The sequence below is a fragment of the Perca flavescens genome, chromosome 14 (genome assembly GCF_004354835.1).
Source record: "Perca flavescens isolate YP-PL-M2 chromosome 14, PFLA_1.0, whole genome shotgun sequence".
Lineage (NCBI taxonomy): Eukaryota > Metazoa > Chordata > Actinopteri > Perciformes > Percidae > Perca > Perca flavescens.
Genome location: NC_041344.1, coordinates 16,674,884 through 16,879,883, shown reverse-complemented (window position 1 = coordinate 16,879,883; position 205,000 = coordinate 16,674,884). Strand labels below are relative to the sequence as shown.

The following is a 205,000-nucleotide window of genomic DNA, read 5'->3' as shown; positions in this document are numbered from 1 at the left end:
TAGTATGCATGAAACATAGACAAGTCAAATTGTACTTGAGATTTACTTAATTTATCCATATCTTTTCTGCAGATTTTATTTCAAAAGCCTTATCAAAACTCAAATTATGTCGATAAACTACTCGACTGGTAATGCAGAGGATGTGCACGTGTGTGTGTTGATGCATCGGCATCAAAGCTCCTGCAGGAAATGGAAGTTGCATCTGCAGAGATGCATGCACAGACACATTGGCAGGAATTGGGGTTATCAACAGTGTGTGTGCTACACTGGTAGTGTGGGCGTAGGTGTGCATATGTGGTGGTTGTGCACCATGAAAATATTTGGTGGTCTCCTGTTGCAGGTGCATGGAAGACTGAACCTGGCTGTTCATGTGCACAAGACCACATACTCAACTTTATCACCCTGCTTTTCTTTTATCTCGTGTACTGTCATAGTTTCTATGATAACTTTTATTTGCATTTTTTCATGAAATGGCAACAAAAACAACAACCTGGTAAAAAAAAAAGTGCAGTTAAGATTAAAAAGACCCCAAACTGTCAACTAAATTACTGCCTTAAAATAGACAAAATGAAAGCAAGAACTACAAGTTTCATACATCAGTATATACGACAGTGAAGCTAATATAAAGAGATGATATGAAAGGGAATAAAAACATTGAAATTATTTTATTAAAAAATATCATTCCACAGTTTGTAGTGAGTATAGGTTGTTTTACATATCATTTACATTGACCTTTTTTAGAAGTCAGGAGTTAGGAGCCAGTTTTGAACGGTCTAGTAACACTTCTACTCAATTTTCAACTGCTTTTTGTGATAACACTATGATGTTAACAGCCCAAGTACACATAATGTTAGGGCACTTGACATCCCAAAACTCCCCACAGGAAATTATTTAGCAGAGGTGGTAAGCCAAGCTGATCCATCTCATCTTGTAAGCAGTTAAGTTTAGTTGGTAGATGATGGCCAACCTCGTTTTTAGCAGCTAAAGAGTCAGATATTTTTCCATCAGGTAGAGACCAAAAACAGAACTGAAAGGAGAGTATATATTGATGATAGGTAATAATATGTTAGTATTGTGTTTACAGCTTGTTCCACTGCCCCCAAGTTGGCAAAAAGTCAGATATTGCAGGTTTAAACTGTATGTTAGTGTCTTATGAGGATTAATTATTTTGTTGTTTTTTTTTTAAGAAAAGAAAAACTGCTATATTTACAACAGAAGTTAGCCCAGCTTTTTAAAGTGTGAAAGTGCATCAAGACTGTACGCTTTTTTTCCCCTTCCTTTTTACAACACTGTCTTCCCTCCTCCTCTTATGTCAAAAAGGCTCAAAGTCATTTTATATTATTTCTAAAATCCTTTTTCTGTTCGCCCCCCCCCTCTCTCTCTCCCTTTCTCTTCCTTACTGTGAGAAGTCTAAATTGCCGCTGCCCTCCCAACACCCACAGCCTAAACACAAGCAGCGACCATGGGCAAACAGAACAGCAAGCTACGTCCCGACGTGATGCAGGACCTGATGGAGAACACAGACTTCACCGAGCATGAGATCATGGAGTGGTACAAGGGCTTCTTGCGGGACTGCCCCAGCGGCGCGCTCTCCATGGAGGAGTTCAAGAAGATCTACGCCAACTTCTTCCCTTATGGAGACGCCTCAAAGTTCGCCGAACATGTCTTCCGCACTTTTGACGCCAATGGAGATGGGACCATAGACTTTAGGGAGTTCATCATCGCCCTGAGTGTGACCTCTCGTGGTCGGCTGGACCAGAAGCTGAAGTGGGCATTCAGTATGTACGATCTGGACGGGAATGGATACATTAGCAAGGCCGAGATGCTGGAGATCGTTACGGTGGGTTTACTGTTATGGTCTAGAGTGTTTTTGTTCTGTTTTGGTTCATTCTATCTTTATTTCCCTCCATCCTTCGTTCTCTCAACTGTTCAGACTTTCTGCCATTTGAGCTTTATTTAGCCCTCAGTCCTTCAGTGGCCATAGCATACCATTATGGTAACACCATGTTCCCTGGTCCTAAAACTACTCCTGCAGTGAAGCAACATTTTGCTTAGCCATCCACAGAGTTACTACACCATATATCCATCTGCTTCTGTGTTCGGCACCATTTGACTGCCCACAGTAGGAAAACCAGCAGCTGTGTAATTTTAGAAACCAGCAGTTCCTCTCAGCCCCTCAGACATCTCTAAATAAGACTTGACTGTGGTGTAATTCTAAATGTGAGCCGTCCTCCTATGATCCTCATATTGACTCAGCACTACACACTGCTCTTTATTTATAGTGTCTGTGTAAAGTGAGCGAGTGTGTTTATGTGTAGGGGTGCCTTGATACATTGGCAAAATATCCATCAGATCATTATCAATTAATCTATTTATTGTTTTGTTTTTTTAACTGATGGTTTTCATGATGCCTCATTTTAGAAGGTGCTGCAGCCCCCTTAGCACCCCTTTTTTTCCTTGTCTATGAAAAGTAGTCAAATCTGTCCAACACAATTACAGAGAATCCAAGGTGACATCAAATTCCTTGTTTTGTCTGACTGTAAGATAGTACATTTACAGTATATAAAACAGAACAGCAACACACGCTTATTAAATTACTTAAAATAATTAATTATTTTTCTGTCAATTGAGTTAATCTACTAGTTGTTTCAGCTGTAGTGCAATATTATTTGTACTGCAAATATGTTGCTGATTGTTTAATTGAAGTTTCTGTGAACTTCTTTTCTGGAGTTATCTTCCTCAATACAGCTGTCAAAATTTGACAACCCCCCAAAAAAACATACCCATGCTTGTTTATTAATGCCAATTACTTGATCATCAATTAGTTTATCTGAAATAATTTATATTAAAATTAATTATTCCTTTATCTACTACAAATACCAAGTATTACCCCCTTTCAAATGCTAGGAGCTGCTTATATTTTATGTCATTACATTCTCTAGATTTTGTGGTTTCTGGTCAGATCAGCTAATTGAAAAATCAATACACTAACTAGCTAACTCATAATAAAATTATCAATACCTGCAGCCCTAATCACCATCTTGGTGGTGTGTGTGTCTGTGTGATAGATGCAGATGTACACAGCTGCTCTGGTGCATTGCTGTTTGGACAGATGATCTGACAAAACTCATCATTATGAGGAATATTTCACACTCTAAGGTTAAAGTGTCTAATAGAAAGGTGGGACAGGCTAAAAAACAAAAGTTTGCAGCACTATTAATATATACTACCAGCGCTAGATTTTAAATATCACAGGAAACCTAAAGAGTGAAGCAAAACACATTCACTGTTGTTGGTTTATCATCTATTTAAAAACCTAAACTACATCTTTTAGACATGAATACTGGTGTTTTTTGTGGAGTCACATCAGATTTATTTCACTGCACTTTGCAAAAATCCAGCTGGTGCAACATTGCAGTTGTGTTTCTGGCCGGTATAACTCATATGAAACGTGATCAGACTGTAGACTCTTTATTGTGGTCTTTGTCGTTGGAGTTTTGGACTGAGATATCTACAAATAAACTTACCAAAACAACAGGATTTATAGTCATAAACATAAAAGCTTCCATACTAAAATGTGTGTTCATGACTTCCACCTTTCTGTATTCAGGCTATTTACAAGATGGTTTCCTCTGTGATGAAGATGCCTGAGGATGAGTCCACACCTGAGAAACGCACAGACAAGATCTTCAGGCAGATGGACTTAAATCGAGATGGTAAGTCTTCACTTTGCTGCAGTGTAACGATAGCTTCTTTAACGCCTATAACTGAACTCAATACCCCGTCAGTCTCAACTCATTTGGCAATGGCTTGAATGTAATGTACGTTTATTAATATCAAAAAGTTACGCACTAAAGCTTTAAATAAACAAATTAACTAAAAATGTATTGCTATAGATATTTAAGAGACTCTGTAAAAAACGTGTCACATCACCTTAGGGAAGATATCTACCGGAGCCCCCTTGGTCCCACTTTGTCAAAAAAAAATTAATTATAACTAGCTCGTGGCCACGAGATACGTATCTTAAGGCCTCAAGATACGTATCTTGTGGCCACGAGAGTTCTTCTTCATATTGTATAGCCTATATTTATACTTTTTACATGTGTATATATGTCAGAAAGTGGAGCCAGGCAGCCAGAGTTTTCTTATGTTGTATATAGTGTGGTGTTTCGGGTGTTTTACTTTGTATTATGAATGGCTGAGACACAAGGAGGAAAGAGGAGCGGATAGAGAGCGAAAAAGAAACGTTGGGGACGGGCAGGACAGCGGAGCCAGAGCCGGAGGACAGCTATGGATGTTTGGAGGATCGGCGCGTCTATGTGTGGTGTTTTGGTTTGCCTGGCACAGAACTGAAGACTCCTCCCAGCGCACCTGAGGCAGATCTCATCAGGAGAGATGCTGGAGGAATACGGAACACGCTCCAACACACGGGAGCGCATTTTGAAAATGAATGGCTGAGACATAAGGAGGGAAGAGGAGCGGACGCTACAGGAGTGCAGGACGGAGCACACAAGATACTATCTTGAGGCCACGAGATAGTATCTTGTGGCCACAAGATAGTATCTTGAGGCCTCAAGTTAGTATCTTGAGGCCACAAGATATCCATCCATCCATCCATCCATCCATCCATCCATCCATCTTCGTCCGCTTATCCGGTGTCGGGTCGCGGGGGGAGCAGCTCCAGCAGGGGACCCCAAACTTCCCTTTCCCGAGCAACATTAACCAGCTCCGACTGGGGGATCCCGAGGCCACAAGATAGTTATAAATAATTTTTTTGACAAAGTGGGACCAGGCAGGCTCCGTAGATATCTGCTCTTTTTTTTCATTTAATCTATTTTTGATCTAGTTAGATCTGCTAGAACACATAAACAGGACAATTAACCAATACTCTTTTGTCTCTCTCTCTCTCTCTCTCTCTCTCTCTCTCTCTCTCTCTCTCTCTCTCTCTCTCTCAGGTAAACTGTCTCTTGAGGAGTTTGTTGAGGGAGCGAAGAACGATCCCTCCATTGTCCGGCTGCTTCAGTGCGATCCCAGCAGTGCTGGGCAGTAGAAAACTGGACTTTTTTTCCATCGCAGTTTGATTAATATAACACATTTTCAAAATCTCTCCAAGCTGACCCACCTGAGATTGTTCAGATTTGATCACTTGAGCTATAGAGGCCCATTAACAAACACACACACATAGAAAACATGCAACAACTGTGCATACTACAAGTACCAAAGCCTGGCGCATATCTAACCTTTCAGACGGCCACATGCACATGCTCTAAATGTGCCTCTGTTTGGTCAAAAGCTGAAGACAACATGGGTCTCATATATGGTACAAATATAACTCAAAGGACTGAAACCCCATCAAAGACTTGTTAAACACTGAATCAAAGTTGTGCTATCTCTGTCTGAGAAGACGGCCAGAGAGGATAATCCAACAGATTTGTGAGGTACATTGAGCTGAATCCAAGTTTGCTGTTTCTTTTTATTCTTTCATTTCTTTTTCTTTTTTTTTAAAGCATTATTCCTTATTTGAAGGGAATCACTGTTCTCTTTTAACTGACTCGGTTTGTTGAGGGATGAAGGACAGATTTTCACAAAGTATTGCAGTCTAGCTCCATGTTAACACTGGATGAAATGAAGTATGTGAGTCTGGGACGACAAGCGTTCACAGCTTACAATATGGCTTATGATGACCAGAGATATGGGACATTTGGATAGTTTTTAACCATAAAAGATTTTAAAAGGGATGAAAGCTGATTATTTTTAATGTATAGCTTGGAAAAATTTTACTTTAAACCAAAACTGACTCTAAATGAAGGAATATTTTGACTACAGATTACAAAAACCATCTGTTCTTTTGAAAGTGACTTTTTATGCCAAGTTCTGTCCACACACACACACACACACACACACACACACACCAGACATGAAAATCACTCACCTTTCGGCGAAATTCGCCGTTTTGAAACCAAAATAGGTGACCTACGTGAATCGTGTAGATTTGATGAGAAAATGTTTAGAGAGGGGCGGGGGGTGTAAGTACTCGGGCCTGGTGCCCAATTTCTGGCATATGAGTATTTTAGAAAAATAAATAAATTAAAAAGTCCACATGGGATTTGTTTTGATGCGCTGGATTTAACCAATCATCAAACTTCCACCAACCCATGAAACGAGTTCCACCAACCAGTGAAACGAGTTCTAGCCAATCAGATGCAAAGTAGGGCGGGTCTTTGCCGAAATGTCAGAGTGCGGTGCCGCTGTGGTCTCCGTGGGAACGCGGCTAAAAAAAAAAAATGGAGGCAAAGTTTATCAAACTTGGAGCATGTAGATACAGGCAGCTTTAGTTGAGAAAGTAGTTAAAAACAAATGGCGCTGGGCATGAATAGGGGACAAGAGGAAAAGGGTGGAGACGGGAAGCTGTTTGGTATTTGGTGCCTCAAACTGAGGGAGCCGGGTGCTTCTGCAGCGCATGTTGAAGGAAGATACTGGACGGCAGCAGCGGTAAGAAAGTGTTTGCTAGTCATTAGATGCTAATCACAAAGCTTCGGTCCGTGCACTCTGTCATACGAGTACGTTACCGGCAACGACCGCTACCGTTGCGACTGCGCCTTTACTGACCGACCGTGATACAAACAGTATGTGTGTGTGCACGTTCATAGCGGAACATGATTTGTAAAAGCTATCTGAAGCCCAAACTACCTTGACAAAGCTGTCTGTTTGGAATCAGCATTTAGACGTCTAGCTATATGAAAAGATAAACAATGCGACGTTTTTAATAAATGTAAATAAAGCAGCTAATATCAACATGGACAAAATCATCAATGTACTAATTTGCTTTTTTGATGACCTGGCCAAAGTAGTAAAGTTTAGTTTTCACAATGATTCATTGTAGGATTATGATATTATTGCAATATGTAAATACACATTAACTCTTTATTTAACATATGGTTGGAAGAAGTAAAAATTGATCCAAAATGTTTTAGTTTTTAAAAATTATGACTTTTATTATTGTGTAATGTCAGAAGGACTTTAACTGTTTTGCCAGTCAAATTAACTTTAATGAGTGCATATTGAAATATTACACTGTTGGTTGGCAAAAAATGCATCTCAAAATGCATCAGATTGATGCTTTAAAATATGGAATATTTAAAATTTTCTTCAGGGGGATCATGCCCCCGGACCCTCCTAGAGGGGTAATATCCTTCTCACCTTTTTCACCCCTGACCCGTTTTCATGCCTGACACACACACACACATGCACACACACACACACACACACCATATAACACACACACCTTTAATTTTACTGAAGACTACATTAACTTGACAAATGCATATAAACAGCTGTGATTCTCTTCCTTCAATTATGCTTGAACAAGCGTATGAGCAAAAAAAAAAGTTAGATCTTATATGAATATATAGTATGTTACTTATATATTCTTTTACTCTGTGATCACATTGTGAAAATTTGCTACATTGGAAGAAAAATATATTCTTTGACGTATAAATCATTTGAATGTGATGATAAACATTTTATTTTACTTGACGAATATGATATGAAAGAAGGTTGTACAGTATATTCATCATATTTATGTTAGAGATGTTAAAAAGGAGAGGACCACACATATTGCTATACATTTTGCTTTAAATATCCACCGCTACATTTAGCATATGTAGCTACTTTTTCTCCCTTAAATAGCTACAGATCTCAGTTTGATCCCCAGCTGCCCCTCCACTGACCTAATATTTCCCAGGAAGCTAGTAAACATTGGCAGTCATTATGTTTTTCCTGTACTGTGTGTAACTGATGTGTAAACGGTCTCTAAATGGTGTTTGCGTCATTAAAGTGCAACAGTAACCTCTGCAAATCTCAAGTTTTGTCCAAATGTGACTTTACATCTGTGGAATGTGCACCAAATAATTTTAAATACAAATGTAATTGTAAGACAATTTCAGTGCTACTGTGATAATGGCGATATCAGATCAAAGCACTGATGGTAGCAAGTAACAGCTCTGTCTTAGCCGGATTTACTGATAGCTCTTTACTGCTTCCATTCTGCTTAACTTTCACCTGCCTGTTCCTGCTGGTCTTAAAACACCATGAGATGCAGTAGTCTTCACAGGCCGATGAATGATGACTTTGAAGGGGGAATAGTTGTGATAAATTCTCTGGGCTTCTGCATATTTCAAGTAGGTGATCAAGTACGTTAGTCCCACATTTCACTTCAGTAGCATCTTGTGGTCAAGTGCCAAATATAGATTAATTTAAAAAAAATACAGTATTGTATCCATTTATACTGTGCAGTTAACTGTCGAACAAAAAACTTCACTGTCATTTTGTAGATTTTATATTATTAACTTGCATTGTGTTCTGTGTAGAATGTCCATTTTGTTATTCAAATAAAGACAAAATAGGAAAATGGCTGATTGTCTTTTTTCATATATATTTAGACAATGTAACATGTAATAAAGACATAACTAGCCAACACCGTGGCTTAAAGTGATGGTTCGGAGTCATTTCACCCTAGGGTCCTTTGCACCATGACCTCAAGCCAAAAAAAGCCCAGAAGCTTTTTTCACCTGGATCAAACATTGGAAGAGTTAGCGTGATCAGCTGAATAGCTTAGTGCAGGCGCTAATGGATCCAAATGTGTATTTTGTAAGTTACCCCACTAATAATTCCCAAAATGATACCAAACTTCTACACTAGTACAAATAGGTTATGTACTCATAAAATGATGGATTGGAAAGTTTGTAAGTACACCAGGAGTTTATTTAAATAACACTTGCCTGCTGGCTTCTGCTCTCTGCTGCTACTGGCAGTAAGACGAGTGCTTAGGGACGTCTACAAATTACAACACCGAAAAGAGATACAACAAAAATATTTATTAATTTAACTTTTTTTTAAAGTAAGTGCTGTAGTACAACTAGCAGGAGACAAGTTAAAATTGAGGTAAGTTTGGAGACACTACCTTATTTAATCATTAAATTAATAAATATTTTTACAGAGATCAGGAAGCACGATCATTTGAAAATACTGCCGTGTTTCTACTGATGCAAAGCTTAATGCAAAATCGGTGAAGTATCCCTTTAATTGCTGTAGGATAGTACTGAAGGCCCAGGCTTAAGATACACGGCCTGCCAATGGGTTACACTAATATCAAATAAAAGCTAGCTGGGCAGATAACCACTGCTAGCCTTAGCTAAAGCTAAATTTACTTTAAAAAGTTATTTTTCTAATTGAAAAGTATGACATTTGATGAATAGACATCATGGTAATTCATTTAGATGACCCACATGGGAGAATAATTAAATATAAAAAAAATAAAAAATTAAGCTTACTAAGTTAGCCTAGCTTAGCATAGCATATCAAAGCAGTAACTTCCATTACTTGACTAGCAAAATTCATGTGATTTGGTATAGTTACATTGCCTTAAAACACACCCACTTACTAGCTCAACATCAGTATGTCAAGCATTGTCAGAGAAACCTACGTCTTAGGTACAGCCTAAGAACAGAACCTCACTCTTAATCTTGTTTAACCAAAAATGACATCTCTATATATAACTTTATTCATTTTTCAATAGAGCCAAGAACATGAGGTCAAGTGCCATTTGTCACCAAAACAAACGTTTACAGTATTTATTTTTTTGTCATTACCATTTCATGTTAGGTCCTACAAATTTGTCAACATGTAAATAGTACAACATAGCTGAAAAATAGAGATAAGCCATTGAAAACTCCTTGAGTACTCTTAGAGAGGGCGACTAAACAAAGTCACTGAAATGCACTTGAAATCCTTGGATAAATTGCTAAAGAAATGAAAAACATTGTCATTAATAAATAATAACACAACTAACACAAACAAAGGCTGGCAGGCAAAGAAGCTACTTTAATTAGACCCAACTAATTCAAGCTACATACAGTGCATCAGGTATTTCATGAGGCTACTCCTGATGTGTAATTTGGCAGAAACACAGGACTGTACAGAAAAGTAAAACTTTTTTATACAATAAAAATATTTAGCAAAAGTGGAGGCCATGGATCTGTACTGCATCATTTCACCTCACAACAGGATGAGTACAATGAGGACGTAAATATAACCAGTTCATAGAATTTCTATAATGTCCTCTCTTTATAGGGTCGTCGTCCTCCTGCACAAAAAATATGACTTGCTTCATAGTGTAACAGTGTCAGAGAGGAATGAAATGTGTCGAGACGTTGACCTCAGAGCGTTGGAGCAACACCAACGTCTCCAATACTGTCAGTCAGCTTATCAGCCAATCAATAGCAGCCTCGTGGATTTCAGCCAACCAGCAGTCACAGCGTCTCTTTCGTCTCAACTCGCGGTCCTTCGAGTCGGCTGATGAGCAGTCAGATCTCTGCCAGTGTGATTTTGTAGGCGTCTGCGTAGCTCTCAATATTGAGGATGAAGGTGTCTTCGTTGGAGTAATGCTCAATGATGTTATCGTCCATGTTCACCAGGATCCTGACACAAAAGACACTAAAGTTTAATTTCACATGCTTAACACAAGGCTCCAAATAGACCTAAAACTGCAATCTGTCTCCTTACTCACCCTTTTTTACTTTTCTTGTACACTTTGGCTATCCTCTCTGTGGCCACGCCGTACTTCTCTGATATCTACGAATGACAGATGAAAGCAGTTTGTAAACCGGTGCTCTGCTGCAAACAAATTGTGCCTTTCACATCACTCTTACAGCGAGGTGTCACTCACAGCATCCATCAGGCCTCTGAGTGTGGGATTCTTCAACATTAGAGCGTCAAACACCTCATCCGTCTCCTTTCTTACGTACAACAGCACTGCAGAGAGAAGCGGAAGAATAAACCTTATATAATCTATAACCTGGGTTTGGAGCGTGCAAAGAAGGAAGCAGCCATGTTGTACCTTTCTTGTGCGTCTCCTCTTTGATCTGTTTTTGAGGTGACGGACACAGATCTTCATCTGGCGACCTGAACATCCTCTTCACCAGCACACTCCTGGTGAAAACACACAGAAACAAACAAACGTGTGTCAGGTGCCATAAACATGTATGCAATGTGTTTGCATTTGTGGTGACACAACACTTCCTCTGTATGCCTTTGGTCGGTATCTGTACCTGCTTTCATTTACATACTTTAGATTTATATCACGTGTGTAAATGAAAATGCTCATTGACACACACTCACCCTTCTCTCTCGATCTCCTCTGTGTTGAAGGTAAACACCTGCAAATGAAGTATTACGCATTAATGTACGTTTTAAGCTTTGTGTATAAAAAAGGAAAGGGAAAAAGCCAAAAAGCATAATATGAGCACTTGAAGTACTCATTCTGCATAGAAATGGCTGCTGTGGGGTACCCGGATAGCTTAGTTGGTAGAGTGGGTACCCATATACAGAGGTTTGCTCCTCGACGCAGCGGTCCTGGGTTCGACTCTGACCTGCGGCCCTTTGCTGCATGTCATTCCCCTTCTCTCTCCCTTTTCATGTCCTGTCAAATAAAAGCCTAAAATGCCCAAAAAAGAATCTTAAAATAAAAAAATAAAAATGGCTACTGTGGCTGATTTATTTATATATCAAATTTATGATTAGATTGTTAAAACTGATGCATCAACGTGTAAACAGCATTTTACAGTGGCAGCTCCAATTTCCCCTTTCAGCAGATGAACTCAGTTACTGTAAAAGGAAACAAGTTCTTTCACTTTTGTTTATAGAGAGGCAACCTATACCTGTCCGGCCCTCTGCAGGTTGCCAAAGTGAACGTCGGGGATGAAGAGTACGGGCTGAGCCTCCAAGTCGCTCATAGTCTTGAAATAAGTGGTGTCGGACTTCTTGGGAGCGGTTATCACCCCTACACCTCCATCTTTACCTAAACACCAGTGACGAAGAGGATTTTTTAGAAAAGAACAAATAGAGTTCTCCAGCCAAAGAAACTCAAATGAATACCTTGTAGACACAAATATCTAAAAGCAGGGGAGAGAGATGTATTCACCGTGATTTCATAAAGAATTAATGAAGAGGGCGTTTGATACCTCTCCGGTCCTCATATCACATCCTGCATCTATAATTTCCTCGGATTTTGATACCAACATTTTACAAGCAAAATTGTTTTTTTCATGCAATTCAAACCTTTTGACTTCTTGCGGAACAGTTTTCTCTCCTCGTCCCTTATTTTCCTCTCTGCTCCCTGAGAAAGACAACAGACAAAAACATATTGAACACATCGGTTTGTGGAAATGTTACCAGCATCCTTTAAACACACTCTGACATAATGAGTAATTACCACATTGTTTCTGTTGGATAGAAAAGTTTAAATTTTTAATAGAAATGGTGTGTGTGTGTGTGTGTGTGTGTGTGTGTGTGTGTGTATGTACAGGTGTATCTGGAGGCTCAATGTGCAGGTGACACCACTAGAGGGAGGACTTATGTCATGGTTTAACTCCCTCACTGACACAGTCAAACACACCTGTCTGTGACACACTGACACAGTCAAACACACCTGTCTGTGACACATTTACAATATATACTGCAGCGTTTTCACTTGATGGCAAAAATCCCAACAGCTCAACACATACACAAACTCTCATTGCTGACAGCAGCAATATTATACGTAATATTCTGCTTTTTTTACTCATAAAGGTTGGAGGCTTACTTTGATCATCAGGACACAACTGCTATAATAAAGCTTCATATGAAAGCAACTTTTAACATCTCCTCTCCAGAAATCGCCATGAACACCGCTGTGGTTTATCTCATCTGTCTTGTTCAATATTTGGTCCTCCATTCAGTTTCCTGATTTTATTTGTCATAAAGTATATGTAAGTGAACTGAATAGCTTTCTAGTTTTTGACTGATGGTAGAATAAAACAACAAATTCAAATACACCAAGCATTTTTCACTTGGTTCTGACATTTTATAAATGAAATGATTGATTAATCAATCGAGCAGATTGATTATTTGCAGACCGTGTTACAAATGAGCAATATTAACACATTTTAAATCCACTTAAAAAATACGGACAGAAAATACAAAACAGGGAGCAAAAACCCTCATCCCAATACAATGTTTACTAAATGGTACCCTTTAATGGACATAGATTTACTGACAAAATGATGAAACTTTTCCAGACAACATCCTTATAACTGATGAAGAGGAAGTGATTCCTCACCTTGTCACAGAAGACCTTGATCTGTGAGTAGGCCCTGTGCAGCGGCTTGTTGCTGCGGTTGTTGTAGCTGTACGTGTCGATCTGGATCATCAGAGGAAGACCCTTGACCCCCTTCTGAGAAGAGAAGTCTGTACTCAGACAGTTGACTGTGATGAAGATCTGCAGGGGGTACATAAAGGAGTGGGGGGGACCAGAGGTGTTTGATGTTACAATAAATAACAGTTTATTTTTTTCTTAAGCTATTTTCTTTAAAGGAATCTAATTCTTTTATACACAATTTAATGGACCAAATCCACCACAACAACTCAAAATGTTGACAGGTGCAAATAGAAGCTGGTCCTTGACCACAAAATGAAAAAACAATATTATTCCATTTACTGTATGTGTGGTTGAAGATATTTTCATTTTTAAAACATGACTTGGTACTCCCGCTTAGAGACACATGCTGCATTGTTTAAAGTCTGTATTTCAAATACTTGATGAATACTTTTTTTTTTGCTGTTGCCAAAAACATAGTTCAAATTTAAAATGTCTACATTCAGCGCCATGAGTGGGAGATTGTTTTCTTGAGAGCTACTGTTTCTGTGGAAAGTTTCAAAGGTATTTACAAACAAAATTCCTTTCTTTCTCTGTTGTGTTTGTTTTGCACCAGAAATATCAGATATCTCAGAATCTCTGTAGATAGAAGCCAAAACTACATGTAACTGCATGGCTACATACCACACCAGATTAGTGAGAAGCTTGTTACATAACAGTGTTGTATTTCTGCATCTTTTTCCGTATGCATCTCCAATTTCTTATGTATTTAAACACTGACAGTTACAATTATGAACTGCATCAGAGGCGTGGTCTATTTGATGCCATTCTACGCTCTGGGGTTCTCTTTTTACAAATGTTCCATTTCCACTGCATGGTACGGCTCGACTAACTCTTTTTTTGGTTTTCCATTAACAAAAGCTGTGGATAGTACCTGGTACCTGGTACTTTTTTTTGGTACCACCTAGGTCGAGGTTCCGAGTAGGGTTGGGTACCAAAACGCGGTGCCAATAGGGCAGTAAATGGTAGTAATAGTAGTAATAGTACTAATAGTACTAGCTAACGTTACCGTTAGCTAGTAGCTGGATTAAACAAAATGGTTAAAATTCTGACAGTTTACGTTAAGCGGTGTGAAGTGTGACTGTGTTTCCCTGTAGAGGATTCCAACACTGGGACGTAACAGCTGCCGTTGTCAGAAAAACAACACAGACTGTGTGTTCACTTGAAACTCGCCAGCTTTGTGGTGCATTCAAAGTTATTGTAAAATACCCTTTTCCCATCTGGTGCTTGTTTTTGTCGTTTACCAGCAGTTTACTGGTGAAATAAGTCATTGTTATAAGTTATTGTTATTGTTATCAATCATTTAATTTGACCATATGGCTTTAGCAATAAACAAGCCGTTCTTTAATGTCGCCAACTGTTGTTTTGTGCTCCTTTTGTTATATTTTATAACTTATACATTATAAATATATTATATATATTTCGGTTCAGGCACCGTTTAGCACCGGTATCGGAAAAAACCCAAACGATACCCAACCCTAGATCCGAGCGAGCTGAGCCGATACTACTGGCTGCAGACCAGTGATTGGTCAGAGGGAACCGTCACACGGACATCCTGCACAAACCCACCATTTTTAAATAGCTAAGCTAACATCAATAGTGACTGCAATTTAAAAATGGCAGCCCACAGAAACTGCGTAGTACACTACATACACTGCGCTATACAAATGACCAAGTGCAGATGTGTTCTTCTGTTTGGTTGCCGATGAAAGGGTTCAGCAAGTGTTGCGTTGAAGATAATGTCATGGCAGTTTTACGCGGTGGCGCAATGGCGGTCAGCTGAGAATCCCACCTAGACTCTCTCCTCATTTTCTGACATATCTCAACTGTCTGCTATGAAATGAAGCTTAGCGTAAGTTCATTCAGGTAGATTTCTATACTTCACATTTTCTCTCTCTCTCTCTCTCTCTCTCTCTCTCTCCCAACCTAATTAGCTGACAGGTTCATTCTTTCAGTTAAACCATCCTCTCCGTGAACTTTATTCCTTTCCATGAGCACCGGTGGTTAAAAGGATACCAGAAGCGCTCCTTACACTTTTTCTTAGTAAACAAGAAGTTTCCCCAGAGACTTAAAATAGACAATCAAAAGTTTTTTATTTGGTCTAAAACACGTAAAATAAACTTTTGGAATAAAGGCATTTGGAATAATTCTGTCACTTCCTATTACACCTGTTCCTGCACTACCACACAGATATATTCAGGCTCAATAGTTACACAGATTAAGAGAAAGAGAGCGACAGAAGTACAGAGAGAAAGAGTCAATATTGGCCCAGAGAACTAAGTGTGCTTGGATTTCCACCAGCAACGTCTTTGTCCGCGGGCTGCTATTACAATGAACAAGCCACATCACACACACACACACACACACACACACACACACACACACACACACACACACACACACACACACACACACACAACCACTCGCATTCACACAGAAATGAGGGCAAAACAAACAACAGAGGGTGGGGACAGGGATTGTTCTGTGTTGGCCCTTGGGGGCCTGTGGAGTTAAACAGTGACGGAGCTCCATTTAAGGAGTGGCCACAAAGGAGTGGGGCACAAAGACAAAAAAGACAAACACAGCAAAAAGTACACAACACTGGCCATCAGCTTCATGACGAACAGCGGAAAACATACCCATTGGTGCAAAGGAGCCACGTTTGGCTTTCAATTCTTGTATAAAAAAATGTTGACCATTTAATTCACCATTTCTTTAAGTGAGTATTTGTGATGTCTACAGGTGAGCTGTCTGCATCACAGTTCATTTGTCAAGCGAATGTATTTGTTTGCCAAAACCTGAATCAGCACAAAAAAACCTGTCCCGCTGCTTTTTTTTCTTTTTCTTTTACATCTACAGCCCGCCTCCAGGAAGAGTGAATATAGTAATTAAAAGGAACATTCATGTCCCGCAAAAAAGACAGTAATATTTGTGTTTAGTACCTTGGCCTCTTCATTCACGTCCCAGGTGAAGGAGATGGCGTTGTAGGCGATTTCTTCTATGTTGCCGATCGTGTTGAAGCTCTCCTTGTAATCAGCTGTGAGGACAAGCAGAGGGATGGTTTATTTCTGCCCTTTCAAATATAACTTCTGCCATCAAAGCATGCTCAAAAGTATTTTTTCAATCTACGTGCATTCCCCTTTACTTTGCCGATATCTGCTGTTTAAAAAACCTAACCACACATCATATCTCCCCTCCACACATGGCACAAATTGGTCAATAAATGACAAGCAGGTAGCAATTGTTTGTTAAGATAAGCAATCAAATGGCACGCTTCAATTTTATAAGATAAAACCTTATCTGCTTGGGCAAACAAACTCTCAAAGGCTTCAAAGGCAGCAGGAGGAACATAGGAGGCTATCTGGCTCTGAGAACCATATTAAAAGCCAGTCAGGTGAGAGCATCAGCTGGCTATTGTTGACCTGTGTGACCACAAATTGGAAGGACTTTAAATGTGAAGCGTTGAGAACACCGGTATGCTGTGGTAACAAAATATTAAACTATGTACTTGTGAGCTGTTTTAAATAGGCTTAGACATGGTAGGAAAGTGGGAGAGAAGGACTAGTGCATTGTTGGATTTGGTCTTTTCATGGGATTGGGTTCCAGCTACAATAAAAATCTATCTGTGAAAGAGACGCTGATAGGATGAGACAGATGTGATTTGGTCTGAATGTCTGGAATGTGGAAAACTTGTACTTCAGGTCAATCGTTATAGATGAATAAAAGAATAACTCGATCAGCCTAACATCTCCTTACTGATCAGAGAAGTTATTGGTACACCATGTTTACATGGACACAGACATACCAAAAACCTAAAGCCCCTAACATTACACACAGCTTGATATGGAACTTTAAGTTGAGCAGAGTCAGGCCACCTGGGAGGAGGCAAACAAGTGGGTAACCCCTAGTCAATGTTGTTTCTCATTCAATATTATAAGGGAGTCTGAAAAATCTCCAAGGTCCATCTTGTCTGTTACCTCCGTCCAGAGTAAAGGCTCCCAACATAAAGCATAACAATACTGAAGGGTTAATTGCGGTAAAAGCAAATTTATTCTAGAACGTCTTTTTATGGAGAAGCAGCTCATCCGACAACAGTTCTGCTGGTCACATCTCAGAGCATCCTCCTCCCCCCCCCCTGCTTGAATGACCTGCGACTTCCTGCATCATCCTGAGCGCCGTTACGGCGACACTTCCTGGTTCTTTAGCAGGTGCACAATGCAGCAAGGCAGGCGGCAACATGCCTAACTGCTAGTATCCCCCAAGAAATAACCCCATTCAAATGATCCATTCTGTGACGCAGCCCAGGGGCATGATTGACAACAAACCCTCCACCGCTATTGAGATCAGCTCTCTGGACAGCTTCAGATTACAGGCTGCATCCAGCTCTGAGGAGCAGGGTGGAGGGGTCTGTCATTTGACCTACTGAACTGTTTGAGTGGAGATTCCCCACTTTGATGCACTTTGTCATGCACGCACAAAAATTAGAGCTAAAATCATTTGTCTGGTTTCTTTAGTCTTGATATTAAACTAAATACTTTGGTGTTTTGGATTGGTTGGTCGGACAACACAAGCTATTTAAATATGTCAAGGTGGGCTTTTGATTAATTGTGATGGGCATTTTTCAGTGATTATTCGAGGAAGTGATAAAGTAATTCACAGATTAATCAATACTTAAAACATTCATAAATTGCAGCCCTTATATAAATTATGAATACATACAGAGGTAGAAAATCTGGATAGTATTTTAAATGTGTTAAGTAGTTTCTCAGCATCCTCGTTTGCAATCTGTTATGGGGATCTATGTTTCTATGTGCATATCTATGAGCACATAGGTAACTGGGTTTACACTACAAGTGAGTAGCTCTGCTTTGTGGGTCAAACTGGAAATGCACGCTATCTATATGTGGCTCATACACACAAACAAACAGACTCATTACACTGGCAAATGCCGAACAGGATGCCAAATGGATAACACACTTCCTCTTAGCAGGATCTAATAATAGCTTTAAAAAATGTCAAACAAATCTTTAAATCATGTTAATACTGAGATACTGTTCACCAGCAAAACAACAGAAAGTCAAGTTATTGTAGTTATCAGACAGCAGTTCCCAACCTCTTTTGCTTAAAGGAAATAGTTTGATATTTTAGGGAATCCGCTTATTTGCTTTCTTGCTGAGCGTTTGACGAGAAGATTGATACCACTCTCAGACGTGAAAGTGGTATCAATCTTACCATCAAAGCAAGAATGCAAATGTGCGTATTTCCTAAACAATTTCCTTTACTACGAAGCACTGTCCATTTGCGACCCTTGTCAAAGGGTTCCTGTCTATCAAAGAGTGATTTTCCCTGCTCAGAGAAAGTTTCGCAGTTTAAGTATTTAGTATTCCAAAAGAACAAGGAACCAAGACAAATTCTGAGAAAAGTCCAAAACTAATTTATTAATTAATTAATTTAATACTTGTATTTTTCTCATTTCCAAACACAGTAACCATCTCACAACCACTTTAATCTATTCCGCTATGCCCCGGTTGGGAACAGATATAAAGATATGTGTGAATTGTAGGCTGAGTAGGATTTGGATTGGTTCACGTAAATATATAACTGTAAGATGAAAATCTAAATTGGGCAAGAATTTCTTTCAACAGACCAAAACCAGTCACGGTAACAGTGTGGCTAGCATTCCTCTCTCTGTCCCAACAAGCTGTGTATAGGTATGTGTGTGTGTGTGTGTGTGTGTGTGTGTGTGTGTGTGTGTGTGTGTGTGTGTGTGTGTGTGTGTGTGTGTGTGTGCGTGTGTGTCTGTGTGTGTCTGTGTGTCTTCCATCCACCCCAAGCTTCCCACATACCTCCGAATCTCTGCCTGGTTAGCAGGCCCAAGCTTGTCAAACGCAAACCGCCTGCTAGTTTCTCACACACCCATTCAACAAGGCGTAAAAAGTGATTGGTTCAAATTTAAACCGATCAACCAAAAAAAACAAAAAAAACACTGGCAGCCAATTGGTCAAAAGGTATAAGATACCAATTTAATATGAGTCTTTAGATCGACAGCATACACTTGTGGAAAATGCTGCGAGAGAGAGAGAGAGAGAGAGAGAGAGAGAGAGAGAGAGAGAGAGAGAGAGAGAGAGAGAGAGAGAGAGAGAGAGAGAGAGAGAGAGAGAGAGAGAGAGAGAGTGTTTTGTTTTGTCCCAGTGTTTGCTCAATCTCTCAGGCAATGTAGAGGAGATTAGAGGATTTATGTTGTGTGTCTCAGCAACACCTAGACATTTAAGAGACTTAGGTGTGTGTGTGTGTGTGTGTGTGTGTGTGTGTGTGTGATGGTGGGCAGCTGAACAGCCTTGGGCAGACAGTTGGGTGGGGGCTTATTTGCTTTTAGTTTGGTCATGCCTTGTTTATTAGCTGTGCATTCCAGCTTTTGCAATAACATAAATTTGTCATTGTCTTTTGGTTCGTGTGTTTTGAATTATTCAAGAATTTGCTCGTCGTTCACATATAAAACACGGAGAAAGTCTTGGAAAGGAGGAGTAAGGAGTAAGTCTTACCGATGTCTAAGACTCTCTGTTTGGCCGTGTGTTGCCGAGAGTGCCAGTACTTCCAGTACTTCAGCTGCTCGTCTCGGTTCTTGTCTTCACTGAACACCACCATGATCACACTCTGAGAGGGTAAAAAGGTCAAATGATGGTCAAGTTTTAAGACTGAGTTTTTTAGGACTGTAGGATAGCATTAAATTCCATCACAAATGAATGATAAAAAGGTCTCTGAGATCTGGCGACGCAGCAACATCGCAAAATAGATGTCTGACAAGGCAATTGGCAATTTGCAATTTGCAAGGCAATTTGCATTTAAACTTCTTATTTTTGGGTGCATTAACTTTCATTTAAATATCCACACAAAGTGATTTACTGTAGATCATCTATCAATCTGTTCGTCTGACCCCTCCCCCTGTAGGACTTCTAGTAGCGATCTCAGAAATTACTCCGGTGAATATAACAGAATAACCATTAGAAATGATGGCCAAAACTAAAGTACAAAAACCCAAATTGTAACCAACCAGAATAATCTGTTAATATGTTGTCCTGTCAGCCACTTCATTTGGAGTTGTGTTTGTGTCCAACTGAGGAATGTAAATCATTCACTCACTTTAAGCACTTTGTTTACCAATGCCCGTGGGAAATTTCTGGCTCTTTAGCTGCTAAATGCTCCACTATGTTCACCAGACAGTCGCTAACTTTGTCCGTCTGCTGTTTGGTGCTGAGCCGGTAGTGTACGGTGGGTTTGTCAGAAGTTTTTTTTACTGAAAACGGCTCCCTGCTGTAAATGAAGTTGGAGGAAGTAAATCCAAGACAATGAGCTGAAAGATGCTAAAACGCTCTGTAGAACTGAGGGGAACTGCAGAGTCGCCTCTCACATTACACATAATTATTCAAGCCATTGTTATTATCAAAAGATAGATTAGAGCAGCTTTGCATTTTAAGGTTTGGTAATAGGTAGACTTTAATTACATACAAAAAAACAACAACACATCTTGGTATTTTCTGTGGGATATATATATGACTGCAGCTAAATCAAATCAAAAATAACCCTCACCCGAACTTTGCTGATGGGGTGACGGAGGCGTTTGTTGGAACTGAGCTCGTTGAGCGTCACAGCGTAGAACTGGCCTTTGTTCAGGTAGGTCATCGGCCCCTCACCCTGCTTCTGACGCAGCGAGCGAGTGGCGTCCAGCGTGTACTGGAAGCTGTCACTGCGCACACACATACACACACACGCACACACATACACGTGATTAGACATAAGAAGGTGGGATGGGTGTACAGCAACATACACTTTCCATTCCTTTATGGATAAATTGATTTCATACTGTATTTGAATATTAACACCGTTATATATATGTAGACTACGTGATTGTATTCTGAGTGACTTACACTCCTTCCTGGTGAAATAAGAAGTCATCTGTAGCCAGAGAGGAAGGTGTGTGGTACTTCTGTTGAGAACGCTTAAAACACACAGAAAGAGGAAATTACTTGGGCAGAAGGACAAGTTCATTTAGCCAGAGAGGAACTGGTTAAACAATGCTGCAAATAAGGAAAAAAAACAGTATTGTCATATATAAAGATCACAATGACGACATGGAGATTTCAGGCAAACAGGGAACAAATTCAACAACCACTTGAAGATTCCTGTTTAGGTAATGAACCTTTGGACTCTCAGTGAATCATATTTAAACATCTACAGTCGTCACGTACCATTTCACCACAACTCCACCCATGCATGTACTGTATAAAATCATAACACAGTAATAATAACACGATAACACACAGGCCCATAGCCAGTCTAGTGGAAGGGGGTGTGGGTGTGTGTGTGTGTGTGTGTGTGTGTGTGTGTGTGTGTGTGGGGGGGGGGGGCAGTTGTTTTGAAAAAGACACTTGATTTTTGAAAACGGGCCTGACACAGTATCTGTTCAGACTCTAGGGTTTGTTCTCACCGCTTCTCTCTCCTCTTCGTACGGGCTGTCAGGCGGACTCTGCTGGTCGACTTTCACATACGAACTGTGACTGACGGTGGTCACCTCATACGGACTCTGTTCGTAGATCACCCGCGACGACTCTTCTGCCTCCACCCTGTAGTGAAGCCCTGCTCCCGTCATGAAGATGGGCGCGTACACCTCGGCCTTCACCACAGCCACAGCTGGCGAGCCTCCATCCCCTGACGCCACCTCGGTCGAGCTGCTGAAGTCTTCCCGTTTGGTCTCCTGGTGCTCCGTGTTCAGAGACAGGTTGACAGGAACAGATTTGAGGACTTGAACACGGTTGTCCACCATCTCCACCTCACTTTGGCTGCTGGGGTTGCTCACCAATGCAGACCTAAACAAAAACATGGATGAAAAACAAGAGACACTTTATGTCACGAAATCTTTTGTATTTTCTCTTCTGCAGGGATCAGGAGGTTTTCACCGGCCTCAGTCCAGCCGGTGCTCCTTTCATTCAGTATCAGTGCTTCAAGTGAAACAAGACTCACTCGTCCCTGATATTTGCTCACATGCGTACTAGAAGTGCTTGACTCAAATCACTATCTTATGGAAATTGTGTTTTATTGTTAATAAAACTGAAAGCGTTTCATATTTAACTGCTTACCACATGTCAATTACTGCAATCACTGAGCTCTAGGATTTCATTCCACACATTGCTGAGAAAGGTCTGCTAGCAACTACACATTTAGCTTTTTTTGTTTTCTGTCTGTACATGTGCAACCTTTAGCGAGACAATACTTATTCTTATTCACTGACCTCTTCTCTTGTTCCTCTGTAATTTCAAGAACTTTGGGAACTGGCAGAAGCCTCTTGTCTTTAGGCACCTGGAAGGATAAAAAGGAGGGCGTGTTACGTTGGCCTCTTATCTTTACTTAACATTTTTCTTATTCCTGAAAACAGAGAAAGTCAGAATATGTTGGAGGGTGAGTGATTTGTGTCTCCGTCCTTTATTATGTTTGATAAACAGTTAGAAATGTGGTTTAATAATAATCAGTGTGTGTTGGGATTTCATTTGTTGGACTTCCACTGACTGATATAATACTGTGAGCATATTAACTTACACTTTTAAACAGTCAGTGTAATTTGGAGAACTAGAAGTCTAAATGAATATGCTGCTAAATAAAAAATGAATATGGTATGAAATATTTTTCTGTGCTTTTCGTTTATCATGTGGCTTTTTCTCAAAACACACAATGGCTCATTATATTTGAGTTATATTATAGTTGTAAAGACGTATAAGATGCAGACAGTCCTTAAGGTTTTCTGTTGAACATGTAAGAAAGGCACAGTGCAATGCACGACATCCAAATATTTTAAGCATCCAAAATTGTATAGCTCTTACTTGAAAGTGAAGGGAATCTCAGAACATGCTGTCTGGTCTTGTCTGAACACCACCCAAACACCCAACAGATGTTCAGTTTATTATCAAACAAAGAAAAGCATTAAATCCAGACCTTGTAGTAGTCGTAGAGCAGGCCCAGGGCGTTGGCGCTGTCCTCGTCCCCGTTGATGCTCATCATGGCCTTGGTGGCGGCTGTCAGCGGGTTCTCCAGGTACGACCTCCATGCCTCGTCCTCACTGGTGTAAGCTCGCCGCACTGCAGGGTAGGAGCTCTCGTTGGGAACCACCACCACCAGACGCTTACTGGAAGACATGCATAAACATTTTAATTCAAGTGGACATAGATTAGATACAGTAAATTAATCTGCTGGTTTTAGCTGGTCACATTATGCTTAAATGTGCTTGCTTTCCTCTTCATTCTGATATTTAAAATGAGCTGGTCATTTGTCATTATTTTGGACATTTTTCATATCAAATAAGTTATTAAAAAATAATTAAAAATGTATATACTATAGCCCCTTTTTATGTTTGTCTTGTGTGTTGTGTCTCTCCACTCTGTTGGCCCACTTAAGTCACAGACCAGTTAAACACAAAGTGTTGTCACAACATCTCTTCAAACTCAGCCAATCACAAGAGAGGCTCTGAATGTGTCAACTTGCACTTGTTGTACAATGCACGGTATCAGTATAATGTCACACCTTCAGGAAAGGTCTTAGAAGAGGTTAGTTATAATGCTGTAGCCTCATACTAGTTCTTTTTTTCCTGTTTTTGTTCATTCACCATTCAGTTTGCTTGAATCAAACTAACATTGTTAATCAATATGGAAATATTCATCAGGAATATTCTAAGCTGTGAAATCGTCTGTACGTCTTGGAAACGAATTAACAACATGAAATAACTCATCTATATTTCTGTTGTGGTTTCTTTACTTGCCATTAACTCCTGTCTGCCAGATCTCCCTGCCAAATAAAACAAACCCATTTATCCCGCCTCTAATCTGTGATGTCACACAGACGCAAACCTTCATGGGTAAAGGTGTAAAGTAGCAGTAATAAGAAGGCTGTTAGAACTCATACACTATTTGTACTTTTCAAATGCTTTATGTAAATTGAGTTGTTTTCTTTCTTTTTTTTATTCTGTTATTGGTTGTATCTCCCCTGGCGTACTTGACCTGTTCGTATTGTATATATTTGTGACTGTATACTTGTTATGTGCTCAATAAAATTATACAAAAAAAAATAAAAAATAAAGGTGTAAAGTAAAGAGGCACCCAGGATGAAGATGTTTGACCCTGTCTGCCTCATCTTATCAAAGTTGATATGTATTTCTTTTTTTAATGTTACAAACTCTGCTCAACTTCTCCAACCAATGCCTGCAGGTAGAGAGCTGGCATGAATGTATGAAAAGGCCAAAGACATCTAGGTGATGTTTATGATTTCAACAACTCTACTCTGGTGGATCTGACTAAATATTACCACTGTGGGTCATAATAGTGGCAGGCAGTTGTTGTCACTGATGCATGAAACAGCATCACTGCAGTTACACTTAGAGACTTTAAGTTCTTTTAAATACACAATAATAATAATAATAATAATAATATTAAATCACAATCATCATGTTAGGAACAAGTGTCCTATTTCAATAATATAGATTATTAATAATACAGTTATTCCCATTTATAACTAAGACTATTAACAAATGTAAAGCTAAATTATGGATGCAAACTCAAACTATATCAGATCCTCTGTAACATTATGAGACGTCTGTCAGCCAAGGCCTCCTCAGCTATTTCTGGGGTTTAAGAAGATATTAAACATTTAAGTACAAGTATTTTTAAAAGCACAATCCCTCCTAAATAAGTTAGTGAAATGTTTTTTTGGATCTGATTGTCGTAGAAGTAGCTTTAGCACACAGGTTTTAATTTATTCTTTAATAATAATAGCCTACAGGAGTTTCTGGTGTTACAAAACAACACAGTAACGTTAGGCCCACGGGCAACACACACTGTCCTCATTCACACGCAGACCCATCGCGCACTGTAGGCCTTAAAATATGAAAACAGTTATGCAACAAAAAAGCTAAAACTCTTATTTTCAGTCAAAGACATCAAAGTGTTTTGAAAATCCAGTCCTTGCACTTTGAGGGCTTTTTTCAGTAAAAAAAAAAAAGAAAAATGGCGAATTTAGCTCTAATGAAATGCACGGCGCCAAGTTTACTTGTTTCCTCCAAGAAAATTGTTTAATATTTGTCACACATATCCAAAAGTAGTAATATAACCACAAAGTTCATTTCATCCTCTGAAAAAAACCTACGTATAAAAAAGTGAATCTTTTAGTGAGCGAATAAAAAGTTTTCCTTTTAAGTTGAAACCATCAAAGATCCTCTCGGCAGGCTCGATCACTTACTTGTCTGTCTCCTGTGACATATTTTGCTTCCTCTACGGTTCTTCCTTGTGAAACTGGACTTTCAAGTCGGAGCAGGTAGTAGAGTGAGTGAGTTGCCAGAAGTTGGGCTACAGGTAAGTCGACTTTTCTCACCCCGCTTCTTCTCTCTCTCTCTCTCTCTCTCTCTCTCTCTCTCTCTCTCTCTCTCTCTCTCTCTCTCTCTCTCTCTCCTCCGCTCCACCTGGCAGGTAAAGCCGCTTTTGTCCCAAAACAGCCAATCACTCTGCGTGTCTCGTGTTCAATTGGTATTGAGATTATAACAAATATCCACACATCCTGCTGCCATGCATTATAATATTTGCCTTCGTTTGCTTTAATGGCAAGACATTCTTTCACTATAAAAAGAAAAGAAAAGAATTGAAGGTGAGGGCGAGTCTGACGCTGATTGGCTGCTGCCGATTGAGCCGGGCTCTGATTGGCTGGTGGGTCAGAGAGGCAGGTATAGAGGCTCACCTCGCTTGCAAGCAAATGAAAAGACGGCTTGAAGGCACCATAATGACACAGAAAACACGCTTAAAATGAACGTTTCTGCCTCTGAATTTTATTTTATTCTAAATAAATAGTTTTATATAAAAAACAAGTGGGTTAAAAGTTGTTGGCTAAATGGAGTAATGGTAGCCTCATTGTGGCCTCAGACTGACACACATGCACAGCTTTGAACATCCCCCCCCCCTTCTCTAAATTTTCATAATGACTTGTCTGTGAGTGTCTGTATTGCAGGTCATCTCAGAACAGACAGAAGGCAAGGAGGAGCCCTGTCATTAGTTGACACAATGCCATTGTCCCCTTAATGAAGCCATTGTATGAGGAGATCCTAGTGTTTGGGATTATTAACCTACCAGAGCAAACAGTGTGTGTGTGTGTGTGTGTGTGTGTGTGTGTGTGTGTGTGTGTGTGTGTGTGTGTGTGTGTGTGTGTGTGTGTCTTAATGTTGGAGCACTGCTGAGGTAGGGCACAGTTTGTGACCACTGCCCCTAAATATTAATTTTTTTGTTTTAATTATTGTTGTAGATAGATAGATGATTTAATTAATCGCAATGGAAACTTAAAGTACACTTACATGATTATTAGTGCAAGTCTAGTAGATAATGTATAATGTCTCATATTGATAGTATATATATATATATATATATATATATATATATATATATATATATATATATATATATATATATATGGTTTATTTAAAATACTAGATAAAAACTTAATACAGAGTCATTTTCAGTGGTGGTAGGTAACTAAGTATGTTTACTGAAGTACTGGACTAAAGTACATATTAGAGGGGTTTGTAGGCCTACTTTACTTAACTCTTTTATTTTTGTGCTACTTCATACTTCTACTCCACTACATTTTGTAGAGGAAAATATCGTACTTTATTTTATTCTAGTACTTGTTTCACAGCTGTAGTAGGAGTTTGAATGCAAGACTATTATTTGTAATGGAGTTTTTTTACATAGTAGTATTGGTAATTTTATTTAAGTAATTAATCCAAGTATTCTTCCACCACTGTTCTACTCCACTACATTACAGAGGGAAACAATGTACTTTTTATTCCACTATACAGCTGGAAAATATCTCAGAACTTCTTCCACCACGTCTACAGAGTTACATATGATATACAGTATATGTAAGAAATAATTCAGAAAGGATAAACTGCTCCACAGTTAAAGTTTCAAAAACGGTTGGGTTGCAATTTCCAAACTGGTTTGATGTCCTATGAAGGTGTTTGCATGACAAAATGCAAACCTTTTGCTTATGAATGCCTTTAGGCACTCTTATATGGAAATCAAAAAATTACGTTTCAGATTCAGTTAAACCGTCAGGGGTGTTGTGTGTTCATGTGCAACGATCACTACTATCCTCCCTTGTCTAATTTGTTTTACAGAGCACCTGGGCCTTTCCTGAGCTCTCTCTGTGTTTGAATGGAACTGCTAGATAAATACAGGTGGGGTCCTTTAGTTCCAACAACACCCAGACAGAGAGATGAACAAAGATTAAGAGAAACAGAAAACCTGGTTTAAAGTAGGAGAGAGAAAAAAATGAATAGCTGATGTATTCCAAGCATATTTCTACCAAACTTTATTACCACTTTTTCCATTGAACATGGAAAGATTACTGAACGGGCCTACCCAGCACATGCCCTTAGAGCATCTGGGTCTGCGCCCAGAGCCTCTGTTTGAAATTACTGTTAACATTTCTTGTTGGGAAGTCAATTAAAAAAACTACAAAACAGATGTCTCAAAATCTGTCCATTCGAATAACTAACTCTACTCAGAAAACAAAGTGAGAAGTATGTTTTGCTTGACTTAATCAAAATAATGTTTTTTTATAAGATTCCCCTTGTCTGTACCTTTTCCTACATGACTTCTCCCAGCTGGAATGTTTGCCATGTGGCGGTATGACAGCTGAAATAGTGCGAAGGCTATGATACAAGCTGCCACAAGCAGGCATGGGCAAGACAGAAAAGTCAGGGGCCAGGAGCCACAGAATACCTATCTCTCTCTGTGTGTGTGTGTGTGTGTGTGTGTCCCACTCTGTGAGAGAGGTGAAAGGCATACCTTAGTTTTTTCGCAGAAAGAAGCAGCTTGTCTGGACTTGGCCAGGATTAGGTGTCAGAGTCTCCCTGTTTGAGTACAGAAACTCACAGCTGAGACAGAGACGGAGAGTTGTGGGGATGACGGGAGACATAAAAAAGTGGAAGCCGGGGCAGATTAAGTCACATTTAAACGGATAAATATCCATCTCTCTAAATTAACAGATAAAATCAACCCCAACCTGCGATACAGGATCCGTCTCAAAGGGTCCTAGAAAACATCTGAGCGGTGGTTAGAGGGATAAACAAGACAAATATATTTATTGTACACAAAGTTATGTTCTGAGAAGAAAATACATCCGTTTTTTCTGTTGATCTGCTCGTAACTCAAGATGAGCCACGAATAAATCTTGTTTTATTATAAGGGTTTAGGATATAAAACATTATGTGTTATGCATCAAGGCGTTTCAAATGCAAAATGGTTAAACACATATTATAGCCTACTCATCACTACCAACCTTGTATTGTCTAAATCAGAAATTCCATGACATTTGTGTTACGGTAAAACTGACATTCGATCCAATGCTGTTGACTTCATTCACTAACAGCCACAGTTCAGCTTCAGAGCTGCTGCTGTTAGTGAGGTTAGTGAGTGCTGTCACCACCTTCACAATCAGCCTCTGTCTGACTGGCTTATGTCTGCCCGACCCCAGACCTCGCCTCTCCTTCAGTTGCACTCTGCGTGTAGAAGTGTTTGTGTGTGTGTCTTTGTGTGTGTTTGTGTGTCGAGGTAGGAAATTAACTTTTTTTCCCCTGAAGGCATGGTTTGCCCTCTTGATGTGATTTCTCGGGGCATGTCAGGGTCAATTTCAATAAACCACTGAACAAATACAATTGCATTGCAAAAAAAAAGCTCTCCGTTTGTGCCATTAAGTTTGGTTTTAACTTTTCTACCCTCAGAGATAGATTGACGTGTGATGTTGGAGGTTTAATTTTTAATTTGATATTTCTTTGCAAAATAAATACACTCAAAACACAGCAGTTAAATGCTTTAACAAACCCGTTGTGTGTGCTATATACGTCAATCACGTCACGTGGTATGCGGCCTCTAAAGGCAGCAGTGAAAATTACCAGCATGTGGATGTGTTGTGACTGTGTCACGGCTTGTGTACAGCCAGCCCGACTGGTCTGGCAACATTGTGGCATGTGATGGTGGTGCAGCAGTGGACTGTGGCGCAAAAAAAAGGGAAAGCATGAAGGGGGAGCTGCCGGGAGAGGAAGCGGCCAATGGGGAAGATGAAATCCAACTTCCTCTTCCCTCAACAGCCTCCAGAGAAACAAGGAGGTCACACTCTCTCTGATAGCCACTGTTTCACTCTCTCCGTGTGACGTTTTGTTGCCAGTTTCGCTACCCCTACAATGCATCTTAAAAAAATCTTTCTTGACCCTGGCTTAACCTCTGGAAAACTAGCTAAACCTGGATATGTGGTTATGCGGTGAGAAACATAAACCAGAAACTGCGAAAGATAATATACACCAAAAGGATTCAAAAACAACTTGGCCAAGCAGAAAGTGAACCTGAAAGCCCTTGTGGCGGGATTAAAGGACCCAAATAGGAAAAAGTAATCTCAGGCTATCTGTGGCAAACACCTGCTTATTCATACACACAATGGATAGCCAGATAATATTCTCCTCCACTATTGAATAGCTGACACCAGGAAGATTTGCTTTCACACAGGCCCTAAGGCTGGACAACCTCACCCCAAACCTAAGCTAGCAAGTCCCTGCACAACAACCTCCAGGGCGGGGGGAACTTGAGCAATGTGTGGCTTTTGTCTTTTTTTCTCTCCCTTCTTTCTTTTACTTTTCGCCCCGTTCTGAAAGCATAATCACATCCTTCTCTCTTGAGAGATATTTCCCCCTCCTCACAAAAGGATTGTCTCTCTCTTATGATGAGGGGGGGAAGCAGGAAGGTGGAGGGGGCTGCAATGGCAGGCTGGAGACTTTTCTCACAATGATAAAATTTCTCTCAAGAAAGTCATGACACCTAACTGTTGGGAAATTTTCCAACAGGAATGAGTACTATAATGACTGTTAGTGAATAAAAATACACACACACACACACACACACACACACACACACACACACACATACACACACACGCCCAAACACACACAGTTGACTGTCTTCTTTCGTTCTAATAGAGACAATTACAATTATGCAATTCACAACTAGACACATACAAACTAGGATTTATTATTTTTACAGACTGATTCATATTTTTATGTTATTGGGATAACACGTGAGTTTTTGTTTCCATCATGTCCTAACTGGAGTTTCAGTTAATTTACATATTAGCTGCATTCAGTCAAATACAGAGCAGAGGTGAACAGCTCCACTGTTCCCAAAACCAAAGTCACAGATAGAAAAGATAAATATCCGAGGCAGTCCCATGAACCACATTGTATAACTATAATTAAAAATAGATTTGAATAAATGCTTAACATTCAAGACAGATCTTAGTGGGCCAGCAGTGTATACAGTAATCTTTGAATTTGAGTTTGATATTGTTATAATGATAATATAGCTCTTTTAACATTACAGCCGTCAGTATTAGTGTTAGGTGTGTGTACACATGTTGTGGATGCTGGTACCACTACAACTTATTTCTCCCACACAACACACCAGTATACAGTATACTTTATGTAGTCTTACATACCTGCCACCTAGTGTTGCTTTGGGGGAACATCACGTTTTATCATTTATCTCTCAAAATCTACGGGTGTTGCAGAGTTTGGTCCTGCAACAACGGGATACCAATAGATAAGAGGTGTTTAGTTTAATAGTAAAACCAAGTTTATGTTTTGTTTATTTGTTTCACTTACATAAATACAAATCACATTAAAGAAATATAAAATACATGTGAGTGTGTGGTAGAAACCTCTAATGGCTTCTATTAAAACCACACCCAACGGACATACCAAATGTAAAATGTAGACATACAAAATCATCAGTATTTTAAAATATTAGTGTTCAAAAGTTTGATATAAAAAAGTTTTAAAAAGAGAAATACATGCAGAGAAAGAAATTAGTAGAGGAAGAAGTAACTGCCGTATTTACAGTATAAACAATAGCTTCTAAGAGCTTCTTTGATTTCCAAATCAAAAGAGGAATCCATTTCATTCCACAATATCTCCACGGAATTCAATAGAAAACTGACCACAGGGTGTTTTTATACTAAGGAAGATGAAAATTCATAGCCTGTCTCGTAATTATGGAAATGTGAATTGGTAACAAACTATTTTTAAAATATTTTGTTTTAAACACAAATGTACAGTTTGAAGAATGTTAATGTCGAAGATAGTCAATAACTGCAATTAAAACAAAAACAAATAGCAAATAAGAGGTAGACAACTATTTTTTATTTTACTTTTTATTTCAAACAAAACAATAAAACAGCCATGATGGATCAAATAGAAAAAACGTTATTATTGCATACAATCTCTTTCTCAAATGCTCTTTTGATTGCAAGCACACTGTTCAAATCCCATACATGTGTGAATAGTCTATGACACAAATAATGACTTGGTAAATCTCCTAATTCCAAACAAATAATGAAACAGTATTATTAGGCTGCAGGCCTGTGTCAGCACGCACATTTTATGCAGATTATAATGCAATAATAAGCACAAAAGCATCATGAATAAAACATTGGATAAACAATTACTTCTAACTTGGGATCACCATGAAGCATTTAATTCAAACATATATATATATATATATATATATATATATATATATATATATATATATATATATATATATATATGTATACTACTAGTCAAAAGTTTGGGGTCACATCGAAATTTCCATTCCACTCCATTACAGACAGAATACCAGCTGAGATCAGTTGCATTGTTTTTTTAAAACGGCTCAGCAGTTTTCAGATTACATTATGTGCTTACATAATTGCAAAAGGGTTCTAAAAAAAAATGAATGTAACTGATCTCAGCTGTTATTCTGTCTGTAATGGAGTGGAATGGACATTTCTAAGTGACCCCAAACGTTTGACCGGTAGAGTATATATACATATAAACTGATTTACTTTCTTCTACTAATTCCAGTTTATGTGGATGTGTACTAACCAAACTGGCGACATTGCCAACGTCCTGTATCTGCATCATGGTGACTACATCAGCCAGCCCAGAGCCCTTGAGCCATACTTCCAGTGCATTCATAGATTCCTTCTATAATCGTAAAAATTGAATTGCGCCTACGTACTTTTACCATCGGTTAGTTAATGTATTCCCTACAGTTAGCAAAATATTCTTTTCTGACAATAAAAAAAAGAACTTTACATTAGGCCTACTGCTTCTGCGCATGATCACAGCCATAATATGGATACGTTTTTTGTGTTATCCTGTCATTCACTAAAATCTAATTTTGGTAAACTGCTTCTAACATAACACATTATTAATATAAAATATGTACGTATGATTGTACACGTTTTTTAAACCATGAAACTTTAATTCCTATGAAAGCCGAATTATACGAGAGTCTTTGAACGCAGCAATAGCTTTCAGCTGTCTGAGGTCTGAGAACTGAGCAGCTGTCACACTGTGTCTGCGCGCGCGTCCAGCAAACGACACGTACGGTTACTTGTGGAGAGGTAAGATTTGCTGTCCTTTTAAAATGTTATTAACTAACTAGCTATAACATATAGCTGATACGTTTCCCGGTTAACGTTACACTCCTGCCGACGCGAATATTCATTTTAAGGTTAGCTGACTAGCTATAGCCATAGTGAGCTAAAGTTAGCATGTATGCTAACCCACGTTAACAGCTCGATTAACGTTAGTGCAGGGGAAACAAATTGGCGTCACCTCGATGACGATGAGCCAGATGTGCTGTGGTAACTTCAATGTCATTGTTACTTCATTGCTACATGATATTCCTCAATCTCCAAGCACCAATAAAACTAGTTTTTAAATCAGCTGGCTAACACATGGTGTTGACACAAGTTAACATACTGAGTGCTCAGCAAGCTTACCATATTTGTCATAAGATAACCAACGCTAGTTACCACTGAATACATTGCTGACTATTAATAGACGTTGCTAGTAAGCAAGGCTTGCTTACCAACGGGGCAAAGTGGGGCAATCACCCCAAGTCCCTAGACCTTCAGGGGCCTTGAAAGCTCCAGGGTCACCCTCAGAGTGTGATGATTTGGGAGTATGCAACACTAAAGTTTACAATCTGTTAAGGGCTTAAAGGTGGGTGCTGCATTAGTACCTCACATTAGATCATTGTGTCAAAATCTTGAGGCCCACAGCTGTGAGGGCAAGAGAGAACTTATTTCGCTCCCCAAATACCACTCTCTCAAATGCCAATTGCAAGTAAATCTGTAGCCCAACCTGCCAAACCTGGTCCTGTTCCAAGAAACATATTTGTTATCTTTGCCGATTAAAACCTGGAACCAGGTTTATACAACAGAATTATCCAGACACATTGCTTCAATCAGCCCCTAAGCTAAGCAGTTCTGTTGTTGTTTAGTTTCCCCTATCCTAAATGTCTTTCATGGAATCCATTACACCTACTGTCATGTAAGTCAAGGTTTTGTTTTATCATCTAAAGTACCTGCATTTCAGGTCAGGTTAAACTAAAGCTTTATCTTGTTTACTTTTCCTGACCCTGGCTGACTGGCAGTTTTTGGTTCTTATCAGAGTTTTTTTGCTTTCTTTTTCCAGTGTTTATATCCATTAAATATTTAGCTGCCTATAAGAAAAGCATTGCATTGGCGCTGCAAAAGATTGATGGAAAACAATGAGAGAATTGTCTTATAGACCAAAATTTGTGATACTCTTCATACTTTACCTTTGCCATGACAGTAAACATGGTATTATGCAAACCTTCTCTGTGGGCACTAAAATAACCATTAACTGACTTGTTTATGGTAGATGAGTAGGCTACCAACAGTAATAGAAAAGTTAAGAATGTGCCCAACTAGGGCTGCACGATATTAGGAATATATGCGATATTCGATAATGTTGAATATTTCAATAACTATATTACTTGCGATAAATAAACATATATTTAAGTGTTCTCAGTTCTGCTGCTTTCAGTATTCTGCTACAATACAACAAACTGTTGAATTTAAAACAAATAAAAGGAAATAATTTCATTTTATTGAAAAACTTGAACATTGACTTGATTATAAAAGGAAGCACTAAAAAAAGTGGCTGTTACATTTTAAAGTGCAGTTTTCTACTCCTATTTTCTTTCAACTACAAATAAATCTTTTGCGGTATGTCGCAGCCTTTTGATATCGCGATGATGATTAATAAAAATAAAATGGTATGTTGTGCAGCCCTATCCACAACACTGATGTGTATCCGTAAACATTACCGGTAAGTCCTTTGTCCTTGCTTCCTACCCTTTAGGCTTGGCCAGAATGGCACGCGGGCATCAGAAGCTTCAGTCTCAGCAGAAAAACGCCAAGAAACAGGCGGAAATGAAGAAGGCCAAAAGTCATGATCAAAAGACGGCAGCCAAGGCAGCGCTAGTGTTCACCTGCGCTGTGTGCAGGGTGAGTATGAAGTCTGAACTCTGACAACCCAGAAGCCGAAACCTGACTCAGGATGGGGAAAGGCTTTATTTTTCATTTTAACTTGTTAATTCTGCTGGCGTTTGGTCCCTTTTTTCTTTTAGATTTGTATAACATCCTTTGATCACTGAGAAGCTATATTTTCCAAAGACAAGGCCTCAGCTACGTGCCGAAAATATTACATTATATTTGTTCCTTCCTGCAGTCCCAGATGCCCGACCCAAAAACCTTCAAGCAACACTTTGAGAGCAAGCACCCAAAATCCCCTCTGCCCCCCGAGTTAGAGGGAGTGGAGGCATAAACGCTCACCCTGGATACCAAACCGATTTCCTTCTAGGCCCTGCACCAACTCTGCACCAATCTCAGTCGGACGGCAATGGATGATTTGATGTAACCAACATGAAGTCTTTATCTTCATTTAGGCTTTAACAGGCCAGGTTGCCTTTAACACAATGCTTCCTCCCATCCAGTCCTCTTTTCGCTTGTGTTTAAATACACACGGGCAAAATTTAAATGCCGGTTTTAATTTCAGGGCCACTGAAGAACTGTATAAACCAGTAACAATCCAAGTGATGAATGAGGATTTCCCCCTTTTATTCACACGGTTTCTCAGAACAGACGCCTCACTGCCCTCTTGCTGCCAGCTCTTGTACCTCTCTATCTGAAGCTTTGATGGATTGAATTGTCCGATTTAAACCTTTATAGAAAACTTGACACATGAGGTAAACGCATACAGTGTCCTTAAACAAAGCATGGGTCGCTTGGGTGGGAGAATTCTGATTTTTAAATTGCTGCAATCAAGGCAATGAAAAATATGACATCGTCTATTTGTGCTTTGAGAATTGACTTAAAAGGAGGCTGTGATTTTTGTTTTTTTGTTTTCTCATGTCAGTTGTTAAATACGGAATTCCTCCACAGCTGTCTGCCATGTTATACTGCAATGTTTCATCTCACTAATCATAATTTCATGTTAAAAATGTGAAATTTTGCTAGCCATTTCCAAGCTGCTACATGAATTGTAAGTTAATACATTTTACAGAAGAGTGTTGGCAACATGTGTACACTTGGAAAATGTATGAATGCTCCAATGATGTATTATAGCATTTTATTAAATTTTACTTTGTTGTATATCTGCGTTTCTCTACAAAGTGTTTCTTTCAAATTTTCTGCCTGAGGGTTTTGTAGGAAGCACCCTTATCTGTTTTTCTGCCTTGCTGGACTTAAACTCACTTCTAGCTTTCACGGTTTAGTTGGCCCGTATACTTTTACTGACAGTTCAATATTTACTGTCCAAATTGACTGCATATCTCTGCTGCTGTGCTCACATAGTGTAAACGGTTATTTTCTTCATATTACGTAAATGTGAATTCTTTGTAGGACTTTAACTGCCACTTTAATGTGCAATAATGATAAATGTTTGTGTACACAGTATTGTATTTTAGTAAATTGGGAGCTGTAATATTATGACAGCAAGAGAGAGAGAAAGGAAGACTCGCAGAGAGTAACTGACAGCTGACTTGGACATCATCCCAGGTGGTAATGTTCATAATCTATACATTTGTATAAGCTTGTACATTTGCGGCGCCCAGATAGCTCAGTTGGTAGAGCGGGCGGCCATGTGTAGAGGTTTGCACCTCGACGCAGCGGACCCGGGTTCGATTCCGACCTGCAGCCCTTTGCTGCATGTCATTCGCCCTCTCTCTCCCCTTTCGCTTCTTCAGCTGTCCTATCATTAAAAGGCCTAAAATGCCCAAAAAATAATAAATAAAAAAAATAAATAAACTAACAACCATCCATCCATCCATCTTCGTCCGCTTATCCGGTGTCGGGTCGCGGGGGGAGCAGCTCCAGCAGGGGACCCCAAACTTCCCTTTCCCGAGCAACATTAACCAGCTCCGACTGGGGGATCCCGAGGCGTTCCCAGGCCAGGTTGGAGATATAATCCCTCCACCTAGTCCTGGGTCTTCCCGAGGCCTCCTCCCAGCTGGACGTGCCTGGAACACCTCCCTAGGGGGGCGCCCAGGGGCATCCTTACCAGATGCCCGAACCACCTCAACTGGCTCCTTTCGACGCAAAGGAGCAGCGGCTCTACTCCGAGCTCCTCACGGATGACTGAGCTTCTCACCCTATCTCTAAGGGAGACGCCAGCCACCCTCCTGAGGAAACCCATTTCAGCCGCTTGTACCCTGGATCTCGTTCTTTTGGTCATGACCCTTCATGACCATAGGTGAGGGTAGGAACGAAAACTGACCGGTAGATCGAGAGCTTTGCCTTCTGGCTAAGCTCTCTTTTCGTCACAACGGTGCGATAGATTGAATGCAATACCGCACCCGCTGCGCCGATTCTCCGACCAATCTCCCGCTCCATTGTCCCCTCACTCGCGAACAAAACCCCAAGGTACTTGAACTCCTTCACTTGGGGTAAGGACTCATTCCCTACCTGGAGAAGGCATTCCATCGGTTTCCTGCTGAGAACCATGGCCTCAGATTTGGAGGTGCTGATCCTCATCCCAACCGCTTCACACTCGGTTGCGAACCGATCCAGTGAGTGCTGAAGGTCGCAGGCCGATGATGCCATCAGGACCACATCATCTGCAAAGAGCAGCGATGAGATCCCCAGCCCACCAAACTGCAACCCCTCCCCACCCCGACACGCCTCGATATCCTGTCCATAAATATTACAAACAGGATTGGTGACAAAGCGCAGCCCTGGCGGAGGCCAACCCTCACCTGAAACGAGTCCGACTTACTACCGAGAACCCGGACACAGCTCTCACTTTGGTCATACAGAGATTGGATGGCCCTGGTAGAGACCCCTCACCCCATACTCCCGCAGCACCTCCCACAGTATCTCCCGGGGGACCCGGTCATACGCCTTCTCCAAATCCACAAAACACATGTAGACCGGTTGGGCATACTCCCAGGCTCCCTCCAGGATCCTTGCGAGAGTGAAGAGCTGGTCCGTTGTTCCACGACCAGGACGGAATCCGCATTGTTCCTCCTCAACCCAAGGTTCGACTATCGGCCGAACCCTCCTTTCCAGCACCTTGGAGTAGACTTTACCAGGGAGGCTGAGAAGTGTGATACCCCTATAATTGGCACACACCCTCTGGTCCCCCTTTTTTAAAAAGGGGAACCACCACCCCAGTCTGCCACTCCTTTGGCACCGTCCCAGACTTCCACGCAATGTTGAAGAGGCGTGTCAACCAGGACAGCCCCTCCACACCCAGAGCCTTGAGCATTTCTGGACGGATCTCATCAATCCCGGGGCTTTGCCACTGTGTAGTTGTTTGACTACATCAGTGACTTCCGCCTGGGAAATCGCGACAATCCCCGTTATCCTCCAGCTCTGCCTCTAACATAGAGGGCGTATTAGTCGGATTCAGGAGTTCCTCAAAGTGCTCCTTCCACCGCCCCTATTACCTCCTCAGTTGAGGTCAACAGTGTCCCATCCTTACTGTACACAGCTTGGATGGTTCCCCCTTCCCCCTCCTGAGGTGGCGAACAGTTTTCCAGAAGCACTTTGGTGCCGACCGAAAGTCCTTCTCCATGTCTTCTCCAAACTTCTCCCACACCCGCTGATTTGCCTCTTTCACGGCAGAGGCTGCAGCCCTTCGGCCCCGCCGGTACCCTGCAACTGCCTCCGAGTCCTCCGGGATAACATATCCCGGAAAGACTCCTTCTTCAGTCGGACGGCTTCCCTGACCACCGGTGTCCACCACGGTGTTCGTGGGTTACCGCCCCTTGAGGCACCTAAGACCCTAAGACCACAGCTCCCGCCGCAGCTTCAGCAATGGAAACTTTGAACATTGTCCACTCGGGTTCAATGCCCCCAGCCTCCACAGGGATGCACGAAAAGCTCTGCCGGAGGTGTGAGTTGAAAGTCTGTTGGACAGGGGCCTCCTCCAGACGTTCCCAATTTACCCGCACTACACGTTTGGGCTTACCAAGTCTGTCCAGAGTCTTCCCCCACCCCCTGACCCAACTCATCACCAGATGGTGATCGGTTGACAGCTCTGCCCCTCTCTTCACCCGAGTGTCCAAAACATACGGCCTCAGATCAGATGACACGATTATGAAATCGATCATTGACCTTCGGCCTAGGGTGCTCTGGTACCAGGTACACTTATGAGCATCCCTATGTTCGAACATGGTGTTCGTTATAGACAATCCATGACTAGCACAGAAGTCCAACAACAAACAACCACTCTGGTTTAGATCAGGGAGGCCGTTCCTCCCAATCACGCCTCTCCAGGTGTATATAACAACTTATATATATATATATATATATATATATATATATATATATATACATACACATATATACACAGAAAGTATGAAAATCTAAGCATTTTGAAAAGGGTTATGCATGGAAAACAAGACTTTGATGCAGATAAGAATACCAATGTCAAATATGAAAGGGATATTCAAATTTTAATGAAACGTATCGGTGGTGCGATATAGAACCTAGAACTGTCATAACAGCCTTGTATCAGTCAAACTGCTGACACCCGGAAATGACTCAGTGACAATGGCAGCAGCAGCACTGTGTGTTTGATTAACAAAAACAATGAATCCTGTCTGAACCCGTAAGTCAGACAGCCAGCTAAAAGTGATGTCTTTGACTCTTTTGTCACAAAAAGCATTCATTTTCTGTGCTGCCTTTTCTCCAGCTGTGACAGACGCATCAGTTCAGACTCAGACTCAGACTTAGTGACTGAAAAGATGTACTGTCTTACCATACAGTCAATAAATCACCACAGCATTGCATTTACTGGTGTAACAACCTCGCCTTGTATTCACAGTCACAAAACAAGAAATAACTTGTCTTCCCTTTTATTCTGACTATTCAGAAGAGCAGAGAAATGAAGCCAGTGCCATGCTGCTTTTTTTTTTTTTTTTTTAATGGTTTGAGCGGCCCGACTTAATGAGTCATAGCACCGTTCCTCTGTCTCCTCATACACAATCCAACTCCTTCTTTCCCATCTGTAAACTTGGGAATTAAAAAAAACACATCTGCTAGATCTCTTTTGTGTGTTATGGCCCGTCTGTTTGGATTCAAGCACAGACGGACTGATGGGAAAAAGAGAAGCACTTGCACAAAATGAATTAGTTGGATTAATTAGGTGAAGGAATTAATTAGATTCCCACCGGCTATAGATCATCTATTTCCAGGCACGTATCTCTGTTTGAAGAGATGAAAACAACTGGAAACCAGAGCCTGCTCTCACTGTACTGGTGATAATGAAACACTGGGGTTTTTGGCATTATGTGACAGTGTCTTAACATGTAAGGTTAATTAAGACCAAATTATGAATAATTGTTTATCTGCATTTTTCTTTTTAGGAAAACAACTCAGGGTTCTGAAACCCCATACAAATGTTAATGAATCAAGGCAAAACCTGATTATTCTTCTTGAGCGTGTTAACTGCTGGATTAGCTGATTATACTTCTAGTATTCTAGTTTAAATTATGTATTTTCTTTTCTTGCCGTTTTTGAGATAGACACTTGGTGAGCTTCCAGGGCCTCTCTTACTTTATTATTTTTTGTTATAGGAGAACATTTTGGGGGAGCATCACTTTCATTCTTGTATATGTTGCATCTACCTCAGCTGTATGTTGTCAGAAATATGTCAAATGTGTAAGAAAGGTCAAGGGACAGGATCCATGTGTGATACCAGAGGAACTAACTAATGGCTATTTGTAAGACTATAGTGCAATTAGATAAACATGCATGGTGGCTAGACAACTGAGAGGGACATGAAACTGCCTATCAAGCAGATACAATGTACATTCACTGTAAAGCCTGTAAAGCAGCTGAGTATCATCTCTTTGCCTGGGCCAGGGTATGATTCAAAGACAGTTTTAAAGGTCCCATGACATGCTGCTTTTTGGATACTTTTATATAGACCCTAGTGGTCCCCTAATACTGTATCTGAAGTCTCTTTCTCGAAATTCAGCCTTTGTGCAGAATTACAGCCACTAGAGCCAGTCCCACAATGAGCTTTCCTTAGTATGTGCCATTTCTGTGTCTGTAGCTTTAAATGTTATTGAGGTGGAGAGGGGGGGGGCCTTGACCAACTGCCATGCTTTGCTTGTTTTCAAGCCATGATGTCTCTCTCTTTCTCATGGGCGGGCCAAATTCTCTGGGCGGGCAAAGCAGAGAAAGGGGAGGTAACCTTGCTCCTTATGACCTCATAAGGAGAAGATTGACCTCATAAGGAGCAAGATTCCAGATCGGCCCGTCTGAGCTTTCATTTTCTTAAAGGCAGAGCAGGATAGCCAGGGCTTGGTTTACACCTATCGCCATTTCTAGCCACTGGAGGTCCATATATAATGTGAGTTCCTGGGGAACTAAAAAATCTCATAAAGTGACATTTTCATGCCATGGGACCTTTAAGGTTTGTAAATTCAGGGTTAAAAATGGTGTCACCTGTCAGAGGGCTCAGTAGATTTATGACGGCACAGCCTTATAGGCTACCTTACTGACAGATGCTTAATAGGTCAACATCACCATTTAACATTACTTCCATAGTAATGCTCATTTATTATTATTAATCAAATGTCATCTCGCTATGTTTAACTTACGTTATAGTGTAATCATAAAGGGAAATTTTTTTATTTTTCACTTGTGGTGACAATTCAAAATAATAACATATATATGCCCAGTTTCCATAGCAACTGACCCACTTCGAGCCAATCACGCCCTACTTCCCGGTGAGATTCTGTTCACTTTTTTTTTTTTTTTTTTTTTTTTTTTTTTAAGGACTTATTTCATAATTCTCTCTGAGACCTGAAACAGGATAATGTTTTCTGTCCGACACACTATCTACTATTAAGCAGTAGGCCTAACATTTGAACTCCTTGTCATAGCCTAGACCTAAGATAAAACTAAATCAACTACATCTCCCATGAGTCCTGGCGGACGTTGTTAGACAAAAGAACATTGGATATGGATTTTTTTCAACATTCATACAACCGCAAAACCCATGCATGTATAATACAACGGCCAAACCTTGTAGATTTACAGTTATAGGATTTTAGAAGCAGAGAATAAAAGAGGCATTGAACCAAATGAAGACTGACACAAATATTGTGCTCTAAACGCATTAACTTAATTTAGAATATGAATTAGAATAGCATTAGGTTGTTTGTTGCTTGTTATGTTAAGGAAATGTTTGAAAAAAAGAGAAATTGTCCACTGACTGAGTTTCCATGGCTTTAAAATGGTTCCTCCAAATTGGGTTGCCGTAGCAACCCGAGTCTGACGTCATCCGTCCCAGTGCGACCCTGCTGCTGTGTCTTTGATTGAAGGGAAACCCCGTGGATGAGCGGGAGAGATCATCAGCTGTGCGGCCGGGAACCAGGAACAACATCGTCTAACGACACTCACAGGTTAGTTTATATTTATTTACCACTGATGGTCGGTAGTATTTTCGACGGGAAATCGTTACATTTGCTCCGTGTGTTATGGGGATTCTTTTAATCCTGCTTGAATCGTTGGGGCGTAAGAGGAAACCAGTGATGCGCCGTTGCTCAGTCATTGTTCCGAGCTTACTGAATGGGAAGCGTTTACTGCACTTTAACCCATCTATTTATTTTACACGCTATGTCTAGAAGGCAGCTTTCGGGTGTAACGTTACCACATTAGCTTTTGTAAATGGAGCAACCTAAAACAATTAATGCTCAATGCTTGTAAAACTAACAGCTCTGGGTTGTTTTCCGGGAAGCGAAAAAGGGCGTTCACTTTGGACTGAACTAAGCTAGGCTCCTTTTATTCCAGTTAAATCGAGTCTGTGACACCATTATTGTGGCTTTTCTGTCCATCCGCAGCGCTGTTAAGCATTTTTCACATTACACACTGAAAATATTAAAGCCAAAACATATAGCAAGGGTATTTTTGTCGCTGTTTGTATGCTTTTCGCACATAGTACGAGCTCGGTGGGCAGGTGTGTGTGTGTGTGTGTGTGTGTGTGTGTGTGTGTGTGTGTGTGTGTGTGTGTGTGTGTGTGTGTGTGTGTGTGTGTGTGTGTGTGTGTGTGTGTGTGTGTGTGTGTGTGTGTGTGTGTGTGTGTGTGTGTGTGTGTGTGTGTGTGTGTGTGTGTGTGTGAGTGTGAGTGTGTGAGTGTGTGAGTGTGTGAGAGAGTGTGACGTGAAACTGGGTGGCCGACATTCCTCAAAAGGGTGCAGGTGTGTCCGTGCTTGCAAATCTGACTCACTGTGAGATTTCTTTTTTTTGAAACGTGTTCAAGGTTTGGTGTTTCTGCGTTTGTTCAAGGCAGCTAGTAAGTAGTAATCTGCAAGTTAGTGTATTGTTTATGCACTGCAACAGTCCTGCAGTTATCTTGAGATGAAGCAAAGATATTGTAAAATGTCTTAGCTAGTAAGTAGCCTACTTAAGAAACTTAGCTAGTAACTTGGATGTCATTAGGGGTCTGATCAGCTATAACTCATTTTTAAACTATAATATGCTAATTGATTAAGCAATGGATTGACAGAAAATGTATCTGCAAGTTTTTTTACATGCTGTTAATCATTTGTCATTTATCAAGCAAAAATGCTAAATGCAAAAATGTTTTCTCTTTTCTAACATTTGATTTTTAGAAAAATAATCAGATTAATTGATGAATGAAAAATTGATTATGAAAATTATAATTAGTTGCAGCTAACACAACATCTTGAATAGATCACCTTGGGCTCGGCGAAATGATTTTTATTTTTCAGTATTTCACAACATCTTGTATTACCTATTCTTAAATTGCACAGCCTAGACAATTAATTAGTAAGTAATACGTAATCTACATTCAATTTAGTCACGAGTATAAATCAAGAGCGTGCAGATGTCTTAAATCCAAAAACTATTTAAAAAAAGCTGGTGTGTACAGACCAAAGACACATTTACTACTGAGAAGAAAAAAATCCAAGCATTGCGAGAAACACTCATAGATTATAGCACAAAATAATATGAATATGTGATGATACCTAATGTGATGCAAGTCATACTGACCAATGTACCAAATGTTTGCTTGACATGGACTTTTGTCCATTTAATATTCTCCAAAAGAGTAGAGTACTAGTCAAAGTATATACCCCCTGTTGACTGATTGCTATTCCACTCTCTCCTCTGTCTTCCTAATCCTTCTCCTGTCTCCTTTGTTTTGTCCTTCCCGACCACCTCTCCTCTGTCCTTCCTTCCTCAGCCCACTCAGGAGCCATGGCAGAAAAGGAGGACCTGATACAGCAAGCCAAACTGGCAGAGCAGGCTGAACGCTATGATGACATGGCCGCAGCTATGAAGGCTGTCACAGAGGAGGGCACAGAGCTGAGCAACGAGGAGCGCAACCTGCTCTCTGTTGCCTACAAGAATGTGGTGGGGGCTAGGAGGTCCTCTTGGAGGGTGGTGTACAGCATGGAGCAGAAGTCAAAAGATAATGATGCGAAGAGTGCACTGGCCAAGGAGTACAAAGAGACGATCGAGAAGGAGCTGAATGACATCTGCAAGGAAGTACTGGTAAGAAGCAGCAACATGGCATCATGACTTTGTGTAAACATACACGACACTTTTGTGGCGTGTTATCTGTACGCATTTTGAGCTATCCACGTGTATGTCTATGCTGTATACAGCGGACGTAAACATACACACCACGTGGTGTTGCCACGAGAATGTGCCGTGCTATCGCGAGAACGTCACACGCATGTTTAAAAAAATAAAATAAAAGGTTAGGTTTAGGAAAACATTGGGAAAGGCTTTAGTAACACAAAAAAACGACAAACACGACAGTGACCAACGTCACATGCTTAGGAAAACAATAAACGGTTGGGTTTAGGACGCGATCCCGGCTCTCCTGGGTGAAAGTCCTGTGTTTTACCCGTCCGCCACTCCACCCAACCTCCCTCTGCGGACTTCCGTCCTTTCATACTACTGGCTGGGCTGGGCTGGTTGAAAACCACCACCAAATATCTTTTTGTAAATATTCATGTACAATTCTCAGCCACCACTGTTGCAACCTGCGTTCAGTGCATCTGGCCTGGCCGGGGCATGGATGTCTGGAGCTTGATATGTTGCGGCCAGTTAGCCAAGCAGCCAATTTGTACCAGTGGCTAATCTTGATACTGCAACTATTATCCCCTGTAGCCCATAAAGCATTTTCCACATAAATTGTTGTTATACAATTTTGTAAATCAATCAAAAGAACACCCTAAACTGCAAACAAGGTCACTGATCACTCTTTGCACCATTTGCAATTGGAATTTTTCAAACCATGAATGTTTCATGTTTGCAAAACAAAGCATGTGGGACATCAACCCAATGTAAAGTCCTATTGGACATGCATGACCAAAAATGATACTTTAAAAATGGTGCCGGTGCCCAAACCGATACTTTTAAAAAAGTACACAAAACGAGGTCGTGAAATGAAAGAATGACTTGTTTATTGCTAAGGCCATATGGTCACATTTTAAATGATGTATTTAAAATGTAATAAAAATATGTTATAACAATAACTTAGGCCTACTTCACCAGTCAATTGCTGTTAAAAGACAAAAAGAAGAACCACTAGATGGCAGAAGGGTACTTTACAACAAAATTGAATGCACCATGAGCTTACGAGGTGCAATTGAACACACCATTAAGTGGTGTTGTTTCTCTGACTACTCTGACTCCGGCACTGTGGCCATTCTGTCTCAAAGCAGCTAGTCTACTCTGTGTCTTCAGCTGCAGACTGTTGATGGGTGTTGTCCCAATGTTGGATTCCTTTTGAGTGAAATACAGCCACACTTAAGACCGTTTAGCTGTTAGGTTAGAAAACTTGGAGTATTGTATTGTAATACATCCATGTGTGAGGTACACACAAAACAATGTTCTTCAATGGGAAGCCAGAGAGGGATCACGCCTTTGTCATTGCACTGGTGACACCTACTGGTTGGCCATGGTGTCTATGTGAATGCGGTGGGCATTTAAAGTGCGATTTATGCATCTGTGAAGGCTCCACGCAGAACTTTCACTGTAGCCTACGTAAGTGGCCCGAAGTTTGTACTTGTGCATGGGGAGTATGTGATAGAGCGAGTGACAGTGATTAGCTTTGGAGCGAGTACCGACTCTAGAGGCATAGTGGGAGAAACAGTGTCTCCCCTGTGCTTTCTGACCACAGTGGGAAATTTGTAACAGGAAAAGTTAACCCTCTCCTTGATTTCATGTTTATGGAGGAGGAGAACCCCGAAATGAGTAGGGGGAAAGGCAATGCTACCAAGCCACGGCCAAGAGGTCTAATCACAGTTGTTGCAGTCTGCGTTGCCACGACGTCTAGTTACGTTTTGAGAGGTGCACGTCAGGCTGCGGCGTAGGGTCCATATCTCTACGTACCTACATACATACCCACGGCGTCGATTTAATGCAGAAGCATAAATTGGCCTTAAGGCAGGGATTGCTTATACCCCTTTCACACCCAGGGCTCAATCAGGGTTATACCAAGGTTGACTGTGTGTTTGAATGGTTTAATCCTAGTCAATCGAGCGAGGTGGGTTGGATCAGGGAAGGACTAGGGTCGATTTCAGTGTGAATTGCACAAGACCTGGGTCGCTAACAGCCGGGGCGGGACAAATTATGTGATTGGTTGGAAATGACAGTGGGGCAGTCGTCACAGGTCGCCACTTTGAAAAAGAACAACACAGATTTTGTCTCACTGCGCTTTACGCTGGGTTTTCACAGGCAGCTTCAACAACATTAGAGCAGAATTAATTCCCAATGAGAACAGTCCGCTGACTAAGTGCCTGGATGTGTACCTGTCTCCAAAAAGTTTTACAGGCAAAACTGCCTGTATAAACCCTGTATTATAACGCAAACGTATGAAAATGAATTTGCTTAATTATTTCAGCACCACCGCCCGCTCTTTCTCTCTCGCTCGAGACCGCAACACACCCTCCCAGACTGCAGTTCAATGCGGTTGCTGGGTAGCGTGAAACTCTCTCTCTTTTTTAAAAATTAGTCGTGAAGCATTAGCTGTGAAGCCGACCGCAAAGCCCAACTTTATTTTAATGATATCAAACAAACATAAATGTTTTCTCCTCGTCTTGTCTATGTGATGTTAGCGGTTAACTGAATGACGTGCAAAGCCCCGCCCATTTCTAGCACTAAAGGTAATTGTTATGCATTGCTCCCGGGTTGTGACCCAGGTCGTATCTGAATAGTCATGACCAGGGATATACCCGTGTTTAGTGGCTTGGTTTGAATTTCCAAAAGAAGGGTTGAACATTGGTCAAATAACCAGGGCTCAACCCTGATCATTGGTGTAAAAGAGGTATTAGGTGCAAATGATGCCATACACTGATTTCCATATTAGTGATGTCATCGCAATTACTTGCTTAATGGTTGTCAGTTGCAGCAATGGAGAGATCACTAAAGCAGCTTGTCACTAAAATGAAAATAGCTGGTCCACTTTAGTGAGCCAGTGCTAACGCTAGCTCTGTGGCTAACCCCCTTCATTTTCTTTAACCAGCATGCGGCACATGTGCAGAAGAGAGGCACCCGTTCCATGTGTCGGCTTGTTGTCCACGTTTTTATGTTCAAGCTTGGGGGCGGTGCCCAAAAAGCTTAAGCACTGTACCTAAGCCATATAATGGCAGGGAAAACCCTTTAAGGGGGGACAGTGTAAACCTTCAGCACACAGGAGGAGCTAACAGACAGGTCTGTAGTTTGTTTGAACTGAGTTGTAACTACTAGGGCAGTTCTGTGTTTAGTTCCACACATTTAAACACTAATGTTTCACTAATGTTACTTCACTTGTAGGACCTGCTCGACAAACATCTGATCCCCAATGCTAAGCCTGCTGACAGCAGTGTCTTCTACCTGAAGATGAAGGGAGACTACTACCGCTACCTGGCTGAGGTGGCCACTGGAGAAAAAAAGGAGGGTGAGTAAAGCAGACCCCTGTTTCCTGTAACAATGGTAGTCATTTTGAAGTTTCTTTTTTGTCATACATCGCTATTAGCCTCTCCATCCAACTTTTGTGCAGTCACTCGAGGAAATCGCACAGCACAGGGAGATTATGCTCAGGGTTCATGCAGCAGAATGCAATAGGGATCGACCGATATGGATTTTTTTTTCTAGTGCCGATACCGATTTCTTTTTTTTTTTTTTTTTTTTCTTCATCAGCCTTAGACGATGACCGATACGGGCTGCCGATTTTCTTGAGCCGATATTTGGAACCGATACTGCTTTTGCTCCCTCAATTTACATCATAAAAATGTAAACCCTGCCACACTGGATTTGTTTTCGGAATCTGCTCTGCCATTTCTTTAAAAATAATAAACAAAAACACAGATCAGCGTCACTTCTGCAATCATCTTGCATTCATATCACCCAAGTTACGTGTGCACTGTGCATCATATGGATGGGTGCACTGCATATGGTTAACTGTGCAAGGGTAAAATGCTTTCATCAAAATCTACAACACAGCCTTGATCATGCATTGCTTGCTGACATATAAGACCGATATAATCGGGTCATCACAAAATGTCCTTTGTCAACACATTTAAATAATTTAAGAAAACAATAAACCTGAAAAGTAGCCATTGAAATAAAGTGCTTGATTTGTAATTTAAGACTACCATGGTGCTAGTGGGGGAGGGGCAGTGTCAATTGTCTGCACGTGAACTGCAGCGTCTCCAGCAACACAGAGCTGCCTGTGGATGCCGGTCTGTAAATAATGCTGGGAAAAAACTATCAGCGACGGCAGCAGCCGCGTGTGGGCCGATACACGTAAAAACGCAAATATTGGCCGGCCGATTAAAATCGGTTTATCACTAGTACGCAAGACCTTACAAACACAAAGATTTAAATGGTGCCACCTACTTTTAAAAACGCACACTGCTGTGTGATCCAGCCCTTTGTTTCTATGGGGATAGGCTGTTGCGCATCTGTTGGAGGATGGGACAAATGTGTGCTAATTAATGGTCCTTAAAATAAAAAATAAAAAAGTCTTTTAAAATGAGACCATGCTCTCTTCAGGTGTTTGTGACTAGAATGTCACCCTCCTTGCTTGAGATATTGATCTTCTAAAATGTTATATTTTTCAAAGGCTTTACCCTAACAAATACACTTAACACCTGATATTTCTTTGATTTTTGAGGAGAATGTTTGTCCTCTTAATTCAGTCCTGTTTTTTTTTTTTTTTTTTTATTTGATGATAGGGGTTTTAATGCTTTTTGTGAGCCATGTTGGTGAAATAATTTATCTTTCTTAAATGTAAAATGGTGGCCAAAACACCAAATGATTATTGGCAAACAGTGCAAAGAGCCGAAACAATCGATTAGTTGACCGAAATGAAAGTAGTTTTCTAGTAAAAATGTACATTTATAGGCTTCAGCTCCTCACTGGGAGAATTTGCTGCTTTTTTGTACATGACAGTAAACTGAATATGACTGTGTTTTAAACTGTTGGACAAAACAAAAACAATAATGATATCACCTTGGGGTTTAGGTGTAATTGTTATCGGTATTTTCATTTATTACAGACGGTGCGGGGAAAACGCAGGTCTTTCCATTCATTTTGAATGGGCGTAGTGCGTTAAGGCTGCGGTGGTGGGTGCCGGGGGGGGGAGGCGGAAAAAACGCAGCGGCCTTTGGCAATAAGTTGGTTAAAAAATTTTGTGATCAGTCTGTTTTGAGGCGGTGTGAGAGTCCAGATTACAGGAAACAGCACTGCCTCTATCGCTGCCACAACAAAGTTTTAAAACACTGCGGGTAAAAAACTTAAAACACAAGCACTGAACTGCCTAGGAGTTTGTGTAACGGCTGAATGCTTGCCAAACAACAAAGCACAGTCGCTTCGTCTTGTCAGAAATGGGTCATAACAGTAACCCTCTCACACAACGCTGCACCACCCTGCGGAAAATCACTGGATGATGCAGCTTGAGGAGCAGGAACATAACATCATGCACACATAAATGGTGCACAGTGGAGTGTACTCTTATCCTGGGCGCGGTTACAAAGTAATGTGAACAAACCTCAAGAGATTGTTTTTCCCATTTGAAAAATCTGCTTCCTGATTGGTCTATCTTCCTATGTGCAGAAATCATCAGTAGTTCACGAGCTGCCTACCAGCAGGCCTTGGATATCAGCACCAAGGAAATGCAGCCTACACATCCCATCCGCCTAGGCCTCGCTCTTAACTTCTCTGTCTTCTACTACGAGATTGTCAACTCACCCGAGGAGGCCTGCAAACTGGCCAAGGCGGTAAGAACCATCCTCTTCTCACATTAGTGATTTATTTCTGTTTTCTTTTTGATTCTATTTCCATTTTGTTTTGTCCTCTAAAAGATGAATCGTCCTGAATCTGGTGAAAAGTTAGCCTGGATGCCAGCTGAATTTAGCCCCGCCCACAAAATTCGATGTCGGGAAGTTCTGACTAGAATCTGAGTAGGACCACGTCAGGCTAGTGAAAAGTATAATATGAGGTTAATTTAACATGGGTCTGTTGGTCTGTAACAAATGAGTTTACTTGAAAGCGGAGGTGTTCATTTTGGTGTTTGTGACTGAGACTTGCTCCAGTCACTGTATCCATCCAGTATGGGGGGTTGGATACACGAGGAATGCTACGGGCCTTTTTCACAGCAAATTTTAACTTCTCATAGTAGCAAAAGTACAGGTGCTACTAATTGGTTTACAAAATTCCAGGAATATTCAAGGTGGAAGCATTCCATGGGAATTAACAGGAACAGACATAATCCAATAATTTGCCAGAGAAAGGTTATCCCCAAAGATTGGAGCTATGGGGCTGTGCCACCATAAGTGTTATAACCATTAGAAGAACCTCAGTGTTTCAACTGTATTTCTGTTACACATTTTGTACAGGTAAGTTTACATCCTCCATCATTCTTCAAAATCTCAGAGCCCTGAGTTGGTGTTGTTGTTGGTCAAAGATACATTATGTTGTCTGCTACATTTAACCCAATGCTGTATGTTGTGGATTGTTAGGGTCAATTTTATTTATTATTTGGAAACCTGCACAATGGTATTTGGAATCCATGATGACTGTCTCTGTCTCATTCAGGCCTTTGACGAAGCCATTACCATGCTGGACTCCCTCAACGGTGAATCCTACAAAGACAGCACCTTGATCATGCAGCTGCTCCGTGACAATCTGACAGTGAGTGTCTCGTCTTCATCTTCCTGCATGTCAGCTGTGTCTTATACTTTCCATTTCCTGCTCTCTCTTATCTCTGTACTGGTTTGATTGAGTTTCACATTACTCATCAAACTCTACTATTTACATATTTGAGACGCAGAGTTTTTTTTTTTTTTTTTTTTTTTTTTTAAAACGTGGTTCTTAGTGTGCGCTTATCCCAGTATCCTTTTTCTTTATTGCAGCTGTGGATGTCAGACGCCCAGGGTGAAGGCGAGGGTGAAGGAGAGGAGACGGAGCAGGTAGCTGATAAGAACTGAACTTCGGAAAGACAGACAAACAAGAAAAATACACATTTTTTTACCTCTCACCAGCCTAAGTTGTGTGTGTGTGTGGTTGTGTGTGCACATACATGCACAGATATGTATGTTTACACTCCACTCACAATGTGTAAAGTACAGTATGTGTGTGCAGATACATTGAAGTGTGTGTGTGGTAATTGTATGAGCACCTCCACAGAGAAAAGAATGGAATAGAGCTGTTTCTTTTGAACATTACTCATTGTGTCAACCAGTGAATGTTTATTTTTTATTTTTGTCCATGGTTTAGTCCAGGTGAAATCCCTCCTTAGATCCAAAACAGCCCCATTCTCTTTAACTTTATTCACTGTAGCAAACTACTGCTGTTGCAGGAAACGCAAACAAAAAACCTCTAAATGTAATTTTGATAATTTGTATGTTTTTACTTGAACTCAACATTTACAAGCTTTGTGACACTTGGGTCTACAAAATCCTTTGAAGCACATAAAAAAAAAAAAAAAAAAAAAAAAAAATTAAATAAACGTCACAGCGGTCTGAATTCACTAAATTTACATCTGACAGACTAGCAGTGACCCTATAGATGGCAGAACTTACCTTGGTAAAGATCTATTACCATATTGCTTGTATCCATCCCGCCCTGTCAGTGTCCAGCGTAGCAGGTAGTATTTTTATGGATGGTACATGTGTCATGGCTCAGTGGGTTCTATGTGCATTCAGATGTTGGAAAGGTTTTCTGTATGAAAGGCCACTTGCGAAAACTGTAGTTGAACTTTAGTTGATCTTTTGTTGAGAGGATTACATTCCATTTCACTGACATCTTTTCACTCTCAGTGAAATGTATGGACTATAATTTCCTGCAATTTTCCATAACACACAACAAGGTATAGACAGCCTAAGATAAAGTGAACAACTTGACAAAATGGCTCGAAACTGTAACTTTTGATATTTTATCTTTTCAGCAGTGCAGAGGATACTTTTGCCATGTGCTTTTGTGGCTTTCTACTCCTTTCTATTCAGGTGTTTTGTATTTTCTTTTGGTGTATTTTATTCCCCTTGACTCTTGATTTGACTCCTGGAATGTATGTGGTTCTCAGTAGTATGGTGTGAGGGTTAGCCGTGCTTTGAAACTGGCAGTTTTTGCTTAGGATTTAGCTTGAACCAGGTGGTTTACAGTAACATTTACCTTCCTTGAAATGACATTGTGAAAAGACAAACTAAAACAATGCTAAATATAAACTGATTATTAAAGTAACTTGGTAGAAAGCTGCATTATGACCATTTAGTAGTCACAAAGTAGTGCCAGTTTATTCTATTACAGTATCTTGGTTTTAAAAAGATGGGATGCAGGATTCAGAATTTGCAAGTTAAACTCGGAGTACGTTATTTGGTTATGTGCTTTCATGTAAGTGGAATTAAAAACATTAAAATCAAGTGTGCTGTGCTCAATGTGTTTGTTTGCCCTCTGTACATGTGGAATGACAATTTTACATTGTATTAGCGCATATTAGAAGCTGTGTTGGGCCTCTGTTGGTTCATCAGCTCAGTCTGCCAAGATTTACCATGTCAGCTGCTAACATCAAGACTTCCTGTGATCATAGTGATTTGAAAATGCACCCATGTTAAAGCTAAGAAGTGAGGACTGTCACCTTGGTTCTGAATTAAAAATGTAAAGGGGAGTAAAGCACCTTGAAAGATGCAGAGTTCTGGTTTGATTTTAGATGGACACAAGCTTTTTACTAACACTGCCCTCTGCAGATGGAGATGGCTTTGAAGGGCAATGTTTGTGGTGCATGTGTTTTAAGATGACTGACCAAAATCTTTTAATCTATCTACACAAACCTAGAAATGATTTTTCCAACCCTGAGAAAAAATCAGACTAAAAACCAAGTCCACCCTAATGTGTGAGATGACAAGGTGCCAAGTCTCTTGATTTGATTTTTGCATAAATGTCATACCCTAATCTACTCTTCACAGCCATGCAGATCATATCGCACTGTTGTTAACCTTAATCTTTTTAAGCAATAGTAAGCCTATCACGTTATATAATTCAGTGACATCTGTGAGCAATTTAGCTCTGATCAATGGCCTTTAAAGATTGGCAAATCTTGTGAAGTGAGTAATGTGGCTCTGTCTTTCATTTTCACACTGATGGCAGCTGATAAGTCCCATATGAGTTACACAACAGCATATGCTGTATGATGGCTCAACATCACACTTCTGTAAAAAGGGTACATTTATAGTGTTATGAATTTGTATGTGATGCATTACTGCATGACAATTGCTAAACGACTATACACTTATCAAATGAGGAATGTCATGCGTTGTGTTGCAGTAAAACGTCATTCCCGGTGCATGACAAGCCCATGACATTCCCTGAGCTGGCTATTTAGCAGCGAGAATGTTTGTGTGATTATGGGCCGCCTGCAGATCCTAACCACTGCGGCCGAATCCATGTCGTTTCCATACAGCATCACTAAACAAATGAGTATTGTGGTCCACACAATAAGTCGATTTTTAGCCTTTAACAATACGTTTTTTTACCAAAGACTGTATGATTTCATCATCATGCGTACAGTTGTGGTCAACGCCCCTTTGTTGCCTTTTTTCAACTACACTGGAAAATGATTGGTCCATTTCGGTGACGTGTTCACTAGTATATATTAGACAACTTCCCAATGATTTCCTCCCCCTCAACCCCGGCTGTCAGTGCTGTGTGAGTGCGTGTGTGCTCCTGAGCTCGCTCGGCACACATTCTATAAAAAAAAAAAAAAAAAAAAAAAAAAATTCAAAACGTAAAAAAACCAAAAAATCATTTTTCTTTTTGTAACCACGGTGAAGCTGGAGTAGACATTCGAGGACTGGACGGTAACGTATAAGAAGGGGCAGCCTAACGTTAAAAACGAACGACAATTTTCTTCAGTCGACGTGTTACTGGTTCAGAAGCGAGGCTAAGTAACGTTAATTTGCTTTTATCATTGTGTCATATTTGAATGACAGTTTTAAATTAGAAGTCGACATTGTGCCATTTTATCATATTAATCTTCTACATTTGAATCAAAAACCCTTCAACTGACAAGCCAACAGTTAACGTTTAACGTTACCATCAGCATTCTGCCCCGAACTGACGTGACGTTAGTGTCTGTTGAGAACCAAGCATTCGAAAACTTTTTTTGTTAAGAAAATCCGGCTTTGACCGAGTACTTTGCTAGCCTCCTTGGCAAACGATAATGAATCCCAGTGCTCCCAGTTACCCCATGGCCTCCCTGTACGTCGGGGATCTGCATCAAGATGTGACCGAGGCCATGCTGTACGAGAAATTCAGCCCAGCCGGAGCGATCCTGTCGATCAGGGTCTGTAGGGACATGATCACCCGGCGTTCCCTTGGATACGCCTATGTCAACTTCCAACAGCCAGCGGACGGTAGGTAATTTATTAAAAATGCCGACAATAATGTGTTTAAACATGACAGGCGGTGACGAGTGAAAGCTAGCCTCTTACCACTAAGTTACACGTGACTGAGGCCGACATGTTGTCAGTAGACTGTAGCTAGGCTGTAGGTCTCCTCAGTTGAACCTCCCAGCAGTGGCGTAGCAGAAAAAGCACCACGCCTGCCTACCTGCCTGCCTGCCCCCATGTAATGTAACCGTGGACAGTAACTGCTAGCTAGCTGCCAGCTGAATACTAAATGCCTCTCTATCTCTGTTCTGTCAGGACAACACCCCAACTGTTCAGCCTAAAGTGCTGACAACAGTTTAATTAATTATCTCCCCAGAATGCTTGCCAGTCAACGTTGTTATGATATGAACATTAATCTTTTATTTGTAAAGAAAAAAATAGTAATTCCTAAAATTGTTAGAATATGTTAGCCCACATACCTAGAAGCCAAGTATTTATTCGCCACAAAACATTTTCTGCCTTCCCCTGATAGGAGCATATGTCTGCAGCCTTCTTGGGTGTGTTTCTGTGTGCTCTTGTTATCTGTCTGTGTATGTAACTGTTACAGTTTTATAATATCCTGGTAATGTCATCAATATAACTTGGTATTGTGTTTTGTAAACATTGTGTATATGTATTTTTATCCTTCTCTTCCTTGATTTGTAGTTATTCAATGAATACTTATTTATTGACACACTGCCAGTTTAAATGGCTTACTTGATAAAATACATTTCTTGTCCAATTACAGTATTTTAATTTTACCATAGAATAATAGTAGAGCTGTAACAAAAAGTAAACTTTATTAAATGTGTACTGATCTGAGTTGGCAAGCTGTCAGAGATTGCTAATCTAGTTGTGCTGACATACTTGTGACTGAAAAGGCTCAGTTTGAACCTCATGCCAGGGAAAATAGATAACAAGCAACACCTACTGTCAAGCTGCCCTGGAAGAAGGGACAAAAAGCAAGGGGACACCTTAAAGAATCAGCACATGTAAATCTGTTAAAATTGTGGGCCATCTTTTTCTTTAGACACTTGGCACAGTTTTTATTTGGATTCCCTGCAGCCCTTAAAGCTCTAGAAACCCCCTCAACCCCCCTCAACACTTGAAGATTTAGATATACTAAATCATCTAGCTCCTGTGTTTCTTCCCACAGCCGAGCGTGCACTGGACACCATGAACTTTGACGTGATCAAGGGGAGGCCTGTGCGCATCATGTGGTCGCAGCGTGATCCGTCACTGAGAAAGAGCGGTGTGGGAAACATCTTCATCAAGAATCTTGACAAGTCCATTGACAACAAGGCTCTATATGACACCTTCTCTGCTTTTGGCAACATCCTGTCATGCAAGGTAAAAGACTAGCGGCCGACTACCCTTCTTGTTGTATCTAACCTGAAACCTGGATGGTCACCGTCATTGTTATGTTACAGCCTTGTGAGTACAGGTGTCATTTGCATGCGTGTGCTTTGTAAATGTTCTAGATTTGTTTGCTGATGATGTGAAAGACATGCTCCAAAACTCCCCCTCCCCCCCCGAACAGTTTGTTTTGGTTTCCCTGTGCCCTAAAATCAAACAATGGTTTGTATGTCCAATAATATTAGAAATATCAACTGTACATTGCTTCCCAAAGCAACTCTACAACAAGTTATATTCATGGGAAGTAATAGATAGAAATTGGAGATAGGGTTTTAACAGTCACACAGTTGAAGAAATTCTGGACTTTCAGACTAGAAAGTCAGTTTCAGAGAGGGAACTATTATTATTTCAGGTGTGATCAACCAGGCAGGTCAGGTTTCATATACTGCATGTGTGTGTGTGTGTGTCTGTGGCTTAAAAGCAGCATGTGTTTTTTTCTCCTCTAAGGTGGTTTGTGACGAGAATGGCTCTAAAGGCTACGGCTTTGTGCATTTTGAGACTCAGGAGGCAGCCGAACGAGCCATTGAGAAAATGAATGGCATGCTGCTGAATGACCGAAAAGTGTAAGTGGATGTTTTAACTAGTTTTAAACTGTGGTGCATACTAATGTGTGAAATGGAGGAAAAAATACATTATTTTTATTTTTATTTTTTTCTCAATTACTCCACCTGGTCTGATTGAAGGTTGCACAATGATGCTTTGTGGCAAATGAAGACTACCCTATTATATGCGTAACTCCCTTTTTTTTTTTTTTTTTTTTGTAGTAAGCATGATCAGTTTGCGTACAGTAAAGGCAATGAGTCTGTTACCTTATTTGACAGAAATCTATATGCATTTGCCTGTTATTTCTGACAATTTGATAAACAAACAAAATTATTACGCTTGAGTAAATTAAATTACTCAAAATGAAACCCAAATCAACAAAATTGCTTAACATTATTAATATTAAAATACCACCGTTAAAATCACCGAGAGAGTCAGGCACAGGCTGACTCTGGACGGTAAAACTGAGATAAGCGCTCCTATTCAAGTTTATGTTCAGCTTTTTAAACTTTTTGTTTGGTAAATTGCTATTTTAACAGCGTCGGAGAGGCTTTGAAGTGTTTTTTTTTTTTTTCTTCTCAATTCTTATCATTTTGGCGCTGGTAGTTTTCCTTTGGAGCTGGCTAAAATGTCTTTGGGGGTTTGCCAAAAATTCCCCTATGTAGGAAAAACCCTGACTTAGAATAGGCTTGATGATGCTGTCGTAGTTCATACCGTAGACTGTATTTAAAGATGGATGCTTGACAGCTCCCCAAACTGAAGTCAAAACTTCTCAATTCCCCGTGGTGGTTGGCTGCAGTATAGGTCATAAACCCTGCCCCCTGTGTTTTAGCGGATGGGTCATGGGCCTAAACTAAAAAATTAAACTATTTTAGGTAGTTCTCATAACTTGATGTTTGTTCAAGTGTTCATTTTACAGATACATTTGGTTTTAATTAGTTTTTTGATGCTATAAAATGGGGTGTAATGTCATGATTGACCGGTGGGATTGACTCGCGTTTGGATGGGCGGGGCCTCAATACTGAGGCTCCACCGTCCGTTCACGATTGCACTAGTTTATATCCACAACGTTCCACTTCAAGGATTGCTCCAGTGCCGCAGGAAATTCCGCCGGATGCATGTCTTTTAGCTGATGTCCGTTTTCTTCCGCTTTCTTTGTGTTGGAATTTTAAACTCCGGTCTATTTATGCGGACTATGGTTAACTGCTCCTCAGATCTCTGCAGGGTAAATCCAGACAGCTAGCTGTCCAGTCTAAGTTTTCTCTTGCACGACTAAAACATCTTTTGAACGTACACGTTCCACCAAAACAAGTTCCTTCCCGAGGCTATTTTGCAGCAGCTCTGTGCAGATCTTGGCGCCGCTCATGACTATTGTGATTGGTTTAAAGAAATGCCAATAAACCCAAGCACGTTTTTCTCCCATCCCAGAATGCTGAGTGGACTCGCCAGACCCTCTTCCGCAACACTGTGGAGGGAAGGTCCGGCAATGCGAGACTAAGATTGCACAGACTCTGCCTCCAAAATTACAAGATGGCAGTGCCCATATCCGGGGTGCAAATTTCCATTTTCCTAGGATGGCAGAGGCATGATCTGCCCTACTGTGCCTCTGATTGGCTAGTACTGGTTGCCTTTGTTGGTTGAATTGGTTAGATTTAGGCATGAGGAGTGAGATTGGTTAGGGTAAGAATACCAGGGTAAGGCAATCGGAGGCAGAGTAGGGCGAGTCATGCGTTTGCCATCCTAGGAAAAGAAATATCCCATCCGGGACATTTTGGCTTCACTTTTTTACATTGGGAGGAAGTGGAGATGTGTAGTCCATTTTATACAGTCTGATTCATACAGTTTACTATACAACAGACACAATTAGCGTTGCAGTTTTAATGAGCATTTTAGTATTCCTATAATTGTTTATTAAATTTTGCTAAATGTCCATTTCAACACAGATTCGTAGGTCGCTTCAAATCTCGCAAAGAGCGCGAGGCTGAGCTGGGCGCCAGAGCCAAGGAGTTTACCAACGTCTACGTTAAAAACTTTGGCGAAGACATGGATGATGAGAAGCTGAGGGAAGTCTTCAGTAAATACGGTCAGTCAGGGTTTCCATATTTCAGGTAGCTCTTTGAAATTAGCCTGCTCCTGTTCATACATAAACAGTGTTTTCCTCTGCTGTTAAACATAGGGTGTAGAATATAGTCCCTAAAGTTCATCTCTCTGTTTTCTAGGAAACTCCATGAGTATCCGAGTCATGATAGATGACAGTGGAAAGTCTCGAGGCTTTGGGTTTGTCAGCTTTGAGAGGCATGAGGACGCCCAGAAGGTAAGAGTTGTACCACCTAGAAACGTCCAGCATTTTTTTTTAATACCGTTAGAACCGAAAGGAATAGAGTACAACTTTATTGTCCAGTCGAGGCCGGAAAATCTTCTTTGGTCTCACCAAAACAGATAAAAAAAAAAAAAAAATCAGATTACAGATAAAAATGTTACATCAATGCAAACTTGCACAGTGTACAATATTCTTTCTATGGTGGAAGGTGCAGATTAGTGCAGTTTATACATTAGGTTTATTGCACTAGGTATAAAAGGTTGACTTAGTTTCTTGTTTGCTACAGGCAGTGGATGAGATGAATGGAAAGGAGTTTAACGGCAAGCTCATCTACGTTGGCCGTGCCCAGAAGAAGGTGGAGCGACAGACGGAGCTCAAGCGCAAATTTGAGCAAATGAAACAAGATCGCATGACTCGCTACCAGGTCCATTTCCGCTTTCAAATTCACAAGGCCTTCCTGCGCCAAAATAATGCCTCATAGTTATATAATAAATCTATTCCAATCAATCCCTTCACTTATATCATCTGGTCAATATTGAAATGCTGCAGCTTTGTCAAATTCAGTGCTCCCTCCTTGGTAGGTTGCACTGGCCAAAATGGCTGCAACAGTGACTCTGTAGTTCATGGGCCCCACTTTTCTTCACCATGGATTCTGGGGATAAATATGTATTGCAGACAAATACTTTAGATAAACAGTAAAGTGACATTTTTCAGTCCATTTACATTGGATTATTTCTGCCTAAAATGTAGTGTTTTCCAAAGAAAACACAAATTTTAACATTACGTTTGTCTTATTTTTAGGGTGTCAACTTGTACGTCAAGAACCTTGATGATGGAATTGATGATGAACGTCTGCGAAAGGAGTTCACACCGTTCGGCACCATAACAAGTGCCAAGGTAGGAGCTCAGCTGTAAATCTTCTGTAATTAAAGGTGGCTCAGAAACCGCTTTAATTCACCGGTGTCCAGATTCCTTCATCAGTTCCATCTGACTCTCACTCTCAGGTCATGTTGGAGGGCGGGCGCAGCAAAGGTTTCGGCTTTGTCTGCTTCTCGTCCCCAGAGGAGGCCACCAAAGCGGTGACCGAAATGAATGGGCGCATTGTAGCCACTAAGCCGTTGTATGTGGCCTTGGCCCAGCGGAAAGAGGAGCGTCAAGCCCACCTGACCAACCAGTACATGCAGCGCATGGCCAGTGTGCGTGCAGTACCAAACCCAGTCATCAATCCCTACCAACCAGCCCCGCCCTCCGGCTACTTCATGGCAGCCATACCTCAGGCCCAGAACCGCGCTGCTTACTACCCAGCTGCTGGGCAGATGGCCCAGCTCCGCCCGAGCCCACGCTGGGCCAACCAAGGTGTCCGGCCACAACGTGAGTATCTTGTCCCTTCGGAATTGTCCTCATTTTGTATTTTAATAGAATTTTAAAAGCCCATTTGTTTGTAGGCTACTTCTACATGAAGCTACTATGGTTTTTGTTTGTTCATAGATTTCCAAAACATGCCGGGTGCTATGCGTCCCTCAGCACCACGCCCTCAGACCTTTGGTGCCATGCGTCCGGCCTCCCAGGTGCCCCGCATGATGTCTGCCCAGCGTGTCGGTCAGTCACCTATACTTAATTAATAGTCTAACTGCACATCAAATACAGTTCAACTGTGTGGCTAAGCCTGCTACTTGTGTCTTTGCGTTTCTTAATGTCCCCGTTGGCTTCTTCTGCAGCAGCTCAGACCATGGGTCCCCGGCCAGCCACCGCAGCTGCTGCAGCAGCCGCTCCTGTGCGTGGAGTCCCTCAGTACAAATATGCCGCAGGAGTCCGCAATCCCCAGCAGCACATGCCTGCTCAGCCACAAGTCGCCATGCAGCAGGTAGGAATGCACATTAGTTTTTTTTTTTTTTAGGCCAGACTTGCTGACCAATTCTGCCCTCCACATGAGGAAAACGTTGGATGTGCATTCAAAATGGACTTTTTTAATTCCCTGCATCCCTCCCCTCAGCCTGCTGTTCATGTTCAGGGACAGGAGCCTCTGACGGCCTCCATGCTGGCCGCTGCTCCACCACAGGAACAGAAGCAGATGCTGGGTAAGTGTCCGCAAGAGCTCTTCATGACCACATATCATGTTAGCTTGACATAACATTCATCCCCTGCCTCTCACTGGACACTGTATGTCCCATACCATTTCAACTTTTTTTTTTTTTTTTTTTTTTTTTGTTCCTCCTTCATGCAGTCTGTGCTACCTCTATCCCCAGCTAAGAAAACCATACCACTACTATACCTTCTGTGCTGTATATTGTTTATAACCCATGTATTTACATGGTGTTGTCTCAGCAACTGGCCCTTTGGGGATTGATGATTACATTCTGTATTAAATCCTCTGTATCGGTCACTCCTCTAGGTGAGCGTCTGTTTCCACTGATCCAGAACATGCACCCAAGCCTGGCAGGGAAGATCACTGGCATGCTGCTGGAAATTGACAACTCGGAGCTGCTCCACATGCTGGAGTCCCCAGAGTCTCTCCGCTCAAAGGTACTTAAGTTCATTAATATTGACAATGTTCCTTTGGTTGTTTCTCTGAAGAGTTCACCAGGACTAAATATAAAAAAGGACAGCAAAGTGCAGAGAGCACTTTCTGTTCTTAATATAAATGTCCCGGGAAACATTTCCACCAAAGGATGTGAGTTTAAGTGCAAGTATGCATCTTCACTAGTTAGCAGCCATTTTTAAGATACAGGAAAGGTGGATCTTGTGAAAGCAGAGCTCTTTTGAAATCCCACCATGATGTTGCGGTGTTGCTAACATTCAACAACTTATTCTTCACAGGTGGATGAGGCAGTGGCTGTTCTTCAGGCCCACCAGGCAAAAGAGGCGGCCCAGAAGACAGTGCCAAATTCAGCTGGTGTTCAGAGTGTCTGAACCTAAGGTATGACTAGTTTTAGACAGAGCTATTTTAACAAGAAGAGGACAGTGTTGACAAGAGATTATGCCTTCTCATGATGACATTGCCACAATAAAAAAACTGAATTGCCTTCTCATGATGACATTGCCACAATAAAAAACTGAATTATTGTCTTTTGTTTTCACAGGAGTGGGGAACCTCGAGACCAGCTTCACCGATGGACAAAAAAATGAACAGTGAAAAAATTGAAAATACACAAAACAAAGTAAAAAGAAGTCAAATGATATAAAAAAAAAAGAAATACCAATGGAAACAAGTCTCCAGCCAGGTCTATAATGAACAGAAACACCAGGCCTGGTGTGCTGAGTTAAAAAGGAAAAAATACACAAAAAAGAGAAAAAGTTAAAATAAAAAATGATCAGTTCATGAGGGGTTTTAGAGAATTCTGTGGCAAAGTAAGATTGAAAGCATTCCTTTCTGCCATTTTATCCCTTTTAAATGTTTGAATGTTTGGGCTGTAGAGGCCTATTATTGTCAAATTTCCCTTGACCTTTGCTTGCTTAAATAAAAATTATAAAATAATCCGTATGCGTCTGTTGTTGGTTGTTAGTGAAATTACAGATACTGACAATCGGCCTGTTCCTAATAACTAATACCACTATTACCATCTTGATAAGAGTTTCCGAATGCGTTGGCCTAATCCAAATAATTCAGAGCTCCAATGGTAAAGTGTCACACACACACACACACACACACACACACACACACATAAATAAAATTGACATAGTGAAGTTGTGTTTCAAGTTTAATTGTGCTTTGAGACAGAGATGATAATGTCAACAATCCCTGAAACACATCTTAGGCTGTTGTACTTCTTCCTCCACTTTCAGGCCAGCCATCAGATGCAAGATGGTGGTGTGGTGGTACATTTGCATCTCTCTTAGTTGCCGATGGTCTTGGTCTGCTCTGTCAGCTTCTGGAAGATGGACTCCATTTGCTGCTTGAAGTTATCGACCTGGAGCGGAGCCTGCACGTTGGCGACCAGGGGCTTGATCTGCTCCTCGACGCTGGCGGCAACAGTCTTCAGCTGCTCCTGGATCTGAGCGACCAGGGGCTCCAGCTGGGTTTGCTTCTCCTCAATGAAGGTCCTGTGGAGTAGAACATGATAAACCACCATAGGTAAAAATCAGAAATGCACCCGTTTTACCTGCACATTACAGTGCTGTCTCTGTTAGCATCATGTATCCTGGGCTACTAAAAATCAGGTCCAATTTTTATTGTATATAATATTATTATTATTATTACTGATGCAGTAACTACTCCATATACAGCTTGGTAGTTCAGTATATAATGAATCCTATTTCATACACTAAACATACATTATGTTAAATTTTCGGTAAGTTCTTTCCTTCTGAAAGTACAAGTAAAAAGTAGCATAAAATGAAAATGCTAAAGTACAAGTAGTACCTCGAAGTACAATACTTTAGTAAATGAACTAAGTTATGTTCCACCACTGCATTTACTCAAATTGACCTCACTTAAAGACTGACATCTAATTTAATCTTTCACAACCAACCATCCAGTGCTAATGCTGAAATATTTTGACAGGTTTTTCTGTGTGGATCTGTGCATGCCCCTCCATAAATATTGAGATGTTGTAGAAGTTGCAACTTGTTGATTGGCCTTTAACAACGGACAAGGTCCAGTGTGGTCAGCAGCAAGTGGGTTTGCATCATCGTGAACGTCAGTCATGACTAAAGCGTGACTTTGCGTGTAGAGGCGTGGAGGCTTCGCTGTACTCACTGAGCCTGGTTTGCCAGGTCCTGGTTGCGTATAATCTCAGTCAGGTCCTGAACCATCTTGTTCTTCATCTCCTCAAAGTACCGACCGAGACTTTCAAGATCGGAAACATCTTGTGCAAAGCTTCCTGTGGGTTTACAAAAACAAAAAAAGTCAGTAATTAAGTAAAACTGTAATAAACAAAATAGTTAAAGTAAATGTGAAGGTCATACCTTGTGCCAGAGCCAGCAGAACAACGGCTGCAATAAGGGAGAATTTCATGGCTGCTGAGTGGAGTAGACCTTCAAAAACAAACATTATTTTATTATTCTGTATGGTTAATGATGATGTAACCTGATGTCAATATGCAATATGTCTCATTTTTTGCTATTTGGCAATTTAAACTTCCCTTACAATTTTCCTTTTTAAAACCAAAAAGACATCTAGCCATTAAGATGTTTAATGAAGTTCTTTTTTTCTGAAGTTGAATGTAGGAAGGCCTCCTGTTGCGCAGTCAGATGTCTCACTAATTAAACATTCTCACATTTTCTAGGAATGCCAGCTCGGCTTTTTTGTCATGAGGTAATAAAATAAATATCTTTTAGTCACCGCATGTTTGTCCAAATGCCCACGTATTAACTTATAAACTGTATCTGGCTTATCAGAGACATTGTGTCCACAGATCCAGGACAAAGCTAGTACGTGACCCTTGAGTTTGGAGTAATTTATCACAGATACAGTATGTGTTCCCAAGGTTACATAACAAACTTCTGTGTTTTCAATCAGTTTTATTTGTCACATGAAATCGTACTGGGTACAATTCCAGTGAAATGTTATCCCATTTCATTGCTTTGATTTAAGAGCAGAAAAACTAACATGATTTTTAAACCGCTACACCCCAAATATACACATCTGTTGTGGGAAATAATATGTTCATAATGTTCTGGCCCATATCGATTAAAGGCTTTTATTTTTGACCATCCACTTAGGTGCCTGGAATGGAATGTGTTCTACCACCACTAAAAAAGTTGTTCCTCTTTAAAATTAAAAAGATTTTTTTTATAATTTACTAATAAACTGAAAAGGAACTTATCACTTCCATTAGTTTAGTGTTAATTTAGACTATGCTGGATACTACTGCTTTAAACTAAACACCTCAGTGCTGAATGTTTCATTGGTTCATTTATTTAATCTTTTTGACCTTTAATTAAGATTGAATACAATTAAAGAAATAAAATAAAATAAATGGACTTGTCAAAGGTCATCCATCACAGCAGTATGGATCACATGTAATCCATACTAGTGTCACAGCTAAGTTGAATGGCATATTAGTTGTAAGTCTAGATAGCAGGTTGCAACATGTTTGGGAATTTGGCAGTAATGTAAAGTGTACAGCACACTGTTTAGCACATATGGGTTGCAAAAAATAGACACGACAACAGGTACATAATGATTACCCCTGTTCTGTCGTTAAACATGATCTTTATATATTTTGATCTAGATATATTTTTTAGTGTAGCCTACAAATATACCAACATGTGTTGCTGCTTTTGAGCTTTGTGTGTTGTCCCTGAAGAACCTCTGTTGCAGATGATGAAACTAAACTAAGAAAATGAAATTAGCGTGGATAAATACATTCTAAGATCAAAACAATAGATTGAAAGGGATTCACACTTTCGGGAGCAAATCCTACACATAGCTGGTTGTTTTCCTTTCAAATGTATTATAATTCAATCCTCCCTTTGCCATCAGTTTCCTCATTAAATCATAGTCATACTAAGTAACAGTTTACTTTAAACTAGTTAAATTTCAGTCTTAAGTAACAATTGACAGTTTCACATTCAAAATACTACTAATTGTTTCAGTGTATCAAATGCAGTTTAAGACCATAAGAAAATAGGATTAACAGACTTAGACTCACCTGTAGGGCAGGAGAATTTGGAGCGGATGGTGCCTTCCTGTAGGACTCTCACACTTCTTATAGTCCCGCATGGTGATGCAGCCCTGTCGCAATGTGAATCTGATTGGACAAGATAAAGACACAAAACATTATTGGATGTTTGTGCCGTTAAGGGAATCACAGCACCACTGACCCTTGTTGCTCATTCTGCCACCTGGGCAAACTAAACCAAAGTCCAACAGTCCCTCTGCTGACTGTCTAACATCAGTGTGCATCTTATCATATTGATTAAATAAAACACTTATTCACCGGTAACAGCATCACCATTGTGACAGAACTTTTGATATTGCCTCGTCATCTTCAACAGATAGACAATTTTTTTCTTGTTTTTACTCTGCATTTCAGTGAACTATTGGTTGGTGGTTGTAAAATATTTTGTAATTCATATTTAATGTTAAAGCATGCACTTTGTCACTTTTGTTTAGAAAAGTGACTTATAAATTATTATTATTATTATTATTATTATAGAATCAAACTTGATGTAGATGTTATGTGCTCGTTTTCAGTCATTTACTTTTTGAGTTTTTATGGTATTTTTGTATAGCACTAATGAGCTCTTATTAACTGATTGAGGTGATCTGTGTTGTTTTAATGTTGAGTTATGAGTATTTGTATTAAAGTCTGTCTAGATGTCACAAACTAGGCTACAAATGCTGCAGTATGTGGCAGTAGTCCATGATATGTGACTGTCCCAATAAAAATAAACATAAAGATATAAAAATGTAAGTTTCATTTTAAGGGAATCTATGATCACTCCTCAGAGATCATTTTAAAGGCATTGACAGCTTTTTAACAACACAGAAAAAAAATCATTATATTCACAGAAAAGCATTCTTTCTTGGTAGCCATGCAAACAGCGGCTCTAGGGATAACAAAGTCTGTCCATCTGTCGGTCCGCCAGTTTTGGTGCAGACTGAAATATCGTAGCCTGTTAAACTAAGTGTTAAATGGACTGGCACAACATGTGGTACAGACTTTCTTGGTGTCCAGAGGATGAATCCTAATGATCTCCTGACTTTTCATCTAGCACCTCCAGCATGTTGACATTTGTATTTTTTAGTGAAGTGTCTGAACAACTATGGGATGGATTGCCATGACATCTGGTACAGACATTCATGCCCCTTAGGATGAACTGTAATCACTTTGGTCATCCCATAACTTATCAGGTCAACATTACAATGAGTCCAGTACCTGCACAACTAATGACATTCCAATCAGCCTCAGCTGTACTTTGTGTTTTGTGTTGAACGTTAGCATTTAGCTCAAATCAGCTGCTTTAGTACAGCCTCACAGAGCTGCTAACATGGCTGTGGACTTTTGTTTTCTACTTACTTACTTATTATATATACCTTGATCTTTAAATATGAGGATGTATGTCTGCCTAAATAGTTATTGAATTAAGAGGTATAGACCAGTCTCCCGTTTTAGTAAATACAAAACCTTTTCTTTTGACATTTAAGACATATTAGTTTAATTTAATTGACAGACAGAAAGTATATGATTGACAACTATTCTCTAAAATATTGTTTTTTATTTAAACAGAATGGTCTCTGTCAGCTATCCTTATGTATGACACTCATTCATGTGGATGTAAACCTTCTACCTTTGGTTTACATCCAACAGGGTGTTATTGCTACTAGTCTATCTTTATGGCTGTTGTAAAGTAATAAAGTAATTAATTCTCAGCCCAAACTCCACCCCAGTCAGTAATTAACAGTTCAAGACAGGCGAGAAATAGGAATACGGGGAAAATACCAGAGAAGTGAACATAAACAACACAAGCTGTTTAATAAAACTTTAACGGCAATCCTATGAGTCTCTTTTTATCTAGTGGGAAAGCCCTGCACTGGAGTTTTAAAAGGCAGATTTTGACTATAAAGCTTAGATCAAAACCAGATGTGGGAATGTATTCTCTCTGTCCAGAGGCTGTTCACCATTGGCCTGGACTCCCCTGGTGGAAACAGCTAAGGTTGTTTACGTTTCTCAAACCCATCCTCTAAAAAAAAAAAAAAAAAAAAACTGGCATGCAAGGCAGACACGGACGAACCTGAGCAGCTACATATAAATGTTGCAGCAGGAGGAGGTGGTAAGAACAATTTGGTATAGAACAAAAAACGAGAAGACATAAAGCTGAGAAAATTGTGTCGTTTTGCTGAACATTAACTGAGGACCTTTATTGTACAAAGAGCAGTGCAAAAACCTGGAATGAGTGCTTAATTATATTATTGGATTATTATTATTATTATTGTTGCAGTAACATGTAGCATTTTAATGTTTTGTCTGGAGCTAATTGAATCATCTTTTAATATATTTTATAAACTAATGTTTTTAATCTGTAAAGTAACTAGAGCTGTCAGACACCAAGATATTACTTTTATACACACATAGTGGAACATATAGTCATATTGGTAGCCTTGATGTAAAAAAAATCTCATTACAAGTTAAAGTCCTGTATTAAAACACCCTGTTAAGTAAAAGTACAGTATTTTTAGTATTATCAGCAAAATGTACTTAAAGTAGGCTACTGTTTCTGCAGAAAAATGGCCCCTGTGACTAACACATTGCTATATATTACATTATTAGATTGTTTCTAAAGCATTAACGTGTAAACAGCCCTTTTCTGTTGAAGCTGCTTGATGTGGAGCTAGTTTGAACTATATAGTACAGTTAAGTTTAGTCCAGTGGACCCCAACCTAGGGGTTAGGGCCTCCTCAAAGGTTCACAAGATAAATCTGATCAATCGTGAGATGATTAATGAGGCCGGAAAGAAGATTTCACTTTTTGGAATTTGCTCCAATCTGTGCTTTTTGTGAATTATTTGAGTATTTTACTTCCTTTGGTTTCAAATTGTTATTTAACTAAAACCATCTGAGAGGTTTAGAGGGGAAATGTCTTTTGGCTGCAACTGCTAACAACTCATAGACCTACTATAACGTCTGCAATCGTTTTTATGTAAACTCTTAGTAGCTACAGCTGCCAGGTAAATGTAGTATAGCAGAGTAAAAAGTACAATATTTGACTGACTCTGAAATGTAGTGGAGTATGAGTGTAAAGTAGCATAAAATGGAAAATCCCAAGTAAAAAAAACTCTAAATTGTGTTGAAGCAAATGTACTTTCCACCACTGGATTCTGTCAAAGTCAGACATTTGACAGGTCAACTTACTGTGATGAGAAAAAAAACATGTTTAGGCTTACTGTTAGTTATAATGATAGTAATTTGATCAACAGTGAGAGAAAGAAAAGATAAAAAGAAATGGGGGGAAAAAGTAAATGGCCCTGCCAAGCAACAAACACACACACACACACACACACACACACACACACACACACACACACACACACACACACACACACACACACACTAAACAATAAAAAACGACTTGAGAACAACATCAGTGGCTAAATGTCACAGCTGCATAGCTGAGGTTATACTGATGTAATGAAATGAGAGCACGCCCTCCAGTGAGCCAAACATTCATTACAATTGTCACAAATGAGTGATTTTCCTTTCTGTTGTGTTTACGCTAAGGTAAAGAACAGGCCACATCTCAAATGTTAGATGTATGTGAGATGTGCTGTCCCTCGTTCTACTTGAATTGTTTTTGAGTTTGTTGCAGATTCAGCTTTGAAAAAAAGGGTACTGTTTATTCAAATGCTCCACAGTTCCTCCTCCACACTCATCTGGCCTCAAACCAGACCACAGAAAGAATGAAAAATTACACAAGCTCCAGAAAGTCGTAAAAAAACATCTAGGAAGCTCAAGAGGAGGTCCCATTTCCTCTTCAAGTCTTTGGTGGTCCACTAACTCAAATAAATCCCAGTTACTTCAAACTTTCCTTATCTGTTTCAAAGGAGGATAATCATTGTTTTTGCCCTTTTATCGAGTAAACTGAGCTACTCCGTTTCCAAGTTTTAATCACATGCTTCAGGCTGCAGAGCTGGAGCTGTAACCCACTGTAGTTGTACTCTGTTGGTGCCAGAGAACAGGGGAGGCTCAGATTTCTTGGCTTGATATTTCTTTGACTTTCCACTGCTGCATTCACGTGCTATAGAAAATGTCGTAGTTAAGACACATAATAACTGAACACTACATAGCATAGCGAAAAAGTGGAATTTTCTGATGCCCGTCACCAAAATGTGACATTAAGGAGTTCGTTATTTTAAGGAATTGTATCAAAGCATTACACTATCTGTTTCCCCATCTTTGCCATTTGATCATTTTAAAGGGGAATTAAGTGAATTATTACATTGTCCGTTTATATTAGCAATCACTGCAACATAATTGGAATATATTTGGTAGCCTACAGTTTATAATTGAGTCAAATATTAAAAGGTCTGTTTTTGCCAATGAGATTGACATATTAATTGTACAAACAAAAAACTATCAGAAATCTCTGGTGATTAACTGCAAGCTGTGTGCTGCTATGTAGTGCAATTTGCTTATATATGTATAGAAAACAGCATCACCAGTTATGGCCTCAACAGTAACCGTAGAGTAGGCCTACACTTTTCTTACCTAATGTCAATAAAAAAAACATTATACACTTTACAAACTGAACTAACGCTGGCCTGAACTACAATAACTAAGCACACCATTCACACAAACAGGCTACAAAACAAAAGCAAAAAGATGCGTAAAATATTAGCACACAAGCACACTTCACCTGCCTACAACAAAGCACACAGTTGACTAAAAAACATCCTACATCCATTATGTAGGATGTAGTAAAAGGTAGTTAATGCAATAAAACCACAGACATCAATGGGTAAACATGCAAAAAGTGTGATGGATCGTTACCATAGAATATGTAGAGTACGAGGGGTCCTTGAAGGCATCACTTGACTGACAATCCCGCAGTCTAATCCAGAGAGTGAGGATGCACGGCGGCGGTGATATATCGAATGAACATCGGCTAACTACTTCTTTCGGCTGTGATTGACAAAACCCTGCTAACACTTTGTTCACCCAGTCCTCAGAGACCATTTTTAAACCTGAAACCGCTGGGTTGATCGGTACGGCTTTAATCCAGCCTGGGATTTCGCAGACGTTACGTTGGGACAATGGAATCTAACGTTATGCCGGACAGTATCCGCCCTCAGAGGCTGCAGCCAGGCATTGGATTCGGTTTAGGACCGACCGGGACCCTCCGCTCCTCTCTCCGGCCCGGGGTTACCGTCCCCATCGCGCCGCTGTTGCCCTCCCCGGCCTCTCTAGCCGCTTCGTCCGGGCCTCCTCCGCCGCCGCCTCCGCTGCAGCTCCACAGCCTGTACGGCGGTATCGGAGCGGGGCTGGGGCTGGGGCTGGGGCCGGGGGCTACCGGCCACTGTAACCCGGGGAACCCGGCGGTGCTGAAGGAGGCGGTGGAGGCTGTGGTCCGCAGCTTCGCCAAACACACGCAAGGTTACGGCAGAGGTAATGTCTAGTGGTGATAATGTTCTGCTCAATGTGGAGATAATGGTGTTCGTTTGTGTATTATAGTTCAGTTTAAACTTGGGGAGTTTTGAAGAGCAGAACACCACTTTTAGCTGCGCCATTTGTTTGGAAGTCGATTAGAAAAAAAACAACATGCTGCATTCCTGTAATATTCATGTTTAACTACACAGTCTCAAATAAACCGACTTTATATATTGTTTCACAGTGTATTAAGGTGATTATTAGCTATTGCAATATCACCATAATGTTTCTATACGGAATTAAAGTTTTCCTTTGATGTTTTTACAGTAACACTGGCTTCACTCACTTCAATACAGGATTAAGTACCACAGCTCTGAGGGATTACATTTACGAACAATAAGCTATTATACCTATATTATTGCCACATTAAATTCATATTGTTTTTCACTGGACACGGTGAAATACTGGTCCTGTAATGAAAACTACAAAATACTAACAACAAAAGAAAAGCAGGGGCTTTTCACGTTGTAAGAGGCAAAGATGTAGGGTAAAATCAGGTTATCGACTTTTTATGGAGCAAAATAGAGTTCATCCATCTTTTTATATTTAAAAATATCTTGAGTATTATCCAAACTGCACCTCTTAGTAAGTACCAGATGGAAGTTCTTTGCGCAATAGCCTATTTTTATTTTTTTATCGAAAAAAACTGAACTGTGATGTTCTGAAAATATATATACTTTTTGCTCATATTGAATAACTCTGGTGGTCATAGTTTACCGACTTTTTTATTTTTATCTTTTAGTTTATCACTACAGCACACTGGCAAGGGCTATGCATAAAACTATTAGACCAAAAGCTGCTAATGTTGGCTGTTAGTGTTCCTGTCTGCTGCTAATAGGATTTATTTCTAAAAGATTGTCCCTCTGTGCTCCTGACTAAAAGCCTATTCCCTCCTCTAGGCTACTTAACACCGTCTACTTTGGAAGCACAATAAAGACTGTTTTATCAGGGTTTTATGTTTTTGTCTTAATGTAGCTCCAATTATGTGATTTACTCTTGGGAAAAACCATGTCATTTTTGGACATTTGGCAGTAATTACTTAATCAACATTATATTGTAATTTGAGTTTTCTACATTTTCCTGTGGTATAGTTATAATTATGCCATTAGGTGTAAGGCTTTAATTTTCACAGTTGGAGTCTGCGGCAGCACCATTGTCACATGTATATCCACTATATCCCAATATTTCCTGTCGTTCTATTTTATCACTGTCCTGAACCCTTTAGATAGGCCTACTTAAAAATAACTTTGTCAGGGTCTGGATTTGGTTTGTTGAGCCTACTGTGGGTGTCCCCTAATCAAGGGAAAAATACTAATGCAATTATAATAATAATAATAATAATAATAATAAAATAAAAATGTCAGTAAAATGTAATGCATATTCTGTAAATCCCATGGCTTATCATACATCTAGTACCATCTCAAATTAACCATTGGAAGCATATGTATGATGAAGAATATGTTTGACAATGTTTTAAACGGAGTACACAATGGAGTCATATTTGCTGTGAAAGTAATATCACAGAGAGCAACTTTCACTGTTAATAGTTATAGTTATAGTTAATAACTGCTGTTTTCAATTGCACATAATTAATTTACTTTTGATTGGCTAACAACAGTGAGAACAGTTTATGGTGAGCACTTTACTTTTACACACAGCAATAACAACATATTTGGATTGCAGTTTAGTGATTTATATATCTGATGTCAGAATATATCTTGGCTTGTTTACAGAAGCCAGAATAGTCACAAAGCTGCAGCCTTAAAACGCACTAAAACGCACTGATCGGGCTCCAGACTGTACGTGAGCGATAAACAGGCTGCTTGTGTGAGAGCTCAGCAGGAAAGTGGAGGGAGCTAACAGGAGTCAAACAGTCTTGAATAATGTTGGCTGTACTCACATCTCCCTGCAGATCCAAACGCAAATAATCCTTTCTGACTCAGCTGCAGATTTGTACTGCTTTTCTTTGTTGTTGTTTCCTTTTAGAGGACAGGAGTCTAACTTTCTTACGTGAGCGCATAAAGTGTAGAGTTGAGGGGGGTGTTTCTTTAAGCAGCTCCTCTTCTGTGATGCAGAATTTCCTCTGAGCAGCCACCTAAATATTTACAGGAAAAACCTCTGGCATCCTTGAGATGACCTTCCGTCCACCCTTTCCATCTTTGTTCTTAGAGAGGATGTTGAAGAGCACAGTCAGGGATTAATGGCACTTCAGAAAGTGTTGATATACCACACTGTGACGAGGCTTCTTTTATCTCTGTGCCCTCCAGTAAACGTGGTGGAAGCTTTACAGGAGTTTTGGCAGATGAAGCTGACCAGAGGGGCCGACCTGCGTAACGGAGCTCTAGTTGTTTATGAAATGGTCCCATCCAGCAGCCCTCCATATGTTTGCTATGTCAGTCTTCCCGGAGGCAGCTGCTTCGGAAGTTTCCAGGTACCTTGTCTGCATTTTCTTGGCATGATTGTGATAAGATCATCACAGAGATGGAGTTTTCTTGGGTTTTAAAATAGTGATAATTGGTGCATGTTGCAAAAAGCTTTCATACTAAACGATTAATGTAAGAAAAATGGTCACTTAACTGCCGTTTTACAAGCTTACAAAATTCCAACATGCTTATAACCACAACGACGCTCACTGTACTACACATAAACGATGGCTGTCTTTATCTTTTTGACTGCATATCTGTATTTCTGATTGTATCTGACCACTAATGCATGTTTTCTTCGCTGTTCTTTTCTGTTCTCTGTTTTCTGACAGTTCTGTCCCACCAAGGCAGAAGCAAGACGCAGTGCGGCCAAGATTGCCCTAATGAACTCTGTTTTCAATGAACATCCCTCCCGACGCATCACAGACGACTTCATCGAGAAAAGTGTCAGTGAGGCCCTGGCATCCTTCAATGTAAGTTGGGTATAATAGATTAAAGAAGGTTGTGTGCCTAAGTCCTTAACTGTCATTCAGGAGGAAGTGAGGTCACAGTATATCTGCAGTATGTTGTGGTGATAAATGAAATGAAAGAAAAGAAAATGTAGGTCATGCAGTTTGCAACATGCACATGTCTATTTGCAGTACAGTAAGATGTTTTAAAAAAGGATGCGCAATTTGTACCAATAATTGTCAGTTTGAAAAGAAAATTAAGGAAGATTACTTTGGCATGAATTGCCTCCTAAAATCTTCCACTTTTGCCAGGGTTGCTTCTACATAAAATTCATTGTAAACCACGACACAAAATCTCAGATTTCAGAATTTAGATATCATTATTTCAGGCCCCCCCCCCTTACCAAAAATGTTGCGTACTGCATACAACATAGATTACATTAACATTAGATCTTTTTTACATATCCTCATTATTTCAAGTATTTATCAAACTGTTGTCTGGGCCAACACAAAACCCTGACATTTACTAGTTGTTGTTTCCAGGGAAACAGAGAAGAGGCTGACAATCCCAACACAGGAATTGGGGCATTTCGCTTCATGCTTGAGTCCAATAAAGGAAAATCCATGCTGGAGTTTCAGGTGTGTAAAATTCAGGAATGTCTGGGTCGTGTTAAGTAGCATTTTATGCTACCCAAACGCACCAGGATAGTGTGAAAATAGCTTTGGCAAAGTTTGAGCCCAGATGCTGTGTTAAAATGTTTTGCATGCACAGAGCTTGAATGTGCATACGCACAATATAACAAATAGAGACCAGATACGTGTTTTAAAAGAGAAATTATGGAAATCTGAAGGAAGCGCGCTTGGTTTGCAGTACTGAGTAGCTACGTATCGAGTATCCTGAAGCGAGCTTCATAATTCCTGCTGGTTTGGTTGTGTTTCAGGAGCTGATGACTGTGTTCCAGCTGCTGCACTGGAATGGGAGTCTCAAAGCCATGAGAGAACGACAGTGTTCCCGACAGGTATGGTCATTCATCTCACGGTTGGGTTTAATTATGCAAGTGCATCAAGTTTCCTAAGCAAACAAACTCTGAGTCAAATCTTTCCCTACATGGTGTGACTGGTGGACAGAATAAACATTTTTGGGAGCATTGCTGGACAGCAGCGGTGAGCTGGAAAATATCATCACTGTAGAAGAAGAGCATTATACTTTTTTTTTTTTTATTAAGATTATTTTTTGGGGCTTTTTATGGCTTAGAAGTGACAGGATAGGGGAAAGAGAGAGAGAGAGGGGGGGGGCGTAAAGGGCCTTAGGTCGGATTTGAACCTGGGCCGCTGCCAAGGACTACAAACTGCCTACCAAAAACATTGATTTAAAAATAATCTCTACTTGAGTTATAGTTTATCCTCTTGGTGTACAGCCAAATCTACTTCTACTTTCCCATTTTAATTCAGGCTATCTGCCGATATTGATCCAATACCTGTGCTCTCTCACCACATTTGAAATCAGTATACACTGTGTGGAATTGGGATCAAAAACATGAGGCCAAGGATCGCTGTGGTGCTAAACACTTATATGCAACTAAACTGATAACTGATAGCTGAAACACTGAATTTTAGAATGCCAAAGAAACCATATTTAATGTGGCTCGTCGTGTCTGGCAGATATTCAATCTTCCTAATAAAGAAATCAGTATCACCGCCAATATCTTATGACGCTTTATATTCTTTAGCCACGGCCAAAGATTTACTGAAATCTCACTAGATCTTCAGTTGGCAATACCACAGTTTTCTGTCTCTTATTTTATTTGCAGGAAGTTCTGGCTCACTATTCCCACCGGGCTCTGGATGATGACATGCGCACTCAGATGGCCGCCGACTGGGTAAACCGAGAACAGAGTGTAGCGAGCACTATTGCGCAGGAGGTGGCGTCGACGGAGAGAGAACTGGAGGACGCCAGGCTGGCAGGCAGAGAACTGCGTTTTTACAAAGAGAAGAAAGATATCCTGATGTTAGCTGTGGGCCAGCTCAATGCAGCCAACACTGCCACACTGCCCTCACACTAAACCTGCCGTCCATTGTGGAAACATTTCTTCACACTCCGTAGGATTCCTGGTAACAGTATTGCTCGCGTCATAGATATAAAGTTGCTTCATCTGAACTTTTAGGTTTTGTATCATGTGTGTGTTTTTTTTAATTTTTTTTTTTTAATGAGGATCAGGTAATCAGGCCTTGACTTACAGTATGCACATCCGTGCATAAAACCAACACTTGCCGCTATAGCCGTTACCTCTTTGTGCCTCGTGATTACAGGATAACCGTGCTTTTTTTTGTAAAAAATGACCTGTAAACTTGCTTGGCATTCCAACTGACTGGGGTTTACATGTTCTTTCATTATTTCATACTGAAGTAGACCTACAGAAACACAGCCTGCCTTTCATCAGTGAATGTAATGGACAGACGTTAATATGACACATCAAACCAAGCACAATTGATCAAGGTATGGATCATCAAAGTTAGTTTCTTTTGTGTTTTGGGCGTGTTTACTTGCATATAGTGTTTTGGACGGTCAATATTTTGGTGGTCAAATGTAAGGGTCTTTTCTTTTTATGTGAAGACTTTTGATGGTTATTTTAGTGTACATTGTGTGCTTGGTAACCGTGACACTAGCTGAATGTATATTTTCAGTGTGCTATCAACTAAAGGATATGCAAAGCGATGCCGTTTACCATTTAGACGATTGAATTACTCTTGTGATACAGGTTGTGTTTGTCATGTGCTTCATTTAGAGGAGTTCAAAAGGGTTGTTGCTTGGTAGACTAAAAATGTAGGTCGGGATCTCAGCAGAAACAAAGAATAGCGGTGATTGGAGATAAAATGTGAAGGCCAAAAAAAAATGAGTTGAGGGATCTTTTTGTTTTTTAACAAGCTGATTCATTATGTGTGAGACATTGTAGTCAATACAAAACAGTACCAGCACTTTCGGTTTATGTATTTTGTGACATACTGGAAGCAAAATCTGTTTGTTAGCAGGGCTGGTGTATGTCAATGGGCTAAAACAATGTATGTAACTCGCACTTATCACCTTTCAAATGTTTTTATGTTGAAGGACCTGATTTTGTTTATACTGTAAATGTGATATCTTCATATTTCTCTATGTATCTAAAATGTATTGAATACATTATACGGATGAAGGCATTTCAGTGAGTAGCCTTTCAAAGACCCCATGTAATGGAAGTGAGAGTTTAATTGATAATGTGTGGCTCTGGTTGGATGGAAATGTGGGCAGCGAGTTATGCAAGTTAAACAGCAGGAGGGCTCATTCTCTCTGCTGAATGCTGGATTGTCAACAGCAGAAACTGATTACACTAAATTTGGGGAGATGGTAAATAGAAAACAAAGAAGCAGAGATGGAGTCAGATCCAATTTTATTATTGTATTGCTGTGTCTCTTCCCTGGGATCATTGTGCCTTTATGAAATTGATAGCATGCACCAATTAGACATGTAAAAAAAACTCAAAAGTTTCATTTCATTCAATGAGGTCTTTAAAGGATGTTCTACTTTGCTTTACAATGTGTTTTTTTGTTATTCCATGTTAAGGTAAAATGAGAGATTACATGATATATAATTGTTACAGTACCTTAAAGGAGTAGTTCGACATTTTGGGAAATTTGCCTTCCACTTTCTGTTGGAGAGTTAGACGAGAAGATCGATACCACTCTCATATCTGAAAGAGGTATCAATGTTTTCATGTTAATCTCTACCAGAAGGTGAATAAGCATATTTCCTGAAATGTCAAACCATTCCTTAAATATGTTACATGAAATTAGATTATGAAGGATTTATTAAATCTTATTACCTTTTGGTATACATTTATAATCATTATATATTGTTTGTTTGGTACTCCGCTTGCAAAATATGTTTGCAGCACAAGCAGGAAAATGTATTAGTAAAAGTAATTTGATCTTCTCAGTAAATACTAAAAAGCTTTGAACTGATACAGTGAACATTTTGAATTTACAATTCTGCAGCTCCAACCTGGTTAATCTCACATTTTCCTTTTCACTTTAGTTAACTCCTATTCCCAGAATCTCATCTACCGGTTACGTTTTCTAAATTCATCAGTGATCATATCGTCCAATGAACCAATTTGCTGAGATTTGCAAAGCTGAAATGTAATTATTGAGAGAACAATCAACAAATAATTAACTGAGCTGATTACAGTATTGAGGCTGGAGATCTTGAATTGTGTATTGTTTTTTGTTTTAAATTTTATTTGCATTTTTCTTCTAATTTAGATTGTGTGTGTGTGTGTGTGTGTGTGTGTGTGTGTGTGTGTGTGTGTGTGTGTTTTACCACAAGCCATTAATCTAAGAGCACTCTTACTCTGACCTTTCTTTGTGATCATTATCAATGAAGGCTTTTTTAAACAATATATTTTTTTGGTATCGATTTTATAAAAATTCTTTTTTTGCTTTTCATCTTTTGGCTTTGATGCATGATGTGTTGATTTTTTGTTTTTATATGTTTCATATTCTATTCAGTATTGTTTTATAGAAGTGTTTCTGAAGGCCCTTATTGTATGTATTTTCTATGAACATTTTGTATTCCATACTTTTAGTAGATTTATATGATTGTAATAAAATGGCTCATACAAATGTTTATTAATTGGTCATGGTTCTTATTTCACTGCTTAGTACACAACTAGGACCAAGTAAGTCTTAATAGATAATCATTTGTAATGGTTTAATGGTATACGTGTAATTTACACTAATGAAAAAGGAGCTTTTCACAAAAGACATTTACACATTGTATGCATTGTACACAAGGATTGTGTGCTCCAAAACACGTTTGGACTAGAGTTGAAATGAATAATAGGATATTTTTTAAACGTGCCGGGAAATACACATTATTTTAATATTATGACATTATGATAATACATTTATTTTTTCATTTTTTATTTATTTTTCAATATTTTTAACAGGGACAATACAGATAGACACTGTCACATAAAATAAAATAATGCATCTGATGTAATGAATACAAGTGTGGGGCATCTAGCTGAAGCTAGTTTGCAGTCCTTGTTGTCTTCACACTCTGTGTGTATGATCATAGCCTTTGTTATGGATTTGCAGTTGAAACATTAGTTAATTTTTTTATTTTCAGTTAAAAATAACAAAGAATTTTTGATTTAAAAGTTACTCACTCCTTTAACCAAAGGGGGCATAGCCTAATTATTATAATACAACCAAGCTCTTGAAATGTGCTGTCACATTATTTATCCTACGTGGTAAATCCTAGAAAATAGCTTACTGTTAAACACATACAAGTAAAAGATTCTTAAAAACGATTGCATTTCATTTCATCTTTTTTTATTACGTCTTATTTAATCGTATTAATTTAATACTATTTCATCTTATTGTATCTTAATATTATCTATATTTAATTTAATTTTCTTTATTTTTGTATTATTACTTCCGCCTCCGGCACACAGTCAGGAAGAGGCGGGGCCTCAGTACAGGACGCTTGCCCACCGTTGTTCATTCAACATGGCAGCGGGACCAATTTCAGAAAGAAACCAAGGTAACTACATTATTTTAAAACCTGTTTCAACCTTTTGTTTAAGTCATTTATGAATCTGTTTGTAGGCTACACTTTCAACTGCTCCCCTTGTTTTTATGAGCGTCGCTGACCGCCGGGTCAACCAACTTAAATATTTAGCTAGTTTGCTCACATGGAAGTGTTCAGTTGTTAGCTTGCCGCTAATTTAGGCCATACATATAAACAATGTTAACCATTCAGCGAAGTTCTATTTACTGTTATCTATTTTACTTATTTGCTGCAAAAGAACCTAACGTTAGGTGTAACGTCAGCGTTGATTTTTTTATTGATTTAAGTTTGATTGTGAGCATGTTAGAAGCAGAGCTACGTTCTGTTGGCTAATAGCTAAAGTTAGCCTAGCAAGCTAATCATGTTGACTAGCTTAACAAATGATCACACATTTTCATATTTCAGCTTTAGGTGCTTCACACAGCGTTTGATAAGATAGAGAGGTGGTCTGTAGAAATAGCTAGCTAAACATTATAGTATTGTATAGCTAATATTATTGTTCACATCAGATAGAACTGTCAACTGTTAGCTTTATTTGGCTCTACTAAAACATTTTAGAATAGCCACATCATCTAGTTACATCATATCAAAATATTACAATGACTAATTCTGTATTATTGTTTGTTTTGATGTTTTTACACAATTTCTGTCATGTCCTCCAGCTGTAACCCTAAAAGGGCATTTACTATATTTTCCAAAGAACTGAAAGCCACAAACTTTCATTCAAAATACTTTATACTTTATTAATACCCTCAGGGAAATTACAACATAACATTAACAGGCATAATAAGTTACTTTGTAGAAAGTGTGCAGCCTTTTGTGTGTAACTGCATTCTTAGCTACTGAAATTCTGAAACTTTTAATATTTTTAGAAAATTGTTGGACAGTTTCAGAAATGGTTACAAGGATGAATAGAAACAGAATGCATCTTAAGCAAAAAAAGAAAAGCAACATTGATGATTGAGTTTTTTTCAGTGTAAGTGTACAACCACAGTTAATGAATAGTATCCCATGACTTCATCATTAACTTAATAAAATGTAAAAAAGAAAAGCCAAATCTTCATCACAGGTTACCAGACTTTAAAATAGTCCATTTGAAATGATTTGAAAACAAATCCCAAATTCATGTGAAGTTTTGTCTAATTTGGACATCTAAGATATATTCCATATCAAGTTTTATTTATTCTTATTTCTTTTTTTCAGATGCCACTGTGTATGTTGGTGGCTTGGATGAGAAAGTGTCAGAGCCATTACTATGGGAGCTTTTCTTGCAGGCCGGTCCCGTGGTCAACACGCACATGCCCAAAGACAGAGTGACTGGCCAACATCAAGGTGACTATCCGTTAATATTCTCTACAAACCCCCTCCCCCCATCCCTAAATCTTTTTGTATCCATGAGAATCTCTTTTGAAGATAAATAACAATCATGTAGTAACTTTTATTCTCTCCTTCTCAGGTTATGGCTTTGTAGAGTTCCTTAGTGAAGAAGATGCTGACTATGCCATCAAAATCATGAATATGATAAAGCTTTATGGCAAACCTATTCGAGTTAATAAGGCCTCTGCGCACAACAAAAACCTGGATGTGGGAGCTAACATCTTCATTGGTAATCTGGACCCAGAGATAGATGAGAAACTGCTCTATGACACATTCAGTGCCTTTGGCGTGATCCTCCAGACGCCAAAAATCATGCGAGACCCAGACACCGGCAACTCCAAGGGTTATGCTTTCATCAATTTTGCCAGCTTTGACGCATCAGATGCAGCTATTGAGGCCATGAACGGCCAGTACCTCTGTAACAGGCCCATCACAGTGTCCTACGCCTTCAAAAAGGACTCCAAAGGAGAACGACATGGCTCGGCTGCAGAGCGACTCTTGGCTGCGCAAAACCCCCTTTCCCAGGCAGACAGGCCACATCAGCTGTTTGCAGACGCTCCGCCCCCACCGAGTGCTCCGACGCCGGTTCTAACGGCAATGGGAGCTGGGATGCCAATGCCAGGTATGACTGAAATACTGTGGTTACACAGTAAAGTAGATGGTAAAACTTATAAGATGTTCCGCGGCTCCCCTCTTTTCAATTGTACATTATTTAACCACTGTTGTAAACAGAACCTTTAGCAACTGTTCATCATCAGGAAAGATCCAATTGATAATAACTTCGATTATAATTTCAGGTCATATGCTCACAGATAACATAATCTAATGTATATTTGTATGGTTTGACACACGAGCAAAATGGCAATTGCTCCAACTGCTTCATTTCCTGAAAGTGACATTATATATATATATATATATATATATATATATATATAGTAAATAATACTGCAGCAAATTTGTCAGTTATACATCTACACTTTCTTCACATAACAGTTTTTGATTATCAATGGTGTTGTTTTTCTCTTGTACTGCCCTGTCATATACAGCAGCTGCCTTTGATGAATGGTTATAGATTGAGTGGTTGATTGTAGTTAGTGCCATGAGAGCAAATAACCGGTTTTATTACTGGCAATGAGATGAAGTAGAACCCTGTAGGGAAAGGGAATGTGCTTCTCTGAGTGATGTCTTTTATCAGTAGGCAATAATGAGATTGATTTGATTCAATCACAGGCAATATCTGTAGCTAAAACATAACGGCTAACAAATGAGCCCTTTTATGAGATACTAATAATATACATTTTTTTGTATAACTGCCTAATGATGACTTTAATATTTAATAATTTATCAGTCAGGTAGCCTAACTTCGTGTACCAGTAGAATATGAAAACAATAACTTATTACAACTGGTTCTGTGCAGGCATGCCACCTCCGGGTTTCCCTCCTGTTCCTCCTCCTGGATCTATGCCCCCATCAATGCCCCCTTCGATGGCCATGCCTCCAAATGCAGGGGGACCAGGCCAACAGGGTGGCGGTGGTGGGCCCCCACCCGGACCACCACCCTTCCCTCCTGGCAACATGCATCCAGGTAACCGTTGTTAAATAAATGTTTCCACAGTAGATGCAAGTGGGAAGTTGTGCAAAAATATTAGGGCTGTGCTCGATTGAAGAAATTCTTAGTCGACTAACACTCATTCAATTGTATCAACTAATCAATTAGTTTAGAGATCTGTAAATCTGAGTTTCTCCGCAAAGAGTCATGCAAAAGCACCACTTTAATTCTTGTGTTTACCAGAGATGTGCTTGTACGTTTCTTGGAAATAAGTCATTCAGCATGAAAAAGCATAAAACATGACTAATCGACTAAAGAAATCTAAGTTGACTAAGACCAAAATGACCGATTAGTCGACTAATCGACTAAGAGGGAGCAGCCCTAAAAAATATACTGACAAAGTTTGGACATTTGTAATAGATCTGTGTGTCCTAAAATTCTGTCGTACATGTTAATCAGTGTTGTTAAAAACATAACCATGGGGGCGACCTCTTGCTCACCCAGTAAGAGCGTGCGCCCCACGTAGGCTGAGTCCTCTGCAGCGGCCCGGGTTTGAGTCCAACCTGCGGCCCTTTGCTGCATGTCATCCCCGATCTCTCTCCCAACTTTCCTGTCTATCCGCTGTCACGTTCAAATAAAGGGAAAAAGCCCCAAAAAATAATAATTAAAAAAAAACGTAACAATGTAGTTTGTTGATCGAGCGTGCCTGTAGACTTAATTGTTTCTGCTACACAGGTATGCCTCAGATGCCCATGCCCCCTCCTGGTCCACCTGGCATGGTCCCTCCACCTCCTGCTCCCCCAGGATCAAATCAGTCACGGGCACCGCTACCACCTGGCATGCCCCCACCCCCGCCTATGGGCATGCCACACAGAGCACCGTATGGACCTCCCATGGGTAAGCACTACAGCATCTCCTTGAATCTTTGTTGTCAAATAAGTCTACAGCCTAAAAATACTACCTCGGTCATTTTGTGGGAAAAATTCCTCAAAGAATTATTGAAAGAAGATTAAATAGATTTAATGATTTGTAGTATTGACACATACCCACGTTGCCATGAATACCTTGACAAATTACCTGTTATGGGCAGGTGTGCTATGGGTAAACCAAATTTTGTTGCACAATACATTTTTAAAGGGCATCTTCACCATAGTCCAGTTCTAATACTGAAAAGAAGAAACGGGTGACTGTCGTGACATTCCTCAAAATGGATATCATAGAGTCTGACACAGATCAGGAAGGCTTTATTAGATGTATCTCACACACTGTGACATGCAGTGACCCTGTTAGATTGTTGTTATCGCACAGTGTATAGGCGCCCTTACACATTTGAGTTTCACTTTAGTCTGGAGGTGGGTCGTCAGAAAGTCATCCAATCTGCATCCAAAAGTGGTTGATGACTTGGTGTAAAATGTATGTGTTTAAATGTTTGTATTTTGCAAGCTCCTCGAGTTGAAATCAGTTCACTAATTTGATCATAGTTCAGATGATGACATGAATGGCGGACGTGCCACCACACAAAACCATGAATGCGTGAAGAGAGAGCTGGAAAATGTTTTTGTCTGTCTGTCTGTCTGTCTGTCTAGCTATCTAGCTATCTAGCTATATCCGGAATTCTGGCTTTTCCGACCTGAAAATGAGACTCGCATATATATGGATTTATGTTTGTCTTCAAACTATCCCACTATTCACCATAACTGAACCCCTGTATATGATTCTTGTTTAGAACGCTGAAATATAGTTTACTGTGGTGAGAGCATATAGTCAACGGTAAAGATTGTCTCATGTTATGACTCTTGCTCTATCTCTCTCAGGTCACCCTGTGCCTCCCGGTATGAGAGGGCCTCCTCCCATGCCTCCACCTGGCTACGGTGCTGGCCTTCCTCCGCGTCCTCCTTTTGGCTTCCAGAGAGGACCTCCGATGCCTCCAAGGCCCCCCGGTGTCCCGCCCCGCATTCCTATGAGAGCACCAATGCCACCGTAATCCATCTCAGGCTGCAGAAACGCTCTTTTCTTTTTTAAAACCTCTTAAGATCTACTCAAGTTTGTTATAGTGAGAATAATTTAACCCTGTTTTTTCAGTGATTGTACAGATGAAGACCTCCGACGAATAAAAAATTTTTAGTACAATTTTTTTAGATGTTTTTTTCCTTCCTCACCTACAAATACTACAATTTCCGTGTGCGTTGTAAATCTCATAGGCCCTTTTCACGGCAGACATTTTGACACACGCAGAAGGAAAAGTAAAGGAGTGATTAACATTGATATTAGTTGTTTTTTATGTCTTTTTCATTAAGGCCTAATTTCCCTGGCAGCAAACTCACTGGCATTTCTTATTGGGACACTTTATTGGAGTCATCAGTAATGTTGTTTGGTTCCACCTGTGGTTTTACTGCAGTATTATTACTACGCAAGTCAAAATGTCTGCTGTTGGAAAATGGGTCATTTCTTTTGTCTTGTGTATACGTGGAAGTTTTTGTCCGAAGGTGGTTATAGGGAACGGTTATGGGGAAGAACGGTCATGCTCTGAAGAAGATGAATATGTGTCAAATGTAATGGCCGTGTAGGCAGTAGTTGTCTTTATATTTTGAGTACCCAACGGTACATAAAGCAGTGATGTAGTCCACCTAAATTTATACAACATAGAAATGTTACACTTACACTACACTAATAATAATTCAACATATGTTTAACACTTTGAAGTGAGCCATTCTGCATGAGATTTTTTCATTTTAAGTACATTTTTAGTAACTTAGTAACATGAATGCAGGGCTGTTGCTTAAGAGTAGTTTTACATTGTGCATACTACTTTTACTACTTCCACCACTGGCTATCAGGACGAGGACTAGGACCATCCCATATATTTGACACCGTGCTCGCCCTAGTTAACAAATACAATCAACTAGAATTCTATTGATGGGGGCATTTTATTTGAATGACACAGTGTGATGACATCACACTGTCTGGAAAGCTCACGTTTCTTCATAGCAGGTCTTGATGCTCACTAGAAGGGATCAAGAACATGGCAAGGGGTTGGCATGGCAACAAGAGTCAGGTGTACTTGCACGTGTGTGGTGTCTGTGCACACAATGTGATATTCATGTATAAAGACTATCTGTAAAATATATATATATATATATAGATATATATATATATATATATATATATATATATATATATCTCGCGGATGCATGTGTGCGAGAGTATAGTGTGTATTTAATATGGATTCAGTGTTTCCTAGCATGTTTTGCACAAAATATTAGATTTGAAAAAAACGTAAATTGCACGAGCTTTAAGGGGCAATTGTGGAGGAAAGTGGTGCGCAGATTGTGTGCAGATATGCGCCAAACCCCTCCAGATATGAAGGCGTTAATGTGTTCGTGCGCTCGTGAGGGTTTGCATTGGGGGAGGGGACCCCTGCACATCACTGAGTGTGTGTGGATGGCGTGGGCTTCTCTCCTCCTAACCGCACAGCATCATCACTCGGTTCACAGCAAAGACTCGTAGGCATCATCATCCTCCTCCTCATCCTCATCACCACCATCTCCGGGCTGAAGAGGGATCACATCGCAGGGATAAAGGTGAGTTTGAATGTAACGAGAATAATAATTAACTGTATAGCGGCTGATGTCGTCTTATAGCGTCTTATATGTATATATATTTTTGCATTAAGACATCGTGAGGAAGAGACGATGGGCGTGTTCTCCAACCGTTTTTTTTTTACACAGCAATTAAGATCGATTTTGTGAATCGAGTCGCTGGCCTATAATCTAATCCAAGTCGTGACAAACTGCTGGCAGTGTGATTCCTGTAAATGAGCACAGATGTCAGGATGCACGCTGCTATTAGTGACAGATTTATATTTTAATCCGGCATTATTTGTCTGCTGTGTAAATTGGCCTGTTAACGACAAGGCCATTTTTCTTCTTCTTAACATCAATGATTAGCTACGACTGTAGTGGAGGTTTATATTGCCCATATTAAAGCAGATTCCGGAATTCACATTCTTGCTGCCCCTTTCAGGAAATTGCTGCTGAAAAATAACCATTTAAGACAGCACAAATATTATAACCCATTTATAAATAGGCCTGTCAGAGCATACTAGGATAACGATTTGTGTTATTTCTGTGGCTGTCGTAAATGCGATGTTATCTTCAAATGTCCAGATTATTCATCACGACACTTCACATTCTGATAGAAATCGTTCAGTAGCTACTTTAAAAAGCGTGCGTGCTAGTAATGTGATGGCTATCTGCCTTGCTTGGCCAAAGGAAGTGGTAAACTAATGCTGATGATTATTTATTTTTTAATAGGGGAGAAAATATAGAGGGTTATAAAAGGGTTGCTCAAACCAGAGAGCAAAAACATCCATCGTCCTCATCCTCATCCTGCTCTTTATTACTGACAGAGCTGTGTGTTACAGGCTGCAAGGCGCTGTCGAGATGCTGTCAACTTGACAGCAGGGACGAAATGAGAAAAGTGCGTTTAAAGCCTTTGTTTGAGTCTGTCTGGTGCTCGCCTTTACACTTTAGTATCTTTGTGAAAAAGAGATACAAAATGGGAATTAAAGGATTAAAGTGCATAGGTTACAATAAGTTGTGTTTTGGAAAATATATCTATCTATCTATCTATCAATCTATCTATCTATCTATCTATCTATCTATCTATCTATCTATCTATCTATCTATCTATCTATCCATTTATCTATCTATCCATCCATCCATATATCCATCAAAGTCAGAGGTCGGCCTTTTTTACAGCAGAGATTTAGATTTGTAACAGTAGGAAGAACACAGGTGTACATAATACATTTATCGTTAATATTAATAGTAACGCCTGTGCTTTTTCCTACCATGACAAGTCCAAATTTCTGCCGTGAGAAAGGCCTGTCAGACCTCTGACTTCGTTCTCATGCTTACAAGGAGCAGTGATTACAGGCCTGTAAGTGCTTGAGTTCAAGGCATTATTAGGTTAGTGTCTATAGTTTAGCCTGGCTGACCAGGCCTGTGGGGTTCCTTTGATCTGTGCCAGTAAATCTGTTCATCATGCTGGCAGTGTGACTGGAGATGACGTTTGAATTAAATTGAACAAAAACAAACCAAACGTGTATTGTGCCTTGACCAGGAGGATACAGATGCTGGTACATGTATACTGTATATATCTTAGATAACTATGGGCCTGTTGTGCTTGGCCAGTTGTGCCAGTTTAACATCCATCCTGAGTGATCTGATCCCAAATGAACAGCTCTAAGTACCGATCACTCAGGACAGACGTTTAAACCAGGTCAGAACAGCCTATACGTGTGTTCTGGCTGCAGAATGTGTCTCCAAATGCATCCTGAGTGACCACTTGTGATCGGATCTCACTTCCCTGCTTTTTATGCAAATAAACATGTACATCCATTTAATTTTGCGTATAGGCTGATTATGAAACCATTATACAACAACCTGTTAAATAGTCTTTTTGAACATACCTCATTTTATAATGTACCCCTTTTACAGCAGCTAGCATAGATTTTGGCCGTCTAGTCTGCATAACTCAGGGCTGTAGCTGCCACTGAGGACATGTATTTTATATACTTTTATTTATTTTATTTTACCAACCTAAAGAGAAGTTTTGTCATTCTGTAATTGCACATAGTGTGTTTTTAATGGACAATTCTAACATTTTTAGCTTAATCATATTTACTGTATGTTTGACGGTTTTTAGTCCACAAATATTAAAATAAATATATGATTTATTATTTCACCATTATAATTTTACCGTGGGAGTGTGGAGACGGCTTTGAAGTAGCAATTAAACCATCACATGGGGGAGATACAATTTAAAGAAAATTGAAACGAAAGAATTGAGAAATAAATTTAATACCAGACAATTTCACAGGTTTCTTTTTATGGCCTGACCTCAGTATTTAGTCAACCCTGTCTCTGGCCCTGTATATGCTGTATACCTGGCAGACATTTAAAACCTCAGACCATTGTTACCTGTCAGACCTTGATTTTGAAACGGGTCAACGTGTGCGTCGCAGTGATGTCTCTCATTCTGTGTCTGTTGTCTCACTGCAGCGCAAAATCAAAGTGACATGTTGTTTTATTGCAAGGCAACCCGTGGCACACAGCGTCTTACATACAACAGCATATGGATGTGGGTATCTACTGGGTGAACTACACGAGTCAGTGCCTTATAAATGTTCTTATTTCAAAAGAGGATGTGATACTGCAGCAGACAGTTTAAATGGACATCAGTTTTACAGCTTCTTTTTCTCAATTTCAAGCCTCATTTGTTTTGGCACACAGCTCCTCTCAGTTTTTGAATTAATGATCCTTTATGGCTTCATTTGATTAATCCATGAAGTATACTTTATTGGTTTTCTTCAATATTGTTAATGCATTTTTTTTTTTATCGTTTCAACTTTTCAAAAACTCACATTTTAGTCCAGGATTTTGTGAGCAGAAGAAAATAAGCAAAGAAATAATGGAGAGGTCAGGTGTTAGTATATGTCGTGGGATGTCACAATAAACAGTGATCTGTAAGGCCTTCATGGATCCTTTGGAGCATCATGTCAGTCCCATTTTATTTGAGTCTTTGTCACGTACTTTAGCTCTTCACAATGAACTTCTGCACCAAGAAACATCCATTAAAAACCACTCTTGCCATTTAAGCCTTAATGTCTCGCCCTGCAATTACTGCTCAGGCACATCAGCAGTAAACACATGCTGGGCAGATAATGGAAATGCAACAGGTGTAGTCTTGAAACACATCACTATAGGCTGGTTAGGTGGTTTAGTTAGCTGAATGAAAAAAAGAATGATCAGTTCAAAGAAAGAAATGTCTCTGAATAGTAATAGGCATGAACCTCCCCCTTCCTACTAGTCTGGCTATCACCAGACCAAGCTCAATCTTTTAAGATTGAACATTAGTCTGGGGAGTCTGCTCTGTATTTTCTACTGCACAAGAGGCGTGATCAACGGGCATAGTTCAAATGACTGTACGCAATTGGATAATCCTTCACCCAATCGGACCAATGATCCGGGTGACGTACTTTAGCTGGTAAATTAGGCTACCAAAGCCGGTCTGTAGTAAAGCAAACACATCCTTCTTTTGTAGGAATTGTTCCAGGGCAAGTTTCTGTTCTGTTTTCAGAGAAAACTTGCCTCTGAAAACAGCAGCGACAGCGGCATCAACGTGTTGCTGCGCTTTGGTGGCCGCCATGTTGAATGTAAACAAAAAGCTGCTTGCCGTCACTTCTCTATCGTCATCGTGTTAAACCTGCCAATACCGCGCCAGGTGGATAAGCCAGTTTGTGATTGGTCCCTGCGGATTTGTAACGGAAGCAGGATAGAAAAATGTACAGGTTTCCAGCCTGAGCTGCAGGGCTAAATCAAATTGCCTGCAGATCGGACTGGGTTTACCCAGTCTACCCTCCTACACCAAAAGACACTAAACGCCTACAAACAAGACATTTTTTTGTATTCACTTTATAGTAGTTTTACATCTCCTTGTTGTCCTTTTATGTCTCTTTGTGGTTGTTTTATGACCCTTTGTAGTCATTTGAGTCTCTTTAATCGTTAAAGTCGTCTGTGTTTCTTGTAGTCACTTGGCACCTCTTTGTAGTCATTTTGTAGTAGTTTTACATCTCCTGCAGTTTTCTCTTTGTGGTCATTCTGCATCTTGTTGCAGTCATTTTGTGTCTATGGAGGTTTTAAGTCTCTTTGTAGACACATTGTAGTCATTTAGCATCTCTTTGTAGTCACTTTATCTTTGTACTCATTTGATTGACTTTTGCAAGAAATGTCACTACATTGCAACAGCCCCCTGACCCTTTGGGCCCCTGTTTCCAGTAGGCCCATTTATTGTAATGAGTCACCAGAAATGCGCACCGATGCTTTTGCAGCTCCTATCAAATGTCTCTCTTGATAACAAAGCGCCTTTCCATGAAACATACCACTATATGCCTGAATGAAAATTATATAAGATTGGTTCATTTATATTTTTATTTTCTCCCCAGACATAAGAAGAGCCTGTTGTCAGTCAAGTGACTGATCTTAACTGCTATTTAAGTCTGTGAGGTGTATCCTGAACACACTGAAGGTTCAGGTGGCTTCTCCTCTAAATCTTTGACCACTTTTGCATCTTCTGAACCTTTTTAAAATGGAGGACGGCTACCAAAACCGGACTGCCTTCATAAAAGGCGCCAAAGACATTGCCAAAGAAGTCAAGCGGCAAGCATCTAAGAAGGTCGGCCGTTCAGCGGATCGCGTGAGTGATCAGTACAGCAAGCGCTCCTACAACCGGTTTGAAGAGGATGATGATGATGACTACCCCACTCAGGTAAGCCAGGATGGAGGCTATTACCGTGGAGATAGCCAGGCGGCCAATGACGATGAGGGCGGCCACAGTGACTCCACAGAGGGTCATGATGAGGATGATGAGATCTACGAGGGTGAGTACCAAGGAATTCCCCGGGCTGAATCAGGCAAGGGCAGCCTGGCTGGGGGTCCGGGCTCAGTGACGGCCGGCGCTCAGCAGTTCAGAGATATCGGAGTGTCTGAGGCCGAGAGGAGGAAAGACCAGGAAGAGTTGGCTCAACAGTACGAGACCATTTTACAAGAATGTGGTCACGGGAAGTTCCAGTGGAGCCTGTACTTTGTGCTGGGGCTGGCTCTCATGGCAGACGGTGTGGAGATCTTCGTGGTCGGGTTCGTCCTGCCCAGCGCTGAGAAGGATATGTGCCTGTCTGAACCTAACAAAAGCATGCTAGGTAAGACTCTTACAGTGTCTCCTCCTTATGTTGAACAGGTTCTGGTTTGGCTGTGTCAAAATGCATTTCAATTTGCTTTAATGATAAGGTTGTCTATTAGTCTACATTTTTCTTATTGTCAACAAATCTCCAAAACCAATCTACTAACAAGAATTGGCTGTGAATCCACATTTTTACTATCATGAACATAACAACTCTTTTACTGAATCCTACGTACACAGTCCTGCTGCCAAATGTGTAATAATTTGCAGCTGAAAATAGTCCCCAACGAATACACTATTTACTCCTGTTTGAGTAATGTTTGCTAAAAACTACAGTGCCCAGCTGTTTAAGAAATTTACATAGCCATAAAAAAAAGAAACTATATATTTGGGAGCTGTTTTTAAAGGTTTAGGTCTTCAGTAGACAACTAAATTTGGAGCTGAGAGACAAACTAACTCATCATTGGTTTTGGTGTTTTCATGGAATTTGTTGACAATAAGAAAAATAAAGAATAATGCCTGATCTTTTGAAAAAAAGATCATAACATAATCTTATAGTAGAAGTGTAGCAGAAATGAAGAGACAGGACAGACTTACATTTGTTGCTGTAGTAGTTTCATTCTCTTTGCTCTCTCCACAGGTCTGATTGTATATTTTGGGATGATGGTTGGGGCTTTCCTCTGGGGGGCTCTGGCTGACCGGATAGGCCGTCGGCAGTCTCTTCTCATCTCTCTCTCCATCAATAGTGTCTTCTCCTTCTTCTCCTCCTTCGTCCAGGGCTACAGCACCTTTCTGTTTTGCCGACTCCTCTCAGGTGTTGGGTAAATGGAATTTTTCATTTAACTTTTATTTAACCAGGTAAGCTGATTGACAACAAATTCTCAACATAGAGTTACGCATTAAATACGCAAAATATAAACATACAAAATACAACAAAGAGTCTACAAAAAATGTGTAGTACAGAATCTGTATTCAATTTGTGCTAATGGAATAGTGCAAAAAGATTAAACAGATATTAAAGAACTATGACAGCAGTGCAGGTAAGATTGTGCCACTATGCATTGGAGCATAAGAGACAATAAAGTGAGTGTGTGCAATACTGCGAAGAGAGTTAACACATGCAGCGGTCGGACAAGAGCTCAGACAGCAGTACTTTAAGAAATAAACTATACACACACACGCACACACACACACACACACACACACACACACACACACACACACACACACACACACACACACACACACACACACACACATATATATATATATTTAAATCTGGGACACTTATTCTGATCTGATTTGTCAGTTGCTTCACTTTAAGGTTGGATATGTTTTAGTTTACAGGGAATGACAATCCAGTACAATCCAGCAGGGTCAAAAAGTTAAACTCAAAAATCAGCTTTAACATTAACATAATAAAATTAACAACTTACATAACAATTTAAACACAATTACATATAGTAATTGCACCAGCAGTAAAGTCTTTACATCATTAAAAACAGCAGTTTCTCTGGTTTAGTGAAGTGACAAATTGAGATGCTGTAATCATTCCCATTTGCAGTCAAATCAATCACGTTTCCACAGAGCTTTTGTTAGTTTTGCACCAATGTGATGGACTCATGCAAGCAAATAATCCGTCTACCTAAACTCTGTGTGCTTGAACTTAAACGAAGGAACAGTTACTCAGTTGGTTTTCTGATCTTTGCAGGATTGGTGGCTCAATTCCCATCGTGTTTTCCTACTATTCTGAATTTCTGTCCCAAGAGAAGCGTGGTGAGCACCTCAGTTGGCTCTGCATGTTCTGGATGATTGGGGGAATATACGCATCTGCCATGGCCTGGGCTATAATCCCACATTATGGTGAGTACAGTCACCATATCCATATTCCTGACCATATCCCTGAATTTATGAGATTATGGTTAGCTACCTTTGCTATTATTCAAGCTAGCGGATCGTCCTCCTTTGATTTATAGCAAAAGTTAATAGCAATAGTTCAACATTTTGGGGAATACACTTATTTGCTTCTTGCCGAGAGTTACATGAGAAGATCGATACTACTCTCATATCTGTCCATTAGAATGCTATAGCCAGTTAATTTAGATTAGCACAAAGACTAGAAAAAGGGGGAAACAGCTGTCTACCTACCAGATAAAAGTGAAGGTAACTAAATAACACATTACATTTTATTTGTTTATTTGTTGGCTCTAAGCACTGCAGCCTAGAAATAGTCCGGTGCATAACCTCCTGTAAAATGGTGAATTGTTGTTTTTACACTTTGTTTTTTGTTCTTATTAAACAAACAAGATATAACATGTGAATTAGTGAGCTTTAGAGGTGCTGGTAGCCAGATTTTGTTACCTTTGTACAGAGCCAGGCTAGCTGTTTCAAGTCTTTATGCTAAGCTAAGATATCCGGCTGTTGATTGCAGCTTCATATTTAACAGACAAAGATGAGAGTGGTATCAACCTACCTACTCATCTAACTCTTACATTTAGATGCAGCAAAGTTAAACACAATTTTGAGCCTCAGTTTCGGCTGATAAAATCATACAGGTTTAAAGGACAATTCCGGCGCAAAATGAACTTAGGGGTTAATAACATATGTGTACAGAGTCGACCGTTCTCTGGGATATGTTTTCATGCAAATCGAATGTGTCTCTAGCTTGAAACAAGATACCGCAAACCGCTGATTAGCTTCTAACGCTAGCCTTCGGGGCAGAGGGTAAATTGTTATTTCTACACTACTAACAAGATAGTACCACACTTCAACGCTAGCTTGTTTCAAGCTAGAGACACATTTGATTAGCATAAAAAGATATCCCAGACAGACGGTCAACTTGGTAAACATATGTTATTAACCCCTAGGTTCATTTTGCGCTGGAATTGTCCTTTAAGCTTGTCTGCTAGAAAGCATCATCCCAGAGACACTGCACAGCGGCTGACCTATGACTTATCGAAAAAAAAGAACATAGTTGATACAGTGTAACATCAAACTAAATAGATTTCTGCCTAAGCTTTATAAAAATTGATTGTCTGACTGTATCTGTTGTAAAAAGTGTAAGGTGTGAGCTCATTTCTTTTTTTTTTTTTTTTTTTTTTGTCTATTAGGATGGAGTTTCCAGATGGGCTCGGCATATCAGTTCCATAGCTGGCGTGTGTTTGTGTTAGTGTGCGCATTTCCTTCTGTGGCGGCCATCGCTTCCCTCAGTGCCATGCCAGAGAGCCCACGCTTCTACTTAGAGGTTAGCAGATGTGCTTGTTGACAGATATTCTCACAGTATTGGCTGGTTTTACTCATGTATGAATTATTACACATGTGAAGTATCTTGAATGAAGATCATTTCTTCTTCTGAATGTTTAAATGAATGGAGATGAATGCATACAAAAAACAGAAAGGTTATACAAAGTATGAGGTTTACTTTTCTTTCAAACAGAATGGCAAACATGACGAAGGCTGGATGATTCTGAAGCAAGTTCACGACACTAATATGCGAGCAAAGGGACACCCAGAGAAGGTGTTTTCTGTAAGTATCTATCATAAGAGTCGTTATACTGTATATCAACTTTATGCCTTCATTAGATAGTCGACAGCAGAGAGATGACAGGTAAGGAGGGGAGAGATAGATTGGGAATGACATGCAACAAAGGTCACTGGCCGTATTTGTGTGTAAGCTGCACAGTTATTAAAACTTTGTCTCTAGTCGACACAGCTTGAACAATTTTCCCCTGGGATCACAGGTGTATGACTTCTCCAACTTACGTGTATTCTAGCAGGTACATTAACAAGAAATGAACTGCTATTTGTTGCAATGAAAACAGGACGAAGTAGATTTTCACTTATAAAAATCTAAACAGTCAGGTGCATATTCATTTTACTCTGAAATCATTAAAATTCTTATTGATAAGGTCAAAACAACATCTGCTCCCACATTTGCTGTCTACATTTTAGTGGCAGCATTACAACAATTAAATTAAACAACAATAACAACTCATAAAAAGTACCATTGTTATTTGACATAGTTACGCTTTCTGTTTGCCTAATCCTTTTCCTCTCACTGTCTTATCTGCCTGACATTCCTCTAAAAAAATGTTACCATCCAAATTCATTTTAATGACATCTGGCTGAAAGACTTGCGTCTCTTTCATCCAAGGTCACCACTATTAAGACGGTGAAACAGATGGATGAGTTGGTGGACACTGGCACCGATACTCCAGTCCTGAAACGCTACAGGCTAAAGATTATGAGCCTCTCCCAACAGGTGAGTGAAGGAGATTTGATATGGCAGTTCTGAACCAAAACTGTAACCAAGTTTTAAAAGCATGTAATAAAACACCCCTGAGATCATGTCTGAAATCACTGCTCTTAAAAAACAAAGTCTTACAGTAATTGTACCATAGTATGAGGCTGAGGCGTTTTACAGCTTGTGGCTGTGAGTAAAAGGCCTCAGTGGAGCTAGCATCAGTGGAAAGGAACAGTGTGGATGGAGGTGTGGGTAGCAGCCGAGAATAGCAAAGAGGATGCAAATACCTCTTTACCTTCTTGACCTGCGTTTGATTACATGAGTGAATTAAACCAGAAAATCAACAAATTATTAGAAGTTTTTTCAGCCATATCCACATGCAGACTTCCCCCTAAAATTGAATTTGGTGATACTTTGTTTGCATCTGTGACTACATAATTAACACATTTGTATTTGGCTTTCTTGTGTTCTTGATTGTGTTGCACAATGTTGCAGCAACGTTGCTCCAGGCATAAACTTGACCAGCTTTGTGCCTAATTTTAATATGCATTCAGCCTACGCTGTGCTCCACGCCTGCACCCTCCATTTTCTTCTGAATCTGAATCTGCTACTGCACCACCACCTTCTTAATGCCTACAGAAAAGTCTCTACTTTTAATGCTGAAGATGTAATAATGTAGTTTTGTGTAGATGCCAAGCATGCAGGTCTTAGAAAGGCAGACATTTTGGGAAAACCAGGCTGGCTGCTGTCATGTTGCATTCAGTTTTTACCTCCTATTTATTCAAGTTGCATGTTACCGCGCAGAAATATCACCATCAGATTAAAGTGAAACCATAATGCAATGTGTGTCAAAATAACATAATTGGATCCGACAAATTAACTGAGAAGAATCTTATCAGAAATGTGTTTTCTTTTTCACATGTTGCAGATTCGGAATAACATTGTTGCCTGCTTTAGCCCAGAATATAAACGGACGACTTTCATGCTCATGGCTGTTTGGTTTACCATGTCTTTCAGGTAAACTAAAGACTCATAAAAACCTTTGCTATGTGGTGACTCACGTTAACTTTTGATACCTATTTCATCTGTATTGACTCTACTGAAACCTTGCAGCTATTACGGTCTGACAGTGTGGTTCCCAGACATGATCAAGTACATCCAGAAGCAGGAATATGAATCACGCACAAAGACCTTCAGTAAGGAACGCGTGGAGCATATCACTTTTAACTTCACCCTGGAAAACCAAGTTCATCTTGAAGGACACTATTTTAATGACAAGTAAGTGTTTTGTGAGCTGCAGTTTTTAGTCAAACAGAGGTGGATTGGTCATTAGTAAGATTTACATTTGAACGCTATTAAATCAACAATAATAAAACCACAGAACAGAACGTTTTGCTGAAAACCTGTGACCTGTTTATTAGGTTCCTCAACTTGAAGATGAAGTCCATGGTGTTTGAAGACTCAGTGTTTGAGGAGTGCTACTTTGAGGACATCACCTCTACACACACCATATTCAGAAACTGCACCTTCATTGCAAGTTTGTTCTATAACACAGGTAAATATGATCGGTAATTCATCAGTGTTAAGTATTGCATCAGTCAATTGTTTTATTTTTTCATCATTTAGTGTCTAAATGTCAACAATAAAAAATAAACATGATTATTAAAAGCACTTAGAGGTCAAGGTGAAAACTTCTTGTTTTGACCCAACAAATGTCCAAAACCCAAAGAAATTCAATTCAAATCTGCATTTATTAATGTATGTACACATGCATTAGACACAGAGCAATATTAACATTTATTTGAAGTCATATTTCTGGCCCTCCAGAACATGTTAGTGTATTATTTACTTACCTTTTAGCTCTGTTTTGGTCTCCACCACCTCCTGAGGGAAATATCTTCCTCTCTCAATAAATTAAAACTGAGAAAAGACATGAGTGGAACAGCATAGCCCGGTGATAATTATTTGTGAGTGAACCCTTTCACATTACGTATAGTCATTTGATACATTGTTAGTGTTAAAATATTGCAGCTGTAAAGTGATATAAAGCATCAACTAATCATTTCAGCTCAAGTTTCAATTACAACTGTAAGTAAACAGTTTTGTAATAATCACTACACTGTTATTACACATGCTGCCCAGCAAAAGCAAAAATTATTTGAGATTAAATATGCATTTTAGGTTGTTTAATTGCAGCCTGAAGTAAAAATAGAGAACATATAAAACACAGATGTTCAGCAGGATTGCAACCATGGAAACATTCTGTTGCTGGTAACCCTGGGTTACTCTGCAGCAGAACTGTTACTGTAGCAACATAAACAAATCCCGGCCAGACTTATTGACAGCGAGTGATGCGATTAGCTGCCAAACATGCTTCATAATTAAGAAAAAACAGATTTAAGAATGTGTTAAGTGGATAATCAGAACTAAAGCTTCTTCTTAGACACAACTTGATTCAACATCTTGATTTTTCTGTCTTTATTTTTTCTCTTCAATGTGCTTTTGTTCTGTATGTTTGATGTTGTTCTTGAGATGTTTTTGTTCTTAAATGTCAGCTTTTAACTAAGCAAGTATAGCCTACAACTAATTTTACAGTAGACCAATGCTTTGTATATTAGTGTAATACTGTACACATACACAAAAAAAGGAGGTGGGGGTTTGGTGCATACAGGGCATTTGCTGTATGGTTTTGATTTCTGTTTGTGCTTTCAATCAACATGTCAGAATCTCCCTGAGAAAGCTGTTTCTTAAATCCCAACATCTTCACTTCCACAGTAACCGCCTCAGCAGCTTTTACAGCAGCAGTATCTTCTCATCCCCAAAGCCAACGATACATTCTTTTATGTTTATGTCATTTGGACATCTAAGATTTTATGATCATTTTAATGCCTGACTCCCTTTCATAAAACTGTTATTGGTTATTGGTATGGAAGCAGTTTAAGCAGTGTCATCAGAAAATCTAACCATGTAGTTTTTGTGCAACTGCAGGCAACAAAGTATGAACAGAGAATAAAGTAACAGGCCTTGTAACCTCTTCTAACCTTTTCTATTTTTTACCCGTTATTTATTTTGAAAGGTTCATAGTGATGGATGCTGTTGTGCTTATGTTTAATCTCTGCCTGAAAGGAATCTTGATTAAAAACAGCCGCTGACAGAGGATTGGTTGTGTGGTAGCTGTGCAAATGTTCTGGTTTCTTCTGCTGAGAGATCATTCAATCCTCTCCTTCCATGTTTTTGGGAAACCGATAACTTATGTGTGTGCTTTGGTTTCAGGGAGAAAACAATGAAGTCAGATGTTCTCCCAAAAATAAAATGCTTTTCATGCTTTCCATAATAATGAAAGTATAAAAATAAAATAAAAAGTCTAAATTCTATGCAAATGTACCTAAAGTCGTGTTAAGTGGCAGTGATAGAGAAACTATGTTACATCTGTACTAAAATATTTGCTATGAAGAGCACTGTCCTAATCTTTGGTTGATATTTACTTTCTAGCGTCTTTTAGGAGAAGATAAACTGTAAATATAAACGTAGATTACATTATTTAATTGTACACAGCAAACATGCAGAGGAGGTGAAAGTGAGTTTTTCCATCACTGAGTGTCTCCAATCCTCCTCTCAGGCTGCATACAGCCCGAACAACCTCCATTTGAAAAAGAAACTGTAAAAGTTAGGGGGACAGAAATGTGATTTAAAAAACCCATCCCTTGTGGTAATTGCACAGTTTTATTTATTAATTCTTCAGGTATTCATAAATGTCAGACCAATAACACCCCTCTCTCTCTCTCTCTCTCTCTCTCTCTCTCTCTCTCTCTCTCCCTCTCCCTCTCCCTCTCCCTCTCCCTCTCCCTCCCTCCCTCCCTCTCTCCTTTTTTCTCCCTTTTTCTCTTTCATCAGATTTGTTCAAATACCGGATGGTCAGTTGTAAACTGGTCAACAGCACGTTCCTCCACAACAAGGAGGGCTGCATGCTCGACTTCAGCGATGACTTCAACAATGCCTACATGATATACTTTGTCAACTTTCTTGGCACGTTGGCAGTGTTACCTGGCAACATCGTGTCTGCTCTATTAATGGACAAAATTGGCCGTTTAAGGATGCTGGGTAGGTTAATCTAATCAATGCAGATAATTCACTAATGGACATAGGGGCTATATGACTTAATGTTATTCTGATTCCTCTCTCTTTCTTGTCAGCGGGATCCAGTGTCATATCTTGTGTCAGCTGTTTCTTCCTGATGTTCGGCAACAGTGAGTCGGGGATGATCGCCCTCTTGTGCCTGTTTGGTGGCATCAGCATTGCCTCGTGGAATGCCCTGGATGTGATAACAGTGGAGCTCTACCCCTCTGATAAAAGGTAACATGAGATGCACTAACTCATGGTTTGGTTTTTAAATTGTTGATTTTCTACTGAATTGTGAACTTGTGGGGAGTCATAAGGTGGAAATGCAACATAGGGCTCTATTAGTTATTCTTAGTTTTCCTGACAATATTTTTTAATTTTTTATTTCTATGTATTCATTTTTCAGTATGTCATTTCTTCTTTTCTTTTGTTTGTGGGGTTTTTCTTTTGTTTCCTGCAGGTGTTCAGGTGTACTTATTTTGCTTGATTGGTGATAACACGATGAATCAAATTACTTTTAGATGAAGACAGCGCTGTCAGTTAGATGCTGTAGGTTCAGGTTGTTGACTGTGACAATAATTTTCCCAAGCAGATGTGGACAGATGGTATTGGTGTATCGTGCCTAAACACTGTTCCTGTCAATCTTCTGAGTCACATATTTCTGCTTGATATGGATTAGCTGTAAAAAGTTATTTAACTTTAATGAGTATTTATTGCTTAAAGTGTGTAGGATTTAGGGGGATATATTGGCAGAAATGTAATAAAATATTTAAAACTATGTTTTCATTAGTGTAAAATCACCTGAAAAGAAGAACCGTAGTGTTTCTTAGAATGAGCCCTTCATATCTACATAGAGAGCGGGTCCACTCAAGGGGGTAAGCTTCGCTTCAGAACTCGAGCCATCATGGCGCCATGTTGTTGCTAACTGGCCATCACCTCCTGTTAGCATTCCGCTGACCGCCATTTTTTTTTTACGTCACTTGACTGCGAATAACTTTACATCTGAAGCGTTTAAAGACTCTATTTGTCCGTTGTTTAGTTCCAAAGAAACACAACAATGTATAAAAGGCTCCATTACCTTGTACCTCACGTTATGGCTCCGTAGCAGACGTTTTTGTAAAAATAGGCTAACGATTGTGTCATAACCAAGTGACTTACTGTCGCATAGTAGAGGAATTACCGTATAGTACAGGAGAAGCTCGCAGGCAGTTTCGACTTACAAGAGATGTTTAGGTTTAATTACTAATGTTAACTAGCATGTTAGTGATCAATAATTAGCCTGTGCCCATGTTATCTCCTTACATACACCTACAGTCTCCGTATCTGTAAGATTGGGAATGATTGAGATTTCTCTTGGCACAGCTACCAGAAGACTTACAACTTTCAGACACGTTGCTCACGTCACATTCTCTCAGTTGGAGGCTGCGCAGTAAAGCTGGCCATCACCGGAAAAGTGCTTCTAATAGCCTTCACTGTCTCCGTCCAGAGCAACGGGGTCTATTGGTCCATTATATACTGTCTATGGGTCCACTTCCACTGAGTCTGCCATGTTGCATTGCCATGTTTTCTACAGAAGCCCAGAATGGACAAACCAAACACTGGCTCTAGAGAGGGCCTTTCACATTTTGATGTTACAAGACCACCATAGGTTCTACTACACACTTGGAAAGAAAGGGGTGATTGAAGGGTATTCAATTGGTTGCAATCTGTAACTTCACCGCTAGATGCCACTAAATCCTACACACTGCTCCTTTAAAAAAAGAAAAGCTCACTGCTGTCATACCGTACATGCTCTGATGATGGCTCCATGACAACATGCTTCAGCAGATTTGTGAGCCTATTGATTGCAAATAAATGTACCCAAAAGGATCAATACATGAGGTGATTCTTTTGTTGTTTTCGACCTCTGGAGTGTTGCCTTTTTGTCCTCAGTTTTTTGGGAAATACAGACATTGCTGTTGTTGTTTTTTTTAAATAGAGCTAAAGCTTTTGTGTTAATTCATGAGCTTTAGAGGTGCTGATTGGCAGATTTTGTTACATTTGGACAGAGCCAGGCTAGCTGTTTCCCCCTGTTTCGAGTCTTCCTTCTAAGCAAAAAAAACAACAATATTTGTTTGCAATGCAGTGTTGCAGTGAAGTTAATTTCTTGTCGGACAAATGTTTTTTCACCACTGCAACATTATCTTTTGGTGTCTCATAAGTCCATGTGGGCTGGGCACTTGTATACATGACACAATAAAAAAAAAAAAACTACTACTACTATCCTACTAGCAGTATCATGAGAAGTACAAAAAACTATTGTGAATATAGAATTTTGTGCTCACACATTTTTATGTTTTTTACATTCACCTCATATTTTTACTCATCTGTACTACAAATTACTTCAGAGAAGGTGTTGTAGAAGAAAACTAAGCATGTCCGTATACAGTAATCTGGCACACTAAAATAGGATTAAAGATCAGTAAAAAACCCTCATCTTGTATCAGTTGCTGAAACTTCTTCACTGTGATTGTGTTTCTCCCTCTTTTCCTGTCCTCAGGACCACAGCGTTTGGCTTCCTGAATGCCCTCTGTAAGCTGGCGGCCGTCCTGGGCATCAGCATCTTCCAGTCATTCGTCGGAATCACCAAGGCTGTACCCATCTTATTTGCCGCTGGCGCACTCGCTGCAGGTAGTTTCCTTGCAACCAAGTTGCCTGAAACACGAGGCCTAGTGTTGCAGTAAAACAAAATGACCAGCAGTAGGCAGCAGAGCACAGCCAGAGTGTGTGTTCGACAACTAATGAGCCCGAACATCCCTGAGAGCTTCAGCGCTGCCCGTCACACACACCAACAGAGCTGACTGCCATCCCCATTGTAAGCCCAGAATCCTTTGAAATATGGATTGCATCATTCAAAGTCTATACAGAGCCACAGCGATTAAGAGAAGAGCACACAGATGTAGAATTAAATACCTGTGTCATGATAACACAACTACACACTCCACTCCACAGGGTGATGCAGTACAAATTGTGGTGTGCAGTAAGGATAACATGATCATTCCTGGGAGTTTTCTCTCACTGGCCCATAGATAATATCAAACACATTTGAGAAGACAGAGATGTCAAATGAAGAGACGAGACAGAAAAAAAGCCATTTATAGGGGAACATGAAAAGATTTAGTCCATATATGTTGTCAGTTTTTGAATATGACTGTAGTGTTTTTCTTTCTCTTCTGTCTGCGGCCTCAGTGACTGGCTTTCAGTGCTGCTTTTTCATTTGCTGCTTGTACAGTTCACTTCACATCCATCCATCCAGGCTGATGCTTGTGCTTTGATGATGTTGTTCTTTGAAACGATCTCACAATTTCATGGTAAATATATTTTCTCTAAAAAAAAATGCACATGACCTTTGACCACTGCCGAGTCAGACCAGTTTCTACCAAAAAATATGAAAACATTCCAGTGACGCTTGATTTATTCAGAAACAAAAAAAGTAATTTTCCTTGTCCCTTCATAAATTCAGTCTACTCCTCTATTGACAGCCTCAAAACACAGACAGGTGAAGATGCATTTCACAGGATTCTCTGTTGTAAATGGGATAAGTTGGATCCAGCTCCTCAGTGTTTAGTGTTAAACTAATGTTTTTCCCTTGCTGTTGTTGAACCATACAGCTGTGGCGGTGTCATGTTTGCAACACAGGGGCGTCTGAGGGACGGATTTTGGTCAAGTGCTAAATACAGAGCAGATACTATAGTGTAATATTTGCCTAAATTAGTCGTGTGCGTGTGCGTGTGCGTGTGCATGTGTGTGTCTTTGTTACGTGAGACAAGAGAAAGCGTCCATTTAATGCAATTCAGTGCAGCCATGTAGACCATAACTTACAGATCCAACAGCAGAATGTACGGAACATTGGTCCCCAATTAATTTATATCAAATAGAACTCATGCAGTAGCTCAGGTGTGGTGAAATGTTTAGGCCACGAGTACAGCTGGTATTATCTTTAAGCGCCACTCCAACAAATTATTCTACATGCAGGATAGTTTTCTGATATTTCTGATTTAAAAATAAATAATTTCCAGCTCCATCTGATATGCATAGCTGTGTTAATTAGCCTTAATGTGAACACAAGTCATTTGATTGAGTGTGAAGTTTGACAAAAAGCTTTCTGCAGAGCTTTCAACAGCATCTGTTTCTTAGCAGTTTGCTTTGTGTTTATGGAGAATGAAAGCTCTGCAAAAAAAGCTACTAAATTGACCTCAACATAATTTATTTTTATCATTGTCATTTGGTTGTTTTGTATTTTCCTGTTTGGCCTCAAACAAACAATGCAGTATTCTTTCTTAAAATTGTGTTAATGCCCCTTAAAAGTCATGATGTGACTTAATTATTCTCATAAGCACAAATCAAATGGGACCAACAGAAGAAAAATCTGTGAAAAAAGAAAGAGTCCTATTGATCAGGTAGTGCAGCACAAAGGGAAAACAGAGATTACAAATCCCTTCTCTAATTTCATTTTAAGGGCTTGTGTTCCTGTTATTCTTTTACTACATTCTTTCGTGTTCCTGTATGAGATAAGTACACAAGAAAAATGCCTTTATAATATTGTGACTTTTATCCAAATTGGACACAGTCGCTCTAAAGGAAAGCTAACCGAGTACCATTATTTATACATATCACTACTTCGGTATAATTTCTCCAAAGGTATACATCAATACGTGTGCTGACAATCAGCGGGTGAGTATGTGGGTGCTGCTGTCGCCCATTAGAGTATGTTGTTAGACCTAAAGACGTCTTCTGGATTGTGGTGTGTGTGTGTGTGTGTGTGTGTGTGTGTGTGTGAGAGAGAGAGAGAGAGAGAGAGAGAGAGAGAGAGAGACTTTAAAAGAATAATTTAACATTTTGATAAGTGTGCTTATTCATTTTATTGCAGAGTCAGATGACAAGATTGATACCACCATGTCTGTGTGTTAAGTATGGAGTTGAAGCCAGGAGGTGAATATCTTAGCCTAACTAAGCATACATACTGTAAATGGGGGGAAAAGCTAGCCTGGCCGCATTCAAATGCAACAAAATCTGAAGAAATAGTCTGGCACATAACCCCCCCATAAAGCCACAACTTTTTTTTACATTTTAGTTTTTGTATGGATTAAATAAAAGGGATATTTTAAGTTAATTAGTGAGCTTTAAAGGTGTAAGTAAGTGGATTTTGTTACCTTTGGATTTAGCCATGCTAGCGGTTTCCTTCGGTTTCCAGTATTTATGCTAAGCTAAGATTTATATTTAGTATACAGTCATTAAAGCAGTATCAGTTTAACTCTTAAGAAAAAGAGCATTTACCAAAATGTAAAACTATTCCTTTTATGCTGTCCAATCTGGCTTGCATTCTAAGGGATCAAATCTCTCCTTACCTGTCTTGTGCGTATTAAACAAAACATTAACGTCTTGTTCATGTTGGAGAGACTGTTTGGATGTGTCATTAATGTACCTGTGTGTGTGTGCGTGTGTGTGTGCGTGTGTGCGTAAGCGGAGTCTAAATTGTCTTTCACATATTTTTCTACTTTTTTCTGTTGCGGTGTTTTCATCCCTGCGATGAATCTACAGCTCAGTTGGGGACCACGGAAATATATTTACATACACTAAGAGAAAAAAAAACAACAAATATATGCAGTGTAGAATTTAATCTGCTGTTCATTCATAAATAGACTCGGGTGCTCTTTTGCTGATACAATTAAATCTTTAAGACAAAATCCCATCAAAGATAGCCAGTCTCAGAGATAACATGTGGGATATTCTGTATTAAAACATACAGAAAAGGATCACAGCTGAAATTCAGAGACAACTTCACCCTCTAATCCTTATGTATTCAACCAATCGTGACGCATGTTTGTATCGTATTGTCTGACTTCTTGGACTTCCTGTTTGCCAGCTGTTTTTGTCTAAAGCAAGAACTAGTGTTTTCATTGTTGTATGATGACATAGATTTGTTGCTTGCAGTGATTGTTCTTAATCAAAGTGGGGTTAAAATTGGTGAAACTTGAGTATGTGTTCTGAAAGTAAGTTATTGGTGACCGCTCCTTGTTTACCTTGGACCCAGGTAACTCTTTTTTATATCTATATATCTATATATATGCCTGAATTCATGAGGATTCTTGTATAATCGTGCAATTCATCTTGTCACAGAGGTAGAAGATACGGCAGGAAAAGGGCAATACGCTTAAGGCGAATAGAGCCGAAAATGTGCATAAATGAAGTAAAATTGACAAATACTCGTTTGTTCATGTGAGTCTGTTTCAAGAGAGATACATGTGAGCAATAAAGTGGAGGTTTTCCCCAATTCTGAAGAAATAGGAAGTCTGTGTCAAATCCAAAAGGACCATGGTTCATCAACTCATCAAAAGAGCCCCCTCTGTCAAATTGAAGCTCCTGTCCAAAATGTAAAAGTTTACTATTTAATGTCACTATGTGTAGAATTTGCATATATATATATATATATATATATATATATATATATATATATATAAAATGTGTATGAACTATCAAAAGGGTCACTGGTTTGAGTTGTATCTATAATGACGGCAGTAATATGGGATGTGTTAGCAAACACCAGCCTGAAGACTTCCCTTAATGATGGCAGTCTGATAAAAGGATGGAGGACATTTTATGGCATGGTTTCGGTCTCAACTCTTAGGAGCACATGGATCCATTCTGAATAAATCCTGAAAAAAGAGCCGACCCACGCCAGAAAACAACTCCATCTGCAAAGAATCCTTCACTGTAGTTTGGACTGAAGGAATTTATGTTTGCGTTATCTTTAGTTTGACTCTGACCTGTTTATTAAATGATAAAAGTTCTACTCTAAATGTGAGTTCAATTAAAAAAAATTAAATGTACTGTGTGTAGAAACTATAGATGTATGTACGTGCAAGTTTGGACTTTGTGGAACAAAAGATCAAGGAAAACAATTCCAAAAAAAGTTCAATATGACACAAAAATCTATTGTGTGTTGTCTTTGTGTTTTGTAAATGAAAGCTGAATATCTTGGTAAATTCAGTATTTATTACTTCTGGATATGAGAATATTTTAGTGATGCTGAAAAGGTGCTGTATTTATTTTATGTGAGAGTTGTTCATTATGCTGGGATTTGCACTTTTGTGCCATTTATCCAGTTCAATGAAGAAAATGATAAATCATAATGGAAATAAAACTTGAAGAAAGAAAACCAATGTCATGGTTTGCATTGCACAGCATTAAGTCAACTTAAGTTCAGAGTTTTTCTTCAAACTTTAAATGTCAAGTGGTTATGCTTTACAATATTATCCACCTGGACACACTTAAAGTTAACATGATTAACTTAAGATTATAGGGAAAAAGACAAAAACTAAATGCCACAATTGGTTTTTTTTTCCCTTTTACCTCACTTAAAAAAAAAAAAAAAAAAAAAAAAAAAAAAAAGGATCAACTTCTTGAAGCCTGTCTTAAAACAATCAATACCCATGTGTACATTGAAAAAGGTTTTGCTTGCTGTAATCATTGCTCCTGTTCATACTGGCTGTTAAAACATCCTTCTTAACTGGCTTCTAATGCAAGTGATTTCTGTGCAGAAATACATTCAAAAGTATCACATGCTAATGAGGCTTCCAACATTTGAGCTAGACAGATTAAGGGGTTATCTACTAAAGTAATTTTTTTAGTTAGGAAATGTTCTTTGTGTTGCCTTTACTTCACTGCAGCAAGGAAACACTGTCCAGGAAACAAAGCACACCATTTTGTGCTAAGAGAACTGGGATATGAGCTTATTCAACTCAGAATGCTGAAGCCACATTAACTTCTATCTAGAGCTGGGCAATATCGATATCGTGATATGAGACTAGATATCGTCTTAGATTTTGGATATTGTAATATCGTAATATGGCATAAGTGTAGTCTTGCTGGTTTTAAAGGCTGCATTACAGTAAAGTGATGTCATTTTCTGAACTTACCAGACTGTTCTAGCTGTTCTATTATTTGCCTTTATTCACATTATATCCACATTACTGATGATTATTTATCGAAAATGTCATTGTGTAAATATTTTGTGAAAGGACCAATAGTCAACACTACAATATCGTTACAGTATCGATAGAGGTATTTGGTCAAAATTATCGTGATATTTGATTTTCTCCATATCACCCAGGCCTACTACTAGATCTACATATACGTTTCAATACATTTTTGGATTTTGTCCCTTACTTTAATTTAAAGCTGTAACAAAAAGGTTGGCAAGTCGACTTTAGTTTGAATTGAGGGGGTCACAAACAGAACCATGTGGGAACCATTGATCTAGTGCAGTTTCTCAACAGTTCAGAGTGGTCTATGCTGGAGGTCTGTGAAGGCTATTTGCAGCAGCCAACTTATGGCATTTAATTTTGTATGGGCTTCAAATGTCTTTAAAATAAAAGCTAATGAACAAGTTGAGAAATAGAACTTGAGCACATCTTCATTCTTAGTGAAGAACCAACCACTGGCTGGCCTGCTTCAGTTATATTCCAGATGTTGTCAGCAGACTAAATGACTAAACATTTGGCTTCGTTTACAAGTGAAGTTACAAATGTGCAGCTAGGGATGCTAGTAGTTTCCTCTTCACTGGTTCCAGTACTCAAAAAAAGGTTTGAACCATTGATTTAAGGATCAAGTGGTTTATTTAAAAATGTCCCAACCACTGTTGAGAAACATACATCCTAAAAATCACATGAAGGGGAAACAAGCATAGAGAGCGATGCCACACTGGTTGTGTCTGTTCCGAGCCATCTTGATGTAGCCTCTCTCTCCGAAGTGTAAACCCCAACTACAATTGAAGAATGTTTAAATTAAACCCTCCAAACATGGATATACAAGCATTCCTATTTTCAAAAATTCACATTGTAACATTAGAAAAAACAAAAAACAAACTTCAAACTCACCTGTTTTTGACCAGCCAATAGTCCTGTCCGCGCTCAGTACCATACCCCACAACCAGCACTCCATGGTTCACATTGTGGGTGCATGTGTGGTCCCTGTACACACCTGTGGGGCCACACAAAACAGGCGGAGAGTAAACTGAGCTCAGATCCCCGCCCCCCCAAAAAAAAAAAAAAAAAAAAAAAAAAAGAGGTTAGGAACTCACTTCCTCCCATCCAAGATTAGATAAGATTAAACTACTCACCATGATGGTAGAAGACAAACTTGGGCCTGGTGGCATCAATTGCTACAGAGATGGGGCCGATGCTAGCTAGAGCTTCCCTCAATGCAAACTCATCCCCTTTTGGTAAGAAGGTGTAGCCCGAGCAGTTAGCAGCCCGATACCGTGGGTTATACTTGCATGGACCACACTGAAAAGAAAGCGATGTACAGGGAAGTTGATAGTCAGGGTTTAACCACAGTAGACCGCAAAGTTGAACATATGCATCATCTCAAAAACTCACCTTGCCGACGTAAGGGTAGGCTGCATTAGAATCTATGCCTTGGTTTTTAATGACGTATTGGAAGGCGTTTGTCATGAAGCCACCGTGGCACCCGTGGTTGCCGAATTTTATGGAGCAATCCAACAGGTTTTGAGTACTGAGGGACATGAGGACACCTGAAGTTTTTTTGAGTTGCCCTTCCAGAGCTCCAACTGCACTGAAGGCCCAACAAGAGTCACACGTCCCCTAGAAGATAGAAAAGTTGTATGTAAGTGTATACTACCGCTTCTTCAAAAAGACAAAGTCCTATTGTTTTATGCTAATTTGTACAGATACTTCAGGGTATACCTCACCTGCATTTTGACCTCAGTTACCAGGCCTTCATCCCTCCAGTCCAGTGATGGTGGTAGAGAGGTGTTGACCCTGACAAAGTTTGAAGGTCCCCTCTCCAGGTCAGAGGGTACAATGGTGCCCATCAACGTGCCAGTGATCTCCTCAGTGGTCTACAAATGAAGAAAACAAAAACCTCACCAGTCAGTGATCTCCAAGTTCCTGTTTTTTATATAACTTTGAGGCTACACGCAGAGGTTAAATGGATGTAATGGAGTAAAATGGGGGTGCCTTTAGTCTACCCACCAGGTCTCCCAGGTGGTTCATTGCCAGCTCATAGGTGTCTAAACCCAGGGAGGTTTCCAGGTTATGGACATCAATCATTTTCAAGTTTTCTTTCCAGATCTGCCTGCGACCCGACTCCTCAACCTGGAAACGCGTGATATATGACAGTTAATTTATCATCACACTCTGATACCAAGAAGTGAATGATTTATAAGTATACTGCATGTAAAAGGAGTTTTCTTCAAAACAAAATGATGAAAAAAAATAAAAAAATAAAAAAATAAAAAAATAAGAAAATAAAAAAATTCTAGTAATAAGAAATGAGACAACTTAAATTAAAATCAGATATGCCTAAACCAAATTCAGTTTGGGTTGACTGGCTATTCATTTAATTCACAACTAACTTCACAAATGCATCACACATTGTTAAGCCACTCAAAAAAAAGTTGTTTTACCTGGTGAGAATAGACTTTATGATGCATCTTCTTGAATTGTTCCCACTGTCGATCCAGTTCTGAATTGATAACGGCCACTGCAAATCCACACACGATGGTGAGAAACAGGCTCCGAAACATTTTTTGATCTAGGGAAAGAAGAACTTCTGATTGAAACAAAGAAAACAAACATTTTGATAAATTGTCCTACATCTGACTTAAGGCCTTGCTCAGCATTGATTGGACATCTGCAGCAGTTCCCACTGAAAGACCACCAGCTGATATCAATTAACATTTAGAAGCAATGAAACTAATACCTGACTCAACCCATAGTTAGTAAAGTGTATGTTAAAGATATTTGTAAAACACAAAATCAGTGAAGGCATGTTGTGTGTAGAAAAAAGGTGATGGAAGAAGATGCATTTTAAAAATTGTAGGTTATTTTCAATGAATTTCAGATGTTCACAGTTGATATAATTAGACAAATTTACGGTAGATGCTGCCATACTCTTCCAGGTGTCCCACTTTTTATATTTGGCTATATAGTATGCCATTGCAAGAGAAACCTAAAAGTAATGTTAGTCATCATCATTTGATGCTAAAATATGACCAACCTGAGGAGATGCACCATGCAAACTGCACACCTGCAAACCACCCTAAATGTTTTAGCCACTAGGGGGAAGCAGACACACACTGTAAACACACCACATTTATATCATCACCTTTTATCTTGACATGGCGTTTGTTGTTTGCTTATTACACATTCAGCAACATTTTCATTTGGTGTGTATCTCTTTTAGCTCTGCTTTGGTCTCTTATCAACTCCTGGGGAAATATCTGTTTCTAGCCGCTAAATGCTCCACCAGCTAACCATTACAGTATATGCAGCTAACCTCAGGTTAGCTTAATTGCTAACTGTGCCTGTGTGCTACCAACTGTCAATCACCAGTAGTACCATAGACAAAATATTATTAGTCTATGCTTTGTACACCTCTTTTCAAGATAACAGGCTGATGGTGACAAAAAAAAAAAGATTAGACGGAAAAACTGTATTGACCACCAAGACCAAAAGTAATCCATTACAGAAGAAGTTTATTGTTCTCACCACCTGTGATTATATTTAATAACTTTATTTAGGCTATTAATAAAATACCTCTACAACAATGACTCCTACTACTATGAATAGTAATATTCCATTCCCATGTCACCCTTACACCCAAAACATCTAATCAAAACATCATTCAGAGAGAATACCAAAGCAGATACAGTAATCTTTTGAATTTAACATTTCCAAAACATTTTCACCATGTTTTTGATTTTCAGTCAGGACTGCATCTACAGTTTTAGTGTTACATGTAAAAACACCAAGTGATATTGAATAAATAACCTACATTTTACCAAAATGATTCAGGTGACAGGTCACAATTTTATAGGGTGGGATAAACTGCAAAATTGGCAATGCCGCAGAGATTTTTCTTGTTTCTGGCAATTCGAATGAAGCCTCCTTCTCCCCACGCAGTTCCCCAACTGGAATCACAAAAAAACTCACATTTAATATTTAATATTGGTCATACATTTCTTTTGACATGTGGGGTAAACACATTTTACAGGTCCTGTTAAACTTTGTAGACAAAAGAGACAACTTCACCTGTTTTTCACGAGCCAGAAGTCTTGTCCTCTGTCTGTGCCATAGCCCACAACCAGGACAGCGTGATTTATAAACTTTGGGTTGCAGTTGGGTACGCTGTATACACCTGAAAGATAATGTCATTTAGTGGTAATTAAATCCATGTTCTTCTGTCCAGCACCTAGGATGTGCAAGTTTTTGTAGACCATGTTGCAGAGTAGGGCCTTTTGATGCAAGTTCTCAGAAAAATATCACAAGTTGTATAAAAGAGAAATAATGAAGCAAAAGGAAGTCATACTACTTTAAGCATTGTGTTTCGTACTTTTTGCGAAACTGACTTTTTTTTTTTCTCCATGAGATAAATGGAATGAAAAGCATGACTTTTTTTGTAAACCAAAGTATAAAGTATAAATTGTGTGTAAATTGTGTGTATATATATATATATATATATATATATATATATATATATATATATATATATATATACAGTACAGGCCAAAAGTTTGGACACACCTTCTCATTCAATGAGTTTCCTTTATTTTCATGACTATTTACATTGTAGATTCTCACTGAAGGCATCAAAACTATGAATGAACACATATGGAATTATGTACTTAACAAAAAAGTGTGAAATAACTGAACACATGTCTTGTATTTTAGATTCTTCAAAGTAGCCACCCTTTCCTTTTTTTGATAACTCTGCAAACCCTTGGTGTTCTCTCAATGAGCTTCATGAGGTAGTCACCTGAAATGGTTTTCACTTCACAGGTGTGCTTTGTCAGGGTTAATTAGTGGAATGTTTTCCCTTATTAATAAAAAAGCAAAGTGTGGCTACTTTGAAGAATCTAAAATATAAGACATGTTTTCAGTTATTTCACACTTTTTTGTTAAGTACATAATTCCATATGTGTTCATTCATAGTTTTGATGCCTTCAGTGAGAATCTACAATGTAAATAGTCATGAAAATAAAAAGGAAATGCATTGAATGAGAAGGTGTGTCCAAACTTTTGGCCTGTACTGTACTGTATATATATATATATATATATATATATATATATATATATATATATATATATATATATATATATATATATATATATAAACATACTGCACATGTCACGTTAACCATTAAAAAGTTCTCAGAAAAATTTCACAAGTTGTATAAAAGAAATAATGAAGCAAAAGGAAGTCATCCTACTTTAAGCATTGTGTTTCGTACTTTTTGCGAAACAGAAAAATGATGAGATAAATGGAATGAAAAGCCTGACTTTTTTTGGCAACCAAAGTATAAAGTATAAAGTATATATATATATATATATACATATGCACATGTTACGTTAACCATTAAATATACAGAAGCCCCCAGCCTCACCTCCTCTGTAGAGATGAAAAGATTGCAACATGGCGTTGACGGCCATTGCAACCGGCCCCACCGATGCCACTGCAGCCTGCAGAGTCTTCTCATCTCCCCGTGGGAGGATGTGATAATTAGAGCAGTAGCCGGCCTTTCCCTTGACAGAATAACGACATTTCCCGTTCTAGAAATATAAATAAGACAATTACACACGCTTTGTCTTAAAACTGTTTAGCAGATATTCTAAAAAATACTGAACACATCCAAACTGTAATGTTATTGAAAGAAAGACAGACAGATTAAGAAAAAAACAAAGAAGCAAGCGTGAAACAAATGAATAAACAAGAGAGAAAGAAACAGACAAACAAGAAACCAACCAAATGCCAGCAAATAATAAAATAATCATCCAGCCAGTTAATTTAACAATAAAAGCTGCTTGACTTGTGCTGAGGATGACCTGGTGTTCGTAGGGGTAAAAGCTCTCTGAGTCTACGCCTCGGTTGCGGATGATGTAGCTGAAGGATTTAGAGATGTATCCTCCTCTGCAGCCGTGATTTCCATCATTGGTGCTGCAGTCCACCAGGTTCTGTGGGCTCAGGGGAACAAGGACCCCTGTTCTCTTCTTCATCTGGCCCTCAAGAGCTCCCAAAGAGCTGAAGGCCCAGCACGACCCACATAACCCCTTGAAAAAGAGACATGATGTTTATAGCCACTAGTTTATTTATCAGGTTGTTCTCATTTCCGCATTTTAAAATAGCTATCTCAACTCATTGCTTACCTGGTTTTGAACTGGACTGACCAGGCCGTTCTTCCTCCAGTCCACACTCTGAGGCATCGATAAGCCACTCATGCCCTTAAATGTGCCATTTCTGAAATGAATAGGCTCCTCCTGCTTCAGGCCGTTCAGCTTCTCATTGATTTCCTCAGATATCTTAATAGAAAGGAGGGCTGGTAAATAAATGAAATGCACATGAAGGAAATCTTAAAGGTCCCGTGACATGAAAATTTCAGTTTATGAGTTTTTTTTTAACATTAATATGAGTTTCTCCAGCCTGCCTATGGTCCCCCAGTGGCTAGAAATGGCGATAGGTGTAAACCGAGCCCTGGGTATCCTGCTCTGCCTTTGAGAAAATGAAAGCTCAGATGAGCCGATCTGGAATCTTGCTCCTTATGAGGTCATAAGGAGCAAGGTTACCTCCCCTTTCTCTGCTTTGCCCGCCCAGAGAATTTGGTCCACCCATGAGAAAGAGAGAGACATCATGGCCAACAAGCAAAGTGGCAGTTGGTCAAGGCCACACCCCCACCCTCCACCTTGCCCCCCCTTTACAGCTACAGACACAGAAATGGCACGTCCTGAGGAAAGCTCATTGTGGGAGTGGCTCTAGTGGCTGTAATTCTGTACCAAGGCTGAGTTTTGGGAAAGAGACTTCAGATACAGTATTAGGGGACCACTAAGGTCTATATAAAAGCATCCAAAGAGCAGCATGTCATGGGACCTTTAAAATGTCAAAGATTAGTGATGGTTTCTTCAGCAGTGCTCTTGCTGACTTTTAACAGTTTTAACATTGCAATAATGCGTATTTAGGCCTACAGCAGTTTAACGACATAATGAAATACATGTCAGCATGACAGCATGCTACAAAAATTCACTTTCTTCTATAAGTTCCTCTCAAAGGTTTTGCACTGAAACAGCTCTACTCAAATGATCATATACGATGCTGGCTCCTCCACCCTCCCAGTCCCCCACCAGGCTATAACTCTATTTAGAAATAGTTGTAGTTTCACATCTTTGGACAAAGTTTTTGTATTGCACATGGTGTCCCTAAGCCTGGGTGACACCCACAAGCAATCATAAAATGAACCACAAGTTCCTCTGATTCTCATCAAGTTTAAACTTCTGCCTTTAGGAGAAAGACAACAAAACAGAAAATGTTTCTATTTTATTCATTAGAACGCCACACCAGGTCCATCGTCTCACATCTTCCCCTTTTTTTGCTGTACAGTCCCGCTGTGTTGGTGTCAGATTTGACTCTTGCCGTAATTTTATAAATGATAACAACTCTGTAAAACTTTCTTTTTAAAACAATTAAAAACATTTTAGCTGTCCTCACATTTATTTCCAAAGCAACTAGCCTGCAACACAATATCCTTTGGTTGACATGAGTCCAAAAGCTCAGATGTGTCCTAAACATTTTTTACCAGGATCCTGCAGAGAGTTGACACGTCACACCCATCCGGGGCGTCACTGCTCAGGCTTCCTGTCGTCTCCTTCGTCAAAATAAAACCCTCCTTCTTACTATATATTACAGTGCAGCCTCATAAATCCCCTTCTTCTCAAGCTTTTAACTCTCAAACCTTTATTAAAAAAATCTGTCTGTAATAACAAATGTGCCTCTTATTTATATGCCATGATTTTACACTGCATTTTCTTTCATTTTGCTGTACTTGTGAAGTTATTACCAGACGCGACAGCCACGCTGGTACTGTTTTACTCAGATTAAAATGAACTGAATTGAAAACAAGACACAACCTTTTGCACCACAGTAGTAGCCTACTGTTATTCTATTCCAAACATTATATAAACTAGTTTGTGTGTACATATTTGTTTATGTAAATGTATTAGCCTCCCCAGATATACTCTACTTCATAGTAGTCCAGATTGGCCCAGACATACTGGATTAAATTAATCAGATTGTATAGTGCTGCTCTATAGCTAAAGGTTTAATTTAAGCCACGGAGGGTTAAGGTTTAAATGCAGATTGGACAGTGACATCCGTCTTGCACTAGCAGAGGTCAATGAGTGTGAATCCACTTTAGGTTATTGTGTCAAGCATACAGTATGCTTGCATAGGTCCTGGGAGGGAGAGGAGCCAGTTCAGTGACATAACAATGACTGGTGTATTTGTCATGCAGTTTGTATCCACTAGAGCTCACTCTAATACATTTCTGTCCTAAATAGTGGCATGGTCAATGTTTGAGCACTCCACTCTGGTCCTGTAATTTGTAGGACAGCCTCAGTTTGACAGCAAATATCTTGATCTTGAACATTTTCAATCTTTAATGATTCCTTTTCTTCTGTTCTGCTAGAGAGGGGTCTTTTATTGTCGCCATAAGGCTACTTTAGTAAGTTAAAAGTCATGGGATGTATGCAATACCGATCTCTGATTAGACTCTACAAACAATAATCCAAACTGTGTACTATAGTTATGTAATTGTCAGAACATTCATGGGTAAGTAAAGACAGTTATCCACTTTGTTGCTCAGGGATGATTCAGGTCATAGTTGATATCAATGAAGTATGATGGAAGTAAAGATGGAAGTAAGCAAAGAAGGAGGGAAGGAAAGAAGGAATTAAGAAACAAGAAGGAAACAAACATAAAAAACAACAAATTAACAAGAAGAAACAAACAAACAAACGTGCAGGAAGGCTAAATGTGCAGCTCAAAACCTAATAAATAACACATTGAAGTTACAAATAACATGTTGTACATTTTCTTCTCCTAACAGATGCGAGTAATGTGAAGATTAGCTTGGTGGAAGTCGAGGTGGTTGTCTTTATTGACCAGAAATACTGCTAACCAGGTAAATATGTAATTCTTGTTTTCTTTCTGACTGAGCGCCACTGGATTTAACTAGTTCAAACCCACTGCAACTCCCTGCCAAGCAACAGCCAAAAAACCTCCCTGGGTTATTATTAATCATCTGTAATATGATGCAAGCAAATAAGTATTTGAATGAGCATCAACATATTTTTGGTAGTTATCTTTGGATTTATCTCAGTCATACTGACAAAAAAAAAAAAATGATCTGCATGGCTAAACCTACATTCATGCTGTGATGCAACCCTGCACAGTTTTGACTATTTGCAATAAAGCCATTAGAATGTTACTGATGATTACTCCAGAATAAGATGTAAGGCATTTAAGTCTGTCCTGTTTAGGATTGAGGTTTTCTGAGCAGGAGACTGAAAACCCAAACTGTTGCTTTGGAGCAGATTCCTACCATATCAGCCAGATGATTGAGTCCCATTGTGAAGCTTTGTTTTCCTGCTGAAGCCTCCTGGTTGTGTCTCAACACCAACTGCATGTTCTTCTCCCACACTGCTCTCCTGAAAATGATCTCAGTCTGAAACAAAAACACTGTCTGAATGATCTGAGGGTATACAGTTGGTGTGTGTGTATGATGACGAAGACAGAGAAATGGTTTCCATACTTGATTTTCATAAACTTTGCCATGTTTGATTTTCCACTCTTCCCACTCTTTATTTAAGGCAGACCAAGAGTGGCCCAGAACTAGAGAGACCAAAAGCAACACACCACACAAAATGTGCATCCTGCAGAGGAGAAAACAAAACTTGTCACATTACTGTATACAGTATGAGCAGACATGACCCTTGTGTAATTCTTACTAGAACTGAAACGATTAGTCGACTAATAAACAAAAATAGAAAACTGAATATCTTCAGGTTTTCAGTTTTCTGTTGGTTGGAGAAAACAAGCAATTTGATGTTTTGTATTTTTGTTGGACCTAAATTAATGGTGAGTTGCAGCCCTAATTTAGCCCAATTCTTACAAAAAATGCCCCATAGCATCAGTCCCTGCTGACTGGCTTCTTACTGATAACTTTTTGCAGCAAAGAAATATTCACATATGCACATTAATCTATATTAAAGACTATTATAGTATGTGTACAGTGCTAGCCTAGTCTAACAACAACAACAACAACAACAACATTATATTATACTGCATTTAAGATTTAACACAGAGCAAATTAAGGTCTGTTAAACTTTGATTTGAAAGCAGGAAATGCAGCAGGCTGTTTTCTAGCATTGCATAAGTCTAAAAAAAAAGCTTAGCAAATTGTTTCTAGCCTTTTCATCCACACCATACACACACCATATAGCCATTAGCGTTTGATGTCTGCTCAGAATATGAGCCTAAGTAAACCATCTAAGTGCATTACTAAGAAGAGTTAGCATTCACCTTGTTGCAGAATAATCAGCAGGGTTATTTTGTCCCAGCAAGAAAGTGCACCCGTTTATAACGGACAAGAGAACCTTCACGCTTAAAATAGGAAGTATAGTTTCCTCATACACACGCTGTTGTTGTTTTTTCACTCTCCTTTTCAGTGCATCTGCTCTCTGGCTCGTCATGTGAAACTAATTTACAACCAGCTGCAGGGGCCCAAAGTACAACTGCAGTACCAGAGCTGAAAGTGACAAAAGTTACATGATAGAAATACATGTAAATTAAGGTGCTTTTTGAGGAAAATACATGTGAAAAGAAAGCTGTGAATATAAATGTTTAGTGCTCCATTTAGAAATAATTTGGCAAATCCACAGATTCACAGATTCGTGATCATAAAATTGTGATAAATTGATAGAAAACACCATCCATCACAATTTTCTAGTCAATTTTCAGTAATAATCACTTCAACAACTCGCTGAATTATGTTTGACATTGTCACATGGGCTAACCTTGTTATTTGGCAAACACAAGAAACCACAAGTCACATTTACTGCTAATGATGCACATTTCTTAGTTTGTTATGAGTATGTAGCGGAGTCTAAACACAGCAAACGACAGACAAAAGGCAAAAACAAAAAAAGCAGTGATCAGAAAATCGACAAGTTCAATAGGCAATTAAAGCTGCAAGCAGCGTTGGACGGGCCCTCTCACCTCCTTGCATGTCGGGGTTACTGGTGGACGCCGCTCCTTGCGGCTGTGCATTTGCACAGCAATCAGACACAGCAAATCATCACCAATGAAGAGGGAACTCTCTGCTGAGTTCAATGATACCTTACACAACACTCTACCTCATACAGTTCTTCAGCTGTGAAGGGGTGTGTGGCTAAAGCATAGGGGGGCGGGCCAAACCATGATTAATGAAAATGGAACTCTCTTCTCAATGATACCTCACACAGTAGTGTACAAGAAACGGGTAATTAGTTATATAAAAGGGGCGTGGCTAAAGCATAGGGGGTGAGTCAAACCATCACCAATCAAAAAGGAACTCTCTGAGGAGTTCAATGATACCTCACACAAGATTCTACCTTAAATGATTCAAAAGCCATAAAAGGGGGCGTGACCTGATTACATGGGCGTGGTTAAAGTATAAGGGCAGGCTCAGTAGCACATGTAGACCACACATTATAAGTTTCATGTAAATCGGATGATGTTTGTCATATAAGGCTGATTTCCTGTTGCCAGAGTGGGGTGCTATGACCAAAAGTAAATTTTTGCTTATTGATGACCTCAAGCCAACTTGGACAACATACACTCAAGTTACAACAACCTCTTCATTCATCAATAAATGCTCAAAATGGATGCCACGCCACGCCCACACCAATGGACGAAAACTCAAGCTTTTAATGACGTTTCATCATTAAGGTCTTGAGCTGGCACAGACCGAATTGGATGTCCATCGGATTAAATCTCTAGGAGGAGTTTGTTAAAGTAGAGCACCTTGACGTTTAGGTCTACTTCCTGTTGCCACTAGGGGGCGCTATGACTTTGAGTCAATATCGGCCTGTAGATGTCCTCAGTGTTGAACTCCTGATGTGAATCAGTGAATGATTCCTGAAAAGTTTCGAGCCAATTGGTCAATGTACACTCAAGTTACACCTACTTCCTGTTTTGATGGCGAAACACACAAAATGGCTGCCACGCCACGGCCATGCCCTATGACGAAAGGTTTTTCTTTTAATAACTTTTCATCTTTAAGGTTTTAAGATGGCACAGACCAAATTTGAAGTTGATCGGATGAAATCTCTAGGATGAGTTCGTTAAAGTACAACATGTGGAAATGGCCAAAATCGCACTAATATCAAACTTTCAAATATATATAATATCAAAAAAAGAATTCCTTCAGTTTCAATAGTAATAATCGATTATGGTCTGTCACTGCATCGATGCAGAATCGTCCATGTACACATTGTGATGCATCGATGCAATGATTAAATTCAACACCCCTAATAAATAGGGACTGAAAGTTTCTTGTTCATGGATGAAAAGTTGGGGTGGTTTTCTCTTGGCTAACGTGTTGCTATAATGTAAATTCCTGCTCACGATTTCCTGTTTGTGTGTGAAGTTAAAAAACTAATTCTCTTTCAGTTTACTTTAGTGTGAACCTCTTCTCTAGTACTTCATATTTACAGCTGTTTCTTATTTAAAGTACATATGTTAACCACATATTTACAAGAGGTGAATAATTACACTAAGGGGATATTTTAACATTTTGGGAAATGTGCTTATTTTTCATTGATGAGAGTTAGAGGAAAAGCTTGGTACCACTCTCATGTCTGTACGATGAATATAGCTACCATCAGCTAGTTAGCTTAGCTAAGCATAAACACTGAAAACGGGGAAACAGCTAGCCTGGCTTTGTCCAAATTGTAACAAAATCTGCCTACTATATTGTGTTGGACTTTTTCATGGCCCACATCATTATCTTGTCATCACTTTGAGGTTGCCTTGGAAACCATCAGAGACATCAGGCAGTTATTTCTCCCAGCCAAGAAATATTTTGGCACGTAACCCCCCCTTCTTTCGTTTTTTTTGTACAGATTAAACAAATGAGATATAGTGTGTCAATTAGTGAGCTTTAAAGGTGCTGGTAGGCAGATTGTTGTTACCTGACAGAGCCAGGCTAGCTATTTCGCCCTGTTTCTTATCTTTATGCTAAGATAAGCTAAATGGTTGCTGGCTGTACTGCAGCTTCATGGTATGGTATCAATCTTCTAATGTAACTCTTGGCAGAAAAGCAAAAAACTGTTGCTGATTATGTAATTTGCAGTGTCCCTGGGTAAAATTTGGCTGTTGACCCTTGTTGCAAATCATCCCCATTTCTCCCTCCCCTTTTTTTCTGTCAGCTTTCTACGACTCTAATAAAAGGCATAAGATGTCCAGCAAGATAATTACCCAGAGGCATCGCAGCAGTCACCACTACAGGGAGCAGCAATGACGAAACAACATGATGGTAAAAATACAAGAGGATATTATGCAATTAGGATCTTTGATTTGGCTGAGGCTGTAATTGGCGTTCATAACTGATTTTCTCTCCGGGGGTTGGACAGAGATTCGCTGATGAACGTAGGATTCCTGAGGTACCAGATGGTAAGTTCCTGACTCGGCAGCAGCTTTTCTTCTGTGGTGTGGCACACACCTTATAATCCTGCAGCTGAGCAGAGAGGCAGGAAATTGTAATTGTTTTTATATAACTTTCATTAAATCTGAAGTGAGTGTTTGCCAATGAAACAAATTAACAAAGGGAGAAGTGTAGGTCACAATCACAAATTACAGTCAATAAGTATTTTAGAGACCTGGGATGAGATGAGAGATCATTCAGTCACAGGGGGGAAAGAAAACAAAGTCAAACCAGAGTTGGCAAATTTGAAATGCATGTTACTGCCCACTTCTTATGATTGAACCTTGAAATATTGATTTAAATACTAATGCGTTACTCTGATCATTCATTGATGCTGAATATGTGGAAATATCACGATTGTTGGAACTTGTTTGTGACACCAGTTGTAGTGAAATCCCACCCTGCAGGTGCGATTTAAAATGACCATGGTACTTTGTCTGCTAACCAGCATTTTCTGTGACTCCAAACCAGTTTAACCTTTTTAGTTTTCATATCAGACCTGCAGAAAACCCAATTACAGACTTCATGTTCTTCCTCATATACCAACACCTTGTATCCAATTCTCTTCCATGGCCCCGGGACAAGTTAGACACCACAACACATAATTAAGTCTATTTACAAGACTATTTAAAGAAATTGCATATCTGATAAATGAAAACTGGCATTGCAGCTTTGTTAGTTTGTTTGTTTATTGGTTTGCACACATTCATTAAAAAAATATAACATTACAACATAAATCGCAACATATCTCTTTCACATAGAAAGAGAAAAAGTGTGTGCTGGAGAGGTCAGAAACTTGTGGGGGGCTTATAGCCAAACCTCACCAGGTCACTACAACCTAATTTACAGGAAATAAAAATAAAAACAAAGGACATGGAATAAACTCAATATGGCGAAATTAGAATAAGAAAAATAATTACAGGCTTAAACTCAATTTTTAAGCCTTTAATCAACAAACAAAATAACAGCTCAACAAAATAACAAGAGGCAGGGGATTTAAATAATAAAAACTGAAGAAGAGTTCAAAAAGCTGGTAAATCATTTCAATAGCTGCCAGTCAGGAGGTTAGATATCCACCGAGTACAATTTTTCTTTAAGTTTTCTTTTATATATAGGTAGGGAGGATAAGCTATATGTCAGGTGTATGTACTTATTTCATTGTAAAACACCTCTGTATTTTATAAAGTAATGAGTCATACAAAGTTGTGTAATCTGCACTACTTGTATCTTTAATCTTGAGTGTACCATGCCATCTCCTCGTTTAATCCTTCGATTGCCTGTGTACTTGCAGCACAAATAATGCAAGTCTTTTTTACAAATCATAGCCTACTAATACTACTGTAACCACACATTAGATCCTTAATTATTTAAGTTCACCTCACTCATTTATGATGTGTAACTTTTATTCTCATAAAATCTATAAAGAGAAACTATGGCCTGTTTATCACTCACAGCCCAGACTGACTGGAGTACATACACCATCAAGAACTCAGGGTTATACACCATTCACTATTTCATGCTACAAAAGCCATCTAGTCATTTTGTGTCATGGTTGCCTTTGAGTTTTTATTTTTATTTTATGCCAATGAGGTAAGATACAATAATTCCATCTGTTCCCAATGCTGCCTTTCATTCAGGACTTTTTCATAAATTAGTCTCAGTAACTTGGACGTGACAATAATATGTTAAGGTTGTACTAAACGAGTAGTTATAATGGAGTTTTTGAATTGTAATACTACATTTTAAAGATCTAAATACTAACAAGGTGCAAACATCTTACAGGTTGGACAAATTATTTCAACCTAACACTATCCTCCTTTACAAATCAAACAGCTGATGTGTCCTCATCAAACTTTCAAATCTGACAGACCAGAGAGCTGAAAAGATATGCCTTTATTTCTAAGTGTCAGTGCTTAAATTCATTCCCATCTGGTGTTTGCGCCTACATCTCTGCATTTGGCTGACCTGTGTGCCTGCCTCCTGTCATCCAGTGCAGTGTGTTGGATGGAGTCCACAAGCTAGTGTATATAATCCCCCAGCATGCACCGAGCTCCCACCCGTCCAGAGCCAGGTTGTTGTTGCCATGAGGACAGCGAAGCAACAGGGAAACCGAGCTGCAGGAACACGCTTCCTCCGGGCTTGAATATATCTAAGAATGGGAGGATGAAGCTTTCTTGTTATGATATGTCTGTCTGTTTCTCTCACATTGCAGGTTTCATTTGGATGTATTTCTGAGCAACAGAGGTGGACCTCACAGACCAAAAAAGATTTAATCTGCTCTTGGAATTCTCTTTCCTTGTGTCAACAATTTATTCAGAAACATAACACCCACTTGCAAATACACTCGTGTTTTTTTAAACCACAAAATTGTGAAAATGGAGCTATCACAATGACCAGCCCTCCAGACTGAAGAGACGGTAAGTTGCAATATTTGATTTTCTCTCCCCCCCAATAAGTTCACTATAATTCTGAGCCTTTGATAACACTATGCTTTGTATTTGAGCTCTTGAAGCTGTCAGGCCCCAGTAAATAACTGTGATTTCACCTTTGTACACTATTTTCACTCTCTATCACGTACGCTCCTAAAGGAGTTTAAGAGGAGTCAGCCTCCATCACTCACTGCTCTGGGGAGCTGCTGTTATCACCAGCAGTCAGGTTATACAGGATTCCCCAGCTACATACCAAAATATACAATTACCACCTTAAAAATATCATTTTAAAAACAGAGAGATTTTTATTTTCTCCCTGATCCACTCTATTCAAAATTAGACTTTGTAGGAGGAGTTTTCAAGGTGACCACAAAGATCTAAGTGGAAAATAATTGATCTGTCCTACTGTAGTCTTTCTCTCTGCGTCCCTCATCTCACATGTTATAGTGTTGCAGTGTTCAGCAGAACAACGTGAGGAGAGCTGAGGGTGGCATCACCCTTCTAACACTCCCTTGGCAATTTAAACAGCGCGTTTAAGCAAGTCACACATTTTTTGATGAGCTGATCCCTTAGTCATTTTTATAGGCTTACAGGTTTACCTAATATTCTTGTTTCCATGTTAAAAGCAATGATTACAAATATATATATTCACATGACATGCCAATATATATTGTTGCATGGATTATTTTAGTTTTAAAGTTATTGTGTGATTACTGGTAGCAATGACATTTTTTCCCCAGTTACAGTTAATCTTCAAGCAGTGTTATAAAACCAGTGGACATATAATGTACAGAAATGTTGTCATATTTTTGCTTTTGCCTCCCTCTAGAGGTGGATTTAGCAATGGTTCATATAAAGAGAGAGATTTTGATAATCTGTAGTGAACCCCCCCCTATATACTGTACATGTACATCTTTGTCACATAATTCTGGATCTAGACCTTGTTCTGCTTGTTTAGCTCCAGCCAAATATTATTGTTGTGTGGTGCTTGGAAGATAGAACATGTGTTCAAAGGTTAACAAAAAGTGGCCATATTTTAGGACAGCCATAAGGTGTGAATTAAGACTTTTGTAAATACTAAAATAGACCAAGTGTGATTATATTTCTCTTGGTTGTGTGTATACACGTCATCTTCCTTTGCTGAAATGAAGCTACACAGTTTCATATCTCACATTTTACAGTAAATTGTGCAAAGTGAAAAAATAGACCAAGAGAAAAGCCTGCAATCTGCTTTCATAGTAACTAGTTATCTAAATAAACAAAAACAAAAATGTTGAATGTAATAAAAGCCAAGGATTATGTGTTTCTCTGACATTTAATGTGCCCAGCGAGATGACGTTTACAATATTTGATAACAGATAATTGAGCGGTTAGGGCCTTAAAGGACCACTGAGCTTTCAACAGCCTCTGATATTGGTCAGTGAATGGAAGTTTCTTAGCAAGAAAGCAAGCAAGAAAACTTTATTTATGGAACACTTTTGAAATAGAAGTTGAAAAGGAAGAAGAAAAGGTAAAAAGGGAGGATAAAGAAAGAGAGAAAAAGCATAAATTAAGTGCAGCTACAACACATAGTATAAGGCATACAATCAAGAGATTGCAAGATAAAACAAATGAGCTTTTAGCTGCTTTTTAAAGATGTGAACTTATTTGGTTTGTCTGAGACAGGAGGCTGTTCCAGGATGGATGACACAGCTGTTACCTCTGTATCTTATCATCTTGGATTACTGCAGCACTGTAAACAACATACTGTAAATATAAACTGAATATATTGACACTCATAGTTTGACGAAGATGATTCAGCACCCCCATCTGACAGCATTTTACCTTATCTCCTTTGCTTTCTGTCTTTTTTCTTCAGTAGGCCATTTGTAAGTCTATGAAGACAGAACCCTCCATCAGCAGCTGTCTGATTATGAACATCTACTTCCTGTTATCCAAGAGATGAGAAAAACATTAAACTATTTTCAGTTAAAAAGAACAGATGAATTCACTAGGCCGCACCTTAACCCTATCGGCCTTATTGTAGTTATGTGTTGCAGAAAGTCACGTTTCCCCAATTTTCACTATTGTGACGTCAGTAAATATCAATTCTCTCATTCTTTTCTCAGCTGTCTCTCTCTCTCACACGGGCAGACAGGCCAACAGATGTTTGAGGGGATTGCTATCCACCAATGGCTGTGCTGGGGAACTCTCTACCTGTTGGCAGTGGGGGTGGCATTATCATCTGAAACACGCTGGCTGTGTCCAAAGTCGTGCCGCTGCAACACCGTGCTGCTGGAGGTGAACTGCTCTGATGGCCAACTCACCACAGTGCCCAACGGTCTCCCACAAAACCCTAAACTACTAAATCTAACACATAATAAGATCAAGACTCTGGTGCACCAGCAGTTCCTTACTTTGACACAACTTTTGGATTTGGATTTGAGTGACAATATTATAGTAATAATTGAAGTGGAAGCCTTTCTCGGCTTGCAAAGTCTGATAACTCTGCGTCTTGCCCGCAACCACCTGAAGATTATTCCTGTCGGAGTGTTTGCTGGTTTGCCAAAACTGAAGTTACTGGACATAAGCAGCAATGAGATCCTTGTTTTTCTAGATTTTACCTTCCGTGACTTAACTGCCCTGCAGTTCATTAAAGCAGCAGATAATGACTTAGTTTTTATTTCTCATCAAGCTTTTACTGGCTTAACTAGTCTGCAAGAGCTGCGCCTTGACGGCTGCAACCTCACTGCTGTGCCAACAGAGGCACTCACACAGCTCGGGAGCCTGAAAAGTCTTCATTTTTACCGAATGGGCATCACCACGCTGCCAAACTACTCTTTTCGTCACCTAGAGCGTCTGAAGGAACTTCTCATTAGTCATTGCCGCTGGCTGGAGAACCTGTCAGGAAACAGTCTCTTTGGCCTAAATCTTACATCCCTAACCATTAGACACTGTAACCTCAGTGTTGTCCCCTACATCTCTTTGCATCATCTTGTATATCTTGTGTACCTTGACCTTTCTTTTAACCCAATCACCTACATTCATGAAAACCTGTTTGGAGACTTGCTCCGGCTCCAAGAGCTCCATCTGGTGGGGGGATCATTGCTACATATCGAAATCGGAGCATTCAAGGGTTTGGCACATTTCAAATTGCTGAATGTATCTAGAAACTTTCTCACTACACTCGAGGTAGGAGCTTTCCATTTGGTGGACGCCCTAAGAACTCTGGGACTTGATAACAACCCACTAGCATGCGACTGCCGTCTGCTGTGGGTGGTGCAAAGGCGACTATATCTGGACTTTGGTGGAAATCCGCCGACTTGCGCTACCTCCGTCCAGTTGCAGGGATGGTATTTTGTAGACTTTACTGAAGCTGAGCTCCCAGGCCTGCTCACATGTCGGCAGCCTAGTATTCTAAACCCTAAACCTCAAGAAGTGAGAGTAGATCAAGGACAAACGGTTGTGTTTTATTGCAATGCAGAAGGTGACCCTCTGCCATCTGTCACCTGGATAAGCCCGCAGCTAAAACCTCTGTCACCTATTGGTAGAATACGGGCTCTCTCTAATGGCTCGCTGGAGGTTCGCTATGCTCAACCTCAAGACAGTGGTGCTTATCTCTGTGTGGCATCTAATGCGGCAGGAAATGACAGCCTGCTTGTCAGCATTCATGTCCGAGCCTTTCCATCATCTTCTAAAAACCCCTTTCATCTTAAAGGTTGGTTTGCCTTTCCATCTGCCTCTCCAGGTGTGAATGGAAATCAGAATATCCCATTAGATGTCAAGACGTTACTGGTAGCTGCAACCATTGGATTGATTTCATTTTTCAGCTCTGTGAGCGTTTGTTTCATCTTCATGTTTTTCTGGAGTAAGAGTAAAGGGCAAATAAAGCACACAGCCACAATAGCATACGTGCCACGAAGCGCTGTGTCAAGTAGTAATGGAGGGAAAGGCAACTATATGGAGACAAGCAGGTTCACCATGAAACTAATATGAGTCTATAAGTAAAAATCCTGTTTTCACTTGGTTTGACCTAGTACATTCAAATGTAAAACTTGTATTTTAATTTCCATTACTAGTGATAATTAATTTAATTTTAGAGCATGTAAACTTGTTTCCAACAGACAGGCTGACTGTTGATTAATTCAAATAAACTAAAGCATGTTAGCCTATGTTGTGCAATAGTGAAAAAAGACAAGACATACTGGAAATTGTAAGAAGCCTATAAGCCCTTCTGGACATTAATACGATTTAAGTTACATTTTAGGAACATACAGTATAACCTAGAAGTTGACATCATTATAGCTTTATTTACTTATATACTGTCTCTTTTATGAGACGGAAGCTACACTATAACAAAGCCTGAAAATAAAACAACCAAAGTAAGCAATATTTAATGAGCATAATGCATGTGCTATGTAGAGATGTAAATTATTCAGTAAATTGTGTGTTGCTTATACTGCCTTTGTTGATGTTAATATATAAACAATTTAAGAACTTGTTTGTTTTGTCTATTTAATTTCTAAAGAACAGATGATATATTAGACTTTTTAAATGAAATAAGTATGATGGACCTCAGATGGTAGCTGTGAGTTAAAATGTAGTATAGCAATGTTAACCTTATATCTATGTTAATGTACACATGACTTGCATTTATGTCATTTCTACTTAATTTTTAAAAAAAAATCTTTTGCTGGTATTTTAATATTGTCACATTTACTGCTGCAATCGTTATTTAATGGATGTGTGGATTGTATGTTTTCTTTCCCAATAAAGCACTTAATAAGTTTGCTTTCTAAAAGTAGCACAACAAAAGTATTGTGCTTTCAAAACTGTATTTTTTGGTGTGCTTATTTGGTGGTTCTTGGTCGAAAAATGTAGGCCTACATCAGAACATCTGAAGCGGTAACGGTAAGCATTGGGTTTGCTTTGTGAATGCTTGATAAACAGGTTAAATAGGCTAAACTATTTATTTTAACACTAAATCAATAACTGTTAACCACAAGCACAGACAAAGGTCTTTAAGTTAAATAGTGTAATTGTATGCAGTGAGCACACAGAGTACTTTGTATCTTTTTTTTTTTTTTTTTTTTTTTTTAAGATTAATTTTTTGGCATTTATTCAACAGGACAGCTGAATACATGAAATGGGAGAGAGAGGGGGGAATGACAGGCAGCAAAAGACTGCAGGTCGGAATCGAACCCCGGCCCCGCTGCGTCGAGGAGTAAACCTTTGTATATGGGCGCCCGCTCTACCAACTGAGATATCCGAGCACCTGCACTTTGTATCTTTGTAACATAAATTTTACAATTTATGCCGATAACCAACACTTACAAAAATGTGTTCATCACGGTCTGCCACAAGAAAGTTCATCCAAATGATGTTGTTGCCATGGCAATACATTAGTGCTCCACTGGTTTCTATGACAACAGTATAAAATATTGTGTGTCCGCCATTGTAAATGTACCAGCCAAATGATTTGGAAGTTAAGATAATTTCATAATGTATTGATATTTTCTTTTGCTAACATTAGGTATTTACCCAGCGACAACAAAGGACGTGCCTCGTGGCCCGCCTTATTCTGCCTTTTTCAGCCTCTGATTGGCTTACCCTGATATTCCTAACCTTAACCAATCCCTACTCCTCATGCCTAAAGCCCCTGACACACCAACCTGACGGCTGACCGTCGACAGAAAAGGCAGTCGGACTGATCAGGCTGCTCCCCGAGGTCCAAAAAAGTGCCTTGGAACACACCGAAGCGACGCTGTCTTGAGCGTACGTTCTGCACGTGCGCAAGATGTAATACAGAAAATGAAAACCGTAAATGACAACGTGTCACGTGGGTCTGGCTTCTCCAGCCGATAGTAATAATGGCTTGTTCGAAATACGATCTCGTATTTTACGAAAATAGTTCACTGAAACGTGTTTCTGAAAACATTTAAGCAAGAAATAGGACATAGGCTACAGTTGCTGAATCAGTTTTCATTTCAGATCGACAAAGGTCAGTTTAAAAGCTTTTCGTCAGATTTTGAGAGGCATTCAACACTCATCCCGTTCGTTATTTCCGGGTTAGCACTGAGTCCGACTGCCCGCCCTCCAACCCAGCAAGTCAGGTCGGCTGTCCGTAGGGTTGGTGTGTCAGGGCCACACCAACCCGATAATCAGCCGTCCGATAGTCTGGCGAGGTCAGTGACTCGAGTCTATTCGGTGTGTTCTGTGCTGTCGTCCGTCCGTCTCGCGCAGATCCGATTTAGGATTTGATTTGCCCCTAAATAAGTGGCAGTGGCAGTTACAGGGGGTTTCTCGGTTGTGTGTCCGAAATCACTCACTACTAGTCCACTTTATAGTGTAGTGGTCAGGGTGAGTCATTTACATGGAAAAATAACTTAAAATATTTTCTTTTTAGCAAGACCTATGACTTTAGTCTCCCGTTTTTATGTGTTTATCTGTCTTTTATACTGATGCTTTTACCCTATAGCAATTTGAGATTTGTTTTAAATGTAAAGTGCGTTATAAATAAAATGTATTATTATTATTATGTATTGATTTCGGACAGCCATTGCATCGTTTTAAGTATATGTTTTGCACCGTACCCCCGGAAGTACATCTACTGCTCCGGATGTATTCGTTAGCGACAAGTATTATTCATACTGTCTATGGTATTATTAGGCAGCGGCTATGGCGGCTAGTATTAGAGGTTAGCTGTGTACTTAGCTTGTATTACTAAAGGTCGGTAGCTAATAAGGAATATCCTTTTTGCATATTAACGTCAATTTAAAGCGTAATTCATAACTTAAATAAATGTGGGTACGAACAGTTAATTGAGTACGCACAGTGAGAGGTAAAAAAGGTCCCCCAAAACACCCTAACGTTATACCGGCTCAAGTTAGCACAACAATAGCACAACGCTAGCTAACGATATAGCTAGCTAAACACCCAGACGTTACGTTTGTTAGCATTGATTAGAGATTACAGCCATGACTCTGGCAGTTGACCGGGAACCCAGAAAGACTGCGGGTAACCGCTTGTCAAAGTTACTGGATGCTGAAGAAGAGGATGAATTCTACAAGACCACGTATGGAGGCTTCAACGATGTGAGTAACCAAAGTGAACTAGCTAATACGTTAGCATTGGCTCCCAGCTAGCTTGAGTTCGTCTATTGGTGGAAGATTCAATATATTCACAAATATAATAAAATAAGTAAAAAACAAACCTAAGAGGCAATAAAGGAAACAACTGTAAAAATAAAAAGACATGCAATATAATAAAATAAAAGAAGTATATGCATTCTAGGCCATTAAACTGAATAACAGTTATTGCACAGTGGGTTGAATTTTATTTGAGACGGTATTGCACAGGTTGCACTCCGTGTGTTATTTATTTAGCAGTCTTATGACATGGAAAAAAAGATGTTCCTAAGACTGACTACTCCTTTTAATTAATAAAACTGTTTATTTTCATTATAATCCAAAAGGGACACATGGCACTGCCTTACATTGACCATTAAAAAACACATCACAAGTTATCAGTGGCCACAAAAAGGTCACGCAGGACATTTCATTGTCTTGCACAATAATGTCTTGATTAATTGATTGTTAACTTAAAAGTAGCAGACCAATCCTGACAGGCAGTGAAATTATTTAATTTAAAAACATTTTTAGTTTTTTTTTTCATGGTATTTTTTGTATGACTGTCTTATTATAGGTTTATAGTGTCTTAGTCTACTGTCAGGAGTAGATTGACAACATGTGTAATGTATTTTTGTAAATGTACAATTATTAGTGTCACAACTTGTTGTATGCCAATACAATAGGCATCCCCTCTCAATACAATCACAGCATTCCCCAGACTGTAGCGCTCTTCACGGTGAACAATATATATATATATATATATATATATATATATATATGCCTATTGAAAAGTTTCAGCAATTGTTTCAGCTATGCATCAGTACAGTGGTATATGAAAAATTCACAACATGTGGGAAATTTAAACCGGTATACCACCCAGCACTACTTCTCAGTCTCAGCAGTGTTAGAAGTGATGCCCATTTATCTGCATAATCTCTGCAGTTAATGCCACATCCCATATTTAAGAAGATCATGGACTATACATAGCACAGGCTTTTCAAATATGGCTCCTTTAGTATACAGGTTTTGGAGAGTGGGACAAATACCCATTAGACTGTGTTTTATGGTCCTTTTTAGTAGGGCTTGTCAAATGTGCTTGAAGGCATAGTAAGAGGAGACAAATAAATACAAGCTTAAAGATGCAATCGATATTAACCACCAACATGGAAAGGACACACTAAAGCATGAGTTTTATAAATGTGCCTGCAATTAAGGCCTGCAGCAGCTCTGGCCTTAAAAACCACAATGCCAATGTGACTCATTCAAAACTGTGACCACAACTCCAAAATTTCCTGGCCCAGTTTATCTTGACAGCTTTTAAATTTGTGAAGGCTGGATAAGATTGCCAGTCCATTCTCCGTCACATTCAAAGAGAGAGAAAAGCTATAGAGGCTTAAGGCTATATTGTTTGTCAGAACATTACACGCTATTATTCGATATTGTAGCAACTTAATTTAAGGCTTACATTTTAAGATGCTGAGTTTTATCCTCAATTTACAGTCTAAGTAATTTTCTTCAAGCAGCTGCTGGTTCAAGGATCAACATTGGGGATTGGCAGCGGCTGCTCTGGCAGTTCTGACGTTAGTCTCAACTGAGGTTGACAAGATTAGTAGATTAACAAATCATGAGACACTTTCATAAAAACAGTGTGACATACCTGTGTACATACTGATGAAGTTCAATCAGAATTTATGTTTTGTACATAAGGTGTTGGTATTATTTTGTCTACCCATAGTAAGTATACTCCGAGACTGATTGCTGTATCACCTTGAGATTTACTTGGTGTCAACACAAACCTGCCTCTCTGTATGTTTGTGTTGTGGATCTGGGAGTGTGTCAGTAGCCTGAGTATTAAAAAATAAACCTGCTCGTTCTACGGGAGACATTCTTACTAAATGTCATAGCTTAATGACACCTTGATTAGAACACATGCCCATCACAGAATTTAACTCCGATACACTATGCTACCTTTGGCCTATTTCGCTTTAAAATGGTGACATGTCACCTGTATTAACTTTATCAAAGAGTCTTAATACAACCTATGGAAAACCTCAGAGGAATTTTGGTTTACCAATCGTTGCATTAACAGGCAATCTCTTTAGTGTTCATAGATGTTTGGCTAAATCATGCCCTTTTGTTTCCTTCCAGGAATCAGGAGATGACGAGTATCATGGAGAACATTCAGACACAGAGGATGAGGTGGACAGCGACTTTGACATCGATGAGGGTGATGAGCCAGACAGCGACCAGGAGGAGGATGCTCCTCGGCGGAAAAGTCGGGTGGTCACTAAAGCGTATAAGGTAGCGACAATTATTTCAAGAGTGATCTGACTTTGAATGACGTTTCTGCATTAATAAGTGAATTAAATGATCAGTCTACATTCAAACAAGAAGCTGCTTGGTTGCTTCTGTATTGTCATTGTGTTAAACCCGCCAATAGTGCGCCAGGTGGATAAGCCAGTTTGTGATTGGTCCCCGCAAAATTGTAACGGAAGCAGGATAGATAAACGTACAGTTTTCCAGCCTGAGCTGCAGGGTGAAATCAGCTCGCCGGCAGATCGGGCTGGGTTTACCCAGTCTAGTATTTTGGGTGATTTGATTTAGAATTAAATATATTGGCAGTTAATAGGCTTTTTATATTTTTTTAATCAAAGGAACCAATAAAGGTGGCAAAACCCAAACCCAAAAGGCCGTCCGAGGAACAGAAGAAGACTGAGAAAGTTAAAGTGGAGCTCAAAAGGAGGATTCCACAAGAATTCCAAGATTTTGCAGAAAGTAAGATTGGTACAAACCTCTCACCAATGGCTACACACCGTTTTCCGATATCCCCCGTAAATGATCCAAAAACACTTAACTTAAACAGTTTAACACATAAACCATCACTTCATAAGCACATGATGATTACATCACAACTGCATTAGAGGGTCAGTTTTTGAACATATTTTTTTTGAACAGGATTTGTCCTCCTTTTGGATTTTTTGAGCTGTATGATGTTTTTTTATTTTTTTATTTAACCAGGTAGGCCGTTGAGAACAGGTTCTCATTTGCAATGGCGACCTGGCCAAGAAAAGCGTAAGCGTGCAGGACAACATACAGTTTCACATTCAATACAATACAGGAATACAGAATACAAAAGCCTACACAAAGTGCAGGTTAAGTAGGCATTACAGAGCCGGTGCGAAGTGAGGTGTAAGTAAGACGAAGGATATGCGAAAGTTATATGGTAATGTATGCTTAATCACTCTTTAGCTCGGAAGTCTGTGCGACAGTCTACCAGTGAACATACCCGAAAGACCAATCTACGCTTGCAAGAGCGTCAAGATGCCCCTCGGAGAAGGAGAGGTGCTCATCGGGACCGGCCCCTTACCCAGGAAGAACTGCTGGCTGAGGCCAAAATAACAGCAGAGATCAACATTCGATCTTTAGGTAAGAACATGTTGGTCAAGTTACTCAAATGTAAAGAGAGTTTTGGTTCCAAAATGTTCTGTCTGCAGTTGAAAGCTTTTGCTTAAGCTTTTTTATATTCACTCTGTAACGATCACAAATAGTTTACCACTGCTGCCGATCACCGGGTCGCTTATAACGGACGTCACGGGAGAGTCGCCTTCAAGAGCCTAGTGGAGTGACAGTCGGTCCGGTGAGATAGCTCCACAACTGCAGCTAGAATTAATGTCGAGGTAGTTTAGTCCCTCGATCATCTCAAAACCAGCACTCCAAACTGACAGAGGCAGAGATCAAGGAACGTGAAACGCGGTCAGTGACGGGAAAACTAGTAATGTACCGATCAGCAGACTGACATGACTGACTGTTTTAACTGTGTTTGTGTATTTCCTGCATGGCTCGCCCGTTGAACTGAATCTGTCTGCCGACAGCTCGTTTTTTTTTTTTATATATCTCTGAACTGTTGCGTGATTCGACCAAAAATTAACAATTGACTGTGTTTTGGTAATTATATTTTTTGTTTGGGGATTATAGTTTGTCTGTGTGTTTTTCAAATAAAACAAAAATAAATCATAGTTTCACACAAAAGCTGTCACATCTTGAATGTTACAGTGATGACTAACACGAACATATGTCTGACTTCATCAGTGGAATGAAAATATATATATATATATATATACATACATACATACATACATACACAAAAATAATCCTATATATATATATATATGGTAACTATTTTATAGTTTTTTTTATTATTACAAATACAGCATAAGTCACACAAATAATATTGTATTGACAGAAGATAAATGACAATAGAAATATTAAGTATACTGTACAATTGTATTAAGTAGAGATGCACCGATAGACCGGCTGGTGACCGGAGTTGGCCGGTTTTCACGTGCTCGGCCATGACCGGCGACCAGCAGGTCAGTCTGACATATGCCGATTTCATGCCGGTCAATACTACAATTAACTGACAACATAAGTTATATGAGTTAAAGTTCTCAAGGATGCACGCACACACCCACGCGACAGCACAGTCTCTCTTTTTTTTTTTTCTCTCAACTTTTCCGCTGTGTGTTGCGCGTATCCGCTCGCGGTTTGAAGCGTGTGTCTGCGCTATTCTTGCACATGTAGGGAACCTCGTGAATTAACCTGCAACATGTCAGCTGTTTGGAAATTCTTCAGCGTGTGTGCAGAAGATAACAAGTTTGCAATATGCAACACCTGCAAGGAAAAAGTAGGACGGGGAGGGACAACACCAAAAACCAAAATCACATTTTTTTAGTTGGATATTGGATGTGAAAAGAAGGAAATGGTTCTAACATTGCACTTTAGATGTGTGTGAATTTCCCACACCACGAGTAATTTATATAGTTCTATTTTATAGTGATCATTATCTGTTCAAAAAATTTTCTATGTTCTGTGCAAAATGTTCTATTAAAGAAAAGATAGAAAATAAATATTTGTGTGTGCTGTAAAGTGGTTAGAAAAAATGAAATCGGAATTGGCTAAAATGAGTATTGGCTGGCCTAACTCAAAGAAAATCTGAATCGGCCTAGAAAGCTGTAAAGAAATAAAAAAAATTGTTGCATTGTCATGTCCATAACCTCTCTAACATATGTTATGCTATATGAGACACAAATGGTGCGTCTGTTGATGGTTACAGTATAAATAGAAATAGTTGATTTAGTGTTGGAACGGACACCACTAGCTGTATTCAGAATGTATGTGAATAAATGTAGCCCATCTGTTTGGCAAAGACATACACAGAATCATAGTAAATATTGTATAATGATTGATTAATTTGACTAGTGATTGTTTTTACTAAATCACTACTGACTACACATTTACCAATCTATTGTCTCAAGATGTCTTAAGTTGTTTCACCTATTGCCACTTGAAATAAAGATAACCTTATTTATTTTACTTTCTGTGTGTAGAGAACTATGAACGTCTGGAGGCAGACAAAAAGAAACAGGTCCACAAGAAGCGGCGTTTTGAAGGACCAACCATCCGTTACCATTCAGTCTTGATGCCACTAGTCTCTCACTCACTCCTGAAAGAAGAAAACGTGGATGTTGAAGGGTATGTTACGTATGATCTTCTGCTAGACCATCGTTTCCATTTTTAGCATGCTTGAAGTAATCTACTTCAACAGCAGTTAACTTTACTATGTATTTAAGTAGGCAAATCTTAGATAGACCAAATGCATGTAGTCTGTTTGTGTAAAAATAGTAATTTCCCCATTTTCCAAAGGTTGGATCAGGACGTCCCTCAAACTGCACCACAAAATCCCACGACGTCGTCCCAGCAGCCTGCCGGAGGCCTGTGCTCCCGTACTTACATAACATTCAGTGAGGACGAAGCTTTCGAGGTGGCCTTTCCACACAGCGCCCAGTCGAGTCCTCAGCTGCCCGTCCAGGAGGTTTGTCCTGTCACTCACAAGGCTGCACTGTACCGAGACCCGGTCACTGATATACCTTACGCTAACGCACGAGCCTTCCGCATCATCCGAGAAGCGTACCGTAAATACGTGGCTGCTCACGGATTTCCAAACACTTCAGGAGGGGTCACAGGACTTGACTCCTCAGCAACGAAGGGTTCCCGCCAGAAAATGGTCGTCAAGCAGAGTGCTATGGCAACATAGATTAGTTTCAAAAAGGATTTAGAAAATACGTTTTTTCAACGGATTAGTTTGGGCAGAGCGACTTGATTGAGTGACATGAGGACAAACCGACAAACTGCCAGTCTCTGTCCTCCACCATGGGACTGTCTAAATCTAGTTAATCTCCATCCATACAAAGTATCCTTGGCACCAGAGATTTATTGTTCGTTGCAGACAATTTGGGATTCAGCATCTCTGTGATTTATACGCCACAGTTGTTGAAGAAGTTAAATGCATAATTTCAGTGCTACTGTTGACTGGACACAGCATGAAATTACAAGAAGCAAAAGAACTTAGTAAGTAAAAAACAAACATTACCATAACCAAATCAGTGGTGCATTACCTTAAACTACAAAAAAAGTCTATCTTGTGATGTCTCTGTGTACAGAAATTAATTTTGAACATTAACACCCTGATTGACCAAAAAACAGGTTTGAGTGGATGAAAAACCACTGATTGACTTTTGAAGCAAAGTAAGTCTCCATCTGCATTTTTTTCTTTTTTCTTAGACAAAATGCCTTTTTTTTTATTGTCAATATATATGGTTTCTACATATTTCTCAACAAAAATAAATATTTGAAACTTGAAAAATTAATTAATATTTACTATATCTAACTCTGGTTTCTAACACATTTCACAAACAGTCAAACAACTGCTACACTGAAAAGACTACTGTGGAACAGCACCCTAAAACACAATCATTAGTCTGTCTCTTGAGGGTTTTGTTCATTAATTGTTTTTATTCTGTAGTCATAATTTACAGCTTGTATGAACCCATCCCCATCATATTAAAATTAATTCCATCTGTAATGCTTTTCACAACCTCCTATCCATCCTGAATCTACCCATACAGTGAGTCAGTCAGTGAAACTAGTTTACCACACTTGTTGTCGTAAAGGTCTAGGAGTTAGCGTTACGGGAAGGTCATAGTTGCGATGAATGTTGTGCTCAAACAGAAAATCATTCATTTATAATAAGATAATACGTTACAGATGCATCGTTGCATTTCAAGTGTTGCATCCTGTAACTTAGCCTAATCTGGATGTATTGTGATCTAAACCAGGTATCACTGTCACTGTGTCACGAGCCAAAGCAATAAGAGTTTGTTGTAGCGACCAACGTTATTAATAACTTAGATTAATATAGCGCATTTCATGAAACCCAAGGACACTTTACACAAGTACAGGGGGACAAGGGAAAAGAAAATAGGGTTACACTTTACTTGCAAATGTTGAATGTAGATTTTGAATTGACGTGTTTTCATCCAATTGCCTCGTATAATATCTCTGGCTGTCTTCAGTCTTTTTGGTTACATTTTACTTGAAGGCATCTACACAAGAGTGACATGACACTGTCATGAACATGTCATAAACCTTATAAAAAAGTCATAAACGTTTATGACATAATGCTTCTTTTAGTAAGCGTAATTCGGTTTTTGTCATGACAAGTTATGGTTAGGGTTCATGTGTCATGACAGTGTCATGTGTTCATGAATCTAAAGTCTTTAAAATAACTTTGTAACCGTTGTCCGCTTTATGTAAATCAACAATTATTGATCGTAGATCCTCTGAAAGCTCTTTTTGGCGAGGCATGGCTCACATAAGCGTGTTCTTCTTGTGCAGAGCAAACTCCAAAAGTTTGAGGGGTTTTATCAGTCAAAGTAGCTGTAGTCCACACCTCCAAACTCCTCTCAACGAGACTCCAGGTGTGCTAAAACCTGACTCCATTTAGCTTTTTTTGAGGTCATTAACTCAAGGGTTCACATACTTTTTCCTCTACGCACTGTGACGTTTTTTTGGTTGTTCTCAATAAAGACATGAAAGATAAAAAAAATGTTATTTTAGACACACATTTGTTAATACCTTATGATAAATTTATTCAGAAAAACATGAAATTCCGAAAGGTTCATATACTTTTTCTTGCCACTGTAAATCACATTACAGTATAAGCCAGACAGTCGATTTATTTTAAATATCATTGAGCCAGCTGTGAAGCTATTATAAAAGGTGTTATTTTAAAATTGTTTGAACTCCAGTCTCGATTGTCACAGCGAACAATACTGCTACGTTGATCCCTCTAGGACCTTAAATTACGTGTTCTATATTTGTTCTCTCAGGGTACAATCACAGAGCAACAGAGTCAGCCTGAACACCTCTGAGTGCTTGACTAGCGTGGCACCTTTGACCCCTCGCACATTGAACAGGAATCACTCCCCTGCACAGCGTCCTGCAGCTGTTGCTCATCTCGACCAGTCTGTGTTACATAAAAGCCCACTGGGGAACAAAAATAATATAAATGTTTAGTCACCCAGGTTTCAAGGGTAAAAAAAACATGCTCCTGAAATAAATTGAGTAGCTTCCACATTATTTCTATTATTAGTTTGTTTTTCAGCCACTACACTGTTCCAAATTATTATGCAAATTCTATTTTACACTGATTTTCCTATATATGAAAATTATATAATGTATCTATAATATAATTTTCAAGTCACCAACCGTTAGGGTGTAAGTCGAATTTCAGTGAACAAACCACCCAATGAAAACAGTATTTTTTTCAAAAATAAAAAACTCAAAATACACTGTTCCAAATTATGTTGTTTATGTAACAGTTTCAGAACTGAAAATGGTTATTTGCTGAATTTGCAGCATTAGGTCATATTTACTGAAATCAAAAGCTATTTCAATCAAACCCATCTTAACAGGGCAAGTTACATTAAGATATTTGTGGCTGATTCAGAGCGCACACTGGTTTGTGTAGATAAAGGCATAATGAGTAAGGTTTCTGCCAGACAAATTTATCGGATTAAGAGAGCAGCTGCTAAAATGCCATTACAAAGCAGCAAACCGGTATTTCAAGCTGCAGGTCCCGCAAACCTCAAGGTATAGGATCCTCCAGAGGCTTGCAGTCGTGCATAAACCTACTATTCGGCCACTCCTAACCAATGCTCACAAGCAGAAACGGTTGCAGTGGGCCCAGAAATATATGAAGACTAATTTTCAAACAGTCTTGTTTACTGATGAGTGCCGTGCAACCCTGGATGGTCTAGATCAGGGGTCACCAACCTTTTTGAAACTGAGAGCTACTTCATGGGTATTGAGTCATATGAAGGGCTACCAGTTTGACACTCTTCTGAAATAGCCTAACAAATATGCTCAGTTTGCCTTTTGTTATATATGATTATTAATGATTAATGATACTCATCTATGTGAAGACACTGATCAAGTTAATGATTTCTCACAATAACTATCAGCAATGACTTAACAAGTTGGGAAATAGATATTCAATTTTCATTTTTAGAACAGGCCTGAGGGCTACTCATGTGGTCCTTGGGGGCTACCTGGTGCCCGCGGGCACCGTGTTGGGGGAACCCTGGTCTAGATGGATGGAGTAGTGGATGGTTGGTGGATGGCCACCATGTCCCAATAAGGCTGCGACGTCAGCAAGGAGGTGGCGGAGTCATGTTTTGGTCTGGAATCATGGGGAGAGAGCTGGTAGGCCCCTTTAGGGTTCCTGAAGGTGTGAAAATGACCTTGGCAAAGTAGGTAGAGTTTCTGACTCACCACTTTCTTCTATGGTACAAAGGGCTGCTATGGGCATAAAAAGAGAGAAACTCATGGTGTGGCCTCCATCCTCCCCTGACCTCAACCCTATTGAGAACCTTTGGAGCATCCTCAAGCAAAAGATCAATGAGGGTGGGAGGCAGTTCGCATCAAAACAGTAGCTCTGGGAGGCTATTCTGACAACATGCAAAGACATTCAAGCAGAAACTCCATAAACTCACAAGTTCAATGGATGCAAGAATTGTGAAGGTGATATCAAAGAAGGGGTCCTATGTTAACATGTAACTTGCCCTGTTAAGATGTGTTTGATTGAAATAGCTTTTGATTTCAGTAAATATGACAACCTAACGCTGCAAATTCAGCAAATGACCATTTTCAGTTCTTTACAACCAATAAAATGTTTTGAAACTCTGTTGTGCATTTGGAACAGTGCATTTTGAGTTTTTTTTATTTTTGAAAAAATACTGTTTTCATTGGGTGGTTTGTTCAATGAAATTCGACTTACACCCTAACGGTTGGTGACTTGAAAATTAGATTATATATATATTATTTGCATCGACTAAAAACGTGTAAAATATCATTTACATAATAATTTAGAAAACAGTGTAGTTTCTGGTACAAATCCTGCTGAGTCTGCCTTCATATCAGTTAGCCCTCAGCAAATGGTTCAGGCAGAAATTTAACTTTTAAAGAAAAGCTCCTAAAATTCATATTTGACATTGCTGCCAAAAGGATCAGGTTGCACTCAAGCGGATTTTCTCCTGCTGTTCCTGTAGTGTCCTGATTATGTTGGGCAGAGCATCTCGCTAAGCAGTCAACCATGTCTTTGTTCTGTCATAAATAACCAGGCTGTTGATGCATAACTTGATGTGAGCTTAATTTGATGTTCTTATCTGTCAGCTGGTCTTTGATTAATGGAATACAAGAAAAGGCCGCTGGCCCCCTGACCTCTACTACTTGCTTCAAATAAAAAACTCAGGTTGTTTTGGTAGTTGATAAAAAACATCTGTGATACAAAAAGGAACTTAAAGTAGAAATATAACCTCCAGAATGAACTTACCAAGACAGATTTAAAAGTGAAATGATTAGTTGATTGATTAATCAGTCTGTGCGCAGAAATGTAACGGGCAACAATTTTGATAATTCTTCAAGCAACAAAACAGACTGCTTTCACCTTCTTAAATATGAAGATTTGCTGCCTTTATTATTTTTCAGAAAACTAAATGTCTTTTTGTCTCTGGTTTTTCACTGGTGGCAACAAGCAATTTGAACATGTTAAATTGCGTTCTAGGGAATTGTAATTCACATATTTTGACCATTTTCTGTTTTTATAAACCAAACACTCGCTGTTAAAAATATTTTTCAATTATTTTGATAATTGAAAAAAATGCCGAATGCATTAAACAACTAATGCGTCATATATTAATAAGCCTTATGACAAAATATAACCTACCAGATAACATCACATCTCACATATAAATGCTAACTAGTAATGTTACTAGTTAGCAGTAGACTCTAGAGGTCTACTTTATATTCTGCCTCTGGTTAGTGTTGAATGTAGGCTACAGCTCACAGCAACTTAATACTATATAGTGTCTGGCTTTTATTTGATATTTAGTGTTGGCAAATGGCTTTTTGTTGAGTTTCCTCTTAGCAAAAAAATAGACACGGAAAAGCGTAGCCAACCTTATTCCACACAACAGTCGCGATGTTCCTTTCAGCTATCCGCTTGTGCTCCAGGAAAGTGAAGAAAAGTAAGTTTGGTATATCCAGCAATCATGTAGCTAACGTTGGAAGCAGAAAAAGAGTAGTGCTACTTTGCACATTTTTGTGGGTCTGAGGTATATGTCACAGTTTAGCTGCCGAAGCGCCGCTGCTTTCTTCGACCCTCTCTGTCTCTGGTCCTGTGCTGTGCTCAGTCAGTGTGAGAGGGGGAGTGGCCAATGGCAAAAGCCAATGTGTGCTTCTTTTACTGATATATATTTAACGATATCTTTTGCATTTCTAATCCAAACGTCGTCAAACTTAGCACCGCACTTAGTCGTGTCCATAGCAAGACACCTGTCAAGTTTGAAATCCATCGGACTAACGGTTCGAGAGATATGCGAGTAACACAGACAGACAGATGTTCCTGCAATTTATAGATAGATTTAATTATAATGAATTACTTGTATGATTCATTTTAATGGCAAAATGTCAAACGTTCAACTTGTCAATTTTGAGATTTGCTGATTTTCTGTATTTAGTTTCATTGTAAAATTAATGTCTTTGGCTTTTTGACTGTTGATCGTACAAAACAAAATATTTGAAGATGTCCTTTTGGGCTTTAGGAAATTGTGACATCAGTGGCACTTTTCATTATTTTCTGCGATTTTGTAGACCAATTGATTAATTGTGAAAATAGTTGACAGTCTTAGTAAGATTTGTCTTTCATGATAAAAACCCTCTTTTAAATTGCTTAAGCTTTGGATGTGTTAATGGATAGCCAACAAAATTTTAATGAGGACTTTTTTAAAATAGTCACTTTGCACAAGTGTAGGTGAACAATAAGTGCTATTAATTATGACACTGATCTAAAAGGAATGTTAATAATCCATTAAACAAGAAGCATTCACCCAGATATGAACATTGATTTTATGCCATCATAAATTGTCACATTGAGGGCTGTACCTGCAGTGGTGAGGCCATCTTTCCTGTAACAAACCAGGCTGCTCAAATGACACCAGGAATAAAGATCAAATCTACTTCCCTCTTCAGGCAGTCAGATGGTCTCTGTCATGTGTTCCTAGTGGGCCATCTTACTTGCTCTGTATTTGTCATATGCTGACTGACTTAATAGTGACAGACTTTATATTAATCATGATATCGAATTACAGAAGACCAGAAAAAGAAAATCCAACTGACGTGACCAAACACCACAAAATTCTTCTGGTAACAGAATGAACAAATATCAGTTTTGCTAACCGCAGCATACAGTGCTGCGTTGGCAGTTAAACAAGCAGTTTTGAGACAACACAATTAAACCAAAATAGGATGAAAGGCCTGTGGAAGGATGGCTAAAAAAGAAGTGGTGGGTGTAGCAAAGACACACTGTTTCAAAGAATTTCACCAGCCTTTTTATGGTTATTATATATCATTTAGCAACACATTGTTGTTACACTCTTCCGCCCCAAGTCGAACTGTATTCAGCACACAGTGGCATCTTTACTTTTTGAGGATACAGATTTCAAATAACATGTTGCACAAAACCATGTCTAAAGGTTTTGAATCGTTATGTCACTTTACACCAGCGGCATCAAGAGCAGCAGCTAGATTTGAGAAAAGGCTTTTATTTTATTATGTCTTTTCAATTCTATCAACCTTAGTACTTGTTCTTTGAAAGCAACTGCTGCCCACACACTGTGCCACTTGCTTTGGCGAAGATGGGGGAAAAAAAAAAACACATTAATTCAAAAATAACAAGTTATACCTTAAAGCGATGATGATGAATTCAGTGTCAGGCTAAAGCCAACGTCTCTGGTGGATAGATGGATGTAACGTAAGCAGTCCAAATATTTAGCCAGTAGTGTTTTAGAAGCATTACATCAAAAGCATCTCTCATATCATATGCAACAACAGAATACTGAAAGCTTTGTTTCTCACATACTGCACAGTGCATATGGTACCAATTGAACAGTTTTCAGAATTGGATGAGAGGAAACTGCATTATCTCTCGTTCTAGTGTGGTAGTTGCCATGGAGACGAGTGTAGGTGGTGTACTGTGCTGTACTCTGCTGTACTCCTTCCCTTGTCCTCTCCCCTCTTTCGGTGCCCACCCTCTCTGTTCTGCTATCTGCAACATCCGCGTAACTTTCATTCCTTCTTATTGACCCAAATCCTTCTGCAGGATTTGCGTCAAGCTAATTTTCAGTGTGAGTCACACTCGCTTTAAATGTATAGCCTGTAATTAAGCCCCCAAAAAACAACAAACTGCCAGAAAGTTCAACTGGTTTGAGAGTGTTAGGCTTTACTCTTTGTGGATTCAAAAGATTTGCATGAGTATAATATTCAAGTTTTTTGACATAGCTAATTTAGCATCTTCTTCATATCCTATGACTGACGGCCTTTGTTCAGCTTAGATCCCTTAAATTAATTTCTGGATTATTCTTCATTCCATACATTTGTGTCTTGCTGACCGTCCAGTTCTTGTATATGCTTTGTCAATCGCTTCTTTTTGCAGACCAGCTATTCTTTTATCAGTTGCCATGGAGATGTACAGTATGTGTTTCTGTGTGTGAGTAAGGGTTGAGGGTGAGTGAAAAAATGGGGATGTTTCATTTCCAGTTTATGTTTTTGGTTTATTTTTGATGGCAGCATGTGCTGTCCAGTGTCCCAAGTTAGTTTTTGACATTCAGTAACATAACTGTTTGCTTCTCCCCATCAAATCGTGTTTTGCAGCCTATACATTTGTTTTGGCTCTTGTTCAATGCAGCTGGATCACACTTTAAATCCCAATAAAATAATCATAGTAAAAAACTCCAATTTATACTTGAAAGATAAATGTTTTCTGTTTTATTAGTTCTAAAGCCTGGTTTTTCTGTGTATTTGTAACAGATCCAACCTTTAGTGATTTATTTAGAGGATTATTACCATTTAGGAAAAAGGTCATCATTACTCACATCTCAGTTTTCTAACCTTTTTATATCCAGCAGCCTCACGTTTGTGATATAGAGACACAGGAAAAAAGAAATAACTGGGTTGCACCCTTTTTTAACAGGGATTTATGTAACACCATTTTATATATGCCAACGTAATGATCTATGACACATTCAGGATTTAACAATTAGCAACACACATTTATGTAACATGTTTACATAGCAGATATCAAAATAAAAATGCAAATCAATTGCTGGTGCCTCCACACTTCTGCGTCTATATGGACAGTGTTTATTGGATTGTCTGGCATTTTTTCAGTGACCACAATAAAAGTGATTACGGACTGTTAAAATACAAATGAGTCACCGACAGACTTTGCCTTCTGTGTATGGGCTAAAAAACCATCACTGAGCACCCTAATGAATAGATTCACATTTTTTTTCAAGTAAGTCACATGCCCATGTACACATTGAAGGAGATGTTGTTTTTTGTTACTATTTCTCCTCCATACTTGCTTGAACTTGGCTAACAAGGGTTCCTTGTTAGCTTCAGCTACACTTAAAGGGACACCCTGCTGCTTTTATGCATGAGGATCAGTTAATTTGTCAAGGGGAGTACTAATTTCTTCTGTGGCTTTAGTGCAAGCTTTCCAAAGTTTAAGAAACTACATAACTCCATGTCATAGTATTCCCGCATTGCCAGACCTATCTCCACAGCACTGTGGAGATAGATGGCAAAAAAATAAAAAAAAATAAAAAGTGCTTTAAAGTGCTCATATTATGCTTTTTGGCTTTTCCCCTTTCCTTTGTGTTATATACACTCACCTAAAAGATTATTAGGAACACCATACTAATACCGTGTTTGACCCTATCCTATCAATATGGGCCAACATTTCTAAAGAATGCTTCCAGCACCTTGTTGAATCAATGACACAAAGAATTAAGGCAGTTCTGAAGGCGAAAAGGATCCCCCACACCATTACACCACAACCACCACCAGCCTGCACAGTGGTAACAAGGCATGATGGATACATGTTCTCATTCTGCTTACACCAAATTCTGACTCTACTATCTGAATGTCTCAACAGATATCGAGACTCATCAGACCAGGCAACATTTTTCCAGTCTTCAACTGTCCAATTTTGCTTTGCTCGTGCAAATTGTAGACTCATTTCCTTATTTTTAGTGGAGATGAGTGGTACCTCGTGGCGTCTTCTGCTGGTGTAGCCCGTCCGCCTCAAGGTTACTTCACAAATGCTTTGCTGCATACCTCGGTTAACGAGTGGTTATTTGAGTCAAAGTTGATCCTCAGCTGGAATCACTCGGCCCATTCTCCTCTGACCTCTAGCATTAGCATTAGCATACTGGATGTTTTTCCTTTTTCAGACCATTCTTTGTAAACCCTAGAAATGGTTGTGCGTGAAAATCCCAGTAACTGAGCAGATTGTGAAATACTCAGACCAGCCCGTCTGGCACCAACAACCATGCCACGCTCAAAGTTGCTTAGATCACCTTTCCCATTCTGACATTCAGTTGGTAGTTCCGGAGATTGTCTAGACCTGGACCACACCCCTAAATGCATTGAAGCAGTTGGCCATGTGATTGGTTGATTAGATAATTTCATTAAAGTGATGGTTCGGAGTAATTTCACCCTAGGGTCCTTTGCACCATGACCTCGAGCCAAACACCACCCCAGAAGCTTTTTTTACCTGGGTCTAACATTGGGAGAGTTAGCGTAGAGTAGCGTTATCAGCTGAATAGCTTATTAGCGCAGGGGCTAATGGACCCACGTTTGTATCTCGTAAATGACCCCACTAATAATGCCCAAAATGATACCAAACTTCTACACTAGTACAAATAGGTTATGTACTCATAAAACGATGGATTGGAAAGTTATACTACAGCACTTACTTAAAAAAAAAAGTAAGCAGCAGGTGAGAGCAGAAGCCAGCAGGCAAGTGTTCATAAACTTCTGGTGTACTTACAAACTTTCCAATTCATCGTTTTATGAGTACATAACCTATATGTACTACTGTAGACGTTTGGTATCATTTCGGGCATTATTAGTGGGGTCATTTACCAAATACAAACGTGGGTCCATTAGCCCCTGCGCTAAGCTATTCAGCTGATAACGCTACTCTACGCTAACTCTCCCAATGTTCGACCCAGGTGAAAAAAGCTTCTCGGGGGGTGTTTGGCTCGAGGTCATGGTGCAAAAGGACCCTAGGGTGAAATTACTCCGAACCATCACTTTAAGGTGAAATTTAACCGGTGTAAATTAAACCACATAAACCTATTCTGGTACAACCTCTAAATACAATTATGAACCTGAAAATCAGCATAATATGAGCACTTTAAGTAGTCACTATATAAATACAGTCTATTTACATTTACAAATTCCTGGTTGGATTACCTTGTAGTGTGAACGCTGTGTTTCTACTGCTGTGATAACCTACCAGAAATTGCGAAATAGTGTTTTGGCATCTGAGAAGGCTTCTAATTCACAGATCTTTTACTCAAACTGGACTTGATCGTACATCATTCTCACTGGTACCTGAAGTACCATGCCCCCACCAACGCAACCCCTTGTGCTGTTTTAAGGCAGGGCTGATATCAGTCTGAACGCCCACTAAAAGTCTGGATATCTCTGCCTCTGCTGCTTCCATTTTGGGCATTCTTTACGACCAGTATGAACAGGAGAAACAATTACAATGATCAATAACTCTTTCAGTGTACACATGTGAGTATTGTATTAAGATGGATTTAAAAAAATCTGAACCTGTCCTTTAATCTGTTTCTGTGATTTGAATGAACTTGAGTAGCAACTGTTCTACATGTAAATCAGATCTATCCATGGCCAGATAAGAGTGCTAGGTATTATTCCTATGCTGAAATATTGTACACTAATTTAGGAATATGCATAATGTAAGCATTGTATCTGCTGACATAAAGATCCTAAAACTAGATGTTGATACTCTTAAGGCCTCAAGATTGGGCACAGCAAGGTCCCTTAACATGCTGGTTGTGCTTTAGTAGCTTGTGCATATTTTATAAAAAAAAAAATACAATTAAATTTCCTCAAAGCAATTTCTACACAGTGGACCTGGGGCTTTTGGGGGCCCCTGGGGATCTTGTTACCAGAAATCTGTAGTGCCAATGACCAGCTGACACAGAATAAGCTGTTATTGTCGGTCCATTTTCCCGTTGGTTTCCTTTTACACCTTGCAGCTGCTGAGAGCAGATCTTATTAAAACGTTAACATGAAATGTCACTTAGACGGTTCCTAAAGCTATAAAAAAGTAGCCTATCCTAAAATAAGTTTATGGAAATCTTTCAGGTGTGCAAGCTTGAGCCTTATTAAAAGTGCAGCACCCCTACTTTAAGACTGTGTGAGACATTAAGCCCACTCTACATAGTTAAGAAGTGACTTATTGAACTTTCTTATACTCCCTAACCTCTTTCCAATCGTAATTATTCGGCGCATTGGCCGGCGGCCGGCCGTCATCGTTTCGTTTTATTTTCGGGTGTTACAAACTCCAGAGATGCTAGAGCACAGCGCAGGGCGGACTCGAGCTGCCTTCGGAGGCGTTGGTTTCTGTTTCTGTCTATCTTACGCACTATCTCCGCCCTCAAGAGAGAGACTTCTCCGTTTACAGAGCACCTTTTTTCACGCACATCAAAATTAGGTGTGACGGACTGCAGGAGCGCAAAGGACACACACGGCGTTAATATAGCACCGGATTCCCCTTAATCGGTATGAATCTCTGGATTGTGGGGACGTCGTTATGCCAAACGGGGTGAACTACAGCCGCTTTCCAAGATTAAATCACCCGAACTAGAAGCAAGGAGCACATAAAAAAATGTGCATGAATCAGATGTTCAGATGCTGCTGCACATCTTTGGGATTTCACCAGTAAACACCTTTGGAATGTTGATTTTTTTTTTTTAATGCTTTTGTGGGTTCAGTGCGCACAATGTGCAGTACGTTTGTGGGCTCGGAGTTGGCATAGCCAACATCCCCTTGATCATTATCCTCATTTCAAAATCGGCAATCAGCGTGATTCGTGTGCAGCGTGCAGTAGTTGTAACCATGCAGTAGGCTACCTGTGTTGTTAGATCTATGTAGAGTGTTTTAAATGTAAATTTAACTAATAAATGGTTAACTAATTGGCTCTGTGGATCGTTAAACCAAACGCGCTAATAGGACTTCGTATCATTCCCAGATAATAAGGCGACGCAGGGGCTGTTTGAAGTCACATGTGCCCAGAACAAACAATTAAGATGACAAAAACCGTCCTCAGAAGAGATTCTCTTTATTACCGAGGAAGCTGCATTGGTATCACATCTCCGTTCCTGTATTGCAATAGAGTTGGAGGACAGGGAGCAGAGGAGGAAGAGAGGGAGGAGAAGAAGCAGAGGAGAGCTGCTGAGCTGCACAACAGAGCCACTGCTGATAGGCACGCTTTGGCTTCAATGATGGACTGAGCTGAAGGTGACGTGACACCCTGTGACAGCCAGCTTCACGTGTTCCTCAAGAGCCTCCACACTTGACAACGGCATGGATGGACACACTGCTGCATAGGTGAGATCAAGAGGAGCTGCCCACATTAAACACATAAAATTGGCCTAATGATTGAAATTCAACTATCTCTCAAAGAGAACAACACCTGGCCATTTATTTGGAAACAGTCTCTCAGGTCTGCACACACTGATTCTACCTTTGTCCCCAAAAGCAAGTAAACCTGGAACCTCAGCCCCTTCCCAAGTGCCCTGGAAACCCACTGGATTCTGTCTGCAACCACAGATGTAACTAAGCTGTCAAGATTTCTTCACCAGGAAGTCCTGTGATTTTGGGTAAGTGTTGTATACACATGTTCAGGCAGAAAGTACAGTGACATACTGCCAGATATATACCCCGTCTTACAGTGAAGTGTTCACCAAATGCTAGTGACAGTTGGCCTGGAGAGGCTTACTAATTGAGGTGTTGAAGTCCACCTTACAGCCTGAATATTATTCCGCAACAGGCAGCACGGTCTCTACCTGCTGTTAATACTCACCAGCTTTGCTCAGGTTCATGGTCTCACTGAGCCTGTTTTAAGGTGATGCATTGCAGAATGGGAGCCTCCTCGAGGGTCGGCCTGATGAATGTTTGATAAGACAATTTATAGAGGGTTTCCACATATAAAGTTCTGATTATGCACCATGTTCTTTGCAGGATACGAGGCCATTAAGTATTACATGCTACATTAGCATAATACAGTACATACAATGCATGCAGGGCACCAGCCACTGTGGCAGTTGGATTTTAAAATCCACTAGCCACACGTTTTTACCATCCAATTTCTTTTTGCCTCATATAGGTGAAATACAGGAAATGCATGAGCATCGTTATTGAACTTGTTAAGAATACACATTTAAGTACTGTCAAGTTATTAACCAAATTTAATTTAAGTAATGACTCTTGTAAATGTGTGTATATATATATATATATATATATATATATATATATATATATATATATATATATATATGTGTGTATATATATATATATATATATATATATGTGTGTATATATATATATATATATGTGTGTATATATATATATATATATATATATATATATATATGTATATGTGTTTGTATATATATATCTTTTTATTTTTTTCTATTTATTACTTATTTTTTCTATTTATTACTTATTTATTCATTTCCCCTGTCACAGACATAATATACTGACTCCTCTGAGTTCACAAAAGAGGAAATGGTGGACTTGAATGTGAAAGAACAATGGCAAAAAAACAACTAATCAATTACTCAATTCTCATTGGCTACCCGCCAACGTGGCAGGTAGAATGACAGTTTCACCTGCCAAAATCAAAATTTACCAGCATTTGTGTGTGTGGTCGGGTGTTAATTGCATGCCCTCAATTTATGTTGTACCACTATGTTTTAGTCAGTTAATCTTTATGAGTGTAGTTTTCTGGCATTTGAAGCCACACAAGTGTCATGAATTTGAACAGCTGCATTTTCTTACATGAAATGTCTGCTAATTGGTACAAAGCTGCTTTCATAAAGTATCAGTAGCCCAAGATGCATTCTGTACACATACATATGAATATCACCTTACCTATGATATCATATCACAAAATGCAGCATGTGACACTTAGTGTATTGGACCTAGAATATTATTTATTCATATTAACTTATTTCAAGAGATTTTTAAATGAGGTCCCTGCACTCTTCAGTGTCAGTGTAAGGACCTGCTTGATTGGCAGTTACCTTCTGTGAAATCAACCAGACTTTCTTGCCATTTGGCACTGGTACCTGTTTGCTAATTAGCTATCTCTGAGTGTTGCACATTGAATACTGCAGAGTCTACAGGGAGGTTCTGAAAGCTGGGATATGCAAATTAGATATTACTGGTCATTTTTGAATTTGACTTAAATAACCAAATGGGAGTTTGCAGGGTTATTTTAGCTTTTTTTTCAAATTAGTCTACTCTTGACTCCAAATTTTGGCAAAAAGTGTCCCACTTTCACTGGACATTGCACTGGATCTGTGTATTTTGGATGACAAGATAAGATACGCTTTGTGTGAATTTTTCCTCAGCTGGCAAAAACAGATGTACTTGATGTTTGGACACTCTGTAATGTAGCGCCGGTTTGATTGAAGGCCACTATCTTTACAGTCCATTATATTGCACTGCAGGCTCTTGCATACAGCTAAAAAAAAAAAAAAAAAAAAAAAGGGAGGGAGTGGGAGAGAGAATAGCCTCAGTTAATGAAATGTCTGAGGCTGCATACTTGATAAAACGAGATAAGTCCAGCTCACTCTGACTCATTGGCCCTCGCAGGATTTCCTCGTCCTCCTCCACATGAAATGCCTATAAGATATGAATCTCATACATCTCTTCATGAAATTATTTTCTTCGTTTAGCTGAAATAGAGAGGCGAAAGTCGTGGATGTCTTATTAATCTTCCTCTGTTCCTCGTGAACTGTTGAGAATCTGGACTCCTTGCCTCTCTGCCACAGTTGTCAGTCGGGCGCCTGACAGCCGGCAAAGAGCTGAATCTACTCCAACACCCAAGTTTCTGTCATAATTCTGCTCCTCTTCAGCCATCTTTAATGCAACGCATGGAGGGGGCTTTCTCTCGCTGCCAAGGACAGAAAGGCTTTGTCAGGCTGTTTGTCAGAATGTTCTCTAAAAAAAAGTAGGTACTACTGTCAGCGAGCTCTTGTCCTGCAATCTTCTCAAATTGTTTTCTTTTGCCTCAGGCCATTCATTTCTTTTGCCATCCTCATTTCTTTTAGCAACCCAACAGAGGAAACACAATATAGTTTTACGCTTCTGGTAATTCTTCTCCATATCCTAAACCTCTGGTCTCACTTAACAGTCTCACAACATACTGCCTCATAATACGCCTCTGTTTTCTCTTGCAGAACTGCCTTACTCCTCATATTCTCATTCTCTAAATTAAATTTCAATTCAGTTGTATTCATAGTGTCAAATCACAACAGGATTTATCTCAGGACACTTTACAGATAGAGTAGGTCTAGACCACTAATTTACCAAACAACCCCCCCAAGAGCAAGCATTTTGGTGCGACAGTGGTGAGGAAAAACGTCCTTTTTACAGGCAGAAACCTCAGACAGACCCTACCCCTAGTGGGCGGCCATCTGCTGCTGCCGGTTGGGACACAGAGACACTGATACAGATGTACAGATATTGAGAATCATGATTCATAATAATTATAGCAGTTGGTATGATGGACATTAGCAATTATAGTACCAATAAAGATAATAGAACTATGACTAGAAATAATAGTAGTAGCAGTGCACGGCGTAGAAGGGCGTGGTAGCAGCTGTAAAAAAACAATCCATGTGCCACCCCAATTAATGTGTTCCTACATGGCCACTAGCGTTAGCCACCTCAGATTGTCCCTGTTTGGATGGGGGGCTGTTTTATTACTGAAATTCCAATCAGAGAACAAGGAATGAAACACTGATGTGTCGGTAGGAATGCTTATTAATTAATCATAGTAGCAGCTTGTGGTTAAGCAGCTTCATGACATTTAGTCTACAAGGCTGTAAAGGGCAGCTATGATAAGTTGAATCTTGCTATATCATTTACTGTGGCCTTCAGTTTTTCTATGGTGAGTGAAGTTATGACAATTAACCTGCTTTTAATTAACTTTTTTGGGGGTAAAAATCAGATGTTTCAAGTTTGTGAGTGTGTTCATATTCTTTGCAGTAGTCCCAGATCGGGCCTCCCTCGTATACGTATTGCATTCGATTCACACAGCTAAAAATTAGTTTTTTTCTGCAAGATAAATCCCTGTTGATCTTTGAGAAAACCCATAGGGTCATTTAACAACACCTACTGCTGTTTTTGAGGTTTTCCAGAATCCCCAAAGACTCAAATATTACACCTGCTGCATGATAGAAAAATATTTTGCCACTTTATTCCCTATTCTAAACCAAAATTGTAGTTGCATTTCTCCTTGTTTGATTTTAACCAAAATTATCAAGTCTTGTTTTCATCTTTGGTCATATTTTTCTATATTAATGTTATTTTTTAAACATGCACAGTAACATTTATTTTCCATGTCGTTGTTGTTTTAAGTGACCATCAGTCTATAAATCTCAAAAAAACTAAAAAAACTTGTGTCTGTACAATATAGCTGCATGGACACATCTTCAAAGACGTGGCTGCCGCATCAGAGTCAGTTTGGGTTGGTTGGTCAAGCGGAGGTTTGCTGTGGCGGACCTGGAGTTTTAACCCCAAGTGAGTCAGTTTAGAGGTCTACTTTTACTGTCAACTGTACCTAACTTTTACAGCCTCTTCTCCAGTCTGTCATGGTCCAATGAGATTTTTCTCTGTTATATGTTTTTATATGTTCCCCCTAAACCTGCTGTTTTCTGACATCCATCGACACCACTGTTGCCAATAGTTAATGAAAGGTTTAACGTACGGTGTGAATGGAGGGCTCTGCAGTGACATTCTGCTCTTTTTTTTTCTCTGCCATGGCTTTCCAGTCCTTTTCAGCCCTATAAAGCTTTACAAAAGTACCTCCATATATTGAGGATTCTTTACTGCTCAATCCATCACTCACCCTCTGAGCCCTGCTTTGTCACACTCCCAGAGCTTTATTTTGATATCCTCTAGGTTTGATTACGGTATTTGCCTTTTACTCCGGCTTTGATACACTCCGAGTCTTTCTCCTCTCTATGCTCTTTTTATTTCCTTAGATGAAAGCAGCCATTTCTGTTCCCTCCAGGGACAGGAAGGGAAATCATTTTTTGTAAGTTAGCGCAGCTTGTAAAGCTGTTGTTTCATTTCAAACATTAAGACCTACGCAGTAATGTTTTGAAGTGTTGGGAAGAAACAAACAAGAAACAGTCCATATTGTAGGGGGTTGTTAGTTGAGAATCACCTCATTTTAAATTGTGATGAGATACAGTAATACAGAAGTATCTCTGTACAGTCGGTGTTAAGAGCTTCTGCTTGATCTTTAATTTCATGTTCTTGTTGCTCATTTACAAGCACAGCAATAATGCTTCTAAATACAGTAGTAAAAAAGGGAGTTTGATGGAGAGCTGTGCACAAGCTGCGAACATGTTCCTATGGTAACTAGGCCACACTCCCCTTGGCTTGCTCACACACAGACAGAGGGACAGGCAGGAGAGAGACGGGAATGCTGGAAAACACACATGAGAGAGAGAGAGAACATCTTCAGATTGTTTAATAAGGTTACTGTTCTTATGCCTTCCTGCACTCGAAAGGTATTTACATTTTAAAATGGCTGTCTCTAGGCATTGAGAAATCGAGGTTACATTGCACTTTCTTTCTGTTCCTCCAAAAAGATATCAAGCCGATCTCAGGTTCTTTCCCGCGGCTCCCTCACGCCCACACTGCCCCTTCTTCCTCAACCCCTCCACCCACCTCTCCTTTCAAATGCTGCAACTCTACCTCTTCTGTGCATTTTACATTTACTCGACTACCGTGCTGTTTCTAAACATAGCACCGAGTGGCTCTGAACAGTTAGGAGTGTCAATTGTCCCTTTTTTTTTGTTCAACTTTTCTTTACATACTGTAAACCCAATAGCCCTATTTAAACATTGTGTAATGAAAACACTATTAACTAACACTAGTCACTTTTTAGTGCCCTTATCTTTTGAATATATATGTTGGGCTGAAGTTTAGCTCGAGCTTAACTGACGTTTATTCACCTTGCATTTAAAAGCACCCGGCATTGCAAGCAACAAGAGTTTATTTCATCAGTGTACGTCTCTGTGTGCTCAGCATCTCCAATGTTATTTTGCGTTTTTGTAACTCACTGGTCAAACTTAAACCGTGTCAAACCTCCTCTGGCGACGCTGTCGGCTTGTCAAAGAGCCACAAGGTTAATACAGCGAGGTTTTGCGTCTGTCAGTCACGCAGGCTGATTGTTTGGACAGCTCGCTGTTGATGAATGACCTTAACTTTCTGCACACATTATGTGGCTTTTCAACAGCTGTGATGAATTTAGGATGGCAGAGTTAAGCATTGACTAAAAGAGTCAATTCACCCAAATTATAAAATGGGTTATAATTATATATTATAAAACAAATATATTTTCTCACTGGCCTCTTTTGCTATATATACAAGTTTTGGATGATTTTAAAGTGTGACTTAACACCCTGTTTAAGCAGTTTTTAATACAAAAGATATTGATTCAAATCTATTTAATTATAAATAAATTTGAATTGAAAAAAAATAATTTGCCCTTTACTTTATGCCCTGGGGCATGGAGTACAACATCACTGATTTTTCTAATTTGTTTAGTCTAGAGGATCAGAATTTCAAGATTGTTTCCTGGAACAACTGCTGGTGCAAGATACACTAAAGACTGATATCTATTGGTAGTATAATAAAGTAATTATTTACTAATTCAAGAAAAGTGCATTTATCTTTAGGTTACTCTTTAAGCCCTTAAAACAAAATTCCTTTCACCTCCATTGTATTGACGCATGCTTGAAATAAAACAGTTTGATACAAACGGCGTTAAATTTGACTCTTTTTGAATAGAAATACAGAAACAAACTGTGAATTGAACCGCATTTAGCCTTTAGCTAAACTTGCATTCAATTGATAATAGGCCTGCATGATAAATCGTTATTAAAATCGCGATTACAAACAAATTACAAAAAAAAAAAAATGTTCTCCTTCAATTAATTTATTGAAAGCATTTGACATTGACATTAACATGTTTTAATTATGTTAAGACATGTTCAAGGAGTTCAGATAGAGCCTGTATCAAGGCCATATTTAGTTCAATGTGTTATATATTTGGTAGCCTACTGTACTTAAATGGCCAGTATGTACTTTATTTTCTTTATTCATTGAAGCCTCTATGTTTACAGGCTTGTGGTGATGTGCAATGTGCTATAGGTGGCAAAAAAAAAATCTATGTTTGGTACTGCCAATTTGTTTTGTTTTGTCATCTTTCATGTGTGCAATAAACATTACACTTTGTGAGAAAAGAAATCGTGGCAGAGAATCGTGATATCAATTCTAAGCTAAAAAATAGTGATTCATATTTTTCCCCGAATCGTGCAGGCCTAATTGATAACCTATTCCCCAATGTTCAACAACTGTTTTATGATTGGCAGATTATGCAGTATGGGTAAAAAGTGTGCTTGATAACCGCATTAAATTAAGATTTCATCAGGATACCTTGACACATTGACTTATGCACATATTGGAGCTGTCGGAAAAACAACAACTTCCGAGCCACAATTACCATTTTGTTGTTGACATGAACAGTATTTACTAGTTGGAATATGGCAATTAAGGAGGCTTCCATATGACATGAATGCGACATCTGCCTCAGCAGGCCTGTCTGTGAGTCACCAGAGGCTCCTCCTTGTCAGATGCTCCAGACAGACATAACGAGATCTTGTGTGTGTGATCTGTAACTGGAAACACAGTCACCTCAAGACAAAGTGGACTGCTGCACCATCAACATTGTGGACAGTCTCAATAAAAATAAGCTCACTCAATTTTCTCCTCAGCTCCCACCCTCAATGTAGCGAATTGCGAGACGTAAATCTCAAAGAGGCCTCACACATGTAACGTTAAACAAACAGAACATCTGTCAGAAAGGACACCACCTTATTTAGTAGCAATGCAGATTCTCATCACGAGTGAAAATGCAAATGATGATAAGAGATGTTTTATTTCTCACTATAATTTTGTTTTTTTTCTTTGGGATGCAAAGTGGCATCAGTAAAAGTATCTGCATTGGCATAATCTTTCATTTAAACTTTGCTGTTTATTACAGTCATACTTTTATGTCCAATCCAAAAAGTGAGTGATTTTTATGACGTGATTTTAGGTGTTTAAATACAAGCATTAATATTGCAGTTAGAAAAGTCATTGTACTATATAACAACAACTTACCACCCTGACATCTACAGTATACAGTATACTGTCCCGGCAGTATTCTCTGTGGGAATTTGGACCATGCTTATTTTTCAGTCATAGTTGTGTCCTCCAGATAAAAAAATAAATGAAAAGCCTTTCTTTTTAACAATAATTCTCAATGACTTTTGTGCTCACCTGAAGTGTCGCCATAAAACTGCGACTTTGTCAATGCTAATTTATCTTTACAAACAAACTATAAGATTGAATTTGTTTTTTGTTTTGTTTTGCAAGATCTTTCTGGAGCTGCTTCACCACCACACATACTTTATTTAATTTTTTTTTCCCAGCTGCTATTAAATGTAAATGGACTGTTCTTATGTAACGCTTTTCTAGTCTCAACGACTACTCAAAGCGCTTTAACATTGTACAGGAACCATTCACCATTCACTGTGGCCAAGGCTGCCGTACAAGGTGCCACCTGCTCATCAGATAATCAGTCACGCACATTTACACTCCGATGCACAGCATCGGGGGCAACTCGGGGTTCAGTGTGGAAAAATGGATCTATGATTGTCTTAAAATGCAAGAATAGTATAAATAAATGTACAATATAAATGCAGTATTAATACCAGAGATTGGCACATCAATTATTATTGTGCAGAAATTATAAATAGGTTAAAGAAGTTAAAAGTTAAAGTTGCTTTAGGTGAAATAAGTCCAAGGGCCAGTCTGGAGTGCCAGACACTCTTGTTGAAGTTGTAAAATTTGATGGCCACAGGCAGAAATGACTTCCTATGGTGCTCTGTGATGCATCTCGGTGGAATGAAATTAATAAAGTAAATGTATTTAATGTAAATTGGTGTCGTAGCCGATACCCAGTCCGGCTAATAATGTCAGTATTGGTGCTGATATCAATCCGGCGGATTGAATCGGTGCATCTCTAATTGTAGTAATTGTTGTTTCGGTAAAGTTTGTTTCCCGTGAGTTAGATGTAAAGTTAGGGTCAGTTTTCATTAAGTACATCTTTTAATAAATTAATAGCTGCTTTGAGATTTCCTTATTATTAAAAACTATTTCACAGTTGGTATTTAGCAGGACTGCTTATGCCATGATTACTTCGAGGGTTGGCACACAGTATCTAATACTGCTTCTATTTTTATGCCTGTGACAAAAAAAATCTATTCTGTGGAAAAAAGGTTATGATTTTAGTCAATTTATTAAAAAAGTAAAGTTTCCAAATGTGTATTAATAGAGATATATATATATATATATATATATATATATATATATATATATATATACTAAAGGTTAAGTATGTTTCTCCAACACCCACTCACAGTCTTCCTCTTTCTGTCTTTCTCTTCCTCTGTATCACAGTTAGCTAGAGGCTGTTGCCACCCACACACTCAGTCCTGACAGCAATTTACATTCAGAATAGTCAATGTGATCGCATCCATGCGTTATAATATGTCACGTTTACTTAGAGCACCACATGAAGCAGGTGGCAGTTTTAATAGCAGTGATGTTCAAAATTTCAAATATGCTAAATAATCCTGCAGATTCAGCCCCACATGAGACACAAAAGAATTTGAAATATTTTCTTCAGATGAGGAAGATAGGTCTGATCAGTTCACCCACTTCACTGTTACCAGAAACACAGTGTTGTCAGCATGTTACTTTGTGTCTTTCATCATCTGTATTGTGCAGTTTTATGCCAATACCTTCTACAGTTCAAGTAGGAGCCCTTGGAATTGTTTCCATGGATACCAAACAATTAGCTTGGAATCAGAATAGAACCTTGAGAGTCGCCTACTCAGAGGCTTTGGGAGCGAGGAAATCATAGGATGACAGGGTGTCTTGTTTCCATGTTGCAAAGGGAAAAAAAAACAGCTTCATTGGGTAATTGGGGAATTTCAAAAAAAAAAATGCTCCATTGGATCAATCACAGACAAAAATAGAAGAGCAGAATAAATATCAACATGAAACGTAATCAGGATTTCAGCTTTAAGAGACCAACCTACGGATTAATCTGACATTTTATGGCACACTTTCAAAGGATCACAATGTATGATTACACAACCAGCTTAGAAAATGAATAACATCCTAACAATAAATGAATATATAATAGGATGTGGCTTTATTGTACGACCAGGGCTAAAAGAAAATTGTCTTTGGCATCAAGTAAGGGCAACGTTTTACATTTAGACATGCTTCCTTCCTTCTTGTATCGCCGTCTTTACAAACCATGAACTGTGTTTAGCTGGAAATTGGTAGCCTGATAATCCAACAAGTCCTCCAAACCATACGCTTATATAGGTTTCTTTATTTCTACTCTCTAATTGGACCCATTTTTTCTTCCTCATATCTAAACATTTAACGTGGCAGTTGTGGTTTGAAACATGCCGTTAACAGCCTATGGTCAACTGTTGTTTTTATATGTGATCTATAAATTAATTTGGAATTTGGATTGGATTTTAAAACGGTTGGAGTTTGATTAGGTTTAGGCACCAAAATGACTTAGTTAAGTTTAGGAAAAAAGGTTGTGATTTGAGTTAAAATGTGACGTTACTTCATCTTCCAGTTACGCATGTGATGCAGAACAAACGGAGCAGTCAAGAACCCCGGTCTTTTGGGTGAAATTCCTGTGTTTGTTTGAACCATCCATGACCCCAACCTACCTCCCTACGCTGAATTTGAACTACGTCTCCTTACTTCCTGCTTTGCTTCCGTCATAATTACTATGGCCACTAGAGGGTGCCGCCACTATAAACTTAAATATCAATGTAATTGCTACTTGAACAAACGACTTGTGGGCGATTTTTGGGGGAGGACAGTCTCTAATAATTGCACCATTTTGTCAAGCTTTTTGTCATTCAGCCTGACATTGTGTTCATGTTATCGGATTTATACTGTAACAGTCCAGTGTCATATTTCACTTGACAAAAACTGCGGTTTGAGAGTTGTCATTTCTATAACGCGATTTACAACGACGTGCAGGGCGGCGTCAATCTCATCCACGCTTGTCACCATTTTTCCGTCACTATTTATTTACTAAATGTATCTAGGTAGCTAACTGGCAATGTCTAATCCATCTCTGGAACCAGGCTGAGAAAAAAAAGATAATCTTTCAGGAGGGAAGATTTACGTCCCAAAAAAATAGAAAGATCTGTTTATAAAATCCTTCTTCCATTTCTGTTGTTGTTTGTATGGAGAGACAAGGATTTCGGCCTCTGAAGGATGCTCCTGTGCATTGGCTTTATCTTCCATAGCCAACACACAGTCATGTAGAGAAAGCATCAGATCTGATTCCCTACAGACGGCAGTCTATACTTTTATAGATCCATCATCATGTTCCAGTTTGCACAAGCCCAAAGTCAAAGACCATGAAGTTCAAGATGACTCATCATTACTTCTTCCCACTATATAAAGAAGTATATCCACTTTAGTTCTCACATCAGGTTTTTTAATCATTTTCCAGTGGCCATGGATACAGGAAGTTTTCCAATGGAGGGGCAATAAATAGCATCTAAGACTATCACAATGTTGTTCTTTGTGTCTGTCTGTCCTTGTTGGTGAGCTTCCCTTACACCTCCTATTCTGCATTGTTGACGTGCTGATAGCTTATTTGTGATTATTATTTTTTTGTCATGTTTTTTTTTATGCTAATTCCCTTTCTGTATGTGACCAGCAGCTGCAAGGTAAAGACACAAGCTATGAATAAGATAATGTAATAACTTGCCAAAATGTAATAAAATGTCCCTTAACTGATTGACATATTGTAAATTTTTAGTGATAATGTGACAATAACGTCAAGAAATATTACTTGGATAATTTACAAGAAAAAGAATATAACAATTCAAGTTATTACAACTCAACATTCTAACAACGTTATCAGTTAAGCTGCAATATTGTACTAATGTGTTTCATTCCTATTGTGACCCATTTCAAGGGACATTTTGTGTCATTTTGTTATTGCATCATAACATTTCTGTAAAATTGTTCATGGGCTCATGTTTTAAGCCAACACACAATGGTAATTGTCATTCAAAGTGGAGAGGAAAAACACTTCTCTTACATATTTTATCTATTCTTTTTCCAAGTCTGGTACAAAGTGTTTTCGGATGAGCTCAAAAAGTATTTTTTTCTGATTCCATACCATTTTCCTACTATTGTCTTCCAAAGTAGGTGTGACCCATTTGACATTAAATTGTCATAATTGTTACACATTGTGTAATTGCTTCCTAATTTAGATGACACAAACACAGATACACTCTGTCTTAGCAATCTTGCAAAACTTGATGGAAATTTACTCAGCAACAGCCCTACGGCAACATGCTAAATTTAAATGGCCATAACTCAGCAGCCATTAGTCTGACTCACAGACAGTTTTCACAGTTCATCATGAACATCCTAATATTCCCAGCATTTTGGTATACTCCAAAAATAATAAACCTTAAGAAAATCATTAAAATAATATATTTACTTGAACTTGTGCTTTGAGGTTGAACAGCTGCATTTGTTAATGTTGAACACATGCATTTGTTGACAATGATTTCATGTCTCTAATGTCTATGTTCTATTTTTTCTTTCTCTTCTCATAGACCAATCTCGCAGGGCAAGTTTTGCCTCTGTAAGACAGTCAAGCATGGAGACCCCTCCCAATACCACCCCACAGCCCTTTAGACAGCCGGTGAGTTTTATTATTGGAAGATTGTCTTTTGTTATCTATAGAATAGATATCTTGTAACGTCCCTAACGTCTCTTTGTTATTGTGAGTAGATCAACACTTGCATTGTTTTTGTCTGTCTTGCATTGTTAAAGTTAAGCCACATTAAAATTGTACCAATACTGACTTTATTACTTATGTATATAGTGTTTTTACTATTTACTTATTATTTTCTGTTTTCCCTTTGCTGAAACTTAAGAGTTTTCTCAATCGAAGGCTAAAGGGCTCCATCAAGAGGGCCAAAAGTCAGCCCAAACTTGATCGGACCAGCAGCTTCAGACAAATGATTTTGCCCAGGTTTCGAAGTGCTGACCAAGAGAGGTAAGTAACCTTTACTGTATAAAGCGTTCATATTATTCAAGTTTTGAACCAACCGTTTTCTTATTTAGTGTCACGTAGGGGTTGTCGTTTGTGTCAGCATGTTTTCAGGCAAAAGCCGGAAAAACACAGTGGCAGGTTGCCAGTTTATCGCAGGTCTAACACATATATTCTACCCAAACTGTCTTGTCATGAGCAATACGTTAAAATGCATAGATTTATAATGTGGTTATAATCTATAACCAGTAGACATAAGGCATGACTGTATGTTCAAGTTTTTGTTGTGTCAAGATCATGCAATACATATCCATCCATCCATCCATCCATCCATCCATCTTCGTCCGCTTATCCGGTGTCGGGTCGCGGGGGGAGCAGCTCCAGCAGGGGACCCCAAACTTCCCTTTCCCGAGCAACATTAACCAGCTCCGACTGGGGATCGGCGTTCCCAGGCCAGGTTGGAGATATAATCCCTCCACCTAGTCCTGGGTCTTCCCGAGGCCTCCTCCCAGCTGGGCGTGCCTGGAACACCTCCCTAGGGAGGCGCCCAGGGGCATCCTTACCAGATGCCCGAACCACCTCAACTGGCTCCTTTCGACGCAAAGGAGCAGCGGCTCTACTCCGAGCTCCTCACGGATGACTGAGCTTCTCACCCTATCTCTAAGGGAGACGCCAGCCACCCTCCTGAGGAAACCCATTTCGCCGCTTGTACCCTGGATCTCGTTCTTTCGGTCATGACCCAGCCTTCATGACCATAGGTGAGGGTAGGAACGAAAACTGACCCGGTAGATCGAGAGCTTTGCCTTCTGGCTCAACTCTCTTTTCGTCTGGCGGTGCGATAGATTGAATGCAATACCGCACCCGCTGCGCCCGATTCTCCGACCAATCTCCCGCTCCATTGTCCCCTCACTCGCGAACAAAACCCCAAGGTACTTGAACTCCTTCACTTGGGGTAAGGACTCATTCCCTACCTGGAGAAGGCATTCCATCGGTTTCCTGCTGAGAACCATGGCCTCCGATTTAGAGGTGCTGATCCTCATCCCAACCGCTTCACACTCGGTTGCGAACCGATCCAGTGAGTGCTGAAGGTCGCAGGCCGATGATGCCATCAGGACCACATCATCTGCAAAGAGCAGCGATGAGATCCCCAGCCCACCAAACTGCAACCCCTCCCCACCCCGACTACGCCTCGATATCCTGTCCATAAATATTACAAACAGGATTGGTGACAAAGCGCAGCCCTGGCGGAGGCCAACCCTCACCTGAAACGAGTCCGACTTACTACCGAGAACCCGGACACAGCTCTCACTTTGGTCATACAGAGATTGGATGGCCCTGAGTAGAGACCCCCTCACCCCATACTCCCGCAGCACCTCCCACAGTATCTCCCGGGGACCCGGTCATACGCCTTCTCCAAATCCACAAAACACATGTAGACCCGGTTGGGCATACTCCCAGGCTCCCTCCAGGATCCTTGCGAGAGTGAAGAGCTGGTCCGTTGTTCCACGACCAGGACGGAATCCGCATTGTTCCTCCTCAACCCGAGGTTCGACTATCGGCCGAACCCTCCTTTCCAGCACCTTGGAGTAGACTTTACCAGGGAGGCTGAGAAGTGTGATACCTCTATAATTGGCACACACCCTCCGGTCCCCCTTTTTAAAAAGAGGAACCACCACCCCAGTCTGCCACTCCTTTGGCACCGTCCCAGACTTCCACGCAATGTTGAAGAGGCGTGTCAACCAGGACAGCCCCTCCACACCCAGAGCCTTGAGCATTTCTGGACGGATCTCATCAATCCCCGGGGCTTTGCCACTGTGTAGTTGTTTGACTACATCAGTGACTTCCGCCTGGGAAATCGACGACAATCCCCGTTATCCTCCAGCTCTGCCTCTAACATAGAGGGCGTATTAGTCGGATTCAGGAGTTCCTCAAAGTGCTCCTTCCACCGCCCTATTACCTCCTCAGTGGAGGTCAACAGTGTCCCATCCTTACTGTACACAGCTTGGATGGTTCCCCCTTCCCCCCCCCTCCTGAGGTGGCGAACAGTTTTCCAGAAACACTTTGGTGCCGACCGAAAGTCCTTCTCCATGTCTTCTCCAAACTTCTCCCACACCCGCTGCTTTGCCTCTTTCACGGCAGAGGCTGCAGCCCGCCGGGCCCGCCGGTACCCTGCAACCGCCTCCGGAGTCCTCCGAGATAACATATCCCGGAAGGACTCCTTCTTCAGTCGGACGGCTTCCCTGACCACTGGTGTCCACCACGGTGTTCGTGGGTTACCGCCCCTTGAGGCACCTAAGATCCTAAGACCACAGCTCCTCGCCGCAGCTTCAGCAATGGAAACTTTGAACATTGTCCACTCGGGTTCAATGCCCCCAGCCTCCACAGGGATGCACGAAAAGCTCCGCCCGGAGGTGTGAGTTGAAAGTCTGTCGGACAGGGGCCTCCTCCAGACGTTCCCAATTTACCCGCACTACACGTTTGGGCTTACCAGGTCTGTCCAGAGTCTTCCCCCCCCCTGACCCAACTCACCACCAGATGGTGATCGGTTGACAGCTCTGCCCCTCTCTTCACCCGAAGTGTCCAAAACATACGGCCTCAGATCAGATGAAACGATTATGAAATCGATCATTGACCTTGGCCTAGGGTGCTCTGGTACCAGGTACACTTATGAGCATCCCTATGTTCGAACATGGTGTTCGTTATAGACAATCCATGACTAGCACAGAAGTCCAACAACAAACAACCACTCTGGTTTAGATCAGGAGGCCGTTCCTCCCAATCACGCCTCCAGGTGTCTCCATCATTGCCCACGTGTGCGTTGAAGTCCCCCAGCAGAACAATGGAGTCCCCACTGGAGCCCCATGCAGGACTCCAGTCAAGGTCTCCAAGAAGGCCGAATACTCCGAACTCCTGTTTGGTGCATATGCACAAACAACAGTCAGAGTTTTCCCCCCCACAACCCGCAGGCGAGGGAGGCGACCCTCTCGTCCACGGGGTAAACTCCAACACAGCGGGCGCTCAGCCGGGGCTTGTGAGTATCCCCCACCCGCCCGGCGCCTCACACCCTGGGCAACACCGGAGAAGAAAAGAGTCCAACCCCTATCCAGGAGTATGGTTCCAGAACCGAGACTGTGCGTGAGAGGTAAGCCCCACCAGATCTAACCGGTAGCGCTCCACCTCCCGCACCAGTTCCGGCTCCTTCCCCACAGAGAGGTGACGTTCCACGTCCCCAGAGCCAGCGTCTGCCGCCCGGGTCTGGTCCGTCGAGGCCCCTGACCTTCACTGCCACCCATGTGGCATCGCACCCGACCCCAACGGTTCCTCCCACAGGTGGTGGGCCCATGGGCTGGAGAGATGGGAGCCACGTAGCTTGTTCGGGCTGTGCCCGGCCGGGCTCCGTGGCAAACCCGCCACCAGGCGCTCGCCCGGCGAGCCCGCCGTCTGGGCCTGGCTCCAGGCGGGGCCCCGGCTTCCTCCGGGCAGGGTCACTCCATCTCTACCTTGCTTCTTCATTGGGGTTTTTGAAGTTTTTGAACATACATATGTGAATCAAAAAAAAATAAAACCTAAAAATAATTGCAGCATGGATTCTGTGTTCCTCGGGATCATGTTCTTGGACTGTGGGAGGAAGCTGGAGCACCCAGCGGAAACCCACACAAAGCCAGGGAGAATACATTAACTGCACGCAGAAAGAACCACAGACTATTTTGGCATTTTTGCCTTTATTTGATTGTTGACACTGCAAAGCCTTACAAGAAATGTGAGAAAGAGAGGGGTATGACGTGCAACAAATGTTCCCAGATGGAATCAAGTCAAGGAACATTGTGGCTGGTGTGCGTCTTAACCACCAGGGTGCCCCTGTTTACTGTGAGGTGATGGTGTAAAGCCACTGAGCCACATTTCTGCCCCACAGCTATCACAAAGATAACGTACACGGTACATGTAACTTAAAAAAGACAATTTATGCACTTAGATCTGGAGCAGCTTTAAGCTTTGGATGCTACTCCACCATCAACAATCAGATCTGTTCTTGCTTGGATGGTTAACATGCCGCTCTGTACTGGGTGTACTTTATCTGTTAATACCTTATGCTAGAATTGCTTTTGCATCGAAAGCTCTCACTTTTGCTGCTAAAGGCTACATTTCTTTTTAAGCTGCAGCTAGAACATTGCTAACCTCAATACCTAGCTTCAAGGTTGCCCCTCATTGCAGAACAAGCTGATTGTTAACTGTAATGATGTGTAAAGCAGAATGTGGCAGTTACTCAGGGTACTGATACTGTTTGTGAAACTGTTATGTTTGCATCATGTAGTTTTACCTCAAATGAGTCTAAGTAACTTTTGAAAGAAGAAATATCACATTCTTTCTTTTCTAAATAAAAAGCTGAATTCATAAGCAATACAAGCATAACCTTGCTCATCTCAATACACTCTGTGTTTTGCTGTTAAAGCCTTGCCTGGTCTGGTATGACCAGTAGCTTATGGTGGCCAATTTTAGTAAACGCTAACAAACATTAGCTAGACATTGCTGTATAACTGACATCACTGAGTTTATTTTCTACCTATGATCCGATTAAATTCGCTGTCAGTCAAATCTTTTTCCAGCTGAAATCCAATCCAATCCACCTATGTTATTATATCACTTTGCTAGCTACCTACTAGCTAATACTCAAGCACGGATTGATCATGGATACATATATATATCATAAAATACTGGATTCCAAAATGGCGCCCATTCAGTTCAATAGAGTTGTTGCCTGGCGCATACACCCAAAAAGTGTTTAATCGTCCGGGTTTACTTCTGTGAATTAATATGCACAGAAGTGATTCTCCCTACGGCCTCGCCCGCAAGCTCCTGCTCGGCCCATAGACTTTACATTGTGGTGAGGTCAAAGGTTTTTAAATCGCTATTCTTGGCTTAATTTTTTTCAAATGTAAAAGATCTATGGATTCAACCTCATAATCCACCTTGTTTGCAGTTCAAGGTGTATTGTCAAGAGTTTTACAGACATCTTTTTAACAATGGTGGCCTATGGGGAAAATCTTTTTTTGGCGCAGGGGGATTTTTTGTTGCAATCATGCGAGTGGCCACTGGAAAAAATTGTCTGCAAGGCTGAGAGCACTTCCTGGGGGCCTGGAATTTGATATGATTGGTGGGGTTAGTTAGCACCCCAAATCACATTTGATTGAATACATTTATGCAACTGCATATCAAAAATATATATTTTTTGTTTTTACAGGAAAAGAAATTAGAGGTATTTTTTGATGATGATTTTTGATGCAAATTTAACATGTAAGCATAATGTGAATACATCTCACACTCTTCACCTGAACTGTGGCTTTTCATCAACCACTCTGACAAAAGCGAAGCCCTGCAGAATGAAAGACATTGCATTTAGTGACACATTGACAGATGGTTGGAGCTTTTCCAAAGCTTTCAGGCACCCTGGGGGGGTTGGATTGTTAATTACATCTGTCATCATAAAGTCTATCAGCCTATTGGTGTATACATATATGGTGACCCTGTTTAAAAATTTTGACCTGACAAAAGTCTGACTGGGGTTGAACCCTCGTCTATTTAAAATCATTTGTGGTTTGTGCAGGTGGTACACTTTTCATCAGTGACCAAAAGGGAAAACTACATAAAACTGTCACGACTGTCATCTTGGTAAAATATCTTAATTTCAACGGTCTGTCTGTTGGACATTCAAGTAAAATGTATGCCTACATTTATCACGTCATTGTGACTTTTGTTTTCCGATCATCAGGATGCAAAAACTTGCAGCTCTACATGCTCTCAAGACTTTTTTTCTTGTTTTGTACACTGACTTAAGGTCACAACCCTGGGGGTTTCGGACTTGCATTGTGACCAAAATTTTATGCAGTTCTCACACAATCCAGTTGCGATGCACATATGGGAGATGTAAAGATGCAGAAAGAAAAAAACATAACGCTGACAGTACACTATCCTCCCGCCACAGGAGATGCATAATACACATTTTCAGGGCAGATGTGGATGTTAAGCACAGGATGTAAAAACCCTTTCTAGTAAAATACAGGGTGAGTGCAAACATAAAAGCCTAGAATAAATGTTAAAACAAATTATATTAGAAATGTATTGTGTGGAGGCAGCACTAAAGGAGGTGGTGGAGGTAGCTTAATGGTTTTTGGGTTAAAGTAACTTACTGTCTCAGCGTGCTTTCCCCTCTAACCACAGCCTTCACCAGCTTCCACCGCTGCCTCAGACAGCTGCCTTCACAGCCTGCTTTGAGTTCTGCCCACACACGCTTAATTCATTCAATAGTGTTAAGTTGACTTTGCTGTAAATCCTCTGCGTCCAACTTCACACTCTAGCTTTCCAACGCAGCTGCTCTACCTCTGCTGCCAAGTCGGTGTACCAAAGCCTTTATCATGTTCTGCATTCTGCGATGGCACTGTTTCTCAAACTAGACGATTCACTGCAACTCTGACCAACATTAAATCTGGCCTTAAATTAGTGCTCCTCATTTGCTGCTTAATTATCAGGTGTTTCTTCAAAGCTGTTCAAAGCTTTTTCTTTCCTATATATTTTTCTCTTGTGTTCAAAGCCAATGTTAATAATGCAGCATGCTAGCTCCAGTTTCTCAGTGCAGATGAATGCAACATTTATAGCTCATTCTTCTTCAAAGATAGTTTCAGAAAAATGTTAAAGGAATAATTCCGCATTTTGGGAGATCATATTTTTATACCTTTTGGACAGAACCAGGCTAGCTCCCCCTGCTTCAAGCCTTTATGCTAAGCTAAGCTAATCACCTGCTGACTCTAGCTTCACATCTAACACAGCAGAGAGGGTATCAATCTTCTCATCTAACTCTAAAAGCAAAGTGTTTTCTCACTACATTTTTGTTTTTCAATTGGCCCACTGACCTTGATTCACCTGAGAGGGAGCTTATGCTCACCTTTTTGCTTCCTTTTTCACCGCCACTTTTCTTTTTCCTGTAACCCAATGATCAGGTCTAATCCACTGTGCCTTTTACTGCACTACAGTATTTCTGCAGACTAGCCCCCCATTTACAAAGTAGGCAATACCAACATTACATTTGCATTTGTTTTAAATTCTTTTTATTATTCTTATTCCTTCAGTTGTAGGAAATTAGAAGAATTACATTACATTTTTCAGACAACACCACAAACTGAGACACTGCTGGCCAATTTCTCTAACATGCAGTATGACTCACATGAGTCGAGTAAACAGAACAAACTGAAAACACCAAAACTGAAAATCTGGTATTCTTAGCTTTTCCATAGACTCATTATAAAAGGATCAGATCTGAAAAATCATTTGCAGAAGTGAGGATTTCTGAGCTGCCGTGACTCATGTTTTGATATATAAAAATATTTCTGGATTGTGTGTATATATATATATATATATAATATAAAATATGATTCTAGTATGATCATATCTGAATTCTCTCACCAGGACACGCTTGATGCAGAGCTTCAAAGAATCCCACTCCCATGAATCCCTACTTTCTCCTAGCAGCGCTGCAGAAGCTTTGGACCTAGTTTTGGATGAAGATGCCATAATCAAACCTGTCCACTCTAGCATTTTAGGACAAGAGTACTGCTTTGAGGTGTGTTGTATAACTGTTTCATTCTCCCTGGCTTTACCTGCCTTCTAATGGACATATTTTTTAATACTAATTGTACTTTTTTTTTTAGCCAACCAACCAATTTAATTAAATTCTTTAAAATGTTCTTAGTATGTAAAAATATCAAATTCTCAGAATTTGCTGTTTCACCCTTTTTATATAAATGCAAATTTATTATTTTGAGTTATAAACAAAACAAGCAATTTGAAGACGCTACCTAATCTATAACACATTTTATAGACTAACAGATTAAAGGTGCAGTAGGTAAGACTTATAAAACTAACTTTCTGTCATATTTGCTGAAACTGACCATATGTTCGAGTAGAACTACATGAAGGAGGTAATTAAAAAAAAGAAATCCGGCTCCTCTGGCACCACCTACAGCCTGTAGTGTGATTTGCAAAAATCCACAGCTACCTGTTCAGATGCACCAATCAGGGCCGGGGGGCTAACTGCGTGTTAATTACTGCTCATGCACACACATTCATTCTCCCTTCTGGGGTGAGGGGCTTAGGAGACCGTTTTGGGCTTTAGCAGAAAGGGGGGAGGGACTGAGAAGTTGTTGATGTTCAAATTTTTTGGCTAAGTCCAGGCTCTTCGCAATCCTACCTACGGCACCTTTAATTGGGAAAAAACAATCAACAGATTAATTGATAGTGAAAATAATTGTTGTTACAGGAATATTTTACAAAATATATCAAAACTTTTTGTCTGCAGGTGACCACCAATTCAGGGACAAAATGTTTTGCCTGCCGTTCAGCTTCTGAGAGAGACAAGTGGATTGAAAATCTGCAACGCGCTGTCAAACCTAACAAAGTAGATATAATAGATTATTTCATCACAAGATCTAGGTATTAATATTAAGGACTGATGTAAATAAGGACTGTTATAATGCAGTAACAGAACTCCTCGTTTTACTTCCAGGACAACAGCAGACGAGTGGACAATGTGCTCAAGTTGTGGATCATTGAAGCTCGAGACCTTCCGGCTAAGAAACGTTATTATTGTGAGCTGTGTCTGGATGACATGCTGTACGCTCGCACCACAAGCAAACCCCGGACCGACACAGTCTTCTGGGGCGAGCATTTTGAATTTAACAATTTGCCTACCATTCGTAGCCTTCGTTTGCACCTCTACAAGGAAACTGATAAAAAAAGACGCAAGGTAATGTCTTGTTTATTGAAAAATCATTTGTCGAAATTTTTTTTATTGTGCAAATATTTAAAAGAAATGTTTTGCTTGGTAATCTAGGAGAAAAGCACATACCTTGGCCTTGTCAGCATCCCCATCTCCAGCATCACTGGGCGGCAGTTTGTCGAGCAGTGGTACCCGGTGGTACAGTCCAGTGTCTTGGCCAAAAGCGGTGGTGTTGGAAGTACTAAAGTGATCAACGCCTCCCTACGTGTTAAGTCTCGCTACCAGACAATGAACATCCTTCCAATGGAGCTGTACAAGGAGTTTGCGGAGTACATTACCAACAACTACCGAACACTGTGTGCAGTTCTGGAGCCTCTGTTGAGTGTGAAAAGCAAAGAGGAGGTGGCGTTTGCTCTGGTGCACATCCTGCAAAGCACAGGAAAGACAAAGGTAAACAAGGTTTGAAATTTAACCTGCATGTTGTTTTCCCATAAATCATTGCTTTTATCTGTATGAATTGTAGGTTTATTTCATTGCAATAAGCAATAATTAAAATCAAAGTAAGATTTACCCTTTTTAATCCCTGTTTAGGAGTTCCTGTCTGACATGGCGATGTGTGAGGTGGATCGGTTCATGGACCGTGAGCACTTGATCTTTCGTGAGAACACGCTAGCTACAAAAGCTGTGGAAGAGTACCTCAAACTGATAGGTCACCGATACCTCAAGGATGCTATAGGTGAGGCTGCTGTAGATAAACCCTACTGCACATCACTGTGTATGTAATCAGATGAAAGGAGTATTTGAAGCTGTGTCAGACTAAATTTCAGCATAAACATATGTCATTTAGCAATACAACTAACATTGTTGAGATTGTTTGATATTTTTTTGTGACATTTTACAATATACTGTAATTAATACAAAGGCATATAAGTAATCTTTCACGTTTTTCTTATTTATTACGAATCCTGTATATTTTTTACATTTTTAATATTGACTTCCTCCAAACGGCCATTGTTTGGGTTTGTAATATACGTACATTTTAGGTAATTTTAACATTTTCATAATCATGTTACATGGTGTAATTTTCTTATTTTATGCATTGTGAGAGGTACAGCTTTTAGAGGTACAGTATATGCACTATCATGCACTATCATGTACTTCTGATCCATCTGTCAAAGCAGTTTTGGGCTAAACATTTGGATAATGCATTTTGGGAAACATAATGACTGTGTGATCTACAATTTACAGGTGACTTCATTCGAGCCTTATACGAGTCTGAGGAGAACTGTGAGGTGGATCCCATGCGTGTCCCGCCGTCAGTCCTCGCTGACCATCAAGCCAACCTACGAATGTGTTGTGAGCTGTTACTCTGCAAGATCATCAACTCTCTCTGGTTAGTTTTCTTCGTGGTAACAACAATATGAAAGCTTTATTTATGCAAACTTTGATATTGAAACTGAAATAACTGAATTTGAACATTTTTATTATTTAATAATTAAATGGTTTTCTATCCAGTGATGTTATCAGTAAAATCATCAACGTTATGTAATCATAAACACATTCTCCATCCTGAGCTGGTCCTGTAATTTTCCGTATATTTTAGTCCCTTGACCTTGCTGAGTTCCTGAAGGCTGTGGATAAGCTGCTGGATTTGATCTTGCCATTCTCCTTGACAATGGGGTAATAACATTTTCTTGTTTCAGCATATTTCCCCGGGAGCTGAAGGAAGTTTTTGCCTCGTGGAGAGCCAGATGTGCTGAGCGTGGAAGAGAGGATCTCGCCGACAGCCTCATCAGCTCCTCCCTATTTCTTCGCTTCATGTGCCCAGCCATCATGTCCCCCTCCCTGTTCAACCTAATGCAGGAGTACCCCGCTGAGCGCACATCCCGCACACTCACGCTCATAGCCAAGGTGATGCAGAACCTGGCCAGCTTCAGCAAGTGAGTCCCTGTCAGCACCTGTCCTCTTACACCAATGTTAATTCAATTCAGTTCATTTTTAGATTTGTTAGACGACGCTTGTGTAAGGTGGGATGCATGTCGCAGAGTAACATGACATCAATAGAGGCTTGCAGTTTTGACTGTGAGGGTATAAACTGTTACTCACCTACAGTTATTTCCAAGGCTTTCAGCTGCGACACATTTGCTCCTACCTTCACTTTATACCCTTTACTGACATTTTCTTGAATATTCTAAATGATTAATTGAAAAAGCATCTGAAAAACTTTTAAAAAGAACAGGATTTACAATCTCCCTCTCATGTACGCCCACCTGTTTTCACATGTCCAAATACTCTGGCATGTGTTAACATGCACATTAGTACCTCAGTTATGATCTGGTTTTTGGAGTTTCCTGGTTATAAGTTTAAGCCATAGACTGTATAAAATATGGACGTAGTCTTCGTGATGTCACCCATAGGTTTCTGAAGAGCCAAAATTAAGCTCAAAGTGGGCAGCTCCCAATGGCAAGTATTTTTTTCCCAGGATGGTGAAGGCATATACAGTATATAGGCGTATATATTGTTTTACATAATGAATATGTGCAGGACATCAAAAGTACAGAACAATCACTGTCCACATACCTTTTTAATTTACAAAATATGAGATTAAATTTAACTCAACTCCTACAGACTCCTGGGGTCTCATTTATAAAACTGTGTGTAGGATCCTTACTATAAGTGTACGTACGACTGTTGTCGCACAGTGTAGGGAAACCGGATCTATACACTACCTTTATTAATAAAATCTTCCAAAACGGCAGGCATTATGGTACTCAGGGACAGCTTTGATATACCACGTATAGACATATATAATAAGATTTAACAGAACTATATATTATATCCAAACAAGCCTTAGTGATAAAGTTGAAGATTATATATATATAATATTTATTTTAAAAAACACTTAGCTGTCCCTCTGGAAACAGCCGGTTTCCCCCAGAGTGGCGAGGACCTGTATTTGGACCGGGATGGCACGGTTTCGGTGCGTTGCCGACTCTACTGGACCCAATTCAGTACATAAATCCAAGATTCGCAGCTTTAAGGAATTTAAATCAACATATTAGCCAGTCATCGTCATGGTCCCTGAAGTCTCTTTTTCTCCTGATTCTTCCATTAGCAGAGTCCTCCTGCAGGGCCAGCAGTGCCACCATGCAGCATTATGCACGGGTTCACCGCAGTATTTATACGTTTACAACAATTTGTGATTGTTAACACCTTGCTAAAATCACAGCATCAACTAGTGGTATCCCCCACCCCGAGATACAATTTGAAGATGAAAGTGTAATAGGCAAACACACTTTTCTTCATGCAGGTTTTGTTATGAACAGTATTAAAGTTAGGACCGATAACGAGGACATTAAGGGTAACGATTGCGCGAGAGCTTGACGGCTGTATTTCCAGACTTTGACATTTGATGATATATGCACAGTTTTAAAGACAGATATTTAGTTATTTACACTGTGTTCTGCAGTTATCTAATGCTAGGGTATTTGATGCTATCCTGTATTCCATGCAGTCGGGCCATCTCCTCCTCCTGCGCTCCGTAGCAGACAATGTGACGGCGAGACAGGGCCGATTAAATATTAAGAACACATTTTTATTTAAGATTTGAGTTGGAGGTGTTTATGGAACAGTTATCACTCAGTACAAGCACAAATAACACTGCTGGATTTCATCTTCATGGATGATATGGAGTGAAAGAATGTGCGTGAGGCATCAATACTAGAAAATATTACGAGTAATCTTATTCCCATTTACTCTCTGCAGTCTGACTTCAGTTCACCACCTCACCATCTGCGTCACCAATTCCTATTTTGTCTCTAAAATGTGCGTATGCATGGTTCAGAATTTGCGTGGAGGACCGCACATTATCCAGTCAAGTTTGTTTTTTATAAATTGCAACCTTTGCGTGGGAAGTGCCGTACGCACATTTTGAGCCCCGTTTTGTGCGTACGCCACGTTTATAAATGAGACCCCTGAACTGTAAATATAAGATCCTTCCACTTCCACGGTGCACTGTACAGAATGTTTCCATCTTCTTCTCTGCCTTTATGTATCCTGTCATTATTGTCTCTGCAGATTTGGACCCAAGGAGGAATACATGTATTTCATGAACGAGTTCCTGGAGATGGAGTGGGGCTCCATGCAGCAGTTTCTCTATGAGATTTCCAACATGGACGCCGGAGGAAACGCTGGAGGGTTTGAGGGCTATATTGACCTTGGTAGAGAATTGTCCATGCTCCACAGCTTGCTGTGGGAAGTCATGGGCCAGCTTAGCAAGGTAGGTGTAATAACACACTGGAAAATTAAATGTTATTTTTTTAATATTTTTTTAATATAACATTTTAATATGATTTCTTTCTCTAACTGAAGAATGTAGAGAGAAGAGAGTTGGAAAATGAGGTTTTGCAGTTTTCTATCAAATACAGGATGAATGTTATTTGAACTCCAGTAAAACTGAGGTGGAATAAGTATTTTAATATTTATCTCTAGGGCTTACACTGTTAATATATTGAAATTGTACTGTAGTTGTAACATAATGAAAGTTATACATATTTTATGCTCGGCCCTAAACTGTCTTTAACATTATGTGCTTTTGAATTGCTGTATTTTTTGTTTCATGTTTTCCCTGCTTTTTCTGAATGACATTTGACTTTTATGAATGAATAAATGAATAATACTGTATAAAGTAGAGGTTTCCAATCCCTGGGGCACGGACAGGTACTGGGCCGTGGAACATTTTCTACTGGGCTGCATGAAACCTTGAATAATATCTCTCCCAGTACATATTCAGATAAGCTCTCTTTAATCCCAAAATTAAATATTTATAACACATATATTAGCAGGATAATGACTTTGAACTAAAGTAGGTCATCTATGCATGAGGTAATCCGTTTCACCTCACCCGCCCCCAGTTGTCTGTTAGAGCTACAACATAATAAAGTGGTCCCTGGTGGGAACTCCTGGTATAAGGCATATGAGCTTTGGATTTTCTTGATTTTCCATGAACCTTTCTATGTTGTAGGATGCTATTCTCAAACTCGGACCCCTACCACGGCTGCTGAATGACATCAGCGTCGCCCTGAGGAACCCACAGCTCCACATGCCTACAAATCACCAGCCGGACCGACCGAAGGACAGACTCTTTTCGCGACCATCTTTCAATCGTCTCATGTCCTCTGACTTCCAAAGCCTTATGATGCGTGACTTAAACAGGTATCCTCTCATGGTTTCCTTTTGTAATGTATTTTTGTTGTTATCACTTCTACATGTGAAATTGGATTTGCATGTCCTTAAAGAGGACTGCGCCAAGATGGGTTATGCTTTTACATTTGAACATTTACATTATATGTCATTTAGCTGACATTTTTATCCAAAGCGACTTACAATTGCTATATACTGTCTGTCAGAGGTCGCATGCAACTATGGGTTAAGTGTCTTACTCAGGGACACATTGGTTGATGTATCACAGTGGGAATTGAACCCAGATCTCCCACACCAAAATAATGTGTCATGTCCACTGCGCCATCACCACCCAACGAATAGATGATTGATCCGTGCTGTGACTTTATCAAAACAATGTGAATGGTCATAATTACAAATATGCACATAAACAGAGGAATTATAGTTTCACATGGGTACACAATAAATGAGAATTAAGTAGCTCAAAACAAAACACTGGCATATTTCTAAGAGCCCATAGTGCTAATGCTAATGCACCTCTTCAAGCTTTTTAAGTAGTTTATCAATTGATAATTGCCAGCACCATCTGTTCCCAGACTCTCCTACCCAAACCTCTTTCCTCTGTGTTTTAATTCATGTCGGCACTCTCATATTGTCAAGAGACAGTTGCTCTCATTACAGCATAAATGTTTAAATAAGAACTCTTTAAGTAAGAGAAAAACAGTAAGTAATCTCAGAGGACTCCACTGCAGCTATTTCGTGTTTACTATTATACCCAGCACTGTTTGTCTGTTGGAACAAAATCTGCAGCAGTAAACATGTAATTGAATGAGAATGACAGAGAAGGACAGTGATCAAACAGCTGAAAAGCAACAAAAGAAATAACACACCTGCTACTCCTCGTAGCTCTAACCCCCGGGGGAATCAGGCAACTGACAGTATGGAGGTTATGCCTTTTCCTCACTGGATTTCCAAATGTTTCTTCATGCAACAATGGCATAATGAAAGTGGTGTAGTTCTTGCACACCATTAAAATGCCTAGACAGGTGCATAGGATCAAAAACTCTTTACTGTGAATACAAATTGATGGTTTCTTTGCATGTTTCATTATGAAATTAGAATTGTTTTTTCAAATTATGAATTCATCTTTATAATTTAATGATACCAAACTTACCTTTTTTTTAAATTTTGTCTGAAATTTAATTTACAATTAACAAGCTAAAGTAGGTTTGACATGGGCAGGACTCCTTCTAGATGTCACAAGATGAATCGAGTGAGTTGTAAGATAATTGGGAAATGAGGAAAAAAACTAATTGTTACACATCTGTAACAATGTCAACATATGCATGTTAAAAGAGTAAAAAGGTTTTGTGTATTGCACCATTTGTAATAATAAATAAAATAACTGCAAGAAAAGTTTCTTTTGCACAGTTGGGTCTATAAGGTCTTTGATTTCAGTGCAGAGTTCAGTGTGGTGATGGCTTCAGGGTAATAACTGTTCATCAGTCTTGTGGTCCGTGCTCTGATGGCCCTGTACGTATCTCTTCCCAGAGGGGAGGAGTTCAAACAGTTCATGTACTGGGTGATGTAAGTCCTTTGTGATTCTGAATGCCTTCCGCAGGCTTCAGGAGGTATAGGTGTCTCTAAAGTAGGCAAATAAGTGTTGGTGATTTTTCTGCAGGTTTTATGACTCTTTGCAGAGCCTTTTTGTTTTCTGCAGAGCTGTTGCCATACCATAAAAGTTTCCCATAGGTCAGGACACTCAATTGAACAACTGCAGAAAGACACCAGATGCTGTTGTGACAGATTTACCTTCCTGAGTGTTCCTAACCCTCAGGAAGTAGAGTCGCTGTTGTGCTTTTCTAACCAGTGAGTTTGCTTTATTGTCTATGTGAGATCTTCTGAAATGTGAGTGCCAAAAAACCTAAAACTAGATGCTCTTTCCACTCCATCCGCTTAAATGTACAGTGGCTGGTGATCAACCTGTTTCTTCCTGAAGTCAATCAGTTCTTTTTTTTTTTTTTTTTTTTTTGTTTTGTTAAGTGCCAAGTTGTTCTCTGTGCACCAGTCTGTCAGTCTGTGTACTTCCTCCCTGTAGGCAGTCTCGACTCCTTTCAGGCCTCTGAAAATTAATCTAAAAAACCCACTTTGATTAAAATGCTCACAACTTGCAATGCCATGCAAGCAATGATGAGGGACTGCAAGGAGATATTGCCTTATATTAAAGGGTGAAAAAAGGGTTGGGAGCAACTGGGCTTACACTTTTATTTCCTTCCATACGGCCCACATTGTTTAAAATTATAGGAATAATGCAAAATAGAATCATGTCATCTTTTTGTTGTGTATCTGCAGTTCAATAGACATCTCTCGCCTCCCATCGCCTACGACTGGAGTCTCGGCTGTAGAATCCCTCTCATCGAATCTGAACATGAGGCGTCACGCAGAACGAGACCTCCGCTCATCGAGGGAAGTGTTCTATGTGACCCGTCCACCGCTGGCTCGATCCAGTCCTGCATACTGCACGAGCAGCTCGGACATCACTGAACCCGATCCAAAGGTACGATGTCAAATTGTCTGATTCTGTTTGCTGTTTTATGTCTTAATTCTGCAGCTTCTTAAAGCTACATTGTGTAAGAATTTCTCCCATATAGCGGCGAAATTGTATATGACAACCAACTGAATATTACTTTCTAGCCCTTCCTCCTACGGTGGCCGAACCCGAAATTAGCTCTCCGTTGTTAACATGCAGCTGTTCTAGCCACTCCAATATTAACTTTGGTCTTGTTGCTTTGCCTGTCACGTTGTCGCTTTAATTCTCTTTTTCGCTTCCCTGGCGAGTAATCTCCCCCCTTGCATTCGTCACGGTGCCACTAGGTGTAAGAGAGCGAAATGCGGAGGTATGTCCCTCTTTGGCTAATGTATTTTAAAGATGGAGGCGCTACATGGCTGCCGTTATTCAAGCGACTCGCTCGTATGTATTCTGAATGATTCTGAATGGCAGATTCTACGCTTATGAGAATACTTTGATTAGTTGGTGGAAGTAATTACATATGAATGAGTACATATTTGTGAAAAAACAAAGGTTTTTTTGCTAAGAATCAACTCAAAAAATGACACAATGTAGTTTTAAGCCTTCTCTGCAAGTATCAGAACATAATTTGTTTTATAAAATACCATAAAAAATTGCTTGCATATTTCCCTTACAAAATAATACAACATGGTGTAATGACTTTGGTGTGCTGATTTTACAAACCTAAGACAAATGAAGTAGTTATTAAGTAAAAGATTCGGAAAGGCAGGTTTATTTGTAGAGCACACAGAAAAACAAGGAAATAAAAAAGCTAAAATGGAATAAAACAAAAAACAGAAACAATAGTTAACAGTTAAACATTGGTCTAGCATAACTGTATAAATGCATTTAGCTGTCTAAATGCATCAATATCACTATAAAAAATAAATACATTTAAAATTCAAATAACACATTTCCTGTACACTGAATAAAATGCATCTGTATTTTCTGTCATGTTCAATGTTTTGTATATAACAAAATCCTGCTACAATAAATGTTTCTATTGTTTCTCTCAGGTCCATAGTGTGAACAAAAGTGTGTCCATGATGGATCTTCAGGACTCCCGAATGAACAGCATTTCCAACCTGAACTCTGTGGGAGACATGCTCACCTCCTCTCAAGCCTCCATCGCCGGCCTGGGCCACAGCTTCGGTAACCTCTGTGGTCCTCTTCGTATGGGAGGGCATATGCCAGCAGGCTCCGCTGGCTCTGGTTTGAGGCTGAGCCAGATGGGCCACATAGGGGGGCCCACCGAATCCATCTCTCAACAGCAGCAGCAGGCAGCAGCGGCCATGCACTTCCCCCTGTCTTTCCAGAACCCGCTATTCCATCTGGCCGCCCAGAACTCCCCAGCTCAGTCTCAATCTCAGCCTCATCCCCCTCCTCTGCTCCTCGCCCCCGAGCCTGAGAATGGCCACCACGACTATGCACCGCCCTTTGGCAACAGTGCTTTCTCCCGCAGCGAGGACTTGTCCGCCCTGCGGTCACAAAGCAGTCTGGTGCAGCCCAGCATTGTCCACTCACACAGTTACAGTGATGATTTCACCCGGCAGAATCAGAGCAATGACTACGCTTGGCACCAGCTGTCACTGCAGGTGCAGGTAGGAATCTCTTATAACTTATCTTCACACGTAATGATATGCAACAATATCTTTGCTTAAAAAGAGTAACCTTATTTTTCACAAATATCTGCAAATCTTACATAATAGTACCATTTTATCTATACAGGAGACCCCCATAGTATAAAGAAACCTTAACTGTTTGGTGTCTACAATTATATTTATGGATGCAACACCACACTGTAGGAATCCATAATTTAGGGTTTCGGTAAAAGCAGTGGACAGTGCAGTTTGATGTTGCACCTAAACCTTCCATAACTGACAAGACTGAAATCATAGATTGTAAACCTCAACTTGTAGCCACAGAACATTTCTCAGTCTGTTAATGAGTGTATAACCTGGAAGAGACCATTTCCATCGGGACAGAAATTGGTCTACATACTGAAGTGTAGCTGAATATCCAGAATGGCATTGTGTTTTAAAGAGCACCACCAGGTGGAGAACTTGTTAACTTGTCCATAAACTCACAATGTTCCTTGTTTGTTCACATTTCCATTGCTGTTGCCTGGCTGTCACACCTTTCACAGTATACACAGTAGATTTGAATGGATATCCCCATATAAGAGTTACTCTTATTTGTTTATACTTTTAATTTCTTAACAATACCCAGATTGTTTTTTTTCTCCATTTCAAGCCAAATTGCCCAACACCTTGGTTGAGCAACAAAAATATCTGCATGAATTCAGATTCACCCTCGCAGTTCATTAGATCCTGCTTATACTTTTGTTTTTACTGTGTTCCAAATAAAATAAGAATGGCCCTCTCGTGAGCAGCAGAATATGCAAATCTAACAGTACTAACTGTAACAGGCACTTTTGAGGGACACTTGCTATGCTACAGACAACACACTAAAGTAGGATCATTCACTGGTCTGCTGAACTCTGTAGGGTGCTCAACATCAATTGTACTGTGTCCTTGTTTCAACAGGGCAGAAAAGAGTGTCATAACGGTTGATACAGCACACATCATTATATTATGCATACTTTAACCCGCTGTGTACTGAAGATCAGACTTTGATCTCTTGAGACACTATACTGGAGCATTTCCAGAGAAAGCTGATTTTATAAATATGCAATTATAATGTGTCAAATCTGTTTTTAAACACATGGGAACACACATTATAAACTTTAATTAAACTGTCACTTGTTTGATGATGGAGTTCAGTTGGATTTACAGCTTTTATTGAATCTATACTGACTTTTTTGACTGTGACTTGATGATGTACTCAGGGACTGCTCGTTTACTACAGCATGTCCGTGTAAAAATATAGTGTTTTAATGATACAGTCATGTAGTCTTGAGCTATTTCTGTCCTGCTGTGTGGGAATTAATGGAACAAACATCCCAAGCCTCCTGTTTATTAATACAGATGGTGTGTCAGAAAAAGGCCATCCATCTATCTATCTATCTATCTATCTATCTATCTACAGTGGTGTGAAAAAGTGTTTGCCCCCTTCCTCATTTCCTGTTCCTTTGCATGTGTGTCACACTTAAGTGTTTCGGAACATCAAACCAATTTAAACAAAAGTCAAGGACAACACAAGTAAACACAAAATGCAATTTGTAAATGAAGGTGTTTATTATTAAAGGAGAAAAAAAATCCAAACCATCATGGCCCTGTGTGAAAAAGTGATTGCCCCCCTTGTTAAAACATACTATAACTGTGGTTGTCCACACCTGAGTTCAATTTCTCTAGCCACACCCAGGCCTGATTATTGCCACACCTGTTCACAATCAAGGCATCACTTAAATAGGAGCTGCTTGACACAGTAAGGTCCACCAGAAGATCCTTAAAAGCTACACATCATGCCGAGACCCAAAGAAATTCAGGAACAATTGAGAAAGAAAGTAATTGAGATCTATCAGTCTGGAAAGGGTTATAAAGCCATTTCCAAAGCTTTGGGAATCCAGCGAACCACAGTGAGAGCCATTATCCACAAATGGCGAAGACATGGAACAGTGGTGAACCTTCCCAGGAGTGGCCGGCCGCCCAAAATTACCCCAAGAGCGCAGCGACGACTCATCAAGAGGTCACAAAAGACCCCACAACAACGTCCAAAGAACTGCAGGCCTCACTTGCCTCAGTTAAGGTCAGCGTTCATGCCTCCACCATCAGGAAAAGACTGGGCAAAAATGGCCTGCATGGCAGAGTTCCAAGGAGAAAACCACTGCTGAGCAAAAAGAACATCAAAGCTCGTCTCAATTTCTCCAGAACACATCTTGATGATCCCCAAGACTTTTGGGACAACATTCTGTGGACCGATGAGACAAAAGTGGAACTCTTTGGAAGGTGTGTGTCCAAGTATATCTGGCGTAGAAGGAACACTGCATTTCATAAAAAGAACATTATACCAACTGTAAAATATGGTGGTGGCAGTGTGATGGTCTGGGGCTGTTTTGCTGCTTCAGGACCTGGAAGACTTGCCGTGATAAAAGGAACTATGAATTCTGCTGTCTACCAAGAGATCCTGAAGGAGAATGTCCGACCATCTGTTCGTGTACTCAAGCTGAAACGAACTTGGGTTCTGCAGCAGGACAATGATCCTAAACACACCAGCAAGTCCACCACCGAATGGCTGAAAAAAACAAAATGAAGACTTTGGAGTGGCCTAGCCAAAGTCCTGACCTGAATCCTATTGAGATGTTGTGGTATGACCTTAAAAAGGCCGTTCATGCTCGAAAACCCTCTAATGTAACTGAATTAGGACAATTCTGCAAAGATGAGTGGGCCAAAATTCCTCCAGGACGCTGTAAAAGCCTCATTGCACGTTATACATAAACGCTTGGTTGCAGTTGTTGCTGCTAAGGGTGGCCCAACCAGTTATTAGGTTTAGGGGGCAATCACTTTTTCACACAGGGCCATGATGGTTTGGATTTTTTTTCTCCTTTAATGATAAACACCTTCATTTACAAATTGCATTTTGTGTTTACTTGTGTTGTCCTTGACTATTGTTTAAATTGGTTTGATGTTCCGAAACACTTAAGTGTGACAAACATGCAAAGGAACAGGAAATGAGGAAGGGGGCAAACACTTTTTCACACCACTGTATTATCTAGCTAGACAGTAAGCTATACATGTATTCATACATTCTACAGTTGGTTTTATAAAGCACTAAATGGTTTAGGGCCAAAACACTTTTCTGACCATCCAGACAGGTATGCTTCTGTCAAAACATCATCATTTAGTTTTTGTTGCACCACTTATCTGGAACAAACCCAGAAAACCTGATGTCCGCTCCAACTGCTTTTATTCTTCGGTTATTTTTGTACTTATTACATCTTTCAAATAATTTAGTTTTTGTCTGGTTAAAATATTTTGCAGTGAATGTGCTTCTTTCATTTGTCTTGTGTGTCCTTGGTCAAATCACTGGGGGGCATCAGAGTTAGATTTTATTTTTTTAAACTTTACACAGTTTAATTTTTGTCTCTCACCTTAATCTCTTCTCTCAGGAGTCTCTCCAGCAGCAGCACCTGATGGGAGTCGTATCTCAGACAGCCACTGGGACGGGCACCCCTGCCTCCTTGGCCACACCACCTACTACAGTGCACCCAAACCGACAGTCATCCATGGCTCCTCCACAACATCTCAAGTCACAGCGATCCATTAACACTCCAGCCACCGCCACGCCACCAAAGGTTCGCCCACAGAGCAGGAATCTCCTCCTCGACTCTTCTGACACAAACTTCAGCGGCAGTCAGCCGAAATCGCGCCATTCTCAGCAGCCGCCACAACATCAGCAGCAGCAGCAGCAACAACAACATCAGCAACATCAGCAGCAGCAACTTCAGCAGCAGCAACACCAGCAGCAACACCAACAGCAGCAACACCAACAGCAGCAACACCAACACCAACAGCAGCAACACCAACAGCAGCAACAGCAGCAACATCAACAGCAGCAACATCAACAGCAACTTCAGCAGCAACAACAGGAATCCCAGCTGTCTGTGACAGATAGTCCAGCTCCCGGACTCCCGTACCAGACGAGCTCTGCTAAAGAGAACCCGGGCCCGCAGGCAGCTGCAGAGGAGTCAACAGACACACCTACAAAAAGCACCAAGAAGTCTCAACAGACACAACTGCAGCCGCCACAGCAGCATCTGCTCAAGCCAGGCAATAAACAGGTCAATCTAACTACAGTCTCTTAATTTAAAGCTTGGCAATTCTTTAGTGTTTTATTTTATACAGCATGCAATTTGTTTACCATGTTTTCAAGGCATTTCTAATATGAACACATGAATTTAAACCATCACTCACCTGTGTTATTGTTATTTCAGGGTTCTCCATCAACCCTGAGCACCCCGGCCCTCAATGAACGGACAGTCGCCTGGGTGTCCAACATGCCACATCTCTCTGCTGACATAGAAAGCTTGCGGCCGGACCGTGAGGGTCAGCTGAAAGAGTACTCCAAGAGCATGGATGAGTCACGATTAGAGAGGGTCAGCACTTATTTATTCTTTTTCTTCAAAAAAAGCAAACTCATAAAAAGTAAAGAAGCTCTTTTAGGCCAAATAGTGTGAGAAAAAGTCTCCATCTGGTCAGTTGAGCTTTTTCTAATCACATGTGCATCACCTGCACGGAGATGAAACTGTTTCCACCTGTTCTGCCATAGTGCAACTATAAATTAGAGCTATAACAGAATAATACATGAGTTGCATAATGGTGGCTGTTCTACATTTTGTATGATGAACAACTCCCACACTCATGCCTGTATTAGAATCACATGTCCATGTAGTGCTTGTTGCACACATTTAAGCTGGCCACAGTTCAACTGCAGCTTTGTCTGGTCTTGCACATGCAGCTTAGCATAAAGAGAGCTGCACTACAGAGCAGTGTCTATATTGATTAAATCCCTCGTCATTCAGGAATATTGCTGAATACCAGGGACCAATACCACACTGTAAAAAATACTCTTACAAGTAAAAGTCCTGCATTGAAAATATTACTTAAGCAAAAGTATGTTTCATCAGGAAAATGTACTTAAAAGTCTGTTAAAAGTAAAAGTACTCAATGCAGAAAAATCAGCACATTTTACAAACTGGAAACGATCAAAACAGTTCTTTCAGCTGTACTTGTAGGCTATTATATTGTTGGGTAGTTTAATTTAGAATAAAACATGTATTTTATAAACTACATGTGTTCTACAAACATCTTAATTTGTAAAGTAACTAAAGATGTCAGATTAATATAGTGGAGTAGAAGTAGAAAGTGGCATGAAAAGAAAAGAATCAAGTAAAGTACAAGTACGTCAAATTTGTACTTCGTTATATTCCATCACTGGTGAAGACATTGGTGAAGTGACTGTATTTCTATTTCAGGTAAAAGAGTATGAAGAAGAGATATATTCCTTGAAGGAGCGGCTGAAGATGTCTCATCGCAAGCTTGAAGAATATGAGCAGAGACTTGCGTCGCAGGAACAGCAGACAAGCAAGATCCTAATGCAGTATCAGAACCGCCTGGAAGACAGTGAGCGCCGTCTAAAACAGCAGCAAGTTGAAAAGGACTCACAAATTAAAGGCATCATCAACAGGTGATTAGTGTTCAGGTTGAAGTAGAGCTGCCGGTTACTGCTTGGCTTTCTCTATGCCAAACATTAGTCACACATATATTTCTACAAAGTTAATAAATTATAATCAGAAAACAAGTTAAAGTGTAGTAAGTTATACAATTTGTATACAAAAGTTGTATACAAAGGAAAGGTGGTTAAAAGGGGTGAGGTATTATAAATTGCCCATTTAAAGAATTGTTTTTGGTCTGCTGTATGTGTACTCAGAAAAACACATCTGTGCTTTGTGAAGGAAGAAGTATTAAGTGCCAATCTTTCCTAAACTTTAAGACCTTCAAAACATATGATTAACAAACTATGTTAGTAAAAGTCTTCCACTCAAACGCAACTTGCATGATGTCATATCTATCAATTTTTAAAGATATAGTTCAACATTTTGCTTTCTTGAGTTAAATGAGAAGATACCACTCTCATATCTGTGCTGGAGCCAGGAGGAAATTAGCATAGCTTAGCATACAAACTGGAAGCAGGAGCAAACTGTTTTTAATTTGGACACAACCAGGCTAGCTGACTTCTTAACCTTAAAGCTACAAATTGTTGTTTTTACATTTCTGTTTTTATTTGGATTACAGAAATGAGGTACAACATGTTCATTAGTGAGCTTTAGATGTGCTGGTAGTTTTTATGCTAAAGTAAGCTAATCACCTACTGGCTTTAGCTCCAGACATAAAGTACCCTGTGGAGTTTATATTGACTTAACAATTTGTATTGTGTTATCTAAGTCCATGCGTTTCTGTGCATCATTATGTCCGTTTATATGCACCTTTTTTTATGCACATATTCAATTTGTGCATAAAAAAACGAGTGAAAATGCAGGACATTTGGAAAAAAATTAAATATCACAAAAAACATTTTACCACTTGGCTGCGGTGGAAAAGCAACAAAGTCCAATGGAAAATGACTTGGTCCATAAATCAATGACATACATGAAGCATTTAACTTCAGCGTCTAGTGAAGAGATAAAAAATGGCAGCAGACCATAACATCAGATCTGTGTGGAGCAATGATGAGAAAGTAACATCAAATAATACATGAAATAAGCATAAATGCCATATTGACATCATGTTTTTTACATTGTTTTCTTTAAAAAGTCAAAACTCAATGAACCCAACTCCTAATATTTGCATAACAGTGGTAGATGGAAACACACATTAATTCACATTTTCTTTCGCAGATATTTCTAAAACCCTAACCCTGTAGAACACGAAATGGACCTACTCATCGACCCATTTCTCCATAGCCCCAGTAGCAGTCAAAAACTCCACAGGGTACCTTTAATGCACAGACATAAGAGTGGTATTGACCTTCTCATCCAAATCTCAGAGAGAAGGCAAATAAGCATATTTCCTAAAATGTGGAACTATTCATTTAAATGTAGCTCATTTAAATATCACAACTAATACCAAAAAGCATACCCATTAGGCTCATACTTTTAATATGAAACACTTCACCAGATTCATTTTATTTTTTTCAGTAACCTAATTACAAGGACAAAAGGAAAAAAAACAGATGCTAGCTATATTTGAAGTAAATGTTTCAAGGAACAAAGTGGGATTCCTACCCATTGAAATGCCTAGTGTACCACATTAAATTAATTTCCAAAAGACAAAATTTTGTATAGTTGGAGTATACAGTATACAGAGCTTACATCTCATCTCATTTGGTAGAAAGACTCCTTGAGTTAAAGGTACTTTGTCTAATTTTCAGAAAGTCCTTGTTATTAATGACACCGGTGGCCGTTACGTGAACTGCAGTCAGCATCCTGTTACTCACGTTCACACTTCATAGGCACGAGTGATCAGCTGAATGCCCTACTGATGTTGACCCTAGTTTTCCTCCCTGGCGACGGTCACATTCCCGTTTATCAAGACGGGCTTCACCCATTTTTTTTTTTTACTTACGTGACTTTGTTTTGGACACTGTTGTGGTATGTTTGATAACGTTAGCGGACTCCATTTCCTTTCTTTTTAGGCATTTCTGATTTATTTGATAGAGAGAGAGAGATGAAAGGTAGTGGAGAGAGAGAGGGGAAGACATGCAGCAAAGGACAGACTTGAATCCAGGCCGCTGCGGTAAGGATTCAGCCTTAATGGTACACGCTGTAACCCGTGAGCTACCAGTGTCTCCCACCGGACTCCATTTCTAAGCTAACGTTAGCTGGTGTTGCACACTGTTGGCACTGTAGGGAAGAGAGGCTAAGCACTTGGGAGGGTGCATAAACGTCACATCATTTGGATTTTTCAGCCAACTATAGGTCTTGGTTTTTAAGTTACATTACAATATGTCCACACATTGGCAATACAAAACGATAAGTACATGTAAATTGCTTCACATAGTTCCTTTTTAAAGTAAACATTTCCTCTGAATACAGATACAGCAGATGGGTGCACACTAAACTATCCTGCCAAAATTTTACAAGTTTTTTGTATCTGAACAGCTGAATTTAAACTGCCTGAATTGTTCTGAAGGCATTTTAGATTCAGTTTCAGGAAGCTCTGAGGATAGCTGATGGCACCCAGAAATGTGTTAAGACCTTAATATCATCATATGGCCACATAATCCTACAGTAAATTTTAAGAACACCGGCTTCCAGATTCTATTTTTGTCAACCGGTATGTTTGTTTCTATTTCCCTGTTGTCAGACTCATGGCTGTGGAAGATGAGCTGAGAGGGGGTGCCATACCTGATATTAAGCCTCGAATCCTCACAGACCAGGTTTGTGCCTGTGTCTACATCTTTTATCATCCCTATTTGCTAAACCAGTCATGTCCTAAAATAGCTTGCATCATTCTTACATCACATTCAGCGCATTTGCCAAAGCCAGTGCAGGGGAAAAGTTTGCAGCTTTCATACTCTTCACCTATCCCATCTTTCAAAAGTACGTTTATGTCACATCTGTCACCATTTTACTCCACACGCTTGAGAGGAGAGCGACAACACAGTGCTGTTCCTAAAAATAAGGAGCTGGATTGATTTTAAATTGATGTACACAGAGGTTAATCTAGTTCTGTGAAGGAATAGCAAGTCTTCAACACTGAAACTGAATATTATTTACAAAAAGATGATTATTATACCACAGAACGCATTCATCATTAGAAAACCTTGACTGTGTGACTCATCAGCTGCGTCACAGTAATTCTGCAGGGCTCAACATTGTGAATGCACCACCATGTGGGCTGGATTGTGACGCAGGTGAAGAGGAAATAACTTAGGAGAAACATTTGCTGTCATTGAAATACGCTGTCACCTTCTTTCAGCACTCAATATCAAGAGCAAATACGGTAGACTAAATTGCCTCTTGAAAACTCAGACCATATATAGAAGTGTTTCTCCACTGCGACTGCTGAGAGATTGTAATTGTTTTTACAACAGACTACTGAAACAAATGAGTGTGTTAGTTAATTAGAATAGACGTATAAACTCAGCAGCCCAGTTTAGAGTGTAGTGAAGGATTATTTTGCAAGCCGTCCTTTTTGGCTCAAACTTAAGTCATAGCTATAAAAAACAACACTCTCATTATATTAAATGTTTCCGTTATTGCACTCAAAGTCCAAGTAAATGTTAAGAAATGCTATTCCTTATGATTGGGAGAGTCGTGTTAATTACTGTGCGTGAGTGGGAACAGTTCTTTCCCATAGACAGAAAACAGAGAATTAAGATTTAAAGGAATAGTTCAGCATTTTGGGAAATACGTCTAATTTCCTTTTTTTGCCGTGAGTTAGATGCGATGATCGATACGTGTCTGTACGTTGAAGGGTCTGTACTCGTCATACAGAACATGAATATAGTAGCAAACAAATCTATGTTAAGAAATAAATGTGTGTAATGGTGTCCTGAGCAGATAATGGAGTCACACTCCTTGTGTGTGTTGTGATCTGAGATTCTCTGTTCTTTTTTTTGATAACTGGTCGATCCGCGAGTGCATGTTAAAGCATGTGGGTGCATGTCAGTGCCTTGTGCATCGGTATCAGATGCGGAGGGCCGTGAATAAGCGTTGGTATTTGGCAAGTTGGGGAACCGTCTGTGAGAGCCGTGTGAATGCAATCCTAGAACAATTTCTTTCTGAATATCAAGTATAGCCCCTTTGAATATGTAGCTGGAACCAGCAGCTGGTTAGCTTAGCACAAAGACTGGAAACAGGGAAGCAGCTAGCCTGGCTCTGTCCGAACGTAGGTGTAAAGGTTAAGTATAAGAACTGAAGTGTAAAAATGACAATTTGCTGTTTCACAGTGGTTATTTGCTGGACTATTTCTTGGACAGGAGAAGTAACTTCCTGGAGTCTCAGCTAGTTGCTCCCGGCCAAGAAATGCTTCAGCACATAGCACCCTGTAAAATGGTTGGTTGGCAGATTTTGTTGCTTTTGGACAGAGGGAGGCTAGCCTGTTTTCCCTTGTGTCCAGTTGTTATGCTAAGCTATGCTACATGTTTACCGTTACACACGTGAGAGTAGTATTTTTAAGAGAAAATAAACCTATTTTTCCTTTAGACTTGCACCCTCATGAAGCTGGAAATGGAGACAAAATGTTATTTAATCTGTTTTCTCTCCCTTCAGTCTTTCAACCAGGGCTATGGCCACCCCGGATCCTGACTGTCAATTCCAAAGTGACCAGAGTTCATGATGGTCACTCGCGTGTAAGAAGACAGATTCAGATCCTACAAAACCCATGAAGAGAAGCTCTGCAGTGGATCCAGCAGGACCACTGGAGGCTTCATCTCACAACTTTCTTAAAAAAACTTTGCACATATTCAAACTTTGCCTGTACCAGAACTTGACAATCAGTTTAGCGTGAGGACCAATGTGTGCAGTGAATTGTCTGCACATTTTGACAAAATGTTAGCCAATGCCACAACAATGGCAATACTGAACCTAATGAGTTTCTTTATTTAAATCGGAAGAAGTGAGAAGAGATGTGTTAAACACTGGCGATGATGATGGATTCATGATTTCCCCCGCGACAAGCAGCACAATCACTTCTCACTTAAGCGGCTGCAGACAACATGTAGAAAAGGCTTTTACAAGCACAATATCCCCTCATGGTGACGCCTGTGACAAGCAACAAGCGTGTTGTTAATCAGTTGCCATCTATGATCCTTGGATGCAGAGCCCATGCAAAGACCCATATTGCTACTTGATTCTGAATAAATCATTTAGTAACATATTCTCTTTGCAAAAGTATTTTTACTTACAAAAGTTGCTTATCATTATGATTTTTGCATCCTTTCTAGTACAGCCATCCCATTTGAATAGATGCCAAACAAATATAACAATCAACTAACTGCTTCACAAACAATCTAAACCTTCTCATCAGTTGATTTTCCTTTGGCACTCAGTGCAAAGCCAGAACAATGGTCTCTTGACCTTCAGTGTATAGAAGAAGTATTTCTTAAAACTACTAAACCTTTTTAAAAATTTAAATACTTGACATAAGTAATCTGACATCACGATGTGTTTTGTTCACTCTGTAATAATAATATTAATCATAATAAAGAATATATGACACTTCAAAGCGGTGATACAAAGTGCTTTTTAAAAGACCTGACATGAAAGAAAAATCTCATGTAAGAAATTATTGAATTTAAAAGGTCAACCCAACCGATTTTACTCAGTACTACGGTACTCAACCTATGAAAACAGTTTTATTTCTCAGCTTGGGCTTGGAGTCTCCAAATTTATAACACAAAGTCTGCGTTACAAACTGGGGGTGTGGAGTTTGACAGACATGGGCATTAACCAAGGAGGGATGAAAATATGCTATTAGTTGCATTATGGGAAATGTAGGGTCGATCATAAGGCTCTATTTACACTTGGTATAAGCATGTGATCTCTAGCTGGATACATTATCTGGATAATGGCATCCAATCCATGGGTCTTTGCATTTACACCTGGTTTGCTAAGCCATGCCATGAACGGGTGTTACTAATTTACTTTTTGCATGGGAAGACTCACTAGCTACTGCTACTACTTGTTTGGATTTTTTCTTAATAACATGGTCACACTATATGGATATCATTGACACCTGGTTAGGATCCGATCATTTTGCAAGCCTGACCCGCGACAGATGTGGTCTGGACAATCTGATCACTTTCTGATAATGTGCATTTACATCTTGTGTTTTTCCATACCCTGAAAAGACATCCAGATACAGATCGCATGTTAATTCCAGGTGTAAATGGTATCTAAGAGTCTGGATATCTCGGCGTATCTCAGATGATTTCGATCATTTTTATAATCTGTTTCTTACAGTACAAGACCTCTAATGCCATTTTTCACTGCATGGTACGGCTCCACTCACTCTTTTTTGGTTATCCATTTGCAAAGGTTGCGGATAGTATCTTTTTTGGTACTGCAGGCCACTGATTGGTCAGAGAGAACTGTCACTATCGTGACACAGGACATCATGCACAAATCCCTGATTTTTATATAGCCAAGCTACTGTTAATAGCAACTGCAATTTTTTTTATTCACTCAACCCAGATTTAAAAAAAAATGGCAGTCCATAAAATCATGTAATAAACTACAGTGTATGATTGACTGAATTGGTTGCCAATGAAAGGACTCAGTGAGTGGTGATCAGTAGAGAAACCCACCTACACTGAGGGGTATCTAAGTATAGTACAGGTACCAAAAAAAGTAGAGTATGGCAGAGCTCCCTCCCCCCTTTATATACATTTTTTTTCTATTTAACATTATCTTTAAGAAAGGTGATCAGAAATATCTGAAAGATGATTAGCTCCTCAAGAAGCATCATCAGGGCTCCAGCTCATATTAAGTTTACATTTCCTAAGGAAAGTCTGTCTCATGTTACATCAGAGAGACAGTTTAGTCTAAAGCCAATCTAAACTAACCGAGCCTCAAAAGTAATGAATTGACCTGGACATTTAAAAAACAGAAATTACCCTTTTTCTATATTTAACATTTTAGCCTTTTCATGTTTTGTTGTACAGCACTTTGTATCATTGGTTTGAAAAGTGCTGTATGAATACATTTTTTAATAACTATGATTATAAACATTATGTGCAACTGGAAACAAATCATATAATAGCAAGTAGTGAATTACTCATCTGTTGTATTTAATGTTTCTGAAGCATAGGTGTGCAAAAGTTCTGCATGTGCTTTTTAAATGCGAGAACGAGTAAGTTGATAAGTTGTCAGATATTATTCTAATGTACAAAAAAAACTTTGACATGGCTTTCTTATTGGAAGGCATCTTTTTTTTATTCAACCTGCTGACTCTTCCGTTTTTTTCAGAAGAGGGTGGCATTCAGCCTTTTGCATTATACAACATGAAAGTACTGAGAGAAATGACAAGAAAACAAAAAAAGGAGCGACAGTGAAAACAACAGAACAATAAAGAGTTTCCAAGCAAGGATGTGTAGTATATGTGCATAGGATTTGACTGCCTTACAGTCTGTGCCACAAGGCCCAAAATAACAATGCCAATACAAAAAAACTTGTAAACTTTGTACATTAAATGTCTTTTTTTGTAGTCAGGTGATGAATTAATACGCAGCGTGTTGGTTAACTCTGTATGTTAGTCAGAAACATTTATATTGCAAATTTCATGATTGATATAATTTATCTTAACCTCCTGCCTTTAAAAATACATTTTCTTTAAAGATAAATATAAAATGATAGTTCTATGTTTATGTTACCAGAAATGTATAAAATAGCTTAATGTATATCTATTCTTATATGTATTCAAATCAAGGACACTTTAGGCATGTTGAAATTGTGGTAACAATTGATTCTTATGTTATTAACTCTTAATGCTGCAATCCAGAAACTACAGTGCTACGTGAGAGCAACGTGTTCATGGGATGAAAGCTAAATAATTTCCAAACATAGCACATTTCTGTCCTGTGGAATAATGAGATAAATTCTTAAAGTATTTCACCTACGTTTATGTTACCAAAATAGCAGTGGTGCTTTCAACAATACTGGATTGCATTTTTAAGTAATCTTTTGAAATATATAGATTTTATTTATTAGGCCTGCATTGCAATACAGTATTTTGAAAATGTTATACTGCACTTCTGTTTTTATTTTATGAGAAGCTGCAATCCATAATCTGACATGTTTATGAAGACATCCAAATCTATGATATGCCCATGTATTATAACTTTCTTTGTGTTAACTGCAGTGGTACAGTGTGCTACCTCTGAAATCTTCATACTACTACCTGAGATGATACTTTATTCCATGTGGCTAGAAAACCTCTGTTTAAATTTCTATCCTGGTTGCTCTTTCATTGCTATTTTAGGATTTCCTATATATAACTTTTGCCATCACAGGGTCATTTTTAAAGTTTGTCCCGTTAACTATTGTATTAAAGTGCCGTTACCATTATATTCATACAAATCTCCTTTTAATTACAGGATGAGATTGATCATGTTCCAGGTATTCATCAGACTCTGTTACAGGTGTTAAAAGAAACAGAGATATTGCTAACAAGAACTTTTGATATCGTCAATGCCAAATGCACAAAAATATTGAGACACAATGTTTGACCATTAAAGCTAAATACAATTGAAAAAGAACATGAAATGAGGAGTTTGTGCTAAGACAACTACTCGCCCTTTATTTTGGTTGGTTCCCGGCCCACATCTCATCCCTATAAATAGTTTAATTTACACCTTATATGTTAGATAAAAAGGGAACAGAAGTTTGGTTTCTTGGCACAAATGAAAAATGTGACAAATGCTTCAGCGTAATAAAACATGCTGAAACTTATTATATTACTGTTGGAAGAAGTGCTTTATGTTTACAAAATCATGAGATTTTAGAGGATGTATGAACCTTTGTTGATCCAGGGGAGAATAACTGCTGCTTTGCTGCAGCTAAAGCAGGACCTTATAAATGAAAAGAGATATCTTGTATATTTTGAATAAGGGTATTTAATACCTGTCAACATATTTATGTTACTAAAATGGATGTATATCATTATGGAATGAAAAAAAGTATTTTTCTTGGCAGCTATTCTGCACAATTGATCTACTGTGTCACACATATTTAGTTGGTGGGATTTCTGACTTGAATCGGGCCTACTGGATGTATACCTTAATTTACTTGACATTTCTTTTGAAAAAAGCCATGCCCCATGGATAAGCCATATCCTCCCAGTCCCCTGATGTTGTATGGTGGATGTTAAATGTTGGTAGTTTTATTTATAATGGTAGTTATTGTAGGTATGATTGCGCTTGTAATTATTATTATTATTAGTGTAAGTATACTTGATTGATATGATTTGTTTTGTTTGAACAAAGAGAATGTATTCATTTTTCAGGTGATTTTTCCGAGTGATTTAAATAAAGTAATAAATCCCTAACTAAGAGATTTTTTTTTTTTTCTAGCTCAGGTAACTATATGCTGTACTACCTTCTAGGACTCGACCAGATCCTCCGGGGGATTTGATGGAAATATGATTGAGGGCCGCAATTCACTTTGAGAAACTATATACTATAAAAAAAAAATTGTCATACAATACTATGACTTTTACATGACATGCTATTCTATAACTTTGACATTTTTATGACATACTGTGACTTTTTTTTTAATAACATTTTGATAACATACTATACTATGATATGTGATATATACAGACACAAAAACAGTTTCTTTCCACAGGCCGTCCTTATGAGTCTCAGGGTAAGGAAAATTCCTGTGCAATAACCCTGTAACACTAAGCATCCACTTTACCTGTACATTGTATATTTTATAGTTTAAATAGTTTTTTTTAATCATGTAAATGTAATCAATTTGTAATATGAATCTAAGCATGCTGTAAACATATGCTGTCAAAAGTCATAGTATGCCATAAAAAGGTCATAGTATTGTATGTCATAAAAATATCTTGAAAAGGCATATTATACTGTCATAAAAATGTCTTAAAAAAGTCATAGTATAGTATGTCATGATAAAGTCAAGAAGTCATGAAAAGTCATAGTATAGTATGTTGAAAAAAGTGATAACAAGGCCATAGTAAAATATGTCGAAAAAGTCATAAAAAAGTCATAGTATAGTATGTCAAAAAAAGTCATGAAAAAGTAACCGTATAGTATGTCAAAAAAGTCATACCATAGTATGGCAAAGAAAGACTGGAAGAACATGCAAACTTCACACAAAGAGAAAAGTGACAAATAGTCATAGTATAGCATGTCGAAAAAAGTGATAAAAAGTCACAGTATAGTATGTCAAAAAAAGCCATAGTATAGTATGTCAAAAAAGTTATGAAAGTCATATAGTATGTTGGAAAAAGTCATAGTATAGCATGTCAAAAAAATTGATGACAAATACATAGTATAGTATGAAATTGATGAAAAAGGTATAGTATAGAATGAAAAATGAAAAAATAGTCATTGTAGCATATTGAAAAAAGTGATAAAAAAGTCACAGTATAGTATGTTGAAAAAAATTATGAAAAAGCCATGTACTATGTTGAAAAAAAGTCATAGTATAGTATATCGAAAAAGTGATAAAATGTTATAGTCAAAAAGTCATTAAAAAAAAGTGATGAAAAGTCATGGTAAAGCATGATGAAAAAAGTAATCAAAAGTCATAGTATAGAATGCTGAAAAAAGTCACAGTATCACATGTCCAAAAAAGTGATAAAAAGTTATAGTATGTTGAAAAAAAGTCATAGTATAGTATGTCAAAATAAGTAAACAAAAGTCATATTATAGTATGTTGAAAAAAGCCATAGTGAAGTATGCCAAAAAAGTGATGAAAGTCATAGTATAGTATGTTGAAAAAAGCCATAGTATAGTATGTCAAAAAAGTTATGAAAGTAATATAGTATGTTGAAAAAATTGATGAAAAATACATAGTATAGTATGAAATTGATGAAAAAGGTATAGTATAGAACGTTGAAAAGTGATGAAAAGTCATAGTATAGCATGCCAATAAAAGTGATGAAATGGCCATAGTATAGTATGTTGAAAAAAGTCATAGTATAGTATGTCAAAAAAGTGATGAAATAGTCATAGTATGTCAAAAAAGTGATGTAAAGTCATAGTATAGCACATTGAAAAAAGTGATGAAAAAGTCATAGTATAGCATGTCGAAAAAAGCCATAGTATAGCATATTGAAAAAAGTGATGAAAAAGTCATAGTATAGCATATTGAAAAAGTTATAAAAGTAATTGTATGGTATGCTGAAAAAGTGACAAAAAAGTCATAGTATAGTATGTCGAAAAAAGTGATTTAAAGTCATAGTATATTGTGCTGATAAAAGTGATGAAAAAGCCATAATATAGTACAGTATGTTGAAAAAAGTCATAGTATAGTATGTCGAAAAAAGCAATAGTATAATATGTCAAAAATAGTGATGAAAAAGTCATAGTATAGCATGTCGAAAAAAGCCATAATATAGTATGTCGAAAAAAAGTGATAGCATATTGAAAAAGTTATAAAAGGAATTGTATGGTATGCTGAAAAAGTGATTTAAAGTCATAGTATATTGTGCTGATAAAAAACTCATAGTATAGTATGTCGAAAAAAGCGAGAGTATAAAATGTTGAAAAAAGTGATATAAAGTCATAGTATAGTATATCAAAAAAATTTATGAAAAAGGTATAGTATAGAACATTGAAAAAAGTGATATAAAGTCATAATATAGTATGCTGATAAAAGTGATGAAATAGTCATAGTATAGTATGTTGAAAAAAGTGATTTAAAGTCATAGTAGAGCATGTTGAAAAAAGCCATAGTATAGTATGTCAAAAAAAGTGATAAATAGTCATAGTATAGCATGTTGAAAAAAGTTATAAAAGTCATTGTATGGTATGTTGAAAAAAGTGACGAAAAAGTCATAGTACAGCATGTCGAAAAAGTGATTAAAAAGCCATAGTATAGTATTGTGAAGAAATAATTAAAGTTAACATCCTAAAGTGCCTTAAAATGATAATGACATTACTAAGAAGTGTAACTGTGCTCATGTTAAATGTGTGTGAGTATGCTTGAGTAGATAATCAATGGTGCTCTGTGCAATATGTGTGTAAGCTTGATTAGATCATTACCCTTATTGTTAACACATGATGAGCTGGTATTGACAGGGTACATTAGTATACAGAGAGACAGGATGAGAGACATAGGTTGTGAAACAACTGTTATAGTGTGGTCATGTGACAAGTCATGTAAGAATTGCATGACTTATGCTCCTCCCTATGGGAGCGACTGAAGAACCATTGGACCAGGAGAGCGCTAAGAGGCGTGGACACGCCTGAGCACCACCAGGGGAAATCGTGGCCATTCTACGGAGCCCCAGGGTGAAGTAGGGTGGTCCACATCGATGTGTGTCATGTAATCTTTTTGTTTTATTATTCCAGCTATAAAAAACCACCTCAAATGAGAGAAGTTGATTGTCTTCTGTCCTAAATTACCAATTGGACCGCATCAGTATGTCGAAAAAAGCGATAGTAGAATATGTCGAAAAAAGTGATATAAAGTCATAATAGCATGTTGAAAAAAGTGACAAAAAACTCATAGTATAGCATGTCGAAAGAATGATAAAAAAAAAAAGCTATAGTATAATATGTCGAAAAAATTGGTTAAAAAAATCATTGTATATTATGTGGAAAACAGTTATAAAAAGTCATAGGATAGTATGTGGAGAAAGTGATATAAAGTCATAGTATAGTACATTGAAAAAGTCAAGGCATAGTATGTCGAAAAAATGATAAAAAAAAAAGCCATAGTATAGTATTATGAAAGAAGTAATGAAAAAGGCATAGTATAGTATGTTGAAAAAAGTGGTTAAAAAGTCATAGTATAGCATGTGGAAAAAAGTTATAATAAGAAATGGTATAGTATGTCAAAAAAGTGGTTAAAAAATCATTGTATAGTATGTGGATAAAAGTTATAAAAAGTCATAGGATAGTATGTGGAGAAAGTGCTAATAAAAGTCATAGTATAGTATATTGAAATCAGTAACAAAAAAGTCATAATATAGCGTGTCGAAAAAAGCCACAGTATAGTATGTCGAAAAAAGTGAAGAAATAGCCATAGTATATTATGTCAAAAAAAGCAATAGTATAATATGAAGAAGAAAGTGATATAAAGTCATAGTATATTATGTTGAAAAAAGTGATAAAAAGTCATAGTATAGTATGCCGATAAAAGTGATGGAAAAGTCATAGTATAGTATGTTGAAAAAAGTGGTTAAAAAGTCATAGTATAGCATGTGGAAAAAAGTTATAATAAGAAATGGTATAGTATGTCAAAAAAGTGGTTAAAAAATCATTGTATAGTATGTGGATAAAAGTTATAAAAAGTTATAGGATAGTATGTGGAGAAACTGATAAAAAGTCATACTATAGTACACTGAAAAAGTCAAAGCATAGTATGTTGAAAAATGTGATAAAAAAGCCATAGTATAGTATGATGAAACAAGTGATGAAAAAGTCATAGTATGTGGAAAAAAGTTATAAAAATTCATAGTATAGTATGAAGAAAATTTTTTTATGAAAAAGTCAATAGTGTAGTATGTCGAAAAAAGTGATATAAAGTCATAGTATAGTATGTTGAAAAATGTGGTTAAAAAGTCATAGTATATCATGTCAAAAAAAATATTAACAAAGCCATAGTATAGTATGATGAAACAAGTGATGATAAAGTCATAGTATAGTATGTTGAAAAAAGTGGTTAAAAAGTCATAGTATAGCATGTGGAAAAGTTATAAAAAGTCATAGTATAGTATGTCGAAAAAAGGGATGTAAAGTTATAGAATGTTGAAATAAGTGACGAAAAAATCATAGTATAGCATGTGGAAAAAAGGCATAGTATAGTATGAATAAATAAAGTGATAAAAAGTGGTTAAAAAGTCATAGTATAGCATGTGGAAAAAACTTATAAAACGTCATAGTATAGTATGACGAAAGAAAGTGATAAAAAGTCATAATATAGTATGATGAAACAAGTGATGAAAAAGTCATAGTAAAGTATGTTGAAATCAGTGACATAAAAGTCATAATATAGCGTGTCGAAAAAAGCCATAGTATAGTATGACAAAAGAAAGTGATAAAAAAGTCATAGTATTGCATGTGGAAAAAAGTTATAAAAAGTCATGTTATATGTATGTATGTATGACGAAATTTTTTTTTATGAAAAAGTCAATAGTATAGCATGTAGAAAAATGTGATATAACGTCATAGTATAATATGTCAAAAAAGTTATATAAAGTCTTAGTATAGCATGTTGAAAAAAGTGATAAAAAAAAGACATAGTATAGTATGTCAAAAAAGTGGTTAAAAATCATTGTATAGTATGTGGAAAAAAGTTATAAAAAGTCATAGGATAGTATGTGGAGAAACTGATAAAAAGTCATAGTATAGTACAGGGGCGATTCTAGGATCTGACCTTTGGGGGTGCTCAGCCCCTAATGAAAAGTTGATAGCAGTTAAGCTTAGGGGGGTTTGGGGGCATGCTCCCGTAAGATTTTATTTTTTTTAAACCCTTAAATCATGACTTCTTGTGAGTTTTGGGGAAAGAAATAGACAGATTGAGATATGCAATTATGACAAACTATCAACAGATTCAAGGCATCTGCTGTGAAAAAAGAGGGAAACTACAAAGCATGATTATTGCAGCACACGTACCCAGGGGTGTTGGACTGGGGGGCGAAGGGGACTGAGTGCCCAGGGCCCTCATGTGAGGAGGGCCCAAAAATATGCTAGAATTCATAGCTTTGGCTGCAGGGAGGGGCCCATAGAAAATGCCTTTCACAGGGCCCAGAATTTGGAGCTACACCCCTGCACATACCTTAAATGGTAAAATAAGCCTTAACATATTTTTAGACAAGCTTATTCATGTTTTTTTCTGATGCTGATTTTCAACTTTTTCATCTAATCTAATAATGCCTCTGAACCAGATGGGGAAAACACAACATCTCTTTTTCTTAAGAGCCTAGTCCTCCATGAAATGCATATGTAAATATAATGTGAATGGAATGTTTTAAGTGTTTTTGCCTGTATAATATATGTCCACTTTCTCACCTGGTTCTTCCAGGTCCCTCTCTTTGTCCACTCTCTCTCCATCCTTTTCTCTCTCCCCCCATCCTCCTCTCTCCCTCTATCTCCTTCTCTCCGTCCTATCACTGACAATCACATACAAAACATTTTGTAATCAACTAGAAAATAATCTTCAAATAAAAGAGAAAACAAAACACAGTAGTCCTACTATATACATGTCTTATAGGCTACCTAGCCATTTTCTCACCTTGTTCATCTTGCTCTCTCTGCCCTTCTCCCTCTCTATTCTCCTCGCTCCTTTCTGCTATCAACCAGAAGGCAAATGTAATCAACTAATCAACAGAGAATGCATTGTGTAGGCTACCAAAGTAGAGCTGATGAAGGTCCTGCTACTCCCGAAAACATGTCTTTTCGCTTTTTTCTTTTATTTGAGCCGCTTGGGTAACTTTTTTCATTTTGGCGTTTAGACCATTGACATAACAGAAAGGTTTAGACCGTTTAGACTCGTCTTTCTCCGTCTCTGTGTACTTCCCATTTCTCCTGTCACCGTTTGTTTATCTTTGGCGGAGCACTGTGGGACGGACTAGTCCATTTCATTGTGAAAGTAGGGGGTGCTGACCTCTCTCAGCAGGCAGGGCGCCTGCAGCTGCTGGGGGCGCTGATCTGCCAATTCCCCACACAGTGAAATGATAGAAAACAGAAAAACGCTTCGCAGCACAGAGGATTATTTATAAAAATGTTTAAGTTAAGTGGCTGCCCGGTTCGCCCGTGCCAAAAACCGCCACTACTTTGAGCACTAAACGATCTCACATTATCACAATAAGGACTTTATTTTCAGGGGTGCTGAGATGATATTTAGGGGTGCTTCAGCACCCCTAAAAATAACCTAGCGACGCCTATGGTATAGTACATTGAAAAAGTCAAAGCATAGTATGTTGAAAAATGTGATAAAGAAGCCATAGTATAGTATGACAAGTAAACAAGTGATGAAAAAGTCATAGTATATGGAAAAAAGTTATAAAAAGTCATAGTATAGTATGACGAAAAAAGAATTAAGGAAAAAGTCAACAGTATAGTATGTTGAAAAAAGTGATGAAATAGCCACAGTATAGCATGTCGAAAAAATGATAAAAAAAAAAGCCATAGTATAGTATGATGAAACAAGTGATGATAAAGTCATAGTATGGTATGTTGAAATAAGTGACTGAAAAGTCATAGTATAGCATGTCGAAAAAAGCCATAGTATAGTATGAGGAAAGAAAGTGATAAAAAGTCATAGTATAGCATGTCGAAAAAGTTATAAAAAAAAGCCATAGTATAGTATGATGAAACAAGTGATGATAAAGTCATAGTATAGTATGTGGAAAAAAAGTTATAAAAAGTCATAGTATAGTATGTCGAAAAAAGTGATGTAAAGTTATAGTATGTTGAAATAAGTGACAAAAAAGTCATAGTATAGCATGTCAAAAAAAGTGATGTAAAGTTATAGTATGTTGAAATAAGTGACAAAAAAGTGGTTAAAAAGTCATAGTATAGCATGTCGAAAGAAAGTGATGAAAAAGTCATAGTATAGTATGTTGAAAAAAGTGATTAAATAGTCATAGTATAGTATGACGAAAAAAAAAATTTATGAAAAAGTCAATAGTATAGTATGTTGAAAAAAGTGATAAAAAAGTGGTTAAAATTCATAGTATAGCATGTGTAAAAAAATATTTAAAAAAAGCCATAGTATAGTATGATGAAACAAGTGATAAAAAGTCATAGTATAGTATGTGGAGAAAGTGCTAAAAAAAGTCATAGTATAGTATATTGAAATCAGTGACAAAAAAGAATTAATATAGCGTGTCGAAAAAAGCCACAGTATAGTATGTCGAAAAAAGTGATGAAATAGCCATAGTATATTATGTCGAAAAAAGCAATAGTATAATATGAAGAAGAAAGTGATATAAAGTCATAGTATATTATGTTGAAAAAAGTGATAAAAAGTCATAGTATAGTATGCCAATAAAAGTGATGGAAAAGTCATAGTATAGTATGTTGAAAAAAGTGGTTAAAAAGTCATAGTATAGCATGTGGAAAAAAGTTATAAAAAGAAATAGTATAGTATGTCAAAAAAGTGGTTAAAAAATCATTGTATAGTATGTGGAAAAAAGTTATAAAAAGTCATAGGATAGTATGTGGAGAAACTGATAAAAAGTCATAGTATAGTACATTGAAAAAGTCAAAGCATAGTATGTTGAAAAATGTGATAAAAAAGCCAGTAGTAGTATGTCGAAAAAAGTGATATAAAGTCATAGTATAATATGTCAAAAAAGTTATATAAAGTCTTAGTATAGCATGTTGAAAAAAGTGACGAAAAACTCATAGTATAACATGTCGAAAGAGTGATTAAAAAAAGAGCCATAGTATAATATGTTGAAAAAAGTGATAAAAAAGACATATTATAGTATGTCAAAAAAGTGGTTAAAAAATCATTGTATAGTATGTTGAAAAAAGTGATGAAATAGCCACAGTATAGCATGTCGAAAAAAGTGATGTAAAGTTATAGTATGTTGAAATAAGTGACGAAAAAGTCATGTAAAGTCAGAGTATGGTATGTTGAAATAAGTGACTAAAACGTCATAGTATAGCATGTCAAAAAAAGCCATAGTATAGTATGACGAAAGAAAGTGATAAAAAAGTGGTTAAAAAGTCATAGTATAGCATGTGTAAAAAAGTTATAAAAAGTCATAGTATAGTATGACGAAAGAAAGTGCTAACAAAGTGGTTAAAAAGTCATAGTATAGTATGTGTAAAAAAAATATAAAAAAGTCATAGTATAGTATGACGAAAGAAAGTGACTAAAAAGTCATAGTATAGCATGTTGAAAAAATGATAAAAAAAAGCCATAGTATAGTATGATGAAACAAGTGATGATAAAGTCATAGCATAGTATGTTGAAAAAAAGTTATAAAAAGTCATAGGATAGTATGTGGAGAAACTGATAAAAAGTCATAGTATAGTACATTGAAAAAGTCAAAGCATAGTATGTTGAAAAATGTGATAAAAAAGCCATAGTATAGTATATTGAAATCAGTGACAAAAAAGTCATAATATAGCGTGTCGAAAAAAGCCATAGTATAGTATGACAAAAGAAAGTGATAAAAAAGTGGTTAAAAAGTCATAGTATAGCATGTGGAAAAAAGTTATAAAAAGTCATAGTATGACGAAATATTTTTTTTATAAAAAAGTCAATAGTATAGTATGTCGAAAAAAGTGATATAAAGTCATAGTATAATATGTCAAAAAAGTTATATAAAGTCTTAGTATAGCATGTTGAAAAAAGTGACGAAAAACTCATAGTATAACATGTCGAAAGAGTGATTAAAAAAAGAGCCATAGTATAATATGTTGAAAAAAGTGATAAAAAAGACATATTATAGTATGTCAAAAAAGTGGTTAAAAAATCATTGTATAGTATGTTGAAAAAAGTGATGAAATAGCCACAGTATAGCATGTCGAAAAAAGTGATGTAAAGTTATAGTATGTTGAAATAAGTGACGAAAAAGTCATGTAAAGTCAGAGTATGGTATGTTGAAATAAGTGAATAAAACGTCATAGTATAGCATGTCGAAAAAAGCCATAGTATAGTATGACGAAAGAAAGTGATAAAAAAGTGGTTAAAAAGTCATAGTATAGCATGTGTAAAAAAGTTATAAAAAGTCATAGTATAGTATGACGAAAGAAAGTGCTAACAAAGTGGTTAAAAAGTCATAGTATAGTATGTGTAAAAAAAATATAAAAAAGTCATAGTATAGTATGACGAAAGAAAGTGACTAAAAAGTCATAGTATAGCATGTTGAAAAAATGATAAAAAAAAGCCATAGTATAGTATGATGAAACAAGTGATGATAAAGTCATAGCATAGTATGTTGAAAAAAAGTTATAAAAAGTCATAGGATAGTATGTGGAGAAACTGATAAAAAGTCATAGTATAGTATGACAAAAGAAAGTGATTAAAAAGTGATGTGTAAAAA

General features: G+C 39.1%; 14 protein-coding genes and 1 non-coding gene across 20 annotated transcripts in view; 11 read left to right on the top strand and 4 right to left on the bottom strand.

Annotated features, from left to right (window-relative positions):
- ncaldb (neurocalcin delta b) overlaps positions 1-6,343 on the top strand; it is a 16,656-nt gene extending 10,313 nt beyond the window's left edge. The window contains exons 2-4 of one of the 2 annotated variants that reach the window (XM_028597188.1): positions 1,410-1,840; positions 3,611-3,716; positions 4,956-6,343. In XM_028597188.1, coding sequence (XP_028452989.1) covers positions 1,463-1,840; positions 3,611-3,716; positions 4,956-5,050 — 579 coding nt within the window. In that variant the 5' untranslated portion in view covers positions 1,410-1,462 and the 3' untranslated portion in view covers positions 5,051-6,343. Of the gene's footprint in view, positions 1-1,406; positions 1,841-3,610; positions 3,717-4,955 lie in introns of both variants that reach the window. The other variant, XM_028597189.1, reaches the window with a different exon arrangement.
- A 3,265-nt stretch (positions 6,344-9,608) lies between these two features.
- On the bottom strand, positions 9,609-25,652 carry grhl2b (grainyhead-like transcription factor 2b). The gene is made up of 16 exons (XM_028597736.1): positions 25,529-25,652; positions 23,237-23,426; positions 22,539-22,606; positions 21,738-22,116; positions 21,178-21,248; positions 20,840-20,996; positions 19,795-19,906; positions 16,195-16,289; positions 13,157-13,315; positions 12,118-12,175; positions 11,718-11,857; positions 11,179-11,216; positions 10,898-10,989; positions 10,727-10,812; positions 10,568-10,632; positions 9,609-10,479 (listed from the first exon to the last, which is right to left on the bottom strand). Exons 1-16 carry the CDS (start codon positions 25,546-25,548, stop codon positions 10,365-10,367), a joined length of 1,845 nt encoding a protein of 614 aa, XP_028453537.1. The 5' UTR covers positions 25,549-25,652; the 3' UTR covers positions 9,609-10,364.
- A 7,020-nt stretch (positions 25,653-32,672) lies between these two features.
- On the top strand, positions 32,673-35,259 carry znf706 (zinc finger protein 706). Its single transcript, XM_028597807.1, has 3 exons — positions 32,673-32,770; positions 34,542-34,687; positions 34,911-35,259. Exons 2-3 carry the CDS (start codon positions 34,553-34,555, stop codon positions 35,004-35,006), a joined length of 231 nt encoding a protein of 76 aa, XP_028453608.1. The 5' UTR covers positions 32,673-32,770; positions 34,542-34,552; the 3' UTR covers positions 35,007-35,259.
- Positions 35,260-41,972: 6,713 nt separating this feature from the next.
- ywhaz (tyrosine 3-monooxygenase/tryptophan 5-monooxygenase activation protein, zeta polypeptide) lies at positions 41,973-52,585 on the top strand. Of its 2 annotated transcripts, none has more exons than XM_028597118.1 (6): positions 41,973-42,099; positions 43,905-44,215; positions 47,489-47,612; positions 49,772-49,935; positions 50,753-50,848; positions 51,070-52,585. In XM_028597118.1, the coding sequence occupies exons 2-6, from the start codon at positions 43,919-43,921 to the stop codon at positions 51,142-51,144; spliced, it is 756 nt and encodes a 251-aa protein (XP_028452919.1). In that variant the 5' UTR covers positions 41,973-42,099; positions 43,905-43,918; the 3' UTR covers positions 51,145-52,585. The 2 variants fall into 2 exon arrangements, with proteins under 2 accessions (XP_028452919.1, XP_028452920.1); XM_028597119.1 differs by lacking the exon at positions 41,973-42,099 and adding an exon at positions 42,893-42,989.
- A 1,240-nt stretch (positions 52,586-53,825) lies between these two features.
- On the top strand, positions 53,826-62,333 carry pabpc1b (poly A binding protein, cytoplasmic 1 b). 2 transcript variants are annotated; one of them, XM_028596558.1, is made up of 14 exons: positions 53,826-54,564; positions 55,736-55,929; positions 56,443-56,558; positions 58,482-58,621; positions 58,758-58,852; positions 59,145-59,282; positions 59,660-59,755; positions 59,863-60,229; positions 60,347-60,457; positions 60,580-60,722; positions 60,852-60,936; positions 61,251-61,381; positions 61,676-61,775; positions 61,939-62,333. In XM_028596558.1, exons 1-13 carry the CDS (start codon positions 54,372-54,374, stop codon positions 61,766-61,768), a joined length of 1,902 nt encoding a protein of 633 aa, XP_028452359.1. In that variant the 5' UTR covers positions 53,826-54,371; the 3' UTR covers positions 61,769-61,775; positions 61,939-62,333. The 2 variants fall into 2 exon arrangements, with proteins under 2 accessions (XP_028452359.1, XP_028452358.1); XM_028596557.1 differs by having other exon boundaries at positions 60,577-60,722.
- Positions 59,403-59,539, top strand: LOC114568835 (small nucleolar RNA SNORA5). Its single transcript, XR_003694332.1, has one exon. It is a non-coding gene; the product is annotated as a small nucleolar RNA SNORA5 (small nucleolar RNA).
- Positions 62,334-62,555: 222 nt separating the features above from the next.
- Positions 62,556-72,862, bottom strand: LOC114567536 (type-4 ice-structuring protein LS-12). Of its 2 annotated transcripts, none has more exons than XM_028596561.1 (5): positions 72,847-72,862; positions 65,452-65,550; positions 63,764-63,832; positions 63,555-63,678; positions 62,556-62,899 (listed from the first exon to the last, which is right to left on the bottom strand). In XM_028596561.1, exons 3-5 carry the CDS (start codon positions 63,810-63,812, stop codon positions 62,692-62,694), a joined length of 381 nt encoding a protein of 126 aa, XP_028452362.1. In that variant the 5' UTR covers positions 63,813-63,832; positions 65,452-65,550; positions 72,847-72,862; the 3' UTR covers positions 62,556-62,691. The 2 variants fall into 2 exon arrangements, with proteins under 2 accessions (XP_028452362.1, XP_028452361.1); XM_028596560.1 differs by lacking the exon at positions 72,847-72,862 and adding an exon at positions 70,290-70,816.
- On the top strand, positions 70,336-76,879 carry lix1l (limb and CNS expressed 1 like). Its single transcript, XM_028596559.1, has 6 exons — positions 70,336-70,904; positions 73,214-73,377; positions 73,702-73,842; positions 74,362-74,457; positions 74,760-74,837; positions 75,630-76,879. The coding sequence occupies exons 1-6, from the start codon at positions 70,553-70,555 to the stop codon at positions 75,879-75,881; spliced, it is 1,083 nt and encodes a 360-aa protein (XP_028452360.1). The 5' UTR covers positions 70,336-70,552; the 3' UTR covers positions 75,882-76,879.
- A 2,438-nt stretch (positions 76,880-79,317) lies between these two features.
- On the top strand, positions 79,318-84,482 carry sf3b4 (splicing factor 3b, subunit 4). The gene is made up of 6 exons (XM_028597890.1): positions 79,318-79,399; positions 80,630-80,758; positions 80,883-81,425; positions 82,221-82,388; positions 83,088-83,249; positions 84,167-84,482. The coding sequence occupies exons 1-6, from the start codon at positions 79,366-79,368 to the stop codon at positions 84,334-84,336; spliced, it is 1,206 nt and encodes a 401-aa protein (XP_028453691.1). The 5' UTR covers positions 79,318-79,365; the 3' UTR covers positions 84,337-84,482.
- A 1,318-nt stretch (positions 84,483-85,800) lies between these two features.
- LOC114568295 (synaptic vesicle glycoprotein 2A) lies at positions 85,801-103,122 on the top strand. The gene is made up of 13 exons (XM_028597826.1): positions 85,801-85,933; positions 90,361-91,113; positions 91,735-91,915; positions 92,806-92,957; positions 94,205-94,338; positions 94,531-94,620; positions 95,248-95,355; positions 96,266-96,354; positions 96,451-96,615; positions 96,759-96,892; positions 99,232-99,438; positions 99,531-99,690; positions 101,996-103,122. Exons 2-13 carry the CDS (start codon positions 90,504-90,506, stop codon positions 102,177-102,179), a joined length of 2,214 nt encoding a protein of 737 aa, XP_028453627.1. The 5' UTR covers positions 85,801-85,933; positions 90,361-90,503; the 3' UTR covers positions 102,180-103,122.
- Positions 103,123-108,094: 4,972 nt separating this feature from the next.
- On the bottom strand, positions 108,095-110,591 carry LOC114567831 (cathepsin S). 2 transcript variants are annotated; one of them, XM_028596967.1, is made up of 8 exons: positions 110,518-110,591; positions 109,925-110,052; positions 109,491-109,613; positions 109,208-109,357; positions 108,876-109,100; positions 108,617-108,782; positions 108,375-108,477; positions 108,095-108,259 (listed from the first exon to the last, which is right to left on the bottom strand). In XM_028596967.1, exons 2-8 carry the CDS (start codon positions 110,042-110,044, stop codon positions 108,160-108,162), a joined length of 987 nt encoding a protein of 328 aa, XP_028452768.1. In that variant the 5' UTR covers positions 110,045-110,052; positions 110,518-110,591; the 3' UTR covers positions 108,095-108,159. The 2 variants fall into 2 exon arrangements, with proteins under 2 accessions (XP_028452768.1, XP_028452767.1); XM_028596966.1 differs by lacking the exon at positions 110,518-110,591 and having other exon boundaries at positions 109,925-110,140.
- A 733-nt stretch (positions 110,592-111,324) lies between these two features.
- Positions 111,325-117,930, bottom strand: ctss1 (cathepsin S, ortholog 1). Its single transcript, XM_028596965.1, has 8 exons — positions 117,868-117,930; positions 117,098-117,218; positions 116,888-117,010; positions 113,664-113,816; positions 113,343-113,567; positions 112,904-113,069; positions 111,552-111,657; positions 111,325-111,430 (listed from the first exon to the last, which is right to left on the bottom strand). Exons 2-8 carry the CDS (start codon positions 117,215-117,217, stop codon positions 111,331-111,333), a joined length of 993 nt encoding a protein of 330 aa, XP_028452766.1. The 5' UTR covers position 117,218; positions 117,868-117,930; the 3' UTR covers positions 111,325-111,330.
- Positions 117,931-125,604: 7,674 nt separating this feature from the next.
- LOC114567754 (leucine-rich repeat and immunoglobulin-like domain-containing nogo receptor-interacting protein 1) lies at positions 125,605-127,434 on the top strand. The gene has a single exon (XM_028596861.1). The coding sequence runs from the start codon at positions 125,605-125,607 to the stop codon at positions 127,432-127,434; it is 1,830 nt and encodes a 609-aa protein (XP_028452662.1).
- A 2,628-nt stretch (positions 127,435-130,062) lies between these two features.
- vps72a (vacuolar protein sorting 72 homolog a) lies at positions 130,063-137,275 on the top strand. Its single transcript, XM_028597504.1, has 6 exons — positions 130,063-130,532; positions 132,717-132,869; positions 133,223-133,343; positions 133,818-133,994; positions 135,956-136,100; positions 136,272-137,275. The coding sequence occupies exons 1-6, from the start codon at positions 130,416-130,418 to the stop codon at positions 136,660-136,662; spliced, it is 1,104 nt and encodes a 367-aa protein (XP_028453305.1). The 5' UTR covers positions 130,063-130,415; the 3' UTR covers positions 136,663-137,275.
- An 11,182-nt stretch (positions 137,276-148,457) lies between these two features.
- On the top strand, positions 148,458-192,716 carry LOC114568267 (ras/Rap GTPase-activating protein SynGAP). Its single transcript, XM_028597760.1, has 22 exons — positions 148,458-148,628; positions 149,242-149,456; positions 149,608-149,728; positions 161,882-161,970; positions 162,206-162,327; positions 169,780-169,933; positions 170,669-170,767; positions 170,876-171,115; positions 171,203-171,538; positions 171,680-171,824; positions 172,337-172,481; positions 172,792-173,028; positions 175,166-175,367; positions 176,112-176,302; positions 178,622-178,826; positions 179,855-180,433; positions 183,910-184,151; positions 184,374-184,578; positions 184,732-184,893; positions 185,773-185,984; positions 188,663-188,735; positions 190,573-192,716. Exons 4-22 carry the CDS (start codon positions 161,926-161,928, stop codon positions 190,606-190,608), a joined length of 3,630 nt encoding a protein of 1,209 aa, XP_028453561.1. The 5' UTR covers positions 148,458-148,628; positions 149,242-149,456; positions 149,608-149,728; positions 161,882-161,925; the 3' UTR covers positions 190,609-192,716.
- The last annotated feature ends 12,284 nt before the right edge of the window (positions 192,717-205,000 follow it).

What these genes read in the sequence shown, in the direction of transcription:
- LOC114568267 (XM_028597760.1), top strand. Translation starts at nt 161,926, where the DNA reads ATGGAGACCCCTCCCAATACCACCCCACAGCCCTTTAGACAGCCG. An exon ending in CACAGCCCTTTAGACAGCCG is followed by an intron (nt 161,971 to 162,205) that starts GTGAGTTTTATT and finishes CTGAAACTTAAG; the next exon opens with AGTTTTCTCAATCGAAGGCT. An exon ending in AACCTGGCCAGCTTCAGCAA is followed by an intron (nt 173,029 to 175,165) that starts GTGAGTCCCTGT and finishes TTGTCTCTGCAG; the next exon opens with ATTTGGACCCAAGGAGGAAT.
- ywhaz (XM_028597118.1), top strand. Translation starts at nt 43,919, where the DNA reads ATGGCAGAAAAGGAGGACCTGATACAGCAAGCCAAACTGGCAGAGCAG. An exon ending in ACATCTGCAAGGAAGTACTG is followed by an intron (nt 44,216 to 47,488) that starts GTAAGAAGCAGC and finishes CTTCACTTGTAG; the next exon opens with GACCTGCTCGACAAACATCT. An exon ending in TGCTCCGTGACAATCTGACA is followed by an intron (nt 50,849 to 51,069) that starts GTGAGTGTCTCG and finishes TCTTTATTGCAG; the next exon opens with CTGTGGATGTCAGACGCCCA.
- vps72a (XM_028597504.1), top strand. Translation starts at nt 130,416, where the DNA reads ATGACTCTGGCAGTTGACCGGGAACCCAGAAAGACTGCGGGTAACCGC. An exon ending in CGTATGGAGGCTTCAACGAT is followed by an intron (nt 130,533 to 132,716) that starts GTGAGTAACCAA and finishes GTTTCCTTCCAG; the next exon opens with GAATCAGGAGATGACGAGTA. An exon ending in GATCAACATTCGATCTTTAG is followed by an intron (nt 133,995 to 135,955) that starts GTAAGAACATGT and finishes TTCTGTGTGTAG; the next exon opens with AGAACTATGAACGTCTGGAG.
- LOC114567754 (XM_028596861.1), top strand. Translation starts at nt 125,605, where the DNA reads ATGTTTGAGGGGATTGCTATCCACCAATGGCTGTGCTGGGGAACTCTC.
- LOC114567536 (XM_028596561.1), bottom strand. Translation starts at nt 63,812, where the DNA reads ATGAAATTCTCCCTTATTGCAGCCGTTGTTCTGCTGGCTCTGGCACAA. An exon ending in TCTGCTGGCTCTGGCACAAG is followed by an intron (nt 63,679 to 63,763) that starts GTATGACCTTCA and finishes GTAAACCCACAG; the next exon opens with GAAGCTTTGCACAAGATGTT. An exon ending in GACCTGGCAAACCAGGCTCA is followed by an intron (nt 62,900 to 63,554) that starts GTGAGTACAGCG and finishes TCTACTCCACAG; the next exon opens with GACCTTCATTGAGGAGAAGC.
- znf706 (XM_028597807.1), top strand. Translation starts at nt 34,553, where the DNA reads ATGGCACGCGGGCATCAGAAGCTTCAGTCTCAGCAGAAAAACGCCAAG. An exon ending in TCACCTGCGCTGTGTGCAGG is followed by an intron (nt 34,688 to 34,910) that starts GTGAGTATGAAG and finishes TCCTTCCTGCAG; the next exon opens with TCCCAGATGCCCGACCCAAA.
- sf3b4 (XM_028597890.1), top strand. Translation starts at nt 79,366, where the DNA reads ATGGCAGCGGGACCAATTTCAGAAAGAAACCAAG. An exon ending in AATTTCAGAAAGAAACCAAG is followed by an intron (nt 79,400 to 80,629) that starts GTAACTACATTA and finishes TCTTTTTTTCAG; the next exon opens with ATGCCACTGTGTATGTTGGT. An exon ending in ACCGTATGGACCTCCCATGG is followed by an intron (nt 83,250 to 84,166) that starts GTAAGCACTACA and finishes TATCTCTCTCAG; the next exon opens with GTCACCCTGTGCCTCCCGGT.
- grhl2b (XM_028597736.1), bottom strand. Translation starts at nt 25,548, where the DNA reads ATGTCACAGGAGACAGACAA. An exon ending in ACGAAGAGGAGAGAGAAGCG is followed by an intron (nt 21,249 to 21,737) that starts GTGAGAACAAAC and finishes GTGTGTTTTAAG; the next exon opens with CGTTCTCAACAGAAGTACCA. An exon ending in GTTCCGCAAGAAGTCAAAAG is followed by an intron (nt 11,858 to 12,117) that starts GTTTGAATTGCA and finishes ACTGGTGTTTAG; the next exon opens with GTAAAGATGGAGGTGTAGGG.
- LOC114567831 (XM_028596967.1), bottom strand. Translation starts at nt 110,044, where the DNA reads ATGTTTCGGAGCCTGTTTCTCACCATCGTGTGTGGATTTGCAGTGGCC. An exon ending in TGAACCACCTGGGAGACCTG is followed by an intron (nt 109,358 to 109,490) that starts GTGGGTAGACTA and finishes CTTCATTTGTAG; the next exon opens with ACCACTGAGGAGATCACTGG. An exon ending in TATTGGCTGGTCAAAAACAG is followed by an intron (nt 108,260 to 108,374) that starts GTGAGTTTGAAG and finishes CTTCAATTGTAG; the next exon opens with TTGGGGTTTACACTTCGGAG.
- LOC114568295 (XM_028597826.1), top strand. Translation starts at nt 90,504, where the DNA reads ATGGAGGACGGCTACCAAAACCGGACTGCCTTCATAAAAGGCGCCAAA. An exon ending in CGACTCCTCTCAGGTGTTGG is followed by an intron (nt 91,916 to 92,805) that starts GTAAATGGAATT and finishes TGATCTTTGCAG; the next exon opens with GATTGGTGGCTCAATTCCCA. An exon ending in TGGTTTACCATGTCTTTCAG is followed by an intron (nt 96,355 to 96,450) that starts GTAAACTAAAGA and finishes GAAACCTTGCAG; the next exon opens with CTATTACGGTCTGACAGTGT.
- ctss1 (XM_028596965.1), bottom strand. Translation starts at nt 117,217, where the DNA reads ATGCACATTTTGTGTGGTGTGTTGCTTTTGGTCTCTCTAGTTCTGGGC. An exon ending in TTTACCCCTACGAACACCAG is followed by an intron (nt 113,070 to 113,342) that starts GTCATCCTCAGC and finishes TTATATTTCTAG; the next exon opens with AACGGGAAATGTCGTTATTC. An exon ending in TTTTCATCTCTACAGAGGAG is followed by an intron (nt 111,658 to 112,903) that starts GTGAGGCTGGGG and finishes ATTATCTTTCAG; the next exon opens with GTGTATACAGCGTACCCAAC.
- pabpc1b (XM_028596557.1), top strand. Translation starts at nt 54,372, where the DNA reads ATGAATCCCAGTGCTCCCAGTTACCCCATGGCCTCCCTGTACGTCGGG. An exon ending in GCACCATAACAAGTGCCAAG is followed by an intron (nt 59,756 to 59,862) that starts GTAGGAGCTCAG and finishes TCTCACTCTCAG; the next exon opens with GTCATGTTGGAGGGCGGGCG. An exon ending in GGAACAGAAGCAGATGCTGG is followed by an intron (nt 60,937 to 61,250) that starts GTAAGTGTCCGC and finishes TCACTCCTCTAG; the next exon opens with GTGAGCGTCTGTTTCCACTG.
- lix1l (XM_028596559.1), top strand. Translation starts at nt 70,553, where the DNA reads ATGGAATCTAACGTTATGCCGGACAGTATCCGCCCTCAGAGGCTGCAG. An exon ending in GCTGCTTCGGAAGTTTCCAG is followed by an intron (nt 73,378 to 73,701) that starts GTACCTTGTCTG and finishes GTTTTCTGACAG; the next exon opens with TTCTGTCCCACCAAGGCAGA. An exon ending in AACGACAGTGTTCCCGACAG is followed by an intron (nt 74,838 to 75,629) that starts GTATGGTCATTC and finishes TTTTATTTGCAG; the next exon opens with GAAGTTCTGGCTCACTATTC.